Raw genomic sequence first — 285,579 nt, forward strand, 5'->3', positions numbered from 1 at the left:
AATCAGGATTTTCTATTTCCTTCGACATAAAAACAGAGGGAAAACCTCGCAAGACTCTGATTGACAGGCAAACCAATCCAAAGCTTTCGCATTGGAAGGCACAGCGACCTTTAGAAATGCTCACAGAATCACATATGAAATGAAAACCAAACAAAACAACATAGTATCAAAACAGCAAAGTCTTGCGGAATTTTCCAGTACCTGAAACCGAAAGAACCCATTGGAGGTAGAAGGAGGATTCAGCTTCAACTTCCCCACAGCATCTTTGATACTCTCTAATCCCTTCTCAAGCGTCAATGTCGGGGGTAGAGTACGTGTAATGCAAGTCTCCACCACAAAATCCCCATCCTCCATTCCCGAATCCTTGCTGATTTCCATTATCGGACCGTCAAATCGCACACCGAACACTACCTAAAACAAAAATTACAAAAGCATAAGGAAAAAAATTACAGAAATAGCAAAAAAAAAAAAAAAAAAAAAACCTAACCCTAATTTCGATTCCAACTTATCCCAAAAGCAATCAGAAAAAAAAAAAAAAAACACCCCACAAATGTTTTAAAAAAACCCTAGAAACCACTCAAATCGAAAACTCAAAGGAAAAATGAAGCAAACTTTTATCTTAAATTTCCAATCCATACTCGCACCCTATTGACTCTTGAGATGGGAGATATTTTGGTATGTGAAGCAGAGGTAAACTTTGTTGCTGTTAAGGTGCTAAAATGCTTTCTTAAATGTAAAGTAATCACACTACATGGAATTCAAGAACGTCAACATTAAGAAGGGAAAAGAGGAAGATCTGAAATTTGTTGATTACATATTTCAATGAGACTGGCGACTCTAGGTAATGCAATATCAGCAACCAATGAACTACAATTTGTTTCCACAAGCTTGACTTTATTGAGATTAGTCAGTGGGGAATGAGGATTGCAACCCTGTCAAGAGTCAATTTAAGTAATGGGAAACAAGGAGCCTATTTAAAATTTATTCATTTACTTCAAAGATTAGAATTAAAATTTCTGGAGTTGGGAACATAATGAGAAGGAGGACGAACAACCAGAAAGAGGCACCAAAACAGGACTTATCACATCGCATATTACATATATATATATATATATATATATTGAAACAATAACAAAGATAAGTCAAATACTAATTAAATCAGTAATATGAGAAACAAAGATAACAGAGACTCAGATCTTACAAATATCTGCACAAAAGTTGTAATTTGGCAATAAAATGCTCTCATATAAACCGTGTAAATTTCTGCGGAAAAAATTCACCGTCTTGATTGAAACTGGTATAAATTACATATTTTTGTTGTTAATCTTTAATACATGGTTTTTATTACCTGAATGAGTTAAGAAAATCCATCTTTGGAAACTTAAGACATCTGAAGTAAAACCGGTTATGGAGGGGAAGCAGAATGCAATAGACCAGATCCAGAGGTTGAATAGCAGTAAAAAGTAGGGAGCTCAAACCCTTCCATTTCTTGGGTAAGAATTTCAATCCCAAAAGCAATTTGAAACAATATAATAGAAGAATAGCAGAAAGAATTGTCTCCTGAAGTGGAAAATTAAAAGGAAATCAACAGCATAATAAGAGATTCACTATTGGACCACTAGGTGTGGCCACAGCGAAGAAATGAACAGGGAATTAAATTGATATTGAATTTTAGATAAAGTATAACTACTTTTATTGTAGGTCAAGGGAAGAGAAGAAAGCAGAGTCAGTGGTTTTTATATTATGAAAGGAAATACCTCAAGGTCTATCGCATCTAATGATAGCCTTTAGCATGATAAAGCACATGTACAATTAAGAATTGCAAGTTTTTCATAAATTAAGGGTTCATTTCAGAAGATGAAAACTCTAGACATAAAAGGACACTTTTTCCATCTACTGGATATGGCACATCCATGCTCATAAATATATAAAAATGGAACATAGGAAGAATAAAATGAAAAAACTCTCCTAGTATCACATTTAAACCCTCTTTTTACAACATTAAATAGCAGAAGAACCATGATAACAACCATCTGAAAATATGTTATGAAATGTCTACATTCTAAAGAGTTAACAAGATCATGCAGTTTCTAACAAAATTCAAACATGATATTATCCTATTCCAATGATGTCAATCAAGAAAGTGCACCCACTGATAATCACATGGACTGGATAGTTTGGACTTTCATAACCTCCTTTTGCTTGTTCTGCCCAATCCTGTTACTTGTAATAGGAGGAGAACATCAGATAATTAATCTTTCAGGTATTAAGCCTACATTCATTGTTAAAGGTATGAAAAGATGCACAAGGTTATGTTCACTCAACCTGGCCCATAATTTGTGCACCCCACTACCTAGAATGAAGGTCAATGCTGTCATATGCTTTAAACATCATGCAATTTTTTTTTTTTCTGTTTTATTGAAACTAAACACATATATTTTCAATAACATGTAATACATGGATTTTGTTAAATGAATAAATCAAGAAACTGTATACTTAGAAACTCAAACATCTAGAATAAAATTGGTTATGCAAGGGAAGCTGACTGCAATCGACCAAATCTACAGGTTTGAGTGGCACTGGATAGTAAGGAGATCAAACCCAGAAATATTAAAGGGAGTGTACAAGAATGGTTTGATGGTGTATCTACATCCTCTCAATTCCATTTCCAAGGCCTACATTGGAGGCCGAAGTGCATGCCAAACTTTCCTTCCAATTGGAATTCGGTCCTTCCTTTCACTCTGGACACATACCCTCTTAAAATTTGTAGTTGCATATCAATTGTGTTTCATAATATATATATATATATATATATATATGTAACACCCCGTCCCGAACCATGTCGGAATTTTTGCATGTTGACCGAGGTTGACCGTTGACCGTTGACCAAGGGGTCAAAAGTTTACTTTTTGACCCGGCTGGAATTCTAGGTTGACTGAGGTACTGTTACAAAGTACACATTGGCACGAGTTCATAGACTAGTAGCACGTTGAAAATGGAGCTACGGTTTGAAAGTTATGAGCAAAACAAGTTAAGGTCCAAACTGTCCAAGGGGTGCTGGAGTTGACTTTTTATTCATGCAAGGTTGTGCTTTGACTCATGCATGGTTGTGAAGTGCTCGTCGATACGAGTCCGTAGACTAGCGGCACGTCCGATTTGGACATGTGGTTTGAAAGTTATGGACCTGTAGAGTTTTTTTTTAAAGACTATATTATTTTAATATTATTTTGTTAAACGTGTAACGATGTGCCACGTGTGACTTAATGAAGGTGACCATGTGTCACCATGTTGAGAAGCCACATGTCAACCATGTGTAATATCAAATTATTTTTATTATTATTTTAAATAATAATATTATTATTTAATTATTTAATTATTTTTATTTTCCTTTTTCTTTTTCTTTTTCTTTTTCTTTTCCTTTTTCTTTTCTTTTTCTTTTTCTTTTCTTTTCCCCACGTGGGAAAACACCTTCTCCTTTCTTTTCCTTTTCTTCCCTTCTTCTTCCCCGAGCCCGACAGAGACAAAAACCAGCAAAGACTTCTCCCTCTCTCTCTCCTTTGACTCTCTCCCTTTCCCTGTTTGACCGACCGTTTGGCCGGATTTCAGTCGTCGGAATGCCACACGCACTGGCCACCGGTGTAGCCCATCTCCTCGCGACCTTATCCTTCAAATTTCCCGGCCAGTTGCCACCGGACGCGCCCAGATCGGGCCGGTGAAGTCGGCGGCGGCCGGTTACGTTTTTCCTGCGATTCTTGCCGTTTCAGACCAACCTAGCCCGACCCATACCCCTATTCCACCATTTTCAACCCCTCTGAGTCCATTTCCGGGGTTAGATTGCCCAAAATCCCCACCGTTTGAGAGATCCCTCAAGTTTAAATCCGGTCGAAGCTTTCCGGCCAAATTCCGGCCACCTCCGACGGAATTGGGGTCGATGGAGACCGGATTTGTAATCCTCGTCGCTCACGCTTCGATTCGGTATATTATTCGACTATTTTGGATAACGTTTGTGTTTCACCCCCCGGGTACCGGGTATTATTTACCCGATTAAAATATTAATTTATTTGACTGTGTGTGGATTTTGTTCTAGGAGCACGAGTGAGTCATGGAATTGACCTCATGGTGGATCTTAGGATTATTGCGTTCTCCAGGTGAGTGACCCACCTTCAAAAAATATTTTGGGCAATTAATTATGTTTAATTGGTATTTAAATTATACTCATGTGGTACGATTTAATTATGGTTTATTGTGGTTTAATTTATTTATTATGCATGAGCAAATTATATTTCGGTAATAATCGTACGTGGTTTTAAGTATTACTTTCGGGCATAATTGGGTTAAATATTTTATGAAAATATTTGTTTAAATTTTATAAATTATGCCCGCGGTATTTTTATTGTTGAACCTAGTACTTCGAGAAAATTGTGGTTTATTTGTTATCGATGTTTCGTACCGATTTGTTTAAGAAAAATATGTGGGATGCTAAGTGTGAGAATTTAATATATTTCCCACGGTAATTTTGGAAAATGGTACAGTTGGTTTAATAATTATTTTAGACGCATTCATACAGTATTGGTGTTCTGGTATATGTATATGTGGTTCCGCGCGCAAGTATTATTATTTCACCCGTGAGTTGCCATTGGACCGTGGGCAAGCAAGTTTGTTATTGGCCTTAGCCGCCCCCCTCCTTGGCCGGGATGATGGTTTCAGCAGCGGTACTATCGGGACGCCGAAGTGCCGTTTGCAAGTTTCTCTCTTTAATCCCCTGCCAGTCGGTGCTCAAGACGCTGGGTATCGGAGGGCATCACCGGTATATGGTGTGATGCATCAAGTGTAGTTTTCAAATAAAGTTTCAAACACCAAAGGTGTTCAAAAATTATTTATTATAATTTATTGCAGTTTATTTATATTTGGGGTATTTATTTATTTATTTGTTGTTTATTAAATTAATTGGTCCCTTGGTTTTCGGGAAGTATGAATATCGGGTTTTGTGAAAATGTTTTAAAAGGGGAACATTTCCAACGGAGTGAATAGTGAGGGTTTTGAGAGAAAGTATTACCTTCAAATGTTTATTTATTTATTTATGTAATTGTTCGGTATGGATTTATTAAATTCCTTTATTTTTATATTATTAATATTAAAGGTGTTCAGTAGATAGGGTCACTCACTGAGATGATTAGCATCTCACGTTTTTAAATTCCGTTCCCCTAGGTCCAGGTTGGGAGATGTTGATTGTCCGGGACGAGCCCAACGTCTCAGTTCGTTGCCGAAAGTCCAAGAAGTATTTCTTCCCTTTTTCCTCTCCATCCTGTATTACTTCTTATTTGTCATTGTATAAATTCCATATTTATCTGTATAATGCTCTGTATACTGTATTGGACGTGTAGTTATTATTTATGCACTGGGTTGCTGCTGTTATTATTTGAAGTGCTGAAATTTGTGGAAACAAATTGTAGTAATGTGGGAGGAATAAGGGGATGAATTTTGAAGTGTGTTTTCAGTGCAGGTAATTTTTGGTAAGTCCTACCCTTAGGGGAGGTGCTGTCAGATTTTCCGTTGGAAGGTTCGGTGGTATTTCCCTGGGATCAGGGCTTGTCTAGGGTTCCGGGGAAGGAATTCTGGACGGGTCCTGACAGTTGGTATCAGAGCTCTTGGTTCTAGTATTCCTAAGGGACTGTGCATTATTGTGCATCCCATCCATGTCTAATCTCTAGTTTTATCTGTCTTAAAGCGTTCTTTCCCTTTATCTCGAAGTAAATTCGTTGCCTGAGTTTGAATAACTCTAATCTACGAGGGTGTCAATGAGAATCACCTATCCAAACAGGGAATTCCTATGGAGTAGTCGATGGTCGCGGATTGCCTTTTCTTTTTGAAGGTCAAGTAATGGGGGCAGATCGAATTCTGTGAATCTTTTTGGGATCCGAAGTGGTCCTAGATATGGAGTGAGTAGTTCTTCTGTTTATAGACCGCTACCATAAAGGAGTAAAGTTAAAGTGTTTCAGCTTACTTGAAGTGGTGCTTTGTGGAGAAGTTTGGAAGGCTTTACGGAGGTTAATTTCTGCCATCATTATACGGAGCTATCGGAGAATGGTTGTTAAAGGTCTATGGCCCAGGTGGTTGATGCCAAAGAAGATGGTGAGCGTTGGAACCGCTAATAGTGGGAAGCAATTTGAAAGTATTTTCCCGGCAAGTTATCTAGATTACGACCGTAAAAAGGATATCGAATCATTATTGATTTGGCTTTGGACATCGATCTATTTCAGTACCGCCATACTGTGTGACCCCAATAAAGTTAAAGGACTGAAAGGTTCAGCTGCAAGATTTGGTGGATAAAGGTTTCACTAGGTCAAGCTTATCATCGTGAATGGTATCCGTTTTATTCATGGAGAAGAAGGATGATTGTCTAAGGGTGTGTATCGGCTATCAACGGTTTAGCAAGGTCATCACCCATAATCGATACTCGTTGCCGAGTATGAATGTGTGTCGATCGATTTCAAGGCGTCAAAATATTTTTCCGATCGATTATCAAAATTTAATACTTTTCAAAGTGGTATTTGAAATTAAAGGTGTTTTATTCAAGTATTTTTGGTTTGTGTTCGTACATGTATTTGTATGTTATATTGTTTGATATTATACTGCACCATATGGAGGCGGCGAACCAATGTGGTCCATGTAGAGCTAGCCCTATAATCATGTTGCCTACAAGTCCAGGGGATCGGACAGCCAATATAGGCAACCACCCTGGGTTGTACTGGTAGCAGAGTGTCGGCAATAGTTGGAACCATGGATCACGTAGTATGTAGAAGGTATCGTACGTACCTCCATTACGAGCATGCATATTTTGTTTTATGCTATGGATTTTAAGATATGATTTTATGTATTTATTCGTGCTTTTATTAGTGTTCCAATGTGGAGTTTTAACAACTGCCTATGCAAGTTAGGTATATTTGAAAAAATATATTTTATTATTTGTTTTATGTTATGGTTTTTCCAAGAGCTACTTAAGGGTTAAGTATCGCCAGTTGAGAATCCAAAATAGGATGTCCTTGAGTTCAAAAAGGAGATCCTAAAGGAGAAGTACCGCACGACGACCAACGTGAATTGGATGCAGACACCTACGGATGACTATGAATAAGGTAAAGGTCATCCAAGAGAGTTGAGGACCGCTCAGGAATCGACAAATGAGTTAAGCCGACGTGGGTGGAAAAGATGTTGAATTCGAAGTCTGAGATTGAGTTTCCTGAAATTATCTCTGTAGAAGAGAATCGTACGCTTTGGTTGATAGAGAAAACCAAGTTCTTGTTACATTGATTCTACAGGGTCATTGGAAGAATTGGTTTTGTGGCATGCAAGTTAATATTTTCGGGAAAGCAAACATCGGCATGCAGCGTAATTCACATGTTGTTACTAGGAGAGGACATCGAATACCTGTTAGGTAAGGAGCGACCAGTGCAGATTTTAAGTCATGAAGAATGCGTATGGGTCAATAAGACTTTTTTCTCAAGTCAAAGTCTCGTGGTGAATAAATCTAGTCGAGAGAGCGACGTGGAAGCTCGAGGCATAAATCCGCAATCAATGTTCTTATGCGTTTCAGCGACGTAAGAAATTTCAAGGATGAAATTTTTGTAAGGGGGGAAGGTTGTAACACCCCGTCCCGAACCATGTCGGAATTTTTGCACGTTGACCGAGGTTGACCGTTGATCGTTGACCAAGGGGTCAAAAGTTTACTTTTTGACCCGGTTGGAATTCTAGGTTGACTGAGGTACTGTTACAAAGTACACGTTGGCATGAGTTCGTAGACTAGTAACACGTTGAAAACGGAGCTACGGTTTGAAAGTTATGAGCAAAACAAGTTGAGGTCCAAACTGTCCGAGGGGTGCCGGAGTTGACTTTTTATTCATGTAAGGTTGAGCTTTGGCTCATGCATGGTTGTGAAGTGCTTGTCGATACGAGTCCGTAGATTAGCGGCACGTCCGATTTAGACAAGTGGTTTGAAAGTTATGGACCTGTAGAGTTTTTTTTTAAAGACTGTATTATTTTAATATTATTTTGTTAAACATGTAACGATGTGCCACGTGTGACTTAATGAAGGTGACCATGTGTCACCATGTTGAGAAGCCACATGTCAACCATGTGTAATATCAAATTATTTTTATTATTATTTTAAATAATAATATTATTATTTAATTATTTAATTATTTTTATTTTCCTTTTTCTTTTTCTTTTCTTTTTCTTTTTCTTTTCTTTTCCCCACGTGGGAAAACACCTTCTCCTTTCTTTTCCTTTTCTTCCCTTCTTCTTCCCCGAGCCCGACAGAGACAAAAACCAGCAAAGACTTCTCCCTCTCTCTCTCTCCTTTGACTCTCTCCCTCTCCCTGTTTGACCGACCGTTTGGCCGGATTTCAGTCGCCAGAATGCCACACGCGCCGGCCACCGGTGTAGCCCATCTCCTCACGACCTCAGCCTTCAAATTTCCCGGCCAGTCGCCGCCGGACGCGCCCAGATCGGGCCGGTGAAGTCGGCGGCGGCCGGTTACGTTTTTCCGGCGATTCTCGCCATTTCCGACCAACCCAGCCCGACCCATACCCCTATTCCACCATTTTCGACCCCTCTGAGTCCATTTCCGGGGTTAGATTGCCCAAAATCCCCACCGTTTGAGAGATCCCTCAAGTTTAAATCCGGCCGAAGCTTTCCGGCCAAATTCCGGCCACCTCCGGCGGAATTAGGGTCGATGGAGACCGGATTTGTAATCCTCGTCGCTCAAGCTTCGATTCGGTATATTATTAGACTATTTTGGATAACGTTTGTGTTTGACCCCCCGAGTACCGGGTATTATTTACTCGATTAAAATATTAATTTATTTGACTGTGTGTGGATTTTGTTCTAGGAGCACGGGTGAGTAATGGAATTGACCCCATGGTGGATCTTAGGATTATTGCGTTCTCCAGGTGAGCGACCCACCTTCAAAAAATATTTTGGGCAATTAATTATATTTAATTGGTATTTAAATTATACTCATGTGGTACGATTTAATTATGGTTTATTGTGGTTTAATTTATTTATTATGCATGAGCAAATTATATTTCGGTAATAATCGTACGTGGTTTTAAGTATTATTTTCGAATATAATTGGGTTAAATATTTTATGAAAATATTTGTTTAAATTTTATAAATTATGCCCGCGGTATTTTTATTGTTGAACCTCGTACTTCGAGAAAATTGTGGTTTATTTGTTATCGATGTTTCGTACCGATTTGTTAAATAAAAATATGTGGGATGCTAAGTATGAGAATTTAATATATTTCCCACCGTAATTTTGGAAAACGGTACAGTTGGTTTAATAATTATTTTAGAAGCATTCATACAGTATTGGTGTTCTGGTATATGTATATGTGGTTCGGTGCGCAAGTATTATTATTTCACCCGTGAGTTGCCATTGGACCGTGGGCAGACAAGTTTGTTATTGGCCTCAGCCGCCCCCCTCCTTGGCCGGGATGATGGTTTCAGCAGCGGTACTGTCGGGACGCCGAAGTGCCGTTTGCAAGTTTCTCTCTTTAATCCCCCGCCAGTCGGTGCTCAAGACGCTGGGTATCGGAGGGCATCACCGGTATATGGTGTGATGCATCAAGTGTAGTTTTCAAATAAAGTTTCAAACCCCAAAGGTGTTCAAAAATTATTTATTATAATTTATTGCAGTTTATTTATATTTGGGATATTTATTTATTTATTTGTTGTTTATTAAATTAATTGGTCCCTTGGTTTTCGGGAAGTACGAATATCGGGTTTTGTGAAAATGTTTTAAAAGGGGAACATTTCCAACGGAGTGAATAGTGAGGGTTTTGAGAGAAAGTATTATCTTCAAATGTTTATTTATTTATTTATGTAATTGTTCGGTATGGATTTATTAAATTCCTTTATTTTTATATTATTAATATTAAAGGTGTTCAGTAGATAGGGTCACTCACTGAGATGATTAGCATCTCACGTTTTTAAATTTCGTTCCCCTAGGTCCAGGTTGGGAGACGTTGATTGTCCGGGGCGAGCCCAACGTCTCAGTTCGTTGCCGAAAGTCCAAGAAGTATTTCTTCCCTTTTTCCTCTCCATCCTGTATTACTTCTTATTTGTCATTGTATAAATTCCATATTTATCTGTATAATGCTCTGTATATTGTATTGGACATGTAGTTATTATTTATGCACTGGGTTGCTGCTGTTATTATTTGAAGTGCTGAAATTTGTGGAAACAAATTGTAGTAATGTGAGAGGAATAAGGGGATGAATTTTGAAGTGTGTTTTCAGTGCAGGTAATTTTTGGTAAGTCCTACCCTTAGGGGAGGTGCTGTCGGATTTCTCGTTGGAAGGTTCGGTGGTATTTTCCTGGGATCAGGGCTTGTCTAGGGTTCCGGGGAAGGAATTCTGGACGGGTCCTGACATATAAATATATTTTCCCAATCCATAGTTCCACGCTATTAGCTTTTGAGATGGGGATATTTTAATATATATATAATTTAAAGGTAAACTTTTTGCTTAAAAGGTGCTGAAATACTTTCTTAAAACGTAAAGCAATTACACAATCTTTTACTACATGAAAAGCAAGAACATCAAGATTAATAAGGAAAATATGTATATATATATATATATATATATATATATATTCTGTTTGTTGAAAATACACTTTTAAATTCCGTTAGCTATTGAATGAGATTAGGGACTCTAGTAGTACTACTGCAGTATCAGCAACCAAGAAAGCTGTGCAATTTGTTAGTTGGAGATCTCCATTACTAAATAGAAGCTTTGCTTTATTTGAGATCGGTCAGAGGGGTCTGAGAGTTGCAACCCTGTCAACAGTTCATTAAAGTAATGAGAATCAAGGACCAAACTATCATATTGACATATATATCTATACTCTAACAAAGATCAAGGAAAAGAATATCTTACAAATAGCTGCACGCAAATAAAATGCTGCCATATGCTTTAAACATACTAAATTGAATTTCTGCAGAAAAAAATTCACGGTCTTACATTAAAACTGGCATATATCACGTTATTTTTTTTATTGATGTGTAATACATGGTTTTTCTTACCTGAATAAGTTAAGAAAGTCCATCTTCTAGGAACCTAAACATTGAAGGTAAAATCGGTTACGCAGGGGAAGCTGACTGCAATAAACCACTAGCGAGTTAAAACTAAATGGTAGTAAATAGTAGGGAGCTCAAACCCTTGCATTTCTTTGGTAAGAATTCAAATGCCAAAAGTGCTTTGTAGCAATGTTATAGCAGTATAAAATTGTTACCTGAAGACTGAAATGGTCAAAAAAAGCTTGTAAGTTGGTATCTGCCCTCAAGCGAAAGTAAAAGCTTGGTATTATTGAAATCCCGAGGGAACTGAGAATGGTAATCCTGTGAAGATCAGTTCATTAAAGTAATGAGAGGCAATGAAGATTTAATAGTTTTTCCATGTACTTAAAAGATTAAAGATAAAGATTTATGGAGTTAAACGAGAAGAATATGAAAATGTGTAAATTGACGCAGTTAACAGAGAAGCAGATCTTACAAGTAGCTCTAAAGAAATTACAATTTGGACATACATCATGTAAATTGCTGCATAAAATAAGCCACTGTCTTAGATTGAAACTGGTAGAAAACACATATTTTTCAAACAATGTGTAATACATGGTTTTTAATACCTGAATGAGTTGAGAAAGTCCATCTTTGGAAACTCTTACAGCTGAAGTAAAACAGTTTTGCAGGGGACGCTGACAGCAAAAAGACTATTAATTACTTGGATTACAAGAAATGAAAGTTTAACAGTTTCATGGGTAAGAATTCGAATCTCAAAAGCACTTTGAAACAATTAAAGTGATTTAGGGTAGCAGATATGGTAGTTACGTGTAGACTAGACTGGAATGGTCAAGAAGAGCTAGAAAACTAAAAACTTCGCCATTATTGACTCAATATTATCCCAAAGTTGTAACTGCAATTGAGAGAAGTTGGAAATGAAATCTTATTACATGATTATTAAAACAGTGAGGAGCTGAGTATATTAGTTGCAACAACCGTAGTGGGATATATTTACCCCCGGGCTGTGGCAGCAAGGGAAAAAAAATGGCCAGACAGTTGAATGGGTATTAAATATTGCATCAAGTACAACTACTTTTATTTGAAGGAAAAAGAGAATAGATAAAATTATTCGGTGGTTTTTATCAGAAAATTTGATCCACCTCACAATGACAGTGAGACCATGTATATAATTCGACACTTCCGTGTCAAATATTCAAACTCATAATATTTTAAACTGGAAAATGTAAACATCTACGGAACTAAAACCATACACGGTAGTATAAGCAGGAGACGCATGTTGGATTATTGTAACGATCATATTATAATTTTAAACAACCAGAAGGAAAAGATTTTAAAAATCGATTAATGTGATTGAGAATATACACCAACAATTCTCAGATGGGGCAAACAACAATTTCTAAGAAATTTTAAAGATAAAATTAAAAATAATAAGCAGTAAAATGAATGGGGCAATCGAGAAAGCTGAATTAGTTATGGAGAACTTTTAGAATGAGTGGCGGTTATATTGAGTTCGACTAGAAACAGAAAAGTAGTAATGATAAAGTATTACATTTGAAAGGGTGTAAAAGAAAAATAGTAATAATAAAGAGCCTGAAAACGTTTAGACAAGATGGACAATCATATGTAGAATACAGATCGTTGACTTATTTATCGTCATATGTATACGATATGTGAGGGATGTGAGCAATCTTGGGCCAATCTTCCCCTGTCTCTCTCTGGCAGCGTGGAATTAGTAAATCAGAGCCTCCAATATCCAATACAGAAAGAGATTCTGGCAGCCTTTCTTCTGGCAAGCACTAAAGAAGTGTGCATTTAGTAATCTGCAAATTTTGAAGGGAGGTGAGGTTTCGAAAGGCACTGGCGTTTAGTGATTTGAGCTCTGGAAGATAACAGAGCTGAAGAGTAGTCAGAGAGGTTGGCAGCCCTTCATCTTCGTCTACCAAGCACCGGAACTGACGGCATGCTATAATGTACAATTTTTTAAGGGAGACAAGGCATCCAAAACCCATCCCATTTAAGGATTTGAGGTTTGGCAGGAAATTGAGATTCAGAGAAGTAAGAGTAGTGAGCATCCGCAGATTGCACTCTATGGGTTCCGCAAACACCTTCTCACATTGGTTTATTTGAAATGACTTTAAGTTGCAGGGCCAACCCTCTTCCCCTGTGGAAACGACTGCATTGGTGGACAATATTGTAAATGCAACTCATCAAGCGATGGATATTCACACCTTGATAATAAACCCACCAGATGGTCACTACTTCCACTTATGGGAAGATTGGTCAAGGATGGAAGATAATCTGGTATGCACGCTCCATTTAGCTTCGGACAGTCTGAAAAAATAAGATACTTAAGATTTGAGAAAACTCCAACACCAACTTGTTTGCTCCATCCCATCAATGACCACTCCTTCCACCGTTGCATATTTGAAAACCTTAAATATCATAATGAATCAAATGGTTTACTGTCAACTAAAGAAGAACTATCACAATAAAATTCATAGCCTATTCTTTCCACCAAATCAAATCCCTCAATCGTCAGGAGTCGTAAGGAAGGTAATTGTCCGAGACATGGCAAAGAACAACAATTTTTACAACCAAATAGGCTCAGAGAATATATACCAAAGAATGAAGGATGTCCTATCCAACCTGGGAAGCTTCTACCTCCATAATTTCTAATTTCCAGTCTTTCAAGATTATCTGTGTGAGGTTGAAGTCTCTCAAGTACCTTCCATGCTCCATATGAATCTTTAGTACTATCACCCTTCCACCCCACGGAATGAAGGATGTCCTATCCAACCTGGGAAGCTTCTACCTCCATAATTTCTAATTTCCAGTCTTTCAAGATTATCTGTGTGAGGTTGAAGTCTCTCAAGTACCTTCCATGCTCCATATGAATCTTTAGTACTATCACCCTTCCACCCCACGATCAGTTCACGAATAAGCTTCTTATCCTTCAAATTGGCCTCCGAAACATCTTCAACATTTACTACATTCTCAAGATTTGTAATGCACAAATTACCATGCAGATTTTGAAACTTACGTTCAATCTTTTTGCCTACAGCAAACTGTCTTAAACTTTCCAGATTTTTCAAGTTCAATAGTTGCGGTGGCATCTCACTTAAACTTGTCCCCAAATGTTGAGATGTTGCAAATTGCTTAGCATTGTGATATTGGATGGTAAAACAGTAAGCTCCTTACAGCCATTCAACTTTAGAGTATGCAAGTCGTGCAAATTACATATCGTGTCAGGTATCCTTTCAATTGCGCTATAAGATAAGTCTAAGTACCTTAGATGCTTCAAATTATCAATTGTATCAGGCAACTGAGTAAGTTCAAGACAAAAATACAATATTAGTGTCTGCAAATTGTGCAGTGAACAAAGTATATCAGGTACTTCTTTAATTTCAGAACCAGAAAAATCCAAATACCGTAAAAGCGTTAAACTACCAATTGAATCAAACGCCTTTGTACTAAGAGGATTCCTATGTCTAAATGTATTTCTAGGCATAGAAAGCACTCTTAGGTATTGCATTGATTGCAATTGTGTAAAACTTATGTCGTATTGTTCTTTGGATATAAACCCAGCATCTAATACTAGCAAAGTGCGCAAAACCTTATTTTCACAACCAGCTCTTAATTTCTTGATATCATAGGACTGATACCTCAAAAGTGATAAATGACGAGTCTTTTTTGTCATAAGGCCCCATGAGTAGTTGTCATCCAACGTCAAACAAGATTCTCCTGATATAAATTGAGCAAGATCATTCAGAAGATCATGCATGGTAAGTCCACCAAATGAGGAAACATGAAAGAATGACCTCGATACTAGATCTTTAACATATTCATTTCCAACTTCTTCCAGTGGCTTGTTTCTATGGGGTTGCAAAAGATCTTCTGCCATCCAAAGTCTAATTAATTTTCCCTTTTCAATTGTATAATCTTTGGGAAATATTGAGCAATAAGCAAAACATCGTTTTAAATGTTGAGGCAGATAGTAATAACTCAACCATAAAGCTGGAAGAATATTATTCTCATGTTGTGGTAACTCCCATATATCACTCTCTAGTACGTTTTCCCAAGCCTTGGGATCTAGTTCCGAATGCAAAAGACCACCTAGTGACTTTACTGCTAAAGGTAGACCTTTGCATTTTTTTATGATTTTTCTACCAATTACTTCCAAAAGATCTGGATATGCTATTGGCTCTACACTACTGAAAGCATGTTTTGAAAATAACCGCCAAGAATCTTCATCCGATATCATTTGCAGTTCATGCTTTGGGACATTACCAATCTTTGCTGCAATGTTTTCATTGCGTGTTGTTATGCTGATTTTACTTCCATTTGCAGCAGAATCAAATGGAATCTTTAATGCACACCAAGTTTGATAGTTCACATTCCATATATCATCAAGGACAAGGAGAATTTTTTTCCCATCCAAAAACTGCTCCAGTTTATGTTGAAGTTGAAATGTTTCTGTGATACTCCATTTTTCTGATTCAGTTACAGCCTGATAAATCATTTTTGTCAGGGTAAACACATCAGATTCATCAGACACTGTGATCCATGCTTTCACATCAAAAAGTTTCTCCATGACTTTGTTGTCAATATCCCTGTAAACAAGCTGAGCAAGGGTGGTCTTGCCAATCCCACCCATGCCAACGATGGGAATAACACATATTTTATCACCACCCACTTGATGATCAGATAACAGCAGCTTCATGATGGCTTCCTTATCAGCATCCCTCCCATAAATATCAGATTCTTTAACCAAAGTAGCTTCAGATATCCTTCGAAAAGGTTTGGTTTCGACACCTTCAATCAAACGAAGGCCATGCTTTTGTTCCAGAATAAATTGCAGGGTGCTAATTATATTCTTTATCCTTTCTTCTACTTTCTTAAAATCGAATCTAGATGGTAGGAAGTTGCGTACCTTGAACAGCATTTTTCGTCTTCTAGATTGATTAGCTTCCAGCTTGGATCGCAAGGCTTCATTTTTCATCTCATAAACCAAGTCCTCTGCATCGTAGATTGCATTTTTGAGCTCCTGAAGCCACTCCCTCACAGCTCCATCAGTGATTTGTTTCCTCTCAGCATCGTTCAGTACTTTGTTAGCTGTCAATAGCATGGTCTTCAACTTCCTGAGCCCTTCTTCGATCTTCTTTCCACGGATCTTCTTTCCACGAATGAAATCAACGACCTCTCGAGAATCCATTTTGGAAAACAAAAGCTCAAGTGAAGCAGAGAGGAAAGCTCCAGCAACCAGTTCAAGAGCCATAGTTGGTCTTTCAAAAAACAGAGTTGAAATTGAGATGAAGGGAAGGCTCAGAAATCAGAACTGCGAAGAGAGAGAATAGCAAGTCTATGCAGACTCTTCAAAAGTAAAAAGATAACGCTGCGAAAGGTAGAACAGAAAACAATACAATTGATGGTAGGACCCAACTTAATTAATTGGCTTTTACTTATTCTTTACTACTCAATAACAATTTGACAAAAATTTAGTTGAAAATTCAATATTGCGCCGCTAAAAATGAAACTACATCGATGGGAACTAGCTAACAAAATGTCAGATAGTAAATGGCAAACGGTACACATTGTTGAATCTTTAAACTTGAAGAAATCGTTTTCTTCATTACCAGTCCAAGAACGTCAATTGCTAAAGTGCAAATTAATTTGTATAAAATATCTTAACTGTTGGATTTTATTGTGTCTTTAGGTTTGCTTACATGCATGTGGAGATTTTTTACTAATTCCTTTTATTTATTTTATTTTGTTTCTTATTTTTGCTCAAAAATATTGGATAAATAAATAATTTGAAACAGGATAGGAAAATCTGAATTAGAAATAATATAAAACTAATATATTGATGTAAGTGTTTGAGTAAAAAGTGGTATGGAAATCCGAGGTTTTTAGTTTTACCTTCTCATCTCTATATTTATGTCTATATTTCCAAATCAATTTTATTTGTACAACACATAGGAGGGCAACTCATAAGTCTATCATATCAATGTATATGAGCAATTATTTGTCATGATTTTAATTAATTTCAATTATGCTTTAATTTCCAATCTACATATACAGTGAAATACTTAAACTACACTGTCTTCTACTACATAGAATGCAAGACCATTAACATCAAGATGGACAGAAAGAAAGATTCCAAATTTGTTGATTACATATGTAAGTTCAATTAGCTATTCAATAAGATTAAAAACTCTACTACTGTAATTTCAGCAATCAGGAATGAGATTTGTAAGCCTGTCAAGAGTTCAGTCAAGTAAATGAGAACCAATGAAGATCTAAAAACAATAAAATCTAAAATATTGAAGGATAGAAGAAGAGGGCATTTTCGGATTTTAATATAACAAGGAGTGCATGAGGAGTATCTAGAACTATTCAACATCTCAATCGAAAGGGTGTATGTATTTAGGGTGGTTTTGTGGTGTATCTAGAAGTTTTGAAGGGTACAATTCAAAGGGTTCTTTTGAAGCCCAAGTGCATTTCTAAGGTGGCCTATTGGGTAGATTCTATGTGAGTCTCTGCATGTTATAATATTATTTTTCAGTCTTAGAAATTAAAATGTGTCCAAACAAAATATAAATTTTCTGCTTTTCGCTTTAAAAAGGAAGGCATGCACTGATGCTTTGTTGTCCATGTCCCATTAGCATAGCTAATAGACAAAGATTCAAGCAGGCCACTCCGCAATTTATTAAAATAAAAATAAAATAAAATAAGGTTCTTGGTATTTCATCAAGACTTGTAATACCAGATATTTTAGAATTTTAATTTCAGTAAAGAAAAATAATAAAAATAAATAAAACTGCAAGAGAAATCGTAACGAATTTTCATGAGAAGAGAGCTTTGCATTTTCTACTCATTATAATAGTATTATCTTATATTTTTCCATAATTCTTTTCTAAACAAAAATTAAAAACTAAAAATCCTTTATTGTTTTTTTTTTTTTATTTCTTTATTTTTTAATGCATATCTAAGGACTTCCTTTTAGAAAGTTTCCATTCTTTAACAGAAGCAATTAGCTAATAGATTTGTTCAATTTAATATTGATTAAAACTTACAATTAATTCAATCAACACTTGTTTAATTTACTCTTGATTTAGTCATCGATTTAGATAATATCAATAAAACATTTTTAACTAAATCATACAATAGAATTATAATTAATTTTGCCATATTTTTTATTTTTATTACATTACGTATAACTCTATTGCATAAACTAAACACATCTTAATTAGTTAATTCTTCAACTACTAACAGGTGGTCGTACTGAATAAAAGATTTAGTTGGTAAGGATTTGTTAGTTATTATTGAAATCATCATCCATATATACATCATACATGCAGTATATGCATCACTGAAGCTTTCCCAAAAAAAAAAAATAATAATAATAACAATAATAATTCTTTGAAAAATTGTACAAATGCTTAGCTCAGCTTCCAACTAGAATTGGTCGTGTTGTGGATTACTCAAAAATACGTTATTGTAATCTTAAGGATAAAATGCAAGTTAATATTCTTTACGTTCACTTTTTTTTTTTTTTTAATTTGGGATATTTAAAAAAAAAATTGACGGATAATAGAGTCTATTATCTATTTTTCTAATAATTTTTTATTTTTTCAGAAAAATTAAAAATGGAAAAATATGTTAAAAATCGAAAATATGAAACGCACCGTTTCGATACCAAACGAAGGCCATCCTTTTGGTCCAGAATAAATTGCAGGGTGCTAATGATATTCTCTATCCTTTCTTCTACTTGCTTAACATCGAATCTAGATGGTAGGAAGTTGCGTACCTTGAACAGCATTTTTCGTCTTCTAGATTGATTAGCTTCCATTTTGGATCGTAAAGCTTCATCGTTGATCTCAGGAACCAAGTCCTCTGCATCGTAGATTGTGTCTTTGTGGTCCTGAAGCCACTCCCTCACAGCTCCATCAGTGATTTGTTTCCTCTCACTATCGTTCAGTAATTTTTTAGCTGTCAATAACATGGTCTACAACTTCCTGGGCCATTCTTCGATCTTTTTTCGACGGATCTTCTTTCAACGAATGAAATCAACGACCTCCCGAGAATCCATTTTGGAAAACAAAAGCTCAAGTGAAGCAGAGAGGAAAGCTCCAGGAACCAGTTCGAGAGCCGTAGTTGGTCTTTCGAAAAACAGATTTGAAATTGAGATGAAAGGAAGGCTCAGAAATCAGAACGGCGTTTTTATTAGAGAGAGTATAGCAAGTCTTCGTTGACTCTTCAAAAGCAAAAAGGTGAAAGCTGAGAAAGACAGAATAGAAAACAATATAATTGATGGTAGGGCCCAACTTAACTAATCGGCTTTTACTCTACTCATTGAAGGTTTGGAAAGTTCTAGATACCCCCAAAGCCAGCCTTACATACACCCTTTGGATTGAAACGCTGAAAAGTTCTAGATACACCCGTAAACCAGCCTTATACACTTCCTTTTATATTAAAATCCGAAAATGCCCTCTTCTTTTATCCTTCAATCTTTTGGATTTTATTGTTTTTAGATCTTCACTGTTTCTTATTTACTCTGCTTAACTCTTGATAGGCTTACACTTCTCATTCCTGATTGCTGAAATTACAGTCGTATTTTAATCTTATTGAAAAGCTAGTTGAACTTATATATGTAATCAACAAGTTTGAAACTTTCTTTCAGTCCATCTTAATACTAATGTTTTTGCATTCCATGTAGTAAAGGACAGTGTAGTTTTAGTATTTCAATGTGGATAGGAAATTAAAGCATGATTGAAATTAATTAAAATCATAACAAATAATTGCTCATATTCATTGGTATGATCGACTTATGCAAGTTGTCCTCCTATGTGTTGTAAAAGTAAAAATTGATTTGAAAATATAGACATAAATATAGAGATGAGAAAGGTTAAAGCTTGGATTTCTATACCACTTTATACTCAAACACTTGCATCAATATATTAGTTTTCTATTATTTCTAATTCAGTTTTTTCCTATCCTGCTTCAAATTATTTATTTATCCAACATTTTTTAGCAAAATAAAACAAAATAAAATGAGTTGGTAAAAAATCTTCATATCCATGCAAGCAAACTTAACAATACAAAAAAAATCCAAATATGTGACAATTAATATACTTTATTCAAATTAATTTGCACTTAAGCAATTGAAGTACTTGGACTAGTAATGAGAAAAATGATTTCTCCAAGGTTGAAGATTTAACAATGTGTACCGAATGCAATTTACTATCTGACTGTTTGTTTGCTAGTTTCCATTGATGCAGTCTTTCATTGTAATTCTCCCATAATATAACTATAATTAATTTCATTAAGTAATAATTTTCTGTTTTTCGCTTTAACAAGGAAAGTATGCCTTTGATGCTTTTGTTTTCCATGTTCCGTTGGCATAGCTAATTGACAAAGACCATTGGTTTTTAGATTCAAGCAGGCCACTCCGCAATTTATTAAAAATAAAATTAAATAAAATAAGGTTCTTTGTTTTCCATCATGACTTATAATGACAGATTCTATTTTGGAATTTTAATTTCACTAAAATAAAGAAAGAAAAATAATAAAAATAAACAAAACTGTAAAAGAAATCGTAATCAATTTTCATGAAAAAAAGAGAGCCTTTGCATATTGAAACAATGTAAAATAGTAGTATAGCAGAAAAAATTGTCTCCTGAAGGTAGAAAACAAAAAGGAAATCAACAGCATAATAAGAGATTCAATGTTGGGCCCCTGGGCTGTGCCACAGGAAGAAATGAACAGAAAATTAAATAGATATTGAATTTTAGATCAAGCATAACCACTTCTATTATAGGACAAGGGAAGAGAAGAAAGCATAGTGAGTGGTTTTTCTATTATGAAAAGAAATCCCTGAAAAATTATATTGAAGATGGATATGTCTGTAGAATAAGCATCATCTTCATCATCTATTTGTATGCAAGGGGTGTGAACAATCTTGGGCCAACGTTCATCTTTCACTCACTGGCACTGTGGACTTTGCCAAGGACATTTTGGAGCATCAGGAATTAAGAACTCCATCTTTTCGGAACTTAAACATTGTAAGTAGAACCGGTTACGCAGGGGATGCTCACTGCAATAGATCAGGGTCATAGGTCGAATAGTAGTACAAAGTAGGGAGCTCAAAAACCCCTGCATTTCATGAATTCAAATCCCACAAGCATTTTGAAGCAATGTTAAAAGTAGTATTGCAGGAAAAATTGTTATCTGAAAGAATGAAATTGTCAAGAGTAGGTGGAAAACCGAAAAAATTGCCGTTATTAAATCATAACAAAATTTTGTAAGTTGAGAAAAGAAAAGAGGCACCACAACAGGAGTATAACATCACATATCAAACTGATGAAGATGAAGAAAATTACTAATTTCATATCAGAGATTTAATTAAAAAAAATTAAAAAAAGAAAAAAGAAAAATTGGTTCAACGAACAGAGAAGCAGATCTTACAAAGAGCTGCGGAGAATTACAATTGGCAGTGCAATGCTGTTAAAATTCTTTATACATCATGTAAGTTAGTTCCTGTAGAAAAATCCGTTGTCTTAGATTGAAAAAAAAAAAAAAAACACTTAACTTTTCATTATGTGGTTTTCGTTAAATGGAAGAATCAAGAAAGTCCATCTTTGGAAACTTAAACATCTAAAGTAAAATCGATTATGCAGGGGAGGCTGACTACACGAAGCAAGCGGTTGAAAAGCAGTAAAAAGTAGGAAGACCAAACTCCAGAAATGGAATTCCATAGTTTCTTGGTAAGAATACATATCCTAGAAGGAACTTGAAACAATCAAAGAGTAGTATAGCCGAAACAATTGTTACCTGACATGGTAAAAAAAATGCTTAGTAAAACCTTTCTTCAAAAGTTGTGACTGTAATCCAGAGAGGTTGGAAATCAAATCTCGTAACAAATCAATAAAAATAGTGAGGAAAAGAGTTATACCATACCAACAGTATAATAAGTCATTCACTGTATTTTCTTATTCTTGGTGCCAGAGGGACGAAATGCACAGCATATAAATGGGTTTTATTGTATATTACATAAATTTAACCGTGGTTTTGAAGGTGACTATGCTGAATGGTTTCCTAACAATGAGGAGTATGAGCAGTTGCATAATATTGATCATGATGAGAATTACAATGCAGCAGGGGATGATGTTGATCATAATGATGTAGATTTTGATCATGAGTTGCCGGACAATGATAATAATATGCATCCTGAAATGAACAATGAAGGAGTTGATGATGTTAGGGTTCATCATGCTACAAGTGACCACATATCATCAAGCAACAGAAATGGTTCTATGGCCATATTTTTGTCAAAGTTCACTGGCTGTGAGAGCATAGTAGTTGGACAATTATTTCACAACAAATGTGACTTACAGAATAAACTGAGTATCTATTGCATGCGAGAAAATAAGGAGTTCAAGGTGACACAGTCAACTACACAACGGTATGAGGTTGTATGCTTGGAAAATACTTGTAAATGGAGACTACGTGCAACCACATTTAAAAATGGAGAAATATTTGTTGTGAGAATTTTTGATAATGTACACAGTTGCTCGTTAGATATCGTGCATCAAGAACATAAGCAGGCCAGTAACCGGGTTATCGGGCAATGTATCAAATCTATATATGAAGGTATTACACGTGTTTACAAACCCAAAGAAATTCAACATGATTTTTTGCAGAAATATGGGGTGAATATAAGCTACAACAAAGCATGGAGAGGTAAAGAGTATGCACTTAACAGTGTTAGGGGATCTCCAGAGGAGAATTTTGCTAAGTTACCTGCCTACTGTTATGAGTTAGTGTCGAAGAACCCTGGGACTGTTGCACGTATCAAAACAGACGATAATAACAATTTGTATATTTTTTTATGGCGATTGGAGCAAGCATTAGGGGATTTAAATCCCACATAAGACCCGTGTTGGCTATTGATGCAACTACATTGAAAGGGAAATACAAAGGGTACATGTATATTGCATCGGGCATGGATGGCAATAAGCAAATATATCCTTTGGCTTTCGGCATTGGAGATGGAGAGAACGAGCAAGCATATACATGGTTTTTCCAAAACCTCAAGGATGCCATCGGAGATTTTCCGGATTTGGTGTTTGTGAGTAATAGACACCCCGCTATTGAAAGGGCATTACGCAAAGTTTTTCCCAATGCATACCATGCGTTGTGCACATACCATATAAGCAGAAATATTAAAGCAAATGGACATGCGAAAGATAAAACAGTAACACAATGTTTCATGCTTGCAGCTAGTGCATATTTGGTTGAAGATTTTGAGTTTTATATGGGGCAAATTGAGGCAAAAAACAGTAGGGTTGCCCAGTACATTCGATCATGTGACCCTACAAGGTGGGTACGTTCTCTTTATCCATGTAGAAGGTACACTATCATGACCACCAATACTGCAGAAAGCTTGAATGGTGTTTTGCTGGATGCTAGAGAGATGCCAATAGGAGGATTAATTGAGCACATATGGAATTTACTGCAAAGGTGGTTTTATGAGCGACATACTATATGTGCAAAATTGACGAAGCCTATGACTGACCATATGGAAGAGCAACTCAAATTACGAAATTTGGAGTCCATCGGACTACGTGTGAAAGCCATTAATATGCATGAATTTCTTGTGGAAGGTGGGAGTTTGAGGGGTACAGTTAATCTCCAATCAAAAACATGCTCATGTAAAGTCTTCGATCTTGATCAATATCCTTGTGATCATTGTATTGCCGCTTGCAGAGACCACAAAATTGCTCCTTATGGCATGTGTTCTCATTACTACACCGCGGATGCATATCGTGCAGCTTATGCTGAGTCCATTTACCCTTTGTTAGATGAAAAACAATGGCATGCCCCGGATGATGTGGCAAGTCGTATTGTTCTTCCACCAAGATGGACATGTAGGTGAGCCGGTAGGCCAAGGATGCAACGCATACCATCCGAAGGTGAAGATGTTATTGGACGTAGATGTAGCCGATGCGGTGGTGTTGGACATTATAGGCAAAGATGTACGAATCCATTGTCTTATGCTTCGAATTAGAAAGTTTTAATTTAGTGTTATGGTTTAATATATTTTGATAATTATTTCATATCATGGATATTATATTTTCTACTCCACGGTGGAAGATTTATTAGCAATTTTTTTTTTTGAATTTAATCCCAAATGAAAAGAAGCTTTCTAGAGTTGATTTTAAATTTTTAGTTTACACATCATTTTATGAAATGTCCAAATGATTTTGAAAAGAAAAATAAACATATATCATTTTTTCTTTTTTTTAAAATGGTTATTGATTTTAAATGTCAATACATTTTTTGTTAATTCCATCTTCATCTTATATAATATTTGTCTCCACTCTCAATTTTTTTACCCCACTATTAACTTAAATAATCTATTAGAAATTGATTTTTGAAGTGGAGGAAATTAGTTTCTGATAGGAGTAAAAATCATTCAACGATTTTCGTTTGGAGGAAATGTTTTCCAACAGGAGGAAAACGATTTCCACTTGGAGGAAAAATTTTCTGCCTGGTGGAAATTTATCCAGAGGCTTCAATTGATCTCCATATGGGATTTCCGACTGGAGGAAAATTTTTCCTCAAGGAGGAAAATTTTTCCACCTAGAGGAAATATTTTTCGACAAGAGGAAAATTTTTTAGAATTTGCAATTGAGCTGGTAAGACGTTTGTGCATAAAGAAATTCTAATAAATAAACATGGCACATTTCCTATAAGATCAATTAGTTATCCTTACATCAACAAAACATCGTTATCTTTGTTAAATGAACATTATAAGCCACCATTATCTTTACAATTAAAAGTCTAATATAAAAGAATATGCATCTATAAACATGACAAAAGGAAAGAAAAATGCATCACCACCCAGCTCATATGCTTAGTTCTTTGTTGTAAGCCTCATATCCATACTTCTTCCTAAAGAACTCCATGTCATCTTGTGTGAATGTCACTGGTAATCTAGCATGTAAAAACTCGATGGTCTTGAGTGTAAACATGCCACAGTCACCACTACAAAAAAACAATTATTATAACATATATTAGTATTATTAGAACCATATTCAATAGTTAATATTTATTCAACAAACATGTACGTATTAAGGGGTTTTACCCGTTACTTTGCTGAGGGAAATTTTGTGTCAATTCACATGTAAACTCATCAATGGAGTCTACAAGATCCGGCTGCTGCTCATAAAAGGATGCAGATCGCAGTAAATAAGGTAACATAATGCACAATTTCTGGAAATAAATTTCTCCCCTGTTTTAGTTGCCAGCCTTATCTGAGTCATATACAGTCATACGATGCTCTTTCAAGTCCATGTGCGCTACCAGCCAATATATGTTGCGCTTATTTAGTGGAATCAACAACTGTCAATACATTACAGGACTTCAGTTAGCACAACAAATAAAGGAAGGCACATGAATAAATGAATAGTTAACATTACACAATTTGGACATGTATATTGTACATGATTTATGCATTTCCATGGCTTTGACTCCTTCATTCGAATCCCCAATATATATTCTTGCATTGCATATAAGAATTGGAACTTAGATGGATTGGCGAGGAACTTTCCATAACACTGCTCAATGTATACCTACAACAAAATAAATTATTAGTTACCCAAAATCACAATAGCCATATATAGGACACCTGGCCTTTACTTACCCAAAATCCTCCATCTATTACCTCAAAACTAGGATAAAAAACATCAGGGAATCGATTGACACGTACACGAAATAAGTAAGGCAGGACTTCCATATGCTGCATTTAAAGACGAGTTAATTTTAAATTACATCCATGCAGTTGAACAACTATCTATGAAATTTATCAAATTATAAAATAAAAATCTTGATCGAAAAATACTTACATCGTGATTCAGCCACTTCTCACTGGTTATAAGCAACTGGAAAAAGTCTTTACCCGCAGACAAAATGTCCATATCAACCTTTGCTGCCCAACTGGACTTCATAAATTGGTTAAAAAATTTTACAAGTCGCGTGGGTACTGGTTTGTATGGGTCGAACTTCAAAGTAGAAGATGCACCGGGTAAAGTGCGCTGTAGTTTTTTCTGCAAGTCTCCAACACTGTAAGGAGTTGTAATAGCTACTGCCGCCTTCCTATCCCGCCTCCCAATATCTATACTTTGCTTAGCAGCTGCTACCTTTCTTGCACGTCTCCCGGCAGGAAACTTTGATGGAGACGCTTTCTTGATAATCGTAACACTTGGTCCTGCATCATCAACAATAGATGGACGTGACTGTCTATCAACAGGGGTCGCATCGAGACCAAACTCTTCTTTATTTTCATCCCCTTCAACGTCCGCTTCCATCCCATCTCCTAACCCGTCAGCACCAACTCCCACTCCTTGGTGCTTCATTAACTTATCAAGCTTGGTCTCCAAACTTGTAAACTCTCTAAGCATGGCGATTCTTAAATCCTTAACGTCTTGCCGTACATTAGCCACTTCACCTTCAAGGATAGTTAATCTCTCTCTCAAAGGTACCTAAAAGAAACAATAATGATTAGTACTTGTAATAATGAAAAAGATAAACATTCATACAATTTATTCAAACCTCATCATGGGATGGAGTCATTGGAGGTTGGGATGGAGTCGATGGTTTAACACGGACATGAGGAGCAACTCCTGCAGTCGATGATGAAGGCTGGTCTATCGACTTATCTCCCATTTGTCGCCTCCCTCCTTTACGCATAATTTCCACAAAAGCCTCTTTTCGTTTCTTACTTCTTCCACTTTTTGTAAGTGGAAGACCTTCATATTTTTCATCATGACTTGCTTGTGGTGGCTTGTCTCGAACAGCAGGTGCAACATTGTATGGAGTACTGTCATGATGTACATTCCATGCAATTTTGCTGATATATGCACGCTCAAATTCAGTTACATTCATTAAGCCATGAACGGGATACTGCAAAAGATAAAAGAGATTATCAAGAAGTGATTATTATGTAATACTAATATTCCTACAAATACTGCAAAAGTCTATAAATAATATTACTATGTTGGAATGTATATTTATATATATATTTGTACATATAAGTGGAAGAACTCATATACTTACATTACGATGATTGAAGAGTTCAGTGGCCTTCTCAAATCTTGGCACTTGTGAAATATGCCAATTAAGAATTCGAGGGAATGCCATGTCCGGAAACTTCTTTCCAAATGCTTGACCTAACGAAGGAATTGCCTCAAAACTCCAAATCTGTCAAACAATTAATTAATAATGAATAAGTAAAGAAATACACACCATAAATACAAGTGTAACAAAATTTAAATAATAGTGTAACAAACTTACCATGAAAGCTAAAGGAAACCCACAAAGACTATAACTCTTTGACTTGTTTAAAGCCATGGACTCTCTATGCTCAAAAGCACTCTTCAACGATCTAATGGTGGTCGTATATGATAAATTACCCCATGGATAGTTATTGAAGTACTCTAAATCGTCCACCATCTCCAAGTGATTATGAGGTGCGGTGGCCATGCTTTCTTTGCCTAGAAGAACTGTCTCAAGGAAATATAATAAAGCCAACTTCAATCTATCATTGTCGGCTTCATCATTCTCTTGACACTGTGCAGTCATGAAAGCTTCAGTTATCTTCGAGTTAGTGACCTTTCGCTTTCCGCCAAAATACGTGTCACTAATACGAGTAGAGATGTTAACTCGCCTATTGGGTTCGTAACCAAACCGTAGACCTATAATTATGGTGAAGTCTCTCCGCGTAAATCTAGCACCATGCCCTCCAAAATTGAATACCATAGAATCCTTGTCATCGCAAACACACTGCTTATACAGCATGCTGTTGATGATGTGGCCACTAAATTGTATCTCATTGGCCTTCAAAAAGTGGCCAAAACAGCTATACTTGAACTTTGTTATTTGGACTGGATTCAGCTTGAACTTAATATTCGACATGGCTTTTCAGAAGTTCAATCTACAATTAACCTTTGCCCTCGATATCTCTGAGTCCCAAAACCTTCGTTGGTAATCTGAATCCGTTTATCTGCAAATCAAATACAACAAAGCATAACATATGGAGGAAATATTTTTTCCGACACGAGGAAAGCCTGGAGGAAAATTTTTCTGCCGGGAGGAAAAAATTTTCCACTTGGAGGAAAAATTTTATGCCTGGAGGAAAAAGTTTCCGCTTGGAGGAAAAAAATTTTCGCCTGGAGGAAAAATTTTCCCCCAGGAAGAAAAAATTTTCCGGCTGGAGTAAAAAAATTTTCCACCTTAAGGAAAAAAAGAGGAAATATTTTCCTCTAGGTGAAAAATTTTCCAGAACCTAAATGACATACACCTAACGGGATTTGTGCAACAATATAATGAAATGGCTAAAGAATCTTTTCGAACCAGCGCATATGTGGATTTAAAAGCTACAATATCTTCTATATATTAGTGTACATTCTACATTAGGAAACAAACCAACCATGGGCATGTGACATTGCTTCCTAAGGATAACCTATAGTTCTAACACATATATTATGGTTTCACATTCAAACCTCCCTTTAAATTCAAACAAAAATACAACTTCATAATAGTTTTAATTTCACATTTCACATTCTAACCATGCAACACAAACATTTCTGTCACACAAAATAACACAATATTATAAGCATAGCTCATAATGACAAAGGTTCAAAATTGAGCAATTTATAAAGAGATGACTTATCATCTCTAAATAATCCATTATGAAAATTATCAACAATTCTGAAACACCATTTAATGCAGCACAAGTAAAGGTTCAATGATAAGTTCGTTACATTAAAGCAAAATTAGTTTGCATAATATTTTCTATTTTGTTTAGAGAAGCAACTTACATTAATGGGGAACAAACCGCCACTAATGCTTCTCTATCTATTTATATTTCTCTCTCTATCTCTGTAAGTGTGTGTAATTTTCTCATCATACACTTGTAACTCTACGCAAATTTTGTGCTTCAATTTTCTGCCCGGTCCATCACTTGCTCCGACAATGCTGAAAAATATAGAAAATCAATATTAGTAACAAAACTTAAAAATTTATGTATTTCTTAGTTTGACTAAAATGAGTTAACTAAACTGAAACGAATTTACAATAAAACATTTATTAATCACGACAATAATATCACTATACAGCTCTGACAATTTTTATAGATACATGCCAAGAAAATTTATAGATTCTAGCTTCTATGAAAGAATAAAAGGCATCAAATACTTAAATAATAATACAAAAGCAATCAGCTTGTCATAGATGTTTCCAACATGAGCAAAGAATGAACAGAAATAATAATAATAATAATAAGAAGAAGAAGAAGTAAACCAACTCCATACAAGCAAAATAAAAAATAAAAAGTAACCGACAGATTATTATTATCAGTGAAACACTGAGGTAGGAAAAGACCTAAATTCATCGAAAATAGAATAAAAACTCTAAATCTGTTAGATCTAAAATGACTATATTTTAAATTTTCTATTAATATGAGAGGAAAAAAAAAGAAAGAAAAATAATTCAAAGTCATAAATTTTCACATCTTCGGGTAATACTCTTTGATTTCATTAAGATGAGAACAAAGTAATAAGCTAAAAGAATTATATGTATCAATAACTATTCGTATATACTATTACCAAAAATTACTTTACTCTGATACTTTAATTAAGGTTCAGTTTCACAAGCAATTGACTTTCAAATATTCTACGATCCTTTCATCAAATTTCCCCCAAAAAATAAAAATATTAATAAAAAGAAAAAAAGCTTTGTGGACCATGGTCCATAGATAATATAACACGTGGCTTAGAGTGCATCAGAAAAAATAATTAGGTGAAAAAATTGCAAGTTTAAAAAGAAGATTGACAGGGTCTAATACAGCTCTACTCAATGAGCTTACTCATTATTCTCTCGGTGTGTCTCAGTATGAGACCTGGACAGAGGAGGCACTATCATGATTAACTCATAATACTCTAATTTCATTTTGCTGAATTCATGTCCTGCTATTTCATCTTAATGATATTGACGAATTTAATGTAAAAAAATGAAAAAAGAAAAGACCTCATGCTCACATGTGGATAGAACAAATTGCTTATACCAGAATGTAAGCAACTTAAAGGTCACATACGTTAGATTTGATTAAAAGAATTATATCTAGATTAATAGTTTCATGAGTTGTCTAATTTGTTCCTTCCTTGATCATATTCCTAACAACCAAATGATTAGAGCTTACAAAATATTTTCCATGTGTTAGCATATTTTATTTAAAAAAAAAAGTTGTGACTCCTTATAAATTTGTGTTTCTTAATGACTTTTTCCTCCTATTGGTTGATGTTTAAGTTTTAGTAGAAGATATTTTTAAGTCTAAATTGGTTTCAAAACCCTACTGTTAAAGTTTCTCTCCTTTCAACATTTAGCATTTTGATCCAATAAAGTTTCTAAGTTCTAAGATGGTGCCAATCATGAGGACCCTACTAATCAACAGCCATAAATTAAACCAAGCCTTTGCAAAAACTAAGAAAAATACAAAATTTAGGATGTTGTATAATTTATTTAAATTATGGTCTCAAACTCAAAACAATAGTTTTTCTACATATATATATATATATAAATATATGTATACACATGGACGAAAACAAGCTTTCATTCCAATGCCAAATTGTATATTGTTTGCTTTGTACTTTTATTTGTGAAAGATAAGGGAGTAAAAAGAAAAAGGGTTGGGTTATTAACAAAGAAATGTAAATTCAGTCTAACCACCCAGTGCAGGATATATGACCATCTAGACCAAACCACCTCTTTTCCAGCAGAAAATTGACCAGGGAATAAAACAAGCTCTTGCTAAAACCAGAAAATGACCCCAAGGCAGAAGGCGATCTTTTATTAGATTCACTTACTCAAAAATATCACCATCAAGAATTAAATCCAAACTACAAGTTATATTTCATTTCCTTAGTGGTTTGATCAAATGCAGGGTACATGAAACAAAAGAGGAGACAAAATAATGGGATTATAATTTGAAAAACTAATGAATCACTGAAAGAAATTCTAGATGTAATAACAAGATTTTAGATGATGCATTTCGTTATCAAGTCAACAAGACAATAGCTCGAAGTCCATAATACCACTAGCCAGACACCATTAGATTCTTTAACAAGGAACAAAACAAAAATAACAAGAAATTATAATTTATCATTGAGATGTGGACATTAGATAAATGGGGAAGTGTGTGAACAAATCAAAATTATTGAATATTGTATTATTTATCCACATCCTGATTCATAATAAGAAAAATACTATTCCAATTTTCAATCTTTTTTTTTTTTTCTCCTTCTTGAATCACATTCCATTTTTCAATCTGCTCTTCAAAATTTACATATTTAAATAGTAAATGTAACATTACCTATGTGCACTGCAACATTCAATTACTTTTCAAACACTTGGCAACAAATAAAAAAAAATAAAGGAACGAAGGAAAATAAATAAACAAATAAATAAAACAGAGGAGTTCTGAAATGGAGAGAGTTCCTTTCAAAGTTATAGCTCCATTTTCAGTAACATTTTTTTTTAATGCATGAATATGAAAATGGGATTAAATTGTTCCCTTGTAACATTTAAATCGTAGAAACTAAGGTAATGAGAACTTGGCTTTCTCTATCAACCAAAGCGTACAACTCTCTTCTATGGAGATAATTTCAAAAACTTAATCTTGGACTTTGAACTCAACATCTTTTCCATGCACGTCGGCTTAACTCTTTTGTCGATTCCTGAGCAGCTTTCAAACTCTCTCGGATGGCCTTCACCTTATTCATAGTCATTTGTAGGTGTTCGCATCCAATTCAGGTTGGTCGTCGTATGGTGCTTCTCCTCACCCACTTCACTCCAACACTGTGGAGTTCGGCGCTGCCTTCCATATAGAATCTCATACGAAGACACCTCAATGCTCGCTTGGTAGCTAATATCGTAACAAATTCTGTCGATGCCAATTGCTCAATCCAGCTCCTTTCGACATTGCATAATGCACGGTCTCGACATAACTTCCAAGTGTGAATTCTGAACTTCGCTAGTCCATTGGCCTATGGTGGAAGGCGATGCAGTAGTTAAGTCTCGCTCCAAGTGTATCTGTATACACACAACTGTATAGCTCTTCTTCTGAACCTAAGTAGCTTAACTTAGCAAGTAGAATAGAGACCTCATCCACTATCACTACACTACCATCACGCCTAATAGTGAACTTTAACTTTCCTCTTGTGCAACTTTCCTCCTCATGCCCACTAAATAAGGATATTCAAACTAGGCCACGAGAACATGATCTACAAGTCTTGGTCATAGTCGAACGCTAACCATAAAGTGCTTCTGAAGCATGCATCCTTAAATCAACAACTAACTGGAACTTTAATCGCTATTCGGATCTTGTTTGATTCTCTAAATGCTGTTGTACCTTCTCTTTGTGAACGATAGTTTAAACACGAAATCCATGTTTACACCTCCCCACCCGACACGGAACTGGGCAAGGATTGAAACTACCTCAAACGTTTCTACTCCCCACTTTTACTTGTCGGTGACTTAAGTACCTTTATTCGAATCCTGCAACTTCCTTTATCGTGCCAAACCAAAATGTCATCTAGTGAGCATTCCATACATCTTTGTACCCTTGGGGTGTATCGCATACATTGAATCACGTGCTTCCTTTAGGATCTCCTTTTTGAACTCAACGATATCCTACTCTAGATTCTTAATTGGCGATACTTAAACCTTCAGTCGCTTTTGGAAAAATATAACATAAAACAAATAATAAAATATATTTTTCAAATATACCACCAACATAAAATATACACAATTTATCAACCCAAATTAAATTCCCAAACTTCTTCAAAAATCAAAATATAATTTATGAAATTTACTAATTAAATCAATGAAATAATAAATAATAAGAAAATTATTTTAATTAGTTTAAAATACCTTAACTTGCATAGGCAATTGTTAAAACTCCACATTGGAACAATAATAAAAACATGAATAAATGCATAAAATCATATCTTAAAATCCATAGCATAAAATGAAATATGCACGCTCGTAATGGAGGTACATACGATACCTTCAACATGCTACGTGATCCATGATTCCAGCTGTCGCCCGCACTCTGCTACCAATACAAACCAGGGTGGTTGCCTATATTGGCCGTCCGATCCCTTGGACTAGTAGGCAACATGATTATGCGGCTAGCTCTACATGGACCACATTGGTTCGCCGCCTCCGTATGGTGCGGTATATGCAGTATAATATCAACAATATAACATACAAATACATGTACGAACATAAACAAAAAATACTTGAATAAAATACCTTTAATTTCAAATATCACTTTGAAAAGTATTTAATTTTTAATAGTCGATCGAAAAAAATATCTTGACACCTTGAGGTTGATCGACACACATCCATACTCGACAACAAGTATCGATTATGGGTGGTCACCTTGTTAAGTCATTGGTAGCCGATACACACCCTTAGACAATCATCCTTCTCCTCCATGAACGAAACAAATGTCATTCACGATGATAAGCTTGATCTAGTGAAACCTTTATTCACCAAATCTTGCAGCTGAGCCTTTCAGTCCTTTAACTTTAATAGAGTCGCACGGTATGGCGGTACTGAAATAGATCGATGTCCAAAGCCAATTCAATAACGATTCGATATCCTTTTTACGGTCGTAATCCAGATAACTTGCTGGGAAAATGCTTTCGAATTGCTTTCCACTATTAGCGGTTCCAACGCTCACCATCTTCTCGGGCATCAACCACCTGGGTCAAATACCTTTGACAACCATTATCTGATAGCTCATTGGAGACGAGGACAGAAATTAACCACAGAAAAGGCCTCCTAACTCCTCCATGAAGCACCACTTCCGGTAAGCTGAACCACTTTAACTTTACTCCTTTATGCTAGCGGTCCATAAACATAAGAACTACTCACTCCATATCTAGGGTCGCTTCAGATCCCGAAAAGATTCAAAGATTGGATCTGCCCCCATTACTTGACCTTCAAGAAGAAAAGGCAATCCTCGACCATCGACTAGGCCATAGGAATTCCCCGTTAGGACAGATGATTCTAATTGACACCATCGAATATTAGAGTTATTCAAACTCGGGCAATGAATTTGCTTCGAGACAAAGGGAAAGAACGTTTTAAGACAGGTAAAATGAGAGAATAGACGCGGATGGGATGCACTACAATGCACAGTCCCTTAGGAATACTAGAACCTAGAGCTCTGATACTAACTGTCAGGACCCGTCCAAAGTTCCTCCCCAGAACCCTAGACAAGCCCTGATCCCAGGGAAATACCACCGTACCTTCCAATGGAAAATCCGACAACACCTCCCCTAAGGGTAAGACTAACCAAAAATTTCCTACACTGAAAACACACTTCTAGATACATCCCCTTATTCCTCCCACGTTACTACAATTTGTTTCCACAAATTTACAGCACTTCAAAGAATAACAGAAACTCAGTGCATAAATAATAACTACATGTCCAATACAGTATACAGAGCATTATACAAATAAATGTGAAATTAATACGATGACAGATAAAGAAGTAATACAAGATGAAGAGGAAAACGGGAATAAATACTTCTTGGACTCTCGGCAATGAACTGAGACGTTGGGCTCACCCCGAACGATCAATGTCTCCCAACCTGGACCTAGGGGAACAGAATTTAAAAATATGAGATGCTAATCATCTCAGTGAGTGACCCTATCTACTGTACACCTTTAATATTAATAATATAACAATAAAAGGAATTTAATTAATACCAACAATTAAATAATAAATAAATCATAAACATTTGAGGTAATATTTTCTCTCAAAACCCTCACTATTCACTCCATTGGAAATGTTCCCCTTTTAAAACATTTTCACAAAATCTGATATTCGTATTTTCCGAAAACCAAGGGATCAATTAATTTAATAAACAATAAATAAATACCCCAAATATAAATAAAATGTAATAAAATATAATAAATAATTTTTCAACACTTTGGGGTTTGAAATTTCTATCCGAAAATTTATACTTGACGCACCACACTATATACCAGTGATGCCCTCCGATACCCAGCATCCCGAGCACCGACTGGCGGGAGATTAAAGAGAGAAACTTGCATACGGCACTTCGGCATCCCGACAGTACCGCTGCTGAAATCGTCATCCCGGCCAAAGAGGGGGACGGCTGATGCGCAATATATAAGACTTGCCTGCCCTCGGTCCAATGGCAACTCACGGGAGACATAATACTTGCGCGCTAACCATATATACACCGGAACACCAATACTGTATGAGTGCGTCTAAAATAATTATTAATTTAATTATTACCGTACCGATTTTTCAAAAATTACCGTGGGAAATATACCAGTTTTCAAATTTACCATCCCACATATTTTCCTTTAACATACCCGGTACGAAACCATCGATAACAATATAAAAATAATTTTTCTCGTAACACGAGGTTCAATAATTAATATTCCAAAGGCATAATTATAAAATTTAAACCACCAATTTAAACAAATAATTTCCTTAAAATATTTAAACCAATTATGCCCAAAAATAATATTAAAATCACATACGATTTATTACTAAAAATACCTTGCTCATGCGTACTATATACAATTAAATCACAATAATAAAAATCGGGGTTTTTGGATAACCCAAAATTTACGTTTAGTACCAACAAACATATACGCACTTATAAAATAATAATTTTCCACAATTTCACCACATGAGCATAAATTCCAGATATCAATTTAACACCACATAAATATAATTAATTATCCAAAAATATTTTTAAGGGTGGGTCACTCACCTGGAGCACGCAATTAACCTAAGATCCTCCATGGGATTAATTCCAAGACTCACCCGTGCTCCTAGAACACAATTCACACACAGTCAAATAAATTAATATTTTATTCGGGTAAATAATACTCGGTACCCGGGGGGTCTAACACAAACGTTAACCAAAATTGACAAATTATATGTCTATGGAAAGCTTGTGAGATGAGGATCACATTATCGACCTCCATTGGGCTCAATTCGACCGGCGGTGGCCGGAATTTGGCCGGAAAGCTTCGGCCGGTCTTGATCTCTTCATATCTTGCAAATCGACGGGAATTGAGTTAATCGGAGCTTAGAATCGGAATCAAAGGGTCCAAATTAGTGGGAAAGGACCAGTTGCACAACCGGTGGCTGCCAGAAAACCAGCCGATGGGGAGGAAGCCGGCTGCCTGCGTTACGCGCCGATCCTGGGGCATTAGCCACTCCACTGGCCGGAGATTGAGTGACCGAGGTCATGCCGTCATGGGTCGCCGGTCTGTCCAGTGCGTGTGGGATGCTGCCATCCGCACGATGGTCAATCGGCTGGAGATGAAGGAGGAGGAAGGTGGACCCGCTGGGGGAAAAGAAGAAGAAGAAAGAAATTCCCCCCGTGTCCCCCCCTTTTTTTTCCCCACGTAGGGAAAAGAAAAGAAAAAGAAAAAGAAAAAGAAACAGGAAAATAAAATAAAATAAAATAATTAAATAATATTAAAAAATAATATTATTATATAAAATAACAATAATAAAATAATTTGGTATTAAGCATGGTTGACATGTGGCATCTCAACATGGTGACACATGGTCACATTTATTAAGTCACACGTGGCACATTGTTACATGTTTAAAAATAATATTAAAATAATACAGTATTTGAAAAACTCTACAGGTCCATAACTTTCAAACCATATGTCCAAATTAAGCGTACCGCTAGTCTATGAACTTGTATCGACTAGTACTTCACAACCATGCATGAGTCAAAGCTAAACTTTGCATGAATAAAAAGTCAACTCCGGCACCCCTTGGACAGTTTGGACCTCAACTTGTTTTGCTCATATCTTTCAAACCGTAGCTCCGTTTTCGATGTGCTACTAGTCTACGAACTCGTGCTAACGTCTACTTTGCAACGATACCTCAGTCAACCTAGAATTCCAACGGTCAACGGTCACCCTTGGTCAAATTTGAAAAATTTCCGTTGTACTTTGAGACAGGGTGTTACAAAGCCAAAGAAAATCTAGAAAACAAAGAAAGCAAAAGTTTATAATTATTTTGGCAACCTCTTAAAAATTGAAAAAAAAAATGTTACTCAGATGCATAATACATATTACAAACCCAACCATATTAACAATAACAAACACAATACCAAAAGCGATACCCATCGGCTCGAGGTTTAAGTTATGCCAATTGCCTACCTCTCTATCTCTTCCCTGGAAGACTCGTCTTGGTTGGACGACAGTGACGTGACGAAGAGGTTGGACCAGAGCGATCAACGACGATGATGGTGTATCTTTCCTCTACCTCTGGGTGGTGACAGTGATCAAGCTTTTCAAAAGGGAAAGTAGAAAGAAACCCTAATTGTTGAAAGGGAAAGTTGAAAGAAGCCCTTATTGTTGAAAAGGAAAGTTGAAAGAAGCCCTATTTCGAAAGGGAAAGTAATAAGAAAACGAAAAGTAACCCAAAAATAAATAAATAAATAAATAAACAAAACACATGCGTTTTGATAGAGAAAAGAAAAAAATATCTTCATTAAGGGTATTTTGGTCCAAAAACATAAAAAGTAGGCTAGTTTTTTTAAAAAAAAAAAATTTGCTATTCTTTAAAAATCATATTACGGGATGGCTATTTTTCGAAAAAACCCTTTGTAGAACTTTTCCAACATTTCAATCAAAAGGCTTTCTTTTGAGGCCCAAGTGCATTTCTAAGGTGGTCACTTGGGTAGCTTCTATGTGAATCTCTGCATGCTCAACTTTTCTCCCTGTTGAAATTGGGTCCTTCAATGAAGAATTGCATGATGTAACCCACCAAAAAAAAAAAAAAAAAGTTATAATATTACTTTTCATCACTTTGAAAAGGAAAGTATGTATTTTGATGCTTGGTTTTCCCTGTCCCATTGGCATAGCTAGTTGGTAAAGACCTCAGGTTTTTGGGTCCAAGCAGGCCACATGGTTCTTTGTTTTCCATCAATACTTATAATACCAGATTCTATTTTGGAATTTTAATCTCACTAAAATAAAGAAAGAAAAATAGTAAAAATAAATGAAACTGTAAGACAAATCGTAAACAAATTTCATGAAAGAAAGATATCATTTGCATTTTTCTTCTCCATTTTAATACTATTATTTTTATGTTTTCCATGACTTCCTCCAAAACAAAATTTGAAACAAAAAATCCTCTTTTTTTTTTTTTAATTCTAATTCGTATCCAATAACTTGCTGTTAGAAAGTTTCAAATCTTTCACAGAAAGCAATTAGATTAGAACTCACAGTTGATTCAATTGTATGTTTAATTTACTCTTTGATTCAATTATCGATTCAACCAAGTCATACATAATAGAACTATAATTAATTTCATTAAGTAATTAATTTTCCCATATTCTTGATTTTTATTATATTATTTAGAACTCTATTACATAAACTAAACTCATCTTAATTAGTTAATTCTTCAACTACTAACTAGTCTTACTGAGTAAAAGATTTAGTTGGTGAGAATTTGTTAGTTAGAATCCAATCATCGTCCATATATACATGCAGTGTATACATCATTGAAATTTTCCAAAAAAACATTTTTTGAAAAATTATACAATTGCTTAGCTTATCTTCCAACTAGAATTGGTCTTGTTATGGATTACGCAAAAATACTTAATTGTAATTTTAAAATTCAAAAATAATTTTTTTTTTTTTTTGAATCAGTAAATTCATAAACGACTCATTCAGTGCAAGTGCATCGAAATAATCCCACAATCCTATCCACTAAACCTGGACTCATTAAAAATAAATTAATTATTAAAAGAAATATAAACAAAAATTACCTTTATGAGCTCAAGTTGTTGTTATGATGACACTTGGATCGCTGTCGTTGTTCTTGCCGTGCAAATTTAACCAAACTAACTACCAAATCAATTTTCCCTTCATTAACGGCATTAATTTCCCATATACCCCATTCAATATTCCAATCCAATCAGGGGCAATACAGTCATTTAATATTCAACCAACCCCGTAGTCTTTGAAATTCCATTAGGGGTTTTTTTGAAAAATAGCCACCTTCCAAATAGAAATTTGAAAAATAGCAAAAAAAATTTTTTTTTTTTAAAATAGCCAACTATGAACAAAAATGTCCTTGATTAAATTGAAAATTACAAATAAGCACCGGTTTTGTGTGGGAAAAAAAAAATTTTCACCTGTGACATCGATCCCCTAGGTATTTCATCTGTTTTCACTTTCTTTTTCTCGTATTGTCTCACATTTGAAGCCAAAATCAGGTATAAATTTAAATATGGGTATGTATTTTATAAGCTATTATACTTAAGCCAAAATCACTCTCTTTTTCTCATATTTTTTCTTATATTTTCTCACTTTCTTTAAGATTTTTTTGATATGGGTATGTAATAAATTAGTTTGTAAGATGTTATATTTAAGTTTAAAGATATTTAGGTGATATATGGTGTGAAAATAATGAAAAAATTGTATAGATATGAAAAATCACGAAATATTGTAAAAGCGGAGAAAAATTGGCGAAAAAGATGAATTTCCACCATTTTCAGTTGGTTTGTCAGTTTTCGCTAATTTTTTCACCATTTTTCCACTAATGTTTTGCCATTTTTCTGCCAGTAGGAAAACATAATATTTGGCTCAAAAAAAAAAAAAAAAGAAGCTGTTTTTTTCTTGGATAGTCAATATGTTTATTCAGTATTACTTATATTTTTATATATTCATTACTTTAGTTTAACGTTATTCATTTAATTTGTAGTAAAATGGAAGATGATGATATTATAATTATAGTTTTATACAATGGAACATTGGTACAAAATGATGGTGGTCATTGCGAGTATCAAAATGGTAAAAATGTAATGGTTTCTGTCGGTAAAAGATGCACAAAATCAAAGTTAGATGATGAGATTTTCAGTTCTATTGAGATAGACTGAAATGAATATTTTCTAAAACTTATTTATTTCGTATCATGGATATTATATTTTCTACTCGATGGTAATGCTTTATTTATGTTGTGATAATGGTATAGTACATATTTTACTATTTTATTTTACGAATTTAATTCCAAATGAAAAGAGGCATTCTGTAATTGATTTTGAATCTTTAGTTTACATGTCATTTTATGAAATGTCCAAATGATTTTGAAAAGAATATATATATATATATATATCATTTTTTTATTTTCTTTTAATTGGTTATTGATTTTAAAAGTCAATACACTTTTTGTTAAATCCATCTTCATCTTGTATAATATTTGTCTCCACTCTCAATTTTTTTAACCCCAATATTAATTTATTCATCTATTAGAAATTGATTTTCCAAGTAGAGAAAATTAGTTTCCAACATAAGTAAATAGTTTCTGACATTTTTCACCAGGAGGAAATATTTTCCGACAGAAGGAAAATGCTTTCCACTTGGAGAAAAAAATTTTCAATAGGCGAAAAATTATCTAGAAACTTGAATTGAGCTGCATATAAGGGGTTTGTGGAAAATGGAATTCTAATAAATATGCCACATTTTATAGACGGTTAATTAGATATCTTTACACCAAAATCCATCATTATCTTCGATAAATGAACATTAAAATAATCCAGTACAAGATAAATATTAAGAAAATAGCTAGAAGTACATTATATATAAAAGCAAACTAACAAATGACTTCAACATCATATAGAAATTTCCCTATACTTGGCAAAGACATATGGCAAAGGCATCTCCATATCAAGCAGAGCTCGGCAGAGCAAGCTTCAATTTGTACCATGTACTGTCCTATATCCAATCTACTTTCCTACTTCTATTTCTTGATTGGCCAAACCATATCATTACCATGGCCACATCATCATCTTCTACAATACCACTTCCAAACCCAATTTCCCACATCTCCAAAATTCAAAAATTCAACTCCAATCTTCAGGCTATATCTATCAAAATTAAAACTCTTGACTTCTAAACGAACCAGACAGTGTAATATTTTTTACCCACACTACACAAAACCATCTCCATCTATGGTAAAGCCACCACCATAGCCAGCAGCCATGAATGCATACCAAGCTTAAAAATTAACCACCTACCAATTGTTTTGCCTCTCATTATGCTCTTGTATATCTGAAGAATAATAGAAATGACAAAAGATGATTATAAATATAATTACTTTAAGAAAATAAGAGGAAAAAACATGAATTTTGAGACTAGAAGATGAGATTACCCCATTTTGAAACAATTGTTGGCTGGAAAGAAACTCTAAATTGAGTGCTTGGTGAAGTAAAAATAACTCCTACACAGATTTTATGGTCTGTGTAACATGGCTTTGTTTGTATTTTGATGTAATTTTCCATGGATTAGAAAAGCAAGTCAGCCATTAAAGCAGGACAATGGCTTAACTAACAAAGTAATTGTAATGCATATGTATGTACAACAAATAGTGAGGTCAAAAATAAAATAAGACATTAAATGTAACACCCCATCCCAAAATACATCGGAATTTTTGCACGTCAACGGTGGGTCAAAATTTTGACTTTTTGTTTCGGGTGGAATTTTGCATTGACTGAGGCACCATTGCCAAGTACGTGTTATCCTGAGTTCGTAGACTAGTAGCACGTCAAAATTGGAGCTACCGTTTGAAAGTTATGAGCAAAACAAGTTGAAATCCAAATTGTCCAAGGAGTGCCGGAGTTGACTTTTTGTTCATGCAAAGTTGAGCTTTGACTCATGCATGGTTGTGAAGTACTCATCGATATGAGTTCATAGACTAGCGGCACACCCGATTTGGATATGTGGTTTGAAATTTACGGACCTGTGAAATTTTTTCCGAGACAGCGTTTACTATTCAAGGATCTGTATGTGTGTGAACAGTGATGCCACATGTCACAAAAAGTGGACCCATCCGTGAGTGCATAGTGGTACCCACGGGCATTTTGACTGGCTGAGAAGGGGAGGAAGGAGAGAGAAGGAGAAGAAGGAGAGAGAAAAAGGATAGAGAAAGAGAGAGAAAAAGGGGAAGGACGGGCCAACTGCCGTTCACCCATTTCTGGCCACTAGAACAATACACGTGCTTGACCACCATGACCCACCAATCAAAATCGGCCGGCCAGCCAAAAATCACGGCCAAATCGCTGGCGACACACCCGGATCAGTGTGTTTTTCGGCGAGCAGCCTGTTTCCTTCTCCGGTCAATTTCTCCTAAACCAAACCTCCGTTTGCCTCACCGCCGGTCCCATTGTGTCACCCATTCCCCAGTCTACCTTCCCACCAAAAATCACGACCAGTAGCCACTGGACGCGCCACAGGCAATGACAGGTTCAGGTGACCATGGCGGCTCATCGGGAAATCGATTTTCCGGCGAGTTCCCAGTTGCACCGCCCACTTTTTCCCACTAATTTTGACCACTTGAACCCATATCTAAGGTCGGTTTCCTCCAATTCACAGTGGTTTGTGAGAGCTGAGACCTTCCCGGCAAGATTCTGGCCACCTTAGGTCCGATCTCAGGAAAGTAAGGGCCAATCCTTAATCCTCGTGTTGTAAGCTTCGTTTCGATATATTATTTGTGAATTTTGGTTGTCGTTTGTGTTCGCTCCCCCAGATATCGGGTATTATTTACCCGAATAAAATATTTATTTATTTAATCCTGTGTAATATTGTTATTCTAGGAGCACGTGTGAGTCGTAGAATTGATCCTATGGAGGATCTTGGTTGGATTGCCAGCTCAGACCACCCGCATGAGATATTGTCCGCTTTGGGTCCAGCCCGCACGGTTTTGTCAAAACTCTTCTCAAGGAAAATGTATCCCTATCACCTTATAAGGCGTGTTTTGTTCCCCTTTCCAACCAATGTGGAACTTTACAATCCACCCTCCTTGGGGCCCAGCGTCCTCGCAGGCATACCGATCCGAGTCTGGCTCTGATACCAACTGGCAGGACCCATCCAAGATCCCTCACCGGAATCCTAGATAAGCCCTAATCCTAGGGAAACCCTACTGGACCCTCCAATGGAAAATTCGGCAGAACCTCCCCTAAGGGTTGGACTTACCACAAATTTCCTTCACTGAAAATACACTTCTATATACATCACCTTATTCCTCCTACCTTACTACAATTTAATTCCACAAATTTGCAACACTTCAAATGAATAACAGAAAATCAGTGTATAATTAATAATAAGCATCCAAGACAGTATACAGAGCTTTACCATGATACGGTTAAATATAAAAGTTATACAACAAAGGATGGAAATAAATATTACAAATAGAAATAAATAAAAAGAAAGAGAACTCCTCGAAACACGACAGCAACGAAGGTCAAGCTCGCTCCGGACGAACGTGTACCAATCCTTGTACCTAGGGGAATGGATTTAAAAATATGAGATGCTAATCATCTCAGTGAGTGACCCTATCTACTATACAATCATAATAATAATAATAATCATAGTACACTTGATTAATTAATAATAAATAAATAAATAGATAATAATTTGTTGAAAATAATATTTTTCCTCGAAACCCTCACCATTCACTCCGTTGGAAAGGTTCCTCTTTTAAAATATTTTCACAAAATCCAATATTTTATACCCCAAAAATCAAGGAATAATTAATTAAATAAATAATAAAATAATCCAAATACGAATAAAATACAATAAAATAATTTAAAATACTTACACTAAAGAAATGTAATATAAAAGTGAAATTCACTATATAATTCATAAAATTTGATTTAATAAATCAAAACAAACAGTGTCAAAAATATAATTAAAATAATTACAAACGATCATGTAAAATAAGTGATAAAAATATTATAATATTTTTAAAATATTCAACCAATCTATATAATATTTTTATGGCAAGATGCATTTTAAAAACATTAATTTAAAATAAGTGACATAAAAGATGAATAAATACATTTTAGAAAATACTAATTGGAAATAGGTGATAAAACAATTTCAATACATTTAATTTAAATACGGCTTTAAAACTTTAGGATTTGAAATTTATATCAGAAAAATAATACTTGACGCACCACACTATATCAGTGATGACTTACGTACCTAGCATCCCGAGCACCGTCTGGCGGAAGGTTAAAGAGAGAAACTTGCATACGGTCGCTTCGCCGTCCCAACACAGCCGCTGCTTAAACCGTCATCCTGGCCATGGAGGGGGGTGGCTTATGGCCAATATCAAACTTGCCTGCCCTCGGTCCGATGGCAACTCACAGGAGATATTACAACTTGCACGCTCATCCACATATACAGTACAGAACACCGGTATTGCATGAATGCGTCTAAAACAAATAACCATATTATTTTAAACGTAACAGTTTTTCCAAAATTTACCGTGGGAATTATACAATTTTTCAAATTCACCATCCCACATTTTTTCTTTACTCCTCATCATAAATCCATCACTTTAAAATCCATCAATTTCAAATCCATCCATTTAAATATAACAATTTTCAATACCATGAAAACCTAATCTATAAATAATCAAACGTACAAATATGGATTTTGAACTCAATACTTTAATACAATTATTTTTCTCAAAATCTTAAAATCAATTTATATCAAAATCACATAAATTTCATATTTGCTTAAATCCACATAAGTACATTTATCATACAAAATTAATTCCATAATATAAATTTAACAATAATCGATCATAATTTAAATCCATAACTTCTTTAAAACCAAATATATGAATTCCATGCAATATATGCTTAAATCAATAAACTTTTGGCATCATAAATTCAAAAATAAATTTAATAACAATTTAAAACATAATTTATTTAAAAACCCAAAATATAATTTTTTGATGCAATACATGCACTAAGTCAACATCATAAGCTCAAATAACAATGTCTTAAACATTAAACATATATAGCACATTTTTCATAAATACAATTAGCACCATATATATATATATATATATATATTTTTTTTTTTTCACAATCCCAAAATATACTTCGGTGACATTATATATATTAATTAATCATAATTTGACATTATAAATTTTAAATATCAATTCCTCTCAATATCAAACACATTTCTGTTTCATAATTTCAAATAACACAAAATATATATTTTTAAGAGTCCCCAAAATAGTTTTGAAGGTGGGTCACTCACCTCGAGCACGCAATCTAGCCAAAATCCTCCATAGGATCAATTCTACGACTCACACGTGCTCCTAGAATAACAATATTACACAGGATTAAATAAATTAATATTTTATTTGGATAAATAATACCCGGTATCTAGGAGAGCGAACACAAACGACAATTAAAATTCACAAATAATATATTGAAACGAAACTTACAACACGAGGATTAAGGATTGACCCTTACCTTCCGGAGATTGGACCCGAGGTGGCTGGAATCTTGCCTGGAAGGTTTCAGTCTTTAGGTTCTTGACTCTCACAAACCGCCATGAATTGGAGGAAACCGACCTTAGATCTGGGTTTAGGGGTCAAAATTAGTGGGAAAAGGTGGGCGGTGCAACTAGCAACTCGCCGGAAAATCGATTTCCCGACGAGCCACCGTGATCACCGGAACCCGTCACTGCCGATGGCGCTTCCGGTGGCCACTGGTCGTGATTTTTGGTGGAAGGTAGATCAAGGAATGGGTGACTCAAAGGGACCAACGGTGAGGCAAATAGAGGTCTGGTTTGGGAGAAATCGGCCAGAGAAGAAAACAGGCCGCTTGCCGGAAAACACCCCGATCCGAACCCGTCGCCGGCGATCTGGCCATGATTTTTGGCTGGCCGGCCGATTTTGATGGGTGGGTCACGGTGGTCAAGCGTATGTACTATTCTGGTGGCCAGAAATGGGTGAATGGCAGTTGGCCGATCCTTCCCCTTTTTCTCTCTCTTTCTCTTTCCTCCTTCTCCTTCTCTCTCCTCCCTCCCCTTCTCAGCTAGTCACAATGCCCGTGAGTGTCACTGTGCACTCACGGGTGGATCCACTTTTTGTGATACGTGGCATCACTATTCACACACATACAGATCCATGAATAGTAAACACTATCTCGGAAAAAACTTCACAGGCCCGTAACTTTCAAACCACATGTCCAAATCGGGCGTACCGCTAGTCTATGAACTCATATCGATGAGTACTTCACAACTATGCATGAGTCAAAGCTCAACTTTGCACGAACAAAAAGTCAACTCCGGCACTCCTTGGACAATTTGGATCTCAACTTGTTTTGCTCATAACTTTCAAACGGTAGCTCCGATTTTGACGTGCTACTAGTCTACGAACTCAGGATAACATGTACTTTGCAATGGTGCCTCGGTCAATGCAAAATTCCACCCAAAACAAAAAGTCAAAATTTTGATCCATTTGGTCAACGGTCAACCTCGGTCAACGTGCAAACATTCCGATGTATTTCGGGACGGGGTGTTATAACCTTCCCCCTTACAAAAATTTCATCCTTGAAATTTCGTATGTCGCTAAACGTAGGAAATATTGGTCGAGGATTCACATCTCGAGCTCCCATGTCGCTTTCTCGACTAGATAAATCTACCCTAAGACTTTACCTTGAGAAATAATCTTATTGACCAATGGGCATTCTTCGTAATCTAAAATCTGTACTGGTTGCTCAATATATGATAGGTCTTCTCTCAACTTGATGTCGGAAATCTCGAAAACGTGCGATAGATCTTCAATGTCCTTTCGTAGCAACGATACTTAAATTACGTTGCATAACCATGTTAATTCTTTCAAAAATGCTAACATGTATGCCACAGAACCAATTCTGTCAATAATCTTGCAAGCACCTATGTGATGAGGACTTAGCTTTCCTTGTTGGCCAAAACGTACGATTCTCTTTTATGGAGCTAACTCCAAGAAATACATGATCACCAACTTCGAACTTAAGATCCTTTCTACGCACATCCGCATAACTCCTTTGTCGATCCTAAGTGGCCTTCAAACTTTCTCAGATGACCTTCACCTTGTCCATAGTCATACGTAAGTATTCATATCCTATCACATTGATTGTCGTACGGTGCTTCTCCTTACCCACTTCATTCCAACATAGTGGGGTTCGACACTGCCTTCCATATAGAGCCTCATACGAAGACATTTCGATGCTCGCTTTGTAGCTAATATTATAACGACTCCTATCAACAGCAATTACTCATCCTAGCTTCTTCCGACATTGCATAATGCACGGTCCTAGCATATCTTCCAAAGTATGAACTTTTGCACTCCACGTGTACAATCTTAGAACCTAGAAGTTTCTTTTCATCCTTCGCATTCCAAAATAATGGAGTCTGATATTGTTTCTCATACAATGCCTTGTAAGGTGACATCTTAATGCGGAGATACTCATTCCAATTTTTCCTTGAACTGTAGCACACATCACCTCAAATGTCCTCTATGGTCTAAGTAGTCCTCTCAGAGTCCATCAATATGGGGTGAAAAGGTGGTACCCAAATTCAACTTAATGCCTAGTTCCTTCATTAATCCTTTCCAAAACCTTGAAGTAAAACTTAGATTTTCTGTTAAATACAAATCAATACTGGCACCTAACTCTCGCAACTCAACCATCAATGGAAGTCGTACTGTTTCCAATTTTTCCTTGAACTGTAGCACACATCACCTCAAATGTCCTCTATGGTCTAAGTAGTCCTCTCAGAGTCCATCAATATGGGGTGAAAAGGTAGTACCCAAATTCAACTTAATGCCTAGTTTCTTCATTAATCCTTTCCAAAACCTTGAAGTAAAACTTAGATTTTCTGTTAAATACAAATCAATACTGGCACCTAACTCTCGCAACTCAACCATCAATGGAAGTCGTACTGTCTGCATATAAGTCAATGAACCTATAGACTTCCACTTAATGCATCAGCCACCACAGTCGTCTTACCTAGATGGTGGTCAATAATGGAATCATAATCCTTGGGTAACTCCATCCATCAATTTAAAAGGAACGATTAGAACTTAACTTTAATTTTCCCAAACCAAATACCAATGTCACCAATTTAAGATTGAGATTATTCTTGTTGCATCTGATTATCTGATTACACTCCTAAAACTTACAATTATAAGATCCTTACTCCTCATTGATTATCCAATTACCTTAACCTAGACAAACATCTTTCCTTCAATTAATTTCATCAAAAATCATAAAAACAAAAATTCTCATATTCATTCTATTAGAAGATCTTAAATCGCTTATGAAGCCTCGTATAATCCTTGAGATTATCATCACCAAAGAGAAGGAATATATATAAGATCAAGTCTGAATCCTTTCAACATCCGAAATATCATTTTTGAGACACTCTAAATTCTTCCAATTTCAACAGACTCCAAGAATCCATACCTCAAGTAATAAAGAATTTAAACCTTAATTCTCATATCACAACCAATACTATGAACTAATTACTAGATCTTTAACCATAGGAAAACATTCAACGCCTTCTTATATTCTAACTATACCCCAAAAATCATATTCCTTATGAGGTTAAGTTATTACCAAGGATATTAATCACCTTAGATCTATAAATCACTAGCGATATAAGACCTTTAATCTCCAAGAAAATGAAATATCAAAATGTTAGTTCTATGAAACGAAAATAACTACGCTTGAACATCTAACTAGGTCCAAAGAATCCTCTTCTCCACACTGTCAGGGTGTATCGCATACATCAAATCACGTGCCTCCCTTAGGATCTCCTGTTTGGATGCAACAACATCCGGCCCTTGGATTTTCAATTGCGATACCTAAACCTTAAGTTGATCTTGAAAATACCTTAACACTTTAGGGTTGATCGACACACATCCCTTTTCTCCACAAACAAAACGGGTGCCTTTCACGATGATATGCTTGGTCTAGCGAAACCTTTATTCACCAAATCTTGCAGTTGAGCCTTTAGCTCTCTTAACTCCATTGGAGCCATATGGTAAGGTGGTAGGAAAATAGGTCAGTGTCGAAAGCTAGGCGAACTTGATCTCCTTTTCTGATAGTAACCAGGTAACTTGTTGGGAACACATTCTACCAGTCTCATTACAAGTACGTCTTCCAACACTCACCATCTACTCAGGCATTAACCACATGGGCTAGATACCCTTGGCAACTTCTCTTTAATAGCTCCTTGGCACGGGAGTAAAAATTAACTTCAGTACAGGCCCCTAACTCCTCCAAGAAACACCAATTTGAGTAGGCCAAATCGCTTAAACTTTACTTCCTTATGGTAGCGATCCACATCATAAGATTCGCAGCTAGCCATTTCACGTCTTAAAGTCTAAAATATCCAACTTAATCAGGTCTCCTTCCCTTACCTGATCTTCGGTAGAGAAGAGGCAATCCCTGATCATTTGACGAGGCCATAGGTATTCCCCTAGAGGAGAGGCGCTTTCTAATTAGCACTTTTAAAGATTAAAGTTATCTCAATTCCAGCAACAAATTCGCTTCAAGACAAAGGAAATAATGCTTCAAAATGGTTCAAACAAGAGAATAAACACGGATGGGATGCACAACAATGCACAGTCCCTTAGGAATACTAGAACCTAGAGCTTTGATACCAACTGTCACAGCCCAGACCACCCGCATGAGATATTGTCCGCTTTGGGCCCAGCCTGCACGGTTTTGTCAAAATGCATCTCAAGGGAAAGGTATCCACACCACCTTATAAGACGTGCTTCGTTTCTCTTTCTAACCGATGTGGGACTTCACATGAAATATATAATCACGTATGTAATTTTTAGTTACTTGTTTGAAGCATGCCTAATTACCTGAGTGCTTAGCCAAAAAACATTCATAATAAGTGATGACGATGATAATTAATTATTTGATGATTCTGCAACTAGAAATTAAAATTACATTAAATAATAAAGCTTATAGCCAAAGAGATCATTGGGTTGTTGAATTTGGAGGAAGGCCTAAAATCCATTTTGAATTGCTAAATGCTAATGTTGGATGGATGGATAACCTAGATTTGCAGCCAAACAGATTAATTAATGGAATACTTGGTGGATCTTGAAAGAGAAATTACCTTCACTTGATCACTGCCTCATGGGGAAATTGAAGGGCTACCCTCACTTGATAACTACTCAACTAACTGTGACATTTCAAAGTGAAACTATGAGTCACATTGTTTTTTGGGCCATTGCCACCCTTACCATTTCCCTTTCCTCTCCCAATTTCTGCACATGATAAACAAATTCTTTAAAAACCAAACCCTCAACATATAATAATAAAATAATAATAATAATAATAATAATAAACAATTTAAAATAGTAATAATAAGTAATATAAAAAAATTGAATTTGGATAAACACTGCAATTTCAAATCTTGATACCACCATCCTTGGAACTCGCCTTTCCCCTCCCACTTCCTACAGTTTTAAGCCTTGTTTTGCGAAAATCATTGCCACATTCAGCAAAACTATACCCCAAAAAAAAAAAAAAAGTTTCCACATTTAGCAAGCTGAAACAGGGAAGAAGGTACCTGAGGATCAAGTACCACAATTATTTTCAACCTTCCTGACATCCTTCCAATGAAAAATAAAGCAAGAAAAGAAACTCATTCTCTGAAAACCCATTAAATAATTAAAAAAAATTATAATTAAAAACAAAATTTGTACCGCCAGACAACTAAAAATCCCACTCAAGTCGCCAACACAAAGAAAAAAAATTTGTACAACCAGAAAACGTCTCTTTGTACAACTAAATTTTTTATTTTTTTATTTTTTTATTTTTTGAATGTATCAGAAAATTTCAAGCAGTAATATATAATTTAACACATTCCAAAATGGAAGCCTCAAATTGGAAAAAAAAACATCAAGTGAAGACCATACTAAAAGAACACATTGAATTTCAAAAGACCACATTATTTTTATCTTAAATTTCCAATCCATACTCGCATCCTATTGACTCTTGAGATGGGAGATATTTTGGTATGTGAAGCAGAGGTAAACTTTGTGCTGTTAAGTTGCTAACATGCTTTCTTAAACGTAAAGTAATCACACTACATGGAATTCAAGAACGTCAACATTAAGAAGGGAAGAGAGGAAGATCTGCAATTTGTTGATTACATATTTCAATGAGATTAGAGACTCTAGGTAATTCTATATCAGCAACCAATGAACTGCTACAATTTGTTTCCACAAGCTTGACTTTATTGAGATTAGTCAGTGGGGAATGAGGATTGTAGTCAAGAGTCAATTTAAGTAATGGGAAACAAGGAGCCTATTTAAAATTTATCCATTTACTTCAAAGATTAGAATTAAAATTTCTGGAGTTGGGAACATAATGAGGAAGAGGACGAACAACCGGAAAGAGGCACCAAAACAGGACATATCACATCGCATATTACATATATATATATATATATATATATTGAAACAATAACAAAGATAAGTCAAATACTAATTAAATGAGTAATATGAGAAATAAAAAGTGGTAAAGATAACAGAGACTCAGATCTCACAAATATCTGCGCAGAAGTTGTAATTTGGCAATATAATGCTCTCATATAAACACTGTAAATTTCTGCGGAAAAAATTCACTATCTTAGATTGAAACTGGTATAAATTACATATTTTTGTTGTTAATCTTTAATACATGGTTTTTATTACCTGAATGAGTTAAGAAAATCCATCTTTGGAAACTCAAGACATCTAAAGTAAAAGCGGTTATGGAGGGGAAGCAGAATGCAATAGACCAGAGCCAGAGGTTGAATAGCAGTAAAAGTTGGGAGCTCAAACCCCTCCATTTCTTGGGTAAGAATTTAAATCCCAAAAGCAATTTGAAACAATATAATAGAAGAATAGCAGAAAAAATTGTCTCCTGAAGGTGGAAAACTAAAAGGAAATCAACAGCATAATAAGAGATTCACTGTTGGACCGCTGGTTGTGCCACAGGGAAGAAATGAACAGGAAATTAAATTGATATTGAATTTTAGATCAAGTATAACTACTTTTATTCTAGGTCAAGGGAAGAGAAGAAAGCATAGTCAGTGGTTTTTATATTATGAAAAGAAATACCTCAAGGTCTATCCCATCTAATGATAGCCTTTAGCATGATAAAGCACACATACAATTAAGAATTGCAAGTTTTTCATAAATTAAGGGTTCATTTAAGAAGATGAAAACTATAGACATAAAAGGACACTTTTTCCATCTACTGGATATGGCACATCCATGCTCATAAATATATAAAAATGGAACATAGGAAGAATAAAATGAAAAAGCTCTCCTAGTACTATATTTAAACCCTATTTTTACAACTTTAAAGGAAGAAAAATCATGATAACAACCATCTGAAAATATGTTATGAAATGTCTACATCCTAAGGAGTTAACAAGATCATGCAGTTTCTAAGAAAATTCAAACATGATGTTATCCTATTCCAATGATGTCAATCAAGAAAGTGCACCGACTGATAATCACATGGACTGGATAGTTTGGACTTTTCATAACTTCCTTTTGCATCTTCTGCCCAATACTGTGACTTGTAATAGGAGGAGAACATCAGATAATTAATCTTTCAGGTATTAAGCCTACATTCACTGTCAAAGGTATAAAAAGATGCATAAGGTTATGTTCACTCAACCTGGCGCATAATTTATGCACCCCACTTCCTAGAATGAAGGTCAATGCCGTCATATGCTTTAAACATCATGCAATTTTTTTCTTTTTCTGTTTTATTGAAACTAAACACATATATTTTCAATAACATGTAATACATGGATTTTGTTAAATGAGTAAATCAAGAAACTGTATACTTAGAAACTCAAACATCTGGAATAAAATTGGTTATGCAGGGGAAGCTGACTGCAATCGACCAAATCTACAGATTTGAGTAGCACTGGATAGTAAGGAGATCAAACCCAGAAATATTAAAGGGAGTGTACAAGAATGGTTTGATGGTGTATCTACATCCTCTCAATTCCATTCCCAAGGCCTACTTTGGAGGCCGAAGTGCATGCCAAACTTTCCTTCCAATTGGAATTGGGTCCTTCCTTTCACTCTGGACACACACCCTCTTAAAATTTGTAGTTGCATATCAATTGTGTTTCATGATATATATATATATATATATAAATATTCCAATCCATAGTTCCACGCTATTAGCTTTTGAGAATGGAGATATTTTAATATATATATATATATAATTTAAAAGTAAACTTTTTGCTTAAAAGGTGCTGAAATACTTTCTTAAAACGTAAAGCAATTACACAATCTTTTGCTACATGAAAAGCAAGAACATCAAGATTAATAAAGGAAAAAAATATATATATATATATATATATATATATTCTGTTTGTTGAAAATACACCTTTAAATTCCGTTAGCTATTGAATGAGATTAGGGACTCTAGTAGTACTACTGCAGTATCAGCAACCAAGAAAGCTGTGCAATTTGTTAGTTGGAGATCTCCCCCATTACTAAATAGAAGCTTTGCTTTGTTTGAGATCGGTCAGAGGGGTCTGAGAGATGCAACCCTGTCAATAGTTCATTAAAGTAATGAGAATCAAGGACCAAACTATCATATTGACATATATATCTATACTCTAACAAAGATCAAGGAAAAGAATATCTTACAAATAGCTGCACGCAAATAAAATGCTGCCATATGCTTTAAACATACTAAATTGAATTTCTGCAGAAAAAAATTCACGGTCTTACATTGAAACTGGCATAAATCACGTTTTTTTTTTTTTTTATTGATGTGTAATACATGGTTTTTCTTACCTGAATAAGTTAAGAAATTCCATCTTCTAGGAACCTAAACATTGAAAGTAAAATCGGTTACGCAGGGGAAGCTGACTGCAATAAACCACTAGCGAGTTAAAATTAAATGGCAGTAAATAGTAGGGAGCTCAAACCCTTGCATTTCTTTGGTAAGAATTGAAATGCCAAAAGCACTTTGTAGCAATATTATAGCAGTATAAAATTGTTACCTGAAGACTTAAATGATCAAAAAGAGCTTGTAAGTTGATATCTGCCCTCAAGCTAAAGTAAAATCTTGGTATTATTGAAATCCCCAGGGGACTGAGAATTGTAACACTGTGAAGATCAGTTCATTAAAGTAATGGGAGGCAATGAAGATTTAATAGTTTTTGCACATAATTCAAAGCTTAAAAATAAAGATTTATGGAGTTAAAAGAGAAAAATATAAAAAAGATGAAATTGACACAGTTAACAGAGAAGCAAATCTTACAAATAGCTCTAAAGAAATTACAATTTCGCCATACATCATGCAAATTGCTGCATATAATAAGCCACTATCTTAGATTGAAACTGGTAGAAAACACATATTTTTCAAACAATGTGTAATGCATGGTTTTTAATACCTGAATGAGTTGACAAAGTCCATCTTTGGAAACTCTTACACCTGAAGTAAAACGGTTTTGCAGGGGATGCTGACAGCAAAAAGACTATTTATTTCTTGGATTACAAGAAATGAAAGTTCAACAGTTTCATGGGTAAGAATTCGAATCTCAAAATCACTTTGAAACAATCAAAGAGATTTATGGTAGCAGCTATAGTAGTGATGTGATTCCGCCCGAGCCCGCTCCACCGATAACCCGCTAGAGTGCTGACTCGACACGGATGAAGACTAGGCCAATCACAAGAGCTCAAATTAAGAGATTTAAGGGCAACCTGGGAGTATTTATACAGAGGGTAATCAATCTCAATAGAGCTTGTCCATACTTGAAGATACAAAGCCTATTCGAAGCATCCAAGTGGTGGAAGCCGATACGGACCCGGGTGACGGTTTTGGTACATTTTTGGAGTCCGGGAAGCATGAAATGGTTCCAATGCTTTATGGGTTCAATACATATGCCTAAGAGGTCATGGAATCAAGTTAAATCAGCCTCAAATGCAATCAAAAAGGGCTTGTACGGACAGCATCAACAATTTGGCCGAATTTGCTGTATTGCTTGCTGGCTTTACTGTATTTTACTGTTTTAGCCTTTTCTTATTTTTCCAAGCATGGGCAACGTGTGGGACTTCATATTCAGCTTATTTGGCATCCTACAAAGCATCTAGAAGCTGATTTGAAGCTCAAAGAGGTCAAAGATTGATCAAAGTCAACTTGATCAAAAAGGCTAGCATTTTTAGTTTCCTAATTTGTTTTTACTTTTTGTTTTAGGAAACTACCATTACTTTTTGGTTTTTATTTACTTATTTTCTGGAAAAATAACTTTAGGAAGGTTTTTATTTTATTCTTTCATGGTTTTTATTTTATTCTTTCCATTGTAAATTAATTAATTCCTAATTTAATATAAAGGAATTAATTAATCAAACTTAGATTAGGAAAGGAAGTATAGTTTCAGCCAACTAGGTTTCTTTATGTGTGGTGGCTGGTTTTCTTTTGTTTTTAGGGTTTTATTTCGTGGCTTTGTAGCCTATTTAAAGGCTTATTTTTCAATAAGAAAAAACTTTGATTTGATTAAGAAAATACTTGTGAGATTAATTATCTCTTTGTTCTTTGAGAACACATAAAACACCATTAGAGAATTGGTTGTTTTAGCTTGACTTATCAATGGGTTTCCCATCCCCTATTGTGGCGTCTACATTATACCAAGGTTTCTAACCACAGGTTGGTTAGGGGTTGAGGTCCATTCCATTAGAACTTGAACTTAATTAAAGATCCGGGCTAATATAATACGGGTTTAGGAGCAGGTCGTCCTAAGTTCGTATCATTTGGTATCAGAGCTAAATTTTGTTCAGGTTTGATCTATCCTTATTTGCTTTATTTGTTTTTGTGTTATTCTGCAATTTTAGCATTAGGTTAAGGTTGCATCCATCCTATACACGTTCAGCATCTTAAAAAAAAAAAACAAAAAAAAAAATTCATTCCTAGTTGAATTAGGATTTCCTAGTTTTATCGTATTTTTTGTTTCCTAGTTTGTTGGTTGTTTTTCATCATTGTTCTTGTTAATTTTGGGTTTTGTTGATTTTTCTTTGCTGTTTTAGTATTAAATATTTGCATTCATATATTCAAAAAAAAAAAAAAGAAAACAGGAAAAAAAAAAGTTTGCGGGAACATTTAAAAAAAAAAAAAAAAACTGCACATTTTGTTTATTTGGAGGTCACGGGTTTGGTGTTTGTTTTGGAGTTGGAATTAAAATTTTGGTAATTATTCTTGCTACTGCAGTTGTTTATGTTCTGTGAGTGAAAAAAAAATAAAATAAAAAGAAGGTAAAGCCGAATAAAAAAAAATAAAAATAAAAAAAAAAGAAGAAAAAAAAAATATTTCGGTTTGTTGGAGTTTGATTTGTTTGCTGGAAATTTGTTGGAGCTGCTGGTTTTTTTATTATTTACTCAATATTTGAGTTGCTGGAGAATTATTTTTGCTGCTGGATATTTGGATTTTGGGTGCTTAAATTATTTGGATTAAAATTAGATAAAGGAATTGATACAAAACTTGAATTACAAGAACAACAACCAACACTTTTCTATAATTTTGTTCTCTTTGATTCTTGTTCGTATTTGAATTTATTTTTCTGGAATTTTATTCTTGAACTCATAATCTACTACCATCTGGTGCAGTTTTCAAAAATTCCAACGTTTTCCCATTATTTTGTGTTTTCTTGTCTAGAAAGCCGAAAAATTAGGATTTGTTGGATTCTTTCGGTATTGCCTACTTTTTGCTACTGTTTTGTTGATAAGTTTAGTTAAAACATATTAGTGATCTAATTGCTGTTTTGTGGGCGTTTTAATTAGAACTTTGAGATAATTCATTGAGTGGAAAAAGGCTAGAGTGTGAGAGCTTAAAAGAGGGTAAAAGCCGAAACTAGTGTGCAAACACGAGTGTCGAGACCTTGTTTGAGTGAGACATGTGAGGGAGTGAATATTGTGAGGATTTATTTTATTTTTGCAGTATTTTACTAACATGGCAGATTCTAGAATAAGAAGAGGGGATCCACCCTTGAGGATCAATGAGGAAGAGTCCGTAGCATTCCATGGCGATGACCGAGCTATCGGGAGTGGAGACCAAGTGGACATGAGAGCTGTTTTGGAATCAATACAGCGGGTTAGTGCTCAAGTTGAGCATGTAAATCAAAGAGTGGGAAGACTAGAAGCCTCACAAGGAAGGCCGAATACAAGAAATGGGCAAGAATTCCATGGAGGACGAGACCGAGGACGAGGAGGTCGCGAGAGGCCGAGAGAGGAATTTGATGAGGATCCATTCGACGGTGACTTTGAGGAAGGTATGGACGAAACCTTTGCTGTCCAAGATAGAGCTGGCCGTGGGAGATATAGGAGGGAAGAAACAGATGACAATCTTAGCAATATCAAGATCAACATCCCACCATTCATGGGAAAACGTGACCCCGAAGCATATTTGGAGTGGGAAGAAAAAATTGAGATGATATTTGACCACCATAATTATTCGGAGGCTAAGAAGGTGAAATTGGCAGCAATGGAGTTTGGCCATTATGCACTCCAATGGTGGACCAATGAGCAAAACACCCGAAGGAGAGTTGGTGATGACTTGATTACTACATGGCGACAAATGAAAGGAGCCATGCGGAAGCGATTCGTACCATCACACTATCATAGGTTGCTGCATCAAAGACTTCAATCTTTATCTCAAGGACATGGATCCGTGGAGGATTATTACAAGGAGATGGAGATGCTTATGATGAGATTGAACTTGAATGAAGATAGGGAAGCAACCATGGCAAGGTTTCTTGGTGGTTTGAATCGTGAAATAGCCAATCAACTAGAATTGCAACAATATGTGGAATTGGAGGAGATGTTGCATGTGGCTATTAAATTAGAGCATCAATTCAAGAGTAGGGGTGTAAGATCATGGTTTGGAGGTGTTTCCAACAGTGGAAGGTCCAATTCAAGTGGCTGGAGGAACAATCCCATCTATGAAAGCAAGCCAAAGCCGAAAGTCGAAGAAGAACGTTCAAACTGGCCAAGGAAGGAGACTAGAACCAAATTTGTACAAGCACCAAAGAATGAGGTAAAATTAGATCCTAAACCTTCTAGAACTCATGATGTTGTGTGTTTTAAGTGCCAGGGAGGAGGACACATTGATAGCCAATGCCTGAATAGAAGAATCATGGTGTTAAAGGGCAATGACGAGCTAGAATCGGAAAGTGAAGAAAGTGAGGATGAAGCCAAGCAAGAGGAGGAGGATTTGGAGGATGAACCCAAAACCTTGCAAGCATCCAATGCTGAATTAAACTTGCTTTCTAGGAGAGTACTTGCTACATACAAAGATGAGGATGAAATTCAAAGAGAGAACATCTTCCACACCCGATGTGAAATTCAAGGTAAGATTTGTAGTATGATTATTGATAGTGGAAGTTGTACAAATGTAATTAGTAACATTGTAGTTGATAAATTAGGCTTAACAACTATTAAACACCCAGAACCTTATAGATTACAATGTCTTAATGATAGTGGTGAGATGAAAGTAAACAAACAAGCCAAAGTCAAATTTAGTATAGGTAGATATGAGGATGTAGTTTTATGTGATACTGTATCCATGATTGCTGGACATATACTATTAGGTAGGCCATGGCAATTTGATAAAGATGCTACTCATTTTGGTCGAGAAAATAGTATTGTTTTCAGGTTTAAAGGGAAGAAGGTCAAGCTGGAACCATTATCTCCTAAAGAGGTTTACAAAGACCAATTACAAATGCAACAAAGGAGAGAAGCCGAAAAGCTTAAGGAAAAAGCAAGTATGGCACCAACGGCTTCACCATCCTTTCAAGAAGGTAAGAATGAGGTTGCTGATCAAGGTAAGGTTTCTAAGGTTCATATTGAGTGGAAAGATCAAGGGAAAGCTGAAAGAGAGGGAAAAAGAAGTGGCAAACCCGCGAGCTTGGAGAAGGAAGAGAAATCTGACGGTTTGCGCCAATCCAAGGGAAAAAAAGAAAAAGAAAGAAAGGAAAGGTTAAGTAGCAATTTTTATTTGAGTTTAGGGGATATTAATAAGGTTATTGAGTATAAGAAACCTTTGCTGGTCATGCTTTACAAAGAAAATTATTTTAATGATCAAACTAACTTTGAAGAACTTGAATTGCCAAGTTCAATGATTTCTCTTTTGAAGGAATTTGCAGATGTCTTTCCAAATGAAATTCCAAGTGGACTACCCTCCGATCAAGAGGGAAAAGGTGAGCTTGCTGTCCAAGGTAAGTCTTCTAATACTCAGGTTGTGTGGAAAAATTTTAATAAAACCAAGAGTGAGAAATTTGGAGCAAAAGCCGAGAGTGAGGAAGGTGAGATGACCATGAGTGAGAAAGGAAAAGGAAGACAAGAAAGGAAAAATATAAATTTTTATCTTAGCTTTGGTGATGTTAATAAAGTAATTATGAATAAGAAATCATTGCTGACCATGAATTTTAAAGATACTTATTTAAAGATGTCTTTATTGCATAAAACTTTATCTGCATTGTTGAAAGCTTTACTTAGTGGCAATTTGAAAATTTGGAAAATATTGTTTGCTAACTTTAAAAAGTGTAATTTTTACCATAATGAGCATGTATTTCTAGATTTTGTTGTAATAGTATTTGACCCAGGAGAATTGTTTTGGTTGCACTTACAAAAGGAAAGGTTTCCTAATCAAAGAAAGTCAAAGCTCATGCCGCCTATGGATGGACCTTTTCAAGTTTTGGAGCCCAATAACAAGAATGCCTACAAACTTGATTTACTAGGTGAGTATAACATGAGTGCTGCATTTAATGTTGCTGATTTAACTCCTTTTGCTACAGGTGATGATCTTGATTTGAGGACAAATCCTTTTCAAGAGGAGGGGAATGATGTGATTCCGCCCGAGCCCGCTCCACCGATAACCCGCTGGGGTGCTGACTCGACACGGATGAAGACTAGGCCAATCACAAGAGCTCAAATTAAGAGATTTAAGGGCAACCTGGGAGTATTTATACAGAGGGTAATCAATCTCAACAGAGCTTGTCCATACTTGAAGATACAAAGCCTATTCGAAGCATCCAAGTGGTGGAAGCCGATACGGACCCGGGTGACGGTTTTGGTACATTTTTGGAGTCCGGGAAGCATGAAATGGTTCCAATGCTTTATGGGTTCAATACATATGCCTAAGAGGTCATGTAATCAAGTTAAATCAGCCTCAAATGCAATCAAAAAGGGCTTGTACGGACAGCATCAACAATTTGGCCGAATTTGCTGTATTGCTTGCTGGCTTTACTGTATTTTACTGTTTTAGCCTTTCTTATTTTTCCAAGCATGGGCAACGTGTGGGACTTCATATTCAGCTTATTTGGCATCCTACAAAGCATCTAGAAGCTGATTTGAAGCTCAAAGAGGTCAAAGATTGATCAAAGTCAACTTGATCAAAAAGGCTAGCATTTTTAGTTTCCTAATTTGTTTTTACTTTTTGTTTTAGGAAACTACCATTACTTTTTGGTTTTTATTTACTTATTTTCTGGAAAAATAACTTTAGGAAGGTTTTTATTTTATTCTTTCATGGTTTTTATTTTATTCTTTCCATTGTAAATTAATTAATTCCTAATTTAATATAAAGGAATTAATTAATCAAACTTAGATTAGGAAAGGAAGTATAGTTTCAGCCAACTAGGTTTCTTTATGTGTGGTGGCTGGTTTTCTTTTGTTTTTAGGGTTTTATTTCGTGGCTTTGTAGCCTATTTAAAGGCTTATTTTTCAATAAGAAAAAACTTTGATTTGATTAAGAAAATACTTGTGAGATTAATTATCTCTTTGTTCTTTGAGAACACATAAAACACCATTAGAGAATTGGTTGTTTTAGCTTGACTTATCAATGGGTTTCCCATCCCCTATTGTGGCGTCTACATTATACCAAGGTTTCTAACCACAGGTTGGTTAGGGGTTGAGGTCCATTCCATTAGAACTTGAACTTAATTAAAGATCCGGGCTAATATAATACGGGTTTAGGAGCAGGTCGTCCTAAGTTCGTATCATTTGGTATCAGAGCTAAATTTTGTTCAGGTTTGATCTATCCTTATTTGCTTTATTTGTTTTTGTGTTATTCTGCAATTTTAGCATTAGGTTAAGGTTGCATCCATCCTATACACGTTCAGCATCTTAAAAAAAAAAAACAAAAAAAAAAATTCATTCCTAGTTGAATTAGGATTTCCTAGTTTTATCGTATTTTTTGTTTCCTAGTTTGTTGGTTGTTTTTCATCATTGTTCTTGTTAATTTTGGGTTTTGTTGATTTTTCTTTGCTGTTTTAGTATTAAATATTTGCATTCATATATTCAAAAAAAAAAAAAAGAAAACAGGAAAAAAAAAAGTTTGCGGGAACATTTAAAAAAAAAAAAAAAAACTGCACATTTTGTTTATTTGGAGGTCACGGGTTTGGTGTTTGTTTTGGAGTTGGAATTAAAATTTTGGTAATTATTCTTGCTACTGCAGTTGTTTATGTTCTGTGAGTGAAAAAAAAATAAAATAAAAAGAAGGTAAAGCCGAATAAAAAAAAATAAAAATAAAAAAAAAAGAAGAAAAAAAAAATATTTCGGTTTGTTGGAGTTTGATTTGTTTGCTGGAAATTTGTTGGAGCTGCTGGTTTTTTTATTATTTACTCAATATTTGAGTTGCTGGAGAATTATTTTTGCTGCTGGATATTTGGATTTTGGGTGCTTAAATTATTTGGATTAAAATTAGATAAAGGAATTGATACAAAACTTGAATTACAAGAACAACAACCAACACTTTTCTATAATTTTGTTCTCTTTGATTCTTGTTCGTATTTGAATTTATTTTTCTGGAATTTTATTCTTGAACTCATAATCTACTACCATCTGGTGCAGTTTTCAAAAATTCCAACGTTTTCCCATTATTTTGTGTTTTCTTGTCTAGAAAGCCGAAAAATTAGGATTTGTTGGATTCTTTCGGTATTGCCTACTTTTTGCTACTGTTTTGTTGATAAGTTTAGTTAAAACATATTAGTGATCTAATTGCTGTTTTGTGGGCGTTTTAATTAGAACTTTGAGATAATTCATTGAGTGGAAAAAGGCTAGAGTGTGAGAGCTTAAAAGAGGGTAAAAGCCGAAACTAGTGTGCAAACACGAGTGTCGAGACCTTGTTTGAGTGAGACATGTGAGGGAGTGAATATTGTGAGGATTTATTTTATTTTTGCAGTATTTTACTAACATGGCAGATTCTAGAATAAGAAGAGGGGATCCACCCTTGAGGATCAATGAGGAAGAGTCCGTAGCATTCCATGGCGATGACCGAGCTATCGGGAGTGGAGACCAAGTGGACATGAGAGCTGTTTTGGAATCAATACAGCGGGTTAGTGCTCAAGTTGAGCATGTAAATCAAAGAGTGGGAAGACTAGAAGCCTCACAAGGAAGGCCGAATACAAGAAATGGGCAAGAATTCCATGGAGGACGAGACCGAGGACGAGGAGGTCGCGAGAGGCCGAGAGAGGAATTTGATGAGGATCCATTCGACGGTGACTTTGAGGAAGGTATGGACGAAACCTTTGCTGTCCAAGATAGAGCTGGCCGTGGGAGATATAGGAGGGAAGAAACAGATGACAATCTTAGCAATATCAAGATCAACATCCCACCATTCATGGGAAAACGTGACCCCGAAGCATATTTGGAGTGGGAAGAAAAAATTGAGATGATATTTGACCACCATAATTATTCGGAGGCTAAGAAGGTGAAATTGGCAGCAATGGAGTTTGGCCATTATGCACTCCAATGGTGGACCAATGAGCAAAACACCCGAAGGAGAGTTGGTGATGACTTGATTACTACATGGCGACAAATGAAAGGAGCCATGCGGAAGCGATTCGTACCATCACACTATCATAGGTTGCTGCATCAAAGACTTCAATCTTTATCTCAAGGACATGGATCCGTGGAGGATTATTACAAGGAGATGGAGATGCTTATGATGAGATTGAACTTGAATGAAGATAGGGAAGCAACCATGGCAAGGTTTCTTGGTGGTTTGAATCGTGAAATAGCCAATCAACTAGAATTGCAACAATATGTGGAATTGGAGGAGATGTTGCATGTGGCTATTAAATTAGAGCATCAATTCAAGAGTAGGGGTGTAAGATCATGGTTTGGAGGTGTTTCCAACAGTGGAAGGTCCAATTCAAGTGGCTGGAGGAACAATCCCATCTATGAAAGCAAGCCAAAGCCGAAAGTCGAAGAAGAACGTTCAAACTGGCCAAGGAAGGAGACTAGAACCAAATTTGTACAAGCACCAAAGAATGAGGTAAAATTAGATCCTAAACCTTCTAGAACTCATGATGTTGTGTGTTTTAAGTGCCAGGGAGGAGGACACATTGATAGCCAATGCCTGAATAGAAGAATCATGGTGTTAAAGGGCAATGACGAGCTAGAATCGGAAAGTGAAGAAAGTGAGGATGAAGCCAAGCAAGAGGAGGAGGATTTGGAGGATGAACCCAAAACCTTGCAAGCATCCAATGCTGAATTAAACTTGCTTTCTAGGAGAGTACTTGCTACATACAAAGATGAGGATGAAATTCAAAGAGAGAACATCTTCCACACCCGATGTGAAATTCAAGGTAAGATTTGTAGTATGATTATTGATAGTGGAAGTTGTACAAATGTAATTAGTAACATTGTAGTTGATAAATTAGGCTTAACAACTATTAAACACCCAGAACCTTATAGATTACAATGTCTTAATGATAGTGGTTAGATGAAAGTAAACAAACAAGCCAAAGTCAAATTTAGTATAGGTAGATATGAGGATGTAGTTTTATGTGATACTGTATCCATGATTGCTGGACATATACTATTAGGTAGGCCATGGCAATTTGATAAAGATGCTACTCATTTTGGTCGAGAAAATAGTATTGTTTTCAGGTTTAAAGGGAAGAAGGTCAAGCTGGAACCATTATCTCCTAAAGAGGTTTACAAAGACCAATTACAAATGCAACAAAGGAGAGAAGCCGAAAAGCTTAAGGAAAAAGCAAGTATGGCACCAACGGCTTCACCATCCTTTCAAGAAGGTAAGAATGAGGTTGCTGATCAAGGTAAGGTTTCTAAGGTTCATATTGAGTGGAAAGATCAAGGGAAAGCTGAAAGAGAGGGAAAAAGAAGTGGCAAACCCGCGAGCTTGGAGAAGGAAGAGAAATCTGACGGTTTGCGCCAATCCAAGGGAAAAAAAGAAAAAGAAAGAAAGGAAAGGTTAAGTAGCAATTTTTATTTGAGTTTAGGGGATATTAATAAGGTTATTGAGTATAAGAAACCTTTGCTGGTCATGCTTTACAAAGAAAATTATTTTAATGATCAAACTAACTTTGAAGAACTTGAATTGCCAAGTTCAATGATTTCTCTTTTGAAGGAATTTGCAGATGTCTTTCCAAATGAAATTCCAAGTGGACTACCCTCCGATCAAGAGGGAAAAGGTGAGCTTGCTGTCCAAGGTAAGTCTTCTAATACTCAGGTTGTGTGGAAAAATTTTAATAAAACCAAGAGTGAGAAATTTGGAGCAAAAGCCGAGAGTGAGGAAGGTGAGATGACCATGAGTGAGAAAGGAAAAGGAAGACAAGAAAGGAAAAATATAAATTTTTATCTTAGCTTTGGTGATGTTAATAAAGTAATTATGAATAAGAAATCATTGCTGACCATGAATTTTAAAGATACTTATTTAAAGATGTCTTTATTGCATAAAACTTTATCTGCATTGTTGAAAGCTTTACTTAGTGGCAATTTGAAAATTTGGAAAATATTGTTTGCTAACTTTAAAAAGTGTAATTTTTACCATAATGAGCATGTATTTCTAGATTTTGTTGTAATAGTATTTGACCCAGGAGAATTGTTTTGGTTGCACTTACAAAAGGAAAGGTTTCCTAATCAAAGAAAGTCAAAGCTCATGCCGCCTATGGATGGACCTTTTCAAGTTTTGGAGCCCAATAACAAGAATGCCTACAAGCTTGATTTACTAGGTGAGTATAACATGAGTGCTGCATTTAATGTTGCTGATTTAACTCCTTTTGCTACAGGTGATGATCTTGATTTGAGGACAAATCCTTTTCAAGAGGAGGGGAATGATGTGATTCCGCCCGAGCCCGCTCCACCGATAACCCGCTGGGGTGCTGACTCGACACGGATGAAGACTAGGCCAATCACAAGAGCTCAAATTAAGAGATTTAAGGGCAACCTGGGAGTATTTATACAGAGGGTAATCAATCTCAACAGAGCTTGTCCATACTTGAAGATACAAAGCCTATTCGAAGCATCCAAGTGGTGGAAGCCGATACGGACCCGGGTGACGGTTTTGGTACATTTTTGGAGTCCGGGAAGCATGAAATGGTTCCAATGCTTTATGGGTTCAATACATATGCCTAAGAGGTCATGGAATCAAGTTAAATCAGCCTCAAATGCAATCAAAAAGGGCTTGTACGGACAGCATCAACAATTTGGCCGAATTTGCTGTATTGCTTGCTGGCTTTACTGTATTTTACTGTTTTAGCCTTTTCTTATTTTTCCAAGCATGGGCAACGTGTGGGACTTCATATTCAGCTTATTTGGCATCCTACAAAGCATCTAGAAGCTGATTTGAAGCTCAAAGAGGTCAAAGATTGATCAAAGTCAACTTGATCAAAAAGGCTAGCATTTTTAGTTTCCTAATTTGTTTTTACTTTTTGTTTTAGGAAACTACCATTACTTTTTGGTTTTTATTTACTTATTTTCTGGAAAAATAACTTTAGGAAGGTTTTTATTTTATTCTTTCATGGTTTTTATTTTATTCTTTCCATTGTAAATTAATTAATTCCTAATTTAATATAAAGGAATTAATTAATCAAACTTAGATTAGGAAAGGAAGTATAGTTTCAGCCAACTAGGTTTCTTTATGTGTGGTGGCTGGTTTTCTTTTGTTTTTAGGGTTTTATTTCGTGGCTTTGTAGCCTATTTAAAGGCTTATTTTTCAATAAGAAAAAACTTTGATTTGATTAAGAAAATACTTGTGAGATTAATTATCTCTTTGTTCTTTGAGAACACCTAAAACACCATTAGAGAATTGGTTGTTTTAGCTTGACTTATCAATGGGTTTCCCATCCCCTATTGTGGCGTCTACATTATACCAAGGTTTCTAACCACAGGTTGGTTAGGGGTTGAGGTCCATTCCATTAGAACTTGAACTTAATTAAAGATCCGGGCTAATATAATATGGGTTTAGGAGCAGGTCGTCCTAGGTTCGTATCAAGTAGTTACCTGTAGACTAGACTGGAATGGTCAAGAAAAGCTAGAAAACCAAAACTTTGCCATTGTTGACTCAATATGCTTCCAAAGTTGTAACTGCAATTTAGAGAAGTTGGAAATGAAATTTATAACGTGATTATTAAAACAGTGAGGAAAAGAGTTTATAACAACCGTAGTGGGATAATATTGGATATATTACCGCTGGGCTGTGGCAGAGAGGGAAAAAAGTGGCAGACAATTGAATGGGTATTGAATATTGCAAGAAGTACAACTACTTTTATTTGAAGGAAAAAGAGAAGATAACATTATTCAGTGGTTTTTATCAGAAAATTTGATCCACCTCACAATGACAGTCAGACCATGTATATAATTTAACACTTCCATGAATCAAATACTCAAACTCATAATATTTTAAACTGGAAAATGTAAATATCTACCGAACTAAAACTATACATGGAAGCATAAGCAGGGGAGGCATGTTGGATTATTGCAACGATCATATTATAAATTTAAACAACCGCACGCAAAAATTTTGAAAAATTGATTAATGTAATTGAGAATATACACCAACAATTCTCAGATGGGGCAAACAACAATTTTTAAGAAATTTTAAAGATGAAATTAAATAATAAACAGTAAAATGAATGGGGCAATCGAGAAAGCTGAATTAGTTATAGAGAACTTTTAGGATGAGTGGTGGTTATATTGAGGTCAACTAGAAAAAGAAAAATAACAATGATAAAGTATTATATTCGAAAGAGTGTAAAAGAAAAATAATAACTTATTCATCGTCATATGTATACGATATGCACGGGATGTCAGCAATCTTGGGCCAATCTTCCCCTGTCTCTCTCTGGCAGCATGGAATTAGTAAATCAGAGCCTCCAATATCCAACACAGAAAGAGATTATGGCAGCCTTTCTTCAGGCAAGCACTGGAGAAGTGTGCATTTAGTAATCAGCAAATTTTGAAGGGAGGTGAGGTTTCGAAAGGCGCTGGCATTTAGTGATTTGAGCTCTGGAAGATAACAGAGCTCAAGAGTAGTAAGAGAGGCTGGTAGCCCTTCATCTTCTTCTACCAAGCACTGGAACTCACCACATGCTATAATATACAATTTTTGAAGGGAGACAAGGCATCCAAAACCCATCCCATTTAGGGATTTGAGGTTTGGCGGCAAGTTTAACTTCAGAGAAGTAAGAGTAGTGAGCATCCGCAGATTGCACTCCATGGGTTCCCCAAACACCTTTTCACATTGGCTTATTTTAAGCGACTTTAAGTTGCATGGCCAACCCTCTTTCGAATGTGACACTACTTCATTGCATTCAAATATTTTAATTTTTTTAATGTTGAAGAGCAATTTCCCTTGTGGAAACGACTTCATTGTTGGACAATATTCTAAATGCAACTTATCAAGCGATGGATATTCACACCTTGATAACGAACCCACCAGATGGTCACTACTTCCACTTATACGAAGATAGGTCAAGGATGGAAGATAATCTGGTATGCACGCTCCATTTAGCTTCGGACAGTCTGAAAAAGTAACATACTTAAGATTTGAGAAAACTCCATCACCAACTTGTTTGCTACATCCCATCAATGACCACTCCTTCTGTCAACTAAAGAAGAACCATCAAAATAAAATTCATCGCCTATTCTCTCAACCAAATCAAATCCCTCAATCGCCAGGAATCGTAAGGAAGGTAATTGTCCGAGATATGGCAAGGAATAACAATTTTTACAATTAGACAGCGTCACAGAATCTATGCAAAAGAATGAAGGATGTCCTATCCAACTTGGGAAGCTTCTACCTCCATAATTTTTAATTTCCAATCTTTCAAGATTATCTGTGTGAGGTTTAAGTCTCTCAAGTACCTTCCATGCTTCATGTGAATCTTTAGCACTATCACCCTTCCACTCCAAGATCAGTTCACGAATAAGCTTCTTATCCTTTAAATTGGCCTCCGAAACATCTTCAACATTTACTACATTCTCAAGATTTGTAATGCATAGTTTACCACGCAGATTTTGAAACTTACCTAGCTCTTTAATATTAGATTCAATATTTTTCCGACAGCAAATTGTCCTAAACTTTTCAGACTTTTCAAGTTTGAGAGTTGTGGTGGCATCTCTCTTAAACATGTCCCCAAAATGTCGAGATGTTGCAAATTGCTCAGCATTATGATATTGGATGGTAAAAGAGTAAGCTCCTCACAACCATTCAACTTTAGAGTATGTAAGTCGTGCAAATTACATACCGTGTCAGACATCCTTTCAATTGCACTACCAGATAAGTCTAAGTACCTCAGATGCTTCAAACTGTCAATTATAACTGGCAACTGAGTAAGTTCAAGACAAGAATGCATTATTAGTGTCTGCAAAGTGTGCAGTGAACAAATTATATCAGGTACTTCTTTAATTTCAAAACCAGACAAATCCAAATATCGTAAAGATTTTAAACTGCCAATTGAATCAAACACCTTTGTACTAAGAAAACTTTCATATGTATACTGATTGCTCGGCATCGCAAGCACTCTTAGGTATTGCATTGATTGCAAATGTCTAAAACTTATGTCATATTGTTTTTCGGATGTAAACCTAGAATCCAATACTAGCAAAGTGCACAAAACCTTATTTTCACAACCATCCCCTAATATATTGATATCATAGGACTTGCACCTCCAAAGTGATAAATGACGGGTCTTGTTTGTCACAAAGTCCTGTGAGCAATCATGATTCAACCTCAAACAAGATTCTCCTGATACAAATTTGGCAAGATCATTCACAAGATCATGCATGGTAAGTCTGCCATATGACCAAACATGAAAGAATGACCTCGATACTAGATCTTTAAGATATTCATTTCCAACTTCTTCCAGCGGCTTGTTTCTTTGGGTTTGCAAAAGACCTTCTGCCATCCATAGTCTAATTGATTTTTCCTTTTCAATTGTATAATCTTTAGGAAATATTCAGCAATAAGCAAAACATCGTTTTAAATGTTGAGACAGATAGTAATAACTCAACCATAAAGCTGGAAGAATATTATTCTCTTCTTGAGGTAACTCCCATATATCACTCTCTAGTATACTTTCCCAAGCCTTGGTATCCAGTTCCAAATGCAAAAGACCACATAGTGACTTTACTGCTAAAGGTAAACCTTTGCATTTTCGTATGATTTTTCTATAAGAAAATTTCTATCAAGAGAATCTTGTAGAATTTGTAAAGGTAGAAAGAAAATTTTGTAGAATTTCCATAATTATCAGTTTCATTCAAAAGCATTGTGAAGAGTTTTCGTGGAATGTGTTAGTTTTGTAAGCGATTTATGAAGAAAAAGAAAAAATATATTTTTTAACTTAGTTAAGACTATGAATTGTAAATATTTTAGATATTAAAAAATATTGTATAAAATTATTTTATATTTTTTATATATTTAAATGATAATGTGTAAAAAATGACACTATATAAAGTTTTTTTAGAATTATGAAAATAAATATATGGAATAATTGGGAACTATGTGAAATAGCATATATTTGCATAAATATATATACCCAAAAATCATCGGCAAAAGGTGGATCATGTATAATTCCTTGCTTGTCATCCAATGGAGGGTCACCACATCCATACTATCCAGATAGAAAGAGATATTTGGGATTAAAAAGAAAGATACATAAGCAACAAGTGGTTAGAAATGCAATATAATTTGTTAGCTGTGATTTCTTATTGAATTTTTGTTTTATGGATAAATGGAATCTGATTAATGGAAACAAGAAAAACCAATGCCCTAGTAATTTTGTATATAAAGTGGGAGGCCAACTTTGGACTTGAGAATGTTATACATATCGTCGTGATGATTTAACCTTGGTGGAAATATCTATCTAGCATTCATAGTACTTCCTTTCGCCTTTTAGTCTCTTTATCAGTCTTTCATTTTGTGGGTAGCCTAGGAAATTATTACTTTTTTTTACTCTTTTACAAATTTGTGTTCTTTCTAATAATTTGTACGCTAGTATGAATAAATATGCGCATATTTGACCTTTTAAATAGATTCTCTGGATTGAACTAATAAAAGTTTAATAAAGTTTCAACAAGTTGTAATTGTTGATTTTGTAGAACATAGGTAACAATTAAGTTTGGAAGCCAAAACAAAAAAAAAATAAACAAAAAAAGGATTAAATCAAGACACCTGCAATGAGCGTGCCCGAGCCGCAGCTTTCTCCAGTGCCTTCAATCTGTTATCTTCCATTCGAGCTTTCTGTTCTTCTGTGATCTGATTTTCACTGGAGCTGGAGCCACTATTCTTATCGTTTGAAGCTTGGTTTGGTAATTCTTCTGCAGGGACCGCGTCACTCTGCAAAGTCTGTGAAGGTTCCTGTAATAGGATGAATATGAAGCACCATAAAACATTTGCAAAAATCATTTCAGGTTTTTATATTTTCAAGATTAAATATGATTTGACTATCTAGCATACAGTTGAATGTGGAGCAGTGGAGGAAAAAGGGGCAACACCAGCAATCGAAACAAGCAAATGAAAAATAAATAAATAAAAACAAAAATCTAGCACTAACAGTGATCATCTTTTTTTTTTCTTTTTTTTTTTTTTTTTTTACTACTGTGCTAAGAGTGACTTTTCTAGTTAATAACAGGCCTTGTGCACGTAATTGTGAAATTACCAGGCAAGCACAGGGTTTTACAAGCACCTAATTAATTCGTTTACCAATCCGTCAGAAATGTTTACTTTTCAAATGCTTAGATGCCTATCCTTTTAACGCAAAATATGCAATTATGAATGTAGAATTAAAATAAATTCTTTGAACTTTCTATCTGTTCTATAATGAATGTGGCATCAATTTGCTTACCGTTAAGAAAATCTTGCAAGTAACTTGTGACACCGATACTACTGAACTTCAAGACAAGCCAAACAAATTAAAACAAAAGATAGAATACATACGTCAACGGCTTTCTCAAAAATGTCCTCAAGCATGTCTTCCTGTATATTTTCAGCATCGTTTTTCTTTGAAGGGGAAACTGACTGATCATTGCCTAGTCCCTTGGAGTTCATGTCTGCAGGCAAGGAAAGAAACAATTAGAACTCAATGCAGCAAAAGAGAAAAGGAAAATAGGTAACTCCATATTCATTAAGCTATACTCAATAGGCTCAAAAAATAACCATGGCAAAAAGAATGAAGAGGAGGGAAAAAAAAAAAAAAATTACAGTCAAGAATATCGATTGCTCTAGGGTAAAAAGAACAAAGAGAATACATAATCAAACATGACCAACTTGTTTGATTTTCAATGTTCTTGTTGTTAATTGAAAGAGTAGTTTCGTGGTCCTTGAGAGGACTAAAATTCTTAATCATGTTCCTTGTATACTTAATTTTGGTCTAATTTAGTGAGTCAATGGAAAGCTTGTTGACAAGATTTCAGTCAAAAAGCATTTATCAGATTTTTTTTTTTCCCCCCCTTTTCTTTTTAGCTGAAAAGCATTTATCAGGTTATGAATTATAAAATTAACGAGTGTCTACCGCTAATGCGAGTAAACCTAAAAGTTATGTCTACTTTCCTACATAAGAGAAGCAAATTTCACTACACTAAAGGCAAATCCATTGAACCGAATTAAGCCAACCCCACTATCCCACACAATTTATGACTTTATCATTATGTCACTTCAAGAATTCTAATTAAATAGTCAGAAACATATTTAAAAGATGAAAGCAACAAGAGCCAAACATCTTTCAAACCCACAAAACCTTTAGAAAAAAAAATTAATAAATAAATAAAAAAATCCAGCAGACCTTGTTTATCCTGGGTACTGCCAGGTTCAACCGGTGGTTCATGCAACTTTGTTGGATCACCTCCGCTAGCAACTCTTTCCCTTAGTTTTCTAAGACACAACTGCACAACAGTGTGCAGAAATTAAATCAGATACATCAATCGTCACGTGTTTACAGATGGGCAGCAGGAACACGAAACAGAGTGAAGGAAAGAAATGTTCTTGTTTTCCTCATTCAATTCGCTTCCACTCTGTTCGAAATTCCTCAAAAAGCCATCAACCTAAGTCTACACCACAACCATCACCAGAGTCTACAAAGTACTAAAAATATGCTACGAAAATGCCCAAAAGCATAAAGAAATAGCGATATATATATATATATAATACCTTGACACGTTTTGTAGCAGCAACTTGTTCCACCTTGTGTACAAACTGATCAAATGAATAATAAGGTAGCAAACGAGAGTGCCATTCACTAGACATCCCAATTAGATTCCCCAAATCTCTAACCTGTGAAAAAAAAAAAAATATATATATATATATATATATATATATTAATTGGCAAACAGAAGAAGAAGGTAACTAATAGTATTATACAATATGGTTATTCTCCACCCATTATTCCATAGTCTATATTCATATGCAGAATATAAACATATATGTAAACTGCAATATATATTTTTTTTTTTGCCAGAAAAAAAAAATTACAAACAGATTGTTGATAATTTAAATTCTGATTGGAATAACAGAAATTGGAAATGATAAAATGGAAATTGAACCAACATTTATATTTAAAAAAAAAAATTAATTAATGGAAGAGAGAAAAAATGGAGTAACAACCTCGTGACCACGGCCGCGATACTTGAAGGAGCAAGGGAAGTGACGAAGGACATAGCAGAGGCCATCATCGGAAAGAAGCAGACCAAGGGTGAGCTTCGGCCTGGTCCTCGGAGCCACCACCTTCTTGGGTTTCTCGGAAGATCGGCTTACAGAAAAGGTTTTAAAAGCGGATCACAACGCAAGCTTTTGGGTCGGGTCAACAACTCTAACAGGGAATAATGGAGGCACTGGGAGATGGTAATATAGGAATGATTAGGGTGTATGGCATGGATGGTGCTGGTAAAACCACACTTGTTAAAGAAATTGCTAGAGTGGCTTTAGATCAAAAGTTATTCAATGATGCAGTTTTGGTTACTGTATCGAAAACTCCAAACTTTGAAAAAATTCAACAAGAAGTTGCAGACAAGCTAGGTTTAGTACTCAATGAGAAAAGCATATTTGGAAAAGCACTTGGGCTACGAAATCGATTGAGGGATGAGAATAGGTTGCTTATAATTCTAAATGATGTTTGCAAGGAGCTGAACCTTTTGGATGTTGGAATTTTTTTCGAGAGTGATCAGAAGGGATGCAAGATATTGTTGACGTCTAGATTTAAGCAAGTCTTGCATAATGATATGCGTATTGAAAAGAATTTTGTCATTTCACTTCTATCAGAAGATGAAGAATGGGAATGGTGTAGCCATATAGTGGGTGATTTGGTTAACAATTCTGATTTCCAAGGTTTGGGAACTAGGATTGTTAAAGAATGTGCATGCCTACCAATCGCGACATTTCTAATTTTTAAGTTTATTCCGTCCGTACAATATATATATATATATATTTTTTCTTCGGGATTTTTTTTTTCTTGAATGTAGGGAGTTTTGCAGCTCTATTTGTTCACCTTTTTTGTACCAATCTTCATTAATAAAAAGTTTGCCTCTCTTTGCTCGTGGTTTTTTTCGGTCAAAGGTTTTCCACGTAAATCTGTGTGTGCTTTGTTTTATTTTATTGCTATTGTTTTTTGTTCTAATTTCGTAACAATATCAAGGGAATGCATGAAAAATTGTACTCTAGTATCGAACTAAGTTATAATTCATTACAAAATGAAGAAGCAAAATCATTACTTTTGCTTTGTGGTTTACAAGAAGAAGATGGAAACATAGAAATGGAGTATTTAATGAGATACGGAATGGGTTGGGATATGTTTAAACATGTCTATACATTGGACGAGGCAAGAGACAAAGTTTACAGTTTGGTCGATCAACTCAAAGATCGTTCTTTGTTGCTGGATGGTGACAATTATGGTATAGTTAAAATGCATGATGTCATTTGGGATGTTGCCATATCAATTGCAAAAGAAAACTATATGTATAGTTTTAGAAATGTTGTTGAGGTGGAAGAATGCCAAAGGAGGAAAACACTTGAAGGCTCAAAGGCAATTTCACTGCCTAATGGTTATGTCGATTAGTTCATTTCCAAAAGGTTGGAATATAAACAGCTTGTGTTAATCTGGATGTGGGAAAATAAATCTATCCAGATCCCAGATAATGTTTTTGAAAAAACAAGAGAGCTTAATGTCAGGACCCGACTAAAATTCCTCATCGGAACCCTAGACAAGCCCTGATCCTAGGGAAACACCACCGAACCTTTCAACGGAAAATCCGGCAGCATCTCCCCTAAGGGTAGGACTTACCACAAAATTATCCTGCATGAAAAAAACACTTCTAGATACATTCCCTTATTCCTTCCACCTTACTACAATTTGTTTCCACAAATTTACAGCACTCCAAAATAACAACAGGGAATCAACATATAATTCAATAAATATGTGTTCAATCAGTATACAGAGCGTTACACAAATAAATATGACTTTAATACAATGACAGATAAAGAAGTAATACAAGATGGAGAGGAAAAAGGGAGGAAATGCTTCTTGGACTTTCGGCAATGAATTGAGACGTTGAGCTCGCCCCAGACGAACGTCTACCAATCCTTGTACCTAGAGGAACGGAATTTAAAAATATGAGATGCTAATCATCTCAGTGAGTAACCCTATCTACTGTACAATTATAATAGTAATGATAATTATAGTATATTTGATTAATTAAGAATAAGTAAATAAATAAATAATAATTAATTGAAAATAATATTTTCTCTCAAATCCCTCACCATTCACTCAGTTGGAAAGGTTCCCCTTTTAAAACATTTTCGCAAAACTCAATATTTTATGCCCCAAAAATCAAGGAATAATTAATTTAATAAAAATTTAAATAATCCAAATACCAATAAAATAAAATAAAATAAATTTAGAATACTTGCATTAAAGAAATATAACATAAAAGTAAAATTTAATATATAATTCATAAAATTTGATTTAATAAATCAAAATAAACAGTGTCAAAAATATAATTTAAATAATTACAAACAATCATATAAAATAAGTGGTAGAAAAATACTATAATATTCATTTTGAAATATTCAACCAACCTATATAATCTTTCTATGGCAAGATGTATTTTAAAAACATTAATTTAAAATAAATGACATAAAATATGAATAAATACATTTTAGAAAATACTAATTGGAAATAGATAATAAAACAAATTAAATATATTTAATTTAAATGCTGCTTTAAAACTTTAGGATTTGAAATTTATATTTGAAAAATAATACTTGACGCACCACACTATATACCAGTGATGCCCTATGATACCCAGCGTTCTGAGCACCAGCTGGCGGGAGGTTAAAGAGAAAAACTTGCATACGGTAGCTTCGGCATCACAACAGCTTCGCTGCTTAAATCGTTATCCCGACCATGGAGGGGGACAGCTTATGGTCAATATCAAACTTGCCTGTCCTCGGTCCGATGGTAACTCACGGGAGACATTATAACTTGCGCGCTCATCCACATATACACTACAGAACACCAGTACTGTATGAGTGCGTCTAAAACAAATAACCATATTATTTTTTAAAAATAACAATTTTTCCAAAACTTACCGTGGGAATTATATCACTTATAAAATTCCAATCCGAACTCAAACGCGAATTTACGTTTTGTTCGAAAACTTTGAGAATCCAGGTTTGATTATCGTGTCGTAAGAAAAAAAGAATTGGGAAAGAAGAATAAATCTTTTTTTATTGAACGTGTTTGTTCATTTTGACAACTTTCTCATAGGATGATATTTTATCGTACTAATTTCTACTCTACCTTCCCGGAGTTCATTCTCCAGGGAACTCCATTTAAAACATTCCAACGGATTCCTTCCAATCTCCTTATTTTATGATCTCATTAGAAATCATATAAAAACAATTCCTATTTAATATAGCTATAATTCCATCAATTTCAAATCCATCAATGAAATCAACAATAATTTAAAATAAATATTCCTTCAATTCCTCAAACTTCAAAATACAATTAAATCACATGATAAACATAACAATTATAAAAGAAAATTGAAATCACAATTTTTTTTAATTTCCAAATATATTTTTGGCTCCCAAACATATATTAAAACAATATGCATTAGAAATATAATTTAGATGGAAATTCTCTTAATATCAAATACATAAAACATATTTTTCAAATATCTAATTATAAAATATTCCAATAACAAAATCCAATAATTATTAAATTAAACCTCAAATTCAAGAAAATTCTTAAAACCCAAAATATTTATAATACACAGATGATTAATTTCCTTCAATTTTGGCATAAAATTTCAATTAGAAATTTACTAAACAATTAACACATGAAATAAAATTTTCAATATATAATCAACACAAAATATATACAATTTACCAACCCAAAATAATTTTGAAGGTGGGTCACTCACCTCGAGCACGCAATCTAACTAAGATCCTCCATAGGATCAATTCTACGACTCACACATGCTCCTAAAACAACAATATTACACAAGGTCAAATAAATTAATATTTTATTCGGATAAATAATACCCGGTACCCGGGGAGTTTAACACAAACGTTAACCAAAATTTATGAGTAATATACCGAAATGAAGCTTATGGAACGAGGATCGCGGATTGAGGCTTACCTCCAGGAGATCGGACCCCGTGGTGGCCTGGATCTCATCGGAAAGCTCTCGGAATTCAAGTCCTCGATTCTCCCAATCCGTCATGAATTTGAGGAAAACGACCTCGGATTTGGGTTTAGGGAGGTCGAATTGGTGGGGAAGGATAGGTGGAGTGATTGGAAACTCATCAGAATCGGATTTTCCAGTGAGCCGCCTTGGTCATCGGAATCCACCACCGCCGGCGGTGCGTCCGGTGGCCACTAGCTGTAAAACTTGGTGAAGTGGTAGATCTGGTGATGGGTAACTCAACAGGACCGCATGGTGAGGCAAACGAAGGTCAGAATGGAGAGAAATCTGGGTTTGAAGCAATCGGCGCCGCCGCCGGAAAAAGTCTCGATTCGGGCGCGTTGGCGGTCGATTGGCCGAGATTTTTGGCTGGCCGGCCGGTTTTTAGGTGGGCTTCAAGCTAGGATGGCATGTGTACTGTTCTGGTGGCCGGAAATGGGTGAACGATGGTTGGTTGATTGGGTTTCTCTCTCTAGCTCTCTCTCTCTCTCTCTCTCCTCCCCTCTTTCTCTCTCCTTCCCCGACTCACGTGTTTTGGCCAAAATAAAAGCCATCAGTGGGTAACATTGTTCACTCATGGGATTGGCTGAAAATACGACACGTGGCACACACTGTTCACTCAAGTCAAAATATATTAAAATATTACGGTATTCGGAAAACTTTGGATGTCCATAACTTTTTAACCAGATGTCCAATTTAAACGTGCCACTAGTCTATGAACTCGTATCGACGAGTACGTCACAATCATGCATGATTCAAAGCTCAACTTTGCATGAACAAAAAGTCAACTCCGGCACTCCTTAGACAATTTTGACCTTAACTTGTTTTACTCATAACTTTCAATCTATAGCTCCGTTTTCAATGTACTACTAGTCTATGGACCTGTGACAATGTGTACTTCGTAACAGGACCTCGGTCAATGTAAAATTCCATCAGGAGTAAAAAGTCAACATTTGACCCCTTTTCGATCAACAACGGTCAAACCCGGTCAACCTTGGTCAAATTTTAGAAATTTCCGATGTACTTCGGGACGGGGTGTTACATTAAGGTTTTTGATTTGTTTCTTTCATGTAACGTACAAGTATTGCCTTCATCTTTATGTTTCCTGCAAAATCTTCGTACACTGTGTTTTCGCTTATGTAAGCTAGGAGATATAGCTTTAATTGGAGACCTCAATAAGTTGGAAATTCTTAACCTTTCACAGTCTGATATTGAGGAAATACCAACACAAATTGGTCAACTTACTGGTCTACGCATGTTAGATTTGACTGGCTGTTCCAATCTAAAAGTGATTCAACCCCATATCATATCACGTTTGATACATTTAGAAGAGTTGTATGTGAAACAGAGTTTTAAAAATTGGGATCAGGTTGAAGTAGTCAGTGGAGAAAGAATAAATGTCAGTCTTATTGAACTAAAATGTTTGGTTCGACTGACCAGTTTACATTTGGAGATAGTTGATGTCAAGATGCTGCCAAAAGACTTATTTAGTGAGAAATTGGAACGATATAAGGTTTCAACACAGGGGGCTGGACAATCCAGCAATGATGATGATGGATTTAATTCTATCAATTCTGAAGTCTCAGCTCCAAGACATTTGGAAATCAATCTCAATGAAAGTAGTCTATTACAAAAGCTCGGTCTTGAAATGTTGTTGAAAAGGTCTCAAATCTTGTGTTTAAATGGATTAAAAGGTGTGAATAATATTGTTTATGACTTAGACAAAAAGGGCTCTCCAGAACTCCAGTGTTTTCAGTTAAGAAATAATGTTAAGATTCAATACTTGATTAACACAATGGAGCAGATTCACCCTTGTAGTGCATTTCATAGCTTGGACTCATTGTTCCTTGACAATTTGATAAATCTTGAAAAGATTTGTCATGAAGAACTCAAAATAGATTCATTTGAAAGACTGAGGGTTATAGAAGTAAGAAATTGTATGAAATTGCAAAATCTCTTGCCATTCTCCATTGCCAGACAACTTAGGGAAATTAGTATAATTAATTGTGAGATGATGGAGGAGATAGTTACTCATGGACAAGAAGAAATTAGCATGGAAGTTATTGACATGTTTCCTTAGTTGTGCTCATTGACATTGAGAAATGTATCCAGGCTCAAAAAACTCTGCTCCAAATTGAAGAAAGCTCCTACATCATGTGAGGGAATTGGACCTTTGATTGTAGATTCTCATGCCATGCCTGTCTTCAGTGAGAAGGTAATATGCTTTAACTTCTTGAATATTTATTATTAATTGCTATAGCAGTTGTGAAAAGTCTTTTTGGTCCTGTGTGAGAAGATTGTTTTAATGAATTAAGTTACCTCCCCCTACAAGTTCAGATATCTTTGACATAAGCTCATCAAAACTTGGAACATTTGGTTAGAGAATTTGGCTGAGCTCAAGATAAGAGTAACCAGTAAATTAGGGGTATTTACGTACATTATTTCATGTATAAAATAAAATACTGATATATATATACATAAAAATAATTTTAAAATTATGAAAAAAGGGTGAACCAATTTGTGATAACTATTGTGATTTTGTCTAACTAAATAAAGCAAAAAGTTTAGTTTCATGTTAATTGATGTTTCTGCAGTTTGTTTCTTTTCCCAACTTGGACAACTTGCAGTTGGTTGGATGTCATTTCGAGAAGATATCGGATGACCAGCTTCTACCAAGCTCTACTTCTTTCCATCACTTAACAAAATTGCTTGTAGTCAACTACTGTTTTTTGAAATAACTATTTTCATCTGCCGTGGCAGTGAGTTTTGAACAACTCAATTCCCTTGAAGTAAGAGATTGTATGATGATGGAAGAAATAATGAGCAGGAATGAAAGGATGGATAAAATGTCATTCCTTAAACTAGATGATAAAAAGCTTCTAAATCTTCCAAACCTCACTAGATTCTGCTCTACAATTTTGATTGAGTTTCCAGCATTAACTAAGCTTTCAATTGAGGATTTTCCAGAATTTAAGACTTTTATTTGTACGTCTGAAGAGAATATCTGCACCACCATTTCATCTCTCTTCAACGAGAAGGTGAGATTTTTAATTTTTTCTCCTTTTTCGCTTACTAATCTAGTTTCAATATATTGAGGTTTATATATTTGCAACTTTATGTTCTATTGGGAGTTTATACAAAAATATTTTTGACTCCTCGATTGGGGTTTGTACGTTGCAGGTTTCATTTTCTAGCTTGAACAGTCTAGAGATTATTCGCTTGGCTAAATTTTAGATGATATGGCAATATGAACTCACTGCAGATTCTTTTTGCAAATTGGAAAAGGTAACAGTTCATAAATGTAAGAATCTAACCAAGATATTTCCAGCCAGCATGCAGAGAAGAATTGGCCATCTAACAATGACGCCTCTGCTTGAGTGCAAGAACTAATGCCATCCCAAATACAATCCCTATAGTCATTCCAAAAATGAAGCCTCTGCTTGGTTTCGCTTTATTAAGTTGCTGAGTAGGAGTTTGCTTATCTGATTTACAAGGGGGGTCATGGCCAACACCACAAAGATTATTTCCTTCAAAGCTTGAAGTGGGGAAGGTTGGAAACTGACCTCCATCAGGGATCTGCCCATGCAATTGATTGTCTGCAACATTAAACTTGGACAGAAAGCTAAGTTTCACCAACGAAGGAGGAATTATTCCAGAGAGCTTGTTATGTGACAAATCCAGAGTCTCTAAGCTGGCCATTCCTGACCAATTACATGGGATAGGTCCGGATAGATTGTTGAATTTAAGATCCAAAACATGGAGCTTTTTCAGATTCCCAAACTCCAGCCATAATGGACCACTAAGATTGTTATTACCCAAGTCGATTGTTGGAGGAAAGCTCTCAAGCTGATTATACTGAAACCCTCTTGCACTGACATTCCTCTTCATGAACAAAGGGAAATCTGGGGAAGGTTCTTCCAATGAGACTTCCCTATCAATGAGGCTTCTTAATTCAGTTATATTTTTCGGAATCTCACCAGTAAATGAGTTGTTTGATATGTCCAGGTAAAAAAGAGAACCAAAATTGCCAAACCATGCCGGAACAGGTCCACCCAAGCAGTTCCATGATAAATCCAACAGCTGCAACTGCTTGCTATTACTCAACCACTGTGGTATTGAACCTTTTAGTCTACAATTAGCAATAATAAGCACCTTTAGCTTATCAAAATGCAGAGTAGGATATGCAGGCAACTCTTCATCATGGAAGTTCAAGCTAAAAACCAAAGTAGTAAGGTTTCGACATTGCTGTAAGACTCTTAGAGATGAAGAAAGATTAGTGTTGCTAGAATTTGAAAGAGATAGGTAAGACAGACTACGGAAATTTTTGAAGCTTTCCGGTATTGGACCAATGAAATGGTTCCGGGCAAGATTTATATTGTTCAAACTTTGACAGGATGGAAGGTTATCAGGAATAGACCCACTGAATCGATTAGAACCTAAATCAATCGAGGTTAAATTAACCATCACTGAACAATTAATATTTATTGGACCCTCCAAGGTATTGTTTCTCACATTTAGCAAAGTAAGAGTTGGACAATTTGTCAAGGAGGAGGGTATAGTACCATTGAATCTATTCGAATGAGCTACAAAAAACTGCAACTTTCCAGTGTTTCTAATAACATCGGGGATAGTTCCTGAAAACATATTTGTGGATATATCTAAACGAACAAGGTTAGTGAGATTACCAATTCCTTCGTTCAGCAGCCCGGAAAGCTTGTTATCTTCAAGCTTCAACTCAGTCAATTTTTGCAGCTGCAATATGCTCTCAGTTATACCGCCGGTAAGATTATTTGTGCCCAGATAGAGGTATTCCAAGGAACTACAATTCCGAAGCCCATCAGGAAGATTACCAGAGATGTAGTTCACGGCCAGATTCAACAACTTTATTGCAGAAGAATTCCCACAAATACCATCAGGAAGCGAACCATTCAAGGAATTCTCAGAAATAACAAGGTCTATGATTGAAGGCAAATTAGTATCCGGAACAGGACCGTAAAAGTCGTTGTTGCTCAAGTCTAGGACCTCTAAATTTGGCAAATGAAACAGTGATGAAGGAAGAGAACTTTTGAGGAAGTTTGTAGAGAGATTGAGGGTCCTTAGCTGATCCAAACTCCCTATTGATTCAGAGAGTTTTCCCGCTAGCCTCATCTTGCCAAGCTCCAACTTTACAACTCTGTTGGTATCAGGAACATTGCTCAGCCCAAGTGAAGATGAAGATTTGCATGTTATCCCTGTCCATCCACAGCAATTGGAAGAGATATTTGTGCCCCACCCATCAATCACCTGTCCCAATTCTCTCATGAAATCCTCCAATGCCTTCAAATCATTCTGGTTGCATGTCAGGTTCTGAGAGTTCAGACCCCGAGCTTGGAAGCAAAACACCAAAACAATGATGATCACCCATAAATCTTGAACCCCCATATCTGCCAACAGAAAAAAATATATAAATAAATAAATAAATAAAATAAAATAAAAAGCACACCCAACAAGAGGTAGAGAAATACACACAGAAAGAGAGAGAATGCACAATCAAGTGAAAGCAGCAACTTCCTGTTAGTTTCCATTCTTTCACAGAAAGCAATTAGTTAATAGATTTGTTTAACTTAGCATTGATTAACACTTATAATTGATTCAATTAACACTGGTTTAATTTACTCTTGATTCAATCACGATTCGGATAATATTAATAAAATATTTTCAACTAAATCAGACAACAGAATTATAATTAATTTTGCCCTTTTTTTAAAATTTATTACAAATTATACAAGTGCTTAGCTTAGCTTCCAACTAGAAATGGTCTTCTTGTGGATTACTCAAAAATACTTTATTGTAAGTTTAAAATTCAAAAATAATGTTATTATTATTATTATTATTTTAATCATTTAATTCAAAGAACGACTCATTCACCTCAAGAGCTTTGAAATAATCCCACAAATATATCCACGAAACCGGAATTCATTAAAAAATTTTCAAGAAAAAATTACCTTATGAGCTCAAGTTGTTATGAGACAGTTGAATCGCTGTCGTTGTTCTTGCCGTGCAAGTTTAACCAAATCAACTACCAAAAGATAATCAGGGCATGGACGTTTTAGTTGAGATGAAAAAGAAGCTCTCAGAAATCAGAACTGCAAAGAAAGAGCATTCGAGCAAGATGATTAATTTGCAAAAACAGATTTTTTGCAATGTCAAACGAAGCTTAATCAATTAGCTTTTATTTATTCCTTGTTTCTCATTCACGATTTGACAAAAATTTAGTTGAAAATTCAATATTCTACCACTAAAAATGAAAGACTACATCAATGGGAACTACCTAACAAAGAGTTGAATAGTAAATGGCAGTCGGTACAAATTGTTGAATTTTCAAGCATTCGAGAAATCATTTTTCTGACCACTAGTCCAAGTACTGCAATTCAATTGTTCAGTGCAAATTAATTTACTAAAACAGATTTTATGCAATGTCAAACGAAGCCTTAATCAATTAGCTTTTATTTATTCCATGTTTCTCATTCACAATTTGACAAAAATTTAGTTGAAAATTCAATATTGCACCACTAAAAGACTACATCGATGGGAACTACCTAACAAAGAGTTGAATAGTAAATGGCATCGAGAAATCATTTTCCTGACTACTAGTCCATGTACTGCAATTAAATTGTTCAGTGCAAATTAATTTGTATAAAATACCTTTTCACGTGGTTTGGTTTTTATTATACTGTTATATTTGCTTACATAGATATTGAGATTCTTCACTAGCTCATTTTATTTTCTTTATTATTCTTTTTGGCACAAAACAAGATAGGAAAAAATAAATAATAGAAAACTAATTTATTGATGCAAGTGTTTTGAGTACAAAGTTGTATAGAAACCCGAGCTTGTAGTTTTAACCTTTCTCATCTCTATATATATTTATGTTTTATGTTTCGAAATCAATTTTACTTGTACAGCACATAAAAAGACAACTCATAAGTCGATTACATCAAGATATATGAGCAATTTTTTTTTAAGATTTTATTAATTTTGCTTTAATTTCCAACCTCTAAATTGAAATACTTGATAAACATAAAGGAATTATACTGTCTTCAACTACATGGAATGCAAGAACATTAAGATGGATAGAAAGGAAGATTTCAAATTTGTTGATTGCATATGTATATATAAGTTCAATTAGCTATTCAATGAGATTAAAGACTCTGCTACTGCAGTTTCAGCAATAAGGAATGAGATTTGTAAACCTATCAAGAGTTCAGTAAAGTAAATAAGAAACAACGAAGATTTAAAAACATTAAAATCCAAAAAATTGAACGATGGAAGACGAGGGCAATTTCGGATTTTAATGTAAAAGGGAGTGTATAAGGTTGGTTAGGTGTGTATCTAGAGCTTTTCAATTTTAATCCAAAGGGAAGAATATAAGGCCGGTTTTGTTGTGTACCTATAACTTTTCAATATTTCAACCAAAGGGAGTATATAAGGCTGGTTTTGTGGTCTATCTAGAATTATTCAATCTTTTAACCCAAGCCCAAGTACAACTCTAAGGCGGCCCATTGGGTAGCTTCTATGTGAGTCTCTGCATGCCAAGCTTTTCTCCCTATTGAAATTGGATCTTTCAATGAAGAATTGCATGATGTAACCAAAAAGAAATAAAAAATGAAAAAAGTTATGATATTATTTTTCAGTCTTAAAAAGAAAGAAGTGTCCAAAAATTCTCTTGAAAAAGAAATATATATATGCTGTTTTTCACTTTAAAGAGGAAAGCATGCACTTTAATGCTTTGCTTTCCATGTCCCATTGGCACAGGTAGTTGGTAAGGACCATTGGCTTTTGGGTTCAAGTACGCCACTCCGCAGTGTATGAAAAAAAAGATTAAAAAAAAATGGTTCTTTGTTTTCCATCAAGATTTATAATACCGGATTCTATTTTGAAATTTTAATCTCACTAAAATAAACAAAGAAAAATAATAAAATTAAATGAAACTGTAAGACAAATCGTAACCAATTAACCAATTTTCATGAGAAAAAGAGATCATTTGCATTTTTCTTCTCCATTTTAATACAATTATTTTAAGTTTTTCATCATTTTCTCCAAAACAAAAATTGAAAACTAAAAATCCTTTATTGTTGGAAAGTTCCAACTCTTTCACAGAAAAGCAAATTAGATTAAAACTCACAATTGATTCAATCGCTTGTTTAATTTACATTTGATTCAATTATCGATTCAACCAGATCATACAATAGAATTATAATTAATTTCATTAAGTAATTAATTTTCTCATATTCTTAATTTTTATTATATTCTTCGTAATTCTATTACATAAACTAAACTCACCTTAATTAGTTAATTCTTCAACTACTAACAGGTCTTACTGAGTAAAAGATTTAGTTGGTAAGGATTTGTTAGTTATAATCCAATCATCGTCCACAGATACATGCTGTGTGCATCATTGAAAGTTTCCCAAAAAAACATTTTTTGAAAAATTATACAAATGCTTAGCTTAGCTTAGCTTCCAACTAGAATTGGTCTTGTTGTGGATTACCCAAAAATCTACTTCATTGTAATTTTAAATTCAAAAATAATGTTTTTTTTTGGGTTTGAATCAGTAAATTCAAAAACGACTCATTCAGTGCAAGTGCATCGAAATAATCCCACAATCCTATCCACTAAACCTGGACTCATTAAAAATAAATTAATTATTAAAAGAAAAATAAACAAAAATCACCTTATGAGCTCAAGTTATTGTTATGACGACACTTGGATCGCTGTCGTTGTTCATGCCGTGCAAATTTAACCAAACTAACTGCCAAATCAATTTTCCCTTCATTAACGGCATTAATTTCCTATATACCCCACTGAATATTCCAATCCAGTAAGGGGCAATACAGTCATTTCAATTCAACCAACCCCCAAATCTTTGAAATTCATTTAGTTCCCCATAAAATACGGAAAAGTGGGACCCCATAATTCGTTTTAAGTCATTTGGGCCGGCGAGCCTAAGATTTGGCCCAAATCAACTAAAATAAAAAGTGTCAAACTGTCTTTTACGTAAATTTGACCTCTTCTTCTTGTTATTTTCCACTAAAACCTCTCTTAGAATTCTCAATCTATAAAACCTCTTTCAACATTCATCGTTCCCTCCGAAAAACCCCCACTTTCCTTCCTTCCTTCACATTTCCCTTTGCTTTCTTCGCTTCCTATTTTTGTCTTCATGGTTTTCTCTCTTTGACTCTTTTTTCTTTCCCTTCTTTTCACGTTTTCCGAGTGAAATAGATTCCTTCCTCCCCTTTGAAAAGAAAGAAAAAAAAAAAAAATGGTGGAACAGAGCGAGAAAATTAATGGAAAATTTCCCGAGAAAGAAGGAGATATGGAAACAAAAAATGGATTTGATTCTGAAAACGATTCGAATTCGGATTCAATTCAAAAATTTTCCACCGAAAAACCCGAGAATATTATAGCCGTTACGAAGCGTCCCCATTTACAAGTAGTTATCCAACCTCATTCACAGCTCCCGAAGCCCGAGGCACCTCCTGGACTGCTCCCTTCCATTTCTAAGAAAAGCGACGAAAACGACGTCGTAGATACCGTTTCCGATAGCTTCACCGTCGACATGCCGGCGATCGGAAAATTCATTCGAGAGAGGAGTAACAATTTCTCGGCTGCGATCACGAAGCGATTGTCGTCTCTCAAAGAGAACGATCAGAAATCGAGCTCCGACGTGAAAGAGTTCAGCCTCTCGGAACTCAGAGTGGTAGTGAAGCTCAAAAACCAACAAGAAGAAGAAGCAGTAGATAAAGAAACCATGAAAGGCCGGATCAGCTTCTTCTCGAGGTCGAATTGCAGAGACTGTACGGCAGTACGGAGGTTCTTCAGAGAGAAAGGGCTTAAATTCGTGGAGATAAACATCGACGTTTATCCGCAGAGAGAGAAAGAGCTTATCGAAAAGACAGGTAGCTCGACCGTACCGCAGATTTTCTTCAACGAGAAGTTATTCGGTGGTTTGGTAGCCCTGAACTCGTTGAGAAACAGTGGTGGATTTGACCAGAGGTTGAAGGAAATGGTGGGCCCCAAATGTCCCGACGACGCTCCGGCCCCACCGGTTTACGGATTCGACGATCACGATGATGATGAGGTTGAGAAGCCGACGGACGAGATTGTTTCGATCGTGAGGGTTCTGAGGCATAGATTGCCGATTCAGGACCGTCTGATGAAGATGAAGATCGTGAAGAACTGCTTCTCCGGTGGGGAAATGGTGGACGCCATCGTTAACCATTTGAACTGCGACCGTATTAAGGTACTTACTGCACGTGACGTAAAAATCGTACACTTTTTAGATTCTCTGTGTCGCGGAGTATCATAATCTTATTTTATTAATTAGATTTTTATTAGATTGCTGTTTTTACAACCGTTGGATTGTTTTTTTGCTTTCCGTTTCGGTGGAACTTGAACCGCTGACGGCTCAGTGACCTAGATTTATAGCAGTTGACCAATCTTTCTGGTCCACTGAATAAATAAATTTATTAGTTAAAAATAATAATTAAAAAATGTGGAAATTGCATGGTTGGACATTAAAACGCACGGCAGAATAGCCAACAGAAATGATGACGAACATATAGCTGATATGATAACAAACTGTTATTTATTTTACTTTATTTTTATTATTTTAATTGGGTTAGTTTATGTGTTGGTGAAGAACGATTCTAAAGTTTAATAGAAAACTATATAAACAATTAGACTTAGGCCAACTGTCTGTATGATTTTGATTGATAACTCATTTAACTTTTTAAAATTACCTTTAAACCTGTAAATTAATAACTAATTAACAATGATTTCTTATTTTTGGATTTTTTTTTTCTTTTTTATATTTGTTTGATTTACGAGATGAAAAACCAACTGACAACAAGTGTTAGCTTTTGGGGCAAATCTATTAATAAGTAGAATTTTATTTTACATGGTAAGAAAATAAGTAAAAAAAAAAAAAAAATTGTTCTTAAATGGTAACTGAGAGACCTATATAGTAATAGATTTATGAAACAATAATGACATGAATACTAGTGAGTGAAATTATGATAGATAGAGAGAATGTCAGAGGGGCCACTTTTTTTTTTTGTTCGGTGTTATCTTCTAAAGCCTGGCTCACATAACGCTCCTTGTCATGCAATTTTTGTTGTTTATATATTTATGTTTACTATTTATTATTGATATGATCCTTATCATTCAATTGGTTGTCTGAGTGGTGGACCATGTTAGATAAATGTGGTCCGTATGTGCAACATGTTTGCCAAAAGGTTTGCTTGCCTTTTCTGAATTTCTAGATAAACCCAACGAGTCTAAATGATTTTTTTTTCCATTTTTCAGTTTTCAATTTCTTAAAAAATAAGAAAGATGTTTTGATTGGAGTGGTCCCATTATGATTTATCCCATAGATTATGGAAACCACGTTCAATTGTTGGCTCCTCCAACTCATAACTTTTTTTGGGGAAAAAAAGGCAAAACGCGTATTGATTTTCACTTTAGTTTGGATTTTCAACATATCAATATACAATTTGATGTTCAAACAATTTGAAATTCTTTTTTCAATTTATATTGTTTTATTCTTGAAAATTTGTTCATATATGATTGGGTTCTACTTAAGAGTTATAAAGATATAGTTGCAAATAGTAGATATTTTATGACCTTTTGATATTTATAGTTTTAAAAGACAAATAATCTCTTCATCGAGAATGATACATGATTTTTTTGTTGTACCTATTGACTTCCAAGGCTTGAGCAAAAAAATCCCACAATTTTATCAAGTTGAGTGCTTTTTTTTTTTTTTTTTTTTTTTTTTTTGGTTGGGTGGATATCGTGCCTTCGTTGCACCATAGTTACGTGTGTGGCTTGAATTTTGTTTTCCTCCACTTCTCTTAATGCATTGAAAAGTTTTGTTCTTTAACTTATTAAATTGAAGTCATATCAAATGAGAATGATCTCAAGCTAATGACTTTCTTGGCCTCATGAGTCGTCTCAATCCATAATTACATTTAAGATCAAAGATGAGAGGGGACTATGATGGTGGGTTCAATACTAGTTGGGTACATATATATGTATATATATATATATATATATATATTTATGCCTATATCAATACCTATATAATAGATATATATATATATAACATTTAAGTTAAAAAAATCTTGTTAGTGGTATAAATTATTGACCTCATATGGCTACTTCACTAGATTAATGCTATAGAGTATATCCAAGCATGATCTGTGCTGCCGAAAAAAGATTTTAAAATGGCCTAATTGTGTCACGTTGTTGGAGTAACATATGGCAAGCTATTTGGCTTAGGTCAACTCATACGGCATAAAAATATTTTATAGTATTTTTCGTTTTTGGTTCCTTTTTTGCTATTAGTTTTTACTTTTTGTGTATAGGCACGCTATGTTCCCTGCTGCTCTGATTCTTGAGAACGTGTCCTGATTTCTTAAGTTCGATATTTAATTTAAGTACAAACTTTAGCATGCAATTTTTCTTGGTATTTGGTCCTTGGTGCAAACTTGAGTTTAAAATAATAATAATAAAAAAAATCAATTTTCTCTGCCTCCATATCTCGGTGTTAATGGGGGAACTGTATATATCTGTTTGCTTCTTCCTTTCGCTTTTGTTTTCTGTTTCTGTTTTTTGTTTTTCTTTTAGTTGGCGTAAGTTGACTTGTTCTGAGAACTCTTTTCCTAAAGTAGAAATTGTTGTTATCTAGATAAGCATCTAAAGAAAATGTTAGAGAACTTTTAAATATTGTAAATTAAATATATTTTGGCTATGACAATTCTTGAAAACTCAAAATGCAAAAACATGAAACTGGAAGTAAGTGGATGTAACTAGAATGTTTCTGAAATATTGCATATTACAACGCAGGCAGTTGAGGTTGGAAAGCAGCTTGCAAGAAAGCACTTCATTCACCATGTCTTTGGGTAAGAGAATTTCTTACACAAAGTGAAATTTACAAACTCAATCAAATCTGTTTCTTTAGCAACACATAAATAATTGCTTTGTTACAATTTTCTCTGTTTTGCAGAGAGAGTGGTTTCGAAGATGGAAACCATTTTTATCGTTTCCTTGAGCATGAACCATTCATTCCAAAATGCTTTAATTTCCGAGGTACCATAAACGATTGTGAACCAAAGCCAGCAGCCAAAATTGGTGAAAAGCTCACCAAGATCATGTCTGCCATACTTGAAGCCTATGCCTCTGATGATCGTCGTCATGTTGACTACATTGGCATCAGCAACAGTGAGGAATTTCGAAGGTAAAGCTCATTTTTTCTTATTCCATATACCTTCATTCTTTTCCTCCATTAACATAAACCATATCAGAAGATTTAAAATCTACTTTCCAACTTGCAACCACCATAAAAGTTTTCTAACCATCAAGGCAATATTGCAGGTATATAAATCTGGTCCAAGAGCTTCACCGAGCCAACCTTGTCGAACTCTCAGAGGATGAGAAACTTGCTTTCTTCTTAAACTTGTATAATGCCATGGTGATCCATGCAGTTATAAGAGTTGGACATCCAGAAGGTCTAATTGATAGGAGATCCTTCTTCTCTGACTTCCAATATCTAGTCGGAGGTTACCCCTATTCTCTTAATACTATCCAAAATGGGATTCTCAGAAATAATTGTAGGCCTCCTTATTCCTTTACCAAGTCCTTTGGCTCAGGAGATGAACGTCTAAAGGTAATAAAATAAACTTCATAAATTTTTTTTACTTTTGCACTTTTTATGAGCCTAAAAGGATCAGGATTTCTAATACTATTTTGGTAAATTTCCAGCTTGTTCTTGGCAAAGTGAATCCATTGATTCACTTCGGACTCTGTAATGGAACAAGGTCAAGCCCAACTGTTAGGTTCTTCATATCCCAAGGAGTTGAAGCTGAATTAAGATGTGCAGCAAGAGAGTTTTTCCAAAATGGTGGAATGGATGTTGATTTGGCTAAGAGAACTGTGTATCTAGCTAAGATTATCAAGTGGTGAGCCACCATGCCCTAAACTTGTTTGTTTCCTCTTCAATTTTTACGCTTAACTGAAATGGTTAAATGAGATTGAAGATGTGAAAATTTGTATTTTTTTCAAAAACTTTTATTTTATTTTATTCATGGAAATTTTCTGCAGGTTTGATGGGGATTTTGGTAAGGAGAAAGAAATACTCAAGTGGATAATCAAATACTTGGATGCAACTAAAGCTGGTCTCTTGACACATCTTTTGGGTGATGGAAGCCCAGTAAATATTGTGTACAAGAACTATGATTGGTCTGTGAACACTTAGAAAATTTCCACATAGGTGCTTCTGGTTCAAAATTGAAAGAAAATCCTTAGTGGTATTGCTTCATTTCAGAAAAAAGGTATTGTATATAAAATACTTCACAATTTGAAGGCTTTCTCACTCATAGAGGTAGAAGGAAGTATTGAAATAGAAGTAAATGATTTTTGTTAATTTACAATGTATTGTTGGAGACAGAGGAGAGATGAAAGTTAGATTTCTGGTCTTTTAAGAAGATGGGAAAAGCAATGTAATTGGTTGTTTAACTTTCATATTTGTTTATTTTCTGTTCATTGATCAATGATTTATTTTATAAGAAGAGAATGATTAAACCATCCCCATTTGGACTTTGGAAGATAGAAATTGTTTGAGGGATTTATTCATGCCATACTCGTTGAATCACCTATCAATATATGTGTCATGCTACAATCTACTTCTATCACCTATATTTTCTATTTTTTTTTTTCACAATATAAATGAAAATAATAATTTTAAAAATTAACAGTTTTCAAATAAAAAATTGTCTAAAATTTCAAAATGAAAACATTCTACTAACTTGTTTTATGTTCATATTTGGATCATTCGGAGAAAAAAAAAAAATTACACTAGTTTCATTTTGCTATATATTGTGACATTTGGTGTGCAGCCCATTCTGAACAATTATATGATTTCACGTGAAACAGTTCGGGTTTTCTTATGAGTTAAAAGTTTAGTCTCAAACTCTTTCAATTTTCAAGATTTATTTATTTTCTCTCGTCCATATACTCAATTCCTATGTAAGATTAAACAATTAAGATCTAAAAATGAAGAAGAGTAAGAACCAAAGAAATAAGACGCACAATTTAATGACCAAAAATATATACATATATATATATATGATGCACAGTTAACCTCCTAATTACTAAACTAATGGGAGACTTGGAAATTTGTTGTAAAAGCCTAATTCCTTGTATGCTATCATTAAAAACTCTAATTATTATTATTATTGCTAGGAATTGATTCATTTTAATCCATCAATAAAAAAGATGCAAATTATTAAATTGAGTTTTTAAGCTACAACTCTCATATTGTCATGACTTGAAACTCAATGTATATATTACTGACTAAAAGCAATAGCGATTTGAACAGAGACCAAAAAAAAAAAAACTGCAGAGAGAATATGTTGGCCTAAAGGGGCGTAACAAAGTTGAACCCTTTCTAAACCTTGAGAAAATGACCAAGACAAACAAGTGTACCTGAATAGAAACATGAGGAATCCTTACCCTATAATCTTCAAAGGCATAGAATTTTCTCGTCAGGATGATCAACTTCTTTATTTCTCTACGATCGTTTGAAAATTTTTTTATCATCATCTTGTCTACTTGTAACTCCTCTTCATGTACAATTATCCTATTAAAAGCCAAAGAATAAAAACTAGAGTTTATTAGCACAACCTATACTTTAAATGAAAAACAACTGAAAACGCACATTAATTTAGTGATTGTAAATCAGATTGTACCAATCAAACTCCTTATTTTTGTGTTTTGTTTTATTCTATACCTTCCAAATGTTTGCCTTCAAACAAAATATAGAGACCAAGAATAAAGTATTGAAAAGTTGTAATGTGCATATTCATAAAAAACAGTATTCATCAATATATATATTTGTATATAATATATTCATAAAGAACAGTGTATGCAAGGCTAAATATTGTAATCCTTTGAGGGTCAAGTGAGAAATAAGTATGCAACTTGGGTGCAAACAATTTAATATGAAAAATGCATCAACAGGCGTATCAAAACAAGGGCATTTGTTAAACAAACATGTTGTGGCTTAAATTGATAAAGGTTGGGACTCAAAATATCTGTGCATATAAGAGGCAAATAAGCTTTTATATGCGCACATTCTGAGAACTGCATGGTTGGATGTCACATATAATTTTGAGACCAGATTTATACCTTTTCTGTGAAAAGTTCTTGTAATGCAGTACAAAAGTGGCTCTCCCAAATGTGTAATATGATGGTATTAATATCTAATCTGGTATTAGAAGCCATAGCTGTACTAATATCATCCATCTCATTACGTGATGACCTTGCATGTTCGTCTTCTGAATTTGAATCAGTCTCACTGTAATTTTCATCTTCCATGTTCAAGACTACCCTATGCAGCTTCGGGGTGCTTACGATACTAGGAGAGAAACTTTGCATATCTAAGCAACGGCTTATGACTACACATTCCAAATTTGGAAATCTCATCATGTGTTTCCCCGAATAGAAGCTTGTGAGGCTTGGTAAAGAATCAAGAACCAAACTTTTCAACCCAGCTAGAATTATTTTACCTACACTTCCTCTATCTGCAATTATTTCTGCCATTCTTTTGCATTCACTTATCCTCATTCTCTTCAATAGTGTCATACTTTTGGCTGTCAGAAGTTATTAAGTTTAGCATTCCATGACAGTTTGACACTCTTAGATCTGTCAAATTTTCGAAAGACATCGAGGACGGCACCAAGTTCTTTAACCTGCCACATCTCAAGACTTCTAAAATTATCAAATGCTGAAATTCTGTCTATGGCTGGGAGCTCTCCTTCCTCAAATGGATCAAGTTGGGCAATTTGTTTAGTGCACCTGCCCATTCTTCTTTGCCAACTGGATCTTTGGTAACCTGTAAAATAACTAGTTAATTTCTAAACAAGAGATCATCTCAACAAGTTTTGAGAGAAAGATTTCTCAACTATTTTTAGACAAGGTAAAATATTAATTTAAAAAAAATATAAACTAGTTCATTTATGGAGTGTCTTCTGCAAAGATTCCTTGGGAATCTAACATCTTTAGAATTTATTTCAGGCATATTGTCCAATATTCATGATTCATGCTTGAGTCCTGATTTTTCTTTGTTATATAATATATAATACAAATAGAAGTCTTTCCTTCTGTCATTGTGAGTTTTAAGACACAAGCGAGACTAAATCACACAAATGGGGGAGAATATAGAAAAAAAAATCTTACAATCAAGTTGGTCTTCATCCTTAAATAAACATCTACTAATCTAAGATCTCAATCTCCTCTGAAGCATAGACAGTAAACAATGAAGAAACAAGTTTTCCTTAAAAATTATTAGAAGGTAAGAAAAATCAGAAATAAAACCCACTCTTTGAACTTAACCATTTTTTTTCTTCTTCTTCTTCTTCTTCTTCTTCTTTTGTATCAGCCATTTCCTTAATAGATTCATATAAACAAAAAGAAAAAAAAAAAAAAAAACAAACAAACAAATAAACGCAAAAGCTAATTGGGCAAAATGGAAACCCTACCTTATCCTTCAAAGATACAGTCTCTTGGAATGGAATATCATGATGGATCACCTGATCTGTTACTTGGAAACTTAGAAATCTCAAAGAAAAGTCCTCTATTTTCAAACAATTAGACACCTTTAACATTACAAGCAAAGGAAACTCTAAGGCATGTATCCCTGGGTAGAAACTCATGAGTTGTGGCAGATTTAGGAGTTGTAAATCAACTAATTGAGGGAACACAAATTTGGTTTTTTGTTTCCGATGCTTCCACCTTTGCAACAATTTCCTCTGCTCCAAAATTGTCTACAATAAGCTTTTGAAGTTGGGGAAGATTTTTGGCAACAGAAGGTGGAAAAAGATTTTTCAGAGACTGACATTTCTAAGCATAAACTGTTTGGAGGTCTTGGAAAATAAGACTCCCTCTCGGATCCATACTCCACACATGCTTCAGTTTTGGTAATCTTCTTAATTCCAACTCCCTCAATTGAATGGATGCTATCTCTGATGTTTTTTGGTGATCATTTGATATTTGGATTTCAAGTACCTCTTCCATCATGCCACAATTACATATGACCAACTTCGTTAGACTGTGGAGTCTTCTCAACATATCAGATGAAAACATCTTAACTAGATTTTTACAATTATCAACATTTATGTGTTGCAATTTTCTAAAGAAATCTATTGTGAATTGATGTTGACTTGTCATATTCAAGCTGGGTAGTGCAACCTGCAATGGTATATTCCAATTTTCAGTCAACAGAAGGAATGAAAAGGAAGAAGAAAGAAACAATATATAGAAGTAGAAGAGTATTTCCTTTTCACTTTTGAAGAGAGATAGCTGTGAATATAAAATGTTGTCCTAAATCAATAGATGATAAGAGCACTAGTAGTTAATTAATACACCTTAAGGATTAAAACCAAAATTAAAAAATACATACAAAAACAAAGTATAAATTAAATTAAGAGAATGCCATGTGTGGTACAACTATGATCATGAGAATATTCTCGTACACCATAATGCAGGGACTTTAATTTTAGGGCTAAAGGAATTTTTCTTAAGTCATTGGTTTGAACTGGTTGGGGTTTTGATGTATAGACTATAATAGATATGAGTATGATCATGATGTATCAACTACATTTATTATTATTACCCAAAAAAAAAAAAAAAAAAAACTACTTTATTTTAATTTTTGTTTTATTTTTATTTTGAAGAATTGATTAAGAAATAAAAATGTTATTTGACTGACTTTCATATTAAAACATATATATCTAAAATACTACTACTACTAATAATAATGATAATAAACCAAACAACGACTAAAAGATTCTAAAAGTACCAGAAAATGAGAGTGCCACTATTGTCTAGTTCATAATCAGGCAAAACAGGAAAGTTAGTCTTATTTGAAAAAGTAAAATAAATGACAGACAGAAAAGATGGTAGTTCAAATTCTTACGTTTTCCAAAGGAAATAATGGTAGTTGAACTGAAATATTATTGTGGGCCAATCCATGCATTTCTTGGAGGCTAAAGAATTCTGAAGAAAACACCTTCACTTTCATACAATTTTTTACCAGTAGCCATTTTAATAAAGGACAACTTGAGGTATGTAGTCCCGGATAGAAACTCATGAGATTGGGCAAATTTTGGAGCTCTATGTAGTCCAGTAGAGGGAATACAAACCTAGGAGGGACCATCTCCAATTCTTCCTCCTTAGCAACAATTTCTTCCATCCCACATTGACTAACACTTAGTGTTTGAAGTCGGAGAAGGTCTTTGGCAATGGAAGATGGAAAGCTTGCTTTCAGACTTGGACATTTCAAAGCTGTAACTCTCTTAAGATATGGGAAAGTAAGAGTTCCTCGAGGAGCTCAGCCAAATTCTCTAACAAAAAGTTCCAGGTTTTGATGAGCTTATGTCAAAGATATTTGCATTTGTAGGAGGAGGTAATTTAATTCATTAAAACAATCTTCTCACACAAGACTAAAAAAACTTTTCACAACTACTATAGCAATTAATAATAAATATTCAAGAAGTTAAAGCATATTACCTTCTCACTGAAGAAAGGCATGGCATGAGAATCTACAATTAATGGTCCAATTCCCTCACATGATGTAGAAGCTTTCTTCAATTTGGAGCAGAATTTTTTGATCTTTGGTACATTTCTCAATGTCAATGAGCACAATTAATTATACTAATTTCCCCAAGTTGTCAGGCAATGGAGAATGGCAAGAGATTTTGCAATTTCATACAATTTCTTACTTCTATAACCCTCAATCTTTCAAATGAGTCTATTGTGGGTTCTCCATGACATATCTTTTCCAGATTTATCAAATTGTCAAGGAACAATGAGTCCAAGCTGCGAAATGCACTACAAGGTGAATTTGCTCTATTGTGTTATTGAATCTTTAACATTATTTCTTAACTGAAAACACTGCAGTTCTGGAAAGCCCCTTTTATCTAAGTAATAAACAATATTATTCACACACTCTGATCCATTTAAACACAAGACTTGAGACCTTTTCAACAACATTTCAAGACCAAGCTCTTGTAATAGACTACTTTCATTGAGATTGATTTCCAAATGTCTTGGAGCTGAGACTTCAGAATTGATAGAATTAAATCCATCATCAACATTGCTGGATTGTGCAGCCCCCTGTATTGAAATCTTATATCGTTCCAATTTCTCACTAAATAAGTCTTTTGGCAGCATCTTGACATCAACTATCTCCCAATGTAAATTGGTCAGTCGAACCAAACCATTTAGTTCAATAAGATTGGCGTTTATTCTTTCTCCACTGACTACTTCAAGCTGATCCCAATTTTTAAAACTCTGTTTCACATACAACTCTTCTAAACATATCAAACGTGATATGATATCGGGTTGAATCACTTTTAGATTGCAACAGCCAGTCAAATCTAACATGCATAGACGAGTAAGTTGACCAATTTGTGTTGGTATTTCCTCAATATCAGACTGTGAAAGGTCAAGAATTTCCAACTTATCAAGCTCTCCAATTAAAGCTATATCTCCTAGCTTACATAAGCGCAAACACAGTGTATGAAGATTTTGCAGGAAACATAAAGATGAAGGCAATGCTTGTAAGTTATATGAATGAAACAAATCAAAAACCTTAAGCTCTCTTGTTTTTTTTTAAAACATTACCTGGGATCTGGATAGATTTATTTTCCCACATCCAGATTAACTCAAGCTGTTTATATTCCAACCTTTTGGAAATGAACTGATCGATATAACCATTAGGTAGTGAAATTGCCTTTGAGCCTTCAAGTGTTTTCCTCCTCTGGCATTCTTCCACCTCAACAACATTTCTAAAACTGTACATATAGTTTCCTTTTGCAATTGATATGGCAACGTCCTGAATGACATCATGCATTTTAACTGTACCATAGCTGTCACCATCCAACAACAAAGAAGGATCTTTGAGTTCATCGACCAAACTGTAAACTTTGTCACTTGCCTCTTCCAATGTATAGACCTGTTTAAACATATCCCAACCCATTCCATATCTCATTAAATACTCCATTTCTATGTTTTCATCTTCTTCTTGTAAACCATAAAGCAAAAGTAATGATTTTGCTTCTTCATTTTGTAAAGAATTATAACTTAGTTCGATACTAGAGTACACTTTTTCATGCATTCCCTTGATATCCGTTAAGTTAGACCTCTGTAGTTGCCTTAAGGCCTGTCTCCAAAAAGGCAAGTGATTGTTTTTTAATGCATGTGCAATTGTTACAATGGCGATTGGTAGGCATGCACATTCTTTAACAATCCCAGTTCCCAAACCTTGGAAATCAGAATTGTTAACCAAATCACCCACTATATGGCTAAACCATTCCCATGCTTCATCTTTTGATAGAAGTAAAATGACAAAATTCTTTTCAATACGCATATTATTATACAAGACTTGCTTAAATCTAGATGTCAGCAATATCTTGCATCCTTCCAAACATCATTAGAATTATAAGCAACTTATTCTCATCCCTCAATCGATTCCGTCGCCTAAGTGCTTTTCCAGGTATGCTTTTATCATTGAGTACTAAACCTAGCTTGTCTGCAACTTCTTGTTGAATTTTTCAAACTTTGGAGATTTCGATGCAGTAACCAAAACTGCATCATTGAATAACTTCTGATCTAAAGCCACTCTAGCAATTTCTTTAACAAGCGTGGTTTTGCAGGCACCAGCAATGCCATAGACCCCAATCATCCTGATATTACCATATCCCAGTGCCTCCATTATTCCCTTTACAATTTCCTTTCTTGTGTCAAAGGTTATGTAATCTTTATTTTTAAAATCACTTTGGAGTTTGGGATAGAAAGAGATGTTATCGAACCTGATTGCATCTTTGATTTTAACGACAGAGCCGCCTATCTTCTTGGCTTTCCTGCTTAGCTGGTATCGAGGCACCAAATTCAGAAAGTGCCCTCTGAAAGTACACTTCATTTTGTTGTGCTTTTCCTCTGCTAACAACTTTTGAGCCTCTTCAGTGACCTCACTTAGTTTTACTAGCCAGTCTTTAATATCTCCATGAATTTCTTCGCCTCTTCTTCTAGCAACATCCATCAAATCCTGCATCCTATCTTTGGCAAGTTTCAAATTCTGGGTTTCTGTTGCCAAGTTATCTACATTACGTTTCTAGTGAAAAACATAACCCAACTTATGACCAATAGGAGCAACCGTATACTCAGCTATTTTCCCAACAACCGAAATACCAATTTGAATGAGGCAGTCCATACTAGAAAACAAAGACAACAGTTAAAGATTATTACTCAGAGAAACTAAAATTGAATCACATAAAAGAAAATGAAAAAAAAACTTAAAAAAGGGAACTAAAACCTAACAATATGATATGCTAATGCTATATAAATGGAGGGGAGAAGAGTATAGATTCAAAAGTAAAGTATGTAAAAGTAAAACCTTTTTTACAAAACAAAGAGAGGAATTAAATATTACGGACATGATATTTTCCAAAATAAAGATACATTTTTTATTTTATTTTATTTTTTTTTTGTTCGCATAACGAAACAAAATGGAGATTTAAATCAACAAAAACATAAATAAAAAAGAAGATAAAAACTATAAAAAAAAAGAAAAAAAGAAAAAAAGAAACTATATGTAAACCCACTGGCTACTGCAGACGAACGTTGTAGTCCCTTCAATGTCAAAAAGATAAGCAAAGGAGATACTGCGTTTCTGGGACTCTGACTTTATGAAAATCTACATACAGACATTGAGTGCTGGTTACTACTGGATGCTTGAGCAATACATAAAGTGAAAGAGCTAAAGTCGTACTCTTTTCTGTTGACTTTAAATTTAGGAAACTTTTGTTTGGAAAATAGGCTTGAAGTTACTGTTAGTTATGTTGTCTTATATGCTACAGTGCAACACTAAAAGGGCAAATAAGTCTTTTAACTCCCGCCCAAAACATCAATAACGGGCGGGCTGGGCTTTTTGGACAAAGGCCCAATTGATTTCCCTCCTTCTTCTTCAATCTTCTTCCCGCCAAATCAAAAATAAATAAATAAAAACCGAAAAATAAAATCCCTAAATGAATAAATTCCTAAAAATCCAGATTTCCCCGAAACACAGCAATTCCGGTAAAACCAGAAAAAATGGCAGCGCCGACGGGTTGCTACAAGTGCGGAAGACCAGGTCACTGGTCACGTGACTGCCCATCCTCCGCTCCGAATCCAATCCCCAATTCCTCCGCTTCTACTGCTTCTGCTACTCCTTCTTTCAACAACGTCGGAGGCGGCGGTGGTGGCGGTGGCGCTCCCAATTCCTCTTCCAAAACCTTTTCTGTAAACCGATCTTCCGAGAAACCCAAGAAGGTGGTGGCTCCTAGGACCAGGCCGAAGCTCACCCCTGGTCTTCTTCTTTCCGACGATGGCCTCGGCTATGTCCTTCGTCACTTCCCTCGCTCCTTCAAGTATCGCGGCCGCGGTCACGAGGTTGTTACTCCATTTTTCTCTCTTCCATTAATAAAAATTAAATATATATATATATATATATATATATATATATATATATATTTATTTATTTATTTATTAATGAATGTTAGTTCAATTTCCATTTTATCATTTCCAATTTCTGTTATTCCAATCAGAATTTTTAAATTATCAACAATCTGCTTGTAATTTTTGTTTTTCTGGAAAAAAAAAATTATTGCAGTTTACATATGTGTTTATATTCTGCATATGAATATAAACTATGGAATAAGGGGTGGAGAATAACCATATTGTATAATACTATTAGTTACCTTCTTCTTCTTTTTGCCAATTAGTGTATATATATAAATATATATATATTTTTTCACAGGTTAGAGATTTGGGGAATCTAATTGGGATGTATAGTGAATGGCACTCTCGTTTGCTACCTTATTATTCATTTGATCAGTTTGTACACAAGGTGGAACAAGTTGCTGCTACAAAACGTGTCAAGGTATATATATCTATATATAACATTCTTTCTTTATCCTTTTGGGATTTTCGTAGCATATTTTTAGTACTTTGTAGACTCTGGTGATGGTTGTGGTGTAGACTTAGGTTGATGGCTTTTTGAGGAATTTCGAACAGAGTGGAAGCGAATTGAATGAGGAGAACAAGAACATTTCTTTCCTTCACTCTGTTTCGTGTTCCCGCTGCTCATCTGTAAACACGTGACGATTGATGTATCTGATTTAATTTCTGCACATTGTTGTGCAGTTGTGTCTTAGAGAACTAAGGGAAAGAGTTGCTAGCGGAGGTGATCCAACAAAGTTGCACGAACCACCGGTTGAACCTGGCAGTACCCAGGATAAACAAGGTCTGCTGGATTTTTTATTTATTTATTATTTTTTTCCTAAAGGTTTTGTGGGTTTGAAAGATGTTTGGCTCTTGTTTCTTTCATCTTTTAAATACGTTTCTGACTATTTAATTAGAATTCTTGAAGTGACATAATGATTAAGTCATATACTGTGTGGGATAGTGGGGTTGGCTTAATTCGGTTCAATGAATTTGCCTTTAGTGTAGAGAAATTTGCTTCTCTTATGTGGGAAAGTAGACATAACTTTTAGGTTTACTCGCATTAGCGGTAGACACTCGTTAATTTTATAATTCATAACCTGATAAATGCTTTTCAGCTAAAAAGAAAAAGGAAAAAAAAAAAACAAAAATCTGATAAATGCTTTTTGACTGAAATCTTGTCAACAGGCTTTCAATTGACTCACTAAATTAGACACAAAATTAAGTATGCAAGGAAAATGATTTAAGAATTTTAGTCCTCTCAAGGACCACGAAACTACTCTTTCAATTAAGAACAAGAACATTGAAAATAAAACAAGTTGGTCATGTTTGATTATGTATTCTCTTTGTTCTTTTTACCCTAGAGCAATCGATATTCTTGACTGTAATTTTTTTTTTTTTTTTTTTTCCCTCTTCATTCTTTTTGCCATGGTTATTTTTTGAGCCTATTGAGTATAGCTTAATGAATATGGAGCTACCTATTTTCCTTTTCTCTTTTGCTGCATTGAGTTCTAATTGTTTCTTTCCTTGCCTGCAGACATGAACTCCGAGGGACTAGGCAATGATCAGGGAGTTTCCCCTTCAAAGAACAACGATGCTGAAAATATACAGGCAGACATGCTTGAGGACATTTTTGAGAAAGCCATTGAAGTATGTATTCTATCTTTTGTTTTAATTTGTTTGGCTTGTCTTGAAATTCAGTAGTATCGGTGTCACAAGCTACTTGCAAGATTTTCTTCACGGTAAGCAAATTGATGCCACATTCATTGTAGAACAGATAGAAAGTTCAAAGAATTTATTTTAATTCTACCTTCATAATTGCATATTTTGCATTAAAAGGATAGGCATCTAAGTATTTGAAAAGTAAACATTTCTGACGGATTGGTAAACGAATTAATTATGTGATTGCAAAACCCTGTGCTTGCCTGGTAATTTCACAATTAGGTGCACAAGGCCTGTTATTAACTAGAAAATTCACTCTCAGTACAGTAGTAAATAGAAAAAAAAAAAAAAAAAAAAAAAAAAAGATGATCACTGTTAGTGCTAGATTTTTGTTTTTATATTTATTTTTCATTTGCTTATTTCGATTGCTGGTGTTGCCCCTTTTTCCTCCACTGCTCCACATTCAACTGTATGCTAGATAGTCAAATCATATTTAATCTTGAAAATATAAAAACCTGAAATGATTTTTGCAAATGTTTTATGGTGCTTCGTATTCATCCTATTACAGGAACCTTCACAAACTTTGCAGAGTGACACAGTCCCTGCAGAAGAATTACCAAACCAAGCTTCAAACGATAAAAATAGTGGCTCCAGCTCCAGTGAAAGTCAGATCACAGAAGAACAGAAAGCTCGAATGGAAGCTAACAGATTGAAGGCACTGGAGAAAGCTGCGGCTCGGGCTCGCTCATTGCAGGTGTCTTGATTTAATTCTTCGTTTTTTTTTTTTTTTTTTTTTTTTTTGGCTTCCAAACTTGTTACCTATCTTCTGCAAAATCAACAATTACAACTTGTTGAAACTTTATTAAACTTTTATTATTTCAATCCAGAGAATCTATTTAAAAGGTCAAATATGTGCATATTTATTCATACTAGCGTACAAATTATTAGAAAGAACACAAATTTGTAAAAGAGTAAAAAAAAAGTAATAATTTCCTAGGGTACCCACAAAATGGAAAACTGATAGAGAGACTAAAAGGCGAACGAAGTACTATGAATGCTAAATAGGTATTTCCACCAAGGTTAAATCATCACGACGATATGTATAACATTCTCAAGTCCAAAGTTGGCCTCCCACTTTATATACAAAATTACTAGGGCATTGGTTTTTCATGTTCCCATTAATTAGATTCCATTTATCCATAAAACAAAAATTCAATACGAAATCCCAGCTAACAAATTATATTGCATTTCTAACCATTTGTTGCTTATGTATCGTTCTTTTTAATCCCAAATATCTCTTTCTATCTGGATGGTATGGATGTGGCGACCCTCCATTGGATGACAAGCAAGGAATTATACATGATCCACCATTTGCCGATGATTTTTGGGCATATATATTTATGCAAATATGTGCTATTTCACATAGTTCCCAATTATTCCATATATTCCTTTTCATAATTATAAAATAAATTTATATAATTTTATTTTTTACACACTACCATTTAAATATTTAAAAAATATAAAATAATTTTATGTAATAATTTTAATATCTAAAATATTCACAATTTATAGTCTTAATCTATAAATAGCTTATAAATCAAACACATTGCACAAAAATTCTTCACAATACTTTTGAAGAAAACTGATAATTATGAAAATTCTAAAAAATTTTCTTTCTGGTTAGAACACTTTTAGGCAATGGAATAATGTATTCGTTAGAGTGTTCAGTTTTAAAATTATTAACATTTTCAAAGATGTTCGAACATATACTTTTAAACATATTTGAGATGTTCAGTCATATATTTCTAACGTATTTGAGTTATAGTAAAATTCTAATGTATTTGAGCTGTTTATATATAAAAATGTTCAATTACATATTTTTAAATGCATTTGAGATGTTCAATAGCATACATATAAATACATTGAGATATTCATATTTATAAATTTTTAATCATATTTAAATATATTTAAAAAATTCAATTATATATTTTTGAATATATTTAAAATGTTTGGTAGTATACTTCTGAATACAAATATATTAATTAATAAATATTATTAATAATAATTTTAAATCAAAATAAAAATATAAATTTATAAACAACCTTAATAGAATTCTTTCAATAATGCAATTAAAACTTTATTTCAATATTTAATTAAAAACAATTTGGATGTCATATCTTTACGAAGAGTAGGGAGAGGTTTTATTTTATTTATTTATTTATTTGTTATTATTATTTTTTGGATGGAAAGGATAGAGAAGAGCCACGATACTCCTTTCCAAGCAGACCAAAATGTCTTTCACAATTAATAGCAAATTTCACAAGTTTATGTGCTTTCTATCCATATTTGCTTCTGGTGGGACATTCTAACGTTTACTGCATTGAAAAGTCCTTTCTCTGTTTCATGTTTTCGACCTTGTTCACTTCCTTCGCTCCAAAAAGAAAAAACGTATTCGCTTCCACTTGAACCTAATAAAATTAAAATAATGTTGTCCTTGTATCATGTATCATAACAATAACTAATCAAAAAATAAATAAATAAATAAACAAATAAGTCTACATTATAGTCAAAAGCAAAAATCTCAATGGTTGTTAAAAAAAATTAAAAAAAAAATCCACAGAAAATTGCTAATTGGCACTGGCATTTCTTAATTTTGCCCCGATTATTAACTTTATTAGTAATTACGCAATAAATATATGAGTTAAAAAACATTGATAAACTATCAAGTCTGCATGAGGTTAAGGATATAAGAATACGCCATCTTAATTCTTCCCCTCCCTCCCCCCCCCCCCCCCCCCGGGGCCCCAAAAAATAAAAATAAAAAAAGAAAATGGAGGAAAAATTAAATACAGTCAGCTGGTAGAAATTCTGATAGGGAAAGGTATAGTTGAAAGTGAACAAATTTCTACTCAGCCTGATATGTTTGAACTGTGGATTCATACTGAATTGACTTCTGGAGTCGTTTGGATTTCATATTTTGTTTTCATACACAGATATTGTTCACGACCTAATTCAACCAATCAAATTAATTACTAAACATTTCAACTAAACCAAAGTCAAAACAATGAAATAAAAGAAATTCTCCAACTTTCGAAACAAGTTGTGTCATGGTATTGAATAGGCACAAACTCATCTACCCTTTTCTATTCAACTATCAACTTGTCCACGGGCCCTGCCTAGTTATCGATTACCTTTTTTCCTTCTTTTCTGGTCGCTTTCAATACATATTATATACATATGATTTCATTTCTTTATCATGAAAAATATGTTCATTTTCAAAGTCTTTGACCTTGGGAATATAACTATCCATGGGTTTTTTTGCCAAAAATCTTAATAAATTTAGATCAAATTTTAAGCTATGCATTTATAATACTAAATAAAAATAACGGTTTGAAAAGCTCGATTGTTGATTAGAATTTGACTATAATTGGATTGAATTCAGTGCCTTGTAAATTCAAATACATGAATGGAATCAGGAAGAAGGGCATTGTACATCCCTAAATCTACACAAACTGAAAATTTTTAGAGAAATTAAACTCAAGCCCAGCTTTATTGTTGGTCTTGCAAATTTGCCTTTACAACATGAATTTTTTTATTTTTACTTTTCATCTTAATGCAATTTTATATGAAATTCTTTAATGATTTATCAAATATTTTTAAATTTATAAATTTTTTTAGATCTATTAGATTCTAAGTTGAATATATTTTTTAAAATTATTATATTTGAATATAAATGATCACATATGATATAATATAATATAATTAATTAAAACTGTGATGCTGTTTAAAAATTAAAGGAGAAAATAAACTTCCATGTTTGGATTAAAAGAAAAAAAATGATAAATTTAATAAAGTAAAAAAGGAAGAAAAGAAACCATATAAAAAGTAATAAATATTTTTATACAATAATAATAAAAAATGATTTTGAGATAATTAAAAGAGTCATTAATTTTTTTTTTTTTTGTTAATTTTTATCAGTTTCCTAGAAAATAAAATTGATTAAAATAAAAGAATAGATTCTTTCTCTTTCCTTTTCTTTTCCTTTCTAACTCACTTTAACCATCTTAAATAAAAAGTTTAAATATTTACCTTCCTAGTTCTCCTGTTACGTCGATTCAAAAATGGTGTAAACAGTTCCACTTCACGAGAAAAAAACAGCAACTTTTATTATTATTATTATTATTATTATTATTTTTATTTTGTTTGCTGAATAAGAAAAAAACCGCAACTTGAAAAAGAAACATGAGAATCTAAAAAAATAAAATAATAAAATAAAAGAATCAAGAGATGTGAATGAAATTCCAAAAAAGCCCATAATTAAATAGCCGGAGCAAAATCCAACTGTGCATTGTCATAAAGGCGGCCAATACGACTTGCCCGCAGTTGTCAGACACCCACCTTTGACTTTCCATTCCTGAATATGAAACCTCCACGTTTGCCCGAACTTCACCGGCAACAGCCGGTAATAGCAGGTAACCAACCGCCTCTTCTCCTTTCTCTCTCGTTCTCTCTTCTTTCTTCTATGGCCTTGTGAAGAAGAAGAGTCTGTAAAAGAAAAACTGGAAAGTGAACAGTGGAAAATATAGCTTTGAGCTTTCTTCTTCATTTCATTCATACACACAGAGAGGATGTTCAAAGTCAAAGCCTCTTCCATTTTTTCCCATTGTTTCTAGCTCTTTCTCCTTTATCTATCTTTTATCTTCCTCCATTTTTTTTTTTTTCCTTCCTTATCTCTTTAGCTGACAAGTCTGTCTTTTTCTTTTTCTCCTTTTTATTTTTTAAAGTTTTTATTTTTATTTTTTTCCCTTCTTCCTCTATCTTTCAAATACAACAATACCCATCATTTGGTTTAGCGTATTCATTAGCCTTCATTGTCTCTCTCTCTCTCTCTCTCTCTCTCTCTCTCTTGCTTTTTTCCTTGTATGTGCTCTGGTTCTGAACCAGAATGCTTGAAACCAAAATACACATTTTGGGAATCTTGAATTCTTGACATGGAAGTTGCTACTTTTACTTGATCGTGTATTCTCTCTCTTTCTCTGTGTGTTTCTCTACCTCTTGTTGGGTGTGCTATATATATATATATATATATTTTTTTTTTTGGGTGGTGGCAGATATGGGAGTTCAAGATTTATGGTTGATCATCATTGTTTTGGTGTTTTGCTTCCAAGCTCGGGGTCTGAACTCTCAGAGCCTGACATGCAACCAGAATGATTTGAAGGCATTGGAGGATTTCATGAGAGAATTGGAACAGGTGATTGATGGGTGGGGCACAAATATCTCTTCCAATTGCTGTGGATGGAAAGGGATAACATGCAAATCTTCATCTTCACTTGGGCTGAGCAATGTTCCTGATACCAACAGAGTTGTAAAGTTGGAGCTTGGCAAGATGAGGCTAGCGGGAAAACTCTCTGAATCAATAGGGAGTTTGGATCAGCTAAGGACCCTCAATCTCTCTACAAACTTCCTCAAAAGTTCTCTTCCTTCATCACTGTTTCATTTGCCAAATTTAGAGGTCCTAGACTTGAGCAACAACGACTTTTACGGTCCTGTTCCGGATACTAATTTGCCTTCAATCATAGACCTTGTTATTTCTGAGAATTCCTTGAATGGTTCGCTTCCTGATGGTATTTGTGGGAATTCTTCTGCAATAAAGTTGTTGAATCTGGCCGTGAACTACATCTCTGGTAATCTTCCTGATGGGCTTCGGAATTGTAGTTCCTTGGAATACCTCTATCTGGGCACAAATAATCTTACCGGCGGTATAACTGAGAGCATATTGCAGCTGCAAAAATTGACTGAGTTGAAGCTTGAAGATAACAAGCTTTCCGGGCTGCTGAACGAAGGAATTGGTAATCTCACTAACCTTGTTCGTTTAGATATATCCACAAATATGTTTTCAGGAACTATCCCAGATGTTATTAGAAACACTGGAAAGTTGCAGTTTTTTGTAGCTCATTCGAATAGATTCAATGGTACTATACCCTCCTCCTTGACAAATTGTCCAACTCTTACTTTGCTAAATGTGAGAAACAATTCCTTGGAGGGTCCAATAAATATTAATTGTTCAGTGATGGTTAATTTAACCTCGATTGATTTAGGTTCTAATCGATTCAGTGGGTCTATTCCTGATAACCTTCCATCCTGTCAAAGTTTGAACAATATAAATCTTGCCCGGAACCATTTCATTGGTCCAATACCGGAAAGCTTCAAAAATTTCCGTAGTCTGTCTTACCTATCTCTTTCAAATTCTAGCAACACTAATCTTTCTTCATCTCTAAGAGTCTTACAGCAATGTCGAAACCTTACTACTTTGGTTTTTAGCTTGAACTTCCATGATGAAGAGTTGCCTGCAGATCCTACTCTGCATTTTGATAAGCTAAAGGTGCTTATTATTGCTAATTGTAGACTAAAAGGTTCAATACCACAGTGGTTGAGTAATAGCAAGCAGTTGCAGCTGTTGGATTTATCATGGAACTGCTTGGGTGGACCTGTTCCGGCATGGTTTGGCAATTTTGGTTCTCTTTTTTACCTGGACATATCAAACAACTCATTTACTGGTGAGATTCCGAAAAATATAACTGAATTAAGAAGCCTCATTGATAGGGAAGTCTCATTGGAAGAACCTTCCCCAGATTTCCCTTTGTTCATGAAGAGGAATGTCAGTGCAAGAGGGTTTCAGTATAATCAGCTTGAAAGCTTTCCTCCAACAATCGACTTGGGTAATAACAATCTTAGTGGTCCATTATGGCTGGAGTTTGGGAATCTGAAAAAGCTCCATGTTTTGGATCTTAAATTCAACAATCTCTCCGGACCTATCCCAAGTAATTGGTCAGGAATGGCCAGCTTAGAGACTCTGGATTTGTCACATAACAAGCTCTCTGGAATAATTCCTCCTTCGTTGGTGAAACTTAGCTTTCTGTCCAAGTTTAATGTTGCAGACAATCAATTGCATGGGCAGATCCCTGATGGAGGTCAGTTTCCAACCTTCCCCACTTCAAGCTTTGAAGGAAATGATCTTTGTGGTGTTGGTCATGACCCCCCTTGTAAATCAGATAAGCCAACTCCTACTCAGCAACTTAATAAAGCGAAACCAAGCATAGGTGTCATTATCGGAACGGCTATAGGGATTGTACTTGGGATAGCATTATTTCTTGCACTCATTTTCATATTTGTGTTGCGGGTACACAGGCGAGGAGAGGTTGATGTTGAGAAAGAGGATGGTAACACTGATGACAAAGATTTAGAAGAACTTGGTTCAAGCTTAGTGATCCTGTTCCAGAACAAGGAAATCAATGGAGAACTCTCACTTGATGATCTTTTGAAGTCTACAAACAATTTTGACCAGGGAAATATAGTAGGGTGTGGGGGTTTTGGTTTGGTTTACAAAGCCACCCTCCCTGATGGTAAGAAGGTTGCAATCAAACGGCTCTCCAGTGACTGTGGTCAGATGGATAGAGAATTTCGTGCTGAAGTTGAAACTCTCTCAAGAGCTCAGCATCCAAATCTGGTCCATCTTCAAGGTTATTGCACGTATAAGAGTGACAGGCTCTTAATATATTCTTACATGGAAAACGGTAGCTTGGATTATTGGTTACATGAAAAATTGGATGGCGCATCCTCTCTTGGTTGGGATAGAAGGCTCCAAATTGCACGAGGGGCTGCAAGGGGGCTTGCATATTTGCACCAATCATGCGAACCCCATATCCTTCATCGAGATATAAAGTCCAGTAACATCCTTTTAGATGACAAATTTGAAGCTCACTTAGCTGATTTTGGTCTTGCAAGGCTCATTCTACCATATGATACTCATGTAACAACTGATCTTGTTGGGACCTTAGGCTACATCCCTCCCGAGTATGGTCAAGCCTCTGTTGCTACTTACAAGGGGGACGTGTATAGTTTCGGAGTTGTTCTTTTGGAGCTTCTAACTGGGAAAAGGCCCATGGATATGTGCAAACCAAAAGGATCCCGTGATTTGATCTCTTGGGTATTTCAAATGAAGAGGGAAAAAAGGGAATGTGAGGTGTTTGATCCATTCATTTATGACAAGCAGCACAATGAGGAATTGATGCAGGTTCTTGAGGTGGCATGCCTCTGTTTAAGTGAATCCCCTAAAATCAGGCCTTCAACTCAGCAGCTAGTTTCTTGGCTTGACAACATCAATGCCAACATCTAGCTCATGTGAAGAAAACTCTCGCTTAGCCATGGATGTCATTTCCGCACTCAACAATCAAAGTTCAATTCTGACCATTGGCGCTTTCAAACTCAACTGGGATCCTGGTGTAAATACTTACCTGCACAACTTGGTTCTCAGAGAGTTGATTGTTCTCCAACATGTACTAGAGAAGAGGATCAAACTGAAGCATCGAAATGCTTATCTCAAAAAGTTGTAAGCCTTTGCATTTTGAACTCAAATTATGAAGAGAAATAACAGCTCTCATACATATGTAAAAATAAAATTTCAGTTTTTTTTTTTTTTTTTTTTTTTTTTTTTTTTTTGGGGTGGTGCATTGGTAATACAGAATGGAAAGCATTCTTTCAGGTAAACCTCAGCAAATTTTATTTTACTATACATCTTTTTGTGCTTTGTTGAGCAGCTGTAAGAAACCAGTAAAAATCTTTCTAGACTGTTACTTTTAGCATGTAGTTTGACATTAGGATTCGATCTATTTCGAAATGCATCATAGCTTGGGTCAAAATGCAAGAGATAGATAACTATGGAAAGCAATTATGGTGGACTATAAAGCTGAATCTCCAACTCTTAAGAAGACATTGGTTTATAAAAAAATAAATGAAAAGAAAAAAAAAAAAGTATAAAATAACCAGTATGCTAATCTTGGTTATCTTTTCATATTGCTTTCTAAGTATTATGTTGGAAAGTTCCAATTCGCTTCCTTGCAGTTTTTCTAACTTCCAGCTACTATTTGCTGGTTCATTATTTATTTATTTATTCCTTTTTCAAATGCATGAGCAACTAGATCCTGCTCTGTTTGAGTATTTAATTACTTACAGCATTATCTGAGCAGCTTCAAAACTCTTCTATGTTTTGCACTTGCAAATCTTTACTCTCTTTTATTCTTCCTTTTCAGAAATTTATATTTATATTAGGGAAATGACTGTTTTATATGTGTGTAGCTTGAATTGCTGTATCAAGATCATGATTTGATTATGAATGAATTTTGGTTTTCATTGGTCGTTGCATGAAATATGTTGGTCTAAATTTTAACTCTTTTTTTCTATTATAGTTTTCATCAGTAAATGGATAAAATTTTCGGTGTGACCAAAGTTCTGTCCTATACTTTTCGTTATTTGTTATTATTAATAATTTTTTTCCCCCTTATAGAGCGTTCTTAAAAAGTAATCAAGCTAGCTAATGTGGGACCAACATTTCTCATTGACTTTATACCAAAGAATAGGGATTTAATATTATGTTCCTCCATTTCTTAATGGTCAAAAATGGGGAAGGTTCAAAAATTTGTTGATGGAGTTCCATTTTATCAACTCCTTTGATTTTCCTTAAAAGGTTTAGTCATATGTATATATATAAGGAGGAACCACAGGAAATAATACATAATTTGCATGTGCAAATCAACATTGTGACGGATTAGATGGTGGGAAATGAAGAATAGTTGAAATGCAAAAATTTTCAACAGAAAGTATACTGATGGAGGCAATAGTTATGTGTTTACGGGGTCATAAATAACCTGAATGTCAAAAAAAGATTTTGGAGTTTAGTTTAATGTAATGGAAGACTTTTATTTTTGGTGAATGTTTCAAAGATTCAAAGCCACACCGATTTGTAAATCAATGAACCAATTGACCCACTGCTATTAACAAGCTTTTGTCAATGGAATGCGCAGCTTTGTTTGGTTTGGAAGAGGCGGTTTAAGACTATAGACCAACTTGTGTGGATTTTATGCCATTTTATGGGTTTTTGACTTGGTTATTATTGGTTTTTTAAATCATGAAATTTGATTTTTGCATTTGTTTAATTATATGCTCCAAGTGGTGGGTCCAAAGGATTGCTCGACTTTCTTCTCTTAAATTATCCTCTCTCCTCCTCATCCAGGTGCTTTGGAAAGGCAATTTTTCATCATTCAAACGATAATAATGAAAGAAGTTTATTTATTTATTTTTTATTTTATTTTTTATTTTATATATGTTATATATTTTAAAATTGTTGGGTTTCTGTGAGTCAAAAGAGTAACAACATTAACAAAAGCCCACTTGGCACCATACCCATAAAAAAAAAAAAATGAATAATATAATAAATAATAATAATAATAATAAAATGAAAGGAAAAAAGAGTATTTGGTGGTATTGGTGATTTGAGCAACAAAAATTTTCCAAAGCAGAAATACAAAAGAGTTTCTAGTGACATGGAAATCCACATTTAACTCAATTGGTTGGTTTGAAAGATGTTACGGAATTGGGAGAAAAACAAATGGCAACAGAAACAAAGAAATCGAAGAACAAACACACAATTAACGTGGAAACCCTTGACGGGAAAAACCACGGGCAGGGAGAAGCAAATCCAATATTGAAAGATTTGTACAAGGTGAGCCAAATTTCGAGATACCCTAAAAAACCCCAATCGGCCGAACAAAAATACAGATATATATATAGTACAGAAAAAACCCTAAAATTGAATATCGGCCCGAGACCTCCGCTTCCACCACAGAGCCCCAAATTTTTCTCCAAAATTTAGTTTCACCAAATGGGTCGCACCGCGAGCTTTTCGGGTCGGATCAACAAGAATTCGGGTCACAAACTCTAATAAAAGAGAAGATGGATAGAAGCCAAGCTTTTGGCAACTACAAACCTAGGGACAGATACATGCACCCCACTTCCTAAAATGTCATTAATTTAGGAGAGCCTTTTTTTTTTTTTTTTTTTTTTTAATTTACAATTTTGTTACATTTTTTCCATCAACTGAATAGGCATGTTATACATGACTCTTCACCCGTTGAAAGCTTCCCCATGCATATCTTTCACCACCCAAAAAGCACCATTTATTTTTATTTTTTATTTTTATTTTTTTTGTTTTCTAATGTGAGGAAAACTAAAACTTGATCTTTACAGAAACAAATAATAGTGGTTTTGTCATTAAAATAGAGATACAAAACGAAACAACACTATTAAGCATAACGTGTATTGTAGCAAAGTCCGCATGGCATGTTTATATCTGTTGGCTGCACTACGTGAGGACTTATGTGACAACACCAAAAAGAAAAGGACAAGACTAGGTCTATGCCATTACCAAAAAGAAAGACTGGGTCTCTATGCCTTTCTTTTTTTGATGGGACAAAAACCAAAGGAAGTAGCCTAAAATGGAAAAGAACAATATGCATATTTAATCACTAGAAACCATCCATGTTATGTAAATAAGGTCTAGTAATGGACATGAGTTTGTTACTCTCAAAACGCGTATTGAAAGTCTTGAGTGATTTTGAAGACAACCGAAGGTGGCTGCTTACCAAATTCTTGTACAACAAGGCGACATCAAACTCGTGACAAATGGCTTAGGTTCCTGATAAATTGTTAGTTTGTTTACCAATAATCTTCCAGCAGAAAAGGAATTCCAATTGGAAGATTTTGGTCCATTTTGGAAATTCCAAAGAGCCCAAGGCTAATTAGATTGGGTTTGTTAGTGGTCATGGTTATTACTAATCTAATCAAGTGCTTTCCTGACTTTAATTTGAGCCGTACCTTATTCATTTTGTGGATACTAAACTTCCATGGGAAATTTGTTTTCCACATTATTATGATTAAGATAGAAACTGAGTTTTCTTTCCCTCTCTCTACCCATTTTAGTAGTATAAAAATAATCCCTTGATAAGGTTCTTCTTCAACCTAATTATATTATATTGATCATGAAAGGTGTTTTCTTGGCAATTACATTGCCAAATGTCCAGAACAGATTGGGGATGAAAGGATAAAGATGGTCCCATAACCAACCACAAAATTTATGGTTGATCATGAAAAGTGTTCAATTGAGTTCGCAATTTCTCAATGCTGCACCAAGACACCCTCTTGCAGGAAGAAATTATTTTTTTTCTAAACAATGAAATATATTTCATTTGGATTATTAACAATCTGTGTTGACTTTCTATTCAGCATCCATAAAATCAAAATCTTACAAACAATGGGGTGGGTGGCATATAACATTTTAATGGATAATCACAACTTTGAAAGCAAACTGGAATTACATTATCTGAAGAAAAAAAATATATATTACTGAGTAGCTAGGTATTGGACTCCAGGTCATCTTCCATCTCACGCACAGACTGGAGTGGACCACTTCCAAAGACAAAACCACTGTCTGAAAGATTATTCAGAGGACTATTTCCAAACAAGCAAACCTGTGGTTCGATCTGGTTCAATCGGTTCCATTCCTCATCTGATAGAGACCAACTAAAGAGGTCTATGTTTTTTCGTATCCGGTCAGGCTTCAAACTACATGGTAGGACACTGGTTCCTCTCTGAAGTCCCCAACGTAGAATAACCTGTACACAGATTAAGCATACAATATTATTAACAAAATCACAAACACTGACTAAAAATTAGTGTTTTAGTTGCTAGCTAATTGTTTCCTTGTCATTCAAGTTTCTTTTTTGGCAGCCAAAACCATGTCAAAGTTTCACATTCAAAATGATAAAAGTGTCCCAACCTCAAAGCTTCTGTAATAATGCTACATACTTTTAATACAAATGGGCAATTCCATTATTGCATTACTGTAAATTAAACAAGTCAGCTCCTAATCACTATAACTTGGTGGACTTTAAAAACTGTCTATGTGAAAGCCACTTGTGCGACTTCAGAAGTTTCATATATTTTAAATCCCACCATAACAGTTTGCTTAAAAGTACAAGTTGAAAGAGGCAAAATCTTATGAAGTTTAACGATGAAAAGTAAACTAAAATCTTTTAAATGAAGAAGCAATTAAGGATATAGAAAATTGAAATTTCAGAAAGTAGCAAACAAGTCAAACTTTATCATATGATTAGTTTAATCATGATAATACCATCATCATCATCATCATCATCATCATCATCATCATTTTCTGTTAAAATTATCTATCCATAAAACACCAACCATAATGGCACACAATATTATTCGCATCGTTATCATCAGTACTCAACAATATCAACAAGAATATAAATAATAATGAAAATTATTACTTTCTGGATTCTTTGAGAACATAATTACCAGCAATTTGTATACCTTCCACCTAGGTCATATTTAGATGGTAAAGTGATTTGGGCTTGAAATTTGATTAGAGATTTAAAGTCCTGTGCCTAAAGTACAGAAAATCAAACATAATAATACTTAAAATAAGCAGGCCACTTAAATCTCCTGGAAAGAATCCATTAATTACATGCAATTACCTACAACTTTTTTCGCTTTGATAGTGACCACTCAAAAGTTATAAACTATTGAGAAAGTAAATAAGTTGAAATACTTCCATCATCCAATAATACTTGCACTTTACCTGACTTTTCAATTGAGTTTTTTATCAAGTTATGTGACAAAGGTGGAGCTAAAGCAACTTTGTATCACCAACATTCTATTATGAAAAGCTCTTGGCGCATTATAGAAAGCCATAGGGCACTGAAGTAATAGAAAGTGCATCTTTTTTATAATGTTATTAGTTTGTTCATGATCCCATCTAGTCCCCTAACTGGCTTGGAGGCATTTTGAAATTCTAAGTGGTCTGACACACGTTATCTTATGATGCTTGCTAATAGTTGTTGAACAGATGGTTGGTTGTAGTGGCAAAGAACTTAACTAAATCAGCGGCATCAAGCTTTATAGATGCCCCAAAAATTTAGAGACCTCAGAGGAAATCTATCAAAGTTGCTGCTCCAAAAAAGTTAGCCAGATTAGTGGATGTTTAAAGATAATTACCTAGTTTCCACATTTTGGCATGAAACAACTGCTCTTAGAAGTTCAATTCCATCATTTATACTTGACCACCAAAGTATCTTTACTCACCAATCACACATAAAAATGTCAAAAGTTTACTATTACAGTCTATGGCCCTCATGAGATCCATTTAAAATTTCTTAGACTTAAAAGATAACTTAGCATTAGGTACTCTTTCTAGCATCCATGATTCTTTTCGACACTTCATCACAAATAATAAAGGGAATAACATCTAGCACTGGTTACAAAGAAGAACAACTTTGCACACAGTGTTCTGTATTTGATAGGAATAATATGAGCAAAGTTATTTTGCCATAAACAAGGAAGCAACCCAAGTAAAATGGAGTATAACAAAACAATTTATGACACCTTCTTTCAGCATATATCCTATCTAATATCATGCGCTATCATCAGCTGACAGCAGCTTATCCTAAAGTTGTAGTTATTTAAGGATCCACTACTGGGGAGAAATGGAAACAACTTAGATAGTTTTATTGGGTAATTTCCTAGGGAAGGAGATTAATTCTGGTAAAGACAGTTCTTGAAAGTATTCCACTATATTGTCTTTGTTTAAATGCAAGTGGCAGTCAAGTTTGAAAAGAGTAAAGAGAGATATTCTTTGGATAGAAGATGATGATAGTAGGAAGGATAATTTAATTCATTGGGAGATGTTTTCTCAACTACATAATCCAAAGGATCTTTGCTTTGGGTGGTATCATTTTGAGAAATATGAGTTTTGGTGTGGGCTATTACTCGTAGCTAATATGGTGTGGGTATTACCCAAAGCTGAATATATTATTGACATATATATTGATGGTTTGAATTACATTCATATCGATGGACAATATCTATTATGGTAATAACAGATGGAAGGATTGGATATTGAGTTCCAACTGCAAGGCTTTTAACTAGTTAAGCTGATATTTTCAATATTTCAGAAATATCCACGTTTTAAGTTAGCTAAATTCCACCCAAATTGTCATGTCCATTTGGTTATTCATTGGTATTGACATAAACATCACAACTAAAAACACAGATTTGTTTTCTCTATTTGTTTCCTTTTTAATCTATAACCTCAATTTAAGGATATTTCAAAGGATATATCTGTTATTTATCCAATTTTTTCATCTGTTGTAGCATTAGACAGCTTCACCTATGTTTATAACTATATTGGAGGTTTTGTAGGACACCAAAGAGAAAATAATTTTGAAGAATTTTTATACAAAAAATGAATATAGAATAGAAACTCTCAAGCAGAGGGCATAGATGCCAGACCCTGTAGATATCGTGTTCCCCATTTTACCTCTGTTTTCTTCCATTCAAATATATGATGCTCAGATCAGTAAAATGGCATCAACAAAATTATAAACGCAAATCTAAATCCCAAATCTTTAGTGTATGCTTTACACATCCCTAACCAAAAGTATAGATATACAGTTGAATTTCTCAATCCTTTAATCACAAGACAATAATTATTCCTCAGAATAAGCAGTGAGGGAACTGCTCATCCAACATGTATATACACCAAATATTTGCATATTATCCTTGGTTGAATTATGAGAGATTGTCACCATAATTATATGGAAATGCAAACTATAGCAACCGATATTTACAAAACTTTTATCATTGTAGCTTGGACAAGATAACATGTTTGCAAAAGAATATACAGCAAACAGGAGACCAATTTAATGAACTTAAGTAGCTATATCTACTTAAGATGGAAACAATAAAATGAGAACTATTAAACAAAACAAAAATGGTAAAACATAACTTGGTTAAAAGTACCTGCTCAGGTGTTTTTTTGTGTCTGTCTGCAATCTCTCTAACAACTGACAATTTCAGCATAGGTCCATGGACAGATCTTGACCTCCTGAATGATATACGAGGGGTTCCAGGTTCCTCTTCCCCACTACCACTGCTATCAGATGGTCCAGGATTTGAAGTAGGTACTCCTAAGGGTGTGTGAGCTGATACATGTATACCTTTCAGTTTACAGAACTTTACAAGTTCATCTTGCCTCCAAAAAGGATGCAACTCCACCTAAGGAAAAACCAACCAAAATCCATAAGGTGATTATATAAGGGGGCACGCAGGTCAATTAAGGATCCAAATTCCTAGCTTAGGGTGATCCAAAGGAGAGAGTTCTTATTTTTACCACAGTATCATCATCAAGGAAAACACTGATATAACTTTATCATAATAATGACAACCATGGTGACAATTATAACAGCCAAACAAAATCTGAAAGACAAGGAATCAAGAGGCATTAAACTGGAGCCTCACATTCTACCATTAAGAAAAATGATATCACTTAAAGGTTGATAAAGAACAACCAGCATAAACATCTCATATCACTTAATTGTTCGGTTTGCAATTCCAATGTAAGTCAGAAAGAAACCATGGCTTAAATTTCAATACCTACAAATACTTGTTCAAGACAAAATTGTTTCATAGAGTTTTAGAGCCTTATGAGAACAATTATGGTATAAAATCAGAGATGTTGAAGGAACAAACTTATTTATTTCAGCTAGAAATATTGTAGGAAAGACAGTTCTGCATTTCAACATAAGGCAACAGGCATGGAGCGGTCATGATGATCTTTTGAAAATACCATTACAGGCCTTCTCTAGAGCTAGACTGCTATTAAACTATTGCCCTTCTCTGTCACATTTGATATGAATGACAGCAATTACAAACACATTATACAGTAAACATGGCTCCATTTAAATCACTAGACTTTTATAAAGTAGCTGCCCATCAAATAACGAGTCCAAACCAGAAGCAAACAAATTAAGCTAAGAGTTCCTTTACGTGATTTGAGACTTTCTATTCCACTTCCATCTAACCTGCATAAGCCCAAATTTATGGAAACTTCAGGGGATGGTTTGTCTAGTTGAGGTAAATTGTAGATATAATTAATATTGAAATAAAAAAATAAATAAAAAACCATGCTTATCACTGCATCTAGCCTTTGAACCAAAAAGCATTTGGACAAAAGTACAAAATAAACTGCATTCAATAACATAGAATCTACTGCACTTATTAAACAAACTAACGTACATACAACTTCAGAAAGGATGCTCATACCTCTTATCATCTATAAAGTTACATGATAGTGGTGTTACTCTAAGTCAACTATTGAAAAAGTCCCAAAATTTGTTAAAGCAACGAGTTTAAGAGGAGAAAACCTGATTGACTGCAGGTATAACTTTCGCAAATTTAAGCAACTCCTTGATCTGCTGCACACTGAAGTTACTGACTCCTATAGCCCGGACCAAACCAAGCCCAACCAGACCTTCCATGGCTTTCCATGCTTTCTTCAACCTATTCAAAAATTGCCTATACTCACTTCCAGATTTTGAAGGAGGATCAGTGGCATCACCAACCCCTGAACAGTCAGGCAAGTGCATCAAATAGAGATCCAAGTATGCAACTCCAAGGTTCTTAAGAGAAACTCTAACATAATTCTCGATTTTATTGAGGGAATTCATGGTACAGTATAGCTTAGAAGTCAAGAACACGTCTTCCCTCTTCAGTGCACCTCTAAATGCTTCAGCTAATGCTTCCCCAACTTCAACCTCATTCCCATAAAGATGTGCACAATCTATGTGACGGTAGCCAACCGACAATGCCGTTTTCACAGCTTCTACACAAAGGTCTCCACCACTCTGCCATGTCCCAAGTCCAATGGCAGGAATTCTACCTCCTGTGTTCAACACAAAGTAGGTTCCCGGTGTCCCAACCTTCCCTTTCATCCCTTAAACTTCTTAGACCAAACAAATATAGAAAATAAACTCCAAATACCGCACGAACTCCAAAATGACAATTCAGCTATATATATATATTATATGCTCTATCCAAAACCCAACGAAAATATAGTAAACCCACGATCTCACAAATCAGGCAAAGATATGCAAATCAATTAGAAACCCGTTAACTAAATACCAAAAACAGGAAAACCCAATTGGGAAAATCAATCAAAGATAAAGTTTTTACTCCAGAAAAGTAATCACTTTGACTACAAACTCGTCCAGCTTGTGTTTGTAAATATGTCTAAAACAGAGCTCATCACGGCGACCAATGAACCAAACAAGCAAACCTTTTTGATTTTGCAGAAAAATGCAACCTGTTTAATGGTTTAAAATTATATTGGCAAAAAAAAATTCAATGGATTCAAAGGTGGTTGTGGTCAACAACGGCAACAGGGAGAGAGAGAGAGAGAGAGAGAGAAACTCCCTCAGACGGACACAAAAAGAAACGCTTAGCTGTAAGATCAATCAGCTTCCAGTATAGAAAAGCTAAAGACAAACAGTGCCAAGTATATAATATTGGTAAAATATATTTGTCATTTTCTTTTGGATTAGAAAATATTTTGGAGATATCCAAAGAGAAGCAAAGACAAAGACCACAAGGCATATAAAAATAACAAATATAAAAATAGAAAAATTATAGGAATTGTTATGCACCTAACAGAGAGAGAGAGAGAGAGAAAAAGAAAGAGAGAAGCGTTTTTCTTCTAAATCCAACAACCTCCCGACCCAACTTACGACGCCATCATTGACTCTCTACATAGCGTATTTGTATTCCTTCCCATGCATGTATATCTATTTCCATTTTTTTATTATTATTATTTTTTTTCAAATTCCCAGCTAATATTTTTCTTTTCTTTTGTTTTCTTCCTATAAAAGAAATTACGTATTACATATATATTTTTATGATTTGCACTTTACTACTTCTAGTTTGAGAGTATTTCATTTTAGCCCTTTAAATTTGTACTATACTATTTGAGGCTTTGTCCAATTAAAATTTTTAACTACAAGTGGTTGGCAGGTCTATAGCTAAATGCATTTGCGTCCTTAATAAATAATTGTTTAAACACTTTCAAATTTATTGATTAAATTTTATAATTTTGTTTTGTTTTTTAGTAATTGAAATAATTTTTTGCCTGGGATATTGGAGAAGAGGGCATATATACTTGATTATGATATTGAGGGAACTGTTGAACCCATTGTGGATAATTTATTTATTTTTTTATTAATTATTTTTGGAATCAGCAGAGAAACACTGTCTTTTGTTTTTTCTCAATACCAACAGATTCTTGGGCTGCTTTTGACAAGCTAATATTATCTTCACAGCAATATTTCTTGAATTTAGGTTTGCTCAACTGTAGAGATGATGTCAAAGGTATCCACCTGAACCAACATGTAATGGTCAAAACAGTTGAGTTTCCTTCTTGGTTGTGAATACCTTCTGTTGATGCAACTAATATGGTTATGAAATGCCTTCAGTTAGTTTCTTTGAGAATTGAGAGTGATAATGAAGTAATTTGACAGGATATATAACTCTTTCTCTGCAACAGATTCCTGTTGTTTAAGTTAATTGAAATGAAGTCCAACTGTGAATCATATCTTTTGTGATCTTTTTTTTTTTTTTTTTTTTTTTTTTTTTTTTTTTAATAACCATTTGCTTCCTCTGGATATTTTCCTTTATTTGTTAGTTTTTGATCATATGCAGCTTTACTATAAAATACTAATTTTCTTCCCCATTTCAATTATTTTGATTATGACCTGCTGTCCATCACAAACCATGAACTTTTCTCATATTGTAAAGATTTACCACCTCACCTGTACCGAAAACATTTCTGCTTACAGAAAGGCCCACAGAAATGAAATTATACTGATAGGACCGGACATTTGGATGAAAATGGATCAGTAATAGTTTAAGAGGATGTCATTTTGACAACTCCATAGCCTTATGAGATTGACAGCCATTCCAATTTGACCCAGAACTTTTGTTGGTTTTAATTGATTGATGGAATGTATGCAAGATAAGATGATTGTGAGAATGAAGTAATGAGTGATGGATAAAAATATTGAAGCTTAAATACACATTACAACAAAAACCATAATAGTTGATCGGTCTTATTTCTGTAATACTAGCTTTTTCTACAACGTATGCCAAAAGAAAAAGGGAGATATAAAAAAGTGAAACATTTTTTTTTTTTTTTTTTGGTAATCAAAAGCATATAAATAAGCACACAAAGCTCATGTTTCAGCCTTTATTCATCACTACTATATAGTTTCCTAGCTCTTCCAACTACAAAGCTCCCAGTTTTCACCATCTCAGCTTTTCAGGGAAGTACTGCAAAAGAATTTTCAAAATTAAGATCAAATAAAATGGAAATAATAAAATATAGAACATTTGCATAATAAAGCTTCATCTTCTTTTTATGTGAATTAAATTTAAAGAACTTAATTAGCAACTTAATTAGCATCCGTTTCAACCGCCATGAAGTTTCGAAACTTATGTTTTTATCTCTCATGCCTTTAAATCCAAAGCAACTGAAAGCAAGAGTATTACCTTTTCAATGAGAGAGAGATAGTATAGCTTCACTTTCTCAACATCAATTCTAACCTTGCTCTTGCTGTAAAGGTCATATTTGCTGCATGTTTTCAAAATCATGATTCATATTTTCCTCTTTTCACAAATTTTTGAGCAAACAATTATGCAAATGCTTTTATTTACTATATGCTTACTTGAATATCTTGAGCCATTTCAGATTCTCAATGTCCTCTTCATTCATCAAGTGCTTATATGCTCCTGCCCGGTGTAAAGCTGCATAAAATAGTTCAAGTCCATGATTTTCTCAGTTCAAACAACTAAAAGATATTACACTTTCTAAAGGGCAAACACGAAATTTTAATTTTTTATTGCAGAACATACCATAAAAGGAGTGGAATCTGATAATAAAAAGGCCAGCTTGTGGAAGAGTTGTATTATTCTTCTTTGCAACCTAAAGATGACACCAAGATAAGATAAATCATCATTTGCAATATTAGAGAAATGAGTTACAAATTTCAACCAAATTGTTCATTTTCACCAGAAAATGACATTTTTCCTCTGTCTAAATTTTCTGTCGGTTCATATAAGGTTTAGCCAATACTTACCAAGTACATGTAGTCATCGTGCCCCCATGACATTAGTACATTGTCAAGTCCACAGCCTTCTGAATAAACTCCATATTTTGTGTTGAAAGCAGGATTTTCATAGTCAGGATTATCCTTGAAATACTGTCATTAAGGACAAAACTTTATTATATCAGAAACTTAACAGAAAGATTGTCTTTAAGAATTTAAGAGAGAAAAATTTAAAGACCTTGTGATGAACAATTGACTCATCAAATGCACATCCAACAGGAAATGTGTCACCTGCAATGATGATGATACTGTTCAGTTTCTATATTTTACCAAAGCATTGCTTTCTTAATGATTCAGATATATGATGCTCACCAACAACAGCCCATTGAGGAAGCTCCCCAAAACCAGGAAGATTAAGAACCTTTCCAAGATCTAAGATTCATCCAAAAAAAAACAGAACTTTAGTTGATCCATATGGTGATGCATACATACAAAACATGAATGACAAGTAGTCCTGCTTTTGAAGAAACATACCATGGATAAGGCCAGTCAAATGCAGCCAGTCCTCGTTCGGATAATCCTTTCTGATGGCTTCAGCTGTCTGCAACAAATGCTCGATTTGAGGATCGTCCAAGTCGGGATCACTCTCGTCGATAACCTCATTCAGAAGTTCACAGCATTCCCATATGCTCATCTCCATCTTGTTCAGTTTTCCATACTCTTCCCTCATCCGCTTCACCTGTAATCAATCATAAGTAAATTTCAGTATTTTTCATCTTTATATAACAAACAAAATTCTGTTAGTATTTTCATCTTTATATAACAAACAAAATTCTGTTTGTGTTTATAGATACATGACAAAAGAAACTATGTACAAATCTATACTGGCATTGTAAAAATGATCAATTTCAAGCTCTCATTGCAGATTGCTTACAAAGTCATAACTCTGGTTAATGTGATTGATTCTGTAGAATTCCTCAACCCCGTCTTTCCTCTCACTCCCAACATCATAGTCCCTGTATTTTCATCAATTCTAAGTCAATTGTAAGTAAATTAAACAAAGGGCTTGAAACCTAACAATCAATGATAAGTAAAAACTCCAATGATAATAATATTTTTTTTGGTTCTATCAAAAATGTTATTACTAGAAATTGATTAATATGCACCTTCTTCCCAAATTAATATAATAGAATATAAAACTAAGAACAAATACATTAAACTCCATTTTCATCAAAATATGTAAATTATAAAGATTTCATATTCTTTTGATTTTTCAATCCAATTAAATCCAATTCCAAATAACAAACATGGTATTAATTTAGAATTGATATGCCCCACATATATTACAAAATAATAATAATAATAATGAAAATGGAAGAGACATAAATACCTAAAAGTGTGACCAAATGCATTAGTCTTAGGCACCAGAAATCCAGCATCAAGCACCAACTCATTCTGTTCCTCTGCCACTTTCTTCTCCTCCACCTCAACAGTACCTATTCACATGTGTACATATATATATATATATATATATACATTAATCAAATTTACAAAATTCAAATTAACCCACAAAAAAAAAAAAAATTACCAGGCTCATGAAGGTGGTCAATGAGGATAGTCATCCTGAATCAAAAGTGTAATAGAGAAAAGAAGGATGAAAATTTGTTGAAGAAGAAATCAGAGGGAATTGGAATGGTGTTGTGAATGGCATGTTTGGAAGGTGGGAAAGTTGGGAGTATTTATAATATGCCGGAGAGAAGAGATCAAATCAAAAAGTCCTTCCCTGAGAATTCATAAGCCTTGGAGTCCTTCACTAAGAAAATCCGAGTCCTTCATTGAAAATCTGAGTCCTTCACTGAAAAATCTTTTATTTTTCTTTTCCTTTTATCTTTGTCCCCAAGAGCCATGCAATTAGAAGGCGCGAAAACCAGCTGCCAACTGTCAACCAAATCTTTCTATTATTATTATTATTTTTTCAAAATTAAAATGGAAAACATAATTTGGGTATTTATCTGCTGTGAGCCACGTGCGGATTAAATGTTTTGTGAAGGTGCTGAGTCAGAACCGAGTGTGATGGACGATCTAGAAGCAAAGTAGTTGTGGCCCACATGACGTGGCACCTAGTCAACGACAAAGGCTTTTCCCTCTTGGGTAAAATACAGTGTACCTGGACGTCACTACCCACCGACTGCGAGTTTTGATAAGCTCACGGCACCGTTTTTGGTAAACCCATCATCACAGCCCACGATTTTTGATTAATTATTAATTATTTAATTAAATTAAGGATAAATCAATCTATGGGAAATTATATATTAAGTAAAAAAAGGTTGAAGAGTTAAAAGTTATGAAAGTCAAGGTGATTAATATGATTCCTATAGCTACCCTAGAATAATGAAATCGTGTGTCTTGTCATACCTTTCTGAATTTATATCCATATGTACATGATTATGAACTTTTTATCTTAGATTGTAGATCTAAACCTATAATTTAGTGTTAAATATATGTATCAAACCTCCCTAATGAATTGTAATCAAAGCAGTTTCTTTCTATTTTTAAGTGCTAATTTTAATACAAAGAGTTGGATATTCTGCAATAGAAATAACAACTTTTTTCTTTTTATAATTTTGGGTAAGTATTTAAGTTATATGATTGGGTTGTTAGAGGTGGGGACATTAGGGGCAGAAGATATGTACCTTGGTTTTGTTTCCATATATGTGTTTATTAGTATTTCAGCAAAAATATATATGTTTATAACTAGGGCCAAAGAGAGCAATTGCAAGTGTTTTTGGAAAAAATAATAGGTTTCCTTTTATCTATAGTTTTATCCATATATTTATTGATCCCGGAATGTGGGTTTTATTCCCATTTTCCTAATGTGAAAACCATTGGTGAATAATTAATGGGCTATTAATTTCAATAAGAGTCACAAAGTTTATTTTCTAATTAAAGTTTACTAAATAACAAATGATGTAATATCATTTTATTTTATTTTATTTTTTTGATAAAATGTATTATCATTTTATTAGTTGAGATATAGTGTTTTACCTATTTTATTATTTTATTAATAAATAACATGTGCTATATCATTTACAGTCTAAAAATTTCATAAATAAAATTGATTTTGCTGCAGTATTAATATATATATATATATATTTTTTGTTTTTTGTGATAAATATTGTTGAAGTATTAGTTATTATTATTGTTATTTTTCTCATCATTTTTTAAATTAGTTGAGCTAAGGTATTTTATATAAGTTATAGCAAAACACTTTAGTCTAATTTTTCGTATAACGAGTTCTTCGTTTCAAATTATATTTGTTTAATTAATTATGTATTAGCATATGTAAAACGAGAAAATAAAATAAAATAATATATTAATTAGTTGTAATAATGAAAATATTTATAAATACGAAAATATATATAATGGATTGGTTTTGTTAGGGCCCAGTTAGTTATTTGTTTGGAACCCAACAAAAGACACAACAACCAAGAGGAGAATAGGCCCAAGATAAGTTAAAGAAGCCCAATATTTACGACCACTTTTGTCACTACCATTAAGGCTCCTATCTATTTCCTTTTTCTCCATCGATTGCAATTGGCTTCCCCACCCTAACAAGTAACATAGTTCTATTATTATTATTATTATTATTCTTCATTGCTAAGGTAATTGACAATTATGTATAACTATCTAATAAGCTAGTGTTTTAAGGAATTTTTTTATGTAATTTTCCCTTGACCTTTATATAATAATTTCTAATTGGTTTCTCTAGACCAAGTGTATGTCAAAGTTCCTGTTGGTGATTCATAACATAGTAGCAAAACTAATGCATTTAAAAATGAAGTTCCAATTATTAGAATATGAAAAAATTAAGATTAAATATCTTTTTCCTAACTCAAAAACCTACCGGTCAAAACTAACCTGAACCATGAGAAGTAAAACCTACCATTCAAGAGGGTTGAGATATGGCACATTAGCCACTCCATATTCTTAACCAATCTAATTTCACCATCTTATTTCATCATCTTCAACATTCATCTTATTCTTTCTTTCTTTCATTCATTCATTCTCTCTCCTGGAAAAGTTGATGCTTAACATAGTTTTCTTCACCCTACAAAGCCAGCCTCAAAGTTCTGCAGCGGCAAAGATGATACCGGAGGTTTTCAGCCATGGACAAAGTCGTCTTATTTACTGAAACTGGTATGCCTTTTATGTTCTTTACTGTAATTTCAATTTCCCAGCATTTTTGTTCTTTTTTTTTTTTTTTTTTAAGTTTTTAGTTGATTCACTATATTAATAATTTTGTTGGAGTATTGAAATCTTCAAAACCATGCGCCATTTACATCGACCATATTAGTATCCGTTTGAGGCGTGCATGTCTGTATTATTTTAAGTATTTGTATTTGTAACCCTAAGAACCTTGATAAAGAAAATTAAACTAACTTTTCTCAACCATTTATAATTGAAAAGCTAGTTAAATGATTGGATCCTCAGGTTTGAATCAAAATTTCCACTTCTTTTCATTTTAATTTTGGCGATTCATCTTTTAAATATTAATCGATATGATAATTTAAGTCCCTTAGATCTTTTCCATTGACACTGATATTTCCAAACCTTGCATTCCTGAGTCTCTAAAAACCAAAAAGTCATTTCTATTTGACAACTCTACAACCCCTTACAGAGAACAAACTCACACTTTCCAGAATCCATTGTCATCTTGTCACTAAAAGCACAAAAATGTTAATTTTTGTTCTTCCCGGGGAACATAAGCATCTCGTGAAGTCAACAAATTCTTAACTCCCCTCTCTCTTGGGTGATTTCCATCGTTGTCCCCTTAACTTCTTCTCAGCGAATCGGGTGATATTGCGTGATCCCACGTTTAGGAGGCAACTTCCTCAAAATGAACAGGACTAATGATGAAGGTAATATCTCCACCAACTGTAAAAATAACAGAGGGGCGGACAATAGAGAGGGGGGGAAAAAAAAAGTTAATAACATAACACTGATAAATTAGTAGCTTTGGTAATAGACACTAATCTAAATATGAAGCACCAATAAAATCCTGAAGATCTAACAGGAACAATATATTAGAGAAACATTCACCAACCATACCACAAGGTTAATATTTGGCCATTAAAGGCAATAACACAAGTAATCAAAGCCAACCAAAATATAAAAATGCAACCTCTTTATATATGCTATCAACCACCATGAGCTCTAACCACAACAAACCAAATCTTAGAAGGCAAAAGACCATAATAGATCACATTAATGCTCAGTAGGAAACATTTATTGAAAACTAAAGTTTCCTGATCCATCTCACAAAAAGTAAGAACTGATCTGTTTAATCTATTTATTTTCTATTTTTGACCAATATAGAGTTTTCTAAGGTCATAGTGACTATTAACTTCCAAAATTCATAATTGTTACAGAAAATTAAATGCATGAGAGAGATTTCCAGCGATTAATTTAGCACATATCAGCTTTGCCAGTCAAAGAAATGAGATCCACATAATTAAAATTCCATATCAAACCAAGTAACTGTGGCATAGATGGTCATGTCCTCTATATTAATCAGAAAATTGCAACCCGGTATTTTAGAATTTAATAAACACCAAAGAGAATCTAGGAAGGAACACACACAAACACATGTAATCAGCTCTCCCTTACAACAGTTTTTAGGCCAGACAAAGATGTAGTAAAAACAAAGATGTCATACAAACAAATGATTACATGCCAATAAGCCAGAGAAGAAAACAAAAACCAAAAATCTTACCAGGTAATATATCAAGTTTAGAATTGGATGATCCAAAACATCAAGATCTGCAGCTTCATCAAATGCATTAAAGCACATCTGTAACATAATAAAATAAACATTACAAAAGCTGGAGAGAGTAAAAAATAAAAGCAATTAGCATGAACAAAACTTAAAATGTAAACACCACATCAATTAAATGAACAGCCTAAAGTAAGAAAGAATACACGTAACCATCAAATCATATGGGTGTAACATAAATGATATACACGTAATCATTAAGCTTAAATTTTCAAGCTTCTTAAGATCAAGGACTAACAGGTGAAGCAGCTGGAAAACACAAGAAGACTTACCATTATGCATCTGACAAGAAAACATGTAAAACATATGGTTGTAACATAGCCAACCTGTCATCGAAAACATAGACAACAGTTGAAAGACAAATAAGTAAATGTAAAAGAAAAATAACAACTTTTGATTCCCCAGAGACAACAAAAACATAAATTCTGGTAAGATGCTTACTTCCTGCAGCTTCTTACGGCGACCTTTGGATTCAACAGGAAAGCGTTGCAACATCAAAAAGAGTCTGCCAGAAGAAAACAACAGAGAGATTGTCAGGAGACTGCCTAAAATGTAAGTTTGTTGTCAAAATTTACACACTGTAATGACCCATAAAACCTAATTTAAAAGTACCAGGCAGAGATACCCTTTTTGTGTTCCTAAGCTCACCTAAGTACCATATTATTTTTCATATGAAGGATACCTAAGTACCATATTAGGATATAGTTTTTGCCATCAGCAAATGAGCAATATTGCTTGGTGGAAGAAAATAGATATGTCAGTGGGTTCAATTTCAATAAGAATATGATAAACATATCCATTAGGTTGTTCAACAAAAGCACAAATAAGAGATGTTATATGAAATGATAAAATAATAAATATTTGTTTTTTCACCATCATGCATAAGGCCATAATTCTTGTGAGCCTAATGATAATATATGTTTGTGCACATAATTTTCTGTAATCAAAATTTGAATAAACTTAACTAGGATGGAGGTTATTTTGAAAAAAAAAAAAAAAATAGCGTGGAGATAGCACATTTAATTTTGAGCTTCTGTAAACACTTTCTACTTTTTACAGTTTCAGGGATACATAGTAATGTGCAGCTTCGTTCTTATTCATGAGTAGTAATTTGCAGCTTTGTTCTTATTCATGACTATACCTTTTACAAATGCTAGAAAATGCAGTAGATAACCAAATACATACCTTCCCCCATATAGAAGAAACCCAAGGGCTGCAAACAGGGATACACCTGGCCAAAGTAATTGTATTAGAAGCATAAATAACCGATATAACTACTGTACAAATAACTTTTCCAGTCACTAATGAAGAGAAACCTGCAAAGAACATCTTAGATAGGATGATCACAACTGGAATAGGTTTCCACCATGATATCAACCACATAGCAATCTGAAAAGAATACAACCAGCAAAAGATGGTTAATCAAGTATATCAATAAAAACTCTGGTTTTCAGGAAGAGTGGAGTGCAGGAAGACGAGGAAAGTAATTGAAATTTCATGATTTTCATATGGCAACAAAGCATGAGAAAATCAAGAGAAATATAGAGATTCACTAAAATATTTCACCTTTTAGGTAACTAAATCAACTCAACTCAGAGAGAAAATTGAGAACATATAATTCTTGGATCAAAAGTGTTTGTATTACAATTGTTACTTCAGTCATCTGTTTTACATATACAGCAAAATATGGATTAAACAACTTTCCAGTTAGTCTAGAAATAAGACCAAAACTATTTACGGCTATGATATAGAACAATCTTTGAAAAACATACATTCTTATATTATGACAATTTATTAATTTCATTGATCTTCAGTACCGTCTGAACATGATTAAATTGAATGCCTCCATTAGACTTTTAAATTAAAGGACTTACATTAATAATTATTACATATATGATTAACTGCATATATCGTTAACCTGTTTATTAACACAAGAAATAAACCATTCTCACGAACATTCTTTCATGAAGGATAAACATGCCAATATACAGAAGCTGCATTAGAAAATTAATATTACACCATCCATAAGGTCACTAAATGACTAGCAAGAAACTATGACTTTTGATAATCAGCTAGAAATTCTCTTAAATATTTCAAAACTTACCATCCACATTACAGATAATTTCAAAAATGTTTATATTGGTGTTAAAAAAAAAATAAAAAGAAAAAGGAAAACAGTATCAGAACACTCTTAATCATGAAGCAAAACTTGGTTCCATGATGAAAGAATCCAAACTTCAAAAGCTCCAATTCGCAAGGACTAAAAGTCAAATAATCGAGCAGAAACTTCACCTGAATGGCATAAACGACTGCATTAATTGTAAGGAAACTTGGTCTCAGTCCATCAGTAGATACAGCTCGTGCCTGTTCAATGTTTTTATCAGAATCATAGAAAAACCACCTTCTTCAAACAAATAACAAAAGAAACAGAGATTACCTTGCTTATTACAAATAAGAACATTACCTGATAGTAAATTTCGGCCCAGAACAAAACCAAGAGAGCATAGGTCGTGAAGAAAGCAAGACTTGGCATGTCAAGCAAGATGTGTTGGACAATCTAACAAGCACACCCTCGAACAAGTTACATATTAGACAAAATGAAAAATTATTTAAAAAAAAAAAAAAAAAGGTTAAAAATCTTAGCCAATAGCATTAACAGTCAAATCCAACCTGCGGATGCCAATTTTGCACATCCCGGCGAAATCCAAATACCAATGCACGAACTGCCCAAAAACAAAGAGAGGGAATTTGAATAAACTACACTCAGCACATAACATAAAAATAACAGAAATCCCAAAATTAATAATAATAATAATAAAAAATAAATAAACAAATTGAGAAGATACAGACCCCCATTCACCACAAAATTGAGAAAGTGGAAAACCTTCTGCGTGGTCCAACCATACTCAGGCACTCTCAATTGTATCCGAACCAGTTGAATCTAATATACATAGGCAGCAAACGCAGCAAAATACAAAATATCAAAATTTCCAAATACAAAATTTTCGAACTTCATAATTACAACAAAAAACCAAATTCAGTATAACCAAAACAATACAAAAATCAACACGAAAAAGTTCCTCCCTTCCTTTCCAAAAGTCACCGACATGAAAACCCTAACAAATTCCCCCCCCCCCCCCCCCCAAACAAAAAAAAAAAAAAAAAAAAAGCGCATGGAAACACTCGCTAACAATACCTCGAAGAAATCCAAAAATCAACCTAGGGATACCAAAAACATAAAGAAATAAAAATAAAAATTGAAAATTCAGGTAAAACCTAAATACACATTTAAATTCAGTCCCAAAAAAAAAAAAAAATGAAGAAAAAGATAAACACAGAGAACAAAAAAGAGAGAGTGAAAAGTACCAAAGCAATGGCGGAAACGACGCCGTAAAGAGCAGCGAGGAGGTAAAAGATGCGGTCCTGCCAGAGCGGAGACTCATTGATATCGTGCCACCAACTAGAAGCCTCCGTGAGCTTGTAGGCTATCACCGTCGCCGGCGACGGAATCACCCCTCCTACGCCGTTTCGTCCCATCCTCCGATCCCCTTATCCGATGATTACCGTACAATGAGATTCACTTTTCTTCTATTTTTTTTTAATATATATTTATTTATTTATCCGAACCTTCTTCTTTCACCGCCTGAGAATCGAAGATAGCTCACCGAGATTGATTGCTTTTCTCTTCCACAAACACCAAAAATAAAAATTAAAAATTAAAAATTAAAAAAATTAAAAAGAACCACCCAGAAAACCAGAACCAACAAGGACAAGAAATAAAGCCGTGCGTGCAACCGTGTAGTTAATTTTATTTTTATTTTATTTTTCGGTTTTCGTTCTTTATTCTTTCTTTTTTATTTATTTATTTTCGGTTTTCAATTTTTCGTTATTTTTTATTATTTTTTATTTTTGGGTAAATTTTCCGTATATGGAAATTAAACAGCCGGCACAAGGATGAGATGGTTTTATTTATTTTTGAGAAGTTAAACTGGTAATAGCCGGTTGTTATCTGGCTTATTTTTCCACGTGTCGTTTGTTTACCGCCATCCACGAGCTCTTCTATCTCCACGTACACAATTATAATTCGGCGTGGCAGGTTTTTTTTTTTAAAATTAAATTTACCAATTTTTCTTCAATTTTTTTAATTAATTATTAAGAATATTATGTCCTTACAGACAATATGGAATTTTGTATCAATTGTAAAATTTTACTCCAATAATTTAATAATTTAAGATACTTGTTTTTAATTTTCCTAAAAAAAAAAATTTTTTTTTTTTTGAAGAAAGAAAGCAAAGTTGTCAACAACGTGACACTCTATTTTCATTATTTATTTTATTATTAATTTTTATTTTTATTTTTTGTTATAATTAAAAATTTGAATTAGTAATCATGCATGTTCCTACTAGCTATTCTTTATTTTATTTAATTTTTTATTTTACATAATATAATAATTTGCTCTGGAATTCAAAGTTTCGTGGCGGGTGGGTTGAAAATATATACCAATTACCAAGAAGCTGCATCCAGAAGACCCTTTTGTATTTCACAAGAGTGGCTTCCTCATTTTCTTCTTCTTCTGCATCTGCTCTATGGAAATACGATGTGTTTCTGAGTTTCAGAGGAGAAGATACCCGCAAAAGCTTTACAGACCATCTCTATGCTGCCATGGAAAGGAAGGGAATCATCACCTTCAGGGATGATGACAGACTTGAGAGAGGAAAACCCCTTTCCCAGGAACTCTTGAAAGCCATAGAAAACTCAAGATTTTCCATTGTGATTTTCTCCAGAAACTATGCTTCTTCCAAATGGTGTTTGGATGAAGTGGCAAAGATTGTTGAGTGTATGAAAATGATGGGTCAAACCGTTATTCCAGTTTTCTACCATGTAGCTCCATCTGAGGTGAGGAAACAAAAGGGAAGCTTTGAGAAAGCCTTTGCTTTGCATGAAGAAAATTTCGTGGAAAATACAGAGAAAGTGCAGAGATGGAGGGCTGCTTTGGAAGAAGTTGCTAATCTCTCTGGGTGGGATTTACAAGAGAGGTATGCTACAATTTTTTTTTTCTTTTTTTTTTTTTGTTTTTTTTTGGCTTCTTACATATTTGAAGTTTTGTCAATTTGGATATATCAGTAAATTATGCTATAATTTCTGACTTTTTGAATCCTTTAGTCAAACTTATTGGTAGATACATCTATTTCTAACATTTTTTTCATCAAAGTCTCCAAACTATATCTCATAGTCTCCAATCAGGAACCCAGATGAAACTTGTAGAAGTGCTTATTTTCAAAATTTAGTATTTTTACTGTGATCTTCTTTGCAGGCATGAGTCAGAAGCCATTGAGGAAATTGTTCAAAGTGTATTCAATAAATTGAGATATGCATTCTCAAGAAGTACCAAAAGCTTAGTAGGAATTGATTCCCAGGTTGATGAAATAATTAGGTACTTAAGCACAGGGTCAAATGAGGTTCAGATTGTAGGGTTCTGTGGAATGGGTGGGATAGGGAAAACAACTCTGGCTAAAGTTGTTTTTGATAAGATTTCGCATCAGTTTGAAGGCAGTAGTTTTGTTGCCAATGTTAGAGAATTTTGCAAAAAAAGTGATCTCCTTGAGTTACAGCATCAACTTCTTTCTGAAATCCTAATGGAAAGAGAATTAATGCACTTTAAATTCTGGACTAGAACTTACAGAACCAATATGATCATGAAGCGCCTTTCTTCGAAAAAGATTCTTCTTGTCCTAGATGATGTGGATCGGCTAGAACAATTAAAAGTATTGGCCGGAGAACAGGATTGGTTTGTTGGAAGTATAATCATCATAACAACTAGAGATGAACATTTGTTGGTCGCCCATGGGGTTGATAAGATATTTAAGATTAAGGAAATGAATCGAAACGATGCTCATCAGCTTTTTCGCTTGAATGCATTTAGAATTAGGCAACCCTTAGAAGGTTATAAGGATCTGACAGATGAATTTGTGAAATATTCAGAAGGACTTCCATTAGCCCTTGAAGTTTTGGGATCCTCTTTGACTGGTAGAAGTGTTAATGAATGGATAAGTGCCCTAGGTAGACTAAAAGATATTTCCAATAGAGAAATTCTTGATATACTAAGAACAAGTTATGAAGGATTAGAGGAAATAGAGCAGAAGATTTTTCTGGATATTGCATGTTTCTTTAAAGGGAAGGACAAAGATAGAGTGATAAGCATACTAGACAGTTGCAATTTCCATTCTGAAATTGGAATAAGGGTACTTATTGATAAATCTCTTATAACTCTTTCAGACAATAGACTACGGATGCATGACATTCTACAGGAACTGGGTCGGAAAATTGTTCTGGAAGAATCTCCTGAAGATCCTGGAAAGCGCAGCAGGTTGTGGCGTCCTAAAGATGTTATTTATGTACTGAAAAAAAATATGGTATTGAACTATGGATTTTGTTCAAAACTTTTTTCTTTGATTTATTTTTTTATGACTTTATTTACAGTTAGATTATACTTTGGCACTTGGTTCATAGGCAACAGATTCAATCAAAACCATGATTGTCAATCGTCGGTCTATAATGAAGAAGGCAATACACAGTACTGAAGCTTTGCTCAAACTGGATGATTCCATTTTAGAGGCGAGGGACTGTGATCCTGCAGCTTTTTCAAAGATGAGTAGACTTAGATTGCTAGAAGTTAATAGAAATTTAAACCTTCATCAAGGCCTAGAGTATCTGTCAAGTGAATTATGTTACTTCAAATGGCCGCGATATCCTTTGCAATTTTTGCCATCAAGTTTCCCACCTAAACGGATCGTAGAAATTCACATTCCTTGTAGTCCAATCAAAAGACTTTGGAAGGGAATAAAGGTGATTTTCTTCTGTATATATAAATCACCCCATGGCATTTCTTTTTTCTTTTTCTTTGAATACTTTTGAAGTCGATCATAAAATCAAATTTCTTTGCCTTTTTTATATTTATGCTCTCAACAGATTTTAGAGAAACTCAGGGTCATCAACCTTAAAGGCTCCTTTAACTTGACCAAAACCCCAGATTTTACAGGTGTTCCAAATCTTGAGAGACTTGTTCTTGAAGATTGCCCAAGCTTAGTTGAGGTTCACCCATCTATTGGATTTCTAAATAGACTTTCTCTTCTGAATCTGAAATCCTGTATTAGCATTAGAAGTCTTCCAGGCAAACTTGAAACTGAAGCACTACACATCCTTATTCTGTCATCTTGCACAAACGTCAAGGAGATTCCAGAATTTACGGTAAATATGGAGAAGCTATCCGAACTTTGGTTAGATGGGACTGGCATTGACAAGATTCCCTTGTCATTAATTGAACATTCAACTAGCATTTCTCTGTTAGATCTAAGCTGGTGCACAGATATTGGATGCCTCTCAGGCAGCATTTGTGGGTTGACATCTCTTAAAAAGCTAAAACTCAGGGGCTGCTCAGGGCTTGAACAATTGCCAGAGAATTTAGGAGACATAGAGGGTTTAGAGGAGCTTGATTTGAGCAGAACTGCTATAAGGAAACTGCCATCATCCATATGTCTTCTAAAAAACCTCAAAGTACTATCTCTTGAAGGATGCAGAGAAAAAAAAACCGCCTAGGTTCTTTCAATTTCGTTATGTTCCAAGAAGTATAGATGGCGTGGGTTTGGTGTTAACTTCTCTATCAGGTTTGTGTTCTTTAAAAGAATTGGATCTAAGTGATTGCAATCTTTCTGATGGAGCAATGCCTAAGGAAGTAGGCTGTTTATCATCATTAAAAAGGTTGAATCTTAGTAGAAACAATTTTGTTAGCTTACCGGAAGGTATAGGCCAACTCTCTAAGCTTTTAATTCTTGATTTGGAATCCTGCAAAAGGCTTCAATCATTGCCCGAGCTTCCACTAAATATACAATACATGAAGATTCAAGATTGTACATCACTTGAAACAGCCTCTGATCTTTTAAAACTCGGAAATCTGTTGCAGTCGACGATTTCTTGTATAAATTGCTTTAATTTGATCAGGGACAAAAGCAGCAACCATGTAATTCACATGATGTTCAAGAAATACATTCAGGTATTCTCTCTCTCTCTCTCTCTCTATATATATATAAATATATATATATATATATATATATATGTATATATTGAGGTTGGTTCAATATTTAACAAATATCATTTTAACACTTGAATAGATAGATATAAATCATAGTATTAACCATCCGTAACTTCACATTACTCATGCACCATCGGATATACCTATTCAACGGCTAAAAGGATTTGTCAAAAAGTCTTGGTCCATATAACACTCCCCATAAATATATATGCACAATATACATTACATAATGGTTTTTTGTTGCAGGAACTCTCTTATCTAAGATCAAGATTTGATATCATAATTCCTGGAAATCAAATTCCAGATTGGTTCAATGATGAAGGTAGGGGTTCTACTGTAATCATGCAACTCCCTCCAGATTGGCATGATCCTAACTGGATAGGACTTACTTTATGTGCTGCTTTTGTGATCCATGACCATCGATCATTTTCTGATGTTGTTGCATCTTCCAACGACTTTTTTGGATATTATACACACGAATTGGGGTGTTCTATAAAAGTCAATGGGCAAGCTTTGTGTAAGACACCTGTTTTTTGGTTCAAGGAAGAAATGGGGAAGATCAAATCACAGCATCTATGGCTGCTCTATTTGTCAAAAGACTATTTAGGTAAGACTTGGAGGAATGATTTCAATGAAATTGAGATTTCATTTGAAGTAAAAGGTCCAAGTTTGGAATTGAAAAAGTGTGGAGCTTGTTTGGTATATGATCCAAACATGAAGGACTTTAACCAATCAATTACTGCCTCATCTAGTCGCGAAATGGATCCCTATTTTAGGCACATGGTTCGTAGTCTTAGAAATGATTCCTTGTATTACAAGAATACAAGATTTGTGATGTATTTGATGGAAGAAGCCACGCTAAAAGATGTACTTTTGTTCTCCTTTAATAACCTGTAGTAGTGCAGGAAATATATATCTTCTTGAATCCACAGTATCTTCCAAATTATTTTATACGTAACATATCTATTTGTAGATGCACCTGATCACAAAAAAAAAAAAAAAAAAAAAAAAATCACTTTGAAACCTCATAGTTTTTGTTTTTCTCTCAAGTTGTTTGATTTCCTACTGAAATTCTCAATATCTATAAAATAATAAATTAATATGTAAACCTTATATAACTGGAAGCCAATAAGTAGTATAGTTATAGACCTCTAATCTTAATCTTCCTAGGGTTTCATAACAACTTGTGTCCATTTAATGAGCTCCTTTCTTCTTGATCTTAATAATCAGTTAAATGTGTTCTATTATTTAATAAGCTAGTTTAGGAATTTTATTATCCATTATTAATTAAAACTCTTGATCAATAGATTAGCTTACTCCAAGAGCATAAATCCAACAGTATTGTTCTATTTAGTTTCAGAATTTGGTGGCCTTGACTTGAAAATTTGGTGTGAGCATTAAGTCCAAGTAGACCTGGTGTGAACTTTTTGATAAAAGAATCTGGTATGAATTTTGCAATGACATTGTTCTTTAACCAGAGTTGCTCATTGCCTCTCTTTATTTCTATTGTTTTTGTTGTTTAAGTAGACCTGGTGTGGAACTTTTTGATAAGAGAATCTGGTATGAATTTTGCAATGGCACTGTTCTTTAACCAGAGTTGTTAATTACCTCTCTTTATTTCTATTGTCTTTTTTTTTTTTTTTTTTGGCTTTTGGTTAACATTTTACATCGACCAAGTGCCAGACTTTTCAAATTATCTGTGTTTTCTGAAGTTTATTTATATATTTTTTGGATGCTAAAATTTCTTTCAACCTCAATGTGCTTGCACTTTTGAAAAATATTTGTCTGAGATTGCTAGGACAGGTAAATTGGGACACCTGTAAAAATTAAAAGTTACTTAGAACTTCTAAGACTTGCAGTTCTGTTACCAAGACTATTTTGAGCAAAGCATGCACATGCAATTCTTACAAGGACTGTAAATACTTAACCAAAAAAAATGTAAATGATAACAGTGGTAGATGATTCAGAAGACTTGGAACTTTGCAAGCTTTTAAGTATATGTTTGTCAAAGCACTAATGATTATAACTATTATTTTATTCCTTTTTAAATATAAATATAACTATTTTTTTTTGGTAAATATAACTGAATTAGGACTTAGGAAGATATATAAGGTAAATCTCTTCCTTTTTTTTTTTTTTTTTTTAAGATTCATGTCTCAAACCTTTTGTTGAAAGCACAATAAAACAATGTAACATTTCCAGCAAAAAAAATAAAAAATAAAACAATGTAATATCTCCTTAATGTGGCAATTGGAGTAAATATTCCTTCTTCTTTTTTTTCTTTTTCCTTTTTTTTCCTTCTTCTTTTTTTTCTTTTTCCTTTTTTTTCCTTCTTTTTTTTTTTTTTTTTTTTTTTTTTTTTGGGGGGGGGGTTGCCGATAGGCTTGTTCTTATAGCTAAGTTGGTAGAAATATCCAAACTTAAATGAAGCATTTTTGTCTCTTCTTAGCCAGTTCAACGTTAAAGCCATTGTTCTATTATATATTAATGAATTTGAATTCCAAAAGGAAAGGAAAAGAAAAAAAAAAAAAAAGAAAAAAAAAAAAAGAAAAAGGTTAAAGGACCACTTCTTATTCATTATTACTCATAATAACCTGAGGAATACATAAACACATGGCCAAAAATGAGTAAAAATAAACTAAAATCATAGCCCATGTGAGTTGGGGAACTTTCTAACCATATGATTATGAATTGAACCTTATTAGGTGTTAAATCATAGAAACTAATCGACAACTCACGGTTTTAAGATATTATAATCACGGTTTTAAAGGATAACATATCAATGGCATCTAGGAACTGGGAAGGAGAATGTTTTTGGGCTTTTAATGCATTTGCATTGGAACAAGTATGTGATGTGAAGTTTCTTCTCATTTTTTTTTTTTTTTTTTGGGGGGTTTTTCTATTTGTAGAAGGTACAATGAGCTGGTGATTTGGCTGTCCTTTTGATGTATGACAGATTGCTGTTACTCTATCACTTTTCTCCTGTGGTCTAATCAAAGTTATGGGGACCGACTGCAGAGGCCCATTCTCATATGAGTGTTTTTGGTAGGTTGAGGAAGTCCCTACTAGCCATCAATCATAGTATTCCATGTCTGGTTCTAGTCAAAGATATTCAAACACCCTATTCAGGGTCATTTGGACCAAGAGAGAGAAACTAAGCACCTTATGCCCTGCCCCATCACCATAATCTATTCAAGGGATCCAATGGGGCTGCCTTTTTTCATTTTGTATTTTTCAAAAATAATTTAAAATTTGTCATAATATTGGTAATTTAGATGTCTTGAAGACTATATGAGTTTTCATCATGGTCCTTTTGGATCTTTGTGTATGATCCCTGTGTTCTCCTATCATCCTTGTGACCAATTTTCCTGTTTTTAATAGTTATATAAACAAAAATTAAGACTTTCTAGGATATGCATTGAAAATTTGTTTTTATGTCTTTTCCTTTTGTTTAATAACAAATCAATGTAGTAATGCATTTTTTTTTTTGGGAAATTACTTATTTTTTAAAAATTAGTTCTTCATAAAAGTTAAAAAAAAATAAGACTCATTATTTTTATATCATATTTTTCTCTTAACCTCTTTATTTATTTTAGTTTCAAACTTTTTTCTTACTATTTTAAGATTCTAACCATATGAAACTATTTTTAAAATCCCTGATTTCAAAAAAAAAAAAAAAAAACTGTTTTTCAATTTGGAAAACAATTTTTTATTTTTATTTTAATTCTGTTTCAGAAAGTTCAACAAAAGAACATATATGATATCTGGTCCGTCCACAATTGGTCAAAATCAAATCAAATAATACAACAAATAGAAAAAAGTAGTTGAAATTCGAGTTAAAGAGAGAAACATACATGTGGTAGTATAGTGGTAGGGATGCTATGAACCATCAAAACAAAGGAAAAAGGGAGAGAAAAACTTTAATGATACATATTTTTATTAAAAAAAATTCGCAAACTTTAAAAAGAATCAAAATTTGTATAGAAACTAGCTCGAAAAGATCTGACCTAGTTTTATACACTATAAACATACAATAAAAAAAAATGTTAAGAAATGTTCTAAAAAAATATATTTTTGCAGCAAAAGAAAGCATTCAATGGAGTGAGAATTGATAAAGTGAATTAGGGATTATATATAAATATAATATTTTCAAACTTCGAAGCAAAGACTTGGAGTTTAGGCTAATAAAGGGAGATGAGCCCTGCAAACAAGAAGCAAAAAGAGGTGAATATAAGTTAGAGAGAAAAAAAAAAAAAAAAAAATAGGGATGGGGGTCCAACTCCTATTTCCCTTGAACCCTTTTTGTCTGCTTCCAAAATGCAAAATCACACACTCCATTTACTCTCTCTCACTCTGTGCCACTCTGCAACTTTGAGAGACCGTCTCAGTGGTGATTGAGTGTTATTCTTCATTGCACATTATGTACACGTCAAGTTTCCCCATTTAGCTTTTTTCCCCACCAGAAGAACAAACCCAGAAGAAAATTCCGCAGATTTATTGCAAATTGCAAAGCTTTTCAATGGATTATGAAAGGATCCAGAAGCCTCAGGTTTCTTTTTCTTTCTCTTCTCACTTTTTCTTTGTGCACTTTCTCCTGTCCCAATGTTGGAAATATATACGAGCATAAAAAAAGTTCATTTATTTTTTTTTATTTATTTTTTTTTCATTTATTTATTTTTTGTTCCGGTCTCTTTTGCTTGGCTACACTTTGATCTGTCAAGTTGAAACCCAGTTTCCCATTTGGGAAAAGTTTTCTGGGATTTCTAGTGAAAAACCCGGGAGAGCTATTCATATGGGTTTCCTGTTTTGTTGAATGGTTTGTGTGAATTTTTTTTTCTTGGGAACTTTGAATGTGTGCAGGGTGGTGGATTTTCGCCTGGGAAGTTGAGGAGCATGCTATTGGGAGTGGAGAAGCAGAGAAAGGAAGAGCAAGGCCTTGAATCTACTTTTACATTGAGATCTCAACCTTTTGACGTTAATGATAATGGTTAGCTTTTCTTTTAATTTTTCTTATTTTTAAAATGTTTCTTTGTCTGCTGGGAAGGTTAGCCTTGGATTACTTATAAGTATCCAAAAAGTAGTAGAACTAGAGATTTTGAATCTTCGATTCTTATAACATATTGCGGAAAGTTAGCATATGGGTCAACTGCCATCCCAATCTAAGGGGAGAATGGTAACATTTTTAATCTCAATTTCTTTTGATTTACCTTAAGCTTTCTCAGAAACCAAACGGAGGGAGTGGTTCTATTTGATGCGCAAGTAGTAGTACACCGGTGAGGATATGTAGTGTTAATTGGATTCCCAAGGATGCCTTTTTGGGCATGAAATTTCATCAGTCTTTCTAAAAATTACTTTTAATTTGAATCACACAAAGGCCCTTTTTTTCTTCCCCCGGAATTTTCACCAATGAAACGTTGAATTTGAGCATTCATATGTTGTTTGATTGGTAGTAAACTTTATTGTGCAGGTGGTAGTGGTTCTGATAGCTGCAAAGATGTAGATGTTGTGAGTGTCCTTCCTGAATGTTCGACTTCCTCTGCGCCTAACTTGTTAGGGTCAGAGATGGTTGGTGATCATGTATTGAAGGATAACTCATATGTTAATTCCAGAATTAGGAATCAAGAAGACCCTTCTTTAGATTATGATAGTGGGCATGATGGGATGAGTGTGTCCTCATCAATCTTTGAATTTCAAAAGGCTGAGAGGGCTGCACAAAGACTGCCCCTGGCGCCATTCTCGAAACCAGTGAGATCCAAATGGGATGATGCCCAGAAGTGGATACAAAGTCCAACTTCTAATCGACCAAAGACAGGGCAGACTCATGGGCAGAATGGGCTAGGAGTTGGTTCAAGAAAGGGGGCAAATCCTGGTTATGGAAGTCGGCAACCATCGACGAAGGTGGTTGTTGAAGTTCCTGATAAAAATGTAGTTGCTTTTGAAGAACCAGATACAAAACGAATGGATACAAATCAAGCTAAAATGGAAAGTTGGGGGCAGAAGGTTGTTAATTGGGAGACCAACTCATATCCTACTGCAGATTCATATGGAAAGCCTGTGCTTATGATTGAGAACTCTGTAGGAGAATCAGCAAGTAAGAATCAAGTTGCTTTTGTTTTCGGTTTGTTTTGTTTTTTGTTCTACTTGAAATAAGTTATATGATCTGCAGTTCACACTAGTCATATGCTTTCTCTCATCTATGTTCTAAACTATTATGTAATAGTTTTACTAGGCTTTGCCATTTTAAAATGCAAGTGTCCTTTTTGTAGAATGTTGGGTATGAACTTGGATGAAAAGTGAATTCTCTTCTGCGATGATTTGTTTATGATGACACTTTTAGCTTGGATGAAAGGTTTTGCCATGTATTACAACAAAAGTAAATGAAAAACGACATATTAGTGAAGAAGAAGAAGAAATAATACCAAGCAAATTATGCTTTTGCGATGGAAGTTGTGGGATACCATTCTTGAGCCAAAGTACGATGTCAAGAAATAAATATTTGGTTGCAGCAAATTAAGTTGCAAGTTTTATATAATGAAATATATGATTTAATTTTCAACTTACAATTTGTACAAATTGCATGTGGTTTTGCAGTTAATCTCAGCCGTCATGATTCATCTGTAGCCATCCACAGTGCGATGACATTCATTCCTCCACCTTCAACAGCTAGGTCAGTATCAATGAGAGATATGGGTACAGAAATGACACCTATTGCTAGCCAAGAGCCTTCCAGGACTGGAACTCCTGTGAGGGCAACAACGCCAATCCGTAGCCCAAATGGTTCAAGGCCATCAACTCCTGGCAGAACTGCACCAGAATCCTCTCGTGCGGATCCAACTACTGACAACTTAAATCCTAACAATCAGTTGTCGGAAAAGGAGCTACAAGTGAAAACCAGGAGGGAAATAATGGCTCTGGGAACACAGCTTGGTAAAATGAACATTGCTGCCTGGGCTAGCAAGGAGGAAGAAGATAAGGATGCGTCTGCATCATTGAAAAATGTAGCAGCAGAACAACAAGCTAAAAGTGTCATCGAGACACGTGCAGCAGCATGGGAAGAGGCAGAGAAAGCCAAGTACATGGCCAGGTTGATTCACTCCCATTAAATTTTCTTTATGTTTTTCCCTCTACCCTTCCCATTTACCTGTTCCAATTAGGTACTAGGCTACTAGTTAGTTCTGACGGATGGAATCTCAAAGCTACTAGTTAGTTCTGATGGATGGCCCATGTGATGAGACAGTATATGTAGGTTTAATTCGTTTTCATTCATGGTTTCATATAAATGAACCAACCTGTTTGTTACAAGGTTTACACAAGTACATAACAAAAGAACATTTTAAGACTTTTGCTATCTTAAATGCTGTCCTCTCATTTTTGTGGCCTGAAATGACTTTGATTGTCTAGGTTCAAACGTGAAGAGATGAAAATTCAAGCATGGGAGAATCATCAGAAAGCTAAGACAGAAGCTGAAATGAGGAAAATTGAGGTAAATCATAGAATCTTATAAAAATTATTTTGCAATATCAATCTTTTTGTAATTTTTATTTAATATGTTTCATTTTTAGCTTTTGACAAAAATTTAAAGAGCATTCGAAAAGCAATAACTTTTTTTCTATGCCAACATTATCTTTCCAAGCATATTGTCAAACTTTGTCAACACCTGATATGAATCAAACATTACATTAGAATAATGAATTGATGTTCATTGATCTTCATTTCAATAAATGGTACTTACTAAACGTTCATTGCCAAGCTTGAATTGTTTGGTTTCTTTAATTCTCATGGAAACTGCATTTGTCGAAACTGGCCATCATGGATTTCAGGTAGAGGTTGAAAGGATGAGGGGGCGGGCACATGATAAGCTTATGAATAAGCTAGCAGCTGCAAGGCACAAGGCCGAAGAAAAACGAGCAGCTGCCGAAGCCAAGAGAAGCCAGCAAGCTGCAAAAACGGAGCAGCAAGCTGACTATATTCGGCGAACGGGGCGTATCCCTTCTTCCTTCTACTGCTGGAATTGGTGCTCCTGAAATCTGCATCCATTTCTGCAGAAATGGTTCAGTTGTTTCATTGTCTAAATCTTTGGTGGTGGCGCATAATAGCGTTTATACATGACCATCTCCAAATGTCCAGCTTTCTAAAGTCCTTGCCATTTGATGATCTCCAAATGAAATGGAAGTACTTTCAATACAAGTTTTTGAATGAAAACTACTTTTTAATGTACAGACCCTTTTTTAAAAATTTTATTCTATTGAATTTTTATTTATTTATTTATTTTTGGGTTGTTAGGCAATATTCCATCACCCTTGAAAATGAACGCTCCTGAGTTGTGATAGCTTCTATTATTGTCTTTTTATTTAGTACAATTTTGAAAATGTTTTTAAAAAAATTATAGCTTTACAGCTTTATCATTGGTTAATCAAAAGGAAAAATAGGAAGCAGTATTTATTTTTCACATGTTTTCTTCAATTTCCATTTTATTTTTGTTACAATTTTATTTTTTGATAATTTTTTATTAAAATTCATAGTGGAATATGTAAACTACTGGATTTGTTCCTTTCCAATCGGAAGTTTGAATTTTTTTTTTTCCCTGTTAAGACATTATTATTATTATTATTATTATTATTATGGAGTGGGATTAAGACATTTATAGTAAGATGAATCAACTTGTTATATTTTATACCTTATTAATCAAATTATAATTTTTTTTAGTTTTAAAAGTTGGAAAACTTCTTTTGATGGCATTTGGTGTGAATTGCCCACTTTGGTCATATATCATTGTTTATTTCCATCATTCCTGGATTCATTCCCATTTTAAAATAAAAGATTTAGCATAATTTTAAAAAATATATATATATTATTTTAAAAATAATTAAAAAAAAAAACAGAGAGAAAAAATGTTGCAAAGATATTATTTTCGATTGAAAATGCTTGGAGGGAAGTTATAATCAAACCGCATTTTAGTTGCCTTTAATTGGAAGCAAACCGGTTACCTTCCTAATTAAGATTAACACCCAAAAACCGGTTCATTGACGTCATCATCCGGTTCAAGTTTAAAAGACTTTGGGAGTCGCTGGTTTTGGACAAAACCAAGGTGCTGATAGAAAGAAGACCACTATCGCGCCCACACTTTTCGGTGGGAAATTAAATTTTCATTTTTATTATTTTCCAAAAATGTTTTTCTGACAAATTATTTATTTATTTATTTATTTTTTAGGGATTATTTTAAAACGGACTCAAAATAAGTCCACTGAGTAGGGTTTATTCCTGTCTGGAAGTTGGAATAATACTCTGTCTCTTCCAAAATTTGTTTATTGTTTTTTTTTTTTTTTTTTGTTTTGAAAAATCTTTTTTTTCTTTGTTTTCAATTTCATTTGCGAGCCCGAGTCTGCGATCGTTTTGTTGGGTAATTTGGTAAGTTGGATTTTATTATTATTTTTTTTTGGGTAAAGTTTTTATTTTGAAAATTGGGTTTATTTTGATTTTATCAAATTTGATTTGCGTCTGTTGATTTGCATGACAAATTATGGAATAATTCTGTTCGATGATCTGCTTATCTTTGGTTTTGCTTCAAATTTAGGGTTTACATGAAATTGCATTGTCTTTGCTGATTAAGATTCTAATGAGAAAATGTAAGCGAAATTTGTTTAAATTGAGGTTTGATAGGACAGCCGATTTTCCATCAATAGGTTGGATTTTTTTGTTTTTGTTATGTACGATTTGGTTTTGATGACTAGCAATTAGGAATATGATTGATCAAGCTCTCATTTTTTGAGAAGAGGACTCGAATTTCTGGTTCTTCGATAGGGCATTGACCCATGATAGTTGAATTTAATTATGCTCAGATTTGTAGTTTTTATTTTGGGTTTTGAAGGAAATTCTGATTCTAATTTGGCGTATGGATTTTTTTCTTTTTTGGATAGGATTTTTCTTTTATTATTATTATTATTTTTTAATTCAGCATCTTTTGCAGATCGTTGGGATGGGGATATTAGAAATTTGAATTATAAACTCCTATTTGACTTTAGTTACTTTAACGGGGGTATTTGTCATTCTAGCTGCCATGAATTCTATACATCGTTAGTGTGGTCTTCTTTTATGGGAAAGCTATGCCCTTCGGACTTGCTGATTTTCTTTCAGTTTGTTGTTAGTTTTTGGTAAAAATAACAAAATTATTGATTTTTCATTGCCATGTTCATGTGATGATGTTGTTATTGAATATAATTTTAACTGAGTTCCTTGCATTTGAAAATCTGACTCAGGACTCGGGCAAAGTTGGTCCTAGATCACACATCCATCAAGGAATGCCAACTTATTATTGTTTCACCTTGTATGGTTTGTGTGAGTAACTAACATTGTTTCTTGCCCATAGAAATATTTGAGAATTGACTCTTGATGGTTTGAAGGAGATCATTATCCAATTGTGTGTCTGAGATTACCTGCTGTGGACACCCAATTTCTAAAGCTGAAGTTTGAATTTTTTGGGGTGATATTTGTACCATTGAGGATGTGGCTGAGATTTAAACAAGTCTTGTTATTTTCGTTGTTCTTTATAATATTCTTCGGTACTGCCACAGCAGAGTCTGAAGGTGAAATTTCACATAAGTTGATAGCTGCTCCTCACAAAAACATAAGAACCAATGTTATAGATGGCACGGGAACAGAGAAAGTTTTCAACTTTGACGGTACTGAAGATGGAATGGGCGAGAAGAAAAGTGGGAATAGCAAAGTTTCAGTGTCAACAGTTGCACTATTCACATTGGCAATGGCTGCTGCCACTGGTTTAGGTGCAGTCCCATTCTTCTTTGTAGAGCTTGATCCACAGTGGGCTGGATTATGCAATGGAATGGCTGCTGGTGTGATGTTGGCTGCAAGCTTTGACCTCGTACAGGAAGGGCAAGGTCATGGGATAGGTCATAGTGCTGGGAATTGGGTTGTGATTGGGATTTTAGCTGGTGGAGTTTTTATTTGGCTATGTAAGAAGGTGATGCCATTTCTTTTATTTTCTTCTATCAATGCATGCATTGAGCTTCTCAGTTTCTCATTTTGGTTTCTATGATCTTGTAGAGATATGTCTTTGTCCTGTTTCCCAGTGTAACATGCTTGTTAAACTTCTGATTAATACTGTAATCTAAGCATAAAGAATATAGGCTCAGTAGCAGCAGATATTGCATATTGAGAAATCTGAACATGGACATGTTTTAGTCAAGCAATGCGTATTAACAAAGAAAGCTTTTTCAGTTGTTATGTTTATGTCGTTGTTGTTCAGTCCATGCTGCTTAGGTTTTATCAAACTCTTTATATTTCATTGCATAATCATTTTTTTCCTTCCTTTTTTGGCTTCAGTTTCTTGAACAATATGGGGAAGTTAGCATGTTGGATATAAAAGGTGCTGATGCAGCAAAGGTTGTTCTTGTAATTGGAATTATGACCCTCCATTCATTTGGGGAGGGATCTGGTGTTGGAGTATCATTTGCTGGCACCAAGGGTTTCTCTCAAGGTCTTCTGGTTACTCTAGCTATAGCTGTGCACAACATACCAGAAGGACTAGCTGTGAGCATGGTGCTTGCATCCAGGGGTGTTTCTCCTCAGAATGCAATGCTATGGAGTGTAATTACATCCTTGCCTCAGGTATTATATTGTTATGTTTTTATTATGCAGTAGAGGCATGCCCAATTTAATGCAGACCTGTAATTTGTTCTATGATAAAAACATATAAATTGTCACTTTTAGCTTTTAAGGAATGCCTATTTATCTGTTTTAATATGAACCTTTAACAATCTTGTGTGTGTACTGGTCGATCGTTAACATGTTCTTCATCTTGTCTTAGAAATTGACTCTTATTGACCAGTTTTATTAGTAGATTACCCACGAGACTTATTTGTTGTCATTGTAGCCCATTGTAGCAGTCCCTTCATTCATATGTGCTGATGCATTCAACAAGTTCCTTCCTTTCTGTACTGGCTTTGCTGCTGGATGTATGATCTGGATGGTTGTTGCTGAGGTACTTCCCGATGCATTCAAGGTAATATATTATATACCTCTTCGGATTGGTTGTATGGAATTACAGATACATGCTCCCTTCTCCCTTCAAGTTCCCTCTCTCTAGTTACACACAAAGGGAATGAAGTTTCAAAAGGGACAAAAAAAAAGGAAAAAAAAAAAAAGTTGTCTTGATCTTCGAAAGTTTTTTGGGACATGAGTTCGTATTTGTTCAAGCCTCGTACCCTTTAGTTCCCATTTCTAGACATATAATTTCAGTTTCTTGTTTTTGAGTTGTAGGAAGCCTCTCCATCACAGGTTGCATCAGCAGCTACTCTTTCTGTTGCATTTATGGAAGCTCTTAGCACACTGCTTCAGAATTTCACCCATGACTACAAGTGCGTATTTTGGAATTTTATGTCAAGGAGAATGCAATTTCACCTAGGATCCTGTTGACAGATTTTAATTTCTTTTTCTTGCAGTTCAGAGGATGCTTCTGGCTTCTTTGTTTCACTTCTTTTTGGTCTTGGGCCATTGCTTGGTGGCATTGTTCTTGTCACATTTGCTTTATCTTTCCAGCTTCAGCATGCTCTCCTCATGGGTTCAGCTTCTGGCATTGCCTTTGTCCTTGGTGCTTGGCGACCGCTGCAGCTACTTTTTCAATCAAAGATGGGGTTTCTTCCTCTTACGTTTTTGCTTGCATCTGGAGCTGCTTTTGTCCATTTTTTGAGTTCTAGTGTTTTGAATATTGCTGGACGTAAAAGAACTTCAGCGAATAACTTACCAACAGTAACTGGCTTCCCAATCAGTATTCACACCTTACAGGCATTCATATCATGTGGAGCAGTTGCCTTACATGCTTTGGCCGAAGGGCTTGCACTAGGAGTGGCTGCACCAAAAGCTTATGGACTAGGACGTCACATGGTGCTTCCTGTATCCCTACACGGGCTCCCTCGGGGTGCTGCTGTTGCTAGCTGCATATTTGGGGCTGCTGACAGCTGGCATGGGGCCCTTGCGGCTGCTTCCCTAATTGGATTCATGGGTCCAATATCTGCTATTGGAGCCATACTTGCAGGAATTGACTATAGCGGTCTGGACCATGTGATGATTTTTGCTTGTGGGGGACTACTACCAAGCTTTGGAAGAATAATCAAGAGAGCAGCAAGGTTGGATACTCGAAAAAGCAGTTGTGGCCTTGTGATGGGCATGGGTTTTGCCATTTTGTGTTTAACGTGCACCAAGTTGGTTTGTTTGCACACCCCTTATTGCAATTCTGCACCAGAGGCTGTGAGATAGCATACTTGTGGTTTAGCCTGTGTTTTGCAGTGTATTTATTTAGATGAGCTTGTACATGTTATTGGGTTTAACAATTGGCACATCCATCTTCATTAAGTTTGGAACTTGTGTTACACAGCATGCTCATGAAAGAAAATTTGTAAAGGAGGAAGGAGGTAGTATGAAGAAGAGGCCGGCCTGGAAGAACCCCAAGTTTATGGAGAGAATGACTTTATTGGTATACACATTTGATAGTATCATAATGCTTCATTTCTGTGACGAAAGGTAGAGCATCGTGCTCTTCCTCCTAACTTGTAACTTTTAGGGCTTTTCTGTTTGAGACAGCTTCTACATTAAAGAATTAATGATGCTAGAAGAAAGACCTATCTTATTTTATTATGTGTTTGGATTCATATATTATATGGTTTCCTTGGTTTACACTTGCTTGTAATCCGTATTGATAAATGTTAAAGCTTCTGACAATTGATCCTGATCTGAACGTAATCAAGCATCTAACTAGTTTTTGGCTACTTTCAAACTCAAAAACTAGGAACCAAGAAATGGTTGATCATATGAGAATAAAAAAATTTGACATTATAAACTTAGTCCCTCAAGAAAGGGCAGCACTAAATAAAAGTCGAACACTTCAAATGTCATGTAGTTAATATATATATATATATATATATATATTATTGTTCAAGATTTATAGACGTAAAAAACAAGGGTGTAAATTCTGGGGAAGAAGGAAGAAATCCCAGTTCATTAACAAAACAAAAGCTAACAAACATGCAGAAAGAAAAGTAAGCATCTAACTAGTTTTTGGCTACTTTCGAACTCAAAAACTTGGAAACAAGAAATGGTTGATCATATGAGAATAACAAAATTTGACATTATAAACTTAATCCCTCAACAGAGAGCGCACTAAAGCCAAACACTTTAAATATCATGTAGTTTATATATATATATATATATTTGTTCAAGATTTATAGACAGAAAAACAAGGGTGTAAATTCTGGGGAAGATGGAGGAAGAAATCCCAGTTCATTCACAAAACAAAAGCTAACAAACAAGCAGAACAAAACCAAGTACGAAGAAGAGAATAAATTATCTGCAATTAACTCCATGATCAAATCGACTTAATCATATTTCAATTTGGGAGATCTGAGAAATCTTGTTTCAGTCTTCCCCTTTGTTCCTCTGACATCTTTCTCTCAAAGTAAGACATCCATAGATTCTTAAAGAAACAAGATATGTAGGCAGCCCTTGTTCTGGCAACTTCTGTAGTAGAGGACAAGAATAAATGATTAGTCTTTTGAGAGAAATGAGCAGTTGAAGGCCCTTTATGTCCAAGCTTTTAAGACTTGAAACTCCATCAATAATAAGAGTTGTAAGATTGCTTGGTAGCAAACCTTCCTCTGGAAATGATTCCAACCTCTTTCACTTTCATCTCCAATTGTAAAGTGTGTTAGAACTTTGAGTGTTTGCAAATTCCAGTTCATTCTGTTTGTAACAAGTTTAGAGCATTTTTGAAGCCTGAGTTTTCCCAAACTAGAAGGTTGATCTCCTTCAGGAAATGACTCTAGTTCTGGACAATTAAAGATTCCCAAGTAATGCAAAGAAGGTAGGAGATTATGCATTTTCTCAGGAAACTTCTTTAGCATCTCGCAGCTGTGGATCAAGAGATGAGTCAGATTGGAGGCGTGCAATCCGCCTCGAGGAAATGATATGAACTTGGAGCAGCCACTGATACCCATATATGATAAGGACATTAAGTCCTGGCATGGTTCATTTGATGTTGTGAGAGGTTCTAGACTTTCTTGCACTTTAATATCAACAATGCTGAGGTTGGGAAAGAAATTTAAGGGAAAGAATTCAAGTGAACCACCACAACTCTTTGATATCTCAACAGTTTCTCAGAATTCTTGATGCCTAGTTCTGTCAGGGTAGTGGGAAGACATTCTGCAGAATATGTTATTGAGCAACCGTTATTGATATACAGGCTTCAAAGACAGCAAGTGTGGCTCTTCTTCAATGCCTCAATCAATGATTTTACACCATCACATCCTCCAATTCCGATTGATTCTATTGTTTGTGGCAGTTCTTGCAGTGGTAGTTTTTCACACTCTTCTAACTCTAATTTTCTATGCGCTGGAGTCCTTGGGAGTGAAGAAATAAGGTTGTCGCATGCATACATTCTAAGGCTTGTTAAAGATGGAAGATAGCAATGCAAACCAAGGGTAACTAGCTTACCACAACCAGTTATTTTGAGTCCTTGAAGCTCAGGAAAAACTTCTCCATCCTCAATAACTTGCATCAGTAACCATTGTTCTCATGCTGACATCGAATGGAAGCATATGACTTCCAATGATGCAAATGACTTTATCACAGAAGAAGTACCATTTCCATAAAACTCAGCACCCACAGTTACTATTCCATCAAGTCTTTCAATATTAAGAGTTTGGAGCGAGGGTAGTTGTCCAAGTGGAGGCAAAAAACTGCAACATTTGCATCATTAAATGACTGATCACCTAGCCAATTTGGAAATCTTGTACCTCCAAATCCAAAAACCTCAAGCATATTCAAGTTTATATGAGGCAATATCCATCAAGTACATCTCTGACATGTTTTGAATCATCAGTATCTCCATTCCAAGACACTACCAAAGCTTCAATGTACTTCTTGTCCATCAACTTGGTATCCCATGCATCCTTGACATTTTCAGTACTCTGTAATTCAAAAGGGAAGTCTTCCTTGAAGATCTGAAAGCTCCCTCAACTCTCCTATCTTGGTCCCATTATCTTTTCCCACTCTGAAAGTACTCAACGTTTGTAGACTTTTCAATTTACTAATATGCCTCGGCATCTCTACTTTGTTGCTCTCGTTGATGTCAAGATGTTACAAGTTAATGATATGATGCAAATCTTAAGGCAGCTGAGTGAGATTGAAACACTTCGATAAATTTAATGTTTGTAAATTATACAATTGCTCACAGATTCGGGCAATCTTATGATTGGAGAGCCGGAGACGTTGAGGTAGCGAAGGTGTCTTAGTTCACAAATTGTTTCAGGCAACTGCTTCAAAAATTTACACCTAGACAGCCTTATTACTCTCAAATACCTCAACTTCAAGATAACACGATTCACTACTTCATTATATAAGAAATCGAATGAAAATGTAGATGTTGGTTAAATTGTGTGCAGATGAGTTGCTTCAGAAATGGAATCAAATCTGTTATAGGAAACAGGCCATGCAATAGCTAGATGACGCACCTTCTTTGGAACTTCCTCTGAGTTGCCATCCTCTAGTGTAAAACAATATTCGATAGATGCATATTTTCCTAAGTCATGAACAAGATCATGCATGACAAAGCGAAATTCTTCTGCTCTTGAGCTTTGAGAAAATGATCTAGACACCAACTGATTGAAATATTCACGACATATGTCTTCTATTCTCTTATTTCACTTTGATTGCAGCAGAATATTCTCTGCCATCCATAATAAAACTAATTCCTGCCTTTTAAATTCATAATCCCTGGGGAATATTGAACAAAAAGCAAAGCATCGCTTGAGGTGTGAGGGAAGATAATGGTAACTTAACCTCAAAGCAGGTAGGGTATTACTTTCATTATAAGTGAAATCCCCAATCTCACTGTCTGAAATTCTTTCCCATTCACGACCATCTAAGTTAGTGCAAAAGGCCTCCAAGTGTTTTCGCAGCAACATATAAGTGGCAGACCCTTGCACTTCTTGATGATAACTTCTCTACCAATTGTTTCCAAGATGGGATGTGCACTAAAATCTCCATGTTCAAATGCATGCTTTGCAAATAGCTTCCAGCAATCTTCATCTTTGAAGTGCTCAAGATAATGAGTTGGAACAGTGCGCATGATCAGTGCAACACTTTCATTGTGTGTTGTTATGAAAATCTTGCTTCCTTGTGCTCCATGTTTAAATGGTTTACTCATCAACGCCCAATTAGCATAATTCTCATTCCACACATCATCTAAAACAATCAAGAATTTCTTTCCCTTTAGCTCCTCTTTCAACCTGATTTGAAGCAAATCCAAGTGCATGTTATCATAAGAATGGGAAGTTACCGCATGAAGGAAAGTTCTTGTTGCCCTCCAAAGATCAAATATCAAATCCTTCAGAAACACAGACCCATGACTTGAGATCAAAGTACTCGTTAATTTTTTCATCATTGTATACTAATTGAGCAAGAGTGGTTTTACCAGCCCCTCGCATACCACCTATTGGAAACACACACAACTTATTGCTACCCACATCTTCTCTTAGCAGCAACTTAACTATGGCTCCCTTATCACCATCTCTACCATAAATCTCAGTTTCTTCCATCAAAGATGTTGTCGGTATTCTTGATGATATTTTAACACCACCAACACCCTCTTTGAGGCCAAGGACATCCATTTGTTTTACAACAAATTCTAGCCTCTCAAGGGTCTCCTCCAACTTGACCTCCATATCTAAATCATAAGAACTGAGAGAAGTAGGAAGGTTGATCATGTTGCTTACCTTACTTGTGCCAGTTCTTGATCCACCTTCAACTTGAATTGCAAAGCATTAGTTGCATTCTCATCCAAGAGATCATCTGCATCATGGGCACTGTCTTCAAGCTCATTCAGCCATTCTTTCACAGCCGGGTTTCTGATTTGCTTATCCTCTGTATCATTCAGAACTGCATTGACAGATAGGAGCATTATCTTCAGCTTCTTACATAAAGTATGATTCGATTTATTTCCTTGTAGGTAGTCCACAACCTCATAAGAAGCCAGCCTACCAAACAGAACCTGAAGGGAAGCAGAGAGAAAAGCTCCACCTACCAATGTTGCAGCCATGTTTTTATGCAGAATTTGCAAAGCAGGAAGATATTGAAAGAAAGCTAATGGAAATATGTGAACCAAGAACACTTGACAATTTGTTAAGTTTTGTGTAAGTAAATGGATCAAGTCAAACCACTAGGGGACTAGAACAGATTGTGTTGGACCTTAGTGGGTTGGCCATTATTGCTTTGAGGAGCTAAAGAAACACAATTTATCATTACATGTCGAAACTCTTTAACTAGTTCTCTTATCCAGGAAATTTTTTTTTTTTCCCGGAATTTGTTTGGAAACTTTGATGTTATAAAAAATTTACACGTCCCACCATATGACAGAAAGTTCCTGGACAATAGAAAAGCTGACAATTTAATTATATTAATTTCTTGATGCAAAATAAAATTTCTCATTTTTGTTATCTACTTTTCTTTTCTCTTTTTGTACAATTTCCAATGGAAAATAATGCTTGGATCTATAAATTTTGCTTGGAAAATAGTGCTTGGATGCAAAACATTCTCTGGGCCAACTCACTCTTCAAAGTCTCATGGGGTCTGAGATTCTTGGAGACGCATTTGAGGTAGCTTCAAGTGGGGTTCCTAGCATTAATTCTCTTCCCCTTGTTATTTCTTTACCAAGTCAATGACAGTATAAAGGAGGGATTGGTGCAGATTCCAAAGCCCAACAAATGTGCCAAAGCTTCATACCGAGGACTTGATTCCATTTTTAGCATTATCATATTGGAAAGTGAACAAAAACTCATGCTAACAAATCCTATCGTGAAAACTGCCGCTTATACAGTTTTCGTGAAAACTCCAATTTTCTTTTTGTCCCATATGTACTTTGTTTAGTTAGAGAATCAGTGATTCTTTCTTTCTGACATTGATATGTTCACTCCAACTTCTTTAGCTTAATCCACCTTTGGTGCATATCGGTGTGTGATTAAGGATAAATATATTTTAAAACAGAACATGGTCAATATGCAGCAAAAGGCAGAGTATTGATGCATGAATATTCAAAGTCCATTAGAAAGACAATACTGAAATAATGTTTTCATCTACTGAATTACCATAGTTAATTCCCAAATATATAGAACCAAGCAAGTACAAGGAAAGAGACAAACTGTCCAATCAGTTTTCCTTTTTGCTTGTGACACCACTTGAAAAATGTTCCAAGCTACAGAACTTTAAAAGAACCTAGAAACCATGAAGATCATTGATTCTTATCGTAATGTTCTCAAGCTTCTAACAAGTTTTTGGGTACTCTCCATGTCGAAATTAGGAAACTAGAAAATTACAAGAAATATAAAACATACATTACTAACTTTAGATATTATATAAGCACACTTACCTGATAATCAAGATATAATTTCCTCACAAAAAAAGAATATATATAGTCATTGCAGCCGAATGGTTTCATATTCTCCTCCACCACAGGCATAATGGATGACAATAACTGGTACATGCTGAACAATCTGATGATGCTTTCCCTCTGAGTGCACGCTCTTGATGAACTCATCTGACATATCATAAAATTCAAGAATCCCAAGCTTCTTCAAATGCCGGATACCAGATGGTACCTCCTTCAGTTGTGGACTGGGGCCAATATAGAGGCTCTCAAGATTCAGCAGTGAACCTTCCTCTATCACCACCCATTTCAATGCACTCAGATGCCTGAGGTTGAGGGTCTTCAGTTTCGGAAACACTCCTTCTCAAACAGCAGTTGCTCACCATCATATGCATCGCGTGTTATCATGAGTTCTAATAGGTTGTGCAGGTTCTTAAGGCTTCTCATTGGATCCTCTTTTAGTCTTGACAAAAAAATCTCCATCCTCGATAAATTTTGCAGCTTTGTGATCCATTTTGGCAACTTCCTTAAACGACCATATAAGTAGAGATGTTGAAGGAACTGAGGTGGAGATGTGATGCATTCTAAATCAATAATTTCATCTTCATTTATTGCCCTTACATCAAGAGATTCTAGGTGTTTCATCTCCTCGATAGACCAACACAAATACTTTCCATCTTCACTCTTGAGCTTTTCGATACCCAACCTCCTCAGTTGTGTCAACTTTCTCAGCTCTTTGATTTCTTCAACACCTGAAGCGTTTGCATCCACCATGTATAACTTTTGTCTAAGCATCCAATCCCATTATCTACTTTTATTCCTTTCCTTGTTGATAGACCATAATGCATGGTTTGATCTTGATTATATGCTGAAAGGTGTCGTAATTTGTTAAGACTTTTGATCTCTGCAGGTAACTCAAACACAAAAGATTGCTTTAGATCCAAAGTCTCAAGGTTTACCAATTTCCCTATGGACCTTGGGAGCTTATTTACTCTGGTTTTTCTAAGACTTAAATATCTTAAATGGAATAAGTTCCCAATATCTTCATGAATAGAATCCAATATTCCATTTTCAAAATCTAATACTTTTAGAAGCTTGAAGTTCTTTGTCAATGTACACTGAATGAAAGTTTCTAATAGTATTCCTTCACAATTGAAATTCAAAATGCTACGAACACCAGAGATTTGATGAGTACAATAAAGAGCATTACATGAACTATTGACAATTGATAGGCGTCGAGTTACCATTTCTCCTTTAGAAGTGGACTTGTCACCAGACAAAACGTTGCAAAAACTTGCATTCTCCATTTTCTTGAGAATAACCTCATGCAACAGATCATGGATGTGGCAAATTCTAACTTTTCCATCCAACTCTTCCCATGACACTTGAACCAGACTTCTATGTATCAGCTCGGTCAAATACTCCAGCGCAATGGCTTCCAATGTTTTATCCTTCTTCTGTTTCACAAATCCCTCAGCAATCCATTGTCGAATTAACCTTGAACATCGAATTGAACAGTTTTTTGGGTACATGCCCATGTACAACAAACAAGATTTGAGGTAATAAGGCAGATCATTATAACTGAGGGATAAGATCCTTGTGATACTAGTAAGATGAGGATTAGTCTCCATCTCTGAATGAAGGCTATCATGCAATTTTTGCAATTCTTCCACCCTCTTATTTTTTGTCGATAGAAGACCAGCTATGGCTACAATTGCAAGTGGTAATCCATTGCATCTTTTAACAATTGTTCTAGATAGTTTTTCTAACTCAGCAGGACAACAGTACTACTGATGATCAGACTCAAATTGGAAAGTCTTTTTGCAAAACAGTTTCCAAGCTATTTTTGGTGGCAAAGGCTGCAGCTTGTGGATGTGCACAAATGATGAAATTTTACAAAAATTTGCAACCTCCATACTTCGTGTAGTGATTACTATTCTACTACCACTTTGATTATCAAGTAAAGCATGCTCTATGTCTCCCCAGAGATGTACACGCCAGACATCATCGAAAACAACAACGTACCTTTTGTGCTGCAAATATTCTCTTAATTTTTCAGTCAGTGCATCTTCACCCATTGCATCAATTCCTTTGGGTACAGGTTCTTTGTTTCCCTCACAGAACTGCTTTATGACACCCTTTAATAGCTCATCCTTCTGGTATGATTGAGACACTGCTATCCAAGCATGACAATCAAACTTCACTTTCACCAAATCATAGACTTTCTTAACAAGAGTGGTTTTCCCCATTCCACCCATCCCCACCACAGAGATTACAATTCGTTGTGGTTTTTCATCCAACAACCAATCAATCAGTTCATCTCTAGGAGATTCAATGCCAAGTACATCAGCTTCGTAAAGATAAAGAGCTCCTTTTCGAGGGTCGTACCATGAACATTCATTTCCATGAGATCCTTGCTTACTGGAAACAAAGCCATACCTTCCACTTCTTTCCTTGATTTCAGCAACTGCTAGTTTGATGTCCTGAATCTGAGAAGCAATATGGTTTCGCGGTTGGAGTTTGATGATGGAACGACCAATATCATGGAGATAAGCAATGAAGCCGCGGCGACAGGGGTATCGTTCCACCTGCACGGTGTACTCATCAATGACATCTTCAATCTGAAAAGCAACTTCCCTTATCTGTTTCACCCATGCTTTTACTCCACCACCATCTCCAGACTCAGAGTCTGATCCTTCAGTTTCAGCCTTCATATCTGCTTCTTTGAGGAAACACTGAAGGGCCTCCAGTTCAAATTTGATGCCCAAAACTTCAGAACCAACCCCTTTCAACAAGTTTACTTGTTGTGTAAGCAATGGGACCCGAAGGTCGATTACAAAGCCTACTGCAATCTCTGCCATTGTTAGCTTAATCAATCACGAATTGGGTTATAAGAACTAAGAAAATGTAAGAATCCAAATGTTATGGTTCACAATATGTCCATGCTCATTGTGAGAGGCAGTTTGACTCTTAATTTGTTTTTTCTTCACTAGCAAGCTATTGTGTTTTAATAATCATTGTATATGTGACTCAGAAAGACACATACATCATGGAAAAAATATTATATTATGTGATGATGTCATATTTGGTTTTTCCTTGCAACATCGCAGAAATTGCTGCATATTTACTAAGATAATGGCATATCATGGGAAACAGTCATAGATTCCATTCAATAATATTATTATAATTTCTTTCTGCCTTCACTATTTTTAATATATAGTTGAGAAAATATAAAATTCATGATCAACCTGGATGACCCTTATTTCCACCTTGACTACGGCACATGCTTTGAATATGATTCCTTCTGAGGCATTCAGACAACAAAGTCATCTCTAACAAAAGAATAGTTTTGGTAAGAATATACATGATATCACGCATTTTGTACATAACAAAACCAGCATTAATTTCACAAACTACATTGGTAATATTGGATCAGACTAATACAAAACCGGGAAAGCCAAAATATCCAGCAACTTAGGAAATAAATATGTACACAGCCACCATCTTTACAGATACCAGAAAGCTCAAATTTAATTCTGCTCCAACCCCAAACCCCTTAGTGATCTACTTCAACTCAGAAACTGCACTAAAGTTGCTTGAAGGAGAAGAAGATGTAAATATTGGCATTTAAAACATTCTCTGGTCCAACTTAATCTTCAAAGTCTCATGGGCTCTGAGATTCTTGGAAAGGTAGCTTCAATTGAGGTTCCTACCATTGATATTCCCTAGTAATTTTCCCAAGTCAATGACTCTGTCTCAAGCAGGGATTGGTGCAGACTTTCTAGCCCATCAAATGTGCCAAAGTTTCACTTCAAGGAATCATATATTTGTTGAGAGGTGAAGTTTCACTTTATCAAAGATATAATTGATAAGAGTGTATTTGATGAACACTAGTTTTAGCATAATCATATAGGCAACTTAAACAAAAAATCATATGTGCAACAGCTGTAAATATAATTTTTCGTCAAACTCCAATTTTTGACCCCTTGTGTATTTGTTCATTATAAAAAAATGTTATCCATATCATCTGTCTAAGTTGAATTCTTTCTTCTTGACATTGATATGTTCACTTCAAACTTCTTCAGTGTAATCCAGCTGTGGCTCATAATGGTGTGTGACTAAATATAATAGAACTAAAAATAGAACATGCTGAATATGTACCAAAAGGCAGAGTATAATGCATAAAAATTAAAGTTTTACAGAAGAACAATTACAGATAGAATTTCTTCATTCATTGAATTACCTCAAAATATTTCTTCCCAAACCCAACAAAATTAATACAGTCGGACAGTTTTATATTCTCCACCATCACATCCATAATGGATGAGAAGAAGAGGAACATGTTGAACAATCTCATAATCCTCTCCTTTTGAATGCATACTCATGATGAACTCATGTGACATATCATAAAATTCAAGCATCTCAAGCTTCTGCAAATGGCAGATACCAAAAGGAACCTCCTTCAACTTTGGACTGGGGCCAATGCAGAGGTTCTCAAGATTCTGCAGTGAACCTTCCTCTATTACCACACATCTCAATCCACTGAGATTCCTGAGCTTGAGAATCTTCAGTTTTGGAAACACTCCCTTCTCAAACTGTAGTTGCTCACCATCATATGCATTATGTGTTATGATTAGTTCCAATAGGTTATGCAGATTCTTAAGGCTTTTCACAGGATCTTCTTCTAGTTTTGACCAGAAAATCTCTATCCTTGATAGGTTTTCAAGCTTTGTGATCCATTCTGGCAACTTGTTTAAGCGTCCGTATAAATATAGACGTTGAAGAAACTGCGGTGGAGATGAGATGGATTCTAGATCAATAATGTTGTCTTCGCTTATTGCTCTTACATCGAGAGATTCAAGGTGTTTCATCTCCTCAATAGACCAGCACAAAATCTTTCCATCTTCGCTCTTTAGCTTTTCAATTCCCAGCCTTCTAAGTTGTGTTAACTTTCTCAGCTCTTTGATTCTGTCTACACCAGAAGCATTTGCATCGAGCATGTATAACTTATGCAAGCCTTCTAAGCATCCAATTCCATTTTCAAGTTTTATTCCTTTTCTTGCAGATAGACCATAATGCATGGCATGATCATGATTGTATGCTAAAAGATGTCGCAACTTGTGAAGCCTTTTGATCTCTGAAGGTAACTCAAACACAAAAGATTTCTTTAGATCCAAAGTCTCAAGGTTTGCCAATTCTCCTATGGACCTTGGGAGCATACTTACTCTGGTGCTTCGAAGACTTAAATATCGTAAATGGAATAAGTTCCCAATATCTTCATGAACAGAGTCCACATGACCATCTTCAAAATCTAATACTTTTAGAAGCTTGAAGTTCTTTGACAATGTACTCTGCACAGAATTTTCTAATACAATTCCATTGCTGTTGAAACTTAAAATAGTACGAACATGAGAGATTTGATCGGTGCTAGAAAGAACATCATATGAACTATTGACAATCGATAGGCGGCGTGTTACTAAGCCTCCTCTGAAAATGGATTTGTCTCCAGATAGAATGTGACCAAAACTTGCATCCTCCATTTTTTTGAGAATAACTTCACGCAAAAGATCATGGATTCGGCAAGTTCTAACTTTACCATCTAAATCCACACATGACACTTGAACAAGACTTCTATGTATGAGCTCAGTTAAGTACTCTAATGCAACTTCTTCTGATGTTTTATCTTTCTTCTGTTTCACAAAACCCTCTGCAATCCATTGTCGAATTAATCTTGAACATCGAATAGGATAGTTCTCTGGGTACATACCAATATACAAGAAGCAAGATTTGAGATAATAAGGCAGATCATTATAACTTAGAGATAGAATTCTCGTGATACTTGTAAGATAAGGATTACTCTCCAACTCTGAATGGAGGCTATCATGCAATTTTCGCCATTCATTGACCCTCTTATCTTTTGTTGATAGAAGACCGGCTATGGCTACAATTGCAAGTGGTAATCCATTGCATCTTTCAACAATATTACGAGATAACTTCTCTAGGTCAGCAGGACAATGCCCTTGATCAGACTCAAACTGGAAAGTCTTTTTGCAAAATAGTTTCCAAGCCATTTCAGGAGGCAGAGGCTGCAGCTTGTGGATGTGCACTAAACATGAAATTCTACAAAAATTTGCGACCTCCATACTCCTTGTAGTTATCACTATTCTCCCACCGCTTTGATTATCAAGTAAAGCATGTTCTATATCCCCCCAAAAATGTACTCTCCAAACATCATCAAAAATAACAACATACCTCTTCTGCTGTAAATATTTTCTTAGCTGTTGAGTCAGTTCATCTTCATCCATTGCATCAATTCCTTTAGGAATAGGTTCTTTGTTTCCCTCGCTGAACTGCTTTATCACGCCTTTTAGTAGCTCCTCCTTCCTGTATGATTGAGACACTGCTATCCATGCATGACAATCAAACTTTTCTTTCACAGAATCATAGACCTTCTTGGCAAGAGTGGTTTTCCCCAATCCCCCCATTCCCACCACCGAAGTCACAGTGCGTTGTAGCTTTTTATCCAACAACCAACCAACAAGTTCATCTCTAGGAGATTCAATACCAACAACATCAGCTTCTTGAAGATAAAGAGCTCCTTTACGAGGGTCATACCACGAATGTTCATCTTCATGAGAAGCAATGGACATTCCTTCTTTAGTTGAATCAAAACCATACTTCCCAGTACTTCTTTCCTTGATGTTAAGAACTGCTAGTTTGATGTCATGAATCTGAGATGCAATATGGATGCGCGGTTGGAGTTTTACAACAGACCTACCGATTTCATGGAGATAAGCAATGAAGCCACGGCGACGGTGGCTTTGTGCCAGCTGCAGTGTGTACTCGTCAATGACATCTTCAATCTGAAAAGCAACTTCCCTAAGCTGTTTAACCCAGGCTTTAACACCATCACCAGCTTCGCAGTCTGATCTTTCAGTTTCAGCCTTCATATCTGCGTATTTGAGGAAACACTGAAGGGCTTCTAGTTCAAGTTTAATGCATAAAACTTCAGAACGAACCCCTCTCAAAAAGTTTACTTCTTGTGCAAGCAGTGATACCAGATGGTCTATGACATAGCCTATTGCAGTCTCTGACATTGTTAGGTTTTAGCTACCTAAATTTGTCTTCTTAATCAGTCAGAAATTGGGGTTCTAAAAAGAATTACAAGAATAGGGCTGGAGAGATTAAAGAGAGCGTCTAAAGATCATTGTAAGTCAGCTTGACTCTTTTAAGGTTTCTCTACACCAGCAAGTCTTTTGATTATTATACATTTCGATATATTTTATACCATATGCGACAAAATGTCATTTTTGAGTTGTGTGCAAAATTACAAACCATCATGCAAATTGCAATCACTATAGATATATTTTCTATCTAAATGAAAAAGATTCATATATTTCTATTGACCTATTCTTCATTCATTGGAGAGGACAAAGCCTATTGACCTGCGTTTACTTTAGATAGAATTATACAAATGACTCTTATGTGAACACGCAAGGGGGCAATTTTTTTTTTAACTTTTTTTAGCAACTCTGCTTACACGACATGGTGGAGCGAGAGTGGAAGGAAAAAAGATGACTAATCACTTTGCGGATCCGTGATTACTAGTTCTATCCTTGGTAAGCCCCATAAGCGCCTCATGTGGCGGAAGGTCCTAAGGCTGGATTTTGTTGGCCTACGCTACATGGATTTGACAAAAAACTAAATGGACAAATGATATGCTGACCCAAATAGTTCTTAAGCCAATGATATCCATCAAGAGACTTTTTCTCACCAAAGAAAAAAGACTCTGCTTCTTTCCTAAGTAGTTTATTTAATTGATTCATATGTAGTTGGAATATATAAACTCAGCATGATATCTAAATCTGTTTTGTTTGATTAAATTAGTGAATAAAATTAATTCCAAATGGATGATAAATACCTGTTCAATGACAACAAAAATCATGGGCTCATTTGTTGACCTTTCTTTCCACCTTTTTGACTATTATTACAACAAAATTAATTCTAGAAGGGATGTTAAATATCTGTTCAGGGCTCATTTGTTGACCTTTCTTTCCACCTTTTTGACTATTATTACAACAAAATTAATTCTAGAAGGGATGTTAAATATCTGTTCAATGACAACAAAAGTCATGGGGTCATTGGTTGAACCTTATTTCTACCTTTGACTATTATTACAACGTATTTTGAATGGTTCCTTTCCAGGCATACAGGTAACAAAGTCTGGAAACTCTGTGCAATTTATGAAGAAAATATCTAAAAGTACCACCAATAAACAGCTTCCATGACTAAATTTGACCAATTGCATTCTTTTCACAACTCAGAAGCTATATTGTAGTACTGGATCAAACTAAATAAAGCCAAACCCAGTTTCAAAAAAAAAAAAAAAAAAAAAAAGGGGGAAAATCAGGAAGTAAATATGTACAATCTGTAAAAGAAGCTGCAAAACATGTTTGCCAAGCACCCAAATTATACTGAGAGAGATTATAGCATCTAACGATACTTTCAAAAAAAAAAAAAAAAAAAGTCTGTCAGGCACTTGGCCAGTGTCTATAGAGATTGAATTGAACAATAATTAAAGTAATATCTGAACGAAGGATGATAGGAAATAGTTCCCATTATAGACTTAATATGAGAAACTACAATAATGCTAAGTTGCTAACCAAACGCCCATAACCAACAGAAAAAAACATAGCCAAGCTCACAATCTACTACTCTTGTATGAAAAACCAAGCCATAGCAACCATCTGGTCTGCTACATAATGAATCCAATAATTCTCACACCAAATGCACTCAACTGCATCATCCTCACCAAAAAACTCTTGCTTTCAAGTCGATGCCACCGGATTCTGAAATTAAATATAGCAACACAAACTTCAATCTTAAACAATTGTAATATGAGGAACAAATTCTACAATACATATATGTAAAAAGAAAATTAAATATTTAACTCGGTAAGGTAGAAATAAAGGCACATGCTTGTTGTTGTAGACAATGTTACACGATATTTTAACTGATAGAGAAGAAATTAATATTTTGTGGCAAATAACCAAGTGCAACGGTGACAGTTTTAGCTGTATCAACTAGAAGGAATAAATGACAAATTAATTAGAACTAATCATGCAAAGACATATAGATATAATATTGTTAACCCAAAAAAAAAAAAAAAAATTAACAAAAATAAATAGCACCTAAAGAGGATAAGAAGGTCTGAAATACTTTTTGGTTTAACTAGAGTTGCTTGCTTCAGTTGGATGTAATGGCTTAGGTTGTCCAATTTTCTTATATGGGATGTGGGATATCTTTGGTCAATCCTCACCATCACAAGATGCACACCTTCCAAGAAGTGATGGACAATGTTGAATAGAGAGATGCTGGAGTCCAGAGAGTTGTTTTATACTTTGAGGTAAAGATGTTATAGGACAATTTGAAATTGCTAAAGATCTCAATAAAATAAGTTTCCCAATCCAGCCTGGCTAAGCTTCTAAGCCAGGGCAGCTTCTGATTTCCAGACTAAGCAATCCCTGAAGGCTCTGTAACTCCTTTGGAAAAGATTTGAACTCTGGAAAGCGGCCTAAGATTGTCAAGCTTTGAAGGGCAACAAGGTGTTCGAAATGATCTGGAAAAGAAAGACTTGGACAGAACATAATGATCAAGTGCTCAAGAGAAGTGAGATTTTGCAATCCCATTGATATAGAAGTCTGATTACTGCAGCTCTCAATGGACAAAGTACGAAGCTTACTGAACCCACTAGTCCCAATCTTTGGGAAAAACATGAGACTGTGTCAATCACCAATCTCAAAGGAATGCATAGCATTGAGGTTTTCAAGACCTTCAGGTAAATAGAAGAGTTTTCTACACCACCGAATTGTCAATGATTCCAGGGAAGTAAGTCCTCCAAATGTAGGCAGTGAATGAAGCTCGCAACAAGATCTAATCTCCAGAGATGTAAGAAGAGTGTTGTTTGCAGGAAATTCTCCAGTGAAAGATGACAAATCTTGGACCTTCTCAATTTCCGGAACTTTAAGAGAGGTTAGGTTCTGAAATGAATGAATGAAAGTTGCAGTACAATCCTGCAGCTCCAATTGTTGGATATCAGACATTATTTGTGGCATCAGTTTCAGCTTTGGACATTTGCTGACAGATAGCTTTTCCAAGCTAGGGAATAAAGATTCTTCACCATCTGGACTTAACCATTCTTCTAAATTAGGGAAATCAATGATGGCTAGTTCTCTAAGTTCCTCGAATGGCCTCCTTTTCCCATAAAAATCTTTGCCAATACAGTTCACTGCATGAATTCCTTGCAAGAAGAGATTGTTAAGTAACATAAGATTTCCAAGGGCTGGAAGATTCTTACAGTTTCTACAGTCCACCAACTTAAGATCGGTCAAATTCATATGATTTATCCAATGTGGAAAGAAGTCGCCTGGGAACTCTTGTACCTCCAATCTTTAAGGTTTTGCCTGGGTTGCAGGAAACTAAGAATTCTGTTTGCCACATCATGATCATGATCGTTATGTTGAAACAACTGTGGCCTTCCATATGAGTAGTTATCTTTCCTTTCTTGGAATCTGGTTACAGCAGTTTCCTTGTCATCGCCCCAATAAAGTTTCAATGATTCAATGTGGTTAAAGTTGAAACCTTCAAGTATGTGGAGTTCCATTTTGCTATGCACCTTGTTTAAATGTGTGATTTTCAGGTTCCCATGGAGGTGAAGCTGTCCTAGAAGCAGCAAGTCAATAATACTGCCAATAACAAAGAGTGGTAATGTTCGAAGCTGATTTCCACGCTTAGGTAGAGCAGCATTGATCATAGGAGATAAATTCTGTTGGAGACTTGCAAAGGGTTCGACCAAAGGTAACATGGTGGTCAAGGAGTCACATCCAGAGGTATTGAGGTGTCTGAGGCTTGGCATATTTGCTATGTTAGGCAATGCTACAAGATTATAGCAACCAGACACATTTAAAGTTTGCAACTAACGAAGATTTTCAATGCTACAAGGCAACTCTTTGATATGTGTATGAGAAAGATTAAGATACCTCACTGATAACAAGTGTTCACCAATTGAACCATCCAGAACCACAAGGCCACATCTACTCAAACCCAATTCCCGCAAACATTCAAAACTTGAGAATACTTTAGAAGGAACTTCCGCAAAATCACCATTTGAAAACAAAAGGAGAGTTGGTAGATGCTTTGCTTTGTATGATGCTTCTGGGATCATTGATGAGGCCCTTGAATTGCAAACAACAGATGAGTGAAGGACTTCTGAACAGAGCTTTGGAGAAAAACCATGATTCATAATCACAGAATCTATTCCAGCGCGAGATTGTGCAAGATCATAAATGAGATCATGCATCTTGTATCCAACATGAACACCATAAACATCGCAATTCTTAACATCTTGGAAGAAAGATATAAGATAATTAAAGTAGTCATTGCCTATATCCTCCGGTGTTTCTTCTTGTGATCCAAACTGCAACAATTCTGCTGCCATCCATTGATGAATTAGTTTCTCTTTGTTGATTTCATATCCTCTGGGAATAATTGAACAGAATGAAAAGCAACGCTTGAGGCAACATGATAAATGATGGTAACTCAACTTCAAGGCTGGTAGAATTCCATTTTCGCTTTTGTCCAAGTTCCAAAGTTCACTATCTTGGACAACCAACCACTCTCTTCTCTCTCTTTTGAGAAGCATGAGACTTTCCAATGTCTTTGCAGCTAATGGAACTCCTCCACATTTCTTGACAATCTCTCTTCCAATAGGTAAGAGATCTGGGTGTTTCTTCTCTTCCCCTATTCTAAATGCACGTTGCTTGAGCAAAGACCAGCAAGCATCCTCAGACAAACCTTCCAATATATATGGAAAAGTGGGAGAATTCATCATGTTTGCAGCTCTTTGACTCCGGGTTGTAATTATAATTTGGGATCCACCAACAACTCCACCAAAGAGTGGTTTGAGTTTGTCCCAATTTTCCTGATCATCTGTCCAAACATCATCTAAAACAATCAAGTATCTTTTATTGTGTAACAATCTCCACACTTCCGAGTGAAGTCCTTCCATGGTGGACTAACTAGATTCCTTTTCACTAACTGATTCTATCACTGCCATCAATATGTTTTTGGCATCAAAATAATCAGAAACAAAAGCCCATGTTTTAATATCAAAATGGTTTTTAACCCTCTGATCATTGAATACTAATTGTGCAAGGGTTGTCTTTCCCAGCCCTCCCAAGCCTACTATTGAAATACATGATTCCCTTCCTACTTCAGCAGTTGTTGACAGTAACAGCTTCACCATCTTGTCTTCATCTCCCCCTCTCCCATAAACTTCAGATTCCATAACAAAAGGGCTAGTTCCCCTATTAATATGATCCATTATTTTTCTAGGCTCCATCCAACTAATTTGGACCCTTCCATCCAATTAAATTTATACCATTCTTCCTCAATGTTATGTAACTCAAACAGCTTTCTTTTCACCATGTACATGTTTTTATATCTTTAAACCCCATCTCCAATATTGTCAAGCAAGTATTGAGCACTATAAGAAGCGTGTTTGAGCTTTGACTACCAAATTCTCGCATGTATATCAGCCACTTGTTTCTCTTCTGCAGATTCAAGAGTAGCTCGAACCTCTTCTAAGTTTTCTTTTAGCTCTTCCAAGTTGTTTGTGCTATTCAAGATATCATCAAGGTTGTCAAGGACAGGAGAAGCCATTTTGTCAAACAACACCTGCAAAAGTGGAGGAAGAAGCAAATTCTCCATTTTCTGATACAGCAATGAGGATAATGGGATCAGAGGACTTTTGGTGGGTTATTGAGAATGAAAGAGTAGAGTAATTTGGAGTTTCTGTGTTGTTTTTCTGGTCAAAGTTTGAAAATAGTAAATTTTTGCACCTTTTAAAAGTTGGCTACTTGAGACTAATTTGAAATACTCAATGATTTTTAACCAAAGCTGCTAAAAGAAGTTGAATAATTTTAACCCAATATATGGAAGTAATGGTTAAAGAAAAGTAGCTAAGGATACCAACTATATAATTGTTAATTAAGGAAACATTTTTCGGCTTCTTCAATGTTACTTCTTCTACACTAAAGAATTTTACATCTATCTTTCAATTTTTATTTTTTACTTTGACAGGTTTCCTTTTGTTCTTCTTCCTCTGTACATGTTATAATTTTTTTTATTACAAATAAAGTATTAAAATTCATTATAATAACATATATATATATATATATATATATTTTGATTTATTTTTGTTGGAGGGTAATAGATTTAGATGTGAATGCAACAACCACTGATACCGCATTACTCAAGGACTTTTTGACCTGCTCCAACTATAGACAACAAAGTTATCTCATCTAACCATATTTCTCCATATTCTTCTCATCCAAAGTCTGGAAATTCTGCGGCAATTCAGTAAGAAAATTCGAAAGTGCTACAGATAAATAGCTTCCTAATTTGACTAATTGCTTTCTTTTCACATGCTATATCGGTAATATTGGGACCAGGAGTCAAACCAGAACAAAAGCCAAAAGAAAACTAGTAAAATCCGTAGAAGGAGCCAGGAAATATGTTTGGCTAGAAAGAAACTAATATGAAAGTTTAGTCATAGCTACCAAAAAAGAGGGGAGGAAAAAAGTGGTAGATATATAGAAACCAAAAGAGAGAGAGAGAGAGAGAGAGTGAGTGAGTGACACAGAGAGGTAACAACTAGCAAATAAATAAAATTCAATATTCTAACAGCCTCAATATTCATTGAAGAAAGCAGGAAGGAGTTGCAGCATCCAAAAATACTTTTTATTTACACATGCTGCTACCCAGATTGAAAAGTCTGTCAGGCACTAGGCCAAAGTCCATACAGATTAAAATAAAATGCCATTAACTCAATATGAGAAAGTAAAATATTGCTAACCAAAAGTAAGGTTCAAAGCCAAAAGAAATAAACAGAAACAATTTCACAATCAACAACTCTTGTATGAAAAGCCAAGCCCTTGCAAATGTCATACCAGCTGGTCTCCTTCATGAATCAGAGTGCTCTCACCGAATACACAATGCAAGAATGTCCTCACCTTTCGCTTTTAGTTAGAAAAACTACTTGCTTAAGTTGGATGCCTTGGTTTAGGTAGTCCAATATTCTTATATGGGGTGTGAGCTATCTTTTGCCAATCTTCACCGTTTTCCTGTATACACCTGTTCTGAAGTGTAGGACAATCTTGAATGGAGAGATGATGGAGTCCGGTGGGAAGTTTTATGCATTCAGGTAAAAATGTTATAGATTGACAATCTGAAATTGCTGGAGATCTCAATGAAATAAGCTTCTTGATCCACTCAGGCAAAGCTTCTAAGCCAGGACAGCTTCTGATTTCTAAACTGTGAAGCCTCAGTGAGGTTCTGTAACTCCTCTGGAGGAGACTTGAACCCTGGAGAGCAGCCAAAGATTGTCAAACATTGAAGGGAAACTAGGTGTTGAAAACGATCTGGAAAAGAAGAATGGACAGTTCATAATAATCAAGTGCTCAAGAGAAATAAGATTTTGCAGGCCCATTGATATAGAATTCAGATTGCGCAGCTCTCAATGGACAAAGTTCGAAGCTAACTGAATCTACAAGTACTCCAAATCATTGAGGTTTTGAAGACATTCTGGAAAATAGGATAGTCTTCCGCACCACCAAATGGTGGTTTCAGGACATTAAGGCCTCCAAATGCAGGCAGTGAACGAAGCTTAAAACAAGATTTAATCTCCACAGATGTAAGAAGAGTGTTGTTTGCAGGAAACTCTTCTGTGAAAGATGATAAATCTTGTACTCTCTCAATTACCAGAATTTTAAAAGAGGTTAGGGGATGAAACTAAAGTTGCAGTCAATCCGTCAGCTCCAAATGTTGAATGGTGGATGTGATTTTTGGAATCACTAATAACTCAAGACATTTTCTGATGATTAATTTTTCCAAGCTAGGGAACACATTATGTCCACCTTCCAGACTTGACCATTCTTCCAAATTGGGAAAATCAATGAGGGCTAGTTCTCTGAGTGCTGGGAATGGCGGCCTCCAATTAGATTCAAATCTATCCTCATAAAATTCTTTACCAATAGTCCTTACTCCAAGCATTCCCTTGAGTATGAGACTGTTAAGCAACCTAAGATTTGCAAGGGCTGGAAGATACTTACACTATGTACAGTTGATCAACTTAACATCAATCAAATCTTTATGAGATATCCAATCAGGAAACAAGTATCCTGGGTACTCTTCTACAACTAGTCTTTCGACATTTTGGTGGGGTTCCATGCAACAAATAATACTTAATGAGATAAAATAATTAGTACATAATTTCCAGGCAAATTTGCTGGTTCAGATGAATGGTTTTCTTTTTCTTTATTGGAATCTAGTTATAGCAGATTCCTCTTCTGGATCATATCCGCGCCCCCCTGCCACACACCCCCGCCTCTCCCCCCCCCCCCCCCCCCCCCCCCCGCCCCGCGGGGAAAAATAATAATAATAATAATAAGGTCCCAGTAATGCAATGTCAACCATTCTTTCCAATCCCTCATAAAAATGTTCAGGATCTTGACACACATTCTTCAGGTGTGTGATATTTAGACTCCCATGGAGGTGAAGCCATCCTAGAAGCAACAAGTTAAGAATGACACCAAAAGCACAGAGTGGTAACGTTTGAAGCTCATTTCTGGACTTAGGTAGAGCTTTCTTTATGAGATCTCTGAGCTCCCATGTGTTAGGATGTGACACTTTCTTTTGGTAAATACTTTTAAATGGTTCAATCGTAAGTAGGATGGTGGTCAATGATTCACATCCAGTGGTATGGAGATGTTTGAGGCTCGAGATATTTGCTAAGGCAATTCTTGAAGATTATAGCAACCAGATACATTTAAAGTTTGTAAGTATCAAAGTTTTTCAATGCTATGAGGTAAGTTTATGATATGTGTATAAGAGAGATCAAGATACCTCAAAAATAATCGGTGTTCACCAATTGAATCATCTAGAACCTCAAGTCCACATCCTCTCAAATCCAGTTTGCGCAAACATTCAGAACTTGAAAATTCTTCATGAGGAACCTCTTTAAAATCACCATTTGAAAACGAAAGGAGAGTTTGTAGATCCTTTGCTTTATATTATGCTTCTGGAAGACAACAGATAAGTGAAGGACTTCTGAACAACTCCTTGGATGGAAACCATGGTTTAGCATTATGGACTCTGTTCCAGAAACAGATTGTGCAAAATCGTAAATGAGATCATGCATCTTGTATTCAATAACACCACAATCATTATCACAATGCTTCACCTCTCAGAAGAAAGACATCCATCAAAGACGATTGAAGCAGTCATTGCCTAGGTCTTCTGGTTTTTCATTTTCTGATCTTGTGGATTGAAACAAGTCTGCTGCCAGCCATTGAAGAATTGGTTTCTCTTTGTTGATCTCATGACCTCTGGGAATTATTGAACAGAATGAGAAACAAAGTTTGGTGGCAAATGATGGTAACTTAAATTCAAGGCTGGTAGAATCCCATTCTCTCTTTTATCCAAGTTCCAAAGTTCACCACCCTGGAAAGCCAACGACTCCCTTCTGTTTCTTTTGAGGCGCATGAGACCTCCCAGTGTTTTTGCAGCCAATGGAACTATTCTTGATGATCGTTTGTCCAGTGGGCAAAAGATCCTGGTGTTCTTTCTCGTGTCATGGTTGAAATGCACATATAGATATGTAAAAGTTGAAGAATTAAATCATGTATGCAACTCTTTCACTGCAAGTTGTAATTATAATTTTGGATTCGCCAACGACTCCAGTAAAGAGTGGTCAAAGTTTGTCCCACTTTTCCTGGTCATCTGTCCAAACTTCATCCAAAACAATCAAGTATCTTATTGCTTAACAAGCTCCCCACTTCTGAGTGAAGTCCTTCCACGGTGGACTGATGAGATATCTTTCCTCTAACAGTTTCAATTACCACCATCAATATGTTTTTTGCATCAAACTGATCAGAAACAAACAACCATATTTTAGCATCGAAATGTTGTATCACCCTTTGATCATTGAATACCAATTGTGCAAGGGTTTTGTGACACCCTTCCTTCTTCAGTAGTTGTTGAAAGTAACAGCTTCACTATATTCTCTTTATCTTCTTCTCTCCCATGAACTTCAGAATTCATAACAAAAGAGCTACTTTCCCTTCTACTATGATCCAATATCATTCTAGGCTCCCTCAAATTATATTTATAGCCCTCTTCCTTAATCTTCTGTAACTTAACCAGCATATTTTTCACTCTGTTTGCATATTGTGTATCAAGAAGTTTATCTCTAGAACACTTCTTGTCCAGCAGGGATTGGGCGCCACAAACAGCACATTTGAGCTTTGACAACCAACTTCTCAAATCCAAGTCAAACAATTGTTTATCTTTCACATTTTCAAGAATAGCTCAAGCCTCTACAAAGGTGTATTTTAGCTTTCCCAAGTTGTCAGTGCCATCCCACATATCGCCGAGCCTTTGAAGGACACGAGAAGCCAATTTGTCAAAGAGCACCTGCAGAAATGGAGGAATAAGCAAATTCTCCATTTTTTTATTTTTTATTTTGGTTACAGCTACTTAAGGAAACAATGATATGATCATGCAGAGAACTCTTTGGTGGGAGTGAAAAGAATATATATCTATGTCTGAGTGTGTATATCTAATCATCATGGCTGGTTCTCTCATCAGGAATGTCCCATAAATTGGAATCTCTATCAGAGCTGGTTGATAGAGCAAAGTAGCTCAGGGAATCAACTAGCTCACTCTTGATAGAGCAAAGTAGCTCAGGGAATCAACTAGCTCACTCTTAACGAAAGTTCTGAGGTTCTTCAAAGTTACTTCCACACCTTCTCTCTTCTAAGGATTTTCTTAATATATATATATATATATATATATATTTTTTAACTTTGTCCTCACCTCTTGGATTTTGTAAAACTATTTTCTGGTTAAGACAAAACTGGTTTCTATTTCCTTCAGTTGGAAGGGAATGATATTACTGGTATCCTCGTTTTATTTCTTTTCCTTGATAACAACTTCGTTGTTATTATTAGTGCTGAATGAATACAGATTTTTGAAAAGCTTAGGTGGAAGCTTCGCTGTCTTAATATATGAAGCCAAAATTTGTTGAATATATGCCAAACTTTAAAACCCACAATTTTTCTAAAAATTAGCATCTTATGGTCCAATGATAACAAAATTAGATAATAACTTTCAGAAAGTAAAACTTATGGAAACAGAGTAAAATTAGATTGCTAAGAAAGATAGACCGTTCGATTCATTATCACTGTTTTCTCATTTCTACATCTTGTATGATAAAATTCATTTGAAAATCTGAAGAGATGTCCAAGTTATCATCATAAACAGATATGTTACTCCTCCAAGATGGGTTGGTCATTGACTGGTACAAGTTTTTCTCCATCTTTCTCGTATACCAAACAGGCTCCACTCTGTTTCACCTCCAGGCCTGGACCTTTAACTTCAAATAGCAACTCAAAACAATTGCAACTATTGTAAAATGTTATGTGAAAATAATGATGGATAAAAAGAGGAGCCAAAGATGTTGTGCGTCAATATTGTTTAGTTCTTTGTTAAACCAAAAGTTAGGTGCATGAGAAAAATCATGTCCATTAACTTTAATATGACATCCAAGCTTATGTGAACAACAACCGAAAAAAGAATTAGAATGTATCTTCCTGGATAGATGCTCTTTGACCACAATAACAGTGCATAGAGCAAAACCTGCAAACTTAGCTTCGTTGCAATCTGGAGGTAGGCATATAACTACACTTGAACCTGTACATCATTGAGTGAACCAGTCCAGAATTCGATTTCCAGGAATAATGATATTGAATCTTGATCTTAGATATGAAAGTCCCTGGACAAAGACAAAAAAAAAAAAACAAAAAAAACAAAAAAAAAAAGGGGGAAACAAACAAAACAAAACAAGGTATACTATACACTGAATGTATTTGTGAGGAGTGAATAGACAATTGAAGGACAATAAAAGGGACTGACCTGGATATATCTTTTGACCAGGGCATGGAGAACTTGGTTGAAGCCTCATTTCTAACCAGTTGAAAGCAATTTATACATGAAATTGTTGGCTCGGACAAATTGCCTAGTTTTAAAAGATAAGAGGGTGTTTCCAGGGATGTACAATCTTGAATCTTCATGTATGCTTAATGGAAGTTCTGGTCTTGACTCAAGCCTTCTACAAGATTCCAAGTCAAGAATGGTCAGCGTGGAGAGTTGGCAGACACTTGTAGGTAAGCTAGAAAAGCTGTTTGTACTTAGGTTCAACTTTCTTAGTGATAACAAGCAGCCTAGATAACTGGGGATTGCTCCATCAGAAAGACTGCAATTTGCTGAGATTTAATTCTCTCAAAGAAGATAAATTTGATAAAAAAAAAAGGCAACATGAAACCAGTTGGTCCTTCACTTCTAGGAATTGGTTGAAAAGGGAGGCATCCATACCATGGTGCAAGTGCTGACAATTCCCATCCACGAAAAGATAAATCATTCAATTTATGATCATTGTTTTCATTTACCAAGACATAATGGAATGATTGGTTTACAGATTAGTAAGAAAGATAGACCATTCAATTTATGATCATTGTTTTCATTTACTCAGATCTACAAACTCTCATTTCTACATCTTGTATGAAAAAATTCATTCAAAAATCTCAAGATATTTCCAAATTATCCTTGTACACAGATTCATCCCTCGTCAAAGATGGGTTGGTGATTGAGTGGTAGAACTTTTTGACATCTTGCTCATATACCAAAAAGGATCCACTCTGTTTCACCTCCAAGCCTGGTCCTTTAACTTCAAATGAAAACTCAAAACTATTGCAACTATTCAGAAAAGTTGTGCGAAAATAATGACTGGACAAAAAGAGGAACCAAAGATGTTTTGCATCAATATTTAAGTCAATATTGTCTAGTTCTTCTTAAACCAAAAAATAGGTGCATGAGAAAAATCATCCGTTAATTTTTATATGACATCCAAGCTTATTGTCACGGGCCTAACTTTTCCAATGCTATGCTCGTAATGATCAGAAAAGGAAGTAGATAGTTTCTTAGATATATGCTCTTTGACCACAAAAACAGTGCACAAAGCAAAACCTGAAAACTTAGCTTCATGACAGTCTGAAGGTAGCTGTATAACTAAACTTGGACCTGAACATTGTTGGCTGAACCAGTCTGGAATTTCACTTCCAGGAACAATGATATCAAATCTTAGATAAGACAGTCCCTGGAAAGAAAAAAATAAACAACCCTGTAAATTTTACATCAAATGTGTTTGTGAGGGGTGAATAGAGAACTGAAGGAAAATAAAGGCACTGACCTGAATGTATCTTTTGAACATGCATGGAGAATCTGACTGCAGCCTTCATGTCTAACCAATTGAAAGCAATTTATACATGAAATTGTTGCCTCTGACAAATTGACTAGTTTCAAAAGATCAGAGGATGTTTCAAGTGATGTACAATCTTGGCTCTTCATGTACTGTATGTTTAATGGAAGCTCTGGTAATGATTGAAGCATTCTACAGGATTCCAAATCAAGAATGATCAGCTTGGACAGTTGGTAAATACTTGCAGGCAGGCTAGAAAAGTTGTTTCTACTTAGATTCAACTTTCTGTGATGATAACCAGCCAAGATCCATGGAGATTGCTCCAAATGAAAGATTGCAATCACTTAGATTAAATTCTCTCAAAGAAGAAAAATTAGATAAAGTAGGCAACATGAAACCAATAGGTCCTTCACTTCTGGGAATTGGTCAAAAAGGAAGGCGCCTATACTATGGTGTAGGCGCTGACACTTTCCATCCACAAAAAGATAATTCTTTAAGGTTTTTCAAACAAATCAGTGAAGAAGGAAACTTTCGTACAGCAGTTCTGCTCACAATAAGCTCCTCCAAACACTTCACGTCCCCCAAGTTCTCCGGCAGCTCTTGAAGCCTTGAGCACCCACTGAGTTTTAGTTTTTTCAAAGAGGCCATGCCACAAATGTTACTAGGAAGACATCTACGATATTGACACCTACTTAGATCTAATAAAGCCAGCCCAGGTGAATTTTTAATCACTGAAATGGGCAACTCCTTAATCCTAGTTTCATCCAACCAAAGTTCAGATAAATGCTTCATAGTTACTAGAAATTCAGGAATTCGAGTAACTCTTGGGCAGCCTGAAAGAATAAGGATTTCAAGAGATTCTGTTTCAATTGCTCTTGGAAGACTTCTAAGGCAGAAACAATGTCTCAAATCCAGAAGAGTAAGCCTTTTCAGAGAGCTTATAGATGGGTGAACCCGAACTAACTTTGTGCAACTTTCAAGAACTAATCTCTCTAGATTTGGAACTCTTGTGAAGTCTGGAGTCTCAATTGAGTTATGAGAGTTTAAGATTGATCAATCTGAGGTTCTCCAAGGTCTATCAAGAACATAAAAAAGAAAGCAATAAAGAGATTTCTTGTAAAGAACTTTATATTGATCAAATGATAAAAGAAGAAAACAATGTTATTAATGTAGCAACATTACATTCATACCAGTCCAAAGTCTTTCAATTTTTCTGTAGCACATTATGATTTCAACAATTTTGTTTGGTGGGAAACAGCTTGATGGTAAATATTTTAAAGGATACTGAAACCATTCAAGAAAACATAACTCCTTTGAGAGATATTCAATGCCTTGAGGAAAGTCTAAATATCTTCTGACTTTCAGCAATCTAAGTCTACTCATATTTGAGAAAGCTTTGGGACTGCAGCGAATGCATTCTTGATCCCATTCTTCCTCAGAACAATTAATGATCAAGGCTTCAACTGCATTTGTTCCCTGATAACCAGGTCCAAAAGTTAATCATCACAAGCTTAATATAAAAACCAATGCAAATTTACAATGCATACAAAAACTATATATTCTCTAATGTACAAATTTAAACATAATGGATACCGTATTTCCCATCAAGACATGTTGAACATCCTCATTGCGCCCCACCCTGCTACGCTTGCCTGGCTCTGCAGGTTCTTCTAGGTGAATAATTCGTAGACCCAATTCTTGTACCAAATTATGCATGCAGAGTTTATTGTCCGAAAGAGTAACAAGAGATCTATCTATTAGAACTCTTATTCCAATTTCTGCACTCAAACCACAACTGTCCAGTATTTTGATTAACTGATCTTTGTCATCGCCCTTGAAAAAACATGCAATGTCAAGAAAAATCTTCTTTTCTATTTCCTCTAATCCATCATAATTTATGCGCAGTACAGCAAATATTTCTCTGTTAGGAACTTCTTTTAGCCTCTTTAATGCACTTTCCCATTCCTTAACAGTTCTACCAAACACAAAGGATCCAAACACTTCAAGGGCTAATGGAAGCCCATTTATATAATTTACAAATTCATTAGACAGCTGTATGTAACCTTCTAAAGGATGCCTACTTTTAAAAGCTTTTAGGCAAAAAAACTCTTGAGCTTCATACTGATTCATTCCACAGAGCTGAAATATTTCATCAGCTCCATGCTCGATCAACACATGTTTATCTTTAGCTGTTACGATGATTCTACTTCCTAGGCCAAACCAATCATGCGATCCAGCCAATACACTTAATTGGTCCAGTCTATCTACATCATCTAGAACTAGAAGAATCCATTTACGAAAAAGCCAATTCTTGATCATGTAGGCTCCAGCTCTAGCAGTCCATATTGTAATACTATCTTTTTCCTTGGTTTCAGAAAGAAGCTGAGCTTGTAATGTTACTGGACCATTAGCCTTTCTAGAAATTTCTCTGATGTTGGAAAGAAAACTACTACTTTCAAATTGATCAGAAATCTTATCAAAAACAACTTCAGCAAGAGTTCTCTTGCCTACCCCACTCATTCCATATATCCCTATGATTCGAACAGCATCATTCATCTCTAAGTCTAAATGATTAATCATTTCCTTCACTTTGGATTCCATTCCAACTATGTTTTTGTTTATATTAGAGAATGTATAACTCACTCTATTGAATATCATTTCAACAATTTCTTAGATGATATCTACCTCATATCTGCAAATAACATATATTGGGATACAGTGTCAACATTTGAAGGGTTTGAGGATATAATAGGAGGAAAGGGAACGAGAAGCAAAATCATAAATATTGTACCTATCTCTTAAATGCCATCCAGAGAGATTGGCCACATCTGCCAAAGCATCCCTCCACCTTTGAACCTTTTCAAAATTCCACTTTAAATTTTCTTGATGCATTTCAAAGGCATCCTCAAAGCTTCCCTTTTGTTTCCTGACCTCAGAAGGATCCACATGATAGAAAACAGGCAGAACAGTTTGGCCCATCACTTTCATACATTCAACAATCTTGACCAATTCATCCAAACACAATGTAGAAGAAGCATAGTTTCTCGAGAATATAACAACAGAAAATCTTGAATCTTCTATTGCTTTCAAGGGCTCCTGGGAAATGGGTTTTCCTCTCTCTAGTCTTTCATCATCTCTGAAAGTGACAATTCCTCTCCTTTGCATAGCAGCATATAGATGGTCAGTGAAGCTTTTGCGAGTGTCTTCTCCTTTGAAACTAAGAAAAACATCATATTTCCATCGATGAGTTTTAGAAGATGAACAGGAGAAATCCTTAGATGATGAAGCTCCTTGCATTGTCTCAGAAGACCAATGAAACCCAGAACAGAATAGATTTTTGCAGGAAATAATTTTCTGGGAAAATTGTCACCTATGAAACCGGACATCGCCATAGACTTCAAATTACAGAAAAAATAAGGAAAGTCAACACTGGGATATCGCTCTCTTTTATTAATTATTGGGAATATCAAAAACATGATCGCTTCCAATATTTAAAGAATTGGCTTGCTTCAAAGTAAGCCTTTTTTTTTATTATTTAAGAAAAAAAATTGTAAGCTTTTCCAGTGCTTTGACCGTGGATAAAGTATGCAAGAGGCACTACAGTCAACCAAAAAAAGAGTGGAGATAACATGTCTACCAAAAAAACAAAAACGCTAAAAGTCAACCAAAAAAAAAGAGTGGAGATAACATGTTTACCAAAATGATGTTTGATAAATTAGAAAAGGAAATTTTAACACTAATCATCATAGGATGAAATCTAGGACTTGTAACATGTGTTCATTACCAATTGAATTCTTCTAAAGGAAGTATTATGTTTTCTTATTACTTGATAAATTAATATAATTTAAATATGGATTTATAAACTTTTTTAACATAATAAATATAACTAAATATATGTACAATCAGATCGTTATATTTTCTCATTTTGTACATGTTGGTAAATTTTTTTTGATATCTTTAAAATTATTATTATTATTATTGCATGTATTTCAAAACAATAATATATACTTGAGTAATCAAATTGACTAATAAATTCGTTTACAAAATAATATAGCGGGTTTTTAGTGTTTACATTTTTATGTATAAAATAATTCCCTAATTTGGGCAACCAACCCTTAATTTGGACCATAAAATCCAAACAAGGATTAATATTCAATTTTCCACTTATAGTAAATTTCATTCAAAGAGGGATCCACTTATTTAATTGTTATTTTATTTCTTCTTTTCTAAAAAGATATCAATATTCATTAGTTACAAGGCAGTGTTGCAGCTAGTAAATTCAGCCATTGCCAAGACAGAAGTGACACAATCCAAAAACTTTCTGTTTTCTTTTAAAATTTCAAATGCCATGTCCATTTTTTATTGGAGGGATAGAGAAATGGTTATCAAAAGGGGACGTAGATGATCTGCATTCAAAATAAACTAATGCATGTAAGACCTATATATGGAATTCATTTCAATTGCAAATAAGAGTTATGTACTCGGAAAATACAGTAATTTTACATGTTCCACATGCCTTTTAGAAAATGGAGTACCAACTCCAAGAGTACTAAAATTTTTGCTCATATTTAAGAGGATAACCTATTTATCTTGTCATGTGTAATAGCATAACTCCATGATATATTGATCCTGCAAGTATAATAGCAAAACTCTGTGAAAATAGACAAGTATGGAAATTAATTTTAGCATCCTCTCCAAGATCCTTTTTGTTTTGCAAAATCCCAAATCCTAATTAAGCGTACCATATGCAGCTCATCAAATAAATAATATACGATAAAAAGCCCAAATAATAAAAAATGTACTTCTTTAAGTTAGATGTGACCTCACATATATGTGTGTGTGTGTGTGTGTGTGTGTGTATATATATACATCCCCATATGAGCACAACCAGTCAAATCCTACAACGGTTGAGCCTAGAACATAAAAGAATTCAGAAAATTTCCTAGTAACCAAACACACCCTAGAACGAAGATGGCTATAGTCAAGATGACTCTTCTTGTGCTCCTTGTTGCTTCATCTTGTTAGCTTCTCTCCCCTTAATTTACAAAGAGAGAAAAAAAAAAAAAAAAAAAGAAACATAGAGAAACGTTCAATTGTTATATATGTATACATTTATAACTATATATATATATACATAATTATGATCTTTTTCAGCAATGCTGTATCAGCATATTATATATATATATAATTATTTTGTTTAGAACATAAGATGAAAGTATATTGATTTATTAAATACTAAGTATATTATCTCATTAACAAGTTAATATTAAAAATATTAATTAAAAAAATAACTAATCTTAATATTTATCACGTCATCAATATTTCAACCAGATTAAAACTGTATATATATATATATATATATATATATTATGTGACACCTTACTTGTAACTTATTTTTTAATATTTTCAAGGCAAGTATAAAATTATATATACTTTTGCTTTATGGTTGCAGGTTTGTCATTGACATTGTCCAAGGGATACGAAAATGAAGCTGTAGAAGGGAAGGTTTTGATTCCAGGCATCGACGACGACAACGAGTCTTTAGATGATTATCCAGCACAATGTTCTAGAGATATTGAATGTTATGGTTTTTGCAAGTCTAGGAAAAGTAAATACCGATGTGTCAATGGAAAATGTCAATGCTATTGATAATATGATCGATTATAAACTCCAATCTTAATAAAATTCTCCTATTGAGGATTACATATTCATGTTTAAATATTTCCTATTGATATATGTATGAATTATCATGTTTATAAATACCTTCAGTTTCATATCATGTTAGATTTTATAATTTTAACATGAAAAACTTATATCAAAATTTTATGTTTTGTCAAAAACGTTTATTAAATCCTTTGGAACAGGAAACACTTATATTTATATCATAATTCAATATAATTTTTTACATTTGAGGCTAGTTCAATGTATTAAGAGAGACGTATCTTCATAGGGGTTAGAGTTGGCTCAAATCCATCCAACGTCATTTTTTTACAAATAAATAAATAAATATATAGTAATATTAATATTAAACTAATATAGAAATGTAAATGCAAGCGTGGGAGATAATACTAGTAATTCTGATAGAATGCAACATAAGAGAAGGATAATCTGTTAAGGCATAATTCAAATGTGAATGCCAGCAGCATGGGAGACCACATTTAGTAAGTGACCAAAAAGAAAACGTTTTACAGCTTCTTCTAGGAATGGAATTTGTCTTTTAACATGTGAGAAAAAAGCACAAAACCTAGCTACTAGACAAATCCAAATCAGAACCCATTATTTATTTTCTATATTCCTAAATATGTACGATGCAATTAATTAAGTTACAGTATTCTTCTTGAGCCTTTTCCCTAGCTTGCCAGTTTTCATTTAAAATTGGTGGTAGAATAACTTTTTTTTAATTTTTTATTTAGTTATAATGAAATCCAAGTGTAACTTATAATTTCTTACATGTTCTCTGCATAATCCAGTAAACTTGCAAGCTTAAGAGAGAAAAAATGTAAATGATAAATCATGAATGGGAATTTCTCTACAAACTTGCAAGCTTAAGAGAGAAAAAAATGTAAATCATAAATCATAAATGGGAATTTCTCTACATCTTCAATGTTAAAATCCATCCAAAAATCACAAATGAGATGTCCAAATTATCCTCATAAACAGAGATGTCAATGCTGCTATTTAGATGGATTGGTCATTAACTGGTGCAAATATTTCTACATCTTTCTCATATACAAAACAGGCTCCACTCTCTTCCACCTCCAAACCCGGACCTTCAACTTCGAATGAAAACTCAATATGATTGCAACTTTTCTGCCAAGTTTTGCGAAAATAGTGACGTCACAAATAGAGGAGCCAAAGATGTTGTGAGCCAACATTTAAGTCAATATTGTCTAATTCTTCCTTGAACCAAAAACTAGGCGTACGTGAAGAAGCTTTTCAATCAACTTCAATATGACAACCAAGTTTATGTGTATAAGGACCAAAAAAGTTGTTAGAGTAAATTCTCTGGGCTAGATGTTCTTTCACAGCAAAAACAGTACATAGAGCAAATCCTGCATACTTTGCTTCATGGAAATCTGGAGGTAGCTGTACAACCATGCCAGAACCTCTACATCTTTGGCTGAACCATCCTGGAATTTGATTTCCAGGAACAATGATATCAAATCTTGATCGCAGATAAGACAGTCCCTGAAAGATAAAAACCAGTCGATTTTATATGAAATGTATTTGTAAGGGTGAAATAGAGAATCGAAGGAGGGAGGGAAAAAAAAAAAAAAAAAAAAAAAAAATGAAGAAAGGGACTAACCTGAATGTATCTTTTGAACATGGCATGGAGTACTTGGTTGCAGCCTTCATTTCTAACTAGTTTGAAGCAATTTATACACGAAATTGTTGGCTCTAACAAATCTCCTAGTTTCAAAAGATCAGAGGATGTTTCAAGAGATGTACATTCTTGAATCTTCATATACTGTATGTTCAATGGAAGCTCTGGTATTGACTTGAGCTTTCTACAAGATTCCAAGTCAAGAATGGTAAGCTTGGAGAGTTGGCAAATACTAGCAGGCAAGCTTGAAAAGTTGTTTCTACTTAGATTCAACTTTGTTAGTGATGACAAGCAGCCTAGATTACTGGGGATTGCTTCGTCCCAAAGATTACAATCACTTAGATTTAGTTCTGTTAAAGAAGATAAGCTTGATAAAGAAGGAAACAATAGCCTCATTGGTCCTTCACTTCTTGGAATTGGTAGATACAGGAGGAGTTTCCGCCTTGGTGGTGACTCTTTCCATCCGCGGAAAGATAGTACTTTTAAGATTTTTCAAAAGATTCATGGAGGATGGAAATTCTTGTATAGCTATTCTGCTCACATTAAGCTCCTCCAAACATTCCATGTCACCCAAGTTCTCTGGCAATCCTTGGAGCCTTAAGCAGCCACTGAGTTTTAGCTTTTTCAAAGATGTCAGGGTACAAATGCTGCTTGGAAGATATATAAGGCCTTCACACCTACTTAGATCTAATAAAGCCAGCCTCGTTGAATTTTTAATCAGTGAAACGGGCAACTCCTTGATCCCAGTTCCATCCAACCAAAGTTCAGATAAATGCTTCATATTTACTTCAAATTCAGGAACCTCCTTGACTAATGGACAGCTTGAAAGCATGAGGATTTCAAGAGATTCTGTTTCAAGTTTGCTTGGAAGACTTTCTAGGCGGAAACAGTATTTCAAATTCAGAAGTGTAAGCCTTTTAAGAAACCTTATTGATGGATGAACCTCAACTAACGCAGTGCAACTTTCAAGAATTAAGCTCTCTAAATTTGGAACTCCCGTGAAATCTGGGGTTTTGATTAAGTTGTGGGAATCATTAAGATTGATGAATCTGAGTTTCTCCAAAGTCTGTTAAGAACATAAAAATGAAAGCAGGTTAAGAAATGAATATATATTTATATATATATATATATATATAGAAACAACTGGGAGAAAACAATGTTGGCGGGAAATGGAGCGACAACATTACCTTTATACCAGTCCAAAGTCTTTCAATGTTGCTGTAGCTCATTTTGATTTCAACAATTTTACTCTGTGGGAATTGCGATGGTAAAGATCTTAAAGGATAACGAAACCATTCAAAAAAACATAGCTCATTGGGAAGATATTGAAGGCCTTGAGGATGGTGTAAAACTTTAATAACTTTTAGCAATCGAAGTTTACTCATGTATGAGAAACCGTTAGGATTGCAGTTTATTTCCTTTTTTCTGCATTGATCCCAAGATTGAAGAGAAGGAGATTCGTGAGTCCATTCTGCCCTCCATAACATCAACTCATAATCGACAATCATTGCTTCACCTGCATCTGTTCCCTAATAAACAAATCCCAAAGTAAATCACAAGCATAATTCAAAAAACAAATTAACAACTCACACAAAGATTGTGTATAGTCTAAGCTAAAACTTTGAACATAATTGATACAATATTTTCCATCAGCACATGATGAACATCCTTATATCGCCACAACCTGCTACGTTTTCCTGGCTCTTCTGGTGATTCTTGGTGAATAATTTCCCGACCCATTTCTTGCATCATATCATGCATCCACAGTTTATTGTCTAAAAGAGTTACAAGTGACTTGTCAACTAGAACATTTATTCCAATTTCCGAGTAAAAGCCACAACTGTCTAGTATCTTTATCACTCGATCTTTGTCCTCGCCTTTGAAGAACATGCAATGTCAAGAAAAATCTTCCTTTCTATTTCCTCTAGTCCATCATAACTTATGCGTAACACATCAAGTATTTCTCTGTTAGGGACTTCTTTTAGCCTATTTAATGCACTCTCCCATTCCTTAATGCTTTTGCCAAACAAGAAGGATCCAAAAACTTCAAGGGCTAATGGAAGGTCTTTTGCATAATTTACAAATTCTTTGGACAGCTTCATGTAGCCCTCGAAAGGATGCCTACGTTTAAATGCTTTTAGGCAAAAAAGCTGGCGAGATTCAAATTGACTCGTTCCCTTAAGCTCAAATATGTTATCAACTCCATGCGTGATCAACAAATGTTCATCTCTAGTTGTTATAATGATTCTACTTCCTAGGCCAAACCAATCGCAATCTCCAGCCAAATGTTTGAGTTGGTCTAGTCTATCCACATCATCTAGAACAAGAAGAATCTTTTTTATGACAAAGTCGATTCTTGATCATGTTGGCTCCTGTCCTAGCAGACCATATTGTAGTACCATTTTCCATAATGATTTCAGAAAGAAATTGATTTTGTAATGTTTCTGGATATTTCTCTGATATTGGCAAGAAAACTACAACCTTCAAATTGATCAGAAATTTTATCAAACACAACTTCAGCAAGAGTGGTCTTGTAAGTGTAATAGAGATGAACAGAGTAGATAAGAGAGTGCCGTAATTGGAAAGCTTCATTTGTTATTGATGCTTCTACTCAATATATACACAATGGACGTAACTGTTGTGACTACTAGATGTGGTCAACCTATAACTACCAGATATATATATATATATATAATTACATGAGATAATACACATCGTGATATGAGATAACTACGTTATCCTATCATGCCCCCTCAAGATTTGCGGTCTGATGAGAACACAAATCTTGTCACGTAAATTCTGAAAGTGCGTCCAGCCAAGTGGTTTAGTCAAGACATCCATAAGTTGATCATGAGTTGAGACATGGGAGACCTGGATGGATCTATCTGCCACTTTTTCCCTTACGAAGTGAAAGTCAATTCGAACATGTTTCATTTTAGAGTGGAGTTTTGGATTGGCACAAACATAGGTTGCACTTAGATTATCACAATAGATGATTGGAGAAGAAGCAGGCAGAACACGAAGCTCGTGAAGAAGAGTCTGTAACCAGCAGAACTCAGAGGTTGTGTGAGCAACGGCTCGGTACTCAGCTTCGGTAGATGATTTGGAAATCGATTGCTGTTTTCTAGAAGACCATGATATGGGATTATGGCCAAGAAAAAAAATGTAGCCAGTGGTAGAGGTACTGTCATCACGGTTGCCAGCCCAATCGACATCAGAAAAAGCATGCAAGATCAGTGGAGAATTTCGATGGAGTGTCAACCCATATGAGAGAGTGCCTTTGAGGTATCGAAGAAGCCGTTTCACTGCCATCCAGTGCAAATCAATGGGACGATGCATGAATTGTGATAACTTGTTGACAGTGAAGGCGATGTTGTGAAGTCCAGCCGCACCAACCAACCGCACCAACCACACAACCTCACCAACCACAGCCTCACCAACCACAGCCACCATTGTTGACAGCCACCATTGTTGATCAACAATTGTGGGCTAAGATGTTGAAAAGTGTGGCCTTGTAAGCCTATAAATAGGCTCCTTACCATTTCATGAAAACCAAGCCAAGAGAGCAAGAGAAAACTCCAAGAGAGAGAGTTGTTTAAGTTCCAGAGAGAACTTAAGAGAAGAGTGAGCAATTCCAGAGAGAATTGGAGAGTGAAGAGAGAGGTTCCAAGAGAGAATCCTCCATGAGAGAAGTTTTTATTTTTGTATTCTATTTTTAAGAGATTAATAGAATTCTTTTATTTTCTTCTCATATTTCTTCTCTAAAGTGGTCAGAGAACCACAACAAGTGGTATCAGAGCTCCTGGTTGAGAGCTTGGGTCCAAAATTTGAAGAAACAAAGCCATTGTTCTTCAAGTTGGTGTTTCGGAAAGTTGTTCAAATAATTAATTTGACAATCCCAGGTGAAAGTACCCGACGAGAGGAGAACAACGAAGTTCGCCGGAGAGAAAACGAACGTCCCACGCGCCCGCACGCGCCGCCTGAAATTTTTCTGCAACTGTTCACGCGCCCACGCGCCGCACGCGCCGTCTGGAGGTTGAAGACGACCACGTCATCAGCCACGTCAGCAGCCACGTCAGCACACCTGCCACGTCATCTGCCACGCCAGCCGACACGTCATCTGCCACGTGTCGCCACGTCATCTGCCACGTGGTGCCACGTCAGCACCATCTGCCACGTCAGCAATATTTTCTGAAATTACGGAAAAGCCCCTGAAGTTTCGGAAATTACGGAACAGCCCTGAATTATTGGAAATTACAGAGTGACCCCTGTAGTTTTCTGAAATTACGGTGAAGCCCCTGAACTATTGGAAATTACAGATTGACCCCTGAAGTTTCTGTATTTGCAGGTTGACCCAGAAATTTTGTGAAATTACAGTTTTGCCCCAAAATTTCTGGTAATTATATTTTGACCCCGGAAGAGTCAAGTCCACCATTTTCGGCCGTTCCGGACGCAACGGTTAACTCCGTTTTGCCAAATTCAGCTCCAATTTTGGTCAAGCCATAATGTCAATGGAAGAATCATCTTCGGGAGCTATGGTTAAGCTCACTGCCACAAATTATACACTTTGGAGACCTCGGATGGAAGATCTCCTCAATTGTAAGGATCTGTTTGATCCTATAGAAGCTAAAGGCGAAAACCCCGATCCCAGCAAAGTAGCAGAATGGAAGAAATTAAACAAGAAAACGATCGGTCAGATCAGGCAATGGATCGACCACAGTGTCTTCCATCATGTAGCGAAGGAAACGGATGCATATGCCCTCTGGACAAAATTGGAGGACATGTACCAGGCCAAGACTGCTCGGAACAAAGCCCTGTTGCTTAAGCGATTGGTACATCTAACATTACAGAGTGGAACTTCTGTAGCCGAGCATACCAGTGAGTTCCAGAGCTTGGTAAATCAACTATCTGCTGTGGATTACCAACTAGGGGATGAGGATCAGGCCCTCCTACTTCTAAGCTCTCTTCCAGACAGTTGGGAGACATTGGTAGTCTCTCTCAGCAATTCGGCCCCGAATGGCAAACTTACTCTGTCTATGGTTAAGGATGCCCTATTTAATGAAGAGGCCAGGAGAAAGGACATTGGCATGGATCAGTCACATGCCCTCGTCACAGAGAGAGGAAGACAGCAAAGAGGTGGTCGAGATAGGGGGAGAGGCAGGAGCAAGAGCAGAGGCAGATCTACAGATGGTAGAAAATCATCGTATAAGTGCTATCATTGTGGCCTGGAGGGTCACATGAAGAAGAACTGCAGAAAGTTGTTGAGAGAGCAGAAACTCCAAGGTAATCAGCCGAAGAAGGATGGAGAGACACTAGTCACTTGTACAGGAGAAGTGGCGCTCTGCTCCACCGAAGAAGAGACATGCCTTCATATATCAACCCAAGATGTTGAGTGGGTAGTCGATACTGCAGCATCCTACCATGTCACTCCACACAGAGATTTCTTTAAAACGTACAAAGCAGGAGACTTTGGTACAGTAAAGATGGGAAATTCCAGTTTCGCAAAGATTATGGGAACTGGTGATATTCAGATAAAAACGAATGTTGGTTGTACAATCACTTTGAAGGATGTCCGTCATGTTCCAGATCTTCGGCTTAATCTACTTTCGGGAGTAGCTTTAGACAAGCAAGGCTATGACAACTACTTCAGCAAAGGCACATGGAAAATGACGAAAGGTGCCATAGTTGTTGCCCGAGGACATATTTGTGGAACGTTGTACAAGACTCATGTGAAGATATGTGCAGACAGCCTCAATATTGCAGAAGGAGAGGCGTCTCAAAATCTGTGGCACCAGAGACTCGGTCACATGAGTGAAAAAGGATTGACCACTTTGGCAAGGAAGAAGCTTATCACTGTTTGCAAGGATGCTGCGCTAGATCCTTGTAATCACTGCTTGTTTGGTAAGCAACATAGAGTCTCCTTCAGTTTCTCTGCATCGAGAAAATCAGAGTTGCTTAGTCTGGTGCACTCTGATGTTTGTGGTCCCATGGAGGTGGAATCATTAGGTGGCAACAAGTATTTCCTGACCTTCATTGATGATGCTTCACGGAAGGTGTGGGTATATTTCTTGAAGACAAAGGACCAGGTACTGGATTACTTCAAACTGTTTCATACCATGGTAGAGCGTGAAACAGGAAAGAAGCTGAAATGTCTCCGCTCAGATAATGGAGGCGAATATACTTCCAAGGAGTTCGATGCCTACTGCAGAAGACACGGCATTCGACATGAGAAGACGGTCCCTCGCACCCCACAACATAATGGAATAGCAGAAAGAATGAACCGAACCATTATGGAAAAGGTCAGAAGTATGCTCAGTATGGCTAAGCTGCCAAAGCCATTCTGGGGAGAAGCTGTTCGTGCCGCCTGTTACTTAATCAACAGATCACCGTCAGTACCGTTGAATTTTGAAATTCCGGAGAAAGTGTGGTCGGGTAAGATTCCCTCCTACTCTCATTTAAGAGTGTTTGGTTGTATAGCTTATGTACATGTATCCAAGGAGCTCAGACAGAAGCTCGATGCAAGATCTACTCCATGCATCTTTATAGGATATGGAGACGAAGAATTTGGATACAGGTTATGGGACCCGAAAACCAAGAAGGTTATTAGAAGCAGGGATGTAGTATTCCAAGAAAACCAGAAAATGGAAGACATTGAAAAGCCCAGAATGTCTCCTAATTATAGTTCTAGTGCCGAGAATTTTTGTCCTAATCCAGCACCAGCACAAATAGCCACAGAGGATAATGAGGTGCATGAAGATATACCAGAAGCAGACCAGGAGGAAGAAGGGGATAATGAGCAGGGGGAGACTCAATCCTCTCAAGCAGCTGCAGGGCCATCACAGCGGTCAGATGATGGTACACCTCCTGAAACCAGTGGTTTACAAGTTCGGAGATCTGAGCGAGGCCGAATTCCATCAAAGAGATTTCCAGAATCTGAGTATATTCTGCTTACTGAAGAAGGGGAGCCAGAGAGTTTCCAGGAAGCTGTTTCTCTTCAAGAGAAGGAAAAGTGGCTGCAAGCAATGCAAGATGAGATGGAATCCTTGCAGAAAAATCATACTTATGAGTTGGTTAAGCTTCCAACAGGAAAGAAGGCACTAAAGAATAAATGGGTGTTCAAGCTCAAGAAAGATGGCAGCGGAAAGGTGGTGAAACACAAAGCCCGAATGGTGGTCAAAGGATTTCTTCAGAAGAAAGGAATTGACTTTGATGAGATTTTTTCACCAGTGGTAAAAATGACTTCAATTCGAGTCATTTTTGGTTTAGTAGCAAGTCTAAACCTAGAGCTTGAGCAGATGGATGTGAAGACAGCATTTCTTCACGGTGATTTACATGAAGAAATCTACATGGAGCAGCCAGAAGGATTTGAGGTTTCAGGGAAAGAAAACCTCGTATGCAAGCTAAAGAAGAGCTTGTATGGCCTCAAGCAAGCACCAAGACAATGGTATAAGAAGTTTGACTCGTTTATGGTGAGTCAAGGCTATAAAAGGACTGCAGCAGACCAGTGTGTTTACATTCAAAAATTTTCAGGTGGAAACTTCATTGCACTTTTGCTATATGTGGACGACATGTTGATCGTTGGACAAGATGCAATGAAGATTAGTAAGCTGAAGAAAGAATTGTCTAAGTCTTTTGATATGAAAGACTTAGGACCAGCTCAACAAATTTTGGGAATGCAAATAATCCGAGACAGGAAGAAGAGAAGGTTATGGCTATCTCAAGAGAAGTATGTTGAACGGGTGATAAAGAGATTCAACATGGATAAAGCCAAACCGGTCAGCATTCCACTTGCAAATCATTTTAAGTTGAGTAAGAGAATGTGCCCCTCATCCAAAGAAGAGATAGAGGAGATGGCTTCAGTACCATATTCTTCAGCGGTAGGAAGTCTGATGTATGCAATGGTGTGTACCAGACCAGACATTGCTCATGCAGTAGGTGTTGTGAGCAGATTTCTTTCAAATCCTGGAAAGAAACACTGGGAAGCAGTCAAATGGATTCTCAGGTATCTTAAAGGTACATCGAAGCTGTGCTTGTGCTACGGGGGAGGTGACCCAATCTTAGAAGGCTATACAGATGCAGATATGGCCGGAGACCCTGATAATAGAAAGTCTACATCAGGTTATCTCTACACTTTTGCAGGGGGAGCTGTGTCATGGCAGTCAAGATTGCAGAAGTGTGTTGCTTTATCCACTACTGAAGCAGAGTACATTGCCGCAGCGGAAGCGGGTAAGGAAATGTTGTGGTTAAAGCGTTTTCTCACAGAATTGGGCATCAAGCAAGAAGACTACAAGATACATTGTGATAATCAAAGTGCCATGGATTTGAGCAAAAACTCAATGTATCATTCCCGTACAAAGCACATTGACATTCGCTATCATTGGATACGCGAAGTAATAGGTCAACAGTTGCTGAAACTGTTGAAGATTCACACAAAAGAGAATCCAGCAGATATGCTAACAAAAGTTGTTGCTCAAGAGAAGCTGAAGCTATGCAGAGACATAGCTGGAATAGATGGCAGATGACCATCAGTTTTAAATGCGACTGGAGGGGGAGAATTGTGAAGTCCAGCCGCACCAACCAACCGCACCAACCACACAACCTCACCAACCACAGCCTCACCAACCACAGCCACCATTGTTGACAGCCACCATTGTTGATCAACAATTGTGGGCTAAGATGTTGAAAAGTGTGGCCTTGTAAGCCTATAAATAGGCTCCTTACCATTTCATGAAAACCAAGCCAAGAGAGCAAGAGAAAACTCCAAGAGAGAGAGTTGTTTAAGTTCCAGAGAGAACTTAAGAGAAGAGTGAGCAATTCCAGAGAGAATTGGAGAGTGAAGAGAGAGGTTCCAAGAGAGAATCCTCCATGAGAGAAGTTTTTATTTTTGTATTCTATTTTTAAGAGATTAATAGAATTCTTTTATTTTCTTCTCATATTTCTTCTCTAAAGTGGTCAGAGAACCACAACAGATGTCCGGTCTGGTGAAGGTAAGATATTGAAGGCTGCCAACAACTTGTCTATACACTGTAGCAGAAGAGAATGGGTTGCCATCTTGGGCACCTAGAGAGGGAGAGAGGGACATTGGAGTGGCTACCGCATGGGAGTTGTCCATGTGAGTTCGCTGTAACAACTCAGAGAGGCATTTATGTTGAGTTAGAAATAGACCTTTGTAGGTGTGCAGAACTTCGATGCCTAGAAAATAGTGTAGTGGCCCTAAGTCTTTCATGGAGAACCGGTTAGAGAGAGAAGTCACAAACTGGTCAAGAATATTATTGTCATTACCCGTGAGAACCAGATCATCGACATAAACCAAGAGGTAAAGTAGAGTCTTTCCTTTTGCCAGAATGAATAGAGAGGAGTCTGAGTGAGAGTTGGTGAAACCATATTGAAGGAGAAAATTACGTAATTCATGAAACCAAGCCCGTGGGGCTTGTTTCAGGCCATATATTGCTTTGTTCAATCGACATACATACGAAGGAGTTGTTGCACTGACAAATCCCGGAGGTTGAGACATAAATACCTGTTCAGTGAGAGTGCCATGCAGGAAGGCATTGTTGACATCCATTTGTCGGACCGGCCAATTTTGAGTCAAGGCAAGGCAAAGCATCGTTTGTATGGTAGTCGATTTTACAACTGGGCTAAAAGTGTCTGAATAATCGATGCTCGGTCGCTGGTGAAAGCCCTTTGCAACCAGAAAGGCTTTATATCGTTCCACAGTTCCATTGGAGCAACGTTTGATGCAAAATATCCATTTGCATCCTACCATATTTTAGCCAGCGGAAGGAGGGATGAGGTCCCAGGTTTTATTAGCAAGTAAGGCATTGTGTTCGGCATTCATTGCTTCACGCCACTCTGGAGAATTGAGAGCTTGATTTACTGTCTGAGGTTCAGTGGAGGAAAGGGTGAGCTTTGCTGGATAAAAATCAGCGAGCTTTTTCGGCTTGAATATATTATTGAGAGCTCGGGTCCGCATGGCATGGGTACGACATGGATAAGAAATGATGGGTGATATAGAAGAATGAAGATTACGTGCAGGTGCTTACCCATGGGTCCTTGTTGTGTGAACCATGTGAATGGGCCGGTGAGCTGACAGTTGGTGAGGAGGATCGTGGGGAGTGGAGATGAACTCTAAAGAGAGATGGAGTTTGCATAGATAATAAGGAAGGAGTATGGGTAACGTGACTTGGCTTGGGTAGATAAGAGTGGATAGAGTCCAAGTTGTATGTGGAGTTATCAACAACATCAGTAGGTGACGAGGAAAGAGATGAAGTTAGAGTTGTAAAAGGAAAAATGTTTTCTATAAAGGCAACATGCCGTGAGGAATAAAAAGTGTGGGATATGGGCTCATAACATAGAAATCCACTTTGAGACCGTAAAGGCCCAAGATTAACACAGGGTTTAGATTGAGACTCTAATTTGTGGGTTGTGCATGGCTTGAGCCTGGATAACATAGACACCCAAAGATTTTGAGGGATTTATAATCAGGAATTTGTTTAAACAAAATTTCATATGGAGATTTATTTGCTAGTATAGGTGTAATTAGTCGGTTTATGAGATATGTGGCTGTAAAGAAGGCATACGTCCAGAAGTGAGGTGGAAGACCAGCATGGGAAAGTAAAGAAAGACCTGTCTCACGAACCTGCCTGTGACATCTCTCAGCAAAGCCATTATGCTGAGGCGTGTATGGGGTTGTGAAAAAATGAGAAATGCCATGATTTTGGAAGAAGGATTTTAAGGCAGTAAATTCACCCCCATTATCCGAATAAAAAGAAATAATGGGAAGCTAAAAATATTTTTCAACAAGATTTTTAAAATTAACAAATGTGGAAAAAACATCAGATTTATTTTTAAGAGGATAAAACCAGATATATTTAGAATAGTGGTCCACAAAAATAACATAATATTTGAATCCATCTAGAGAGGTAATTGAGATAGGACCCCAAACATCATAGTAGATAAGCTGAAGAGGATGAGTTGTAGAGAAGGAAGAATTACGAAAAGGTAATTTGTGAGATTTATTACAATGACATGGATTACAATTGAAATTTAAATTGGATGAAACCGGAAGAGAAAAATGTGAGACAAGTTGATGGAGAACTCTATTGGAGGGATGACCAAGTCTGTGATGCCAATCATGTAAACTGGTTCTGACACTGGAATAGACAACAGGAGAAACAGACTGAGACTCCAGCCATTCATACGTTCAACCATTAAGGGGGCCCTTAAGAAGTACCACACCCGTCCGTAGATCCTTGACAAGAAAACAATGAGGTAAAAATTCAATGGAAGCATTATTTGTTTGGCAACATTTTGAAACAGATAGAAGGTTTCGTTTCATGGCAGGAACACATAATACATTGTTTAAATGAAAAGAATTAGAACAGGTAGTTAGAGTGGTAATACCAGTATGAATGATGGGTATTTTATTACCATTTCCTACAGCAATCTCATCAGGCCCATCATATGATGTATAAAGAGAGAGATTTCGAATATCAGAGGTTACATGGTGAGAGGCGCTAGAGTCAATGAGCCAAGAAGAGTCGCTGGGTTCCAATGGGGCAGGTCCAAGAATGGAGTTGGTATGATAGGCTTGAGGCTGTGGGTTCTTTGGAAAAGATGCTTGATGTTGTGGTGTGAATGTCCATTGTTGTCTTAATAATGGACAGAACCGGGCAGAATGTCCATGAGCCGAACATAACTGATAGCGTCCCTTGTAGCTGTTGTTTATGAATCCAGTGGACCTTGATGCTCCTGGAGGTATTGAAGAAGAAGATTTGCGGCTAATAATGCCATCATTGCATGACTGTCGGTTGCTTGGGGACCTGATGGGAGGATTGCGACCCTAAAATTGGTGAGTCCGATTGGCAGCAAGAGCTAGGAATGAAGTATCTTCAGGTCGTGTTTCATTCCGTTTCTTATAACTGGCATGCTCCACAAGTTTCTCATATAATTCTTCATATGAGATTGATGTGTCCCTTGATCAAAAAGCAGCGGAGATGTTCTCAAAATCAGGGGAAAGTCCACTGATAATGTAAAGGGTAAGATCATCATCACTTGTTTGACATCATTTAAATATTCATGGATTGACCGGGAGCCTTAAGGAAGAATAAGCCGTTCTCAAAGACGCATTAGCCGTGGCCGTGATGGTTTGGCAAAAGTGAGAGCTAATTTTTGCCAGGCTGCTCGTGAGGTTTCAACAGAGGAGACAAAATGATAGACATCCTGGAGAGAGAAGCAAGTATAGCATTTAAAAGTAGAGAGTCTTGTCGTACCCAAAATATATAGTCAGGATTGGGAGACTTATCTTTGTCGGACAGCATCGGTAATGGACAAGGAAGTGTGCCGTCAATAAAACCATATAGGTCATAGCCAATGAGGAGGGCATCGAATTGTTTCTTCCATGGAAAATAGGTGGTTTCAGTAAGTTTTAAAGGTGCTTGTGTAGCCACGTTAATGACAACAAGGGTTCTGTTGGCAAAGGTGGCTTCATTGGTGATGTGCAATTCAGATGAGGAAGATAAATGGGAAGAGGAAGAAGCCATTAGTGAGATAGAGATCTGGAAAAAAAATGAGGGTTTTTTTTTTTATAATAGTGTGGGGTGATGAAAACAACTAAAGCCCGTTTGGGTCTTAAGAGTGCTCTGATACCATGTAAGTGTAACAGAGATGAACAGAGTAGATAAGAGAGTGCACTAATTGGAAAGTTTCATTTGTTATTGATGCTACTACTCAATATATACACAATGGACGTAAATGTTGTGACTACTAGATGTGGTCAACCTATAACTACCATATATATATATATATATATATATAATTACATGACATAATACACATCGTTATATGAGATAACTATGTTATCCTATCAGGTCTTGCCTATCCCAACCATTCCACATATCCCTACAGTTCGAACAGCATCATTTATCTCTAGGTCTAGATAATGAAGCAATTCCTCCACTTGGGATTCAATCCCAACTATGTTTTTGTTGAAATTACAGAAGGAATAGCTCAGTTTGTTGAATACCATATCAACAATTTCTTGGATAACTTTAGATTCATGTCTGCAAAGAAGATAGAATGCAATCACGTCTAGCAAAGAGCAAAGTCATTCACCTAGATATGTCTTTTTGGGTCCAAAACAGAACAGTCTTAAAAATTAAAGGGTTCTAAAATGATGAAATAGGACAAGTAAGAAAACCAAAAAAAAAAAAAAAGGGAATTAAGCATATTTACCTATCTCTTAAATCCCATCCAGAGAGATTAGCAACATATGCCAAAGCATCCCTCCATGTCTGGACCTTTCTTTCATTCCCTTTGAAATCTTCTTCATGCCTAACAAAAGCATCCTCAAAGCTTCCCAGTTGTTTCCTGACCTTAGAAGGATCTATATGGTAGAAAACAGGCAGAACAGTTTGGCCCATCACTTTCATACACTCAACAATCTTTGCCACTTCATCCAAACACCATGTAGAAGCAGCATAGTTTCTCGAGAAAATAACAACAGAAAATCTTGAATCTTCTATGGCTTTCAAGAGCTCCTGGGAAATGGGTTTTCCTCTCTCTAGTCTTTCATCATCTCTGAAAGTGGCAATTCCTCTCCTTTCCATAGCAGCATAGAGATGGTCTGTGAAGCTCTTGCGAGTGTCTTCTCCTCTGAAACTAAGAAAAACATCATACTTCCATTGACGAGTTTTAGAAGAGGATGATGATGATGATTGCATTGTCTCAGAAAGCCAGTGAAAATTAAAACCCAGAACAGAGAAAGATGTATGCAGGCAAATTTTCAGGGAAAAATGGTCAACTATAAAACCGGCCTATATTTTTATATAAAGTATGATTAATTTCAGAAATAATATATAAAGTCAAATTATTACCATATATATAAAGTCAAACGTATGGCAAGTTGCTTTCTTAGAATAATTCATTGGGAATAACAAGAACCTGATGGAGTTCAATTTTATATAATTTTGTGTGCTTCCCACTGAACTTCTGATCTTAACCAAGATGTATTGTATATATGGGAGTGAGAGTTTCCAAATAAAAAAATAAAAGGCTAATAATTCAAGAGATAGAAAATACAATTTATGTTCCTAAATTTGGTGGGGAAATTTGCTTATAGCATGGTAACAATATGAATCAGAAAATTATAGAAGTAATTGAATTCATAGAAATAGGAGAAATAGAAAGAGATTAGAAAGAAACAGATCAAGTAAATAAGAGAAATATCAGCAAAGAAAAGAGGGCTGCATTGTTTTTTCTTTTTTTTAATATATAATTATCTAGTCATTTGTTAAGATAACTAATTTTGAAAATATTCTATCATTTGATAATGTATCATTTTTAGTTACCAAAAAAAAAAAAAAAAGTAATGCCTATTGGTATAGCAGGGAAGGCGAAGAGATAAAGTGACCTTTGTAACGTTGGTTGAATAAGAAGGAGATCATAATTTTTTTTAATAAAAAAGGAGATCATAATTTTTTTTAATAAAAAAGGAGATCATTTATTTATATGTATATATTGATATATTGATTTTAAGGTGTTAATCTCATATTATTGCCCCAAAAAAAAAATTATTAATAATGCCATATAAGGTTTTTTTTTTTTTTTTTTCCGTGTCCATTATAATTTGATAAGAATAACCACAGTCCACATCATGGAGAAGGTAGGCGACTTACATGCATTGAGAATACATTCTTGAATTAGGGACTTTTATGGATACCTTTAAAAATTTAAAATAAAAAAAGAAAAAAGAAGGAAAACCAATATATGACACAACTCATTCTAAAAAAATATATCAAGTTTACATTGTAGAGAAAAAAAAAAAAACATTATATCAAAATTCAAATGTGAAATATATTTATAAAATTGGCTAAGAACTTAGAATAAAGTATGAACAAAAAAAAAAATTAAGCCTAATGACATGAATAAATCCTCTTAATTTAAATATATGTACATGAATCTTCTTAATGTGGGTAAAGAGTTATTTAAAAAAAAAAAAAAAAAAAAGGGGGTAAACGGACAAATTTGCAATGTACATGAATCTTTTTAATAATACGAGTATATACATCAGCTTACACGTGTAAATGAATCTTTTTAATACAAGTACAACGGGATAACTTATATGTGTCTATTTATATGATAGATCCCGTAGATTCTCAATAGATAAAAATCAATCTTTTAATAGTTATAGTATTCACTATACCATATGATAAAAAAATTAAAAAACTAAAAAAAAATAATAAAAAAAAAATCAGATATACCATCCAAAAAAAAAAAAAAAACTCTTAATTCGAGATAAACCAAAATTCATGATGATCAAAAATAAAATTTAAATGGAGATAAAATTTATGAGGGATAAAAATAAATTTTATAGATGATAGAGGAAAAATTATATTGGATTGAGAGATTTTATCTTATGGATATTCCTTTTTCAATTATTTATAATATTATCTTTGGATTTTAGACTCCTATATAAAAGAGGTGTAGGGAATCATTTGAGATCATCACCCACAATTCAATAAACTCTTATTTTCAACATTATCTAGTTCATTTTTTATCTACCTAGCTCTCTTCTACCTTTCAGCATTCAAGTATGAAAATTAATTTATACACTTGATCTTCAAAATCCATATTAAACTAATCCTGATCTTTCAGTATATGTATTATGTATATATATCCCAATATGAACTCACAACCAATATCCAACCTACAAGATTGAAGCCTTAAAACACAACAAAGTTTAGAAAATTTCCTACTAACCAAACAACTTAGAATTATGAAGATGGCAACAAGCAAGATGAATCTGTTGCTGATCCTCGTCATTGCTGCATCTTGTAATTATTAATTAGCCTCTCTCTCCTCCCTTTGCACACCCTATTTTTAACTTCTTCTTTTTTTCTTTTTTTCTTTTTTTGTTGCTAATACATTTTCAAAGCTTGTACAAAGATATAATATTTTGTTTTGTGGTTTGCAGGTTTATCATTGTCCAAGTGTATTACCAATGAAATGGACATACTCCATATTGGTGATGAAGGGCAGTCTTTAGATGACTATCCGTCAACCTGTGATACAGACCCTGATTGTCTTAGTTTCTGCAATTTGTGCAATAATTTCTAATGTTTACATGGAACATGCCAATGCTTATGTAATTGATCATTATGACTTTGATTATAAATTCCAATCTACTTTAATAAGATTTTGCTATTGATTATAATTACTAATGGGATAAGAATAAATTGTATATATATCATTCTCAACTATATAATCTTTTTTTCAACCAAAAAAAGAAAAAAATATAATTTTGTACATCGAAAATTATAAAAAATATTTAGATAAAGTAAGTGAGTTATAGAAAGGGATTACACACATCAGAAAAATCATGTGCAAATTTACTGTCCCTCACAGTCCATTTTCATTATCTGGTAAATTTATGAATATAATTTGATATTTAGGATTTAATAAGAATTACAATAATAATAATTTTAACTAATTAATAACAAATTAAAAATACATCTAGTACTAAGATAATAATAACTTAACTAATCTAGGATAAATTACATAAAATCTCCCTGTACTATTTGATAGTTACAAATAACTCAACTCCACATTATAGAATCCTCTTTCAAAATATTAAAAAATTACAAGCGAAATAAAAATTGTATATCATAACAAAATTACTTTTATAAAAAATAAATAAAAATTTAGACAATTATTTCAACGGCCATAATGAATAAATTTATTAATCAATATTAATATTATTTGTAATAATTTTTTAGAAAGTACTATTTTTAAATATTTAGATAGTAAAAAAAAAAAATTGGATTATATTATTTGGAAAATATATATTAGGTATGTCAAACAGTTTTTTTTTTTTTTTCAAATTAATATAATTTTTAGTATTTTATTGGTTTAGAGGGGACAATTTGTTATGATAATCGTAGTTGAGGGATTTATTTGTTATTTTCATAGTTTAAAAATGAAGTTTTTAAGTATCAAATAATTCAAGGGATTTTAGTTAGTTTACCTGTAATATATTAAAAACCATAAATCTTTTTATTAAAAATCGTCAAAAGTTTTAATCCAACCACACATGCATATGAAACTTCTTAATAGGAATATTTGTACATGAATCTTCTTATCTACAAGAATACAATCAAGTTACAAATATAAAATTGAGATAACGTAAAATTTATAGATAATATTTATATTTAGATCAAAATAAAAGAAATCTAGTTTAGTTAGTTAGGTATTTTTTGTTTTTCAAAATTACAATAATTTTTAATTTAAAAGCAAGGAGCATACGACGAACCCATAATCTAAAAAGTGTGGATGTGAAAAATCCTTATGCAAAAAGAAAAAGATAAAAGATAAAAGAAGGTAGAACAAAACATGAAGCTTATAAATTACCAATTGAAAAATGTAGGAAAATATGACAAACATATATTATTCTACCATGATGCAAACAATAAAGGCAACACAAAGTCAGTTGTTGATGTTCCCTTAAGAGAGCCTAAATAAAATGACTATTAATGATAATCACATATTTTGTGATCTTTTAAACATATGTGTAGAAGAAAAAAATTGCAATTCATTCTTCTATGAAGGTTCTCCCTCAAGATTGAATCATTTTCTCTCTGTTGGACAAGTGATAAGTTTTTGACACTTATCATATCAAAATTACCATATAATTAAAATATAAAATTCCTTAACATATTAAAATTGTATATACGGTTCTAGACACCTAGCTACATCACAATCAAATGTGAAATACAATTATTTATACGTACATACTAGTTAGCTAGATTACAATTGTGCAACTGAAAACCTAATAACATATACATGAATTTTTTTAAATTTAAGTACATATACAAATGAGTCTTCTTAATATGGATATACAAACTTACATATGTACATGAATCTTCTTAAATACGAGGACATTGAGATCAAGTTACACACATGTCAATTTAAACGTTACATCTTTTAGTTTTTTAATAAATATAGATTAATCATTCTATAATAATTATATTTACCTTTTAGAATCTAAATTTAAATACCATACAAAACATAAAAAAAAAAAAAAATGGAATTCAGAGAACAAGTTACATATCACTTTATTCAATAAATTTATTTAGATTCTCAATATATATATATATATATATTAATTATTCGACAAGCATCACATTTATATTCTGAAATCTTAATTAAAATGTAATTGAAAACATAAAAAGAATAACAAATCCAAATGAGAGGTCAAATTACATGTGTCAATTTTTTCTATAAGTCTTCTTGGTTCTCAATAAATGTATATTAATCATTCGACAATTATTGCATTTATTTTTCTGAATCTAAATTAAAATATGATTGAAAAGATAAAAAATTAAAAATCCCCCCAAAATTCACAAATAAACCTTTATACTTATACCAAAATAATGAATAAACAATCACCGTTCCAAAATTTTAGCTTTTTCTCTAACATGATCCCAAAAAAAAAAAAAAAAAAAAAAGAGAAAGGAAAAAACCAAAAAAAAAAAAAACAAAAAGCCTTTACTAAAATTGACAAAAAGAGAAAATTGTTCTTTGCAAAAAAAAGAAAAGGTCAAAAGATAACACAAAATATTAGCTTTATGAATTACGAATTTGCAAAATGTGGGAAAAACATGAAAAGCATATGTTATAAATTATTTTACCATGAAACAAAGGCCAAAAGGATAAAAAAGGGTAAACGCAAAAACCATTTCTTGCTTCCCAAATTGCCAACATAGAAAATATTCATCCAATGACCAACATAAACAACATAAAGAACCCACACAGAATTGGGCACACTACACACCTCTACTCCCCAATGCCAGGGTGCATCCAATTCAAAACCCATGACCAACCAAATCATGCCACGTGACCAATCTCAAACACCCTTGTAACTCAATTTTTATTAATTTTTTTAATATATATATATATATATATATATAATAAATAGAAGAAGAACAAGAAAAAACTAGGCTTAGCTTAAAGCCTCATCATATAGAGCCACTTTCTTTCTCTTCCCCTCTCTCTCTCTCTCTCTTCGCTGTCTTTTTCTCTCTCTCTATTTCTGAGTTTTACCCCAATCTCTGTGGCGGCTCTTCCTTAAGATTGGATCGGCCTCTCTCTCTCTATACCTTTCTTCTTTGTTGGAATTACAGGCCAAATTTGATCGGAAACCGAGACGATCCGTGGAGATTTCTACGAGAAGAACCGCCATGGTAGCGGGTGCACAGCAAAAGCCTCAGCACCAGAGCATCCATCAGCAGCAGCAGCCGCCGCAGCAAGTCCCCACGACTTCTGCTGAAGAGGAGGCTCTCAAGAGGAATACCGATTGCGTCTATTTTCTTGCATCGCCTCTCACATGCAAAAAGGTGACAACTTTGTTTCTCTCTCCGGTTCGATTTTCGTTTCGAACTTAAGATTCTCTCTGATTCTAGGGTTTTTGGGGGTTTATTCGTTTTTTGGGTAAATGGGTTTTTGATTTCTTTCTTGGAATTTTAGGAGGGTTGGGATTTATGGATGTAGTAGGGCTTGAGATTTAAGATTTGGTATACTAAATTTTGCTATGATTGTTTGAAGTTGTATTTTGGTTAATTGATGAACTGAATGGAAATAAATGGAATTTGGTTTTCTGGGTATGTTCCAAGATGTTGGATCTTGTTCACCCAAAAAAAAAAAATTGGATCTTGTTTGGTTTACTGTATGTTCATTTGAGTTATTAGAATATTCATATATACAAACATGTAATTTGTGTAACAACAACGAAACTTTGATTTTATGTTGCTTGAGGATTCTGGTTTCGTAGTTCAAATTTGTAATGGCGACTTTAGTGGTTTCAAGCCTACATATTGATGAGCTTTCTAGGTGGGGCTTAGTTGATCTACGATATATAGAGACCCTGTGCAAGTTGGATGCTATTGTGATTTGCTATGAATGCGTTCATGCTCTTATTGTAATTTGTAGAAAGTTTTTTTTTCTGATATATGGAAGCCTTAAGCAGGCAGTAGAACTTTTTGCAGAACTTTTTCATGAATTTTGGTTTGCTGTCAGTTAGCAATGTGTTGTAGCCTCCTTCATTGTGCTGTCTACATTACCTCCTGAGATGTGTTCCTTTTGTGCTCTGTCAATGTCACCTTCTTAAGGTCTTGTGTAAAGTTTTGCAATTTTTCGGTCTTATTTTGTATTATTTCCTTCATAACTAAATGTTGATTATTTGGTTATAGGTTTCAACAATAATCTTTAAGAAAATTCTCCTCTAATCTTTGTGTGTCATCTACCTAAAGTGCATATGTGCCACTTTAATTTTCTAATCATATCATCAGCTGGTTATGAGTTTATTTACTAATGCTTAAGTTCCACCACTAATTTTTGCCTTATCAACAGGGTAGTGAATGTGAATATCGCCACAGCGAATATGCCCGGGTTAATCCCAGAGATTGCTGGTACTGGTTAAATGGTAATTGCTTGAATCCAAAATGCGCGTTTAGGCATCCGGTAAGTTTTTCCTTTATTCATAGGCAGATTTGAATATCTTGTTTGTTCTAAAGTATACAATAATTTTATATGAGATTTTAATTTCTTTCTTCTTCAGCCTCTTGATGGTCTGTTAGGAACCCAAGCAGCAACAACTGTTGGATCTTCTGTGTCGTCAGCTCAGGTTGTAGCAGCACCTGCACCTGCACCTGCACCTGCGACACTTGTTCCTAACAATTCTAGTAAACAAGCAGTACCCTGTATATTCTTCCAAAAAGGGCTTTGCTTAAAAGGTGATAGGTGTGCCTTCTTGCATGGACCAAATCCAACAAACACTAGTAAAGTCTTGCAAGCACCAGCAGCCACCCAAGGTTCCGAGCCTATGAATCCTAAGAAGGTTTTTGGCAGCCTTCAAAAGTGCACTCAAGATCAGAAGATAATCAATACAAATGTCTCAAAGGCAGTTGGAATACATCCTGAAGTTAGTTCTGCTCTAAAGCTTGAAACGGCTCTACCTAAAAATAGAGTTAGTGCAGAGAGAAATGTACCAGCAACCAAAGCCTCTGATGATGAGGCTCTTAGATACAAGGCAATGAGTAGTCTACCTGTTATCAATGGAAACTCTATAATTCGGCCCAATCGTACGCACCAGATCATTGTATCCGATGATCACGGTTTTCAGAATGGTAAGGATGCTGATGAGTTCTTGAGAGAATCTTCTCCTGGTTTTGATGTTCTTGTAGATGATGAGCTTGGTGATCCTGATTATTTTCATGGTGAAGATCAATATGGAAGGACAAGAGCTCATGATGGAAGGAACATGAATCCTGTGGATGACTATGATATTGACCGTTCAGCTGATTACAGTTCAGTGGCTGATGCTGATCGGGAAAGATTTCGTGATCCACGAGGTTATGACTCTTATGAGCACTTGCAAGAGCAGTATGGTTGGGATCAGCACAGGGCTTCATCTGAGAGAGTGGTAGTTGGGCCAGCTCATCTTGACAGGAGGGGCTATCATAAATCAGGTAGTCCAGATAACATTAATGGGTCGGATCTTAGGAATAGATTATCTAAGCAAAAAAGAGGAAACGGTTTGAGATCTGTCATCAGTCATGATTATGACCGTACTGACCATTTCGAGGAGCAAAATTATCGGGGGTCTTCTCGGAGAGATTCACACCAGTTACACCCCCATGAGGGTTCACTTAGTAGTCGCCTTCGTGGAAGAATAAAGCTTCCACGGGATTCTTCTCCTGCCAATGGTAGTGATTTCCGTCTGGAAAGGGAAGTTGACAGGGGAAGGAATCGGAGCAGATTGTCACCCAGCAGGCCTCAAGTCTCCTCCCCTCAAGGAAGGCTTCAAGATAGAATTAAAGGAAGACTACAGGGGGACTACCATAACGAGGGGAGAATTTCTAGGGGTTTGCGTATCAGGAGAGAAGATGACAGAAGTGGAGACTTTGCTGGTCCTAAAAGTTTGGCCGAACTGAAAGTTGGAAAGGTTGGGGAAAGTAAGGATCAATCACTACTTGGAAAACGAAAGAGTGTGAGGATGGAGGATCCTCAGCAATCTGAAGGTCATCTTTCATTTGAAGGACCAAAGCCTCTAAGTGAGATTCTGAAGAGGAAGAGAGAAGCTGGGGTTGGAGATTCTGGTAGTGGAAAATCATCCCTCAATAAAGAGGAAAATAATCAAAGGCAGATGCAAAGTGCTGTGTCCGTGGGAACCGAGCAAGAAGGCAATAAGGAAGAATCCAAGTCTGCAATTGGAACAGAAGAAAAAACCAATGCTGCTCATGGGCAGTCTACTCAAGAACCTAATGTGAATGAGTTTGAGGCTGAAGATGGGATGATTTATGACGAGGAGGATCAAGAGCTTGACGGTGAAGAGCAGAGAGATGGGGACTATGATTACGAACAAGGTGAGGAAGGGGACTATAATTATGATGGTGAAAATGTCGAAGGGGAAGAGGAATATATAGAGGATGAGGATGTGGATGGGGATGGGGATGACTTTGCAAAGAAGATTGGTGTGATGTTCTCTTGATCAATGTGGGAAAAGAAGAGGGTGAGATAGGGAGGACTAGCCACAGTTTTTCAAGAAAAGTTTTGTGTTGGGGGCTGCCTATCTCCCAAAATTCAAATTTGGTGGTTGGTTCTGAATACTGATCAAGGGGTCTAGCTGCTGTGGACTGTCTCTTTGTAGAACTAGGGATATCAAGGTTTCCTTTTTTTTTTTTTTTTTTTTTGGTTCCTTGTATTAGTTGAAACATTTCATTGTATTTAAATCTGATTGAAAGGGGATTTTCCTTTATGCTCCAGGCTTTTTTGCCATGCCCACAGCAAAAGTTGCATGTTTAATGCATGATTGTAACAGTAGAAAGTTAATAAGAAAATAGCTGTTCTACCAGATCAATTTTGTCTATTTTATTTTCTTTTTTCTTTTTTGTTATATTTTATTTGTTTATTTTTAAGATTATCACTGTTCTGAAGACCATTTAAAAGTTGTTTTCAGCTTTATTTTTATTTAGATAATTTTTTACAAAGTATTTCTCTTTTGTCTTTCTCTTTCTTCCTTTCTTTTTTTCTGCCTTTCTTTGGTCCTCATTTTCTATCCCTTGCTACCATGTCCTAATCTTTTCTTGTGATTTAAATTTTATTCTTCTAAGAAAAGAAAAAAGCACCAACTTTGTATAAATTTATAATTTTTAAAAGTGGAAAGTGCAAAAAATATTGTAGATCTGAAGAAGAATATAGTATTTTTTTTAAAAAAAAAAAAACATATTTTCTTAGTTTTTGCATTATTTTTTATATTTTAATGTAATTTTTAGTTTTTATATGAAGTGAAACCTAAACCTTAGCTAAATTGGAAAATAAATCGCATAATATTTAGAGCAATTTTAATTTCCATGTATAATTCCAATAATTAATGATTGTTTTCAATTTAATTTCACCAAAAGTAACAGTTTACTTAATAAAAAGGAAGAAACTTTTAAATAAAGTCAAAATTAACTATTTATTTATTTATTAAAAATTAAAAATAAAATAATCTAAGCAAATAATTAAAAAAAAAAAAAAGTTTAGCAGAATAGAAAAATTCCAAAAAAGAAAAATTCTCTCAGTTTCTTGGACCGTCGCAAAAGTCCCTCTTCGTCGTTGTCGAGTCCGGCCACTCTCTCTCTCTCTCTCTCTCTCTCGCTTTCACGGTCGTCGAAGGCTTCGGCAGCCAACGCCAACACGTAAACTCCTTCAACCTCTACCTCAGACCCTCTGAGGTGAGTGTTTTTTTTTTTTTTTTTGGTTCGAATTTTGCTTTTGTCTGATATCAAATTTAGTTTCTTTCAATTCCAATGTAATAATTCCTTTTGATTCAATTTCATGTTCCAAATTGCAATTAATTATCGCTGTTATAGATTCCATTTGTTTATTTTGTTTTTTTATGTGAAGCTTGGTAGAATGGATGATCTGTTTTTGCTGTTTTTTTGATTTTGACATTCTTTGTTCGATTGAGATGCATTTTTGAACTAACAGTTTGGATTAAAAGCAAAGCTATATTGATTGCTTTGAAAATAATGGGGGGTGTGATTGGCTTTGAAAATGTTTTTGTGAAGTTGTAGCCGTTAGAACTGGTATTTGTATGAGCATTTATTTATTTATTTATTTTTTGTTTTTATCAAAAAAGAATCATTTTGTCAAATTTTAGGCCACCAAAATAACTGGCCATACCTATATTATCTGTGTTTGTAAGTTCTTTATTTTTGTATGCTCAGTTTTATTTTGTGATATAAATCCACTGAATTTTTGGTGTTAATTACTTAATTTTCCTATAAGCTATGCAAGTTGGCTTCTGTTTTTCCATTTGTTCACTCTATAGTTTCTAAAGATTTATTCAAGCTAGAAATCTCTGTAAAATGTTGAACCTAAAGTTTAATTCGTTGTAGATTAGCATGTTCACTTCTCACAACACAAGGTGCAAATTGCATATTCTCAAATTGTTGTATATTAACATGCTCACTTGTTAGAAGCATTAGATTCGTTTAACTTCTTTATGAGGTATTCTACTGTTCTGCTTCTGATTTTAAATATGTTTCAAAATCCGATGCATGATTCTATGCAGCTTTTACAAAGGAGGTAAAAGGGTTGCAAATTAGTAACTGAAGCAGACAGAAGAAATAAATACCAAGATCGATTTGGATTTCTGCTCAGCTTTGTAATTTTAGTCAGCTGAACCTGTCTAGCTCAGGTATTCTATGGGAAAATCCATCCTCAAGTCTGTCGGAACTCTCTTTCCATTGGAGTAGCATTTCAACTTTATGGCTTTTGGTGGCATTCCTTGGTGTTTCTTGGCGTCTCAATCACAAAGATATTTAGGGTTGTCTAGGCACCTTAGGAGAGCCAGGCATCCTTTTCCCTGCCTCCGTTTGCCAATTCCTTTATTTTCATTTTCAACCCTTAGTGATTCATCATATACATTCAATGATGAATATTTGATCAAGCACCAATCTACTCTCGATGAACGCAATGTTCTTGATGAACTGTCTAATTTGTTACCAGTATCATGTAGTACTTCAGCTACAAACCTATATAAAAAGGAATATGCAGAAAATAAAATAGATATTAGAGCAGCCGATGGGTTTTTATCACCTGAAGATAAATTGCGAGGAGTATTCCTTCAGAAACTGAAAGGTAAAACTGCAATTGAGCATGCTTTATCTAATGTTGGTGTGGAATTAAATCTCAATGTTGTTGCAGAAGTGGTGAACCGAGGGAGTTTAGGCAGTGAAGATATTGTTATCTTTTCTAATTGGGCAATTAAACAGCCCTTGATATCAAAAGATATTCATTTTTACCATATAATTCTCAGGGCATTGGGCAGAAGAAAATTCTTTAAAGATATGATCAAAATTCTGCGTGACATGAGGACCAAAGGCATAAATCCCAATTTAGAGACCATATCGATTGTAATGGATAGTTTCTTGAGGGCTCGACAAGTATCCAAAGCAATTCAAACATTTCGGAACTTAGAAGAAGTTGGGTTGAATTGCGAAACCAAGACTTTGAATGTGCTTCTGCAATGCTTGTGTCAGCGATCCCATGTAGGTACAGCAAATTCATTTCTTAATTCAATGAAGGGGAAGATTCCCTTCAATGGTACTACATATAACATTGTTGTGAATGGATGGTCAAAATTTGGTAGAATTAGTGAAATGGAGAGACTTTTGGATGAAATGGTAGTAGATGGAATTAGTCCTGATAGTTTAACTTTCACTCACCTCATAGATGGTTTTGGGAGAGCTGGTCAGATTGATAAAGCTATTGAGATTTTTGAGAACATGAAACAGGGAGGTTGCTTGCTAAACACTAGTTCATACAATGCAATGATTTCCAATTTTATATATGTTGGAGATTTTGATGAAGCTACGAAGTATTATAGGAGTATGTTGAGTAATAATTGTGAAGCAGACATTGATACTTATACCAGTATAATCACTGGATTTCTCAAGGCTCGGAAAGTGGCTGATGCACTTGAAATGTTTGATGAAATGTTAGCTCGAGGAGTTTTTCCTCCTACGGGGACTTTAACATCCTTTATCAAAACTTTATGCAGCTATGGTCCACCTCATGCTGCTATGATAGTTTATCGGAAAGCAAAAGCAGTTGGATGTAGATTTTCATCGAGTGCTTATAAGTTATTGCTGATGAGGCTTTCTAGGTTTGGTAAATGTGGAATGCTGTTAAGCATATGGAATGAGATGCAAGAATGTGGTTATTCTTCAGATGTTGAAGTTTATGAATATGTCATTAATGGACTTTGCAACGTTGGGCAACTTGAAAATGCTGTACTTGTCATGGAGGAGTGTTTGAGAAAAGGGTTTTGCCCAAGCAGGCTTATCTGTAGCAAAGTGAATCACAAACTACTAGACTCAAACAAAGTTGAGAAAGCATATAAGCTGTTTTTGAAAATTAAAGTGGCTCGTCGCAATGACAATGCACGGAGATTTTGGCGTTCTAAAGGGTGGCACTTTTGAATTGTAGCATGAAAGTTGTAATCACTACAAAAGATCCTGTTAAAGATCACTGTAAATTTTGTTGCTTTCTTTTTTTTGGGTAAATAGTAAATTTTGTTGCTATATATTAGATTTTTGTAAAGAGTGGCACTTTTGAACTGTAACATGAACGCTTTAGTTACGTTTGGATTAGGAATGACAATTTGCCCCGCATGACCCGATTCCCGCAGTGCATTGTCCCGTTTTTCCCCGAAAAATCGAAATGACGGGGCTGACTTGGGATAAAGGTTTAAAACCCGAATTGGGGACGGAGAATAAACATCCTGTCCCGAACCCGGTTTGGTATATATATGTATTATTTTTTAAATTTTTTTTTCTAGTTTTATTTATATAAAACATCATTTTTTTTTTTTTCTTATAAGCTCCAACACTAAGCCCTCAACTTTGGCCACCGATATCGATGTATTTTATTATATTTTTATTACATTTTAATCACTTTGTTTATATTTAATTCATAAAATATATATATATATATATAAATTTTTCAAAAAAAAAAATTTATATGAATGATACAAAAAAAAAAGGAAAGATTGTCCCACCCCGTCCCCGATTGGGGAATCAGTGTCTCCGTCCCGCCTATAAAGAAATGGAAAAAACCGAAAAAACAGGATAAAAAATTTTCCATTGGAACGGAAATAAGATTTTAAAAATCGATCCCGTTCCGTCCGTTGACGTTCCTAGTTTGGATAGCTAACAATATAGCAAATATTGTTTCTCGTTATATTTTACGTTTGCATCATAAAATGTGATTAAAAATAATAAAAAAAAAAAGAAGAAACCTTGCAAATACAAAAAAACAAAACATGTTCAATCCTAAAAGAATTTCCTGTCCTTATCTCAGAATTTTTTATGGTGTATTCATGCCAAGTTTGATATTTGTTTAAAAAAAAAAAAAGAATTTCGAGGTTTTCAATATTGCTGCTCTTGTACTAATTTAAAAGTAGTGAAAAAAAAAAATGTCAAATTCCACATAAATATAACCGATTAAATTCTAATTTATATATGAAATTCAAAAGGTTAATACTGTAATTTGATATAATTTATATTTTTGTAGAATTTACTATTTAGTAAAAGAGAGGCTAATACTGTAATTTTGCCCTCGAGATAAAAGAAAAGCAAAAGAAATAGAAGAGAGAGAGAGAGAGAGAGAGAGAGAGCGAGCACAGAGAGAAGAAACTCCTCTTCCTTCTCTTTTGGCTTTTTAACTTTCTTTCCATTTCCAAAATTAATGCTCCAAATCTCAAAAATCCGTAAAAAATACAATCCCAAATTTCTCTCTCTTACCACTCTCTCTCTCTCTCTCTCTGTCTCTCTCTGTGTCTGTTTGTCTCTGTTTTCTCACATCGATCTAACCACCAATCCCTCGTTCCCACGCGACACACAATTCCAACAAATAAGAACCAGTGATTCCTCCACTTCCAGAAGATCGCTGTGCAATTGGTTGCCCAAATTCTTATTTCTAGAGTTTGATTATTCATTTCTTTTGGATTGAATTTGTCGGATTTTTTTTTTTGGGGGGGCTGAGATTTGGGGTTCTTTGAATTTGTTCTTGTGGGTAATTTTGATCTGGTGGAAAAATTCAAGCTTTTGACAGTGGGGTGATAAATGGCGGCTCCGAATATGGATCAGTTCGAAAATTACTTTCGGAGAGCGGATTTAGATGGAGATGGAAGGATCAGCGGAGCTGAAGCTGTCGCTTTCTTTCAGGGTTCGAATTTGTCTAAACAAGTTCTTGCTCAGGTTTTTTTCTTCCTTTTTTGTTCCTTTATTTATTTATTTTTTTTTTGTTTTAACCAATTTAAATATGCTTTCAGGCTGGTGCATCTTAAATTTGCATTTTGTGATGGATTTTCTTATTGTTCCTTTGGTTGTTTGGTGGTTCTTTGTTTTGGAGCTGGGTCAAAGCCGTATTTCTCTGCTTTTGTATGCTGAATTAACCGACATAATGAAGATTTGATTGGTATTGTTTGTGTCTTCATCGTGCATTAATGGAGCTTACTTATTGTCACATTCATTTTTAATTAACACGTTATATTCATGGGGCTGTAGAGTTATTTATCCATATCAAATGAAATTAAATATTGTTATTGCTGGATATTTGATGTGATTTGGTCCATTAATTGGGTATATCTGCATTTATTGCAATAATTAGTGCTTTGTCATTTGTCTGTTAAGTTGATGAGAGTGAGAAGCTATTGTTATGAGCAATGTGTTACTATTTCTAGTATTTTAGAACTTGGAAAAAGAGTATATAGGACAATGTAACCATGTTCTTATTAGAGAATGTAGCGAGTGGGAGGCTGTTACAAAATGGACTGGAAACTAGGGTCCTATTTATGCTGGCTGATGCCCTGCAGAAACAGCAAGTAGAATCTGTGGACAAATTTTCAAACATGAAGGTGCAAACCACTAAAAATGCTAATAAGATGTTTCAAATGAAATTTTTGCTATAGCAATTACCAACAGCTTTAAACAACTGATTATTTTAGTTCTGCGGTGAATGAATCTTTGCTGATGCTGCACATCAAGCATATTGTGCTGTAAGGGGGACAGAATTCAGATCTACAATAAATTTAATGTTGCTGAAATTTCAAAATTTTTCTTCAAGCCGGCTACCATGATACTGCCGTTTGTATTTTGTGTTTTCTTACTTTGCGAATGCATGTCTTTGAGAAAACTGTTATTGAAGTATTATTTTTTTTTTTTTTTTTTAACCATCCTTGTATGATAATGCATTGTTTATCTTTCTGTATAAAAGATTATATTATTTAAAAAGAACTTAAAAGTAAGTTTGGTGTTGGACTTTGTAAAGTAAATGGCTGATTATGATGTTAATGATTTGCAGATATGGATGCATGCTGATCAGAGAAAAACCAGTTTCCTTGATCGAGCAGAATTTTATAATGCTCTCAGACTTGTAACTGTTGCCCAAAGTAAGCGGGAATTAACGCCTGATATTGTCAAGGCAGCTTTATATGGTCCTGCTGCAGCGAAAATTCCCCCTCCCCAAATTAATCTTCCTGCCACTCCTGCACATCAATCAAATTCAATGCCTATCACGTCTTCCCCACAAATGGGATTAGCTGCACCAGCAGCATCTCAAAATTTTGGATTCGGGGGATCGGGTGTCCCTAATGCAGGTATCAACCAGAACTATTTTCCTCAGCAAAATCAATCTGTCAGACCACCTCAAACCATGCCTGCTGGTACTGCTTCGCGTCCACTGCAAGCCATGCCTACTGTTACCTCCTTGCATCCACCACAAGCCATGCTTACAGGTACTGCTTCCCGTCTGCCACAAGCAACACTTACAGGTACTAATACCCATCCACAACAAGCCATGCCTACTGGTACTCCTTCCCATCCACTGCAAGCTATGCCTACTGGTACTGCTTACAATCCACTGCAAACCATGTCTACTGGTGTTGCTTCCCATCGTCAAACCATGCCTACTAGTACTGCTTCCCATCCACCACAAACCATGCCGACTGGTACTGCTTCCCGTCCGCCACAGGGTATATCAGGAAGTATGACAGCTTCCAGTTTCCTGGGCTCTAATGTCTCCAATGATTGGTTCAGTGGAAGGACTGGAGCACCTCCAAGTGGATCTGTTGGAATCAATCCTTCAATGCCCTCATCTGCACCCCAACTACAACCTACGGTTTCCACATCTCCGCAAGCAACAGTTCATGATTCCAAATCAGTATTTGTCTCTGGAAATGGATTTTCATCCACTCCAGCTTTTGGAAGCAATTTGTTTTCTACGCAACCCTCTCCAGCAAAAGAAGAGCCGTCCAGGTCAACTGATTCTGTGAGTAGTGCACCTACCTCATCAGCCATTGTTCCAGTTTCCAGTGGGCCCCAATCTTCTAGTAAAAACATGTCTCTTGACTCGGTGCTAAGTGCATTCTCCACTCAGCCTGTTAATAATCAATTTCAGCGGCCCCAGGCATCTTTGAATCCAAGCCAACAGGTTTCAGCCCCAGGTTCTTCCTCTTTGGTTTCATCTGGGATATCAGTTGGTGCTGGATCATCTACTTCTGACAACTCACAACCTTCATGGCCAAAGATGAAACCGTCTGATGTTCAAAAATATGCAAAAGTGTTTATGGAAGTAGACACTGACAGAGATGGGAAAATAACTGGTGAACAGGCACGCAATCTATTTACCAGTTGGAGATTACCAAGAGGTAAGCTGAGCTTTTCTCGTACTTGGATATTGAGTTTTACTCTTTTATATGTTCGGCTATTCATTGCAAATTCAGTTTTTTCATCCTCTTCTTAAAACAATATACCATCTTTTGCTGTTATTTATATTGTTTTTATTCGTTATATTTCTATGGATTTTCTGTTCGAGTAAGCTTTTTGAAGATTTTATCCTGTGGTTGTATAAGTCAACATGCTCAATAATATCTATATTTGCGATTGTCAGAGGTCTTGAAGCAGGTATGGGACTTGTCTGATCAGGATAGTGACAGTATGCTTTCTTTGAGGGAGTTCTGCTTTGCCCTCTATTTGATGGAGCGATATAGGGAAGGCCGCACTCTTCCATCTTCTCTTCCAAGTAACGTTTTGTTTGATGAGACACTTGTGAAGATGACAGGTCAACCTAAAGTCGCTTATGGAAATGCTGCTTGGGGTGTCAGTCCTGGTAACTGATGGAGTGGTTCTTAACCTCTTTAGTTTAGTTATCATTCTCCTCTAGATGTTTGTTGATGGAGGGAAGTTTTCTCTTTTTGACTAGGTTTCGGACAGCAACAATTGATGCAAGGTGGCCACCCATTGGCACCTGCCAACCATATGAGGCCGCCAACGCCGGCAAATGTCCCCAAACCTGATGGAGTGTTGCATCCCAGTCAACCAAAGTCAAATGCGGTGTTGGAGGGTTCATTTCTGAACCAACATGAGAATGGGGACCATCAAGCCCCAAAGACAGCAGGAAAAAAGGCACTTCTTTTATCTTTGTTCACTTATGAACTTGCCACACTCTTGGTTGTATTACGTAACCAGTTTCTCTTACTGTTTGCTAAGGAGCATTGTTGTTTGCTTAACGCTGTTACTGCTTTAACGAAAAATCAATTAAGTCCAAGTCTGAATGAACTTAACCAAATCTGATGATGGGAAAGTCTAAAAATGTGACATCAGGCAATAGTCTGGGGAACCAATTGAATTTTAATGTGAATTACACCGTAAATTTGGGCCTGCTTGTTTCAACATTGAATGTTTGTATGTTACTTATCGAAATAAGATTCTCTCGATGTTTCTGTTTGTTCCGGCATATTGAGAGTGCATGCTGTGGGCTTTGTCTAGTAAATAATACTCATTGTGGTGAATTCCAAATTATGTAATATTTGTCTTTATCCTGTGCATTTTCTGTATAAATTGGTCAGGTATATATTGTCACCTGCAATTTGTGAGTGAATGCATAGTGTTAGCCAACCCTAACTAAATAGATGCAACAGGCAAGTGAATGGTTGCTTGCTTTAGAAGCATCTGGTATTACTGTCATTGATGATGAGAAAATTATATATATTTTTATATAATAATATATTTTTATACAAGAATATTCTTAGATTTGTATACTAAATATATTTTTCAATTTTTTGAAACCATCATAATACAAACATGTTAAATTCAATGAATTACTTAAAAATTGGTTTATGATTGTAAACCAAATGTAGCTTTAAAATCCGAATTATGAGTAGAATTGAGACTCTGGCTTATGTACTTTTGATATCATTACTTGATGGAATATTTCTCCTATGCAGTTAATTTGATAGAAACTTGTTTTACTTTTCACACCTAGTCATTTTTGTATATGAGGTTTCTATACAGTCAAACACATACTTTTTGCAGTGCTGCTTTAAGGGGATATAAATATTTCTTTTTCATTGTAGGTTGAAGAAAAAGAGAATGTGATACTGGACTCAAGAGAAAAGATTGAGTTCTACCGCTCAAAAATGCAGGACCTTGTGAGTTGCTTCTATCTTATTGTTCATTGCTTCTAGCCTTTTGATTGATCAAATAATTATATTAATTTGATACAATGGGAATCAAAGGTTTGGGTTGCTATTTGCTGGTATGCAAAAACAAATAGGTCTCCAGGGTACTGGAAATGGAGAATAATACTTGATGTGCTTTATGATTCAAGAATCATTTTGTCATTTGCCTTCATTATTCCACCTTCATTTTTTTTCTTTTCCCCTTTTTCGTGGTGGTTTCAATACTAAATTCTTCATAGCTGGTAAGCTGGAAATTTTTTCATATTTGATTGGAAAATTGAGAACTCTGTTACCTGATAATGTAGTCTTATACCAAAAAAATGGAGATAATAAGGTAAATGAAAGCAATAATGCCTGAGTACATCTGCTTTCACACCATAGAATTTGAATTTTTGAAATGCAGGGGCGAAAAATATAAAATGGATCTGCCATGTCTTAGTTATCTATACATTGGTCCTATTAATTGCTCCGAGGCTGGTCTCATCATGTCTTGTCTGGCATGTAACTTGTGAACTAGGGCATTAGCCTAAAAATGTTGTAAGTTTGTATACTTGATTGGTAGTTGCCTTGCCTGATTTGAATAAACATGCTAAATGTGGAGTGATTGTCCTGAAAATGAATGCCTAGCTCTTGTTGCTGTTACACTAAGTAACCCATTTGCTGAACTGACTGCTGGATCAATGATAAACAACTTCCTCTATGAAACATTAATCAGGTTTTGAGATGTTAAAGCATTAATTAATATTGTTTTCTCATTTTTTGTGTTGCATGGAACTCGAAAACCATACAAATTTTCATCTAAGTTGCAGTTTTAGCTTGTTCTTGAGTGGTGGGAGTCTGAAAAGGTTATGATAATTTTTCACTCTTCACAGTTTCTAATATTGTTTTTTTTGTCATTTTCTTTCTGTGTTTTATAGGTACTGTACAAGAGCAGATGTGATAATAAATTAAACGAGATAACAGAAAGGGCATCTGCAGATAAGCGTGAGGTACTTTTAAAGATCTATGAAGTTTTGCTATTCTCACATGACTAGAATATGTTTTGTTAGGTCATGTTCGAAATTGTTGTTGCAGGCCGAGTTTCTGGGTAAGAAATATGAAGAGAAATACAAGCAAGTTGCAGAAATAGCATCTAAATTAACTATTGAAGAAGCCACATTCCGCGATGTTCAGGTATTGTGCGTAAATATGTAATGATATTCTGCATCACTACATTTATTTTGTCATTTTGTTAAAATGTCTCTCTTTCTTATATCTTGTTCATCTTATTCACTTTATATTTTTTGAGTATCTCTCTCTCTCTCTCTCTCTCTCTCTCTCTCTCTCTCTCTCTCTCTCTCTCATCAACATATATAATTACTTGATTTTCTCTCAGGAGAGGAAAACGGAGTTGCATCAGGCAATTCTTAGAATGGAACAAGGAGGCAGTGCTGATGGTATTCTTCAGGTAGGTCCTACACTATAAGCTATGATAAGCTATTGGATGTTCTATGTAAGTTAGCCAATTACTGATGCCGTATGACTGCTATAGGTCCGTGCTGATCGTATACAATATGATCTTGAGGAGCTGGTGAAGGTTTTAACTGAGCGTTGCAAGAAACATGGATTAAATATTAAGTCAACTGCAATAATTGAGCTCCCAATTGGTACCTATGTCCATTATTCTTTTCAATGTTTAATCTTCTTCTATATCATTTCATCAAGGAATTTCTCTTAGAGAAAATACAGATGGTGTGATGTTCCATTATATTATTTCCGTGTAATATATAGAAATGTTCTTTTGGGTATTCAATTCTTATTTAAATGAGTAGGGGACAGTTTTCTTTTTCTTCGTGAACAATGAATATTAATATCATAACACATACTGGTTTTTTCTTCTGATAGTCATGGAGGCAGCTTGATAGTGTAGATCTATTTTGGGATTTTCTGCTTCTTTCATTGCTCAATGCATACTTTATGTCTTTCTCTGTGGGTTGAGGAAGGAGAGACTTTCCATTTTATTGCTTAAAGCCATTATCTTAGCTATGATCTCTTGTAAAATCTTGAGGCACTAAATCGTAATGCTACTTGTTAACTGCCTGCTTAATGATTTGAAGCCCCACTTAATGAATTTATCTTCATGGAAGTTTGAGGCTTCATTTGTCATATTGTTGACAACCCATTAATATCACCTGAATGACTAAAGTTTGAAAAGCAGTTGATGAAAATGACAAGAATTAAATATCTACTTTTCTAGTTATCTGCTGCCTGTATATGGTGGACTACTGGTTCTTCTGTTATTCTGTGCTTTTCCTCTATTCTCTATAAATCTTTTGTTTTATAAAAATTGAATACAACGTCCGGGACCTAGTAGCATGTGCTTCAGAATGTGTTTACTTTCTTCCTACTACAAGAAACCAAAAACTATATATCCTTCACCATGTTAATTATCATACTTGAATGCACCTTGTTTACACCTTGTTTATTTTTTTCTTCATTTATGAGCTCTTTACATTTTCTAACTTGTGACATTCATGGCATTTTGGCTTATTATAATTTTTTAGGCTGGGAACCTGGAATTCAAGAAGGAGCAGCTGTTTGGGATGAAGAGTGGGATAAGTTCGAAGATGAAGGTTCACTTCTATAGTTCCTAGCAAGAATATTCAATTTTTTTGGTTTTAAATTTTTTTGTATAGCTTTCATGTTTTATATTTTATATCTACAATGAATGTTTGTCTTTTCGCAGACTCATTTTGAAGGATAGTAGTTAGTAATTTGACATTGATAAATGTGGATTCTTGTTTATTCATTACTTGGGACATGCAAATTGTTTTTCAGGATTTGCAAATGACCTCACACTTGATGGGAAAAATGTTTCTGGCTCTCCAACACAACAGTCCCCTTCTGTTCAGAGTGGAATACTTTCACCAGATCACATCTCAACACCTGATTCATCATCATTTGCTGATGAAAAGGCAAGGTATTCTACGAGTGCTGGTGAGCATGCCCTTGAGAGTGAATCTGCATTCAGTCATAGTGAGGATGAATATGCAAGAAGCCCTCGTGATAGTCCAGCTGGCAGGGCTGCATTTGATAGTCCATCCAAAGTGTTTGCAGATGCTCAATATGAAAAAACCTTTGAAACAGATGCAGAAGGACATAGGTTTGGCAGCTTATCACTTTCTCTCTTGATTTACATTTTAATCTTGCTTGTAGAAATTTTTGTTCTTTCGTCATGGTAATGCTAACTTCATAAATTTTCATGGGCTGAAGTTTTGATGAGTCCACCTGGGGTGCCTTTGACAACAATGATGATGTCGACTCAGTATGGGGTTTTAACCCTGTCAAAACCAAGGTGAGCTCTAACTTCCTGAAACACTTATAGCCCCAAGAATTCCCTGCTTACATATCCCAGTGTCACCTTCTGTTTATGTAAAGGTTGTGTGATGCTTTGGTTAAGAGGGAGAAAATGCTTTTCTATTTATGGACCACCACATTTTAGGAACATATTGCTTCTTTGGTTATGAACTTTTTATTTTATTTTATTTTTTATTTTGTCACTTTTTAAAATCTTTTATTCTATATCATCATTGTTTAGATGCTTATTCTTACATTATTGTGTCAATATGTGCTTTTCTGTGCATGGCTACTCTAAAGAATATGAAACCATTTCCACACTAGTTACAAATGAGATCTATCATTACATGACATTTTTATCTCACTGCTTCTGCATTTTTTCATGTCATCCCTGCAGTACTCAAATTCAGGGAAGCACGCAGACTTATTTGGATCTAGCAGTTTTAGTGTTGACCCAATAGGGACAGGATCTCCAAATGCAGATACCACCTTTCAGAGAAAGAGTCCCTTTAATTTTGAAGATTCTGTTCCCAGCACTCCACTTTCTAGGTTTGGCAACTCGCCGAGGTACAGCGAGGCTGGGGATCACTTTGACAATTTCTCAAGGTTTGATTCCTTCAGCATGAATGATAGTGGATATTCACAGCAGCCAGATAAGCTCTCTAGGTTTGATTCCATAAGCAGCTCCAAAGACTTCAATCCTCTCTCAAGATTTGATTCCGTTAACAGCAGCAGAGACTTCGGTGCCAATGCTTTCTCAAGATTTGATTCCATAAACAGCAGCAGGGACTTCGGTGCCAATACATTCTCAAGGTTTGATTCCATGAACAGCAGCAGAGACTTTGGTGGCAACAAGCATACGAGGTTCGACTCCATAAGCAGCACACAAGATTTCAGCCATAGTGGTGCTTTCTCTTTCGATGACTCAGACCCATTTGGCTCCTCTGGTCCATTTAAAGTCTCCTCTGAGAATCAAACAGCAAAGAAAGGTTCTGATAATTGGAGTTCTTTCTAGAAAGTAGGCAATATTTTCTATTGTTGACAATATATTTCCTGAAACCCCTTGTATTTTCCCCATTTTGTTCAAAGGGTAATTCATGGTAGCCATTTTTTGTGTGTTGTATAGCTTGGGAGAGTTAGCTGCATCAGTTTTATCGTTGTTGTTGGTGTGCCGTTATTGTATTTATTTGAGCACGATATATTTGTTTGTTTCATTTTTTCCTTCTTTTTTGGGGTATGAAAGATTGCTGCAAGGAAAAATAAATACAAATATTTATCAAAGTTCTCTTTTTCTTCTATTATCTCAAGTCTTATTATAGCAAAAATAGTTGCACTTTGCTTGGGGAAGTTGCCAAGTATTTTAGAATGTTTTTGTTTTTTTAAAAATTATATTGATCTTGGTCTCACAACGTGCATTTTTTAATTATTTTTTTGGAAAAAGAATAAAAAATCTATATATCTTGACTACTGTGTTCTACTTTTTAAATTGTTCACTTAAAAAAAGGGCTATTTTTTGGGTAATTAAAAAAAAAAAAAAAAGCCATGGTAGTCAGTTGAATCTTTGAAGGAGGCTATTATAATTTTGCCTATAAAAGATTTGATATCATAATTTGAAAAAAAAAAAAAAAAAAAAAAGGGTAATAAATTAAAGAAATATTTAATGTTTAAAAACAATTTCGCATATTTAAAGGGCTGATTGATATCTATGTTGTCAGATAAAGAACATGACAGTGTATTAAATTGGCCAACACATGTATCCTCACTAAAACTACTGCATTAACACAACTGATATATCATCTCTCTCTCTCTCTCTTTCTTTTTATCGTTTATTTTTCTTTCTTATATACATATATATATATATATACATTTTTTTTCCCCCTCTTATAATGAAGGTGAGGAGATTTGTTAATATATCCCCATGTTTACCTAAGAAAATAGTTTTTATTCTTTTATTTTTTTTATTTTGCCATTTTATCGTCAGAACCAACAATACAGTTCAGTTGTTTTGGCATTTTGTTGATACGTTTTATTTTTTTAATATTATTTTTCGTTTGATATATAGCAAGTCCACTATTATAACTTGCTCATGAAATCCTTATTATATTGATTAAAACTGTAGTATAATATAATATATATTATAAAGGACAAGAATCGTATTATTCAGAAATAATTAAAATACAATTAGAAATGTAAAGCCTCTCTCTCTCTCTCTCTCTTTCTTTTTTTGAGGCACTTAATACATTGGCATATGTAGGAATTAGGAGTTTGTAGGCAGGACTAGAGAATTTAGCAGAGATATTATCAGGGAGTTTTGGCACCTAAATCAGATTGGCCTCCATTATTATTCACTTTCACCTCCTTCTCAGGATTATAACACTTACAGTAGCCATTGATGCATACGGGATTTTTGCCCCCAAGACATTTCCATTGGCAGTCATACCAATACTCACATGTAATTACAATCTTCTTGTCTGCTTCAGTTTCTATTTCTTTCGAAATTGATAAACCTGCATGCAAATTGGACAACAATGAATATAATTATATATATATATATAATCTTAAATTAGTAGCAAACATTTGAGTTAATGAGGAAGAGAGAGAGACTAACAAGGCGCCGCAAGGAGAAGGAGGAGAAAAAAAGCAATCTTGGTTGATGCCATCTTCATATCAGAGTAAATGTTTGGCTACGAGGAAAATTTTGTATAGAAAAACAAGAGTAAAGAGTGTTTGTAATTTTATTTTTTTTTTTAATAATTTGGTGAATAGAGAATGTTTGTAAATTGAGTTAATATATAGAGATAAATTCTAGTAATTGACAACAGAAGCACTCCATTTAAAGAGCTTTGTAAACCAATACAAAGCTACAAGGATGGGAGATTAAATGGCAATCGTTAGGATAAGGACAATTCTGGCATGATTTTAGAACACGGTAAGTATCTGTTAACTGCGTTAAAAGCTTTTTTTTTTTCAGTTGACAGAAAAAAAAAAAAATCACTAATTAAATCCTGTATGCAAGCCTACGGGAACAACCTAATATAGCAAATCATTGTTTCTTTGAACAATATTATTTTGTTTGGTAAAACCTTGAAAAAATAATTATAATTATTATATACATATATATATATATATATATACTGTAATAATCTTGAAGTGAGTAGCAAACTTTTGTGTTTTTGGAAGAGAACGTTTGCTTGATGCCGTATTCATATTAGAGAACGTTTGGCTGCTCTGAAAATCTTTAAAATTTTTTATGTTAAGGGTGCAATATAAACTTCTATACTGTAAATCCAAATATTTAATTTATAAATTTTGGACAGGACCAAAGAGTAATAAGAGTGTTTGTATAGGTTAATATATATATCAATGTTTGTATAGGTTAATATTACTTTTTCCAATATGACATTATATGAGAACACTCAGTTAAGGATTTTATGGAGATAATTTAAGTGACACCCTGTATAATCCAAATACTAATATAACATTTAAATAAAAACTTAAATGGAAAAAAAAAAAAAAAACTTATAGAAAATCTGTATGAAATCCATTAATTACTCATGATCAAAACTTTAAACCTCTCTAGGCACCAGAGGGTATTTTCCTGAGAAACAAGCATAACAATAGTTTTGAGACTCACTACCCAACAATTTCTGCAAGCTATCAAGTGGCAAAAAAGCAAGAGAATCCGAACCAATAAACTCCCTAATTTCCTCCACACTCAACCTATTGGAAATCAATTCCTCCGAACTTGGTGTATCCACTCCATAATAGCAACAACCAATCACTTGTGGGCTTGCGATCCTCATATGGACTTCTTTAGCACCACCAGCCTCCTTCAACAGCCTTACAATTTTCGAACAAGTTGTTCCTCTCACAATTGAATCATCCACTACCACAACCCTTTTCCCCTCCAACACTGCTCTTACAGGAGATAACTTGTGCTTCACTCCATGGTCTCTACTCTTCTGTGATGGTTCAATGAAAGTCCTACCAACATAGTTAGACTTATTCAAACCCATTTCAAAAGTCACATCAGCTTTAGCAGCATAACCAAGTGCAGCCACCGTACCGGAATCCGGCACCGGTATAACCACGTCGCAATCCACTGGAGCTTCGGTGGCGAGTATCTCGCCGATAGCCCGCCGGAATTGATAGACTGACCGCCCGAAGACCACGGAACTGGGCTGAGATAAGTATATGTGCTCGAAGATACATTGTTTGAGTTGAGGACGTGACTTCCCTAATAAGAAAAGTGATCGAACTCCTTGTTTGTCTACCACAACAAGTTCACCGGGAGAGACTTCCTTCTCATATGTTGCTTCAATTGGATCAAACGCACAGGTCTCTGAGGCAAACACAACAGCTCCATTGCTTCTTCTCCTTCCCATGACCAGAGGACGAAACCCATATGGGTCTCGTACCGCAACAAGTTCGTCTTTTGTCACAAACACCATGGAATATGCACCTTCAAGCTGCGTACATGCATCGACAATCCTAGATAAGAAAGTCCTGTGCTTTGACATGGCAATGAGGTGAAGAACAACCTCTGTATCTGAGGTGGTGTTGAATATGGAACCGTGATCTTCGAGCTTGGCTCTAAGGACTCGGTAATTCACCAGATTACCGTTGTGGGCAATACCCACTGACCCAAATTTATAGCTTGCAATGAAGGGCTGAACATTCTTGAGCATGGAAGAGCCAGAGGTGGAGTACCTGACATGGCCTATTGCGGAATGGCCGGGCAACTGATCGAGTTTGGAGTTGTTGGACTTGTCGTTGAACACGTCGGAAACGAGTCCGAGGCCGGTGACCGAACGGAGGACGCCGTCGTCATTGACGGAGACAATGCCGGCTCCTTCTTGACCGCGGTGTTGGAGCTTGTGGAGAGCGGAACGACAAAGAATTGAGGCATCCGGGTCGCCGTATATTCCAACAACCCCGCATTCCTCGCGTGGCTTATCGTCGTCGTTGTGATCGTCATCATCTGGGTATTGTGGTTGCAAATGTGGTTGTTTTGCAGAGACAATGTCTGAGATAGGATTTTTGGTGGAGACGGTGAAGGAGGTTTTGTGGGTATTAGAAAAGGTTGAGACTTTGGAAGGAAAACAGGGTTTTTGCAGGGTTTTGTGGGAGAAAGAGTGTGCAGTTTGAGATGGGTTTACAGGAAAAGGTGTGGATTTTGAGAGAGTAGAAGAGAAAGGCAAGAGATTATTAGCCATGGAAAAAAAAAAAAAAAAAAGCTCTGTTTTCGGAAAAACAGAGAGAGAGAGAGTCTTTTATTAGTGTTTTTTTTCTTTTTTTTTTTTTTTTTTTGGAAGAAGAGTCGTTTTATTCGTTGGTTCTAGGTTTTTGGGAGAAAGAGTGTGCAATTTGAGATGGGCTTACAGGAAAAGGTGTGGATTTTGAGAGATTGTTAGCCATGGAAAAAAAAAAAAAAAAAAAAAGGAGGCTCTGTTTTCGGAAAAACAGAGAGAGAGAGAGAGAGCCTTTTTATTAGTTGGTTTTAGGTTTTTGGGAGAAAGAGTGTGCAGTTTGAGATGGGTTTTTACAGGAAAAGGTGTGGATTTTGAGAGAGTAGAAGAGTGAGGCGAGAGATTGTTAGCAATGGAAAAAAAAAAAAAAAAAGAAAAAAAAAAAAGAGGTTCTGTTTTCGGAAAAACAGAGAGAGAGAGAGTCTTCTATTAGGTTTTTTTTTTTTTCTCCGAAGAAGAGTCCTTTTATTAGTTGGTTCTAGGTTTTTGGAGTGAAAAGGAATACAATTATATTGGAATAAAATTAAATAATAATTATTATTATTATAGATGGAATAGTAATAACTATATTGGAATTTGGACAGTGTTTTACAATTTAAGAAATTAATCGGCATTTATATTATAATGACACATTGTTTATATTTTCTAGTTCTCTTTTTTTTTTTTTTTTGAAAAAATATTCAAACTTAATTTTGAGTATTAATGTCCACGATTACGTAAGTTTTTTTTTTTTTCAAGGATTTTTAGGTTTTTTTAAGGGTAACTAACAATTATTTTAAATAGTCAAATTCTTTGTACAAATATTATATATATATATATATATATATATTGTCAAACTTTTTTTTTTTAATATTAAATTGACTATATTTTTTTAAAATTATATATAGTATAATAATCTACAATAATTTACTTCTTTGTTTGTTTGGCGTATCATTTGTTTGAGTTGCATATGGAAAGTTTGATTAGGATTTAGGATTTGGAATGTTTAAATCGATTTCCATACTAGAATGAATAAGTGAATTAGATGCTGTGCTGTGCTATTTTACACATCACCCATAAATAGGTCGGGCTTTGTATGCTTTTAATTGATGAGATAAGAATAAAAAAGGCAGTAAATTAATTAAATTTTGCAATCCCATATCAATCAATTTGAAAAAATTAATGAATTCATTGTTTTTTGGCAAATGCCTTTTCAGTTTCAATTTCCATTAATGCTTTCACATTTTTCAAAATTAAGACAAAAAAATAAAAATAAAAAATAAAAATTATACATTCAACAAAAAGCTATCAACAATAGAGACACGACAAAGTGGGCAAGTAAGATGATTTCTAAGCCAATTCTCAATGCATATAGGATGAAACATGTGCTTGCATGAAGTCAGAATACGACACGAATCACCATCTTCAAAATCCTCCATACAAATGGCACAGCCATTGGAGCTCCTCCTGCTTGTTCTTTCATGGCTTCTGTAAACAATTGGAGAAGGCAGAATTAGCTCCACGGCCTGCTTTATGAAATCTTTCCTCTTTTCATTATCCATATTATTTTCCTCTCCCCTAAGTCTCTGTAATAACACTGTCACCAACATTTTTTCAATTAATGTTGAAGATTGTTCATGATTTTGACTGGATGGGACATGGGTTTCTTGTCTTCTTTCTAAGGCTTCATCGTTACCGTTCTGGATTATCCCAAATGGAAGCCACGAAGATATTACAGATACTGCACGATGAATAAGAGAAATGAGAGTTGAAGCAACCATGTATAGAAATAAGATGGCTACTGGTATGATAAGGACAATACCCAATTCAGAAAACTTGGCTTCATTTATCAGGAAGATTAGAATTGCAATACCAAGAGCAGAAACAAAAGTTGGGAAAGAGATAGAAGAGGAAGGAGGTGGGGGAGGAACTGCTTGAGGAACCATTCTCGGTTTTTCTGCTATCAATCATCTACTATTATGTATGTTTGAGCGAAGGACTTCAAATTTGGCCAGCATTTTGGATTTGCCTTTCTGGTTTTGCGGTTTTAATGTTTTATTTGAAAAGCTAAGCTGGATTTGGGGAATTTGTTTTAAGACTGCATTAATTGCCCCAGGAAAGATATAATGTGAATACAACTGCATTTATTGTCCTGAGGTTTATAAAAGTTTATAGTGATTTATTATATTTTAATGATGACATTATTATACAGAGTTTTTGAACCTGGCTAAGAAAAGTTGTCAGGACTGACCAAATTATGAAGAAAATAGATTGGGGGACAAAGAATATTATAACCGATTAATTTTTGTAACTCTTCTTCTTTTTCTTTTTGCTGCTAGGGTCACAATTATAATATTTATTCGAAAAATTTAGAATCAATATAATATAGCACAAATGCTATAAAAGTTCTTAATATCACAGACAGTAATAGTTTTAATCCTCACTTGAAATACCAGTGGTAAAACTAATGAAGTTTGTTTCTATATACTCCACAAAGGTTACTGTTTATGTATACATTTTAAAATGCAAAAAAACATAATCTAACTTGCCTGGTCAACCTGCCTTTTCATACAGTGCATATAGATTCCTATCTAAATTTATGAAACATTGATTCCAGGAACATTTATTATATTAAATGTCAGCCATAAAGTTTTATGAAAGCCTTAAGAAATTGCTGCATAGTTTCTTCACTTTGATTGAACTAGAACATACAGTAATGGCACATAAGCAACAATGAAAATCTCCCCATCCACATACCTGAGACATGGAGAATATATCTTCCAAGTCTAACACCTTAATCCATGTTGAAATACAGCATCCAAAGCTCCTCTGAACTCTGATGACAAACTTCAGATCGCATGCCCGTCTTCAGGCTGCAGCAGCATGAAGAGCATGACCAATGTCGCACTGCATTGACTAGGGAGCGACGGTGTGAAAGAGAGCTGATGGATTCTGTTACCATCACTCAGGATAAAAATGATATCCACCTCAAAAAACCAATGATTGATATAAAGGATCTTGTTGGTGACATTCTACATGGAAACAACAGAAGTACCAAGCAACAAAAATTTCAATTTAAAATAGCAGATTCATCATCAATAAAATGTGAACAAGTCACCAACATTACATGATAGTGTTGCTAATTATTATTATTATCATTATTTTTTTTTTATTTGTGTCATTAAAATGTGTAAGCGTTCTTATAGATTTATCCAGATCATTCATAATTTTAAGTGAACCAGCACCTCCTTGTAAATTAAAAAAAAAAATTGCAGTCACAGGATGATGCTATAAATTTCTTATCCATAAAAAGAAAAAACAAAGCTAGGATAAAATGCAGAACAAAATGATTCCAACTGTTGTGGTACAAGGCACGAGGCTAAAAATTAAAAGACCATACTAATTTTTCTATTTAGCATTCAGCTATGAGTTTCTTTACAACTTTTTAACTTTTCAATGAAATGAATGGCATTTTCTTCACCACAATATCCAACAAGGCCCCTTTTTTGCATCCTTGGAGATGATTAAGGGAGTCTAGAGCATTCAAACAAAAAATAATAATAAAAAAAAAACCCGATAACTATAACAGCACGTTTGCCGACTTTTCAAACACTTACAGACATAGACAAATTCACAAACGCCCAACAAACACAGAATTAACCAACCCTCTTAAAAAATGGACTAAGTAACACCTCAGAAACATTAAAGGTTCAAACTTTTTATGCACCCAAATAAAGCTTACACTAAAAAACAGAGAAAACTAACCTCCTCTTACAACTTTTGAAGAAACTTTGCGCTTTCACAGACCAGAAGACAATGCTCGGAGACAGACGGGGTTGTTCTGGTCAAGTCGATCAAGCCCTTTATTCTAATTTGCCTCGGTGAGATACCCAGAACATTGCACGTTAAGGTGACCAGCTATCCTGACAGACGACAGGGAAATATTAGGAAAGAATAAGGAAGCATGGCTTACGAGCTGTGAAGAAGAAGAAGAAGAAGTAGAAGAAGAAGAAGAAGAAGCTGAAGCGCAATGACAAAAATATCCTTCACCTTTTATCATATTTTTGTGCTAATATTAATTATATATATATATATATATATAATTTTTTTTTTATTATTGTTTTTTTTAATGGGGAAAAAAGAACAGGGGTGGTAAAACAGAGGACCTCCCCTAAGACCTAATTCAAAAGACATCATAAACATAAAGGCCACTTCTTCTAACTGTCCGGCAGTCACACGGAGAGCAACTAGAAGCTGTAGAAAAGAACGGCTACGGTTCTGACCTTTTATGATTTTTACACTATCAAAAGCCTGTTTTTGGTTCTTCCATTCAGGTATGGTTCTGGGGAGGGGGAAAAAAAAAAAAAACTTTTGGGATTTGCAAGTTAGTTTAATCTTTGTACACAAATTTGGAGTGTTGGTCATTGGAGATTTTGCTGTTTGGATTTGGGTATCAAGCAGTTCAGTGAAATCGGGGGAAAGCCAGTGTGATTCCTTTGGAAATATTGTCATTATGGTGGATTTTTAGGCATATATATTGTGTTCATTTTGTTGCTATTGTAGAATCAATGTGGCAAAGTTTTCATTGATTTGCTTAATATTGCCTTTTTCATTAAGAAGATTGTAAATTTTTTATTTATTTATCATCATTATTATTATTTTCTCTCTTCAGCCCTCAACCACTAGGTAATTACTTGGAGATTTCCTTATGAACCGAATTGCATCGTTAAATAGAGGTAAATACTTTTACTAGCTATTCTAGTTTTGATATATATACATATATATATATATATATATACATATATTTGGTCTTTACTTATTAGCTCAGATTCCTCATTAGTAATATCATTTTGATGCTTTTTTTTTTTTTTTTTAAGTTTACCTCTGTAAATCTGCGATAAATTTTGAAATTTGATTTTTATTTGGCAGGAAGAAAGTCTTTTCAACTGATTCCGATAAATTCTGATGGTTAATTTTGCGTTTGGAAAAATTGAGTTTTACTGGAAATGGTATGGAGATATAGGTGGAGCTTACCGTGCTTAAGACCGAATCGAATAATCACGGTAATGCCCTCAATTCACTACCTCCCTTCACGGACGGCATGTATAACATACAAAACCCAAAAAGATGTCAGGGAAAGTCTTGGCACAGACTTTTACAAGAAAAGTAGAATTACTCTCACTCATCAAGCTGTATATTCCACCTTGTTGAACTGCCCCTCTGATTTGAGCGCATTAAGTTTCTTCTTATGGTGTGCAAAACAACCTAATTTTTTCCATGACCACTTGGCATTTAATTACATGGTTGGTGTGGTCAAGCGAATCATGGAACAATGCAAAACAGTGAAAGGGGTTCTTTTGGAACTAGAGAAAGTCGGGTACATTGCAAAGGCCCAAACATTTTTGATGTTACTGAGAATTTATTGGCATGGAGGAATGAAAGGAATGGTTTTTGATGCCTTTGAGCAAATGTGCAGCCATGGCTTTACACCCAACACGTTTGCATGTAATGCAATCATGGATGTGCTTTTCAAAAGTGGGTCTGTTGATGCAGCTGTTAGAGTTTTGAAAGAAACCAAAGCCCCAAATTTCCTGACATTTAATATTGCACTGTGTAATTTATGTCATTTGAATGATCTGTTTCTTATTGGAGATGCCTTTAGAATGATGTTGAAAATGGGATATTACCCTAATTTTGATACATTTGAGATGGTGTTAAAGTCTTTTTGCAAAATGGGTAAGCTAGCACAAGCATATCAAGTGTTGGCTTTAATGGTTGTTTCTGGTGTTCCTCTGACTGTAAAAGTTTGGAGTATACTGATTGATGGTTTTTGTTGGCTTCGCAAACTTGATCTTGCCTGTAATTTTCTGGGGAAGATGATTGAGGCTGGTCTTTCTCCTACAGTTGTAACATATACATCCTTAATAAAAGGATTTCTTAAATCCCATAGGGTAAGTGATGCTTTGGACATTTTACATAAAATGGAATCAAGAGGGTGCTCAGGTGACTTGGTTCTTTGTAATGTATTAATAGATGGTCTTGCAAAGGTTGGGAGGCATAATGATGCAATCAATGTTTTTATTGGTATGGTTAAACGAAATATTGCTCCAGATTCTTATACCTTTTGCTCTTTATTATCTGCTATATGTATGTCTAGGAGATTTTCTCTTTTTCCTAAATTAGTGTGTGGGCATTTGATAGAAGCTGACTTAAAGGTTATAAACTCGCTTTTTATTGGTTTGATAAAACAAAATATTGCTCCAGATTCTTATACCCTTTGCTCTTTATTATCTGCTATGTGTATGTCTAGGAGGTTTTCTCTTATTACCGAATTAGTATGTGGACATTTGATAGAAGCTGACTTAAAGGTATATAACTCGCTTTTAAATTACTTCTGTAAGGCTGGGTTTCAATCTCATGCTTTGGATTTATACAATCATATGGTTGATATTGGTTTAACACCAGATAAATATACTTTTGCTGGATTGTTAAGTGGACTGTGTGGAGCAGGAGAAATAAATCAGGCAATTGATGTGTACCGTGGGATAGTTAAGATTTACCCTTGTCAAGATCCTTACATCCATACTGTAGTTATACATGGGTTGGTAATGGTTGGGATATTTCACAGAGCCATTGGACTATTTAGGAAAGCAGTTGCAGATGGTCACCCACTTGATGTTGTATCATATACAGTTGCTATTAATGGACTTTTTAAGGCTGGTAGAACTGGTGAAGCGTGTTCATTGTTCAATCAGATGAAGAAGGTTGGTTTATCTCCTAATACATATACATATAATGTGATGCTATCCGGCCTTTTAAAAGAAAGAGATGTACAAATGGTTAAACAGATGCTACAGGAGATGATTGATGCCATGATAGACCTAAATTCCAATAACTCCTCTAGATTATTCAATTTTCTTTGTAGATCATATCATTACCATTCATTTGTTGGTCTATTAGTTGAGATGAGAGACTTGGGGTTGATGCCTGCAAAGGCAAAGTGTGTACTACTGTTGGATTGCCTTGGCCAAGGTGTGAAACTAGAGGATGAAAGTTCTTCATCATTGATAACTTATGTGGAAAACAATTTACTAGTTGACACATCTAGTTCTGAAGACCTTTCTGATATGGCTGCTTCAGTAGGTTGAGATGCATATGATGCTGAAATATACTTGTTTTTGGAGGGCTCTTACAGTGTCATTCAATCTGAATATCAGGGACTTGTCTGATACTCGAGCAGGGATTCTATGAGGTTAGTATTTGCAGTCTCCTTTCTTGTCCTGTTGGTCATCTTTGAATTTAGACTCAACTCTAAAATATAAATTTTTGTACATCACTTAATTTGTGATCTTTATACCCATTGACCATTTCAATATGATTGCTGCCAAACTAGTTAGATAAACTGTTCTATGTAAGATCCAAATTGCTAAAGGAATTTCCTTAATTCTCTCTGGACAAGGGGCCATTCTCGTCCATTAAACCAGCAAATTAATGCTGATTTTTTGGTTATCAACTTTATATAGTTGGACATACAATTATGAAATAATGGCGAGAAAACTGTGTCTATACGTTTATGTTAGGTGTTTGATTGGCTGCTGATATACACCATCTAGCATCAACTTATACTTTTTTGCATTGCATTTATCTTGCTTACTTTTTGGAAAGACATATTTCTTAAAATTGATTGACAACTGTAATTTCATTGGGTTATCTTCTTTTTAGTTTCTGTTTCTCTAATTTATTTGTTTTATGGTAGAAGGATGCCAATAATGCGAACAGATTTGCAATTGTGGCTAAGCCATTCTCTCTCTCTCTCTCTCTCTCTCTATATATATATATATATATGACAGCAGCTAAACTGTAGAAAGAACCATTCCAAGCCCAAAGGTGAGGTTTTGTGCTGGGTCTTTACAATAATTTCCAGATTCTGTGAGAAAATCTGAAAGTTATGAGTGTATCATATATTCATTTGCTTGCCTTTGCTTCAGGGGCCTATTTACGGTGCTCTACGGGTTCATCCAGTGCTGAAAGCTTTCTGTTAACATTTTGAAGGTTGGTTCTCACAGTAAGGAAGGTGCGGGTCTTCTCTATTATAAAAATGCTGCCTTTTAATTTTCCATTCATGATAAAACCTACGCAAGTATTATTGAGGAATTAGGTCCTCATCATGTATATTTCTTCAACTTGGATATTGGAAAATTGAAGTCAATATTGGAGTATATTTTTAACTATAATATTTTTTAGGAATCATCACTTACCGCCACATGTCATGTCTCATCCATGTACCCACACATTTTGACTCCACTAATAGTATATAATCAAACAATAATAGATTAATTTGAATTCAAAACCTTTGGTTATTTGTTTAAAATTATTGAAGCAGAAGCTTGCTATCCAAGCTAAATGGTTAAAATTTACTCACTATAAAATAATTTTGAGTTTCGACGTATTTTTCACACTCAATTGCCTTTTCAGATATGGCAGATGATCAGGTGAAGGTACATGGAACATGGGATAGTCCGTTTAGTTTCAGAGCAATATGGGCTTTGAAGCTAAAGGGAAAAACAGTTTTGAGTACATAGAAGAAGACCATAAGAATAAGAGCAAGTTGCTACTTCAGTACAACCCAGTTCACAAGAAGATCCCAGGTCTTGTTCACATGGCCACACAACCCTTTGCTCCCCAATGATCCTCATTGTGACTGATTGTTAGCGACTAATAATCTTTTCTTGGTCACAGAAAACCTGTTGTGATTGAGATATTAAAATAATTAAATGATATTTCTCATGATATATAGGCTCCAGCAATTTGGACAGTCTGACAGTCTTCCGAAGTAGTGGAGGCGAAGAACAAGAGAAGGGCAAGAAAGAGACCATGGAGATGCTGAGTCATGGAAGAGCAAGCCCTTGGAGACAAAAAGTCTTTTGGAGGAGAGCAAATTTAAATAGCTGACATAGCTTTTGGATGGATAGCTCTCCGGTTTGAAGTGATTGAAGAAGTGGTAGGGGTGGAGCTTCTTGAAGCCCATGCATTCCCTGACTTGCATGCTCGGATCAACAACTTAAAACAAGTCTGTCATAAAACAAAACCTTCCTGATCCCCATGAATTGTTGGCCTCTTTCAAGGGTTATAGAGCCTGGGGGCCCAGCCACACCAGCAAAAAAAAAAAAAGGAAGAAGAAGAAGAATTTTGTATAATCCTTTACCAAAAAAAAAAAAAAAAAAAAAAAAAAAGAAATTGTATTTTCATCTTTTTTATTTTTTATTTTTTTGACATCATATTGATTTTGTTTTTGGATGATTATTAAAATAGAAATAATAAGAATAATGTTAGAGAATTTTTTTTTATATGTCATGTTAAAAAATGTATTTATTTTAATTAAGGAAGACAATCACAAATATCAAATATTAAGATAAAAAGAGCACAGCAAATATAATCAGAATAAAAACTCCATTAACAAAGAAAAAAAGCCATTAATTAATAAGTAATTAGAATAATTAAAACTTCAAATGAAACGCCAAAAGTTCTATTAAACACTAAATAAAATAAATCTCAAGTATTAAATTTATAAACAAGAATACTCACTTAATGCATAATTATGTCAATATATTAATTAAACTAATTAAACGGTGGCCGGGGGAAGGAGAGAGAAAGAGGGGAGGAGAGAGGGAGAGAGAGCTAGAGAGAGAAACCGACCGACCACTGCCACTTAGCCATTTTTCGGCCACCCTTTTCTCACACGCACCACTCCACCTTGAAGCCCACCTGAAAACCGGCCGGTCAGCCATAAACCACGGCCAATCGACCGCCGATGCGCCCGGATCGAAGCTTTTTCCGGCGGTGGCATCGATTCCTTCAAATCGCGATTTCTCCCTATTCCGGCCACCGTTTGCCTCACCGCCGGTCCCATTGAGTTACCCATCACCAAATCTAGCTTCCCACCAAAAATCACGGCCAGTGGCCACCGGACGCGCCGCCGGCAGTGATGAGTTCCTGTGACCACGGCGGGTTGCTGGGAAAATTGACTTTCCGGCGAGTTTCCGGCTGCACCGCCCCTCCTTTTCCACTAATTCCGACCCTCTGAACCCAAATCTGGTGTCCCCTTTTCTCAAATCTCAACGGATTGTGAGAATCAAGGGTCTAAATTCCGTGAGCTTTCCGGCGAGATTCCGGCCACCTCAGCTCCGATCTCCAGGAAGTAAGACCAGATTCGTAATCCTCGTCATTCAAGCTTCGATTCGATGCATGTGTGGGTAGTGGAGTTGATCCTGCGCAGGATCTCGATTGATACACGTGCTGGAGGTGAGTGACCCACCTTCAAGTTAATTTCGGGAATTAGATTTGCAAATATTTTGTGTGAATTGAATATTTGAAATTTATATTCTATGTGATAAATACTTAGTGGATTTATATGTGGAAATTTGATGCCCAATTGAGTGAATCAAAATATTTATATATTAAGAAATATTTTGATTTAAGAATTTTATGAAATTGAAAGAAAAAATATTCATTTTAATTATTGATAATTTCATTGATGGGTTTATTATGTGTTTGAAATGTATATTTATGAGAATTTTGATTATTGTGGATTTTATGAGGATTAAATGACATATTTGATTCAAATTGGCTTTTGAATATTTGAGAAAGAAATATTGATTTAATTTATTATGTTTCAAAAATATTTATGCCATTGGAAAATTTGAATATTTAAATTGATGGAATTGAGAGCTGGTGGATTTGAAATTGATGGAATTTATGCGATAAATTTATGATAATAATTTAAAAGAGAATGTGAAAAATTACGGGTTTAATTGGATGGAATAAACCCGATGATATTTATGAGAGTTTGAGATTTGAAAATAAATATATTAAATTTTATGATTCTTAGATGCACCATACATGTACTGGTGTTCTGTGTATATGGATGTGATTAGTACGCACATGGATATGATTAGCGCACAGGTGGGTGTGAGTAGCGCGCAGGTGATTTATGGGGTTGTCCTGTGGTTGCCATCGGACAAGGGTAGGCCGCCCCTCCATGGTCGGGACGCCTGTTTGCAGCGGCGCGGTGGGATGCCACGCGACCGTATGCTGGTTTCTCTCTTTAACCTCATGTCTGGCGATACATCGGGACGCTGGGTACCGTTGGCACCACTGGTATATAGTGGGTGCATCAAGTGGTTTTCAGAACTTAGATTTCAAAATAAATATTTTGAAATTATATTTAAATTAGAATGTATTTAATGTTGTTTTTATTATTTATTTCAATTGGAGATTTTAATACAAATTTTATGGAATTTTATTATATGTTTAATTATCTATTTATATTAATGTTTTAACAATGTATTTTATCTTGATTTTACTATTTACATTGATTTAATGATTTTAAAGAGATCTTACTATGTTCTTACCATTTATTTTAAATGGAGATTTTAATTTGATTTAATTTTTTTCCTTTGCTTAATTATTCAATAAATTGATTTATTTTAATGATTTAATTATTTCCTGAATTGTCTTAATGTAAGTTTCATTAATATTTTTGTATTATTTGTTTATGACATTTAGTAATCATTTAGTAATTGTTACGAAATTATTTTTATTTCTATTCCTATTTTATTTTCATTATAAATTTTAGATGCTTGATTTATTATATTTTATTTGATATTTAGTTAACAAATTGTTTCTGTGATTTTTGGGGTATAAAAGATTGGGTTTTGCGAAAATGTTTTAAAAGGGAAACTTTTCCAACAGAGTGAATGGTGAAGGTTTTGAGAGAAAATATTATTTTTAATTAATTATTATTTATTTACTTATTTATTCTTAATTAATCAAATGCGCTATAATTATTATTACTATTATAATTGTACATTAGATAGGGTCACTCACTAAGATGATTAGCATCTCATATTTTTAAATTCTGTTCCCCTAGGTCCAAGTTGGGAGACGTTGATCGTCCGGGGTGAACTCGACATCTCAGTTCATTGCCGAAAGTCCAAGAAGCATTTCTTTCCTTTTTCCTCTTCATCTTGTATTGCTTTCTTATCTGACATTGAATAAATTTTATATTTATTTGTATAATGCTCTGCATACTGTATTGGACGCATTTTATTAAATACTGCATTGATTCCCTATTATTATTTTGAAGTGCTGCAAATTTATGGAATTAAATTGTAGTAATGTGGGAGGAATAAGGGGATGTATATAGAAGTGTGTTTTCAGTGCAGGAAAAATTATGGTAAGTCTAACCCTTAAGGGAGGTTCTACCGGATTTTCCATTGGAAGGTCCGGTAGGATTTCTCTGGGATCAGGACTTATCTAGGGTTCCGATGAGAAATTTTAGACGGTCCATACCGCAAGTTCTTAAGGCCTTGAATAGCCCATCATTCACCAAAAAAAGAAGAAAAGAAAGAAAATGTCTTGAATAACCTTAATGATAAAAAATATATATATACATATTAAAAAAAATTAATTTACTCGTCCTTTTTATTCATATTATATTCGTTATTATTATATAAATGAAATCTTTATTAAATGATAAAAATAATAAATAAAGGTAAAATAAACTTTTTTCATAAATTATTTAGATTTAAAGAAAAGGAGAAGGTCAGATTGATCTTTAAAATCTTCAAAATGCCAATTGAATTTTCATCAAACTTTGTTTGTTTTTTTTTTTTTTTTTTTTTTATAAATAAAAATTCCAAATAAAGCAGATTAATTTGAAAATCACACATTTATTATTTTTTTTTTTATGGAAATAAAAATTCGAAGATATAATAATAATAATAATAAAAAATCACATGGTAGGATAAGGTGAGGGCTCACGCATGATAGAGCAAAAAGGACAAAAAAGTAGAAATAAAGAAAGAAAAAGCCCTACTTGGCTTGGAAGCTTTGGTGTGGAGATCGGAGTGAGGCTTGGAGACCGCTTCGATCAGGTCCGGTGAGAGGTTTGGATTCTCTCTCTCTCTCTCTCTCTCTAAGTTTCAACTCAGTTATATATATATAGCCGTTATATGATACACTGCTTGTTTGCTCTTCGAATAATTCAAAAGAAAAGCTTCAAGCTTCAATCAATGGAAGTTTTCTCTCTCTCTAAACCCTCTCTTTCTCCTTTTACAGGCAAAATAGAGAAAAGGGGAAATTTTTTTTCCTATTTTTCTCGGAAAGAGAAAGAAACGAAAGTGAAAAGAAGAAGAAGAAGAAGGAAATTTTAATGGGGGTTTGATTTTGAAAGGGGGAAGAAGAAGAGAAGAAGAAGAAGAAGAAGTGAGGGAATATTGATTTTCAAATGGGGAGTAGGGTTCCGGTACAGCACTACAACATGAGATCGGCGAACTCTTTCATCGGAGGAAGCCCTTTGCACGACCTCAACACCGTGGATTCTCGCCCTACCGCCGACATTGAGTCTATCAGTGACGTTGATCGCGATGCTGTTACCGAAGATAGCCTCGACAACGACGATGATTCCAATGCCGTTGTTAGTTTACTGGACTTCTGAATTTTGATAATTTTTTTGTTCTGGAATTTTTTTTTTTTTTTTTCTTTCGTTCCCTTGTTCTTTTGAGTAGTTTAGTCGTATTTGTTTTCTATGCTAACAGAAATGAAAAATTAAGATTATAAAGATAAATATATATATATATATATATATATACACTAATAATAGCAAAGAAGAAAGTTGTTATAGAAATACCGATCCTTTTCTTTCTTTCTTGCTTTAGTGTTGTTTTTCATTTCTCTGTTTTGGTGAAAATGATGAAAACGAATGATTTTTAATCAAATTCCTACTTTTTACCCATTCTACATAAACTAATCGATATGGGTTTTTACTCTTTTAGGATTGCATGCATGAATCATATAGGAATTCTTTACCACTTCACAGCGTTGGAGTTGATGAAGAGCGCTCTAGCCTTGAGAACAATGGGTCCTCACGGGGTTCTTATGATATATTGACAATTGATGGTAAAATGTTCTTCCATTTTTATTTATTTATTTTCATCTTTTCTTATTAACCAATGTGGGGTTAGCCGAATAGGTTTAATTTTGAGTGGAAAGATGGGTTGATTTCTGCATTGAACTTTATGGACAATTGGTGCTGTAAGTAGGATGACTGAGCTGGATTTAACATTCATGTAGATGTCTCACCTATTGAAGCGGCAAGGGCAAGATTTCTGCAAATTATTGTGGATCATTTTATAAATGATCATGTGATTGAAGTTCCTGATTCTGAGGCTGATTATACTGCTCAATCTACTCAAGATAAAATTAATAAGCGCAAGGCAAGGGAAATCCAGTATGAAGGTGATCAAAGATTTGCTTTGCCCTTGATGTATGTGGCAAACCTGTATGAAACCTTAGTTCACGATGTAAATATTAGGCTTGCTTCCTTGAACGGTCTTCGTGATAAAACAATTGGGGTAGCCCTTGAAGCTGCTGGTGGTTTGTATAGAAGGCTAGCTAAGAAATTTCCCAAAAATGGTATTCCATATTCTTTCTTCATTGTTTGTTCCCATATCTGTGCACAGCATTGACTCTCACCCCCATTCTGCTCATTACTATCTTTGTAGTAGCATGTAGCCTTTTATTTGTTCTTTTGTTTTCTGTTTATTAAATTTGAACCCTTTATTGTATTATTTATGGTCTATATCATTCCGACAGGACCATGCACATATAAAAGAAGAGAGTTGGCAACATCTCTTGAAACAAGGACAAGATTTCCAGAATTGGTAATTCAAGAAGAGAAGCGAGTTCGTTTTGTAGTAGTCAATGGTTTGGATATTGTTGAAAAACCAAATACCATGCCTATTGATGACGCCGAATGGTAAGTTCATCTCTTTCTTTGTTATTATATTTCAATAATGTGGTTTTTCTTACTGTTTATCCCTTTTCTTCCTGTGATATTCTTTACTTTTGTTTTGGTAATGAATCTTCTATGTGTAAACTTTGTTAGTAGTAGTTTACTATGATTTTGTTAGGTTGGTAAAAGTACTTGATGAGTGGTCTATTGAAGTAGACCTTTGCCTATTGGTTAATGCACAAAGAAAGATAAGAGGGCTGTAAAGAAATACACTAGGCTGCAATTGCCTTAGTAGTGAAGAGTCTAACAATTGATGCTCCATCTCTTTATTTCACCATTTGGGCCATTACATGTATTCATTTAATTATTGTTTTCATTAGTTACACAAATGATCGAGAATTCCATTTGAATGTGCAGTGTCCAATTTTATCTTTTGTTATTGACTTTATTTTTCCATTTTTCTTTTTGACTACTTTTCTGTTTAGTGCAGGTTCAAACGGCTGACAGGTCGCGATGAAGTATTTGTCTCTGCTCGAGACTATAAGTTTTATTCCCCAAGACATAAGTATAGGCGTGCTGCTTCAAACTCTGTATCTAATATCGCTTCATTATCTGTAAGCTTGGTGTGCCTTATTTTCTAAATACTTGGTGGTCGATTTCATATTGAGGAAATTGTATGGCTCTTTTAAAATACATGGTGCTTAATTTCATATTGAGGAAATTATATCTCTCTCTCTCTCTCTTATTTTTTAATTTTTATGGACTTGAAATTTAGAATACACCATATATACTATGGTTGAAGCGCAAGAAGTTTTTCTCAGTGCTTAAACTGATGGCAAATTGTATTGGTCATGGATCTGTTAAAATCTATTCATTTTGAAATTTTAATTTGTCCCATTATTGTGATACAATCCTAAACTGTGGTTAGAGCAAAGTGGGAAAACTTTTGAGTTGTCTTTGTTGTTGTCCTCAAATATTTATGTCTATTAACTAAATATCTGATTTTTTTTTTTTATTCCCTTCTTTCTCATACTAAATCCATTTCAGAATTTTCCTGGGAGTGATAATTCTTCTGTGTTGACTACTGCTCAAGGATTCCGTTCTGCAAGTGAAGTAAGAGTTTCTTCATGGCCTTATTATTATTATTAGTCAAAATAAATAGCTATCCTTATCTCTCTTGATATGGTATGTTTTGTTTCCTTGTTATATTAAAATTGTTCTTTATAATTTCATTTCCCTTTTTCAGGCACAAAATCAGCAGCAGACGCCTTGTAAACATCATATGCAACAGCTCTCTCACCAACCTCAATTCCACCCTATTCACCAGAATCATCATCAAGCTATGCAGCAAAGTCAACATACAACCCACTATTCTCAAAACCATCAATGTGGTCCACCATCTCACCTGCCTGAAATTACCCATGCTCACCATTCACCAACTATGTCGCAACACATGGCTGTCTTGCAACCCCTTGCAGGAGGTCATGTTGGGGGGCGTTTGCATGTACTGGTGAGATTTTTATTTTCTGTTTTTGTAATTGACCTGCTTTTCCTTCAATATCTGCAATTAGAGTGCATATGTCATTTTAGTTAACATTTTGGGCATTTGTCTTTCTGAATAAAAGGCAATAACTTGCTTGCTGTTTCTAAAAGGTTGTGTAACATTTTCTGCCGTAAATAGTCTTTGAAAATTTATTTCTTCTGCTTTTTAACTTGTCTTTTGCCTATTGATTTCCATTGTCCTGTTAGTTGTTAAAGTTGAGTTTAGTTGTTTTAATCGGTGTTGATATTGCTAAGTACTTCATTTTGCTTTCCAGTGCTGCCTGTCTGTTTTCTCATCAATCGTTCTTAAAGTGAAAGGCTCTGGAAATTGGAAAACGAAGAATAAAATAATTGTAGTTCTTTTTGGAGAAAAAAATGATGTTGGACAGGTGGGGAAGGAAAGAAAATTGACAATTGATAGATAGGTTCCTCTAATAGTTGAAAATTGTAGTTGGTTTCTTTGAAGTTACTTTTCTTTTTGCCAAATTTTGTCTTTTGAAAGTTGAGAAGTATGCAAGTGTATAATTCTCTTATATTACTTGGTATTAATATATTTTTGTAACTTTTTGTTCTAATATCTAGGTGTTTTTTTTTTTTTTTTTTTTTTTTTTTTTTTAACCTTTGCCATTTCAGCCATCCAGCCCTGCAAAGTTTTGTGATGAATGTGGCGCCCCATATTTGAGAGAAACCTCCAAGTTTTGCTCAGAATGTGGTGTTAAGAGATTGGGAACATGAACAAAAATTGTCTCAGGCCCATCCCAACTTTATTTGTGGCCGCGTGAAAAAAACAAACAAATAAATAAATGAAATGTAGCCTTTTGATTGAATGGTATTTTTATGTAAATAATAGAAATCTTTTTTTTTTTTTTAATGTTTACCGTGTATTTTAATTAATTTTTTATTTAAATTTACTTTGTTTTTTTTTTTGGTTAAAAAATTTACTTTGTTTTGAATATAGTAAGGTTGTTTGGCTTGAATAAGGTCATTTTTCACTTTCAAAGTCGTTTATACTATATATATATTTCATTAAAGGGATATTTACTTTTTTCTTATTATTGTTAATTATATATTAATGGAGTCATCAAAAGAAAATTTTCCTTTTAGCAGAAAGAAATAAATAAAGGAATCAATAGGAACTTATCTAATTGGCACTTAACGCATGCAACTTGTATTTGGAAGGAAAAAAAAAAAAAAAAATTGAAATCAAAACAAACCTAACCCATCTCAACCCAACTAACCACCCTTTTAATATTTAATTATTTTCTATTCTATTTTTTTGGTAAATATAATCCATTTAATCTTTATGGCAAAAAAAAAAAAAAAAAAGGCTTTTAACTTTTGCAGTCTGCAAAAGTCTTCATCATGAGGTGAAGACAAATTATGGGTGACTTTTTTATTCAGCCTAAATATCCAAAAAGAAAAATTATGACCTTTTTTCAAAAAAACAAAAAGTTTCAACTGCTACTAAAATCCAAATGCAAATAATTAAAAAGCATTTATTATTATTATTATTATTTTCTTTTCTACTACCAAATATTCAACTACATTTCCTTGTTTCCATCGACAAACCAGCCATACTTGACTCCCCAAACTTTTCTTCTCCAAATTTCCTTCTCCCAAACACTTTCTTTTCTTTCTTTCCTTCTGCAAACACAAATACTAAGCTATGAACTCCCCCACATTACCCAAATCATCCTCCACTTCACCATCTTCTCTCTTCCATTTCAACTCCCTTTCTTCACTCACCCCCAGAAAACCACTCCCACCCCTAGATCTCCGTTTTGCCAACCAACATCCCCGTCATCCCCTCCATGTCCCCACCCTCAAGCTCAGAGCTTCTTCTTCATCCCATTCTGAACCTTCTTCTAATGGCAGCACCAGACACCCAACTGTTCCTATACTCCAACGCTATGCAAAAGCAGCCATCTTTATCGCCGCCGGCGCCGCCATGGTCGTCAAATCCTCGTACTTGCCGGCCATCGCGGAACCTCCAGCGGCTGTTGCCGAGAAACTTGACGAGCAAGACCAAGAAGAAGACCCCGTTCAAAAGCCGGCCTCTTCCCCGCTCTCGGAGTTCCTGGAATCGAATTCGGAAGCGATTGAAGCTCTGAAGTCCCTTCTGCAGCAGAAGCTCGAGAACGGCGAGGATGAGGAGGCTTTGAAGATAGTGAAGCGTTTGGTGTCGGCGCAGCCGGAGTCGAATGAATGGAAGTTTCTCATGGCAAGGTTGCTGAGCGAAATGGGCGAGACCGAAAGTGCACGCCACGTGTTTGAAGAAATTCTCGAGAGGAATCCCCTCTCGTTTGAGGCCCTGTTCGAGAATGCATTGTTGATGGACCGACGTGGGGAAGGCGAGGATGTGATCAAGCGGTTGGAGGAGGCTCTGAGGACTGCGGAGGAGGAGCACAAGGCGAAGGAAGCAAGGGATGTGAAGCTGATAATTGCCCAGATACAGTTCTTGCAGAAGAATGTGGAGGAGGCTTTGAAGATTTACCAGGAGTTGTTGAAGGAAGACCCGAATGATTTCCGGCCGTATTTCTGCCGGGGAATGATCTACAGTTTGCTTGACCGGAATGTGGAAGCTAGAGAGCAGTTCGAGAAGTACCGGCAGCTTTCTCCGAAGAAGTTCGAAGTGGAAGGCTACTTAAGGACGCCATTGTCAAGGATGAAGCTTTTTGGAACCGATGAGAATTGAGGATAATTGGATAGTAGCCTTTGCATTGCAGTGGTGAGGTAGTAGAGGTGAAACGCTTAAGAGGCAGAGACACTGAGACTGATATCATAATTTTGCTCTTTTTTGTTATAAGTAAGCATTTTTGCACTTTGAAAATGAATCCACCCGACTAGTGATGGAAATATAATTTAGAGAATAAAAGAATGAGAAGTTGATTTTGTGTTTGAATGAAGATGGGTATTTGAACTATGATTTTTGCTTTTCTAGGCCCACTATAAATATTTGGATTGAATAATATGAAATTGAAGGAGTTACTGGTTTTGGCCCCAATACAGGAGGAATAGCATATAGGCTGCTTCCGTTGGGTGTTAAATTATGATATGTTCTCTAAATTCAATTTCTATAAACCAACAGTTTTATAGTATATAGCTACAGTCAACCTGAGATCCATATAGTCATGTAAATTTGTTTTTCCTTGAAGAGAAGCTTTTTATCATAACAAGCATAGTATAGTTCACTGTTTATGTCACATAGAGTACTCAGAGTCCTTTTGTCCTTCTCTTTTTTTTGGACTTTAAATTATTTATGCTACTACTTTTGGGTTCTAGAAATCAGCATTGGATTGAAAAGCCTTGACTTAGCCTTGTCAGAATTGTCATTTTTCTTAGCTGTTATATTATTATCATCTTTACCACATTAATGACCAGTTGAAATAGAGAACTTCGAGTGCCATAGCATTCCCTGATGATTTGGAAAAATGTTTTACAGCAGAATATAGCATACATCATCAATTGCCTTCAGGGACTCAAGGTCCATCTGGGTGGTAAATGTTGGTTCTGGTTTCACATTTTAGATGAATTATATATCAGACTGGAGAAAGAGTTTACATCCAACATTGCCTTCTGATAGCATATACTATCGACTAGTTTTGAGATAAAATTCGCAGTCAAAGAAGGGACGGTGAGCTAAATAGCAATCCCACAAAAACAAACCTGAGCTAACAAAGCTAAATCATTTTGTATAGATACATAAAAGAAATTTTTGGTATGATTTAAGAAAAAACTACAATGCCCATACAAATCTGAATTGAAATATTGTAAAAGCAAAATTCTAATCCAATTATACAGCTTGTATGACATTCATAATATCATTGGAGAATATTGTTGAAAAATAATAATTTCCCACTTACCAAATCTCACGTCTAATGCATCAGAAAGTTGCGCTTTGATTCATCTGTCATAGCAACCACTTCCTTCAACAAGATTTTCTCTTCAGAATCAAGTCAATCCATCAGTTAAAATAACTGGCATTCTGGTAATTTTATTTTCTCTTCAGAATCATTTGTCTTGAGAGTTTGGCGCCTGATGGCCCACCAACTCAGTGTTTGATTATGGAAGCTCATATTTCTTCTGCATATCAGAACTGGTTGTGGAAAGCACTCTATGTATCAGTTGCTTCCGCTGTCAAGGCTCCACTTTGACATTTCTGAAGTTTTAGGAATCCTTCGAAATATTTGCCTTGATATGGTGTCCTTGGAAATTCGAAGTTTTAAAATCTATGTTCTGTTTTCATGAAACCAATAATGATGGTGATGATCATGTTAATTACCTGAAAATCCAAACTCTATAAGTCCATTAGCTATTAGAAGTTGATGATCCAAGTCATAATCAATCACTTAAGACATGTGCGTTTTCTATTAACACATTCGCATCTTTTATGACACTAAAGGTAGAAATAAAGACAATCAGATAATTTAACAAAGATTGGCTTGGCTGATAATCATCTAAAAAGTACTGCTGATCTCCATTACCAATAAACTTACTTCCTGCTTCACTTTCCTACCTCATTGGACAATGATAATAATCCTGCAACCACAAATCAATATCTTTACACCCGCCTTGAACATGTGAAAATATACTAAAAAGATGCATATTAACAAGGGAAAGAGAGACTAATTACAAGATGCAACAAGAAGGAAAATCATCTAAATAATAGTCATCTTGGCATGCCATACCTTCATTTTAGGTTGTTTGGTTATTGGAAAGTTGTCTCTTAACGGTGTTAAGTTTAAGGCTTCAACCTTGTTACATTTAATTAAGAAAGATGAGTAGGCTAGGGTTTTGTAGAAAAGAAGAAGAAGAGAAAAATTCAGAGAGAAACAAGTATTGAAATCTGCAACTGAATTGTATATTCGATAAAATGAAAGTAGCATAACCCGCGCAACTCTAACGCAGGTAGCGGTGCTCGACCACGCGAGCTAGACAACTTCGTCCAAAACTAACTAAATAAATTAACAACAAAAAAGTCACATGGCATTATTAAAGAGACACGTGACTAAACAATTATTTCCTTCAATATGTTTAAAACTAGGAAAGGTCTATAGTAACGTTGTAGGACCAAAATAAAAACACAGAGAAAAAAAAGAAAAGGAAAAAGGAAATTCCACGCCAATGAGCGTTTTAATGCCTGAATGGACGGTCAGCCTTTTTTTTTTAATGAAAATCCATTGGTTACAATTAAATGAAGTGGACCCCACAGTAGTTAGCACTTAGCAATGTCAGATTACTTTCAATCAATTATAGTAAGAACACCAGTCAACGTCAAAACAATTGACACATGAACCTCAGTGTAATTTACGAAAAAAGAGAAAGTGGTAAATATTTTAAGCTCACTTGAACCTCACACATTGGGGTGCGTATAATATAATCACACGTAACCATACTTTCTTGGAACTTACAAAAATGGAAAGGTATCTATCGCTGTCTTCAAAGCTAATTAATTAAGAAAGTCCACAAAGAGTTCAAAAAAAAAATATATATATATATATATATATATAAATAAGAGAAAAAAAAGGCAAAAAATAAAAAAAAAACTTATAAAATAAAAGTCACTCCTTTCAATTGGTATAAGATGTTATACATATAATAAATTTACATTCTAACAATTTAAAATTTTAAAATTAATAATAATTTAATATAATATCAAAAATTAAAATTTTAAAAACTTAATTCAAATTATATCACTGTAAAACATTACCATTTATTTAAAAATTAACACTTATAAGGACATGTGTTAAATTAATACCAGATATACCTATTATAGCTATGGAAACTTCAAATTTTGGAAGGTTGCTGATGAATGGATCATGGAGATAGAGGAGAGAACAGGAAATGCATTAAAAGGATGGTGGGTGGGTCAATGTTGCTTTTCTTTTTTGATGAAAATTCGGTAAGAAGGTAATCACTCCTTCCCATGTTTAAATATCTATTAAAAGGACAATGAGTCCTCGCAATCCTCTTTGCTATAGGTTTTTTGTGATATAAATGCAGTCTATTTATAAAAGTTTTTTTAAAAAAAAGTATGGTGGGTTAAGCATTTCATTTTACTTGAGGAAGGTTCAATCTGTGGTGGCTATATGCATGGGTTTGGTGTGTGGGTTTAGCATTTTTTTTTTATTATTATTATTTTCTAATGAGAGAAATAGACTTATAAACATTTTAAGAAAGTGTAATACCCTAAACCCTAAATTATATATTATATAGTTTAGATATATTTTAGCAACTATTTGAACTCTTATGAAATTGTTGGCTTATAAACCCTTTTACTAAAAGTGTGTTAAGTTCAAATGTAAATTTTCTATTTTCAAAAAAAAAAAAATTGTAAATTTACTGAAATGTAATTTCTTTAAAAAAAAAAAGACAAAAAACAAAAACAGAGACAAACATATAATCTTTCCATCTAGTTTTTTTTTTTTTTTTTTTTTTTTAAATTAAATTCTTTCAATATTAATACACAAAAAAAAATGACAAATTAAATTACAACTACGGTTGTCTTATGATAATAAAACATCACTATAGGAATATTCTATAGGAATAATCACTATGTAGTATAAAACATCTCTATATACGTATGAATACTGTCCAAAATATAATAAGATATGACTGATGGCAGTCAATCTTTTACAACCAACTTCTTTTTCCTTTGTTATTACCTTAAAAAAACCTTTTTTTTTAAGAAAAAATAAATTATTTGGTTTTTTAATCAGAAAGATAAATAAAATAAAATCTTTGTCAACTTAAACAAAAGAACTCTTTTTTTTCCATCAGCTAAAGGTGAATGAATTCCTCTATATTCTGCTAAAATTAAAGTTTGAAAAAGAAGAAAAATTATTGCACTTCAATTCCGAGTTTTCATTTGGGTTAAACATTGTGAAAAATATATATATACACTGTAACACCCCGTCCCAAATCGCACCGAAATCCGTGCACGTTGACCGTTGACCGAAGGGGTCAAAAGTTGACTTTTTGACTCGGTGGGAATTTCAAGTTGACCAGAGTACCGTGGCGAAGTGCACGATGCCACGAGTTCGTAGACTGGTAGCACGTCGAAAACGGAGCTACGGTTTGAAAGTTATGGGCAAAACAAGTTGAAGTGTAAACTGTCCAAAAGGTGCCGGGAGTTGACTTTTTCTTGTAATGTAATTTTGAGTTGACTCTTGTATGGCTGTAAAGTACTCGTCGATACGAGTTCATAGACTAGCGGCACGCTTAAATCGGACATTTGGTTAAAAAGTTACGGACGTTTGAAATTCGCCGGGTACCGTATTATTTTAATATATCTGACTTAAGTACACAGTAACGCCATGTGTCAGCTTCTGATTGGTTCACGTGGCATGAACAGTGTCACGCAGGGGTTTTATTTGTTAAAACACTTGGGGAAGAGAGAGAAAGAGAGAGAGGAGAGAGAGAGAGTCACCGGCCGCCGGTCATTTTCACGTTTTCCGGCCTATTTACTGTACACGCGCCGGCCATCCAGATTGCCCACCTCATTTCCGGCAAAACCTCCAAATTTCACGGCGAACGGCCGCCGGACGCGCCCGGATCGGACGTCCGAAGTTTGGCGGCGAGTTTTTCCCCTCCACCGCCGGCCACCGCGAATCGACCCTGTTTTGGCCGATATACAGTACACGCGCCAGCTAGCCTTGATCCTCTCCTCATGTCCGGCCTACCCAATAAAAATCACGGCCATCGGACCACCGACGCGCCGGGATCGGAGCGTTTTCCGGCGAGGGGTCGGAAATCTTCAAACGGTGATTTCTCCGCCGTCCGACCTCCGTTTTGCTCACCGTCGGTCCCGTTGGATTGATCTCCTCAAGATCTACAAGACTGCAAAATTTCACAGCCAACGGCCACCGCACGCGCCGCCGCCAGCGACGGTTGCCGGTGACCGTGGCGGCCAGCCGAAAATTACTGTTCCGGCGAGTACCCGAAATTTCCGGCTGGCTCCAGTCCGCTGTGTTCGACCTCCTGAACCTGAATCCGGCTTCCGTTTCCGCCAACTCGCGACGGTTTGGGAGAATTGCGGAGCCGAAACCCGAAAAGCTTCCCGACGAAATTCCGACCCCGTCGGGTACGATCCTTAGAAATTGAGACCGAATCTGTGATCAGCATCACTCGAGTTTCGATTCGGTATATAACTCGTAAATTCTAGATATCGTTTGTGTTTTGATCCCCCCGGGTACCGGGTATTATTTACCCGAATAAAATATTATTTTATTTGACTGTCTGTGAATTTTGTTCTAGGAGCACCGGTGAGTCGTAGAATTGATCCCGTGGTGGATCATGGGTTAATTGCGTGCTCCAGGTGAGTGACCCACCTTCAAATTAATTTTGGAGAATTTAATTGATGAATATATTATGTGTGAATTAAATATTTGGAATTTAATTTCTATGTGCCAAATATTTATTGGATTTATTGTAGAATTATTTATGAATTTATTGGATTTAAGAAAATGCGAATTCTACAAATTTATGCCGTGTGGAATTATTTTATGGTTTTGAGGATTTTGGAATTGGTGTGGTTTTAATGGTAAATTGGGCACGATTTGATTTTCAAATATTTCAAGGAAAATATTTGGTTATGTTGGTGATTTCAAATTTTATAAAATATGCCCATGGAATATTATGAGATTTGATTATGATATTTCGAGAAATTATTTATGCTTGGAAAAATGTGGATATTTGAATTGATGGATTTGGGAGTTGGTGGATTTGAAAATCATGGAATTTATGGTATTGATTATAAAGTAATTGTGGAGAATTTCCCCGTTCAAGCGGATGGATTATGCCCGCTATGTTTATGAAAAATGTGAAATTTGTTTTATGATTTAAATTTATGGATTTTATGATTTTTAGATGCACCGTGCACGTACTGGTGTTCTGATTATGTGATATGGTATATGTGATATGGATATTGTGCACACGGATATGATTAGCGCGCAGGTGGGTGTGAGTATCGCGCAGGTGATATTATGAGGGTGTCCTGTGGATGCCATCGGAGAGGGTGGCCACCCCCCTTTGGCCGGGACACCAGGTTAGCAGCGGCGCAGTGGGACGCCACGCGACCGTATGCCGGTTTCTCTCTATAACCTCCTGTCTGGCAGTACCTCGGGACGCTGGGTACTCTGGCGCCACTGGTATATAGTGGGTGCATCAAATGATTTTCAGAACTGTGTTTTAAAAATAAAATGTTTGGAAACTGTATTGGAATTAAAAATATAATTATTACTGTTCGGATATTTATTTGATGTCTTGGTTTTCGGGGAATATGAATAAAGGGTTTTGTGAAAATGTTTTAAAAGGGGAACCTTTCCAACTGAGAGAATTGTAAGGATTTTGAGAGAAATTATTATTTCCAAATAATTATTATTTATATACCTATTACCGTGGTAGTATATTGTATAGTAGCAGGGTCGCTCACTGAGATGATTAGCATCTCACACTCTTAAATTCCGTTCCTCTAGGTACCAGGTTGTCGGTGTTCATCCAGAGCGGACTTGATCTTCATCGCTGTTTTACTTCGTGAAGTACCCTGTTCTTCTTTATTGCAGTTGTACTATTTCTTTCACTCTTGTTGTATTTATCTTGCACTGGATTACTGTATTTTTGTTTTGAAGTGCTGAAATTTGTGGAACCAATTTGTAGTTTGTGGGAGGAATAAGGGGATATTTTTGAAGTGTGTTTTCAGTGCAGGTAAATTTGTGGTAAGTAAATCCCTTAGGGGAGGTGCTGCCGGATTTTCCGTTGGAAGGTTCGGTGGTATTTCCCTGGGATCAGGGCTGTCTAGGGTTCCGGGGAAAGAATTCTGGACGGGTCCTGACATACACACATATATTCACAGCTCTGATACGGTGGTGCTTGCATGCATACTAGATAAACACCATAATTTGAGTGTCCAACATCAACATGTTACTTGGCAAAACTGTTAGGCAATATATTGCTTGAGATTAGACGTTTAAATTATGGTGCGTATTTGATATGCATTGTAGAAAAATTATATATATATATATATATATATATGTAACTAGGTAGAAAAATATAAAAAAGGGTAACAAGAAGAAAAAAAACGAAACTCCTCTGAAAGGTGACGTTTTGTTACAAAAGTATTATCTAGATCATATATTCGCGTACATCTTATTCAAAGAAAAGCCTTCATTTTGATTCTATGTTATTATTAGCGAGTTTAACAGAAATATATACCTATACGCAAAGCGATTCTCTACTATCATCTTGAATAAAAAGTTTTCTCTATATTTGCAATATAACTCTACTCCACTAGCATTGGCATTACCTAAAGAATTGATGCTTCCAAAGATTTCCGGAACATGTCCCCATTTTCACACTCAGAAAAAAATTACTTTGTAAGTTATTTGGGATACGTTAATAGAAACCACAAACTTAATATTTATTTAACTATATTAATTAAAAAGGCAAGCTCCTTATCTTTTTAATTTGGTTTTCTCTTTTATTAACAAATGTTGTTACAAATCATTCCCTACTAATTAAATTGAATGAAGATCTTAACAAAAAAAATATTTCTTTATTTTAGATTCTCTACTTGTAGCATTAAGATACTCAAAAAAGAAAAATCCTCTTTCCGAAAACGTTAAAAAGAAGAAAGAAAGAAACTCCCTTATCAGAGGTGTCTTTTTTCGTTTTGGTTTTTTTTTTTTTTTTTTTTTTTGGTTACAAAACTATCATCTAATGTGGAAACTTTTGAGATTTTCTTAGAAACCCTTCGTTTTGATATTATCCTTTTTACTAGCATTATCAAGTTTAAAAGCTAAGAAATTATCCCCCCCTCCCCCCCCCCCCCAAAAAAAAAAAAAAAAACTCGGTAAAAGTTTTTCTCTATAAATTCAAATCTATGAAATCATCCATGTCTTACCTTCTTCTCCGATATGCTGGTTTGCTCCTTTCTTTTCTTTTTCTTTTGAATCAACAGCGAATGATTCAATCTCAAAATTGGGCCTCTGACTATTCAGTTGAAAGAGAGAGTCGGTTCAATGATTCATGTGTAGCAGTAGCAGAGTACAAGAGTGGTGCAGTGGGGTAAGCAGTGGTGCTTGCTTAGAGGTAACACCTATTAATGCTGATCAGCTACCTATAAGCTGCGAGCCACCGCACCGGCACCCACCTTGCCAATCACGCCCGTCACCATTAACAGTCCTCTACTCTTCGCTCCTCCTCGAGATCTTAAGTTCTTGTGGGGGATGCAATAGCCAAAAGTTGCTGCAATCCTTGTTTCAACCGAGGCTTTGTAGGGGTGCAATAACCAAAAGTTGCTGCAATCTTTGTTTCAACCGAGGCTTTGTACAAGTCCATAGTCTGCAAATTTAGCCCCCATATATGTATATATATATATATATCATATCCAAGAAGAATATTAGATGGTCTAAGATCTCTATGTATGAAAACTTTAATGGGGCTAATTAAAACCATGTAGATATTCGACACCTCTTGCAACATCTAAATGCTATGGAAAAGCCTTCTAAGTCCATATTCAACTAGGGAGCGTCAATGGATTAGAAGACTTCCATAGCTTAATTTGGATGTTGCCAGAGGTGTTGAATATACATATACATGGTTTTAATTAGCCCCATTAAAGTTTTTATACATAGAGATCTTAAACCATCTAATATTCTTCTTGGATATATATATATATATATATATACATTTATGCGGGCTAAAGTTGTAGACTTCAGACTGGTACGCCTTGCTCCAGAAGGGAATGCCTCGATTGAGACAAGGGTTCCAGATACTTTTGGCTATCTTGTTTGTTTCTAATTTTCTATTTTCTATTTTTTTTATTGAATATTATTTTTTTTTATGTAAATAATGGAAATCAATGTATGTTTACAGTGAATTTTACTTAATTTTTTTATTTAAATTTATATTTCTAATCTTGCCTAGCCAATAAAAAATAAAAATATAATTTAAAAATACCAGCTCATTTATTCATTTTCTCTCCCTCTCTTTTGTGTTTGTGCTACTCCGTTAATGAATAAGGATTGCAAAACACCAGCTTTTTTATTCTCAATTTTCAATGGCCCCATTTCAATACAATGTTAGAGAAACCCTAAATTCAACAAAACACATCCATCACCATGTATAAATATATATATATATATATATAGATATATAATTTTTTTTTTCCTTCTTAACAAACAAAATTTCACCGACTCTTAACCAGCAAAGAAATTTCACTGACTTGGCTACAAATAAAAGTAAAAGGAAATTGAGGTGAAGCCGTTGCCACATAGTGGCTGGAGGGTTTCTTTGATATTTAATAACGGGGCTCATTAAAAATTAAGAATAAAAAAGCTTGTATTTTGCAATTATCTCACGTGGGCAAGCGGTTTTCGTTTATTAACGGAGTGGCACAGTATAAAAGAGAGAGAAAAAAATGAATAATTGAGCTGGCATTTTTAAATGAGGTTTCAATTTTTAATTGGTGAGACAAAGTTGAAATTGAGTTTTGGAGATAGAAAATCCTTGCCCTAGTGAGGTTGAATAAGGTCATTTTACACTTTCAAATTCATTGATGATATATATATATATATATGTATATATGTAAAGGATGTCTACAATTTTTTCTTTTTATTTTTTATTATATATCAATGAATTCATGATCAAAAGAAAATTTTCCTTTTAGTAGAAAGAAATAATTAATGGAATATTACCCCCAAAAAAAAGAAGAAAATAATTAGAGCAAAAAAGAAATAAATAATTTAAGGAATATTACCAAAGAAAAAGAAGAAGAAGAAGAGGAAGAAGAAATCATTAGGAAAGACTTATCTTATCCTCTGAAAATAGTTTTTGAAAACTGATGGGCAAATAATATATTTTTGTTTTGAGAACAATTTTTGTTTTCAAAAACAAAAAATAATTTTTAAAACAAGTGACCAAACATATTTTTATCTTTTTCTCTCAATAGAAACTCATTAAATAACCTGTTTGATCATGTTTTCTATTTTTTATTTTCAAAATATAGAATGAAAATAGTTTTCTATTATTTTATTAAAATAATAAGTGTTTGACTAATTATATTTGAAAATAATTTTCGAAAACCAAAAACATACTTTTAGGGTTGGGGCACACGGTTTCGAGTTGTGCAGGATAAATTGTAATTTTTACTTTCATCTGTCAATGCTCAAGTACCAAATGTAGTGAACCAATATTCTTTTAATTTTTTTGAAAACTATGAAAAACATCTTTTTATTCTTTTATGTTTTCTGTTTTCTTTTCCATTTATTCTTTTAAAATAGTTTTTGAAAACTAATGATCAAACAATATATTTTTGTTTTAAGAACAATTTTCTGTTTTAAAAAACGAAAAATAAATTTTAAAACAGATGGCCAAATAGGTCCTAAAGGAAAATTTTCTGTTTGGTCATGTTTTCTATTTTTTGTTTTTTAAGCATTGTTTTCAAAATATAAAACAAAAATAGTTTTATATTATTTTATGAAAATAATGAGTGTTTGACCAATTGTCTTTGAAAACAATTTTCAAAAATCAAAAACATACTTTTAAGGGCAATGCACGTTGTTTTAGGTTTTGCGGGGTAAATTGTCATTCTTATTCTCCTCTGTCAAAGCTCAAGTGACAAATGCAGTGAATCAACATACTTTTAATTTTTTTGAAAACTATGGAAAACATCTTTTTTGTTTTTCATTTTCTTTCCATTTGTTTTCTGAAAATAGTTTTTGAAAATTGATGGCTTAACAATATATTTTTATTTTGATAACAATTTTCTGTTTTCCAAAACAAAAAACAGTTCTTAAAACAAGTGGCCAAATTATATCTTTTTCTCTCAGTAGAAACTCATCTACTTTGCACTTATATATATATATATATATAATCCCAATACCACAATTTTATTAAAGTAGATTTGAATTAATTTATGATCCAATTCATAATCAATCACTTAGGCCATGTGCATTTTCCATCAACACGGTTTCATCTTTTATGTCACGAACGACAGAAATAAAAACAATCCAATAATTTATCGGATAGTGACTAATATTTAAGCCGTCAACCTTGAGCAATTGCTTAAAAAAGAAAGTTGAATTAGCAGTTTAACTAAAACAAAGAAGGAAGATGATGACACTTGCCAACTTTCGTTAACTAAACAAACTAGGCACAAAAGGGTACATATATGCATTTGCCATGTAATTGTGGTCATTACCCTTGTCCATACATCAATGTAGACTTTGCACCCTACTACAAGAATGCTTCCCTTTTCTAGAAATCAGGAAAAATACTATAGTCCCAACAACCAATCTAATCATGAGCAACCCACCAACCATTGCAATGGCAAATCCAACAGCTACCCCTATCTCCAATTCCTCACCATTACCAACGGAGGGAGAGTCCGTAGACGGGGGTGATCCAGTACAGTTGAACCACCAACACCACCACCATCATCACCGCCACCAGGAGTTTTCGGCCATAGAGGGGTCTCAATATCCTTACCAATATCTGAGTTCCCATTGGTCTTAACAATAACATTACTCCTAAAAGGTGGTACTTTACCATGAAGCCAATTATTCGAAACATCAAGAAGACGAAGATGAGGAAGTGTTATAAGCTCTATTGGTATGCTACCAATGACATTAGTATCGACAAGGTTCAATGTTCTCAGGGTAGTAGCAAGCCTGGAAAAATTACCCATGTTACCAAAATTGATAAATGCAATGTTTTTATCAATGTTTTTTTCAATGCAAGTAATACCTCTCCCATTATCACAAGGTTCATTTCCTATCCAAGAACTTGCAAAATCAGCTTGGTATCCCAAGCTTTCCACAATTGAAAACAAAATAGCAATACGTGTATCACAAGGAATTACACCGGGTGTTGGTGGAGTTGGTCCTGATCGTAGCATATTGTTTGTTCCATTAATGCTCTTCTTCAGAGCATCCATGCATGGCTGGTCCGTTGGACGACTGAGACGAGTACTCCACTGAAACAGAGACGACAAGAAGAATAAACAAGCGGGTTAAAACCCTAGAACACCATAAACCCAGATGGGGTTGGAGTTCCTTCATTTGATTTTTCTTAGGAAAATTAATCAGCGAGAAAGCTTCTGTAAAACAGAAAGGGGAGAGCGAGAGAGAGAGAGAGAGAGTAAAAGAAAGAGAATTGGAAAAGAAAGGTAGAAGAAACTGCGGAGATGGTGGAAGTGAAAGTGGAATGGAAATTTAAAGGAAAAGGAAAGCTTAAGAGGGAAAAAAAAAAAATGTATTTATTTATTTATTTATTTTTTCATGCGGGAGATAGTCACGCATATGAAACCTTGCCTTCTGAGATTTAGCTAGACGTGTGAGCTTTGAATACTTCGGTTTTGCTCATTGAATATAGGATTTTTTCGGTATACAATATTGTATTGAAATAGATTGTATTGTAATGAATTGTATAATATCATATTATACAGTATTTGGTATTATAATGTATTATATTATATTTTTTATTAAATAAAAATAAAATATCCAAATTTATATATTTTATTAGTATTTGTATTTTTTTCATAATTATTTTATTCAAGCAGGTTAATTAAAAACATTTATCCAATTAAAAAAAAAAAGAAAAAAAAAAGCTGCCGCATATCTCCATTAACATCACCAATCCAGCTTGGTTGGGCAAGGTGGAGGTATTTTTATATTTTATTTTTTTGGGTTAAACTTGGCTGAGCCGTGTCTTGCTGGGTGGGACTGAGATAGAATAAAGAAAGGACGGGGGCAACCATGTATTAGCTAATACCAACTATTTCCTATGTATAAGTTATCCAGCTCCTCTTGTATTAAATTGGACCCCACGTATTAAGTTATCCAAGCCTTTTTTTTTTTTTTTTTTTTTTCCACCGAACATATAATTGGGATTAACTAATACAATACAAGCCTTTATACAATGTAATACTGCCCATCAAAAAGGACCATGGAGAAATGCAAAAAGAGATATCGGAATGCTCTCCAAGAATCTGAGAATATTTATTCCCGAGGATAATTAGCTTTCTAATAGTGTCCATGATCCCTTTAACCATATGACGTGGATTATTTTACTAGATGGCATTAAATGTATGAAAGGAGCTCAGAGCCATTCAGTACTTCGATTGTACTTAGAAATTTTTCCCAGATTCACATCCTTTGTCTATAATGTAAATGAGAACGATCGGTAATATTTGGTCCATAATCCTCCATGTATTCTCATATTTTTTTAACCAATCTAGTCTCTTTCTTCTCTTAACAACTCTTTGTTTTTCAAAACCACTGATTTCTCGTTGACACCTTCAGCCTCTGTAGGTTCCTACAGAGCATAGCCAAATGGGAAAATTTGTTAAATGACCCATCTGTTCCTTTGTTAATGCAGGAGATTTTTGCGAACCCAATTGTAATTTTCTTAATAAATGTCTTCGGTGGGCCACAACTCAACAATAAAATGACATGTGTTTAATTAAAATGGATTGTTGAAATATTTTTTTAAAAAAATGTTACTCCCTAGCAGGTTTATCCAAGACTCCATTTGCTTTTGTTAAAAAGCATTTTACCAAATTAGTGCTAAAACTACTTAATTGCCACAAAGAATCTGATTCCAAAAAGTTAAAAAAGAAATTCAAAAAAAAAAAAAAGTTTATTCATTTAAATATTTTGTCAATATTTTACAAATCTTTTGAGTTCAGCATTTTGTCGAAATTGGAAACATTTATTATCTATAAAATTCTCTTATGTTAGCTAAGATTAAAATTTGTCAATCTGTAATATTTTGTAAGATGAGGTGTAATATAATATTTCATTCGATGCGTCAAAGTTTAGTAGGCAACTTATGAATAACTGCAAAGATTACCCGCCTCGTTAAGAAAAGGATAAGCGAGATAGATACATTAAAAGGTTCTTGAAATCTAATCCATTCGACAAGGCTTTTATTCCCCTTGAATTTATGTGCTTAATTGAGAAAAAAGCTTCACTATTATTGGACCCCCAAAAAAAAAAAAGGTTTGTCATTATTTTAAATGGCCAAGAGTCCCAATATTCTCTCACATGCTTTACAAGTAGGTTTTAAGCCACATTAATCAAAATTGAACCACGCAAGTTTCTTAGATAAAATTGGGAAAGATTTGGATTTGTGTCTTTCAAATGTTTAGCCTGAAATTGAATGCAAACGCATTTTCTTACGTGAGGGTTTTTTTTTTCTTTTTTTTTTTTAGTGAAGTGAAAAAAAAAAAAAAAAAGCAACAACGCATAGAGTTAATTTTAATTCTTTCCTATAAAATGCTACATTTTTGGTAGTATGCACTCTTTTTGGTTCATTTGCGTATTATCAGTAGGTGCATGTGAAAGTTAAAAGAAAATATAATATAATATAATATAATATATTTGGGATTTTTGCATTTCTAATTTCAACTTATTAGCTAGTTATTCTGTATTTCTTTTGTTTTTTTAATAATGAATGGAACTTACGTAGGCATAAAATTTATATTTAGGAAGAGAAAAAAATTTTCCTTTTTTCTCTCTAATCTGTATTAATAGAGATTTACGACATGTTTTTTAAGTATTTACGACATGTTTTTAACTTAAAAAATTGAGCTATTATTATTATTGCTGTTGTTCCACTCTCTCTATATATATATATGTATATGTGTGTGTGTGTACATGTATATATATATATATATAGATATGCAGATTAATTCTTATATGTATTTAATCCTGAAAATCTAAACTTAAATTTGGGAAGTTTTTGAAAACTAAAAACATTCACGTGTAAGTTTTTAGGTTTTTGCTAATAATGTTTATTAAATTGATTAATCTGAACACTGAAAAAAAAAAAAAAAAAACAATTTTAGCAACATTAGAGTTATGTTGGAACTAAATTTTGCTCGGATATCAAATTGTTTAGGTAAAATCACTTTGTATTACATAAGGATTTTGCAGTACTTATATGCAAGCACGCATACAAGAATCACAATCCATACCCATACATAATGACTTACGTACATACAACCAACGGCATCACACTCATATTATCTTTTTGGACAGAGAGTAACACACCTAGCACTCTACACACTTTTCTAACTTCAGTAGCTACCTCTTTCTCAAACTAACAAACACACTCACTTTAACTTGAGAGCTCACCCAAAACAGCAAACCACATATATATGTAGTTAGACCATTGAAATTAACCTTAAGAAAGGTTTCCAAAATTTCCCCATATGTCTAAAACTTTCCCAAATCTTTTTTTTTTTTTTTTGTTTTATTTTTTTTCCTCAAAACTTCCCTATATGTCTAAAAGATTTGGGGAACATTGTGAGAAAATTTGGCAACTTTTTCTACAAGCTAATTTGAATGGTCTAGCTACCTATATATGTTTGAAGAAAACATATATGAATAATCTATTTTGAACTTTTGAGTTATAAATCTCAAAAAATTAAGGTTAAATTGAAAAACAAGAAATATTTTGGAAACTTATTAACACTTGTTGAAATTTTAGAAACTTCCAAAATAATTTCAATTCAGTGGTCTAGCTACATATAATTCATCAAGAAAACATATAAGAATACATTATTTTAAATTGGGAGTTCTAAATGTTAATATAATAGGGTAAAACTGAAAAATAAGAAAAGATTTTGGGAAATATATATATATATATATATTTTAAATAAGAACTGGGGAAATTCAAGAAACCTTTTTAAAATTTCAATTCAATAGTCTAGCTACCAATATTTCTTCGAGAAAACAAATAAAAATACAATGTTTTAAACTTTAGAGTTTTAATGTCAGGAAAAAAAAAAAAAAGAAGGAGAAATTTTGAAATATAAAAAAAATTTGGAAAAAGTTTTAAACATTTGGAGGAATTTTGGAAAGCTTTCTAAAATTAAGTTAATTTCAATGATCTAACAACCCATATTTGTTAAAGAAAACATATATGAATACTTTATTTTAGAAAGGTTTGAAAATTTTTCCCAAGTGTTTAAAAGTTTCTGAAATAAGTTTTCATATATGTTTTCTTAAAAAGTATATGAACATTTGTTGCCAAAAATATATTATATGATATTTAATATTAAGGGTTTGTATAGGGCTGATTTAATTTGTGGTGTATCTAGAAGCTCTCGAATTTCAATTCGACGTCGCTTTTTCAGTTTTGAAGCCCAAGTGCATTCCTAATGTGGCCCAGTGGTGATACCTTCTCCCTCAGTGGTCAATTATAAGGTTTTTCTTTTTTTTTTTTTTTTTTTTTTTTTGGGCACCAAGGAGGTAGATTCTGCCAATAGATTGAAATTTAAAAGCACACACACACAAAAAAAAAAATAAATAAATAAATAAAATAAAAAGGTTAGCAGTGCCATATGTAGATTTACACTCTAAAAGATATACTCTCTTGTCCTTGCGGTTTGTAGCTGAATTTGACAATTTGTGTTTGATGATTTTTGTTGTTTATTTATTTTTGCCTCAATTTCCAATCCACATTCACAACCTATTAGCTAGCTCTTGAGATTGGAGATATTTGTATATCTAATTCAGTGTGTAGAACTTTTTGCTGCTTATAACTTATTGTTAAAGTGTAAAGCCATTACACCATATATCTTCCTACTTCATGGAAAACAAGAACCTCAACCTTTAATGAAGGAAATTAACAAATATTTGCTGTTTGTTGAAAATACATATTTCAAATTCCATCAGCTAATATATTCAATGAGATTAGAGACTGTATCAACTACTGCAATATCAGCAATCAAGTAATAACTACTGAAACTTGTAAGTTGAGATGTAAATCCTCCAGAACAGCTAAATAGAAGCATTTTTTTTTTTGTTTGGTGATCAATCAGAGTGGTACAGCCAAGAGAGAAACAGATCTTACAAATAGCTCTGCAGAGAAATTACAATTTTGGAATGCAATGCTGTCTGTCATATGCTTTAAACATATTGTAAATTTCTGCATAAAAGAATCACTCTCTTAGATTGAAACTGGTATAAATCCAATACTTTTTTAGTAATGTATACATGGTATTTTCATCACTTGAATGAATCAAGAAAGTCCATTATTTGGGAACTTAAACATGGGAAATAAAATTGGTTATGCAGGTGATGCTGACTTCGATAAAACAGAGCCCCAATTTAATAATAGCAGTAAAAAGGAGGCAGCTCAAACCACAGCATTTTTTTTTTGAATAAGAATTGTTACCTCAAGATTTTAATGGTCGTCAAGAAGTGGTGGGAAACCAAAAAGATTGTTGCTAGTAAAATCATAATAAAACATGGCTTTCAAATTTGTTACTGCAATTGAGTATATACACGGAAATTAAATTTTATCATATGACAACTTAATAAAAGTAGCGAGGAAAAATTTTTTGTAACATATCTTCAACAGCATAAGAAAAAGTTCACTCTAGGAATGCTTGGCTGTGCCACGAGGAAGAAGTGAAATAGTGGTATCAACTTTTACTACTCTTATTCCAGGAAAAAGAGAAAGTCAAGAATATTCAGTAGCTTTATTAATTATGAAATGTGAGCCATCTACAATAGCAGTGAGACCAATTTAACACTTTCAAGAGCAGTAGTCTAAAATTCAAAATATTTTAGACACTGTAAAGTAAATTGAAGACCTTTTAGATGGGTTCCAACCTACCATAAAAGAATTAATAGCAAAACTATAAGAAACCTGTAATTTTCGGGTGTATCTATATTCACAAGAAAATATACATATATATATATATAGAGAGAGAGAGATTTTGCAAAAAATCTAATAATAAAAATGAGAAAATTTTATCATCAAAATTTAAGATAAAAATAAAAATTAAAAAACAAAAAGGTTTCAAATTAATAAAAGATTTCAAAGTTGGCTTGAAGAAAGAACATCGAAAGTGAAGATTGATGGAACGCACTACATGTACAATGCAGGTCAAGTGTATCATCCATCCTTTTTCTACATACCATGCAGTATCATTCTTCAACTCAGCTGGTGACTTACAAAGAAAGGCAAGAAGGTGTTGTAGATTATCTCTTTCGGCGCTTGAGAACGTGGTACATGGAGATTGAAAAGGACATTCAGTGCATTTGAAGATTGTAATATTTGTCGGTTTCAAGCACACATCCATTACAGGGGTCCAATGTACTAATCCCACCATTTCCCATGGAGTTGAATAAGGGAAATCAGATGAGGATTTTCATGATTATGAAGAGAATGTTAAATCATTTGCATTCAGTGTTTGGCTCCTGATGGGCCACCAACTCAATGTTGATTGTGGAAGCTCAGATTTCTTCCGCATATCAGAACTAGTTGTTGAAAGCACCAGATATAATTTGTTTCTCAAAACATTCATCAAAAAAAAAAAAAAAAAAAAAAAAAAAAAAGGCTTGAAACTGGTTGTGAAGATGCATACCAGAACTGGTTGTAATAAAATGACCACCAGATAATTTGTTTCTCAAAACACTATAAATTTCAAGTTTCCAGCATCACCTATTTGCATATATACTAATTCTTCTATAGCATGCAATGCATCTTCAACCTACTGATATCTATCTATACACAAGAGGCTATATCTTTCTTTCGACCCCTTCTGCTCTTCTTGGACTTGTTATTTTCGTTAGCCATGTTATCAGGGTTGGAGCTGCTACTTGGGGTTCCAGAAGCAGCATTAGCTTGAGCAGCCTCTAAGTCAACCTCACAAGAATCTTCATTACTTTCAACCCAGCCAATATTTTTGGAACGTATTGGAACAAGGGGACCTGTTTGTGATGCCTTTTCAGTGAGTTTTTTGTTGCGAAGGATGAAAAGCTGATTCAAGATAGGCTCCATTGTTGGCCTTCTTAATTGCAGCCTATTGGAAAGTTCTTTAACTCTAGAAATTTGTTCTCTTTGTCCCCCCATGCTGATGAAAGAAAAGGGAAACACAGTAAAGAAGAAGTAGAAGAAGAAGAAGATTAGGAATATTTAGTACGATATTCAACCAAAAACTAGAACAAGCAAAATGAAAGACAACATGTTTTCCCTTTGGCCTGAACAAAGGTGAAAATAATGTAAAAAGAAGAAACAACAGTTTCATGCTTAACAAACCTCAAATCCAATGCATCAGAAAGTTGCTTCAATTCATATGTCATAGTGACCACTTCCTGGAACAAGATTTTATCTTCTGAATCATTAGTCTTCCAAAAGCTTCCAGTCAATCCATCAATTAATAGCCGAATGTATTTCTCTATATCTGCCTGAAAATGGTGTTGCAAAATGAGGAAAAACCATTGCAATTCAATTTTTTTTTAGGTTAAACATTTTGCAGGAAAACAAATAATATCATAAATTTACCTTGATTGTTTGAACATTTGACAAGAAACTCCTCTGGTCTCCTCCATTGTCCATTAGTTTGATTCTATCAAAAGTTTCCCAAACACAGGAACAATCATTTAGAAGGTTAACCTGGTTCTTGTATTGAGTGTTTGTCTGATGGCCTCCCAATTCAATGTTTGATTGTGTAAGCTCAGATTTCTTCTTCATATCAGAACTGGTTTTGGAAAGCACTCTCTCTGTGTTATTTGCTTCCATTGTCATCGAAGGTCCACTTTCACCCTCTGAAGTTTCAAGAATCCTTGGAAAAATTTTCCTCAATATGTTGTTCTTGCATTCAAAGATCTTCATATTCACACATATGGCAGCATCAGAATATGAAAGCTTGGGGAAATTTTCATTTAAATTAACAACTACTAAATTATTGCCAATCTTCTTAAAAGCCTCAGCAAGCACATTTATATGTCCATACACAGTGTTCTGTTTCCTTATAGTAAGAACACCATCACGAAATTCTAATGGAAGTTGATCAACAATGTAGCTTCTCTTGAGCAAATCAAAAAGTAAATCTTGACACATACCAAAATTCACATAAATCAAACAAACGATTGCAACCAATCTAGACACAATGAGTGAGTAGTTGTCCTTGAAACCACTAGATTTTCTGATCCATCCCATCATATATCGTTTACTGCATAGGCATTGCTGAACTACATGGATCACAGATTGAAGGAGTTTTCCCAAAGGTACAGTAGCACCTAGATGGCCTATACAGATAGAGGATTTGGAATCTTCACCTTGTTGAATAAGCCATTCAACAAATGATGATTTTGTGGTTATAAAGGTACCTCGGAAGCAAGATGCCAAAACCAGAAGGTGTTCAACAAGGTACAAGAAACAGCCAGGTGATATGTAATCATATTCTTTACTCCAATCTGCTTCATATGTATGCAACAAAGCTTCGCTGAAACTGCAAATGAGAGGTAGTTGTTTTTGTTCTTCACTGATGTTCAGACATACATATTCAAAAAAGGTCGTCCATGGGGAATCACACTCCAACCTTTTTAATATTTTCCTACATAACTCATTACCAAGCTTGCTGGAACCAAAAGAAATCATTGCCATGCTGCCAATTTGAGCATAAGACAATTTGTTGGTTGAGTTTATATAATCAACTACAACCTGTTCTAGCAAATTCTTGGAAATATCTGTTCCTCTAAGCAAAATCATGTTCTCTCTTAACGACTTCTTCCAATCTAGAGGAAATATGTAACCAAAAAATTGTTGAGTTGACAGCTTAATGAATTTCTGAAGGTTATCAGCATCTTGATCTCTTCTTTCAAGAAATTTGGACTCCAGAAGAAATTTTGCAACCCCATAGATATGGGTTAGAGTCCTGCTTTTACAGAATAGTAAATCAGAATTCTTAATTGGGAAGTCATGAATTGCTTTAAGCTTTTCCAAAACTTTAATTCCAACAGAAAGTAACTCTGAACTCCAATAGCTCTGAGCTGCAGAAGAAAACTGATGAACATCAATGAAAACCAACTCCCCATTATTCTTAAGCTGTCTTTTGTCAACATCTCTCACCCAATCAGCATCGGAATGGAGCAGAACATAGCGGGTCAGATCATTAATCTGCCTCCGAACGCCTAAGAAGTTCATGCAAAATTCTCCATAACTTTGATGTTCATTAACATCTTGCGACACAAGATATTCAAATATTTTGACAATCTTATCCTTCCAAAAGTTCCAGTAGTAAACCATTGATTCAAGAGAGACTTGGTCCTTAGAAATCACATTTTCTGAATGCTCAGCAAGATCAAGCACCAATTCTTCTTCAAGGATATACTTTGGGATACTCCTAGAAAGATGACCATCCAAAATTCTTCGAGCAGATAGTATTTCCCCTTTGATGCTCTTAAGCATCTGACAAGCCTTCATTTGATTGTTTATTGTTAGCAAGTTTATCTGCCCATTTGATATAATATCAGCCTCTATGCAAACCAACTCATAAAAGTTGTCACCATCTTTCTTTGCAAATGACTGCGCTTTTTCTAAGACCACCTTTTTATGTTTAAACGGCTTTAAGGGCCAGCCTTTGCTACCAGGGGACCAAAGGGATTTGGCAAGCACATACAAAAGAACAAGTGTTGCTGCTTCTTTGAAATACCCTGCCTTTCCAAGCAGTTCTACCTCAAGTAATATATCTCCTTTCAGTTTTGCAGTATCTGCAGCTTCCATAAAATTTCCTGATTCTTCTTCCAACAACACAAGTTCATCAAAGCAACCTTTTGACCTCAAAAAGTCACGAATTAAATCCATTGAACGAAAAGCTTTAACAGATATCATCATCGCCCCGATATCTTTAACCTCATAATAATGTGAAGCACAGCTCTCCAAATACTTTTGTTCATTTTCATCAATTTCTTGTCCTCTCTTTGATGTACTACAGTTGTTTGTTGCACTTTGCTTCCAGCATTGAATGAAATCCAAGCCCAGATCAAATAGTTTTCCTTTAATGCAAACAGTCAAACACTCTGAGAAAAAATTGCCCCTAGCATACACTTCTGCAGCAAGCTCATAGCATTCTGAAAGATAAAAGCATTCCCCAGCTCTTTCCAGCTCTGACTCGCCACATTTCTCCAATAATATCCTACCTGAAACAATAAGAAGTTATAACAATTTCAATTTAAAAAAAAAAAAAAAAATTAATCAATCTCAAACTAGTAGAAAACTTGAATTCAAGCCTTAAAAATTATACCTCAATGTTGTTATGGTACAGTCAACATCCGTTTTAAAGTCATACCTGCTCTTTCATATTCTTTTGCCTGAGCAAAACATCTGGCAGCAGAATCTGCCTTGCCTATAGTATCATATATTTCAGCAGCTTCCCTGAGGAAGGAATTAGCTACTTCAGGATTTGAGATGCACATATGGTTAGCCATAGCTTCAAGGCCTGCAGCTTTAGATCTTCTTTCCCAGTAAGTGTCACCAGCTCGTTTGAAGCACATTGTGGCCATGTCATAGTTGTGCTTAGAATATAGCTGTGAGAAAGCAAAGTCCAAAATTTTTACCAGATTGAAAATTTTGGCATCACCAAAATCAAATAATGCTTCAAAATACACTCCCAGAAACAGCACAATAGCTGGGAATGTTGAACAATCACCATTCACCAACTTACATACTGGTTTAAAATATAAGCATTCAACGACATAAGCAGCAACATTAACAACAGAAAATATTAGCATTCTTATTAGTTTACAATCTTCATCAACACCTTAACCGTTCCTGAGAGATAAAAGTAATAAGACATACCTTGATGCCCTGCAATCTCCACTCCTCCAGACTACTAGCTACTTGCATTGTCTGCGCAAGAGAATCATCCAGTTGCCTAACTTCTACAAGACATTTCTTCTTCCAGTAGTCAAACATTGGTTTGGAGAGTTCTGTATTCTCACAAATCCACAACCTCTGCCTTGTACATTTAACAGCGACATATAATTGCTTCAGTTCGGAGCACAAGATATTGTGTTTAGGCTCACTGAAATGTGGAAAACTAGGTGACATGGAATCAAGCAAATCTTGTTCATTCATATATTCATATATCACCCTCCACTTATCTTTAAGAGGCGACGAGCCAAAGAAGTTGTATAACACTACATCCTACAAAAGGGTGTATAACTGTTATGAATGAACAAAACAATTAAAAATGATCACAAAAATAGCTAACTATACCAGCTATAATTAAGGCCTATAACATAAGAAAGTACCAACCGGATATTGAAATTAGCAGATTGCAAATCCAACCATATTAAATTTTGCATTCACCTGAAACTCAAGGCCTTTGCACTCAAGTATGGTTAGAACAAGAGCTTGCTTCCCAACATAACTGAAAATTTCCTCACGCGCGTTGTCATCTCTTACCAGTATCACCTGCTCAGCACCAAAAGCAACCATTTTTCCACTCGCATTTTTAGCATTGCTGAAGATTTTTGTGATTGCATTTTCATTTTTCCCACATTCAAGTAAAACCGGAGCTTCCCCATAGATGAGACTAGTTTCAAGTTCTAAAATATCAATACAACGAGGAAAGAAACGATAAATAAGTTCAATAATGCTCTGTGATAACTTCAGTATGCCTTCATGGGTACAGAAATTCTGAGTTAACTCTAAAATCTCTGAGATTTGTCCATTCTCATTTCTTTCATTAAGTGCATTATTTCTTGATTCCGAAAGAACCTTGTTATAAAAAATGTTCCTTACATCTTGGAATCTGAAATCAAAACCCCTTGTAATTGTTTGTGCCGTATCACCAGAAAAAATAAAACCCTCTTCAACATTACTGCAGACATGCTTGAACAAAGCAAGTTGACTTATTGTTAGATCTTGGACCTCATCAATATATACAAAATCCATTTCATCACCCTCATATCTTTCATGTCTGAGTCGAGAATGGAGATCAATTACAAAATCTGCAACATCATATTCACCATTTTCCATCTTCATTTTCTCATAACTCTGAAATATATCATATATTATACCTCTCTTTTGCTTACTTAAACTTGAGGCACGTCCCTCTGACTGTAGAACATAGTCCTCACGATTGAGCTTGCCATCAACTGCTTCCATAGCTTGCAAGCTGCCTTTGATATATGAAATGATCTCAGCAAAGACTCTGGAAGGATCAAGATTCTTCGTTAACTGGGAATCAAAATGGGGCCAATATGATGTACTGAACCTCTCATAGTTGACTTCCTTTGTCCGTAGAATGGTCTGCAGCATAACTGATCTTGAACTTCGTTTCTGACAATTAGAAAGTTCTGGTACGCTGAGGAATCTTGCAAAGTATGAGTTACTCAATGTTCCATCAAGCATCATCAAAAACTTATGGAATGTTATAACAAGAGGGTAAGATTTGGATGGAATGTTGACAAAAGAGTCTGGTATGTTCTTGAATTGTATTTCTTCATCGTCAACACAGTCCATAAAAGTTGAACTGCTTTCATCTGAAGAGCTTCCACCACATGAAACACTATAAAAGTACAAGGTAAGTGTAGTTAGAGTAGAACAGTTTTATGTCTGATCCTACATATGCAAGCGATACCGACTAAATTTCAATCAAATTAAATTAGTAAATAATTATAAATCATTATGTTATCTAGTAAGTTTGGAGAATGATGCTAGAAAAATTACATGACACTTCAACCTTAAATTAAGTTCTATATAGACTACTATTTTCTTGCATATTCAACACACCTTTTCAAGTGAGAAACATGTTGCTTCACAGCAAAACATAATTCAGGACTCATTGTCACAAAGAGCTGGTGCAAAACAGTTCTCTTAATCTCCACTGAGTTTTCCTTGACCTTGCTATTGACACTGTAGGATTCTTCCAGAGCCATATGATGCAATTTTTCTTTTTGAAATAACTTCATGGTTAATACAGTGGTTTTCCCTGTACCTGACCGACCAAGTATAAAGCTACTTCTATTATAAAGGATGATTTTTGTTTCTTGATCTGTCAGTTCAGAAGGGAGATCTAATTCGCTTCCATCACGGTCAGAGAGTAGGTGGTCAACTACACCTGATGATAAGGAGTAGAATTTCATGAGCAACAGACTCTCACTTACCACTGAATTCTCAACGTAACTTCTACTATCAGAAACAGCACCAACTAGATGACTCTCAGTTGCATTGATGCTAAGATCTTTAAACAGGGCAATATCCAAAGAGGGTGGTGACCAACTTTTTGGTGCTTCCAAATTGCTGGGAGCAAACCAAGCTTAAATTAGATTACGAACTTAATAGAAAAGCAATAAAGAATATGAAATTCTTTTGAGTTATCCAAATAAGGCAGCCTTTCTAAGTATAATTTAACACGGAATTGGTAATAATAGAATGAAAAGTAATGTACCATTGAAGAGATTTTTCATTGCAGAAATTGATAAAATCATCTGAATATTTACAAAAAACACTTTCAAGCTGTTTTATTAGCATTGAAATATCCTCCGGAGCCAATAAGTCCCAGATCCTCAAAACTTGTTTGCAACTCGAATCGTTAACATTGTCGGTTGTACTAACAACATAGAGACCTTCAACCTGAAATTGATTCACAATATGCATAGAGCTTAAACAAACTGACTTTACATTTCGCTTCTTTGGTCTCCAACCAGTAGAAAGCTTGAGTAGGAAGTTTATAACTGATTTCTTTATCTGCAATGTTGTCAGTTTCTTGAATGACTTGAGAAAATTATCACTGAAAAGAACCTAAAACACAAAATTGAAAGGGAGGGGAAAAATTATTAATTATTCATCAACCAGTAAACCATTTGTAAGTAAAAACACCAATCCAAAGAAGAGATAAGTAAAGTACAAAGCTGTACCTTCCATTTAGGACTCTTGAATATATCACCATTAAGCAAATCATCAAACTGATCACTCTCTTTCTTAACCTCTAATATAGCTTTGGCCAAATCTTTGTCATCATCAGCATTAAAGAAACATTTTCGATTCTTGGCATCGAAAACTAAATCCATCCAAACGGATTGACTATCAACTAAGGCTCTTTCATTACCCAAAATCCATAGACAATGCCTACAGGAGCCATCAAAGAGTCAGCGGATAAACTAACCATACCTTAGTTTAAACTAATGGTAAACAAAAAGTTTGACAAATTTTAGATTATGCTGTACCTAGCCCTTGTTAAAGCAACATTCATTCTCTGAGGTTTGGAAATGAAATCTAGTGATTGGTTTGTAGTTGATCGAACAGTGGATATTATTATTATGTCCTCCTCTCCTCCCTGGAATCCATCAACTGTCTTCACCTTCACTTGAAACCCATCCATGCTAGCATACTTCTTCCCAAGTTTATTATCCAGAATTGCAATTTGAGCAGCATATGGTGAGACTACACCAATACTGAGTTTATGTTTCAAATGCTTCCACGCTGAAACGGAGCAAGGAAAAACAAGACAAGAAAAGAATTAGAAATCAGAACTATGACTTTGGAAAAAGATGAGATTCCAGCTTGACATACCTTTATGGAGATTCTGCAGTATTTTCAGAACAATGGCTACTTCAACCATATTTTTTCGACTATGTCCATCATCATCCTTCTCCTCTCTTCCATGAGATACATTTATAAAAGAATAAGTACTATACATTGACCCCAACAGACGGTGCCTTTCATGGCTTTTCCCTCTAACAATAGGTGCATCTATGATTTGGTTTTGATAGAATTTTAAATTTGGGAACAAACTTATCGATGGATGCATTCTATATTGAATATTCAGCAGACGCTTTGCATGACCCTGTGAGCTCAACCTCTCAAACAAACTTCGTCCAAAACCAGCTTCATCAGAAATCTGTAAAAGAAAACATAGTTGATATTCCATTTGTTATCAACAAAACTAGACTGAGTAAAAATTTACAACAGACAAAGCAAATAACAAGTAAACAAATGAGTAGATAACATCTGCATACTTTGCTGTTAATTGTTGCTGGTAACTGATATTCATCACCAACAAGAATAGCATGCTTTACACCACGAAGTTGTAACGGTATGATTGACTCACACTCTTTCAACTGTGCTGCTTCATCAATAACCAAAACTGTCAGAGGTTCCATTGCTACTCTATGCAGCTTGTAAGAACTAGAGGCTGTGCAAAATATTAATGAAGCTCTTTTGAAACAGAATTCTTTCATTGCTTCTTGGCTCCTGAAATTTGGGAGGGTAAGTCCACTAAGGGAACACTGAAGAGTTCTTAAAACTGAAAGGCATTCACTTCTTCTGATGCAGAGAAGAGATTGATCTTCTTCAAATGACTTGGGGAAATTTTCAACTACATGATCTGGAAGAGAAAAACACTCTTCCAGTGCTTTAGAATCCATATTGTTCTTAGACAGCATTGTTTGAAAAGAGTCAAGTAAGCCAATAAGAGATACCATGTTTTGGAAACATTGTTCTGAAATGTAATTTTTGGCCATATGAGTACAGAATGTGGAAATGCAGCGCCTAAGATGTAATGCTGTAGAAACAAATCTCTCTTTTACAAATTCAAGAAATGATTTGACTTCCCTGTTTCCAGTTTTTGTTTTACTTTTACTTTTTTTTCCCTTCGCTTTGATTTCACACTCAGTGCTCTGTGCTTTCTCTTTAATCATCTCATTTTCCAAGAAAATGTGGTATTGAGAAACACAATCTTCGAACAAATTTATCATCGAACCAAAGCAATGCTTCCAACCAGTAGAGTGTGATCCTAAGCATTCTGAGATCTTTTGAACACGATAATCCAAATATATATCTTTAGAATCAGAACCAACTTTGAGCCTCTCCTTATTTCCAAACAGAAGAATATCTCCCAGTGAACAAAACAAAGCATTAGGATCTGCATCACATACCATCTTCACAACACGGGAAGCCACTTCAGTTATTGCAACATTTGTTGGAGCACAAATGATAGTTCTACAGTTCATTCCCAAGAGTGTACAAAGAAGAGTACTAATGGTTTTTGTTTTCCCCGTCCCTGGAGGACCCCATATAAGTTCCAAAGCAGACTCAGACTTAGACTCCTGCTTAGAGTGTATCTTACCGAGACACGAAAGAACAGCTTCAGCTTGTGACTCATTCAATTCAGAGTTTATCTTCCTAACCAACATCTCATCCAACAAGCCATGACTCTTTCCAAACCTGTAATCCAATTTCTTTTTAACCTGTTATTAAAGAACAAGTTTTTCAGTCAAACATTAATGATTCCAGTAATGTATGTATGTATATAATTGTCAAATTTTCTATCTAAATTATAACATATCTTACCTTTGGATCAATGCAAAGAACTTCCTTAACAACTTTCAGATTTCTAGACATATGCAATCCTTTCCATATTCTTCTGTTTGATATTAAGTTTCCCAAGAAAATGACAAATAGAGATGGCCGCATCTTGTGATAAATTTCAAGCTCTTTCGATGCCTTGACTTTGAAAATGTTAGAACTAAAACCATCCTTTTTGTCATCCTCTGTGATGCTATCGACCGATAGAAATTCCCAAGACCTCCCTGCACTTTGTAATTCAGAAACAGTTTCTGGTTTACCATCTGTCAAAATGAGAAAATCTCCAGGTAAAACTTTGTAAGGCTCTTTGCCACTGTTGAACACTCTGTTCTTCCAGCAATCAACCTTTACTTCATATGCTTTTGTTCCATATGGCTTTGACTCTTCAAAACCAATTACTTCAGCAAAAGGTGCTCTATGTATGATATTCAAACTCGAATGCAATTCTGCTCGAGTTTCTTCCAACAAAGGGCAGACATATGAGCCTAAATAGTGCTCAACTGATTTAAAGGATTCAGGAATTCTTTCCACCTAGAAAAGATGAAGATTCGGTTCATCAATCAAAAACTTCTAGCCGGTAACTAGTAATGGTGTTGCAGATTGAGCCAGCAAAAATGTGTAAATAATAGAGATAAAAAAATTTTGTTGGATAGGGCATAATTTTATGCTCTAACATGATTGGTATTGTCAATATGATTAAATATCAGGGAAGTTTAGTCCATGGATCATCAAAATCATTGTTTTATAATGCTTGTTTCGTTAGTACAAACAAAACAAAATGGGTTGAAGGGGTTATATGAATTGATGATGAACATTATTGCAGTGTCAAAGAAATTTGCGATGCCAACCAACCGATAGAATAAACATACATTTTGTAAACTAAGTGATCGATTGCTTAGTAACAATTAATTATAAACTTTATAACATCTATGCACATGTTTATGCCAGTTTACATAAAATTGTTTGCCTATTTAATTAAGATAAAATACATATATATATATATATATATATATACATATATACATGTAACAGCCCAGTAAAGATGAAATAATGAAATGGGAAGCACTGAACGAAAAAGCTCAATATGAATCAGAGTCATGCTTAGAAAGGAAAACCATGCTTACTTGAATTAACCAAATTATAATCATCTAAACTCCTTTTTACTCTGTGTTAAACACCAAAACTAGATGTCAATTTTTTTTTTCCTGAAAAAAAAAAAAATAAAGAACAAATTTGTTCTTTGACATCATACGTCTAAGAAACCCAACCCAAGAGAGAGAGAGAGAGAGAGAGAGAGAGAGAAAGAGAGGATAAAAAAATAAAAATAAAACCTGGTTCTGATAAAGATTGTCATTGAGAATGTCGTCCAGGGACCAAGAAAAAACAATCTTAGTGAAAGGATCAGTTCTTGCTTTCTTTTTCTTGTTTGAAACTCCACCTTCCATTGCCTGTGTATCAAAGATTAAGCACTAACATTAACAAAATACTCAATTTCTTAGCAACATATTATGTATATGGTTTTTCTTAGCTAGAGAGAGAAAGGAAAGTGAGTTTCTTGTAAGGAAGGAAACATAAAAATGCTCCAGTAGTCTATATATCTACATATATGACATGCATTTGAAAGAAAGAATATATATATATATATATATATTAAAGATTATTCACCAAAAAATAAATTATTCACCAAATAATAAATAATACGCATATATATATATATATATATATTAAAGATTAGCTCCCTTTAGTTTCTTGTACACCACAATATTGCTTTTTTATCCCCCAAAGAAGAAAATAGTAATGTACACTTTGTTTTTTACTCCCCGAATGGTGAACAGATTAATCCTTGAAAGAGAAAGGTTCCTACTTTCACTACTTTAATGAAATAATTTGGACAAAAGCTTTGTCCGTACTAAGCTTGACCTCTGGTCTTCCTTCTTTTTATTTATTTATTTATTTATTTATTTTTTCCTGTAATGACTTCACGTGGTCTCTATTAAGTTTATTAATGCTATATATAGAAATGAAGATTGCTTAATATTCAAGAGTTCCATCACTTCCGGGAAGATTGCTTTAAGTGCCTTTTATCATTTTTTTTTTACATTAATTTAAATATATAATTTATATATTGTTGTTTAATAGAAATTAATAATTATTTATTCAAAATAATATATATATATATATATATATATTTGATAAATGAAATATTATATGTTAGTGGTTGGCTATTCCACTAAAGCATATATTTGTTCTGCACCTTTTTTCCTTGGTGCTTCCTTATCGTCCCAGCAAAAAGAATATATATATTATAATAATCAAATCATGTTCTTAAAACACAATTAAGCTTCATTTACATACAATTTTATTTAATTGCATTTTCGCTTTGGAGTCAAGTTCGTTGAATAAACCAAAAAATTCCAATTGGACAGAATGTTAGCAAATAAAAAAGGTGATTTAGGCAAAGAAGAACAATTAATACCAATAATATACATCAATGATACTTGTATGTTATGGAAATATGATTAGTGCGATTTGGACTTAGCCTTTTTATGAGCATGAGAAGGATATGATTTCAACCACCAATTATATTACAATTGCATGGCTCAGTGTGCGGTATGTATATATGTGTACATAGGTAAATGCTATAAGTAATTCCCTTAATCAGAAAATTTTTATCAGGATTATTCAGGGAACACATCACACCAATGTTGATGTGACGGTTTATACCAAATAGATGATATGATGTGTTCCCGGACTACTCGGAAAAAATAAAAATAAAAAAATAAAAAAATATAAAAAAGAAAATAATTCCTACATGTTACTTATCTTGTGGTGGTGGTGCGGAGTTTAAAAAATTGTTGGCAACTACATATATAGCATTGAAACAGCTTCAACTTTGTAACATACTATGAAATACTCCTTGTATATATTTAGTTTCAGATTACAGTTTGGAGGCTTAGTAAAGAACAAATTCAAAAGCTATCAGATTCCAGCATTAGCATAAGCCTCTCAAATATCTATACTTTGTTCCTCAAAACGCAGTATAATATTTTCAACATTTAACCATATTGCATATACAACAACTTTTCTTTTTAAGCATGCATCTTCATCCTTCCAAAATCCATATCTACACAAAAGGCTATTTTCTCTTTTCTCCACTTTTGGCCTTCTTTTTCTTTTTCTTCTTATTATTTTTCTTTCCTTTGTTATCAGTGTTGGAGCTGCTACTTGGGGTTCCAGAAGCAGCATTAACTTGAGCAGCCTCAGTGTCAACCTTGTGCGAATCTTCATTTCTATCATCCGCAACAGTATTTTTAACCTCATCAAACTTTTCACTAGAAGCAACAACTGTCTCCATCTGTGATTCCTTATCAGAGAGGTTTGCCTTGTTAAGGACAAAAAGCTGGTTCAAGATGGGCTCCATTTTTTGCCTCTTTGATTGCAGCCTATTGCGAAGTTCTTCAACTCTAGATATTTGATCATCACGTCCAACCTCACTGATGGGACAAAAAGGGAACAGAGTAAACAATAAGAAGAAAAAACAGGCTATTTAATAAAATGTTCAATGAAAGACTTTATATGTTTGTGTGTGTGTGTGTGTGTGTGTGTGTGTGTTTGTTGACAAGAAACTCTGAATGTATTCTCCAAATCCATCCTCTTCCCTTTCCAAGCAGAGCAATTACACTAACCTCACATCCAATGCACTAGAAAGTTGTTTCAACTCATCAGTCATAGTCGCCACTTCCTCGAGCATGACCTTCTTCTCAGAATCATTAGTATTCCCATGACTTGCAGTCAATCCATCAGATAAAAGCTGAATGAATTTCTCCATATCCACCTAAAAGTAAAGTTGGAAAATGAAGAAAATTATTACACTTCGCATTTGCAGTTTACCTTTGGGTTAAACATTGTACAGGAAAATGAATACATACAAAAAAGAAGCATCTTACCTTAATTGTTTTGTCATGTGACAGAAAAGTACTTCGGTCTCCTCCATTGTCTACTTTCTTCATTCTATCAAGTATTTCCCAAACACAGCGACAATCATTTGAAAGGTTTACCTGGTTTTTGTATTGAGTGTTTGATTCCTGTTTGGCCACCAACTCAAGTCTAGATTGAGGAAGCTCAGATTTCTTCTGCGAATCAGAACTGGCTTCAGAGAGCACTTTCTGAGTATCACTAGCTTTCATAGCAGCAGCTCCCCTTTGATCTTTTTCAGTTTCTATAGTCCTTGGAAACAATTTCCTCAATATGTCATTCTTGCATTTCGAGATTTTCATATTCACATATATGGCAGAACCAGGACAGGGAAGCTTTGGGAAATTTTCTCCTGAACTTACAATTACCAAATCATTGCCAATCTTCTTAAATGCCTCAGCTAGCACACTAATAATTCTATTCAAAGTGTGGCGATTCTTAAAAAAAAAAAAGGCACCATGAAAGTCCCATGGAAGATAATCCATGATGTAGCTTCTATTGTTCAAATCTAATAGTAATTCTTGACATATACCAAAATTCAAATTAATCAAAAAAACAATCACAACCAATCTAGACACAATCAATGAGTAGATGTCCATCACCTGAGGAGATTTTTCAATCCATTCCCACATTTCACCCTTATTGTAAAGGCATTGCTGAACTACATGGATCATAGACCGAAGGAGATTTTCAAAAGATGGTTTCACATCAGCCCATCTATAGGGACTTGATTTGGTATCTTCGCCACATTCCATGAGCCATTCAACAAATGATGACTTTGTGGTAAAAAAGTTACCCCGGAAGCAAGATACCCGAATCAGAAGGTGCTCAACAAGATACACAAAACAGCCAGGTGATATGTAATCATATTCAGCCCTCCAATTTGCTTCATATGTACAAAATAAAGCTTCATTGAAACTGCAAATAAGAGGTACTTCTCTTTCTTTTTCACTGGTGTCCGAACATAAAATCTCAAAAAAGACCTTCCATGGGGAATCATTGCCCAACTTTTGTAAAATCTTCTCACATGATTCCTTTTCCAGCTTGCCAGAACCAAAAGTAATCATTGCAATCCTCCCAATTTGACCATAAGAGAGATTGTTCTTCGAGTTGATAGTATCAACTATTAGTTCTTGAAGTAAACTTTTGGAAATATTCATTCCTCTCAGCAATATCATATTCTCTCTCAATGACTCCCTCCAATCAAGAGGAAATACGTACCCAAAAAATTGCTCAGTTGACAGACTAATGGATTTCTGCAGGTTACAAGCATCTTCATAACTTTTTTTCAGAAATTTGCACTCAACAAGAAATTTTGATACTTCATAGATATGAGTAAGAGTCCTGCTTTTACAGAATAGTAAATCAGAAATCTCAATTGGGAAGTCATATATTGCTTTAAGCTTTTTAAAATCTCACTTCCAACAAAAAGCAACTCTGAACTCCAATAGCTCTGAGCAGCAGAAGCCAACTGATGAACATCAATGGAAACCAACTTCCCATTATTTTTAAAATGCCTTGAGTCGACATCTCTCACCCAGTCAGCATCAGAATGGAGCAGAACATAGCTGGTATTCAGATTCTCAAACTGCCTCCGAACTCCTAAAAAATTCAAACAGAATTCTCCACAACTTCGATTTTCATTAACATCCTTGGACTCGAGATGTACAAGATATTTAAATACTCCAATAACCTTAGCCTTCCAAAGGTTCCAAAAGCAAACCAATGATTCAAGAGAGACTTGATTCTTAGAAATCATAACTTCTGAATGCTCAGTAAGATCAAACACCAGATCTTCTTCAAAGACATACTTTGGAACACTTGAAGAAAGATGGCCATCCAAAATTTTTCGAACACATAGCATTTCAGCCGTAATGTTCTTTTGCATCTGAGAAGCCTTCATTTGATTCTTTGTTAATTGCAAGTTACTCTGCTCATTTTCAATAATATCAGCCTCTGTGCAAAACAACTCATAAAAGTTGTCACTATCATTCTTAGCAAAGGACTTTCCTTTTGCTAAAAGCTCCTGTTTTTGTTTAAACTGCTTTAAGGGCCAACCTTTGCTACCATGGGACCAAAGGGAGTTGGCAAGCACATACAAGAGAATTAGTATTGCTGCTTCTCTGAAATTCCCAGCCTTTCCAAGCAGATCTACCTCACGCCGTATATCTCCTTTTAGCTTCGCGATGTTTGCAGCTTCCAAAAAATTTCCTGACTCTTCTTCCAACAACATTAGTTCATCGAAGCAGCCCCTTGACCTCAAAAAGTTACGAATTAAATCCATGGAACTAAAAGCCTTCACAAATTTCATCATTGCCCTGATATCTTTAGCCCCATAATAATGCGACGCACAGCTTTCCAGAAACTTCTGTTCAAATTTCATCATTTCCCTGATATCTTTTCCTCTCTTTGACACACCAGAGTCTTTTGTTGCATGCTGTCTCCAGCATTGAATGAAATCCAAACCCATATCAAATAATTTTCCTCTGTCACAGACATTCAGACATTCAGAGAAAAAATTTCCCCTAGCATACACTTCCGCAGCAAGCTCATAGCATTCTGCACGAGTAAAGCATTCTCCAGCTCTTTCCAGCTCAGACTCGCCACATTTTTCCATATAAATCCTACCTGAAGCAATCAGAAATCACAAAAAAAATTTGAAGTTTCAAACTCGACCATTCTTAAACTAGAAAAAAATTGTAACTCTAGCATGGAATAACATTTTGCAAACAGAAAAACTATCAATAATCAGTATCCAACAGATGCCTACAACTGCCAAGAAACTTAACAATCAATAAGTTCCACACTAATGAATAAGTAGGAAATAAGCTCAGGCTGGATACAAGCAGTAAGAAGACTATGCAACTCCCAAAGGTAAGGAAGAAGCTGGATGCAATATTTTATCACAAAGTGAAGCACATAAAAATACATTGAAATATACATCAATGCTTTCAAGTTACTGTCAACTTCCATCATAAAGTTATACCTGCTCTTTCATATTCTCCTAGATCATAAAAACATCTAGCAGCAAAATCTGCCTTGCCTATGGCGTCAAAAATTTCAGCAGCTTCCCTTAGGATGGAATTAGCTACTTCAGGATTTGAAATGCGCATCCGATCAGCCATGGATTTAAGGCCAGAAGCTTTGGATCTTCTTTCCCAATAAGTGTCACCGGCTCGTTCAAAGCACATTGCGGCCGTTTCATAGTTATGCTCTTGAAATAGCTGTTAGAAAGCAAAGTGTTAGCATCTACAAGATTGAAAATGTTGATGTCATCAAAAATAAAATTCTGCTTCAGAACACACTTCATGCTTCCCCAAAACTATAGATAGAAGAATTGAAAATACAGACACCAATATCTGCAACTGCAACTGTAACTGTTCTAAAAATAATGGGTTCAAGCAAATCCCTATAAAAGTTCAAGCTTTAGTTGTTGGGAAAAGGACCTGATTATGTATATCAACCTAACCTAAACATGCACAGTCACTACCCTCACGTGTATGCCCACCCATCAAGCAACCAAGAGTAGATCTTAAATATGCAACAAACTAGATTAACAGAAACGGCTTCTGGTAGAATTTGAACACAAGTCAAATTAAACTATTCGGCTTCGACAAATTAAAACACTAATTTTACTTTTAAAAAAAAAAAAAAAAAAAAAAGAAAGGCTCACTTTTAAACGTCAAGAACTGTACGATTCTATGTAACTAAACAATGAGAATACAAAGTCAGAAGAAAAAACACCTTAACAATGAGGTTGACAACATTGATAACAACATAGTTGCCAATAAAAACAATATCAACATTCAAACAGAAGCACAAACAGTACAACAATAAATAATTAAACAAACCTTGATACCCCGTGATCGCCACTCCTCGGGAGTGCTTTCAACTTGCATTGCCTGAGCAAGTGAATCATCCAATTGCATAATTTGTACAAGACACTTCTTCTTCCAATAGTCAAACATAGGTTTGGAGAGTTCCGAAGTCTCACAAATCCACAACCTCTGCCTTGTACGCGTAACAGCAACATATAATTGCTTCAGTTCCGAGCACAGGATATTGTGTTTAGACTCATTGAAATGCGGAAAACTAGGTGAATCGGAATCAAGGAGACCTTGTTCCTCCATATATTCATATATCACCCTCCACATATTTTTAAGAGGTGATGAGCCAAAAAAGTCATACAACAATACATCCTATAAAAGAAATAAAAAACAAGATTAAGTGTACTTGGTATAACTAATTTAAAGCTAATGTATGATGTGTATTTAACAACTATACAACATAGCATGATAGCAATTTACTCATAAATTTGACTGTGGCATTAGGCAACTAAAAAATAATATTGCATAGACAATCCAAAATATAAATTATTTTAAAGTTTTATAGGCAAATGAAGAGGGAAAAAAAAAAAAAAAAAGGCCATGGGTGAAGCATGACTAAGGGCCATGGAGAGCACATAACTTCACTAACTAAACCTTTCATTAGTAATAACTCCTATTTCATAAGAAAGCAATGGACTGAACATGGAAATTAGCAAATAAAAAATCCAACCAAATTAAATTTTGAATTCACCTGAAACTCAAGGCCCTTGCATTCAAGTATGGTTAGAACAAGAGCTTGCTTCCCAACATAATTTGAAATTTCCTTGCGCGCATTTTCATCTCTTACCAGTATCACCTGCTCAGCACCAAAACCAACAATCTTCCCACTAACGCTTTCAGGATTTCCAAAGATTTTTATGATTGCATTTTCATTGTTCCCGGATTCAAGTAAACTTGGAGCTTCCCCATATATCACACTACTTTCAGGCTTTAATATATCAATGCAACTAGGAAAGAAACGATAAATAAGTTCTATAATGCTGTGAGATAATTTCAGTATACCAGCATGGGTACGGAAATTTTGAGTTAGCTGGAAAACCTCTGAGATAAGTCCCTTTTCATTTCTTTCGCCATGTGCACTGATCCTTGATTGCAAAAAGAACTTCCTGTAAAATAGATTCCTTATATCTTCAAATCTGAAATCAATACCCCTTGCAATTGTTTGTGCAGTATCACCAGAAAAAACAAAACCCTCTTCAATATTACTGCAGACATGCTTGACCAAAGCAATTTGACTCATTGTTAGATCTTGGACCTCATCAATATATACAAAATCCATTCCATCACCCTCATATCTTTCACGTCCGAGTCGAAAATGGAGATCAATTACAAAATCAGCAAGATCATATTCACCTTTCGCCATTTTCTTTTTTTCATAACTCTGAAATATATCATATATTATCTCTCTCTGTTTCTTATTTAAACTGGAGGCCCGACCCTCTGACAGTAAAACATATTCCTCACGATTGAGTTTACCATCAATTGCTTCCATGGATTTCAAGCCACCTTTTATATATGAAATTATCTCAGTAAATACTCTGGAAGGATCAAGATTCTTTGTCAACTGGGAATTGAAATGAGGCCAGTATGATGAGCTGAATCTCTCATAGTTGACTTCCTTTGTCCTTAAAATGTTCTGTAGCATAACTGATCTTGAACTTTGCTTTTGACGCTTAGAAAGTTCTGGTACATTGAGGAATCTTTCAAAGTATGAGTTACTCAATGTTCCATCAAGCATCATTAAGAACTTATGGAAAGTTATGACAAGAGGGTACGAATTGGGTGGAATATTGACAAAAGAATCTGGTATGTTCTTGAATTGTTTTTCTTCATCATCAATATAGTCCCAAACAGAGGAACCGCTTTCATCGGAAGATTTTCCACCACATGCAAAACTAGGAAAGTACAAGATTAAATATAGTTAGCTTAGCGCACTTTTATTGAGATCTTAAATGTACACTTACAAAAGTAATTGATACAGATGACAAGTATGAAGCCAGTAATGGCCAACACAATAAATCTATGGTCTACAAACAGCATAAAGGTCCATAACTTATGTAACATGAATCAGTAAGCAAACATTATATAAACAAATAATTCTAAAATATATTTACAGCGATGACCGTGGCAGAGAATGTATACAAAAGAACAGAAAATCAGCCTTAATACAAAATCTTAAGAAAAGGCACATTCATTATAGGCAGGATTTCGGGAAGAGTTAAGAATTTTTCTGTAGTTTTTCTACATAATTCGACAATTTATTGGCATACTACCAGATAATATGCTTTCATAACATGAGACCATTTATTTTTCATTCTTCCAAGTACACAAACTAATGCTAGACTGTTTTATCCAATTTTTGTTTGTTATTTGTAAGGCTCAATAGTCTTTAGATATATTTTTCCTTTTTCTTAAAATCTAAACATCAAAACACAAAAACATCTTAACAGATTTATAGTGAATTCTAAGATTGTAACTGCTAAATAAAAATTATGTGGTTGATAAAAAAGTATAAAAGAAATCAGGGAAAAAAAAAAAATTCAAGACAGAATAAAAATTTCTTAATCATATAAATGCACACATACTGCATATTTATGAGTACTACCAACTACAAGTCAATGACAAGACTAGGTTACCATTTACTTGGATATTCGTATTCAACACACCTTTTCAATTGGGAAACATGTTGCTTCACAGCAAAACATAGCTTAGGACTCACTGTCACAAAGAGCTGGCGCAAAACAGTTCCACCAGTCTCCATTGAGCTTTCCTTGGCATCATTATCCTGAATACCATGTCCAACCGAGTTGCTCTCTAGTCCATAGAATCCTTCGTTAGCCATTTGGTGCAATTTTTCTTTCTGAAATAACTTCATGGTTAATACAGTAGTTTTCCCAGTACCAGAACGCCCAAGAATGAAGCTGCTTCTATCAAAAAGTATAATCTCCATTTCTTGGTCAGTAACTTCGAATGGGAGATGTAGTTCTCTACCATCATGGTCAGACATCAAGTGGTTCACAGCAACAGATGATAAGGAGTAGAACTTCATCAGGAACAGACTCTCATTGACCTTTGAATCCTCAACATAACTTCTACCATCAGAAGTCGTACCAACTTGATCATTTCCATTTTCATTGATGCTAAGATCTTTTAACCGGACAATATCCACAGAGGGTGACCAGCTCTTCGGTACTTCCAAATTTCTGTGGGCAAAATACAAAATGGAAAAAATAATAACTTAATAGAGAAGCAATAATGAATATAAAATTCTTTTGTATAGATTTTAGCAAGCAAGAATTCATTAATCCTAGAATGCAAAGCATTGTACCCCTCAAGACATTTTTCATTGCAGAGATCGATGAAGTCATCAGTGTATTTATTAAAGATACTTTCGAGGCGTTTTATCAGTTTTCGTATATCCTCCAGAGGCAACAGATCCCAGATCTTCAAAATTTGTATAAACCTCAAATCCTTTACAATGTCAGACCTCAAATCCTTTACAATGTCAGTTGTACTAACAACATAGAGACCTTCAACCTTAAATTGCTTCACTATCTGCATGGAGCTTCCACATTCTGAGTCTATATTCCGCTTCTTAGGTCTCCAGCCACTGGAGAGCTTAACTAAAAGGTTTAGAACTGACTTTTTTATCCGCACAGATGTCAGTTTTTTGAATGACTTGAGAAAGTTATCGCTGAATTGAACCTAAAGACATGGAATTGAAAGAGGATAAGAAAAGCATCAAACATAAACCATACAACCTTAAAAGATCCCTATATAATAAAATTCAGAGGATGCAGAAACAATATAAATAAACACTAAACTACACAATGCTATACCTTCCATCTCGAATCCTTGAAAAGCATACTATCTCCATTAAGTAAATCACCAAGCTGATCAAGCTCTCTTTTGACCTCTAATATAGCCTTGGCCAAATCTTTGTCATCATCAGCATTGAAGAAACAATTGCGCTTCTTCGCATCGAGAACTAAATCTTCCCAAACAGTTTGACTACCAACTAAGGTTCTTTCATTACCCAAAATCCATAGACAATGCCTGGAGACATATCAAAAAGTAAATATATGTTAACAACACTCTTGCAAAGAATTTAAAAGTTCTCGACAAACTTTACATTGGGCTGTACCTAGCTCTTGTCAGGGCAACATTCATTCTCTGAGGTTTGGATATGAAACCTACTGATTGGAAACTGTTACTCCTTACAGATGATATTATTATTATATCATCTTCTCCACCCTGGAATCCATCAATTGTCTTTACTTTCACAAGAAATCCGTCAATGTTATCGTACGTCCCCCCAAGTCGATCCTGAATTGCAACCAATTGAGCAGCATAGGGTGACACAACACCAATACTGACTTTATGTTTTGAAACTTCCCATGCTGCAAAAATGCAAGAAAGAATGATAGAAACAAAGGAAAAAGTAATAATTACTACATCTTGAAATGGACATGTGAGTATAGACATACCTCTGTACAGATTCTGCAGCATTTTCAAGACGATTGCTACCTCAACCATATTTCTCCAACTACGTCCATCATCATCCTTCTTCTCTCTTCCACCAGTTACATTTATAAAAGAATAAGGACCATACATTGAACCCTGCAGGCACGGTATTTCATAGCTTCTCCTTCTAACAATAGGTGCATCTACAATCTGGTTATTATAGAATTTCAAATTTGGGAATAAACTTATTGATGGATGCATTCTGTACTGCATATTTAGCAGATGTTTTGCACAACCCTGTGAGCTCAACCTCCCAAACAAACTACTTCCGAAACCAGCTTCATCAGAAATCTATAAAGAGAAAACAAAATAATAGACATTCAATCTATACCCAAAGAACCAAAAAAAAAAAAAAAAAAAAAAAAAAAAAAAAGAAAAAGAAAACACTGAAGGAGTAAAAATTGACATCGGACAAAGTGAAGAATAGGCAAACAAGGAAAAAATAACGTCTGCATACTTTGCTTTGAACCATTGCTGGTAGTTGGCATTCATCACCAACAAGAATAGC

The 285,579-nt window shown here is 34.9% G+C and overlaps 27 protein-coding genes, 4 long non-coding RNA genes and 3 pseudogenes across 47 annotated transcripts in view; 14 read left to right on the forward strand and 20 right to left on the reverse strand.

Moving 5' to 3' along the window:
- Positions 1-12,539: 12,539 nt before the first annotated feature.
- LOC107429636 (putative disease resistance RPP13-like protein 1) lies at positions 12,540-19,613 on the reverse strand. Of its 3 annotated transcripts, none has more exons than XM_060813086.1 (2): positions 18,885-19,613; positions 12,540-16,359 (listed from the first exon to the last, which is right to left on the reverse strand). In XM_060813086.1, exons 1-2 carry the CDS (start codon positions 18,974-18,976, stop codon positions 14,196-14,198), a joined length of 2,256 nt encoding a protein of 751 aa, XP_060669069.1. In that variant the 5' UTR covers positions 18,977-19,613; the 3' UTR covers positions 12,540-14,195. The 3 variants fall into 3 exon arrangements, with proteins under 3 accessions (XP_060669069.1, XP_060669070.1, XP_024934307.2); XM_060813087.1 differs by having other exon boundaries at positions 12,540-16,412; positions 18,885-19,612; XM_025078539.3 differs by having other exon boundaries at positions 12,540-16,412; positions 18,763-19,612.
- Positions 19,614-67,188: 47,575 nt separating this feature from the next.
- On the reverse strand, positions 67,189-69,199 carry LOC107429587 (putative disease resistance protein At3g14460). Its single transcript, XM_060813192.1, has 4 exons — positions 68,912-69,199; positions 68,540-68,656; positions 68,157-68,414; positions 67,189-67,893 (listed from the first exon to the last, which is right to left on the reverse strand). The coding sequence occupies exons 1-4, from the start codon at positions 69,197-69,199 to the stop codon at positions 67,189-67,191; spliced, it is 1,368 nt and encodes a 455-aa protein (XP_060669175.1).
- Positions 69,200-70,340: 1,141 nt separating this feature from the next.
- LOC107429588 (uncharacterized) lies at positions 70,341-73,035 on the reverse strand (the record flags this gene model as incomplete). Its single annotated transcript, XM_048462746.2, has 5 exons — positions 70,341-70,650; positions 71,230-71,342; positions 72,074-72,173; positions 72,439-72,561; positions 72,892-73,035. Coding segments are annotated over 5 exons (675 nt in total), but the record flags the coding sequence as incomplete, so codon positions are not given.
- Positions 73,036-73,109: 74 nt separating this feature from the next.
- LOC125418497 (probable disease resistance protein At4g27220) lies at positions 73,110-74,338 on the forward strand. The gene is made up of 2 exons (XM_048462061.2): positions 73,110-73,611; positions 73,980-74,338. The coding sequence occupies exons 1-2, from the start codon at positions 73,110-73,112 to the stop codon at positions 74,336-74,338; spliced, it is 861 nt and encodes a 286-aa protein (XP_048318018.2).
- Positions 74,339-80,025: 5,687 nt separating this feature from the next.
- On the reverse strand, positions 80,026-83,180 carry LOC107429590 (phytosulfokine receptor 1-like). Its single transcript, XM_060813269.1, has 2 exons — positions 82,954-83,180; positions 80,026-82,392 (listed from the first exon to the last, which is right to left on the reverse strand). Exon 2 carries the CDS (start codon positions 82,388-82,390, stop codon positions 80,324-80,326), a length of 2,067 nt encoding a protein of 688 aa, XP_060669252.1. The 5' UTR covers positions 82,391-82,392; positions 82,954-83,180; the 3' UTR covers positions 80,026-80,323.
- A 2,844-nt stretch (positions 83,181-86,024) lies between these two features.
- LOC107429595 (uncharacterized) lies at positions 86,025-91,594 on the forward strand. The gene is made up of 6 exons (XM_016040305.4): positions 86,025-87,251; positions 89,858-89,913; positions 90,018-90,248; positions 90,386-90,677; positions 90,773-90,969; positions 91,112-91,594. Exons 1-6 carry the CDS (start codon positions 86,271-86,273, stop codon positions 91,263-91,265), a joined length of 1,911 nt encoding a protein of 636 aa, XP_015895791.3. The 5' UTR covers positions 86,025-86,270; the 3' UTR covers positions 91,266-91,594.
- Positions 91,595-91,713: 119 nt separating this feature from the next.
- On the reverse strand, positions 91,714-99,928 carry LOC107429617 (uncharacterized). 2 transcript variants are annotated; one of them, XR_009635109.1, is made up of 7 exons: positions 99,673-99,928; positions 97,694-99,282; positions 96,578-97,504; positions 95,985-96,411; positions 94,549-95,257; positions 93,197-93,902; positions 91,714-92,648 (listed from the first exon to the last, which is right to left on the reverse strand). It is a non-coding gene; the product is annotated as an uncharacterized LOC107429617 (long non-coding RNA). The 2 variants fall into 2 exon arrangements; XR_003057505.3 differs by having other exon boundaries at positions 96,578-99,282.
- Positions 99,929-100,058: 130 nt separating this feature from the next.
- LOC107429616 (uncharacterized) lies at positions 100,059-103,130 on the forward strand. The gene is made up of 5 exons (XM_025078014.3): positions 100,059-100,498; positions 100,866-100,988; positions 101,252-101,351; positions 102,087-102,199; positions 102,780-103,130. Exons 1-5 carry the CDS (start codon positions 100,160-100,162, stop codon positions 102,972-102,974), a joined length of 870 nt encoding a protein of 289 aa, XP_024933782.3. The 5' UTR covers positions 100,059-100,159; the 3' UTR covers positions 102,975-103,130.
- A 3,485-nt stretch (positions 103,131-106,615) lies between these two features.
- On the forward strand, positions 106,616-111,496 carry LOC107429643 (phytosulfokine receptor 1). The gene has a single exon (XM_016040371.4). The coding sequence runs from the start codon at positions 107,325-107,327 to the stop codon at positions 110,385-110,387; it is 3,063 nt and encodes a 1,020-aa protein (XP_015895857.3). The 5' UTR covers positions 106,616-107,324; the 3' UTR covers positions 110,388-111,496.
- Positions 111,497-114,244: 2,748 nt separating this feature from the next.
- Positions 114,245-120,536, reverse strand: LOC107429630 (NADPH-dependent aldo-keto reductase, chloroplastic). Its single transcript, XM_016040344.4, has 3 exons — positions 119,326-120,536; positions 117,923-118,177; positions 114,245-114,717 (listed from the first exon to the last, which is right to left on the reverse strand). The coding sequence occupies exons 1-3, from the start codon at positions 119,890-119,892 to the stop codon at positions 114,457-114,459; spliced, it is 1,083 nt and encodes a 360-aa protein (XP_015895830.2). The 5' UTR covers positions 119,893-120,536; the 3' UTR covers positions 114,245-114,456.
- A 1,451-nt stretch (positions 120,537-121,987) lies between these two features.
- Positions 121,988-124,983, reverse strand: LOC107429605 (inositol oxygenase 1). The gene is made up of 11 exons (XM_016040315.4): positions 124,643-124,983; positions 124,445-124,550; positions 123,989-124,070; positions 123,589-123,793; positions 123,427-123,486; positions 123,293-123,345; positions 123,085-123,207; positions 122,861-122,930; positions 122,674-122,752; positions 122,498-122,579; positions 121,988-122,278 (listed from the first exon to the last, which is right to left on the reverse strand). Exons 1-11 carry the CDS (start codon positions 124,674-124,676, stop codon positions 122,252-122,254), a joined length of 921 nt encoding a protein of 306 aa, XP_015895801.3. The 5' UTR covers positions 124,677-124,983; the 3' UTR covers positions 121,988-122,251.
- A 1,856-nt stretch (positions 124,984-126,839) lies between these two features.
- On the forward strand, positions 126,840-129,759 carry LOC112493145 (uncharacterized). Its single transcript, XR_003057502.3, has 2 exons — positions 126,840-127,251; positions 129,367-129,759. It is a non-coding gene; the product is annotated as an uncharacterized LOC112493145 (long non-coding RNA).
- Positions 127,615-133,067, reverse strand: LOC107429627 (protein TOM THREE HOMOLOG 1). The gene is made up of 11 exons (XM_016040333.4): positions 132,254-133,067; positions 131,738-131,828; positions 131,558-131,610; positions 131,352-131,444; positions 131,180-131,251; positions 130,204-130,276; positions 130,073-130,118; positions 129,329-129,392; positions 129,160-129,213; positions 128,828-128,905; positions 127,615-127,989 (listed from the first exon to the last, which is right to left on the reverse strand). The coding sequence occupies exons 1-11, from the start codon at positions 132,422-132,424 to the stop codon at positions 127,897-127,899; spliced, it is 888 nt and encodes a 295-aa protein (XP_015895819.1). The 5' UTR covers positions 132,425-133,067; the 3' UTR covers positions 127,615-127,896.
- A 209-nt stretch (positions 133,068-133,276) lies between these two features.
- LOC107429592 (disease resistance protein RUN1) lies at positions 133,277-137,905 on the forward strand. The gene is made up of 6 exons (XM_025078015.3): positions 133,277-133,282; positions 133,358-133,923; positions 134,202-135,300; positions 135,398-135,733; positions 135,857-136,937; positions 137,223-137,905. Exons 1-5 carry the CDS (start codon positions 133,277-133,279, stop codon positions 136,481-136,483), a joined length of 2,634 nt encoding a protein of 877 aa, XP_024933783.3. The 3' UTR covers positions 136,484-136,937; positions 137,223-137,905.
- Positions 137,906-141,042: 3,137 nt separating this feature from the next.
- LOC107429597 (uncharacterized) lies at positions 141,043-145,242 on the forward strand. Of its 2 annotated transcripts, XM_016040308.4 has the most exons (6): positions 141,043-141,525; positions 141,837-141,963; positions 142,444-143,067; positions 143,568-144,060; positions 144,378-144,459; positions 144,797-145,242. In XM_016040308.4, exons 1-6 carry the CDS (start codon positions 141,496-141,498, stop codon positions 144,998-145,000), a joined length of 1,560 nt encoding a protein of 519 aa, XP_015895794.3. In that variant the 5' UTR covers positions 141,043-141,495; the 3' UTR covers positions 145,001-145,242. The 2 variants fall into 2 exon arrangements, with proteins under 2 accessions (XP_015895794.3, XP_048318700.2); XM_048462743.2 differs by lacking the exons at positions 141,043-141,525; positions 141,837-141,963 and adding an exon at positions 142,003-142,249.
- Positions 145,243-146,061: 819 nt separating this feature from the next.
- LOC107429594 (putative zinc transporter At3g08650) lies at positions 146,062-150,626 on the forward strand. Its single transcript, XM_016040304.4, has 6 exons — positions 146,062-146,384; positions 147,233-147,954; positions 148,317-148,601; positions 148,867-148,995; positions 149,253-149,350; positions 149,435-150,626. Exons 2-6 carry the CDS (start codon positions 147,478-147,480, stop codon positions 150,246-150,248), a joined length of 1,803 nt encoding a protein of 600 aa, XP_015895790.3. The 5' UTR covers positions 146,062-146,384; positions 147,233-147,477; the 3' UTR covers positions 150,249-150,626.
- A 3,254-nt stretch (positions 150,627-153,880) lies between these two features.
- On the reverse strand, positions 153,881-154,750 carry LOC132800312 (putative disease resistance RPP13-like protein 1; annotated as a pseudogene).
- A 1,460-nt stretch (positions 154,751-156,210) lies between these two features.
- Positions 156,211-159,304, reverse strand: LOC125418501 (disease resistance protein RPM1-like; annotated as a pseudogene).
- A 1,257-nt stretch (positions 159,305-160,561) lies between these two features.
- On the reverse strand, positions 160,562-164,084 carry LOC107409838 (disease resistance protein RPM1-like). The gene has a single exon (XM_016017262.4). It carries the CDS (start codon positions 163,500-163,502, stop codon positions 160,680-160,682), a length of 2,823 nt encoding a protein of 940 aa, XP_015872748.4. The 5' UTR covers positions 163,503-164,084; the 3' UTR covers positions 160,562-160,679.
- A 693-nt stretch (positions 164,085-164,777) lies between these two features.
- LOC125418502 (putative disease resistance protein RGA3) lies at positions 164,778-169,373 on the reverse strand. Its single transcript, XM_060813656.1, has 2 exons — positions 165,625-169,373; positions 164,778-165,254 (listed from the first exon to the last, which is right to left on the reverse strand). Exon 1 carries the CDS (start codon positions 168,470-168,472, stop codon positions 167,381-167,383), a length of 1,092 nt encoding a protein of 363 aa, XP_060669639.1. The 5' UTR covers positions 168,473-169,373; the 3' UTR covers positions 164,778-165,254; positions 165,625-167,380.
- Positions 169,374-174,666: 5,293 nt separating this feature from the next.
- On the reverse strand, positions 174,667-180,378 carry LOC107429654 (disease resistance protein RPV1-like). Of its 4 annotated transcripts, none has more exons than XM_048463226.2 (5): positions 178,373-179,487; positions 177,970-178,255; positions 176,771-177,854; positions 176,548-176,677; positions 174,667-175,633 (listed from the first exon to the last, which is right to left on the reverse strand). In XM_048463226.2, the coding sequence occupies exons 1-3, from the start codon at positions 179,435-179,437 to the stop codon at positions 177,823-177,825; spliced, it is 1,383 nt and encodes a 460-aa protein (XP_048319183.1). In that variant the 5' UTR covers positions 179,438-179,487; the 3' UTR covers positions 174,667-175,633; positions 176,548-176,677; positions 176,771-177,822. The 4 variants fall into 4 exon arrangements, with proteins under 4 accessions (XP_048319183.1, XP_048319182.1, XP_048319184.1 ...); XM_048463225.2 differs by having other exon boundaries at positions 174,667-175,297; positions 175,438-176,677; XM_048463227.2 differs by having other exon boundaries at positions 174,667-176,677; positions 178,373-180,378.
- A 3,337-nt stretch (positions 180,379-183,715) lies between these two features.
- LOC112493109 (TMV resistance protein N-like) lies at positions 183,716-187,415 on the reverse strand (annotated as a pseudogene).
- Positions 187,416-196,968: 9,553 nt separating this feature from the next.
- Positions 196,969-197,851, reverse strand: LOC107429652 (disease resistance protein RPV1-like). Its single transcript, XM_060813193.1, has 2 exons — positions 197,337-197,851; positions 196,969-197,164 (listed from the first exon to the last, which is right to left on the reverse strand). The coding sequence occupies exons 1-2, from the start codon at positions 197,822-197,824 to the stop codon at positions 196,969-196,971; spliced, it is 684 nt and encodes a 227-aa protein (XP_060669176.1). The 5' UTR covers positions 197,825-197,851.
- Positions 197,852-203,080: 5,229 nt separating this feature from the next.
- On the forward strand, positions 203,081-207,009 carry LOC107429669 (zinc finger CCCH domain-containing protein 17). The gene is made up of 3 exons (XM_016040397.4): positions 203,081-203,494; positions 204,507-204,617; positions 204,715-207,009. The coding sequence occupies exons 1-3, from the start codon at positions 203,339-203,341 to the stop codon at positions 206,644-206,646; spliced, it is 2,199 nt and encodes a 732-aa protein (XP_015895883.1). The 5' UTR covers positions 203,081-203,338; the 3' UTR covers positions 206,647-207,009.
- Positions 207,010-207,664: 655 nt separating this feature from the next.
- Positions 207,665-210,926, forward strand: LOC107429663 (putative pentatricopeptide repeat-containing protein At5g43820). The gene is made up of 2 exons (XM_016040393.4): positions 207,665-207,874; positions 208,717-210,926. The coding sequence occupies exon 2, from the start codon at positions 208,913-208,915 to the stop codon at positions 210,626-210,628; it is 1,716 nt and encodes a 571-aa protein (XP_015895879.1). The 5' UTR covers positions 207,665-207,874; positions 208,717-208,912; the 3' UTR covers positions 210,629-210,926.
- An 876-nt stretch (positions 210,927-211,802) lies between these two features.
- Positions 211,803-221,306, forward strand: LOC107429662 (uncharacterized). Of its 2 annotated transcripts, XM_060813270.1 has the most exons (14): positions 212,267-212,407; positions 212,482-212,627; positions 213,513-214,857; positions 215,100-215,318; positions 215,412-215,614; positions 216,565-216,639; positions 217,587-217,658; positions 217,744-217,842; positions 218,045-218,116; positions 218,201-218,315; positions 219,213-219,281; positions 219,487-219,811; positions 219,922-220,003; positions 220,403-221,306. In XM_060813270.1, the coding sequence occupies exons 3-14, from the start codon at positions 213,519-213,521 to the stop codon at positions 221,018-221,020; spliced, it is 3,288 nt and encodes a 1,095-aa protein (XP_060669253.1). In that variant the 5' UTR covers positions 212,267-212,407; positions 212,482-212,627; positions 213,513-213,518; the 3' UTR covers positions 221,021-221,306. The 2 variants fall into 2 exon arrangements, with proteins under 2 accessions (XP_015895878.3, XP_060669253.1); XM_016040392.4 differs by lacking the exon at positions 212,482-212,627 and having other exon boundaries at positions 211,803-212,407.
- Positions 221,307-223,452: 2,146 nt separating this feature from the next.
- On the reverse strand, positions 223,453-225,619 carry LOC125418667 (amidophosphoribosyltransferase, chloroplastic). The gene has a single exon (XM_048462789.2). The coding sequence runs from the start codon at positions 225,219-225,221 to the stop codon at positions 223,572-223,574; it is 1,650 nt and encodes a 549-aa protein (XP_048318746.1). The 5' UTR covers positions 225,222-225,619; the 3' UTR covers positions 223,453-223,571.
- A 1,027-nt stretch (positions 225,620-226,646) lies between these two features.
- LOC107429666 (uncharacterized) lies at positions 226,647-229,213 on the reverse strand. Its single transcript, XR_001582461.4, has 3 exons — positions 228,999-229,213; positions 227,991-228,265; positions 226,647-226,974 (listed from the first exon to the last, which is right to left on the reverse strand). It is a non-coding gene; the product is annotated as an uncharacterized LOC107429666 (long non-coding RNA).
- A 179-nt stretch (positions 229,214-229,392) lies between these two features.
- Positions 229,393-234,580, forward strand: LOC107429664 (putative pentatricopeptide repeat-containing protein At1g16830). Of its 4 annotated transcripts, none has more exons than XM_048462547.2 (7): positions 229,393-229,567; positions 229,906-229,969; positions 230,163-232,485; positions 232,990-233,120; positions 233,222-233,307; positions 233,709-233,881; positions 234,031-234,580. In XM_048462547.2, exon 3 carries the CDS (start codon positions 230,240-230,242, stop codon positions 232,379-232,381), a length of 2,142 nt encoding a protein of 713 aa, XP_048318504.2. In that variant the 5' UTR covers positions 229,393-229,567; positions 229,906-229,969; positions 230,163-230,239; the 3' UTR covers positions 232,382-232,485; positions 232,990-233,120; positions 233,222-233,307; positions 233,709-233,881; positions 234,031-234,580. The 4 variants fall into 4 exon arrangements, with proteins under 4 accessions (XP_048318504.2, XP_048318503.2, XP_015895880.3 ...); XM_048462546.2 differs by having other exon boundaries at positions 232,993-233,120; XM_016040394.4 differs by having other exon boundaries at positions 230,163-233,120.
- A 3,468-nt stretch (positions 234,581-238,048) lies between these two features.
- LOC125418795 (uncharacterized protein At2g02148) lies at positions 238,049-242,522 on the forward strand. 4 transcript variants are annotated; one of them, XM_048463332.2, is made up of 9 exons: positions 238,049-238,180; positions 238,353-238,710; positions 239,069-239,192; positions 239,367-239,708; positions 239,889-240,051; positions 240,518-240,641; positions 241,075-241,140; positions 241,274-241,537; positions 242,203-242,522. In XM_048463332.2, the coding sequence occupies exons 2-9, from the start codon at positions 238,522-238,524 to the stop codon at positions 242,302-242,304; spliced, it is 1,374 nt and encodes a 457-aa protein (XP_048319289.1). In that variant the 5' UTR covers positions 238,049-238,180; positions 238,353-238,521; the 3' UTR covers positions 242,305-242,522. The 4 variants fall into 4 exon arrangements, with proteins under 4 accessions (XP_048319289.1, XP_048319286.1, XP_048319288.1 ...); XM_048463329.2 differs by lacking the exon at positions 242,203-242,522 and adding an exon at positions 241,845-242,144; XM_048463331.2 differs by lacking the exon at positions 242,203-242,522 and adding an exon at positions 241,845-242,144 and having other exon boundaries at positions 238,088-238,168.
- A 576-nt stretch (positions 242,523-243,098) lies between these two features.
- LOC125418665 (protein SLOW GREEN 1, chloroplastic) lies at positions 243,099-244,475 on the forward strand. The gene has a single exon (XM_016040384.4). The coding sequence runs from the start codon at positions 243,236-243,238 to the stop codon at positions 244,262-244,264; it is 1,029 nt and encodes a 342-aa protein (XP_015895870.3). The 5' UTR covers positions 243,099-243,235; the 3' UTR covers positions 244,265-244,475.
- Positions 244,476-245,241: 766 nt separating this feature from the next.
- LOC132800217 (uncharacterized) lies at positions 245,242-246,696 on the reverse strand. The gene is made up of 2 exons (XR_009635091.1): positions 246,258-246,696; positions 245,242-246,108 (listed from the first exon to the last, which is right to left on the reverse strand). It is a non-coding gene; the product is annotated as an uncharacterized LOC132800217 (long non-coding RNA).
- A 16,225-nt stretch (positions 246,697-262,921) lies between these two features.
- LOC107429650 (uncharacterized) lies at positions 262,922-274,296 on the reverse strand. Of its 3 annotated transcripts, none has more exons than XM_048462294.2 (15): positions 274,017-274,294; positions 273,810-273,850; positions 272,671-273,216; positions 271,338-272,567; positions 270,892-271,219; positions 270,546-270,801; positions 270,237-270,447; positions 269,768-270,120; positions 269,110-269,619; positions 267,682-268,885; positions 267,169-267,516; positions 266,660-266,897; positions 263,872-266,510; positions 263,626-263,774; positions 262,922-263,440 (listed from the first exon to the last, which is right to left on the reverse strand). In XM_048462294.2, the coding sequence occupies exons 2-15, from the start codon at positions 273,831-273,833 to the stop codon at positions 263,092-263,094; spliced, it is 8,385 nt and encodes a 2,794-aa protein (XP_048318251.2). In that variant the 5' UTR covers positions 273,834-273,850; positions 274,017-274,294; the 3' UTR covers positions 262,922-263,091. The 3 variants fall into 3 exon arrangements, with proteins under 3 accessions (XP_048318251.2, XP_048318250.2, XP_048318249.2); XM_048462293.2 differs by having other exon boundaries at positions 273,810-273,890; XM_048462292.2 differs by lacking the exon at positions 273,810-273,850 and having other exon boundaries at positions 274,017-274,296.
- Positions 274,297-275,577: 1,281 nt separating this feature from the next.
- LOC107429668 (uncharacterized) overlaps positions 275,578-285,579 on the reverse strand; it is a 14,270-nt gene continuing 4,268 nt past the window's right edge. The window contains 13 exon segments of the mRNA XM_060813433.1: positions 275,578-276,179; positions 276,372-276,520; positions 276,633-278,068; positions 278,071-279,288; positions 279,647-279,884; positions 280,512-280,859; positions 281,239-282,442; positions 283,214-283,750; positions 283,876-284,252; positions 284,387-284,603; positions 284,692-284,947; positions 285,035-285,362; positions 285,529-285,579. The exon segment at positions 285,529-285,579 is cut by the window's right edge and continues 1,140 nt beyond it. Coding sequence (XP_060669416.1) covers positions 275,822-276,179; positions 276,372-276,520; positions 276,633-278,068; positions 278,071-279,288; positions 279,647-279,884; positions 280,512-280,859; positions 281,239-282,442; positions 283,214-283,750; positions 283,876-284,252; positions 284,387-284,603; positions 284,692-284,947; positions 285,035-285,362; positions 285,529-285,579 — 6,717 coding nt within the window. The 3' untranslated portion in view covers positions 275,578-275,821.

The sequence above is a fragment of the Ziziphus jujuba genome, chromosome 12 (genome assembly GCF_031755915.1).
Source record: "Ziziphus jujuba cultivar Dongzao chromosome 12, ASM3175591v1".
NCBI classification, from domain to species: Eukaryota; Viridiplantae; Streptophyta; class Magnoliopsida; order Rosales; family Rhamnaceae; genus Ziziphus; species Ziziphus jujuba.

Excerpts from the sequence above, each read along its gene's own strand:
- LOC107429636 (XM_060813086.1), bottom strand. The coding sequence starts at position 18,976 with ATGCAGAGGACTTGGTTCCTGAGATCAACGATGAAGCTTTACGATCCA. Across the intron at positions 16,360-18,884 it reads GACGAAAAATGCTGTTCAAG|ACCAACTATGGCTCTTGAAC; the intron begins GTACGCAACTTC and ends GTTTTTTGAAAG.
- LOC107429587 (XM_060813192.1), bottom strand. The coding sequence starts at position 69,199 with ATGGCAGAAGGTCTTTTGCAAACCCAAAGAAACAAGCCGCTGGAAGAA. Across the intron at positions 68,415-68,539 it reads TTGAAAGGATGTCTGACACG|AGAGATGCCACCACAACTCT; the intron begins GTATGTAATTTG and ends GACATGTTTAAG. Across the intron at positions 67,894-68,156 it reads ATTCACATGAAGCATGGAAG|AAGGAGTGGTCATTGATGGG; the intron begins GTACTTGAGAGA and ends TTTAGTTGACAG.
- LOC125418497 (XM_048462061.2), top strand. The coding sequence starts at position 73,110 with ATGGAGGCACTGGGAGATGGTAATATAGGAATGATTAGGGTGTATGGC. Across the intron at positions 73,612-73,979 it reads TAACAATTCTGATTTCCAAG|AAGCAAAATCATTACTTTTG; the intron begins GTTTGGGAACTA and ends TACAAAATGAAG.
- LOC107429590 (XM_060813269.1), bottom strand. The coding sequence starts at position 82,390 with ATGGGGGTTCAAGATTTATGGGTGATCATCATTGTTTTGGTGTTTTGC.
- LOC107429595 (XM_016040305.4), top strand. The coding sequence starts at position 86,271 with ATGGTGGAACAGAGCGAGAAAATTAATGGAAAATTTCCCGAGAAAGAA. Across the intron at positions 87,252-89,857 it reads TGAACTGCGACCGTATTAAG|GCAGTTGAGGTTGGAAAGCA; the intron begins GTACTTACTGCA and ends ATTACAACGCAG. Across the intron at positions 90,970-91,111 it reads CTAGCTAAGATTATCAAGTG|GTTTGATGGGGATTTTGGTA; the intron begins GTGAGCCACCAT and ends AATTTTCTGCAG.
- LOC107429616 (XM_025078014.3), top strand. The coding sequence starts at position 100,160 with ATGGCAGCGCCGACGGGTTGCTACAAGTGCGGAAGACCAGGTCACTGG. Across the intron at positions 100,499-100,865 it reads ATCGCGGCCGCGGTCACGAG|GTTAGAGATTTGGGGAATCT; the intron begins GTTGTTACTCCA and ends ATTTTTTCACAG. Across the intron at positions 102,200-102,779 it reads TTTTTGAGAAAGCCATTGAA|GAACCTTCACAAACTTTGCA; the intron begins GTATGTATTCTA and ends ATCCTATTACAG.
- LOC107429643 (XM_016040371.4), top strand. The coding sequence starts at position 107,325 with ATGGGAGTTCAAGATTTATGGTTGATCATCATTGTTTTGGTGTTTTGC.
- LOC107429630 (XM_016040344.4), bottom strand. The coding sequence starts at position 119,892 with ATGAAAGGGAAGGTTGGGACACCGGGAACCTACTTTGTGTTGAACACA. Across the intron at positions 118,178-119,325 it reads TTATACCTGCAGTCAATCAG|GTGGAGTTGCATCCTTTTTG; the intron begins GTTTTCTCCTCT and ends GTTTTTCCTTAG. Across the intron at positions 114,718-117,922 it reads ACAAAAAAACACCTGAGCAG|GTTATTCTACGTTGGGGACT; the intron begins GTACTTTTAACC and ends ATCTGTGTACAG.
- LOC107429605 (XM_016040315.4), bottom strand. The coding sequence starts at position 124,676 with ATGACTATCCTCATTGACCACCTTCATGAGCCTG. Across the intron at positions 124,551-124,642 it reads TGACCACCTTCATGAGCCTG|GTACTGTTGAGGTGGAGGAG; the intron begins GTAATTTTTTTT and ends ACATGTGAATAG. Across the intron at positions 122,580-122,673 it reads AAATGGCTCAAGATATTCAA|CAAATATGACCTTTACAGCA; the intron begins GTAAGCATATAG and ends GAAAACATGCAG.
- LOC107429627 (XM_016040333.4), bottom strand. The coding sequence starts at position 132,424 with ATGGGACGAAACGGCGTAGGAGGGGTGATTCCGTCGCCGGCGACGGTG. Across the intron at positions 130,119-130,203 it reads ATCTAAGATGTTCTTTGCAG|GTGTATCCCTGTTTGCAGCC; the intron begins GTTTCTCTTCAT and ends TACTTTGGCCAG. Across the intron at positions 129,214-129,328 it reads GCCGTAAGAAGCTGCAGGAA|GTTGGCTATGTTACAACCAT; the intron begins GTAAGCATCTTA and ends TTTCGATGACAG.
- LOC107429592 (XM_025078015.3), top strand. Across the intron at positions 133,924-134,201 it reads GGGTGGGATTTACAAGAGAG|GCATGAGTCAGAAGCCATTG; the intron begins GTATGCTACAAT and ends TCTTCTTTGCAG. Across the intron at positions 135,301-135,397 it reads ATGTACTGAAAAAAAATATG|GCAACAGATTCAATCAAAAC; the intron begins GTATTGAACTAT and ends CTTGGTTCATAG.
- LOC107429597 (XM_016040308.4), top strand. The coding sequence starts at position 141,496 with ATGGATTATGAAAGGATCCAGAAGCCTCAG. Across the intron at positions 141,964-142,443 it reads TTTTGACGTTAATGATAATG|GTGGTAGTGGTTCTGATAGC; the intron begins GTTAGCTTTTCT and ends TTTATTGTGCAG. Across the intron at positions 143,068-143,567 it reads CTCTGTAGGAGAATCAGCAA|TTAATCTCAGCCGTCATGAT; the intron begins GTAAGAATCAAG and ends GTGGTTTTGCAG.
- LOC107429594 (XM_016040304.4), top strand. The coding sequence starts at position 147,478 with ATGTGGCTGAGATTTAAACAAGTCTTGTTATTTTCGTTGTTCTTTATA. Across the intron at positions 148,602-148,866 it reads TAATTACATCCTTGCCTCAG|CCCATTGTAGCAGTCCCTTC; the intron begins GTATTATATTGT and ends TTGTCATTGTAG. Across the intron at positions 148,996-149,252 it reads TACTTCCCGATGCATTCAAG|GAAGCCTCTCCATCACAGGT; the intron begins GTAATATATTAT and ends TTTGAGTTGTAG.
- LOC107409838 (XM_016017262.4), bottom strand. The coding sequence starts at position 163,502 with ATGTCAGAGACTGCAATAGGCTATGTCATAGACCATCTGGTATCACTG.
- LOC125418502 (XM_060813656.1), bottom strand. The coding sequence starts at position 168,472 with ATGGAAGGACTTCACTCGGAAGTGTGGAGATTGTTACACAATAAAAGA.
- LOC107429654 (XM_048463226.2), bottom strand. The coding sequence starts at position 179,437 with ATGATATTCAATAGAGTGAGTTATACATTCTCTAATATAAACAAAAAC. Across the intron at positions 178,256-178,372 it reads ATGTCTTGATGGGAAATACG|GGAACAAATGCAGTTGAAGC; the intron begins GTATCCATTATG and ends CCTGGTTATCAG. Across the intron at positions 177,855-177,969 it reads AATTGAAAGACTTTGGACTG|ACCTTGGAGAACCTCAGATT; the intron begins GTATGAATGTAA and ends TGTTCTTGATAG.
- LOC107429652 (XM_060813193.1), bottom strand. The coding sequence starts at position 197,824 with ATGCAATCATCATCATCATCCTCTTCTAAAACTCGTCAATGGAAGTAT. Across the intron at positions 197,165-197,336 it reads GGATGGGATTTAAGAGATAG|ACATGAATCTAAAGTTATCC; the intron begins GTAAATATGCTT and ends TCTTCTTTGCAG.
- LOC107429669 (XM_016040397.4), top strand. The coding sequence starts at position 203,339 with ATGGTAGCGGGTGCACAGCAAAAGCCTCAGCACCAGAGCATCCATCAG. Across the intron at positions 203,495-204,506 it reads CGCCTCTCACATGCAAAAAG|GGTAGTGAATGTGAATATCG; the intron begins GTGACAACTTTG and ends CCTTATCAACAG. Across the intron at positions 204,618-204,714 it reads AATGCGCGTTTAGGCATCCG|CCTCTTGATGGTCTGTTAGG; the intron begins GTAAGTTTTTCC and ends TTTCTTCTTCAG.
- LOC107429663 (XM_016040393.4), top strand. The coding sequence starts at position 208,913 with ATGGCTTTTGGTGGCATTCCTTGGTGTTTCTTGGCGTCTCAATCACAA.
- LOC107429662 (XM_016040392.4), top strand. The coding sequence starts at position 212,273 with ATGGCGGCTCCGAATATGGATCAGTTCGAAAATTACTTTCGGAGAGCG. Across the intron at positions 217,659-217,743 it reads CATCTGCAGATAAGCGTGAG|GCCGAGTTTCTGGGTAAGAA; the intron begins GTACTTTTAAAG and ends TTGTTGTTGCAG. Across the intron at positions 218,117-218,200 it reads GTGCTGATGGTATTCTTCAG|GTCCGTGCTGATCGTATACA; the intron begins GTAGGTCCTACA and ends TGACTGCTATAG.
- LOC125418667 (XM_048462789.2), bottom strand. The coding sequence starts at position 225,221 with ATGGCTAATAATCTCTTGCCTTTCTCTTCTACTCTCTCAAAATCCACA.
- LOC107429664 (XM_016040394.4), top strand. The coding sequence starts at position 230,240 with ATGGTATGGAGATATAGGTGGAGCTTACCGTGCTTAAGACCGAATCGA.
- LOC125418795 (XM_048463329.2), top strand. The coding sequence starts at position 238,522 with ATGGGGAGTAGGGTTCCGGTACAGCACTACAACATGAGATCGGCGAAC. Across the intron at positions 240,642-241,074 it reads CTAATATCGCTTCATTATCT|AATTTTCCTGGGAGTGATAA; the intron begins GTAAGCTTGGTG and ends AATCCATTTCAG. Across the intron at positions 241,538-241,844 it reads GGGGGCGTTTGCATGTACTG|TGCTGCCTGTCTGTTTTCTC; the intron begins GTGAGATTTTTA and ends TTTGCTTTCCAG.
- LOC125418665 (XM_016040384.4), top strand. The coding sequence starts at position 243,236 with ATGAACTCCCCCACATTACCCAAATCATCCTCCACTTCACCATCTTCT.
- LOC107429650 (XM_048462292.2), bottom strand. The coding sequence starts at position 274,130 with ATGGAAGGTGGAGTTTCAAACAAGAAAAAGAAAGCAAGAACTGATCCT. Across the intron at positions 271,220-271,337 it reads CAGCAACAATTAACAGCAAA|ATTTCTGATGAAGCTGGTTT; the intron begins GTATGCAGATGT and ends TTTCTTTTACAG. Across the intron at positions 266,511-266,659 it reads AAAAGAATATGAAAGAGCAG|GTAGGATATTATTGGAGAAA; the intron begins GTATGACTTTAA and ends TTATTGTTTCAG.